The 285125-nt window shown below is 41.7% G+C and overlaps 3 protein-coding genes across 10 annotated transcripts; all 3 read left to right on the top strand.

The window, feature by feature from the left end:
- The first annotated feature begins 18410 nt into the window (after positions 1–18410).
- On the top strand, positions 18411–19584 carry LOC115513392 (ferritin light chain-like). Its single transcript, XM_032593320.1, has one exon. It carries the CDS (start codon positions 18777–18779, stop codon positions 19329–19331), a length of 555 nt encoding a protein of 184 aa, XP_032449211.1. The 5' UTR covers positions 18411–18776; the 3' UTR covers positions 19332–19584.
- Positions 19585–47464: 27880 nt separating this feature from the next.
- SEC63 (SEC63 homolog, protein translocation regulator) lies at positions 47465–123751 on the top strand. The gene is made up of 21 exons (XM_030316076.2): positions 47465–47748; positions 64797–64896; positions 69834–69948; positions 71454–71566; positions 79174–79235; positions 79806–79864; positions 81347–81397; positions 82406–82514; positions 84784–84878; positions 84987–85119; positions 86685–86777; positions 88039–88193; positions 90701–90848; positions 94205–94287; positions 97252–97311; positions 97512–97685; positions 101879–102037; positions 106349–106450; positions 109768–109866; positions 121090–121194; positions 122207–123751. Exons 1-21 carry the CDS (start codon positions 47625–47627, stop codon positions 122348–122350), a joined length of 2283 nt encoding a protein of 760 aa, XP_030171936.1. The 5' UTR covers positions 47465–47624; the 3' UTR covers positions 122351–123751.
- A 32111-nt stretch (positions 123752–155862) lies between these two features.
- On the top strand, positions 155863–281696 carry SCML4 (Scm polycomb group protein like 4). 8 transcript variants are annotated; one of them, XR_004343648.1, is made up of 10 exons: positions 187214–191733; positions 214567–214781; positions 232343–232472; positions 234635–234835; positions 238958–239152; positions 257297–257587; positions 267318–267463; positions 270235–274086; positions 277904–278170; positions 280200–281696. XR_004343648.1 is itself a non-coding variant. In XM_030316068.2 (8 exons), the coding sequence occupies exons 2-8, from the start codon at positions 214626–214628 to the stop codon at positions 270358–270360; spliced, it is 1245 nt and encodes a 414-aa protein (XP_030171928.1). In that variant the 5' UTR covers positions 155863–156081; positions 214567–214625; the 3' UTR covers positions 270361–273924. The 8 variants fall into 8 exon arrangements, 5 of the variants coding, with proteins under 5 accessions (XP_030171928.1, XP_030171933.1, XP_032449122.1 ...); XR_004343649.1 differs by lacking the exon at positions 280200–281696 and having other exon boundaries at positions 270235–271179; positions 277904–278432; XM_030316068.2 differs by lacking the exons at positions 187214–191733; positions 277904–278170; positions 280200–281696 and adding an exon at positions 155863–156081 and having other exon boundaries at positions 270235–273924.
- Positions 281697–285125: the final 3429 nt, after the last annotated feature.

Here is a 285125-nt window from a genome sequence, read left to right as displayed (position 1 = left end):
GAATGAATCTTGAAGGCAAGCAGGGGAATTATAATCACAGCACAGTCCATCTCTGAGCCACAACAGCTCTGTAATCCAGCCATCATTCAGACTTTTATAAAAAATGGACTCTTTGGGCAATTCCTCTAGGGACAAAGCCCACAGGATCAAGGGCAACTCTCAGAACTCAGGACGCTTCATTTTTTGACTGTGTTTTGCAAGAATAACCCTGCAGCAGAGAATCTGCTGGACAGTGCGGGCAGTTTCATCTTGCAGGTCTGCCTTGTTCTCTCTTCCTCCCTGTGGCCTCTCCAGCTAGCTTTTAGGACAGTCTCAGCCTTTACTACTGAACTCCTTCCTGCCATAGGTAGGAGAAGCACGTGTCAGAATATAGAAGCAGATGATGGTCAAATAAGAAGCTGTTTTGATGATTAACACATATCTGTTACTCGGGCCTAGTGTAGTCATTTGTTTTTTTGAAAATCCATGGATATTTTCTCAATAGGCACCAAAAGTTTGTTGCAAACCGCAGGAGACAGACACTTCTTAAATGACAAATGATGATAAGGCCCATTCCATTATCAGTTATGTTTATGTCTTATTATTCACAAATTTTCTGTTAAAAGGAAGTAAGAAAGGGGCAGGACACTTGTGAGAAAATATTTGGGGTGAAATGAAGAATAAAGAATTTATTCTTTGTATATATGCTTTATATATATATATATATATATGCTTTATATATATGCTATGAAAAAGCATATTTTATACTTACTAGCTAAGAAAAAAGTTGGTTTGCAAAGAGAAGGGAAAAGTAAGTTCTGATCATATAAGCCTCTGGGAAGCCTGATGCTGCCAAACTTGGATGCAATCTTCTTTTCATGAGAAAACGTCTGAAAAGAAATCAGCAGCCTACACAGTCCAAATCAAGGCTTTTATAGGCAGATATTGCCAACTTGGGGCCACTAGAAAATAAAATGAAATCCTGAGGCAAATTATAAAATGGTACTCTTAGGAATTATGAAAATAATGAGTAATTCTACTTTTCTAATATATGATGAAATCACATGTATCTCAGTTTTTTGCAGCTAAATTTTATTTTATTTTTTTAAGTTTATTTATTTTGAGGCAGGGAGGGGCAGAGAGAGGGAGAGGGAGAGAGAGAATCCCGAGCAACCTCTGCACTGTCAGCACAGAGCCCGATGCCACACTCGATCTCACAGACTGGTAAGATCATGACCTGAGCCGAGATCAAGAGTCAGACGCTTAACTGAGTGAGCCACCCAGGGACCCTGGTTAAGTTTCATTTTAAAAGTATTTCCTTAAGTTATATATTTGGGGGCGCTTGGGTGGCTCAGTTGGTTAAGCATCCAACTCTTGATCTAGGCTCAGGTCATGATCTCACTGTTGGCGAAATCAAGCCCCGTATGGGGCTTGCACTGGGTGTGGATCCTGCTTGGGATTCTGTCTCTCTCCCTCTGCCCCTCCCTGGTTCGAGCACATGCACATGGGCATGCTATCTCTCTCTGAAAAAATAAACTAAAGTTATATTTTTATAAATTGCTTTTCTAACTTTGTGTTCTTGCACAAAGTAGTTTTGTCATATTTTTCTGTTTGTGTTGGTCACTAAAGGGCTGGTTTGTATATGAAAAAGGAAAAATACCAGTTCTGGCTTCAACAGGCAGAATACCAAAACTTAAAAGAAAACATATTTCTTTCTTACTGAAAATTATATATTTCAGGTCTTTAAGCTTTCATTTGGGCTTTTACCATGCCACACAAAAAGAAAATGAAGACCTCTGGAGCGAAAAGCATTGACATTGATGGGGAATTTGTTTTAGCACAAGAGTGCTTAAGAGGAAGGTGGGATTACTCAATAAATCAGTATTTTCCAAAAAAAAGTGCTGTGCAAAATTCTAGTCTTAAGAGATGCTACACACACACACACACAGACACACACACACACACACAGACACACACACACACACACACACACATTCTTTTGGAGAGTCATATGCACATTAACATATTCAAGGCTCTGAGAATTGCTACGAGAAAGAAATCTGCTTAACATTTGTTTTACTCACCCCTTTTTTTCCCTTCCACAAAACCCTATTAATCCCCCATGTAAGTCATTAAGAAAAATTTAAAACTATGTTTTGGGGAATGTGACCTTGAGCTGAGGTTCCTCCAACTACAGTGTAATTCACTGTAAAGATTTTTGTTATCAAATTATTTTGAAATTTTAAAGCAATCCCAGGAAGGGTTTGGTTTCAAGGAAGTTTCTCTGGGGATCAAGTCTAATCTTTAAACTGGAGGACCTGCCTGTATGTCACATGACCGACTAGCACCAGCAAGAATGACATCTGGGACCCTTGCTTTGTTTTTTGCCCTGTTCACACCTGAGTTTCTGAGAAGTTCCTGATCATCTGAACTTCCCTTTTACCTCTTATTTTTGGCCTCATAAAAATCCCTTAGGGGAAAAACCAAAACAAAGTACATTTGATACTCCTCTGGTGTTTGGCTCCCATCCCTCGGCTTTGATTCACATTTACCCCTTAAATTCTACATCCTTCCAGCTACTTCAGAAATAATCCAACCAGATTCAGTTTATCCTAAAGTCCTGGTGCTGGATTGTGTCCACTCATTGATTCACTGGAGAGATATATTTCTGTTTCCCTAAGATGAGGCAGGCAGTATGCCAGGCACTGGGGCTCCAGCAGTGACCCAGACAGATATGGGCCGGATCTTACAGAGTTTTTGATCTAATGACAATGCCAGTGAGGTGGTCTAGGGCCCTGGCCAGGAACTAGGCAGGTCCCAGGTAAGACAACCAGGGATTACTAACTGTTAGAGATAATGGACACTGGAACTGAATTGTACATAGGTAATTCCATTTTCTTTAAAATTTACAATTGTATATCCTTTTAAATAGAGTGGTTATTGTCTCTTTGGCTGCTTAAATTGTATATGAAAAGCAAAGCTGACTATAAAAGCATGATGATTTCCCTTTAGATTAACTGATCTTGTAGATAATAAACCAGAACCAAGTTTACTTAGTGGCTGCATATTCTAACTTCAGTAAAATAAGTAGAGACCGACAAAAAGCTTCTTCAGGGCTGGTGTTGTAACTTAGAAGTTTATTTTATTTTTATTTTTTTGAGTCACTTTATTTGTTTGTTTAAGTAATCTCTATGTCCAACGTGGAGCTTGAACTCACCACCCCAAGATCAGGCATCACATGTTCCACTTCCTGGGCCAGCCAGGTGCCCCCACTCAAAACTTCTAAATGCTAAGTGAATGGTAGGTATTCATATGTGCAGGGGAAAAAAAAGTTAAGAACTTTTTTATGTACAAATTCTTTTGAAGTGAGGGTTGTAATTTTTTGCAAGTATTTAGGAGCCACTGGGCTTGGATAACTTTGGAGGAGAGCGGAGGTTCTGAGAATCAGATCAGAAAACCTGGCTTCAGACAGTTTAGTCTCTTTCTCTTCCTTGTCCTCCTTGGTGAATATGAAATTCTACCAATTCCAGCTTCTCCTTCTCCCTGATTTTAAGATGAATTGAGCTCCTTTTCCAGGGACAGAGAGACTGGCAGCTCTTTGGAAGCTTAAGCTGTTCCCTCCCTCAAGGTGGATGGGTTTGGGGGCTAGAGGTGAGGTGGTGCTTTGGGAAGGGAGTGGTGGTCACTTCCTCACAAGCCACTGTGGGTGACCCAGGCTTTTGGGTCAAGATATACTCAGGAGCAACTCAGGGAAAATTCTCTACCAAACTTCACGTTCCTAGCACCAGAACAACAACAACAACAATTTTTTTTTTTTAATTTTTTTTTTCAACGTTTATTTATTTTTGGGACAGAGAGAGACAGAGCATGAATGGGGGAGGGGCAGAGAGAGAGGGAGACACAGAATCGGAAACAGGCTCCAGGCTCTGAGCCATCAGCCCAGAGCCCGACGCGGGGCTCGAACTCACGGACCGCGAGATCGTGACCTGGTTGAAGTCGGACGCTTAACCGACTGCGCCACCCAGGCGCCCCACAACAACAATTTTTAAAGAACTCTTTCTCCTAGATCCTGTGCTCATCTCCATAAAATGTGGTCATTATGCCCCAACTAGTCTTATCCATAGGCAGACTAGATAGTCCTTGATTCCAAAATGACAACCCTTAAATAATTCCTGGGGATGTACGGTGCAGCATGGTGGTTATAGTTAATAATATGGCACTGTCGATTTGGAAGGTGCTAGGAGTAGGTCTTAAAGTTGTCATCACAAGATATAAAATTCTTGGGGCGCCTGGGTGGCGCAGTCTGTTAAGCGTCCGACTTCAGCCAGGTCACGATCTTGCGGTCCGTGAGTTCGAGCCCCGCGTCGGGCTCTGGGCTGATGGCTCAGAGCCTGGAGCCTGTTATTACTTATCAAATACCACGTCCTAAACAGAATTCCTGATTTTCCATCTCAGTAAACGGGTACTAATGTTCACACGCTTACTCAGACTAGAAACACACCCTTCCCCCTATGTTTCTTACACAGTGCATTGCCCTTTCTTGTCGCTTTTCCCCCCAACATATATCTAAAGTCTCCTTCTCTCCCTTTCCACTGCCACCACCTAGTTCAAGCCACCTTCACACGTCACCTGCAAGGTCCTCCAATGCATTTCACCCTCCCTCACCGAGTGCTATAATCACTGTTTACTCACCTGTCTCCTCCCATATGAGTTAAGGGCCTGGTTTGTTGAGAGAGAATGAATCTAAGTGACACTATCTTCTAAGCCACTGGAGATAAGGCTGGAGGTGAGGTTGTGAATTCTATTTAGTGTGCTCAACGAGAGCATTCTTTCCCTAGGTCTTCTCTCTGGATACTTAAACAAAAGAAAACAAAATAAAACAAAAACCCAGAGATATATTTTGAACGATAACTTGGCCTGAAATGAATCCTAATCAGTTTAGACAGTAAAATATAAGACTCGATTTAGAACCAAGAAATTTTTCAAAGCTTTACCTATCAGAGTATCTTCGGTGTTTTTTCATCATGTTGAAATCCTTGATGAAGCACATGGCAAAGTGTGCTTAAGAGACAATTCTGGGTAAATTAAACAATTGGTATGCCTTTGAATTAATATTATTGGCATGCGGGAGCGCCTGGACAGCGTAAAGATCCCTTTTAACCTTTTGGACTTCGGGGTCCAGTTGCCATGTGAGGAGGGAAAGCTAACATCACATCGGGATGGCTTGCAGGCTAATTATACTAATTACCATCCCTGTTCCTGCAGCTCCTGCCTTTCTCCAATGTACCTTGGTGCCGATTTGCACTTCTACCAGCAGATACAGAGGAGAAAAGAGAAAATGCCCAGAAAAGTTAATTTAGCATTTCTGAAGTTTAACTGGGAGCAGGTTGACTACAATACATATCCAAACTCTTGTTCTTTAAAAACCTTACTTTAGGGGCACTTGGGTGGCTCAGTCGGTTAAGCATCCGACCTCAGCACAGGTCATGATCTCACGGTTTATGAGTTCAAGCCCCGCATCAGGTTCTGTGCTGACAGCTCTGAACTTGGAGCCTGCTTCGGATTCTGTGTTTCCCTCTCTCTCTGCCCCTCCCACTCATGCTCTGTCCGTCTCTGTCTCTCAAAAATGAATAAATGCTAAGAAAAAAACAATTTTTTTAAATAAAAATAAAAACCTTACTTTATTTTTCTTATTGTCTGTCTCTTCTTGTCATATTTCCTTCATCCTCTCTCTGAAACATCTCCTCGCTTTCTAAAATCACAGACTCCTAGAGTATCTGGTGTAACATCCCCCGCAGGGAAAACCGAGGCTCAGAGAATTGGAATGGTTTGCCCACAGCAGTTGGAAACTAAGTCTTTGACTTATGGCCTTAACCTCGGTGCTGCCTTGTCTCTCTCAGAGAGTAACAAGGAGAAAGAAGACTTCCAGTGCTTGCAGGAAAAAAATTGCTCTTTCTTTTATTTGGGAAAAAAAAAAGTAACTATGACACATGCATTTGTGCTTTCAAAATATTAATTTTCCGAGTTAAAGAGCTAAACCCAAGTAAAAGAATCAAAGAGAGGGGCACCTGGGTGGCTCAGGTCATGACCTCGTGGTTACTGGGTTCAAGCCCGGCGTCAGGTTCTGTGCTGACAGCTCAGAGCCTGGAGCCTGCTTCCCGTTCTGTGTCTCCCTCTCTCCCTCTCTGCCCCTTCTCTGCTCACATTCTGTTTCTCTCTCAAAAATAGATAAACATTAAAAAAAATTTTTTTAAGAATAAAAGAAGAAATCCCAATTAAACTAGAAAATAAAAATACTTTGAATATAAATTTATCATTAGATTTCTGACTTGTTTCTCCAGTTAAATGATTAGCTGCCCAGTATTTCTAAAGTACAAAGCTCTGATAATGTCCTTCTAATCACACTCTATTGAACAATGGGGACTCTCAGCCCTGGATGAATTCAAGAGGCTTAGAACTCCCTCCCATGCCTCACTAGTTTTTTCACTTTCTTTTCTTGGATTTGGTTCACTATTTGTCTTCTTCTACATTCTCAGATGCTCGAAAGGCACCCATTCAAGTGTCTCTTTATTTAGGTACACTGTAAAAATTAAAGTTGAAATAAAAATGAGACATCAAATAGATTACACTCCACAGAAATATTCCTAGGGAGGGCTGCTTTCAATTCAGTCTCTAAGCATAGCTGGAGAATATAGGACCTGCGGCTCAAAGGGGTTGACAGAGACTGACTTAAGGGTAATTGCTCATAGCATAATGGGGTTTGTAGCGATCCAGATTGTCCCCTTAGTATCTTGCAGAAGTGCCAGAGTGTACACAAATGGAAAGTATCCACCAAACATTCTGGGAGAGAATCGTAAGAACCACGTGGTCAGCCTACACCCCTCACTTTCTTTAGCCCGCATGGTCCTCATGGACCGACCTCATCTGCTTCTCCCAGGCTCCTTGCTGAGCACTCTCCTCTCATTCACCTGCTCCAGCCCAGCTATCTTCCATTCTACTCCTTGAATTCCACCTGCAGTTCTCTGCTTGGAGGCCCTGCCCCCGCCCTCACCTGTTCCCTTGACCTGGAATGCTCTCCCTTCTTAGGACTGGTTCCTCATCCCAAGGGAAGCCTTTCTGAACACTTAACCTATAGGAGGCACTGCCTCTATCTGGTCCGTCTCCAGCCCATCATCCTATGTGTTTCCCTCATCGCACCTACCATGATCTGACATTATTGACTTAATTTTTTACTGTTTGTTGTCTGTGCCTATTCCCCTCCCCTAAGGAGGTCAGCTCCAGAGGAATCTGCTTGTCTTGCTCACCCTAAGTATCCCCAGCAGCTCAGATAGCACCTGGCATGTTGTAGATGTTTAATGAATATTTGTTGAATATATGAATTAATGAATAAAACAAGCTGGAGGATTGTGGATTATTGTTCCAATAGCAATGGGCTATCCAAGAACATCAGTGTCAGAAGTAAGACACATAGACTCATCAGCCTAAGGCAATTGCTGCTAACTGGAACTTTTCCTAAACCAGGGCTGTACTCTGACAGTCCCTTGTAATGTTTCCTGTCACATATCAGTTTAAATTCCTCACTGAGAAAATGCCCAAGCAGTACTGGGAGGTATGATGCACCTATTAATGGTAGGTTCTGGGGACACAGAGATGAGGAACCTCCAGCCCTTTCCTGAAAGATCTTGTAGTCTAACAGGGGGAAGACAGAAGGGGCTTTATTGTTTGTAAATTGCCTAGACCACAGGGTTTTCTTAGCACACGAAGCTGTCTCAGCAGTGTTGTTCTATGATATAAGATACTGAAATGGTTCCTGAATCCTTCACCCTTTGAAGCCTAGGACAGTTTGGATTCCACCAAAGTGTCCAGCATTTCAAAACTAATAATAATTTTTTAAAACCTACCCATTACTAAGCTCCTATTATATGCTAGACCTTGCTCTGGGCATTTTTTACAGTTTTTCTCCCCAGGTAGTTCCAATTATGTTACACTCATTTTTACCTATGATGACACTGAGACCCAGGAAAATTCAGTAACTTGTTCAGGGTCACATAACTAGTAAGTGAAAGCCGTAAATCAAATCCAGGTTTTTTTTTTTTAAATGTTTATTTATTTATTTTGAGAGAGAGAGTGAATGCATGAGCAGGGTAAGGGCAGTGAGAGAGAGGGAGAGAGAGAATGCCAAGCAGGCTCCACACTGTCCAAATCCAGGTTTTTCTAATGTCAGAACCCATGTTCCTTGCACTACACTACAAGCTGTTGTTTCAAATATTGCAGGATTCAGTTCTTCCATTTTTCACCTATAATGGATCTCTTCCCAATTTCCCTTCTCTGCTCATGTCAAAGAACATCTTATGCATGCCAGGTAAAAACCATATAGACCCAGGCAGTCTTTTTACAAAAAGGGTGCAGACCAACAGCATTGTACTGATAGAATCATTAAAGAATGTGGTAGGAGCTCTAAGGATACCTAGAAGACATGGGGTAAAAGTAACACAAAACAATAAATTGCAGATGTAACTGGCATGAGACCCTTAATGGGACTCAGCTTCTGCTTCCCTTTTGATAACTGCAGAGGCTTTCTGGGTGATACCATTTATCCCCTAGGTCTGTCCAGATTCCTCTCATCTCTTGCCTTTGCATAGGTGTTTTCAGCCCTTAACAGTCACCCAAAAAGTATTCATTGATGAAAAGCAGCTATATCTTCCAAGGGGTGTGACTTCCCCAGTGAATGGGCAGCAGTGAATGCTGGCTTCCCAGGGAAGCCAAACTCTTCCTCCATCTCAGAGAAGCAGTTCCATTCCTCCCAGCCCCTGTGTATGTGATTTTCATAATTTTTTTCTTTCAGATATTCCTACTTGGAAAATTGTGATTTTATTCCTGCTCATTAAGTCTTGTAAATATTACGATTTGACACGTCACATCCCCCAGTGAGTTTCCCTTTGCAAACTCTGGGCTGTTTGGACGGGTGCGGAAACAGGCAGGAAGGCTGGAGTTGGTGGGAATAAAGACCCCCTTTCTTCCCCCACATAACGTGTAGCCAATGGCAGGGCACTACTGGAAAAGTGCAAGCATAAGGGAGGAAAACTTTTAAGAATAATTATTATCCTTTTTTTTTTAAGTTTATTTATTTTGAGAGAGAGAGAGTGTGTGTGGGGGAGGGTCAGAGAGAGAGGGAGGAGAGAATCCCAAGCAGGTTCTGCACTGTCAGTGCAGAGCCCAATGTGGGGCTCAAACTCGTGAACCGTGTGATCATGACCTGAGCTGAAATCAAGAGGTGGATGCTTCACCAAATGAGCTATGCAGACGCCCCCAGAGTAATTATTATTCTGCTGAGGGAGTAAAATTGACTTTCCTTTAAAACCACTCTGGAGTGTCAGGCAAGTATCAAATTATCTTTCACCCTCTTGAGTTTGAAATAGTTTTGTAGATACGTGTGACAACGAACTTCAAAACAAAGGCTTTTAGAGGAGACAGGTCTCTAGTTGCTCTCCTCTCTAAACACGTCTTCTAAGAAGGCATACGCCAATGGGAGAAAGGATGGGATGAAGAACAAGGGAAATAGTGGAAGAGAAAATGAGGGGCAATGGGCCGAGGATAGGAGAGAGGGAGAGTCAGGAACAAGGGCCACACTGGGGTTTAAGTGTTCTGCTTCCTTTTCTATTTCATTAGCACAAATAATGGGGCTACCCATGGGTTTCAAATCCACTTAAGCTCTTCTCGGGAGCCGGTTGTGGCCTGAGGCACAGGCTGACTCTCAGAGGAGAGCCAGGCAGTGACAGAGGCAGAAGTCGAATGGAAAGCCTCTGACACGTGAGCAGTCGGGTGGCGTCAACAACAGCTGACCTGTCATAACACCTTGGGAAGAAAACCAATGAGAATCTTGTTTCAGAGCAACTAGTGCCCAGCCAGCTCCCTGCTAGGTGCTTGGAAACAGATTGACTAGCATAATGGAGTGGTTTTGTAATCTGTCATAATACCATAAGCCACAGACCCACAGACTTTGACCCCTCACAGGTATAATCAGCTCCTTTATTCAGCTGTACATGTTCTCCCATGGGGAGGGGAGAAGGGGGCCCTTCTTCTAATTACATATCCACCACGGATGTTTTGCTGGAGAACAAAGCATTATATTCATTAACAACAATCGTATAAACCAGCTTCTTTTTGCTAGCCAGTTAACTAATTGACAGTTAAGAATTTGTATTAATAATATACTGCAGCGAGGCCTGGCTTAATCTGACAGTTTTATTAAACACATAGGCAAGCTCTACAAGCCAGCATGACTGTCAGCCCTTACGTAGGAATCCTGCTTACAAAGGATCTTAACTTGCCTGTAAAACAGTATCACGCTGGCAGAAAATTGTTCTCTCAGGTCCGAGTCCAGGAGTCAGCAGAGTTATTCGCTTGGGTGATTCGTTGTTGTTCTTCCCTTTGTGATGCCTCTGAACAGGGAAGTGATTTTGTCCATATTTTCTTAAGATCTTAATGGCGTGGTTCACTTGTTCTGGACTAAATTATCCGGGTAGTGAATTATTCTGACTCTTCTTTTCTGCTTTTCTGTGTCCCTTAGCCTCTTGTTTAAAATTTTATCTTAGGGGGTAGAGAAAGTACTATTTCTCAAATCGTTAGCAAATCCATCAAAAGGTAAGGGGTGGTTAGAAATGGAGAAATTCAAATTCTATCATTTCACTGCCCTTTCCAGTCTTTGCCTTTGAAATTCTAACCATTTTTCCAGACCCAGCTTAAATAGTCCCTCCTCCATGACATCTTTAATTTCTTTCACTGATGGAAACCAAATATGTTCCTCTTCTGCTCTCCCAGCACGTGCACCACCTTCTCTTGTGCCCTTGACTCACTGACTATCACCCTCTTGGCACACAGTCTGTCTCATCTCTGCCCTCATCCTCCCTCCCGTGATCCTTTGCCTATAGTGAATTCTTACTATTTGCTGGGTCAGATGGAATTTATTCTTTATTGTTTGTTCTTAGTCTGTAAGCACTCTTTTGATCGCTATTCTTTTTATCACTGTCTCTAGAATCCAGTCCTCTGTGGCAAGATGTTAAATACCTCTGGCCCGTCTCCCTGCTTCAGTCCCAGCCTCCTTGAAATGGATCTTTCTAAGACATAAATACAGTCACTCCTCTGCTTAAAATCCTTCCACTGTTCTTCGTTCCATCATTCCTTCCCCAAATATTTACAGAGACTGCACTGGGTGCCATCCACTGTGTTGGGAGCTGGGGATTCGGCAGGGAACAAAACTCCCTAAAATCCTGTACACGTGGAGCCGACACTCCAGTGGGGAGATAAGCAATAATAAATGAGAATATAATATGTCAGATGGTGATAAGGGCTACAGGAAAAAGAAAACAAGAGATGGGGTCAGGAATGAGGGAAGGGAAGGTGCTATCCTGGGTCAGTCAGGAAAGGCTTCTGCACAAAGGTGACTGAGCAGGTGGTGGCCAAGTGAGGGAACAAGCCAAGTGGAAAACCTGAAGGAAGAGGTTCCCCAGGCAGAGGGGACAACAGTGAAGGAGGTCTTGGGGTATGAAGGGGCAAGCTGGTGTGGTTGAACAGAACGAGGGTGAAGTAGGAGGTAGGGGGTAGATAATGTTGGACTTTGTGGACGTCAGGAAAACTTTGGATTTTACTCTGAGCGAGAAGGAGAGCTTTGAAGGATTTTCAGCCAAGGAGAGTTTTGATTTAACTTCAGGGTTTTTGTTTTTAATGTTTATTTCTGAGACAGAGAGAGACAGAGCATGAGTGGGGGAGGGGCAGAGAGAGAGGGAGACACAGAATCCGAAGCAGGCTCCAGACTCTGAGCTCTCAGCACAGGGCCAAAGCTGGGCTCGAACCCACAAACTGTGAGATCCTGACGTGAGCCAAAGTCGGACACTGAACCGATTGAGCCACCCAGGTGCCCCTAAACTTCAGTTTTTAAAAGATCCCCCTGACTGCTGTGTTGAGTAGAGGACTGGGGAGGGCTGGATAAAGATGGAAGTAGGGAGACCTGTTCAGAGGCTTATCGCAGCAATCCAACAGAGAGATGGCAGGTACTCGGACCAGGGTGGATCATGCATGTGGTGAGAAGTGGCCACACTGGATGTTTTTGAAGGTAGAGCCAACAGGAGGACTTGCAGGTGGTATGGATGGAAGGAGAGGGGGAGGGGAGAGGAATGAAAGGTGACTGCCAATTTTAAAATATTATTATTTATTTAGAGAAACTGGAAGCATGGCTTAGGACAAAGACTTTGGGTTTTTCATCCTAGGACTCCATTTGGCCCACCTCTCAGGGTCATCACGTGCCTCTCTCTTTCTATATTCTGTGTTCCACTCACACCCAGCTCCTCCATGTTTCACCCTCACATTCTTTCCCATGCCTGAGTCTTTGTTCACGCTAATCTCTTCTACTGGATGGCCAAAGTGTGGTCATCTGTCCACCGTGCAAACTCCTATTCGTCCTTCAACAACTCTAAAATGACACATCTTCTGTGTGGTCTGCTTTCTTTTTCATTCTCTCTCTCTCTCTCTCTCTCTCTCTCTCCCCCCTGAGCAGCTCTCTTTCCCTCTTTTGTACTAGGTTAGATCCCCTGCATCTGGGGGCTTCTGGAGAAAGCGTGCTCCCAGAGAGTGGGACACTGTCATATTTATCACTCTAACCCTACCACAGTAAGGTGATAGGCTTTCATTGGTGGGCTTTCACTAAGTGTTTATTAACTCAGTGAATGAATGGGAATCATGGAGAGATGTGCCTCTTTCTCTAAATCTGTCTTCCCCCTTACCTGCCCTTGTACAAAAAGTTTTGGTTCATCCACCCTCTCTCTGTAACCTCATAAGCACTCATGCTACCTGGCAGGGCATGTGATGAAGTGACTGGATGGATAAACACTGATTTGGTTTGGAAACTCAGGAATAAAATTTTATTTGCACCTTAAATATGTTTTAAAATATCAAATGGACTTAGGACTGCTTTCACTGTCACCTGAATAAGGTTGTTTGCAAGGAATGGCAGCCTTCAATTTCACTCCCAGGAAAGATTTCTCACAGAAATCTTGGCTCATGGAACAAGTTAAGCTACTCAGATCAAAAGATTTATTGAATCTCTTTAAAACACAGGATAGGGGGACACCTGTGTAGCTCAGCTGGTTAAGCATCTGACTCTTGATTTCAGCTCGGGTCATGATCTCACAGTTCGTGAGTTGTAGCCCTGAATCGGGCTCTGTGCTGACAGTGTGGAGCCTGCTTGGGATTCTCTCTCTCTCTCTCTCTCTCTCTCTCTCTCTCTCTCTCTCTCTCTTCCCCCCTCCCCCACTCGTGCTCTTCCCACCCCTCACCCCCCCCCCATAGGGTGCCTGAGTGGTTGATGTTGGTTAAGCATCTGACTCTTGATTTCACCTCGGGTCATGATCTTATAGTTCGTGAGTTCGAGCCCTGCTTCAGGCTCTGTGTTGGCAGTATGAAACTTACTTGGGATTCTCTCTCTCTTTCTCTCTCCCTCTCTCTCTGACTTCCCTACTTGTGCACACCCTCTCTCTTTTTCAAAATAAATAAATAAACATCAAAAAAATAAATAAAACTTAAAAACATACACAGGATGAGAAGCAGGGGGACATGGATGGGTGAGTTAAAACCCTTTTGTTAGGGGGTGAGCAGCATGGAAGGAAAACTACCTTTCTCTGCTTATGTTGTAGTTAGGTGGATCATGTTGAGGTTGGACAAGTTAGGGTAGGTCAGCAGAAAGAACATGCCTGGAACTACCACATACCCCTTCGACTAGTTTGCTGTGGGTTTTATTTGCATTTCTGGGACAGAGTGGCAGAGCGTACATGGGGTCATAAAGAATAAAACTGAGATCACCGGAAGATGGATGATTTTGTAATTATCAGCCTAGATGTAGCATGATCCATACTCTATGACAGGTCTTGTCATCCCTTTTTGTCTATAAGTAGCACTCTTGTTGTTCTGTCCTTTTAAACATACAGCATATCTTACAGGCTATCAGTTCACTTACTACCTAATACCTAGCACGTCATATGAATTCTAGCTGTTTCATAGTCTATTTGCTCACTCATCTGCACTTGATAGATCCTAGGAGTTTTATCTCTCATAAGCTACTCATTTACTTTCCACCTATGCTGAACCATTTTTGTGCATTTTATCTATCTTAGCTGTTTTTCTTTCTTTTATAGCAGAACCGGATATTCTTAAATAACATGGCAAACACATGTACTTCTAGGCTGGAAAAGAGAGAGTCTAAAATGCCAGCTTAAGTGTATCTGTGCCCTAATATGATGTCTAGGGAGGTAATTACACCCAATAATTTATGCCACTCGCCACCCACAGTGCATTCCCATGATTGGCTTACTGAAGAACATGTTTAAGGGCAAAAGAAAAATGAAAGTCATAAAAACCTCTGGGATCATTAATTATGTAAATCCACACTTCTGGTTAATAATCAGAATAGTTAATTGGAAAATTTTGTTTCCAGTCACTTTAGTAACTCAGAATCTTTTTCTTTTCTTGCCTGCTCCCTAAAAGTCCTACACTATTTCCAAAATGGTATTGCTTAGCTGGAAGGAAGGAAGCCCAGGGGCAGGGATGTATGTATTATACGTATGTATTCATTAATTTATAGATTCACTCTGGTATTTTTTATTGTGTAAATTGTTTTTTAAAAATAAAATTTTTTGCGGCATACTTTGCACACAATAAAACACACCCACTTAAGCGTGAGATTCAATGTTTTTTTTCCAAAATTTTATTTAAATTCTAGTTAGTTAACATATAGTGTAATCAATGGGTTTTGACAAATGTTTGCCCCCATGTAAACACCACAGTCAAGACATAGAGCATTTCCATAATTCGCCCCCGCCCCAATTTTTTCATCCCAGCAGCCATCTGACACAAAAAGTAATAGGCTCTAAAATGTCCATTTTTAAAGGATTTCACTTTCCTTAAAGCCCAGTTCTTGCCTCCATGGGCAAATTGAGATACCTATAAAAGCATCACTTAGTGGTTTCTTTCCAATAGGTGCTGGACAACACTTACCCAATACGTTGTTTTTACTTATTGGTGTCAGGCGTATAGGTGCTTTTAGTAACTGTTGTCAGCCTTGCCTTCTGCTGTCATCTTGAGAAATTGCCCAACCACATCTCCTGTATTGCTTCTTCCCACTTCTGAACCCTCAGCCGTGGTCAGACAGGATGCATGACTGCCTTTTACATGCACCACATTTAACACATAACATAATGCAAACTCTATGCATTTGTTCACATGAAGTCCCAGTCTGTAAAGCCCTTTCCAGGACCAGCTCAAGCCCTGCCTCTCTGAGAAGCCTTTCCTAACCCACCCACACTTTTGGAGATCCCCTTCTATCCAGAGCAACCGTATTGTGCACATGGTTAGTGCACATGGTTAGTGTCAACATTTTAGTGTCTAGCCCGTGTCTGTCCCCTCCATAACTGGGTAGTGGACTTCTCAAGGGCAGAGACTTCCCTTCTGAATGGCAATGTCTAATGCCCAATGAAGAATCACTAAATGACTGAGCTCTTGAGACTTTCCTTGGCAGAATACATTATATTTGAGCAGGTCTCAAAACACTTTTTGACTCACAACAGATAATTGGATTTTTATCCCATGCCCTAGGCAATGACCTCAAAGGGACACAATGGGAGTGCTGCGTTCTGCACTTTGATATAGAAGGCATTCTGCCTTAAGGAAACCTGATGTGTGACAATCCAAACTTACAGAGTGTATAAATAATGCATTTTTTTTTTGGAGAGTAGGCAAGGAGTTGTAGGAAGGGGAGGGACAAGAGAATATCCATGATTACTTTCCTTACGAAATGTTGTTCCACCGTAGGGAAAGCAGTCGTCACAGGCTCCTTGAGGGCTTGATTTCTTCCTCTTTTGGTCTCCTCTGGGACTTCCTTCATCATGAATCTTCTCTCTCTCCAATTCCTTCTCCCTTATGCCATGAACAACTCCAATTTTCTTTAATTAAAAAGAAAGATGAAAAAAATACATTTATCCTGAGATCCTTGATCTCTCGCAGCTGTGATTATATCTTTCTCCTTCCCTTCTCTTCCAATTTTCAGAGTCTACATTCATTATCTTCACTTTCTCTATCTTTTCACTCCTTCTTTAAAAAAAAAGTTTATTTACTTATTTTGAGAGGGAGAGAGAGAGAGCGAGCAGGGGTGGGGCAGAGAGAGAGGGAGACAGAGAATCCCAAGTAGGCTCCACATTGTCAGTGAGGAACGCAACACAGGGCTTGATCTCAGGAACTGTGAGATCATGACCTGAGCCAAAATCAAGAGTCAGATGCTTAACTGACTCAGCCACCCAGGTGGCTATGTTTTCACTCCTAAACCCACTCCAGCCTGGCATCATCTACTGACACTTCTCTTGCAAAGATCACTGAACTCATAACTGCCAAAGCAAATGGTCAATTTTCAGTACTATCTTTGTTTCATTCACAGAGTTGATCGTTCTTTTTCTCTCTTCCAGATTTTCTTCCAATTCTCCTAAAACTCTTTGTCAGTCTCTTTCTTGTAAGCCTTTCTTTTTATCTTATCTTTCCAGATGTTGCCATTACTCAGGATTCTGCCCTTGGCCTGCTTATCTTTTCCTTTGTATAATCTCTTTTCCCAATTGCATTTATCCCCAAGCTTGAACTGTTACCTATACAATAACAGTGAAATGTGGTTTTCCAGCCCAGCCCGTATTTCTCTCCCAAGATTGAGGTATTGTCTATTAACTTCTTCAAAGTCAACATGCCCAAATTCTACTCATGTTGTTTTTTAAATTTTTTTTTTCAACGTTTATTTATTTTTGGGACAGAGAGAGACAGAGCATGAACGGGCGAGGGGCAGAGAGAGAGGGAGACACAGAATCGGAAACAGGCTCCAGGCTCTGAGCCATCAGCCCAGAGCCTGACGCGGGGCTCGAACTCCCGGACCGCGAGATCGTGACCTGGCTGAAGTCGGACGCTTAACCGACTGCGCCACCCAGGCGCCCCAACTCATGTTGTTTTAATGGCACCACCATCTCTTCAACACCCAAGTCAGAAACCTGGGTAACATGCTGACTTCTCTCTCTGCTTTCCTCCCACCCCTCATTCATTCAGGTCCTACTCCAGGAAGAGTAAACATCTTTTCTTTCAAATTTCTCACATAATATAGACTGGAGTTGCATTTTACTTGGCAAGGATTGGATCCCAAAGGTGATGAGCACAGTGACAATTGGGAGAGTTAAAATTAACCTGAAAAAATTTTGCTACAGTCTATGAAGGATTAAATGTTATAGGAATTTCCCTTCTATCATAAACTGCTAGAAAACCAGATAACCTATTTGAAACAACAGTGTCTAGACATTGGACAACAGGTTGTGCAAGATTGTAATCCCTGAGAGAAGGTAAAGAAAGAAGAAAAGATTTATCAGCACTATAGCTCATTGTCTGGAGGCAATTTCTAGGCTGTAGGGCAAGAAGAAGGAAACTAAACAGAGCCTGATGATCTTGCTGAGGTGAAAGACAGAGATCAGAGTTTGGGGGAATCTGAGGTGTAGAGTACCAGAGTAAAGGGAGGTGAACTCCAGAGAGCTACCCAGGAGTCCCTTTGAGTCTTTGGCCGAGTACTAATCTGAGCATATACAAGAGGAAACTCCCTAAGGCCTGGGAATAAACCACTCTAAAAACAGTAAGATAATCAAATGTTCAAAGTTCATGCAGGGCTAGGGGTGGTTTGTGTTTCCACCAGCCAGAACAGAGGCCTCCTGTTAGATAAAGTGCCTGCTTTTGTAGTGGGACTAACTTAGCTCTAGAATAATGGGCCTCTGTAGTGCAGTTCTTCCAGTGATGAATTCTTTCAGCTTTTCTGTCTGAAAACATTTTATTTTGTTTTGTTTTGTGAAAGATATTTTTGCTAAGTATAGAAATCTAGGCTGACAGGTTTTTGTCTTTGTTTTCCAGCACTTTAAAGTGATGTTCCACTGTATTACTGCCAATGAAAAATCTGTTCTCATTTTAATTCTTCCTCTCTATATAATGTGTATTTTTTTCCTTTCCTGCTTCTAAGATATTCTCTTTATCACTGAGTTTCAGCAATTTGATTATGATGTGCCTTGAAGTAGTTTTCTTCATGTTTCTAGTGCTTGGGGTTTTTTAAGTTCCTTGGACCTCAGTTTACAGTTTTTGTCAAATTTTGAAAAAGGTTCAGCTCTTACTTTTCTAAATATTTCTAAAAATGTTTTCCCCTTCTCATTCTGTGGAGGCTCAAATTATTATATATTAATCATTATATAATTAATATATAATGCAAATATATAATATATTCATATTATATAAATATGTGTATATTAATTATTACATGTTAATATAATCTGTATATAAAGCTGCTTTAAGTTGTCCCACAGATCAGTGATGCACTGTTCAACTTTATATTTCCTTTTTCTCTGTGTATTTCATTTTGAATCTTTTCTTCAATCTCACTAATTTGCAATGTCTAATCTGCTATTAACCTCATCCGGTATATATTTTACCTCAGACACTGTAGCTTTAATCTCTACATTTGGACTTTTAAAAATATCTTCTGTCAGTACACCTGGCAGTCCCAAGGATCTGCCTCTTGCTTCAACAGTATTTGGATGGAACAGATCCAGGGACACCTCTTCTACCAGCCTCTGACCACCTTCCAACATGTTTTCTAGTCCCAACTTTCAGAGCCATCTTCTCAGCCACCCTCTGCCTCTGAGATCAGCCAACACCCTATTTTGAGCTTAGCTCCTTATTACAGATCAACAATGAGCTGCCAGATTAATCAGAATTATTCCACTAAGTTGGAGACCGCCACCAATTGCCTGGTCAACATGCATCTGTGGGCCTCCTACACCTTCCTCTCTCTGGGCTTCTATTTCAACCGTGAGGATGTGGCTCTGGAGGGTGTGAGCCACTTCTTCTACAAGTTGGCTGAGGAGAAGTGCAAGGGTGCTGAGCATCTCTTGAAGATGCAAAACCAGTATGGTGGCCACGCTCTCTTCCAAGATATGCAGAAGCCATCCCAAGATGAGTGGGGTAAAACTCAGGATGCCCTGGAAGCTGCCCTATTTCTGGAGAAGAACCTGAACCAGGCCCTTTTGAATCTGCATGCCTTGGGTTCTGCCCATGCAGACATGCATCTCTGTGACTTCCTGGAGAACCACTTCCTAGATGAGGAGGTGCAACTCATCGAGAAGATGTGCAACCTTCTGACTAACCTCCACAGGCTGGCTGGCTCCCAGGCTGGGCTGGGTGAGTATCTCTTCGAAAGGCTCACCCTCAACCACAACGAGGAGTCTCTGGAGCCCAGCAGCCTTTGAGGGGCCCCTTTGGCATCCCTCTGGCTCCAGGCTTATGCCTGAGCCTCTCTCCCTACAACATCGGGCAGCTTTTTAACCATCCTGGAGCCCTCTCCTAAGCTGTGGCTGTGGACCAAATGGAAACAACAAAGCTTTTTGCAGCAGCTGGTGAAAAAAAATTTAAAAAATATCTTCCATGTCTCTACTTGACTTTTTGAACATACACTGTCGGAGTCCAGCTCCAGCAGGTCCAGGGGTTCCCGAAGGATGAACAGCATAGGCAAAAGAGTGAAAATAAAACAAAACTAAAATAAAAAACAAAAATAAAAATGGACACAGACAACAGCAGTGTGTTGAACTGGCCGCTTTATTGTGGTAAACGTGCCATTATATTTGCTAGCAATTTCCTGGTAGCATACGTCATCTATGTTTGCTAGCATTACCTAATTTTAAAAATGTTCCTATGTGTAATCACCCTTTAAGGAATAACATGGTTATTTTCTCATAATGTTCCCTCCTGCCCTTTGCTTATTGATTAATTTCTTACATTATTTTCATTATTTATCTACATTTACCTATAATCTATAGAGCGTTTGCTTTGCTGTTTTCATGAAAAGGTCATCTATCTCTCAACACCTCAAATGGAACAGTTACAGGGACATGACCTCTTAGTTGTTTCCCCGAACCATTTGTGGTTTGAGAAACAAAAGTGTTCGCCTTGGTCCGAGGTGCCAGGAGGGGGCCAAGAGGGCCTTAGGAACCCATGTCTTGTACATTCTCAAAGAGACGATGCACCTAGGAACCAATGAACCATTCTGTACTTTAACTGACTAGGTTCAATCATCATCTGGAATGCCTCCTGGGGGCCAAGTGGGCCTAGGGGTTGGAGTAACTTGTGCCCATAGATACACTCCTTAGTTGCCAGAGTGGGGCTTTCAAATGCATGTGTCCCTCCTGGGCTTGCAAATGTATGAGGCTATCCTTCCTTCAAATAGAGGAGTCTCCATAGGGGATGGCAAGGGTCAAATGTAGGGCCGCACAATTTCCTTGCGGGAACCTATTTTCTTTTCTAATGGTTTGTTTCCCAGGGGGCCTGTCGAGGACAGTTCCCCAACAGACAATTCCCCAGGTACTTTTATTAAAGCCAAATTACATAAAAGCAGGAGGACAAGAAGCTTCACTGTCAGTGGGCCGCCTTGCAGTCCCAGTCCGTTCACAGCATCCGTCCTTGACATCAGGCTGGGATAGCTCGGCTTCCAGCAATACACAAAATATTTTAATACTGTCTGCTAATTCCAAAGTGTATACCAGGTCTGGATTGGCTTCAATTAATTGTTGTCACTGCAAAATGGTGCATATTTTCTTGCTTTCTTTGTTTACCTAGTAATCTTGATTGGATGGCAGACATTGTCAACTTTACCTTGTTGAGTGATGGATATTTTTGAATTTTTGTAAATATTCTTCAACATTGTTCTGAAATGCACTTAAGTTACTTGGAAATCCTTTGATCCTTTTGGGCCTTGCATTTAACAGGTTATAGAATAAACTAGAATAGCATTTAGTTCAAGGGTAATAATCATTCCCCATTGTTGAGGCTATACTCTTCTGAGGATTCTACAAATGCTGTGTGAATGATGAGGTTTTCTAGACTGGCTGGTGGGAACACCGCTGTTAGCCCTGTGCAAGCATCAGGTATTATTCTCTGTGATCTTTCACATAGTTCTTTCTCGAGCCTCGGGTCATAATTTCACATGCTTGTGCTGATAAATACTCTTGAATATTTGAAGGTGATTTTCTGCAAATCTCTGGAGTTCTCTCTGCACAGCTCTCTCTTTTCTGGCACTTTGCACTATGAACTTTAATCGCTTGGTCTCCCCGGGCTCTTAGCTCCATGTCCTCAATTCAAGGAATCCAAAAAGATCCACCTGAGTTCTACTCTTCTTTTCTGTGCCCTGGAAACTTTCAAGGCAGAAAGCTGGGGAAATCATGGGAATTGTTTCATTTGTTTCCTATCTTTTAGGGATTACTGTCCTTCATTGCCTGATGACCATTGTTTCATACATTTAATCTGATTCATTGTTCTTGCATCCGGTAGGATGGTAAATGCAATCATTGTTACTCCGTGATGGTTGAAAGCAGAAGTCCTAAAGGCTCCTCTAGATCTGCCCTAAAAAACTTAAAAGAAAGCACTGAAAGAATCAAACTCAAATAACTTAGTTGCATGTCAGGATGAAGTTCAAACTCTTTAAGAATATAACAAAGCCCAGGGGCGCCTGGGTGGCGCAGTCGGTTAAGCGTCCGACTTCAGCCAGGTCACGATCTCGCGGTCCGTGAGTTCGAGCCCCGCGTCAGGCTCTGGGCTGATGGCTCAGAGCCTGGAGCTTGTTTCCGATTCTGTGTCTCCCTCTCTCTCTGCCCCTCCCCCATTCATGCTCTGTCTCTCTCTGTCCCAAAAATAAATAAACGTTGAAAAAAAAAAATTAAAAAAAAAAGAATATAACAAAGCCCAGTGTCTAACAATGTACAATGTAAAATTCACAATGTCTGGCATCTAATAAAAATTACTATGTATACAAAGAACCAGGTAAATATGACCCACACCCAGGAGAAAAATCAACCAATAGAGACAGATCCAGAAATGACAGAGGTAATAGAGTTAGTGGACAAAGAATTAAAATTGTATAAGTATATTTGAGGATGTAGAGGAAAACATGAGCATGATGAGGAGAGACATGAAAGATACATATTTTAGAGAGAATCAGAGACTTGGATTCTAGGATTGATGCTTCCACAGGCTGGCTGTATGACCCCCAGAGAATACCTCTACCCTCTCTGGGCTAATGACATCTCTAAGACTCTCTTCCTCTCCATCTCTTTCTCATCCCATAAACTCTACATCCTAAATGTCTACCTGTCTCCATCTCCACTTCCTAATCATCTCTCCCCCAGACTATGGCAAACCTCTCATCCCAACTACCACCACACCCAATCCTTTTCTCCCACAACATAGCCAGAGAGATTTTTCTAAAATGAAAAATAAACCATGCCTGTTTTCTGGCCTTTCAGTGCCCTTAGGATAAAGTTCACAGTTCATATTGCAGACTCAAGGCCCCTCTTGGTCTGGTCCCTCCCTGCTTGCTCTCTTGAGCCTTTGGGGAAACCATCCTTGCCTTTCCCTCCTGGCTTCACTCCTACTCTTTCATCCTGGGGCTTCCTGTCTGGAATATTTCTCCCAATGATGTTTCATTCAGTTCATGCCTGATTCTTCACTAAATTCTCAGCTTAAATGCCACTTCCTCAAGGCCCTCCCATAACTCAGGTGCTGCTCCTGCTATGTGCTCTCATATTTCTTTGCTTCCATAATCACGGCACTTATCTCACTTATCTCACCATATTATAATAATATTATTATATTATATTATATTATATTATATTATATTATATTATATTATTATAATTGCTTAATTTTCTCTCCCCATCCCAACCTCTGTGCCTAGTCTCCATGGTATCCTAGCACCTAACCCAGGGTTTGGTTCTAAAATAAGTGAATATTTATCCTCTATAACGTACTGTAGTTCTGCTCCTTGTGTCCCCGTTCTAGGCCATGCCCCTGTAACTCTGGATTCCTGACCTAGCCTCAGATCAGCCCCCCTGCCCAAGGGTCTCCTTCATTTAATCCACCCTGCTCACAGCAGCAAGAACCATCGTCCTCAAGCATCATTTTGATCATATCACTCCCCTTCTTAGAAGCCTACAATAGCTCCAATTGCCTCTTGAATTAAATTAAAACTCCTAATCATGGGTCTCAAGGGTCTCTACCAATTAGCTGCCTCCCTTCCCCCACACCTAGCTGCTGTCATCTTTTCACAGGCCCTCCACATGGCTTCCCCTGCTGCCCTGCAAATCTGCTATGGGCCCACCTCCTCCCTAAGCTAGCCCTATGGCACTCTCTCCTCCTTTCTGAGCTTTCTCTCTTTCATTCTGCATCTCATATCCTTTCCTGCACTTAAAAAATATGGCTCAATAATCATTTCCTTCATGACTGTTTCCTAAATCAACTCCATGTGGCTTTGCCCTTTCTAGCATAACCTGTTCTCAGGTATGTAGAATATTCGTGCTTATATGTATGCCTTATGGCTTCTGCTAACTTACTTTTGGTACTGTCTTCCCTATTAGGGTTCAGCAACTCGAAGGACAGGGACAATGTCTTTTTGTCCCTTGTAACTCCCTGTGATCCTCGGGCAGGTTCTGTGTGTGAAGTCCTCGATTACCTTTGCAATAGATATGATGGGGAGGGGGGAGACTGGAAAGTGGGAATTCCTAAAGGAAACCAGTTTCTCCTCAGGTTTGCCAGACCAGACTCTAGTCAGTCTGACGGGTGCAGCCCCAGCTAAGCAGCAGATAGTTTGTGCCCAACACCCCCACCATGGGGGGATCTTAGTGTGGTAGTGAGAAAGAGAGACAAAAACAAACTTTTCTGAGTGCCTGCCCAGTGCCAAACACTGTGCTGGGAGCTTTATATATATTATTTCATGCCTCCCTCCGAACACCCTGACAAATTAGGGATGATTATTCCTGACTTACAAGTACATTAGGAGTCAGAGAGGTGGGTTTAATCTGCCTGGTCACAGATTCAGGTCTTCCTGATCCAAAACACGTGCTCCTGTTTTCATACCAAGGAAGACATATTTCTGAATGAGTGGACTTTCTGGCAAGGTGCCCCAAATCTAAACCACAATTAGAACACACACTGACGGGGCATCTGGGTGGCTCAGTTGGTTAAGCTTCCAACTTCAGCTCAGGTCATGATCTCCCAGTTCATGGGTTTAAGCCCCGCATCTGGGTCTGTGCTGACAGCTCAGAGCCTGGAGCCTGCTTCAGATTCTGTGTCTCCCTCTCTCTGCCCTTCCCCCATTCGTGCTCTGTCTCTGTCTCTTTCAAAAACGAATAAACACTAAATTTTTTTTTAAATATATAACTTATATACAATATCAGAGTGTTCACAGACATGCCTTACTTCTAGCCATAGGTTTATGTAGACCTCAGGCCTGCAGAGAGAACTACATGTTCTCCTCATGCCTTTCCTATTTTCCAGACTCCGGAACCTATTAAAGGTAAATATGTGAGGACCCTGTGTCAATATTATTTATGTACATGTTTCAAATGATGTTCTCCATAAGTTTTGAGTTAAAGATCCAAAGCCTAGCTTCAACATGGAGACCTCTGAGAAAACCTAGGGATTGAATAAGAAGTTGCAGAAGGGGCTTTTGTGAAAATAAATTTCATGTCCCTTCGCAAGGTGGGTTGTGCCTGTATTAATCTGTGGTCCCTACTGTTAGGTTTTAATCACACCTTTATTTCCAGACGGGCTTTCGTCATGATTGTAGACAACACTATCATTCCATTTCAGCTTAATTTTTTGGAGCTCATGCCAGAGTCTGCTCTATTTACAAGGGGAAGCTCCTTTCAAACAGTAAACTCATTTTCCTGGGAAACTCTTTCCTTTGTAGTTGAGGAGAAAGGAAAAAGGGAAAAACTGGAGGAGGCTCTGGGGAGGATGTTTGAGGCTGAAGAGTGACATCTCTCGGTGGAGAGATGGAAGGGACTTCTAATTAGGCTGCTTTTTACTGGGACGTGTAGGAAATTGAGTGTCCATCGCTTCAGAGTGTCCACGAGCCCCTTAAAGTCGTATGCGAAATTTGGGGTGTAAAGTGTGTATTTTTCTGAAAAAGTGGTCCAGAGCTTTCATCAGGACCTCAAAGCGTTCTTTGCTTATGGAAGTGAAGGTCTCCTGGATTGGGCCTGTAGTTCCTGTGTTTGAGGTCAAAAGATTACCTGCAGCAGAACCACAGCGGGGTGGTTGTTGGAAAGTCAGATTCTGGGGCCCGCACCCCCAGTCTTCTGAATTACAATCTCTAGGGGTATGACCTGATCACTGAATCTTTAACCACTTTCCCGGGTGATTTGGTTAAATTTCTGAATTTGCTAGGAGGTTTCAAATGTTTGATATCATTTTTTAGAATAAGGCTAGCAATTACAGTGTAGGAAGTGCTTACATTTCCCCACATAGGCCTGGGTTCGAATCCAAGCTCAGCTACTTACTGAATGTGTAACCTGGCAAGTTATGAATCTCTCTGAAACTTAGTTCCCCTACCTATAAATATGGGGCTAATTTATCTGTTTTGAGATAATATTGCTTAATACGTAGTAAGAATCCAAAAAGTATTCTTTATTGTTTATAGCTTCTCTTAAACATTGAGTATTCCCTCAAACTCTCTAGGTCTAATGTGTATTTTTTATATGCTTTACGAGACTTTTTTCATAAAGATATTGTCAATAAACAAAACAAAACAGGTTAATCATTTTCTACTGTGTATAGCCATGTATAAAAGGGTTTTGTTATACCTGCAAATATTCCTGAACTGTAAACTATAGGCTGAAATTTTCTTTGCCTCAACTTAACAAATTAGCAATATTTATATTTTGCAAGCTCTACCACACTGCAACTCTTTCTGTAGACTTAGTGATTTTAGCAAATGCAAAGCATAAATATCAGAATTTACCAACAAGGGCAAAGTCTTCCAAGCTTAGTAGTTACATTATTGAGAATGTTTGGTTTAATTGAGAATCTACTCACTAGTACATCTCCAGAAGCAAACAGCAAAAAGGAGAAAAGAAGAAATTCCTGTTGTACAGCCAGTTCTAAAATCTTGTTTGGTAAGATCACCTCCCCAGCCCTCCACCCGCCCCCCTACCCCCACTCCCAGCCACACCCCACCCCCTACACCCCCAGCAAACATTGGATTGTTTCACGCAATTTCTTTCCCTCCGGTGATTTTGTAGTTCTGTTGTACTACAGCTGTCTCTCTTTTATCATTTGAAAATAATTGACACAAATACCCATTTTTACATACCAACGAACATTTATCCTTGCTCACGATGTAAGCAGAAAATTTAAAGGAAATATACTGTCTAAACAAAACCAAAAACTCTTTTAATTCATTTCCACAAAGAGTAACCAAAGTTCTCCTTTGATGAACTAAAGAATCTAAGAATTTGTCTCTGGTAGCTTTTTTTGAGGCTAGACATTTATTTCAGTCACTGGTAGAAGGTGACTCGTTTATCTGGAGCATAAGAAATTGTGCCTCTGCAGAGAATTGCTTACCCAAGAGGGGGACTACAGTGGTCTGCTTACCTTAAATTTACCATTTTAGTAATCTTAAATCAGAATCTTCTTGTGGAGGACAGGCTTAGGTTTTGTATTCTTTGATTGCCATCTGCTGGTGGTCCTCCATACTAGAAAATAAAAATTCTCAGAAAGATCGCCACAACCTGGTTGTTGCTTCCTTTGAGCAGTTCTTGCCACCTCAGAGAGAACATTTTTAACGTCCCATGATGACCCTGATGACACCAGAGAGTCATGCCAAAGTTCTGGAAAACATGTCTCTCAGAAACAGACCTTGTGTAGTTGTTTCCTGGGAAGATGGTTGCACAGCTTACTAGGCATGCTGCAGGGCCAGTTGCTCATTATTATTATTATTATTTTTTGAAACATGCTTGGGGGGCCTGGGGAGCTCAGTCAGTTGCGTATATAGGACTCTTGACTTCTGCTCAGGTCATGATATCATGGTTTGTGAGTTCGAACCCCGCATCATTGACAGTGCAGAGCCTGCTTGGGATTCTCTTTCTCCCTCTCTCTGCCCCCTCCCCCTCCTCGCTCTCCCTCTAAATAAATAAATAAATAAATAAACATTAAAAAAAACCCCATACACTTTAGTTTTGGGGTTCACAGTAAATTGAATGGAGAGGACAGAGATTTCCCATATATCCCCTGCATCCACACGTGCACAGCCTCTCCCACTATAAACATCTGGCACCACAGTGGTACATTTGTTACAACTGATGAACCTACACTGACATGTCATTATCACCTAGAGTCCACAGTTTGCACGAAGTTTCACTCTTGGTGAACTTTGGTGTTGAATATCCTGTGGATTTTTGACAAGTGGATAATGATATGTCTCCACTATTATAGTATCCCACAGAATAGTTTCACGGCTCTAAAAATCCTCTGTGCTCTGCCTGTTCATCCCTCCCTAACCCCTGGCAACCACTGATCTTTTATCGGTCTTCATAGTTTTGCCTTTTCCAGAATGTCATGTATTTGGAAGAATATAGTACATATGTAGCCTTTTCAGATTGACTTCTTGCACTTAGTAATATGCATCTAAGTTTCTTCCTTATCTTTTCATGGCTTCATAGCTCATTTCCTTTCAGCATTAAATAATATCCCGTTGTGTGGATGTAGCACAATTTATCTATTCACCTACTGAAAGACATCTTGGTTGCTTCCAAGCTTTGACACTTGTGAATAAAGCTGCTTTAGGCATTCTTGTACAGATTTTTGTGTGTACATATGTTTTCAACTTATTTGCGTAAATACCAAGGAGTGCAATTGCTGGATGGTATGGTAAAAGTTGCTCATTTTTAAAAGGACCAAGGGGGCAGAACTGGCTATGAACATCTGTGACAAGAATGCTCTGGGCCCATGGTGGGCTTCATGTGTTCAGGAATCCTGCCAAAATCATATGCAAGCCGTTGGGTAATGTGTATTTTCTGGGGAGATGGTTCACTGCTTTCATCAGGTGCTCAAAAATGGCTGTGGCTCAAGAAATGCAGCTCCCTGGAAACTGAAAGGAGTCTAGGTGAGGGGTGCCTGGGTGGCTCAGTCACTTGAGCGTCCAACTTTTGATTTTGGCTCACGATCCCAGGACCATGGGATTGAGCCTCGCATTGGACTCTGTGCTGAGTGTGGAGCCTGCTTAAGATTCTCTCTCTGTCCCTCTCGTCCCCTCTCCCTAGCTAGCACACTCTCACTCTCTCTCTAAAATAAAAAATAAAAATAAAAATAAAAAATAAAGAGTTGAGTTTAGTTGAGTTGAGATTAGAAAATAAGTTGAAATTAGAAATTAGAAAATAATAAGGAACTGGCATTCCTTGAGAACATGTGCCTGATACTCTTAGACAGCTCTCATTAAAAAACAAAGCAAACACAACACAACAAAACAAAACAAAACAAAAACAAACCATAATGCTAAAAACAAGAGCTGGGGTGTATTGAGAATCCACCAAGTTAAATAGTTTATCTTTGTTACTCTATTTCTAAACTTACAATGACCCCATGCTTACAATTTATTTCCATTTTATAAAACTGACCAGGAGGGCACCTAGGTGGCTCAGCTGATTGAGTGTCCAACTTCAGCTCAGGTCACGATCTTGAAGTTTGTGAGTTTGAGCCCCACATGGGGCTCTCTGCTGTCAGTAAGTCTGCTTCAGATCCTCTGTCCCCCTTTCTCCCTGCCCCTTCCTTGCTCTCTCTTTCTCTTGCTCTCAAAAATAAATAAACTTAAAAACACTGACCAGGGATCAGAAATACTGTATTGCCTATGTTTGTACAGCTAAACATGGGGCTGAAACTCAAACACATACCAGTTTAGACTCCATTCTCCAATAACAAGGACAATTAAAAAGAAATTTCTGCCTCCAGTGTTTTCCACAAGGGAAGACAGAGCCGCACACCATCTGTGGTGAGGAATGGAGACCCCCAAAGAGGAAGAAGAGAAATGTCTGAGCTAAGTCTCAAAGGGCAATAAAGACCTGGCTAGGCAGAGAAGCAGGGGGCAGAGGCAGAATTCCAAGAAGGAAACAGCCCGTTCCATGACATAGAACATGAGAAAGAGGCTGAGTGAAAGTTCCAGAGCAGTGTTATGATGCTCAGAAAGAACAAATCCTTGCCAGCTCTTGGGGCAATAGGACAAAGACTAATAATCTCTGGTACTAAAAAGAAGAAACTTCAAAAGTGAATTTAAATTAGATACACTGGACTTCATCAGAGTTATAAACGTTTGTGCTTCAAAGGACACCATCAAAAAGTGAAGTGACAGCCCACAGAATGGAAGAAAATACTTTTAACTCCCATATCTGATATGGGACTTTCACCAGAGTATATAAAGAAATTTCACAACTCAACAATAAAAAGACAACCCAATTTTTAAAAGGGCAAAGGTTTTTTTTTTTTTGAATGATTTATTTATTTATTTTGAATGTTTATTTATTATTATTATTTTTTTTTTTAATATATGAAATTTATTGTCAAATTGGTTTCCATACAACACCCAGTGCTCATCCCAAAAGAAAAGGGCAAAGGTTTTGGATAGACACATCTCTAAAGAGGACATACAAATGGCCAATAAACATGACAAGATGGTCGACACCATTAGTCATTAGGGACCTGCAAGTCAAAATTACAATTCAATACCACCTGAAGCTCACTAGAATGGCTAAAATTAAAATACGAAAGACAGACAACAACAAATGTTGATGAGGATGTGAAGACATTGTGACCCTCATACATTGCTGCTGGGAATGTAAATGGTGCAGCCACTTTAGAAAACAGTTTGGCCATTCCTCAAAATGTTAAACCTAGTTATTAGATGACCTAACAGTTCAACTCCTAGGTACATACTTGAGAGAACTGAAAGCATACATCCACACAAAAAACCCGTCCACGAGTGCTCGGAGCAGCATTATTGTTTTTTTTAATTTTTTTTTCAACGTTTATTTATTTTTGAGACAGAGAGAGACAGAGCATGAACAGGGGAGGGGCAGAGAGAGAGGGAGACACAGAATCTGAAACAGGCTGCAGGCTCTGAGCGGTCAGCACAGAGCCCGACGCAGGGCTCGAACTCACAGGCTGTGAGATCATGACCTGAGCCGAAGACGGACGCCCAACCGACCAAGCCACCCAGGCGCCCCATCGGAGCAGCATTATTTAGTTCAACAGTAGAAACAACCCAAATGTCTGTCAACCAATGATTGGATAAACAGAATGTGAAATGGCCATATTCTGGAACATTATTCAGCCATAAAAGGGAATGAAGTACCTATGCGTGCTACAACATGGATGAACCTTGTAAACATTGTACACACTGAAAGAAGCCAGTCACAAAGGGTTGCATTACATAATCATATTTATATGAAATATCCAGAATAGGCAAATTCACTGAGACAGAAAGCAGGTTAGTGGTTGGACAGGCGAGGGGGAGATGAGGGAGAATACCAGTGGCTGCTGGTGGGTACAGGATTTCTTTTGGGGGTGATGAAATGTTCTGAAATTAGGTCATGATAATGGTTGCACAACACTATATTTTCATATAGTGAAAATCACTGAATTGTACACTTTAATAGGATGAATTTTATGATATGTGAATTACATCTCAACAAAGTTGTTGTTCAAAAAGGGAGAGGGAGGAACCATTCCTGAAACAGAGTTGTCCTATACACAGAGCTGTATCAGAACGGGCAGAGTGAGGGAGGGACCTTAGGTAATGACAACAATAACAATTATAACCCCTAACTTCATTCACTTAATAAATAGTTGTTGAGCACCTACTACAGTCTAGATGCTGGGGATACAGAGAAACAGACAAAATCTCTCTCTTTAGGGAGATCCTATTCTAATGGGGAGACAGCCAGTAAGCAAACAAGTCGCTGTGATATCAGATAGTGCTAAGTCTTAGAAAAAGAAAGAAGGGCAAGGGTGAGAAAAGGATGGTAGAGGGAGGAACTGTTTTAGATGAGAGGACTGGGAAGGCCTTTAGGGGGTGACATATGCACAGAGACCTGAACAAAGTGAATTTTGTCAGTATTTCCCCTGCAGGCACTGAGTTTAAGATGTGCATCCTACTTTTTTAAAAATTTTTTTAAACATTTATTCATTTTTGAGAGTGAGAAAGACAGAGCATGAGCGGGGGAGGGGCAGAGAGAGAGGGAGACACAGAATCCGAAGCAGGCTCCAGGCTCTGAGCTGTTAGCACAGGGCCCGACGCAGGGCTTGAACTCACAGACTGCGAGATCGTGACCTGAGCTGAAGTCAGGCACTTAATCAACTGAGCCACCCAGGAGCTCCAAGATGTGCATCCTACGTAATCCTCTCAACGACCTCTGAGGTATACCATTATCTTAATTTTACTGATGAGAAAGTTGAAGTAGAGAGAAATGGGGCTGGTGTTCAAACTCAGGTTTGTCCTTTTAGGGCACTTTATAACTTTTCAAAGCTCTTTCACGCAAATGGAGTAATATATGCAGAAATGCTTCATGGATGAGAAAATACTATGCAAATGTAAGTAATTATAACTCTTTTAATGTAATCTGGTTTGACCTCCACGGCATCACTGTGAGGGAGATAAGGTGTGCAATATTATACCATTCTTAGACAAAAACAAACACACACACCTGTGAAGTGCAAAGTAAAGTAAGTTGCCCAAGGTCACAGAGTTAGTTAATGGTGTAGTCAGAACCAGTTAATGGTATCAAAGTTAATGGTATATTCAGAACCAGTACCATGTTTTTAAAGTTTTGTATTTGCATCTCTTGGGATGATAAATTCTAAGTATTTTTCTTGCCAAGCATATTTATAACTGCATTAATTATTAGAGTTAAAAACAGTTTAGCATTCCTGAATAAATCTTTGGATGATCCCTTCTCCCTTTTTCTGTATCTTGGATTCCACTCACTCCACAGACTCCTTCCTTCTCCTCCATGTCTTTTCTCATTCACTAACTTTTCCAGACACAGACACCTTCACATACATACTCCAGGAATTAGGGAGAAGCCATCCAGGCTTCCCATGCCTCTTAATTAGCACACGGAAGAGGCACTTATCCTCTTAACTGAATGAGACCAAATCATTCGCTCTCAAGACATAGAGTGCAGTTACTAACAGAAATATGGATTTCTTAAGGTGACTACCTGGGGTTTGAAAATCACCCTTCAAAATGATTAAATGTGCTTGATTTTAGGTGCTCTAAGGGGCATCTGGATGGCTCAGTTGGAAGAACATGTGACTTTGGATCTCAGGGTTGTGTGTTCGAGCCCCATGTTGGGTGTAGAGATTGCTTAAATAAATAAAACTTAAAAAGAAAATAGGTGCTCTAGATCACAGGGAATTGGCAACATTCTGAAATGTAAGATCTATTAAGAACAGATAGTAGCATTCATCTTTCCCTTCATCCATTGGACCAGAAATCGGCCCTTTGCTGACCATTGAGCCAAAACCAGAGGCTTTGAGACTAAGATTTCAGAAAACCCACATGGGGGAGTTGGTTTGTAAATAGTGCCTTGGAGCAAAGTGGTTGGCTACAGGCCTCAGGATACTTATCCTAACCAACCGCCTCCCCAACTCCTATTCTCTGTAAAGCTTGGTTCTTGATCACTTTCCTAAACGTTTAAATACATTACTGTTTAAACCTTCTGTAGGGATTGGAGATATGGCTGTATCTAAAACTGAGAAGGACTCAGGCCCCTTCATAGGGAGCATAGGACCCTCATGGCTGATCAGGAGGAACCCAGCCCCAGTGGAGGGCAACAGGAGTAATTTCTATTACGTTTCACCTGGAAAAGCAGCTAATAGCATCCTATGAGGAAAAGAAAAGAGAGGGGCTGAGAGCATGTTATATAAACATGGTAAAGTCATCTATATTTAAAAAGAAAAAAAAACCCCACAACCATTGATTCTTGATATTGCACACACCTCCATCTTCTGCCTCTTCTTCCAGCTCTCATTTCCTATTCCTTTTCTTCCTGATAGAGTGGTCCAGATGCTGAGCACCTTCACTTGTCTCTGTCTTTCTTTTCCCTTCTAATCCCTACACACCGGCTTCCCCCACCCAGATTATTCCACTGAAGCTGCTCTTCGTAAACTCATCCATCAGTGAGTGGCAGCCATCTTGGTATAAATTCTAGGCCATCATTTCCCAAAGTGTGTTTCTGCAGACCCTGGTCATGCTCATTTTTTAAAGGGGGGAAATGGTCAAATACTTTGGGAAACCTCACATCTTCTACTTTGTCTTAGAGATTTACATTCCTATTAACATATCAAGGATTTGGGGGTGTGTTTCAATTCCTTCTCTTCTCCTTCTTCTCTCTTCCTTCCTGATTCCAGTTTAGGACACCTTCACCTGACACCTGCAAGTGAGGGGTGGTGGGTCACAGCAACTATAACACTATATGTGTGACTGTTGAGAAGACAGCCCAACAGCTCTTCACTTGTTCTTCTAGTCATTTATTGGACATAGAACGCTCTATCTGAAGCTCTGGGGCTTCCCTTATCACTAGTTTTGGAACCCAAATCTGAGTCAGTGACAGCCTGAACAAATGAAACTGAGATTAATTTTTTTCTTCCTTCTGCACTTTTTAAAAGTCCTCCTTACCCACTGACATTATGTTAATGATTTAGTCTTAGAACTTCACTATAGATTAAAGCCTAGATTCCTTATTCTGATCTTCAAAGCCCTTTACAAACTGACTCCCCCCATTGTCATCTTAATCCCATAACTGGATGACTTTGCTGGAACAGACCTAAGATTCAGATCCTGGTGACCCTCTTTACTTTGTAGCTGTTTGCATTTACTCACATGCATCAGAACTGAGGAACCCACTGGGTAAAACACTTGAGCCCTGTCCACAATTAGGGTGAAGACATATACTGACAAATCTGCTTGACTGGGGTCCCAGGTAGAAGCTGGGAGAGCACATTGGTAAGAAGAGTAACCTGGTGCAGGGAGCAGGGTAGGGAGCAGATGCAAAGAGGAACATCTCTGTCCTAACTCAGACTGCCTGGATTCCAAACTCATCTCCACTGCTTACCACCTGTATGTCCCTGAAAATATTTCTTTATCTCTCTAAGCCTCCTCTTCCTCATGTTGAAAATGGGTGCAGTTCTGGTACCTAATTCATAGTGTTGTTGGGAATGAAATGAACTAAGGTATGTACTCAGCAAATTTTCCTGTTATCAGCAATAAGACTTTAGCATCGTGGAGCTTGTAGTGAGCAGTTCTGGATAAAGAGCAGTTGACCCTGGAACTGCACTTCATTTGTGTGCTCTGGGGAGAAAATGCTTTTGGGTATGAACTGTAGGTTCTGTGATTCTTTGGCATTCAAAAATCCTTTCTGTGGACTTCTCGATTGGCTCGTCTATCCCTCCCCCACCTCCAACTTCAGAGAACACACTACTGCCATCACCAAGCAACATTGTAATATAATATTAGGGTGTAGTCTTTTTGCAAGAGCAATGGTGTAGACTTCCAACAATCAATGCAAAGGCTCCTGCATGTAAGCAGTGGCAATAGTGGTGATGAAGGCTGGGCAATGGCCTCTTTGGGTTCCATTGTAGTCTGAGCCTACAGGCTGTAACCTCATTAGCCATGACAGAGAGCAATTTGCAAGTCCAAAATGGGCAAGAGAGCTCCCGTGGTCATTTGTGCAACTTCTGCATGAGGTTGGATTTCCTGCAGCCTGCCAAGCAGAGATGGAGAGCCATCAAAATTGGGTGAATGAACCTAGATCTGGGGAAGCTCTAGACACTTAGGTTACATTTATACACTAGTAGCAATTATTTATTGAGGATCTTCTGTTGCCAGGCCCTGGGTGGGGTGCCTTTCATTACTAAGCATACACGAAAAAGTCATTCCCATTTTACAGATGAAGTTAAGACATTTGTCAAAGGTCACACAGGCAGTAAGTAGTAGAGCCGGGTTTTGAATTGTAAGCTGATTTGGAAGTCCAAACTCTTCTCTTCTATGCTAGTCTGCTTTTCTTTATCTACACTTCCAGCCATATCTTCCAATATTGCACACTTTGGATTAACTTTGTCTCAAATCTATCTCATCAGTTCCATCTACAGTTCTTCTTACTTTCATTTCCTAAAGTACTGCCCTTTATGATGTTCAGCAGGCGTATAGTGTCCTGCCTTCAGGAGAGTTACAGTCCCCAGGCCCTTCTATCTCAGCCATTGCTGTATACTTTTGTAGCTTTTATCTACAGATAGTAGATTTGGGGGAGGATCTACAGCTTTGCTACTCAAAGTGTAGTTCCTGGTCCAGCCTCACCTGTAGTTTATTAGAAATGTTTATCATAAGCATCACCTGTAGTTTATTATAAATGAGGAACCACAGATCCCACCCCAGACTTACTGAGTTAGAACCTTCATTTTAATAAGGCCCCCAGGGGATTCATATGGACACTAGATTCTGAGAGACAGTAGTCTATAGCTTTGAGCAGAATCTCTGAAGCCACCAAATGCTGAGGTAGTTCCCAACCCAGTACAGAGCTTTCTAAAGCTAAGAGACTGCTGGCCTCAGCAGATCAAGAGCCCTCAAGATTACTTGATGGGGTATCAGCTACCTCAACACTTCAGCTCCCAACACTTTAAGTTTTCATGGTGATTTCAGGCAGCTACAATTGTAAAAGACTGTGAAAGGTGCTTCAGCATGAAGAGGGGTTTAACCTTTATAAATGATTGTGGTCGTCCTAAAATTTGGTGGCCAATTGGAATCATGATGGAAGGTGGGGAGAAAAATTCTGATATAACTAGTATAGAGAATGGCCTAGGCATTGGCCTAGGCATATTTTTTTTTTTAAGTTTATTTATTTTGAGAGAGACAGAGAGACAGCTCGAGTGGGAGAGGGGCAGAGAAAGAGGGAGAGAGAAAGAATCCCAAGCAGGCTCCATGCTGCCAGTTGCGGAGCTGATGTGGGACTCAAACTCCTGAACTGTGAGGTTGTGACCTGAGTCGAAACCAAGAGCTGGATGCTTAATCGACTGAGCCACCCAGACATCCCTACATTGGAAATTTCTTCAGTTCCCCAAGTGGTTCTCTTTTTTTTTTTAAAGTTTGTTTGTTTGTTTGTTTATTTAGAGAAGGGGAGGAGTGGCAGAGGGGAAGAGAGAGAGAATCCTAAGCAGTCTCCACACTGTAAGTGCTGAGCCTGATGTGGGGCTTGATGTGCTCCTTTTCAGAGTTATTTGAGTAACTGTGAGATCATGACCCAAGCTAAAGTCAGATACTTAACTGATACCCAGGTGTGCCCCACCCCCAAGTGGTTCTTATATGCAGTAAAATTTGAAGACACTGAACTACTGTGAATACCTCCTTTCAGTTAATATAATTCTGGGGCCTATGTTGAATTCAAAGATAGCTTACTACAGGGTTTCCCATACAGTAAAAACTTGGTTTGCAAGCATAATTCGTTTTGGAAACGTGCTTGTAATCCAAAGCACTTGTATATCAAAGTGAATTTCAAGAACCATGGGCTCAGTTGTGATCATGTGACATTTAGCATCACATACTACTCGTATTGCAAGACATTGCCTGTTTATCAAGTTAGAATTTATTAGAAATATTTGCTCATCTTGTAGAACATTCATGGAACAAGTTACTTGCAATCCAAGGTTTTACTGTACTTGATTTTAGGACTTACCTGGAGGAATTGCTAAAAATACAGCAATCAGGCCTTATCCCCAACTCACTGAGTCAGAATCACCAAGGGCCTGGGAGCTATAATTTTAACTAGCACCTAAGTACTGTACTCCCTCTCGTAGAGGAGTTTTGGAAGATACTTCTTCCAAAGACTAGTGGATTAGAAGCTCTAAAACCTGCATCAGTCATCTACTTTTATTATCTTGTTTCTGGAAAGACACCTGAACTTCACTCATCAGGAACTAATTGGGTTTAAAAGTACAGAAAAATGGTCTTGGCATCATTCTACAGCTTTCTAAAGGGAAATGTTTTCTTATAAAATGCTCAGGCTGGCTGTAATCTAGAGCTTAGCACAGCTCTTGGCAAAGGGTCTCAAATACTTGTTAAATAAATTAATGAGTGGTTAAATAACTCTGAAAAGGAGCACCACAGTGGCTGGAAGAAGGAACCAGCAAGCAGACTATCTCCCTTAATTCCTGACTTTTGATCTCCTGCTTGTATGCAAATTACACATACATCCAACCAGTACAACATACTCTATATAATTTGCTTCGGTAAACTTGACATACGACAAATAGATAAAGTAGGAAGCGGTTATTCATTGCATGAAAAGTTGATTTGATTTACAGATACGATTCATTAGAGCAGTGTGGTTCCCAGACTAGCAGCATCAGCATCACCTGGGAACTTACGAGAAATGCAAATTTCCAGGCCACCCTATACAGCCTGAATGAGAGACTTTGGGGATGAGGCCCAGCAGCCTGTGTTTTAACAAGCTTTCCAAGTGATTCTCTTTCAGCTAAAGTTTGAGAACTCCTGCACCAGAAGAGTTCTTTAAATGAAACACTCCACACCACAAATAAGAAAAATTATGTCCAAGAATACACTTACTGTCAAAGGGGACATTATCTGTATTCTATGATCAAATATCACTATGCATCTTCAGAAAGCTTCCAGATTGTAGCTGAGTATTTCTTTAAGAAAGGCTTTAATGTATAAATAAGTATGCTTTGCTTATATTTGACATAAATTAGTATATAGTGTAAGGAAAATATCACAGCACATTGCACACAGTGAGAGTTAAGTTCTCTTTTTGACATTTTTCAGTAATCTGCTGAGCCTTAATGTAAAATATATTTCTTGCTATGAATAATGGTCAAAAAGAGTTTGAAAAGCAGAGCTGTATATGATATAAGATTTGGTAGCTTCTCATCCTGTGAACAGAGAATGTCATATAAATACATCTGCAGAAGGGCTCATTATATGGATCAAGTCAGTAATCCCTGCTAAGCAAGAACATCCCTTATGTTCTAAATAGGCTTTTTATTTCTGTGGTCCTGCCTCAGATTTCAAGCAGTGGTCTGGGTTCTCAGGTTGGCTGGTTGTTTTTCCCAGAGTGTCTGAGTTTTGGTGAGAGGAGAGACAGGCACTATGCAGATAATTAAGACATGTACAAATGGACTACTAGTATGTGTGAATACTATACCTAACAACTGTTAAAAGTAATTCATTTAACATTTACCTAATGTGGAAATGGATGAAGATCATCCAAATGAGAATAAACAGAGGCTATTTCTTCAGAGCTTGGTATGGCAAGGGATTCTGCCACCATCACCTGTGTTTGGCACAGACCCAAAGCCAGGCAGAGGAATGGGAAAGCTTTGTAGTGCAAAAAGGGAAGGCTTCAGGTATGCTCTGATTATAGGTTGTTGGCATGGAGAAGCTGGAGACAGGCTAACTCAGAGCAGGCCATCCTGTGTGATTGGTTTAGCAGCATATTTGTCTGGTTGAACCTGGTTTGAAAATGGGGGCAAAAAGCTGAGAAGCTGGCAGTTGACCTAGTCCAGACGTTCTGGGCTGATTGCCGAAGGGATTGTGTTTTGGCTTCCTGGATTGATTGCTGTAAGGGTTACGTGTTAGAGTTCTACGGTCATATAGGTCTAGCCTGTGTCATTACCTACTACAGCAAGGCAAAAACCTCATCTTTAGGGCAAGTTTATTAATTTATTTAACACTTAGGATCTCTTGCCAACTTGTCCAGTGAATCAGAGATTGAAATGAGGGTTGAATCTGGTTAGCCTATAGGTCAAAGCTTCCCTCCCTCTATCTGAGCCGTTCGTGTTGGCAGGGATGACCCATACAAATGTGCTTTTGGTGGACTGGAAATGCCCACTGATGCTGAAACATCTTGGCTCATTATCAGTCAGCTCAAGAGTAGCTACTCTGTCTGTGCTAATCTGAGTGAACCATGTGTGAGAGCTGGGGACCCGATAGTGACCATAAGCACTCATCCCTCTTCAGCCCCGAGACAAAGCAGGCTCCCAACCCAGCTACTTGCCCTAGTCTAGGCTGCCATGGACGCTCCCACTTGCTTCTGAAGTGACTCAGCACAAGTCTCCACAGTGGGTGGGATTGCTGCAACCTTAGCAACCCATAGAGGTCAAACTTCTACTACCTTCTTTCAATTCAAGGTCTTAGCCAGATGCTAACTGTAGCCCAGGAAGTAATGGCTAGAGGATCTCACCATTTAACTGCCCAGTTTCCGTGGACCACCGATATTCTTAGTGGCATCTGCACCCCTTCCAAAGTTTGGGAATGTCCCATCTTGTGAGGCAGAACCTTCATCTCACCATAGAAGATACTCACTTTCTCATCTCACCAAATACTCACTTTCCCAGTCTCCCCTGCAGCTACGGCATGGCTGTGACCCAGACCCACGGATTGGGCATAACTATATGACTTAAACTTCCCCACTATATAAATGCAAAAATCCCACAACATACACTATCTCCCATTATCTACCTGTTCAGCTACTCTATAGTGTGAACCAGGTAAAGTGGGAGAAACAGGAAAGGAAGAAAAGGGAAAAAAGAGGCAGTGAAACTTATTTTAAGTGGAAGATTTTGACCAGGCTTTTGCTTAAGTTTAAGCAGAAGGTAGTTTCTGAGATTGTAATAATTAGCATGAATTTACATAGCAGGTAAGAGGATAGAATATACAGAATGTGACAAGTTTAAAAACAATTATGGGGTGTCTGGCTGGCTCAGTCAGTAGAGCATGTGACTCTTGATCTCGGGGTTGTGGGCTCATGCCCCACATTGGGTGGAGATATTACTTAAAAATAAAATCTAAAATAAAAATGAAAACAAAAAGTTATAAAATGATACATCAAACATTTTTTAATAGGATAGCATAAACTGAATATTCATTCAACAAATAACTTAATGTGCATATTCCACATGCGAGACACTATTCTAGGCACTGGCAATACAGCAAACAAAACAAGATTCTAACTTTGTGGAGTAGTGGGGAAAGAAATTCAATAAATAAATCAAAATAGAATATATCACTTGGTGACGAACGCTCTGGAGAAAAAGAAAAGCAAATAAGAAGACAGAAAATTAAGGAGGGTGCTACTTTATAAGGAGATCAGGAAAGGTTTCCCTGAAGGACTCATATTTGAGCAGAGAACTGAATGATGAGGGCTTTGAAGGGGACCACCGGGATAACTGAGGGAAGAATATTCTAGGCAGAAAAAAACTCACTGTGGGTGAAGGCCCCAAGAACAACAAGGAGACCAGTGTGGCTGAAGTTAGTTAACGAGGGGGCAGTGGTAGCAATGGACTCAGAGAGGTGGGGGTAGGGCACATGACTTAGGACCTTGTAGACCCAAACCCTTGGCTTTCATGCTGAGTGAGACAGGAAGACCACAGAGGGTTTTGAGGAAAGTTAAATGATCTTAGAGGCTTTGAAGGATCTTACACACATATGCACACACCCAATTGTGTGTGTATGTACAACTGGTCAATATGCATAAGATCTATAGATTGTACTAATGTCAATTTTCTTATTTTGTTTTATCTTAGAAAGTGAGAGAGAGTGAGAGAGAGCGAGCATGAGCTGGGGAGAGGACCAGAGGGAGAGAACGAGAGAGAGAATCTTAAGTAGGCTCCACGCTCAGCAAGGAACTAGAAGGAGGGCTCAATCTCAGGACTGTGACCTGAGCAGAAATCAAGAGTTGGACACTTAACCGACCGAGTCACCCAGGACCCTTCCAATGTTAGTTTCCTTCCTTCCTTCCTTCCTTCCTTCCTTCCTTCCTTCCTTCCTTCCTTTGGGGGGGGGGGCAGGTGCAAGTGACCGAGCGGCAGAGAAAGAGAAAATCCTATGAGGGGGAGAGAGAGAGAGAGAGGAAAGTGGTGCTCACCCTAACCCTTAGCGGATCTCGAGCTCACCCCAAGCAGGGCATAAGCTCACTGGAAGTGGGACTGGAATGCCTGAACCCTGAGATCATGACCTGAGTTGAAGTCAGATGCTTAACCGACTGAGCCACCCAGACACCCCCCAATGTCAATTCTCTGCTTTTGATATTGTATTTTAGTTATATAAGACGTTACCATTGGAGGACGTTGAGTGAAGGGTATATGGGCCTCTCTCTACTTTTTGCAACTTCTTGTGTATCTATAATTATTTCAAAATCGAAAGTTAAAAGAAGATAAAAAAAAAAAAAAAGGATCACTGGCCGCTGTGTAGAGAACAGATGTGAGGCAGGACAGAGGTGGGTAGCAAGATAGGAAGTAGAGAGCGGAACAGGATGTGAAATATAGGCACCAGCAAAGTGATGCAAGGTATGTCAAACAAGTCTTTTTGGGGACATAACTTTTGTATTACATCTTAGGAAGATTTGATTGATATCAAAGAGTTGAAACTATATCCTGGGTAAAGAAGAAAGAGGAAAATAATAGAAATGGTGACCTAGTTCACCCTCTTGTTTCCTGCAGGACCATACTTAAACCATACTAGTTCAAACCATTTCTTTTTCTTTCTTTAAGGCCTCCCAAGGGGATTGCAATGTCTCCCACTCATACACACCTCTAACAAAGTTCATTTTAAAAGCAATATTGCTGACATGTAGCCTGTAACCTGGAAGCTGGACTTAAAAGTCTTTTTTCAACTCTGTTAGTCCTATTCACAAACAGACCGGACTTTATGCTATTCTCCAAATGTATTTTGAGCTGATTCCACCTGGATTTTTAAATTCAATTTCTATTTAAGTTTCCAGGCCTAGCTCAATGGCCACCTCTTCCTTGAAGCCCTCCAATTGTCTCTAACAAAACAAATGCCTCTTTCCTATGAACTTGCAAATATTTTTATCAGTACACTTCTTATAGCATTTATCAATTCCTTCCTTAGGTTTTTGCTACTTATTGAGATAGTATGTCCTCTTTGTTAGATTGTAGGTGAGTTTCCAGAGGTCAGAGACTCTGTCTTTAACATTTTTGTACTCCCTACACTGGCTAATAGTGTGTGAACTCTATGGATGTTAATGTGGAATGACCAAATTTCTTTTTTAATCTGTGTGTTTGGAGGTTAGGGGGTACATTCATTTTGGAGTTAGGGAGGTATTTTTATATAGTGTAGAGTTACTTCTGTGTGTAGTTGTTACCATCTCCAGGAATATTCTTATTACCTCACCCTCTGGGCAGAGTCACCCAGTATTGTAAAATGAAAGAGTGATACATCCTAATTCAGGATATGGCACCTGAAGTATAGAGGTAGTGGAGGAGAAACATAGTTTGAAATGTACAAAGTCAGAAACTACTTTGTGGAAAATTCTTCCACTCAGTAGGTATTAAAATTGTAAGCAGAGGATTGGGTTCTCATTGAGGCTTGTCAAAAAGGAAAATGTCTCTTGCTAGGAAGATACTCAATATGCAATGCATACAATTTTAAATGTACCACAGTTTAAAAAACTCCCAATGGAAATCATGCAAAATAGAATCTATCAGATTTCTTCCATCTGTAACACAAACCTATAGCAATTATAATTTTTATAAATGTTAACTGTTTTTAGTAGACTTTATTATTTTTTTAGAGCAGATTTAGGTTCACAGTACAATGGAATGGAAGGTACAGAGATTTCTTATATAATTTCTGCCCCCACTCATGTACAGCCTCCTCCATTATCAACATCCCCGCAAAGAGTGGTACCTTCCTTACAGCTGATGAGCCTACACTGACACATCATTATCACCCAAAGTCCATAGCAAATGTTAACTTTTGTTTTATAATTTTATATTCTTTTTCCTAAAGTCCCCCAATTTTATATGCTTAAGTACCCACAAATATTTGTTTTTCAACAAGTTTATATTTTTTATGGTTTTCCTGAAGTTCTAATCTCTATTGAGATTTTTTTTCTTCTTACTTAAAAATATAGCTTTGAAATTACCCATAGTGCACTCTTCTGTTTATTTATGGCCATTCTTCCAAGTTGTATTTCAATCTGGGTGGGAAATTTCAGTAAGTGCTCTTTTATGGCTTATTGGGCAATGTCAATCAATATTTTTTTAGTTAAGCAATTTGTTGATGTTACTCTTGTCATCACTATGGGGGTAACTCTTCATCTCTTAAGGACAAATAAAAAGAAATTGGTTAATTTGTATTAGAAGAGATTTAGTTCTTTTATTTTTTGTTATTATTTTTTAATGTTTTACTTATTTTTGAGACAGAGAGAGACAGAGCGTGAGCAGGGTAGGGGCAGAGAGAGGGAGACACAGAATCCTAAGCAGACTCCAGGCTCTGAGCTGTCAGCACAGAGTCCAATGCGGGGTTTCGAACTCACAAACCCCAAGATCATGACCTGACCCGAAGTTTGACGGTTAACCAACTAAGACACCCAGGCGCCCAACAATTAGCTCTTAATGAAAGAAAATCTTAACTCTGAAACAAAGTAATAAGGGGTTTAATATTAAAGATGAATTGCTAGGCTTTGGCAGTGAAGATTATTGTAGGGTGGGGGGAGGAATAAAAGACTGGAAATAATTGCATGAACCTACCTAATAACTTGGTTCTTTCCAGTCTCGTTAAGGTTAATTCCATTAAACAGAAAAGTAAATAATATTGATTATGGTCACACAAATGTATGTTAGTATGTAGAAATGTAAGTCAACACCATCTGTACAAGAAGGATTTGGAATGGAACAAAGATTTGCTCTAAGGAAAAAGTAAATTATTAAGAAGAACCTAAAAATAGTCAGGCTTTCTACACTTGAGAGGAATTATCTTCCTAGCAATTGAAATGAAATTGATTAAAATATTAATTTATAGATACATAGTGAGAATACAAAAAGGCCTTTTAGAAAGTGCTATTAGATTAAGAGCAAAATGTATTTGTAGGTCTGGTTCTGCCATATTCACGTAGTATTACTAAGTATTTTATTAAAATGATCTCTTGAAAGAAACTGTTGGGTTAGTTTAAAAACATCAACGAGGGGCGCCTGGATGGTCAGGTGGCCGACTTCGGCTCAGGTCATGATCTGGCGGTTTGTGAGTTCCAGCCCTGCACCCGGCTCTGTACTGACAGCTCAGAGCCTGGACCCCTCTTCAGATTCTGTCTCCCTCTCTCTCTGCCCCTCCTCCACTCACACTCTGTCTCTGTCACTCCCCCCAAAATGAATACATGTTAAAAATAAATAAATAAAAACATCAATGAATCAGAAATCGTGATTAATTAAGGCTATAATTAAGATTTGCTCTGGGGAATATTTGGGTGATCCAAGTTTATCCATGTTCAGTAACATTAAGTTCTAGGACACCTTTAGAAAGAGAAGATACCATGAAAAGAGAGGAACCAAAACACAGACCTGCTCCCAATGCTAAAGCACAAACCACGGCCATCAATTCCTCTTTGAAAATTGTTTTCATGATTTTGAAGTTGAGCATAATCAAGCCCTAATGTCTTTTCAATACCTCCCTTCACATTCTTTAATCTGCTTTGATAAGAAAAAAAATTCATGTTTTAGATTGGTCTGGAGGTTAGCAAATAAATGTGATTTGTTCAAAATATTATTTCGTGGTTCAGTTCTGTTCAAGCTATTCTTATGCATGACCCCAAAGCTGCAGTGAAAAGATTACTCCTGCAGGAAAAAAGTCAGAAGGGGAATATTTATCATCGATAATTTATATTGTTACAAGGTTATAAAACTGACGTATTATCTTTACACAAATGCTGAGTAAAGTATATAATCAGAGTAATAAAAAATAACCAGCTCAGCATTATTAGAACCTGGAAAGACTTAATAAGAAATTCAACATAAACAAAAGAAACTTCAGGAACCTACCCACTTCAGTTGAGCCAATATTATGGCTAATTTGTTTCTGAGGCAAGGCAAATTGTTCTGGGCATATCTGCTTTGGGGTAATCAAAATGCTGTGCTCACTTCATAGTTCAATCCCCTTCCCCTCACTTCTTTTTTATTTTTTTCCCCTCCTGTGTAGTCTTTGAAAATCTTTATATAGAAAAATGTGAGGAGGGAAATGTAGAGAAGATTATTTTTTTTAATGTTTTACTTATTTTTTTGAGAGAGAGAGCAAGCATAAGCCAGGGAGGGGCAGAGAGAGAAAGGGAACAGAGGATCTGAAGGAGATTCAACAAGCTGACACCAACAAGCCCATGTGGGGGTTGAACTCATGAACTCCAAGTTCATTACCTGAGCCAAAGTCAGCAGCTCAACTGACTGAGCCATCCAGGTGCCCTAAGAAGACTATTTTAAAAAATTTCCTTTCAAAATGGTAGGTCATTTGAAAGGGAAGAGACAATACATGTGAACATAATCCATTATGAAGAAAAGCATTACTGATTATGATAAATGCTAGTTTTAAGGACATAAAATAAAAGACATGTGACCAGATTCCTCTTCTAACAATGGAAGACATATTGAAAAGAAGTCAGTAAATAGACTGTACTAAAATTTTTTGCTTTAAATGTTTATTTATTTTGAGTCAGAGGGGGGTGGGACAGACAGAAGGAGAGACAGAATCCCAAGCAGGCTCCTCACCATCAGCGAAGAGCCTGATGTGGGGTTCGAACTCACCAACCAGGAGATCATGACCTGAGCAGACCTAGATCGAGAGTGGGAGGCTTTACCAACTGAGACACCCAGGCACCCTTTAAAATTAGTTTTAAAAAATAGTGTAAGAACAGACCTACCCTATGACCCAGCAGTAGCACTGCTAGGAATTTACCCAAGGGATAGAGGAGTACTGATGCATAGGGGCACTTGTACCCCAATGTTTATAGCAGCACTCTCAACGATAGCCAAATTGTGGAAGAAGCCTAAATGTCCATCAACTGATGAATGGATAAAGAAATTGTGGTTTATATACACAATGGAGTACTACGTGGCAATGAGAAAGAATGAAATATGGCCCTTTGTAGCAACGTGGATAGAACTGGAGAGTGTTATGCTAAGTGAAATAAGTCATACAGAGAAAGACAGATACCATATGTTTTCACTCTTATGTGGATCCTGAGAAACTTAACAGAAACCCATGGGGGAGGGGAAGGAATAAAAAGAAAAAAAAGAGGTTAGAGTGGGAGAGAGCCAAAGCGTAAGAGACTCTTAAAAACTGAGAACAAACTGAGGGTTGATGGGGGGTGGGAGGGCGGGGAGGGTAGGTGATGGGCATTGAAGAGGGCATCTTTTGGGATGAGCACTGGGTGTTGTATGGAAACTAATTTGACAATAAATTTCATATAATAAAAAAATAGTGTAAGAAAATGTAATGTGGTATTTGCTTATTTCATAGTTTTTCCTTTGTATAGCATGTTCACTATAATTCCCTTTACTCTTCACAACCACTCTGTGAGGTAGGTTAGGTGGGTCTTTCCTTTTGATCCACAGACGGGAGATGGAGACACTGGAATAGGTCTCAGCCAGGGCTGCAGTGGGACCGCGCAGATCATTCCCAGATCAGGAAACCAGTCCTCTCCACTCCCAGCTCAGCTGACTCCAGCCTCTGGGACCTCACAGCCAGCCAAGAGAGAGTCTCCTGAGAGCGACTGCTTCCCTAGGCATCCCTCATCGAAACACAGATTCCTGCCCACACCTTGCAAGGGGTGCCAGCTGCTCTCAGGGAAATGTTAAGGTCCACGACAAGGTGGTGGCCAAGGGCACTGGCTTTGTGGTGTCCAGTGATTTGAGTTTGAATTCCTGGACCTTTTCTTACTATCCATGACTTTAGGCAATCTCTCTGAGCCTCAATTTCCTCATCTGGAGAGGGCATGCTTTGATTTTTCCCAAGGGGTTTACCGACGATTAAATGGTATAAAGCAATAAAAGTCTCAGCCTGGGACGAAGAAAATACTGGTGACCTGGTGTCTATAAATATTGCCTCTGGGATGTACAGGCCACAATCTCTATTGGCTTGGGGAATCTCCATCTGCAAAATGGGCGCAGCTTAGATCGCAATCTTTTAATAGCAAACGTTACTTTGCAAACAAACCACAACAAAACCCCCACCATCCCCCCTGCGCCGCCCAATTCTGAATGACCCGTGTTTTCAAAATGTGAGGGCTGGAGGGACGGATCTGGAACTTAAAGAAGCGTTATTATTAACCAGGGAAATTAAATAAGAGAGAGGGCAGACAAGGTGAGGTAAGGATGGGAGAAGGGAGAGGCAAGGAAACCTCAGATCTGCTCCGAATAGCTGCGACTCCAGGAGCAGCCAGGTGATGAACCGCACGCACTCACAGCTCCGCGGGTCTTTGCTGGGACCCCCCTAAAATGACCTCAAGACAGCTAGTGGGACGCTGGGAAACAAGGCGCAGGAGAAAAGGCACCACCGGGGACTCTTAAGGCTGGAGGAGGACCTACAGGAGCTCGAGGGGCGGGCCTCTGGCTTGGGGGCGGGATCAAGGGAGGGACCTCGCCGAGTTCCACGGCTGCGCGCGCCACGTCTCCCTTAGCGAGTGTATTGGGGAGAGGCAGAGGGAGGGAAAAACCGAGTGGGGCGGGAACTATTTCTTCTCGCGAGATCTGGCGACGGCAGCGGCAGTGGCGGCGGCGTGTCCGTGAGAGTAGCGTGGGGGCGGGGAGGAGAGGCGGCGGCGGCGGCGTCCGAGCTACGCCACACAGGGCCGGGGTGTTGGGTGCTGGAGATCAGAGCGGGGTCGTGGCGGCGGCGGTGAGGACAGAGCGGCGGAGGGGGGGGTGCCATGGCGGGACAGCAGTTCCAGTACGATGACAGCGGGAACACCTTCTTCTATTTCCTCACCTCATTCGTGGGGCTCATCGTGATCCCGGCCACATACTACCTCTGGCCCCGCGACCAGAACGCCGGTGAGTCCTGCCGGCAGCTGCCCGCGGACCCGCGCAGGCCCCGCCGGCCCCTGTGGGCCGCGCCGCCCCCGTCCGCTCCAGCCTAGCCCAGCCCCCAGCGTCCGGGTGATACAGCCCGCCCAGCCGAGCCTCGAGTCCAGGCGTCCGCCTCTGGCGGGGCCCGGGCTCGGCGGTGTTTCCCTGGTTCCTCTCCGGGCTCCTCTCCACCCTTGTTTCATTGTCCTTTTCAGGAGTTTCGCTTCGCACCCTCTCCCCCATTGTTCTGGACGCTCCTTGCAGCCTCCTCCTGCTTCTTTGTCTTCTCTGCCTCTGATTTTATTGGTTATTTTTCTATATGGAGGGAGCAGGATGGGTTGGGGAGGATGGGAATTGGGAGGTGAGAGAAGAGTTGGCAAAGGAGGAAGCCGAACGTGCAGGCACAACTCCGAGCCCCCAAGCCACGGCCCTCTACCCTCACACCCCCGTTTCTCTGCTGCAGCTGCCGTTACAGATGTTTTGGGCACTGTCTGAGCTGGATGGCATGTTTAGGACTCCTAACTGAGCTCACCGACCGCCCCTCCCCCCGTGCCTTTCCCCTGTTGCTTTTTCATTTGTTCACTCATGCTGTGGGGTTGGAAGCAATGCTGTTATTCCCCTTAGCAAAAATAGGCTGTTCTCTATTTCCTTCTCTTTGGAGTTTCCTGTTTATTGAGGAAAAGTGCAAGAATGAAGGATTGAGTGTGTAGGTAGTGCATCTCGTTGGTGGTTGTGAGGTACCTGGTCCATTTGCTTTTAGTTCTAAATCTTTTCTCATTAAACACATGGGATTAGAACATAGAATAATAGAGATTCTTTTCGAGGCATTTTATGTTGCGCTGTACTAGGATATATGGCAAGTGATATTCTTGAAGCTGATGGAACTGCCAGGCCCTAATAGGTTATTTAACTAGTAGTTTTTGAGTAATAACATTTAGGGAAAGCTTTCAATTTCATAGGAGCTATGCTAACTTGATTAAACGTTTTCCTTCAAGTTCAGTGTGATGGAAGTCTAGGTTGTCCACGTTGTATACTGTATTTGGGGGCAGTTGTTAACAGTGAAGCATTTAATCAGCTCAGAACTTTTTATGCTTTAAGACTCCATGTTCTGTAAAATTCTTGAATTACATCATGGAATTAAATTGAATTTAGGATAAATAGCAAAGGATTCCATCTTTTTGTACATTTGATGGTAAGTTTAAATATCCATTGGGTGCAAAATCTGCCCAAAGTTATCAGTTTTCTTACTTTGTGGATAGTTTATGAAAGTTGGATTTTGGACTGTTGTGCCTTAGTTTCCTGTGTATTTAAATTATCTGGGTTCTTTGGACAGTGGTTGTATATGAATGATGAAGTCTTAATACTGTAATGGTTTCCCTTATCTGCCAAACCTAGGCCAATCTAATTTTATTTTGAGTGAAAAGTGAACTTCTGAGTACAGTGGTTTATTTTCACTTACTATCCCTATGTGTGCAACTGGTTGTGTGGAAGACAGAAGGGTATTGGGAGAGAGGTAGGTTTGGATAGAATGTGTTTCGAGAAGCTGCTGATTTCAGAAATTAGTCATTTTAATCTACACTGGACTTTTGAAATTTGAAAGTCCTATTTTCATGGTCGGTTTTGTATTATAAAATTTGCCTGATAACTTACAGGCAAGTTATACTTGAGCTGCTTCAGCATATAGTTAGTTGGTCTTTGGAAAGGTGGTAGGGAATTAATAGTGACTATTTAAGTTATGGATTTCAAATGTCACTTTATTTAATCCTGTTGAAAACACAATGAAGTAGGTACTGTTATTATCATCTCTATCCTTATGTGAAGAAACTGCAGTTTAGAAAGCTTAAGTAACTTTCTCCTTTGTGGCAGAACCTGGTCTGCTTAGCTTCAAAGTCCTCTGTTGTCTCCAAATTGCTAGAGAGAAAGGTGTTGATTTGTCCTTTCTTTACATCTGGCTCTCTGCCTCAAGCTTGCCTTAGTCAGTAAATGTGTACATGTTAATAACGTATTTTTTTGGTCTTGCTCAAAATTGCACTGTGAAAATTAAGGTGGATGCTTAAAATGCTATTCTCATCATCATGAAAATTGGTGGACATCACTTGGGCTATTTTTTATTTTTGTGTTTCTACCGTAATTTGAGTTGTTTCTTTAGAACTACAGTGGTATTAAAGGGATGTTTTTATTATAGGGACTTTTTTCCTGAAGTTCAGTTTGCAGTGTCTTGGGTATCAAAGAGAAATCTTGGAATTATTGCTTCACCTAAAGCTCTGAAAGTTTTTCTTCAGATGTTTGCAGCAAAATAATTTGGTGACTTGTATCAACAGGTGGCTACTTACAATCTTTATTCTTCTCACTTAGAAAATAGTATTAATATAGCATATTAATTTAGAATACTAATTTGTTTGATGATTGGTGTTGTAGATCCTCAAGGGCTTGTAAAGATAGAGACACTGTACTGTGTTTCTAAAAGCTGAAAAATTCTGAAATATGTATTTCCTCAAGGGTTTTGAATAAAGGATATGGACCTGTAGTAGTATTTTTGATTAACACAACAGGATATTTTTATATTTGATTTTGAAGCTTACTGTATTTCATTTTCCTGTGAAACTGCAAGTAGCCAGATGTAAAAATGTAGGCATATGAGTTTGAATTTCAGAGTTCTTATGGCATTCTTGACTTTTCAGGGATACTCTCTGCAGGAAAGTATGAAAATGTTTTCTTTGCCAGCATTTCTACATTAAAGTTCAGGTTAATTTTCGTTTTGTTTTTCAAGATGATGATACACGTGGGTCTTTTAGTTTCAAGGTTTATGCTTGTTTCAGTGTTGCTTTTCTTGAATTATTGGGCTCTTGGGTCCATTAGAAATTATGGCACCATTTCACAGATGGTAAAATCTATGGTTTGAGAGATAGAAGTAGCTTGGTCATTGGCATATTTGATATGTTAATTGAAGTTCCTCTGTTATCCAGAACACTAATGGAATCCTTTAGCCTTGATTGTTGTCTAATCTATTGGGCTAAGTGCACTCACAGTTAATACCCCTTTTAGTAGTTGCGGAGTCCTATTTATTTTACTCTCCTGGTTGTTTGCAAATGTGTTGAGTAAGTTGACTGAATACTTTTTCAGACCATTATGGACAAAAGCTCTGCATGAAGTAATAACAGAGGGTTTAGATTTCCTTAGAACAGTGGTTCTCAGCCCTGGCTACACATTAGAATCACTTGGGGAGCTTTAAAAAAAAAAAACAAAAACTTATACCCATCCCCAGATATCTGATGTAATTGGTCTGGAGTAGGTGCTGTGTATTGGTTATTTTTAAAGGTCCCTATGTGATGTAAATGGTAGCTAGCAAAGAGAACTTCCTTAGTACTCGTCTTTTGCTGGAGTTGTCATTTTGGGAGATGGTGTATTTCTTTTGATATGTGCTCTTTGCTAAAAAACAACCACTAATGTTTTAGCCTTTTTGTTTTACATAGCTAAGAAGCACTTCCTGAAGAACAGTGCTGTAAAGTTCTTGTAGTTGAAAGCCGAATATATTTGTTAAAACAGTGTTGGGGCACCTGGGTGGCTCAGTTGGTTCAGTGTCCGACTTCAGCTCAGGTCATGATCTCACAGCTTTTGAGTTGGAACCCCGCGTCAGGCTCTGTGTTGACAGCTCGGAGCCTGGAGCCTGGAGCCTGTGTCTCCCTCTCTCTCTGCCCCTCTCCTGCTCACGCTGTCTCTCTATCAAAAATAAACAAACATTAAAATAAATAAAACAATGTTAATAATACAGGTTTACAGTGGTATTTAACAAGAAAAAAATAACTGCTTGTAAATATTAGAATTTCAAATAATCAAGAACATGCTTTTATCTGTTCCATAGATGAAGGCTTATTGATCCTTTGAATTGAGATAAAATATATCATTATCTTTTCCAGGTTATTGTTTCTTTAATTTCTTGACCTTATTTTTTTAAAACTTATTTGACCTTACTCCTTGATCTTACTGTTTCAAAACTGTCTGGTTTTGAAACCTGGATCTGCTGCTTTACTAACAGTGTGATCTTGGGCAAGTTATTTAACTTCTATATATTTTAGTTCACTCATCTGTAAAATAGAGACAGTAGTTATTTATTTTACAGAATTAATTCAGGAGTAAACAAATAGATATACTGCACTCAGGTTTTTTTCCCCATGGTTTTGAAAGGATGAGTAAAACTTAAAAAAAAAGTTATGTTTCTTTATTTTTCTTTGCTTTCTCCCTCTCAGACAGTGTGCAAGTGATTCAACTCTCTGACTTGGGAATGTGAATAGGAGTCCATTTTTAGTGCTCCGTAGTATAGTAAGAAAACTCTGAATTTGGAAAGTTAGAAGTTCTGGCTTTAAGTTCCAGCTTTGTTCCTATTTTGTTATTTCTGAACTCAACCCCATTTTCTAGGCATAATAATAATATGCCCTATAAGAAGTGATTCTCAGAAGCAAAGAAATAAAATGCACATAAACATGCCCACAAAACTAAACACAGTGTAGACATTCCTTCATTTGATAGGTATTTATAGAGGATTAACTATGTGCTAGATACTGCTTCTAGGTGATGGATCAGATTTTTAAGTGCATAGAACTTTTTTCTTACTAGGTTGTATATACCCAGTACAGAAAAGCACACACACAAAGAAAGCAGAACAAAAATTGCTTGTAATCGCATCACCCAGAGGTAATTAAACATTTCGGTGTGTGCACCTCCCCCTTTTCTTCCTCTTCTGGGGATGACTGTAGACATGGTCCTTCCTCTTGTTGCGGAAGGCCCTACACCCCCTTCCAGCCTGAGACAGATAATTGTGATTCTCATCTCAGCTCTGCTGCTGTTCATTTGAATGTTTGCTAGCACAAGGCAAGTAGTGCTGAATGCACTCATAATAGCACTTTGAGCCAGACTCAGGTATTATCCCAATTTTACTAATAGGAAAACTAAGTCCTAGAGGAGGAAAGTTTATCTAAAGCCGTATAGCTTCTAGCTGGAAGATTGGGTGTTGGATCCAAAACCGTCTTAATGCTAGAGCTTCTCTTGTTAGCCATTACTCTTGTACTGCCTCCTGTAATATAACACACGATAGTAAGTATTGAAATGGTAAGTGGAAAGTGCTGTGAGAGCACAAAGGAAGAAATGAATAATTCTGTTTCTGGATTTGGGTATTTCATGCAGAGGAGGTTGTTTGAGATGGGTCATAAAGGGTCAGTGGGGGAAATGTATCCCTTAGGTAGGAGAAAGTATATGCAAAAGCATGGAGATGTTTAATAAGTGGTAGAGATTTGCTGTGTTCTTAAAAGTAAATCAGCCATCTTAGGACTCTTATACTTTATTTTGTAATTTTTTGGGTAAACAGTGGAAGTTTTTAAATAGTTCATGACATGGTCAGTTTGCCATTTTAGGAAGCTTATACTTTATCCTGTAAGTTATTGGATAAACAGTGGAGTTTTTAGAGTAGGGTAATGCCTTGGTCAGTTTTGCTCTTGTGGAGCATTGTGTGGAGAATGATTTGGCAGAAGAGGATGGGAGGTTGATGGGTGGGGAAGAACTAGGTAGAGAAGGAGACCATTTCAGAGGCTGATTAGTCCACTGAAATGTCAGGATGTAGGGGAATGGGTAGATTAGAAAGAGAACTCTAAGATAGCTTGGACTACTTATAGAATGTAAAAGTACGTTGGAGGGAATTAAAGTGGAGTGCAGATTTTGAATTTTCACTTATTTCTCCCTCCCTCTCTCTCTCTTTTTAAAAAAATTTTATTTATTTATTTTGAGAGAGACAGAGACAGCAACGAGGGGGAGGGGCAGAGAGAGGGAGAGAGAGAATTCCAAGCAGGCTCTGCACTGTCAACACAGAGCCTGATGCAGGGCTCAAACCCAGGAACTGTGAGATCTTGCATGACCTGAGCCGAAACCAAGAATCAGATGCTTAACTGACTAAACCACCCAGACACCCCTGTTTCTCCCTCTCTTAAAAGCTGTTTGGTGGGGCACCTGGGTGGTTCAGTTGGTTAAGCCTCCAACTTTGGCTCAGGTCATGATCTTCTGGCTGGTCAGTTCAAGCCCCGTGTCGAGCTCTGTTCTGACAGCTCAGAGTCTGGAGCTTGCTTCGGATTCTCTGTCTCCCTGTCTCTCTGCCCCTCCCTGTCTCATGCTCTTTCTCTTCTTCAAAAATAAACATTAAAAAAAAAACAAAAAACAAACCCTGGTGATTGGCCCAATAATAACCTACTTTTATCAGTTCAGTTTTGGGATTGAGTGCAGGGAAAAGGGTGGGGATGATCATTTTTATTTCAAATGAAATATTTCAATTGAAAATTATCTATTGATTTATCTAGGTTTCTAATTATAGTGGAGTTGATTATTTCAGTCTGTTGAATGGAATTTAGCAGAAAAAACTGGCTCATATAGCTTTGTGTTCACAGGAGTATATTTTATGAGCATTCATATTTAATTTAGAACATATAGTCTTTTTAAGACTTTAGATCTTGAAGGGATATTAGACATCTGAGAAGTTTGAGTCATTTTAAAATAAAGTCATTTCCCTCTGATCTATCCTGACAGAAAGGGGAATCAGACATGTACGCTTAAGTCCTACACAGCAGAGGAAACCAGCTGGGACCTTGGCATAATGAATTATAGTGCAGCATTTAGGCTTTGTAGATGTGGTGACAAACATTGGATTAGTAAATGCATTGTTGCAGTTGTTTTTATTTAAAGGTCATACTGCATACTTGCTTCATCTTGGAAGAACCTGAAAAACAAAGATAGTCCTATTTTCATTTTCTCGGATATTTGTTCCCTTAGTCATACTTTTTATTCAGACATAAGGGAAGTCACAACAAATGTATCCGTACTGTACTTGGACTTTCTTTTAAAAAAGGTTTTCTGTTACCAGACTTTATCAATAAGAAATGTTACACATTCTTACCATCACATTCTTTCTTTGAAAGATGTTGGCTCATTCTCTTAAAAAGGCGTTCCTTTTACATTTTGAGATTGTGTTTGTGTCCGTATGGATGAAGGGATTTTCATCTGGAAAGTAGGTTTTTTGCTTGTTTGGTTATATCTAGTAGTTATTGTTTGAGCCTTAGCTGTTTGCCTGTACCAGGAGGGTAGAAGATAGGAGTATGAATGCCATTGTTTTGATAAGAGTTTGTAATCTGGGTGGGGTGGAAGGATTAGGTTTAGACAAGTCTGTGAATTATATCCATAGCACAACAAAGTAAATGTAAGAGCAGTGAAAACAAGTGCTTTGGAAGTTAGGTGGATAAACTATTTGCATTTGGTTGGTAACGATAGTGGGGATCTAGAGTTCAGGAAAGGCTCTTGAGAGTAGGTCAATTTTGACTAAACTATTAAAGGATGAGAAAGATTTAATGGGTTGAATGGTGGGGGTGGGGGTCCAAAGAAGAAATCATACGAGGGGGGGCTCCTGGCTGGCTCAGTCGGTGGGCCCTGTGACTCTTGATCTTGAGGTCATGAGTTTGAGCCCCACACTAGGTGTAGAGATTACTTAAAAATAAAATCTTTAATAATAATTAAAAAACGAAATCATGAGCAAAAAGTACAGAGGCTGGAAAGCATGGAACATGTTAAAAATACAGATCAGTTGAAGCAGAAATCATTCATTGATTAAGTGTGAGAAAAGATCTGAAAAGTTGATTTAAGTCAAAAGGAGAATCTTGTATGCCTAGCTGAAGAGTTCATATGTTTTTTGGTTGACAGTATGTCATTTTTGGACATTTTAGAACATATTTTTACAGTTGTATGCAAATTAATGTGATAACGTTTCATAGAATGAGAAAGAACAGAGATTAAGAAGCAGAGGGATAGGGGTGCCTGGGTGGTGCAGTCGGTTAAGCGTCTGACTTCGGCCAGGTCACGATCTCGCGGTCCGGGAGTTCGAGCCCCGCGTCGGGCTCTGGGCTGATGGCTCAGAGCCTGGAGCCTGTTTCCGATTCTGTGTCTCCCTCTCTCTCTGCCCCTCCCCCATTCATGCCCTGTCTCTCTCTGTCCCAAAAATAAATAAACGTTGAAAAAAAAATTAAAAAAAAAAAAAAAAAAAAAAGAAGCAGAGGGATAATGTGGGCCTGAACAATGGTGGTGGCAATAGGAAGAAACAGGACATTCTTCAGATACTGCAGAGGTGGAATCTTTTCTTTTTAAATTTTATACTGTGTAAGTTTATATCATATTATATAATTATATATACTTTGGTAAAGTATATATAATGTAAAATTTCTAGTTTTAGCCATTTTAAATGAACAATTCAGTAGCATTAATTACATTTACAATGTTGTGCAGCCATCACCACTGTTTACAATATTTTTCATCACCCCAGACAAATTATATACCTATTGACAATAACTCCCCATTCTTTTTCCTCCAGCCCCTGAAAAACTCTAATTTACTTTTTGTCTCTATAAATCTGCCTATTCGAGTTATTACATGTAAGTGGAATCCTACAATATTTGTCCTTTTGTGTCTAGCTTATTTCGTTTAGCATAACGTTTTCAGATTCATTCATGTTGTAGCATGTATCTGAACTTCATTCTTTTCATGGTTGAATAATATTCCATTGTATGGATATAGCACATTTTTATTCATCTGTTGAACGCTTTTTGTTTTATTTTTAATTAGAGCGCAGGCATGAACAGGGGAGAGGGGCAGAGAGAGAGAGAGAGAAGAAAAAAATTAAGCAGGTTCTGCACTCAGCATGGAGCCTGGTGTGGGGATTGATCCCATGACCCTGGGATTATGCATGACCTGAGCCAGGATTCAGAGTGGGACACTTCAACTAGCTGAGCCACCCAGGTGCCCCTATTGAATTGTGAATAATGCTGTAGTGAGCATTGTCATATAAGTATCTCTTTAAGTCCTTATTTTCAGTTTTTTGGGGTATATATTACTAGGAGTGGAATTGCTGGGTCATAGGGTAATACTATGTTTAGCTTCTTGAGGAACTGCCAGACTGCCACAGAGCTGCACCATTTTGCATTTCTACCAGCAATGTAGATGGGTTCTAATTTCTGCATATTCTCTTCGCTTATTTTTCATTCTTTAAAAATTATAGCCATTGTAATAGATGTGAAGTGGTATTTCATTATGGTTTTGATATGCATTTCCCTAGTGGCTAATGATTTTGAGCATCATTTCATTTGTTTGTTGGCCATATGTATATCTTCTTTGGAAAAATGTCCATTCAAATCTTTTGTGCAGAGCTCGATGTGTTGTTTATCTTTTTTTTTTGTTAACTTGTAGGAGTTCTTTATACATTCTGGATATGAATCCCTGCTAGATACATGGTTTGAAAAGATTTTCTTCCATTCTATAGATTGTCTTTTCACTTTCTTGTGTCTTTTTTTTTTTTTTAATTTTTTTTTTCAACGTTTTTTATTTATTTTTGGGACAGAGAGAGACAGAGCATGAACGGGGGAGGGGCAGAGAGAGAGGGAGACACAGAATCGGAAACAGGCTCCAGGCTCCGAGCCATCAGCCCAGAGCCTGACGCGGGGCTCGAACTCACGGACCGTGAGATCGTGACCTGGCTGAAGTCGGACGCTTAACCGACTGCGCCACCCAGGCGCCGCGCTTGTGTCTTTTGATGCATGAAAGTTTTTAAGTTTGATGAAGTCCAATTTATTTTATCTTTCATTGCTTGTGTTTTTATTGTCTAAGAATCCATTGGCAAATCCACAGTCATGAAATTTTATCCCTGCATTTTTCTTATAAGAGAATTATGGTTTTGGTGTTGTGTACATTTTTTTTTTTTTTTTTTAAGTTTTGAGAGAGAGAGAGAGACAGAGCATGAGCAGGGGAAGGGCAGAGATTGGGAGACATAGAATACGAAGCAGGCTCCAGACTCTGAACTGTCAGCACAGAGCCTGACATGGGACTTGAACTCATGAACTGGGAGATCATCACCTGAGCTGAAGTCAGATGCTTAACCAACTGAGCCACCCAGGCACCCCAAGTTGTGTAAATTATTTATATTTGGATATTAACCCCTTGTTGGGTATATCATTTACAGATATCTTCTCCCATTCAGTAGGTTGCCTTTCCTTTTTGTTGATTACCTTTGCTGTGCAAAAAGCTTTTTATTTTGGTGTAGCCCTAATAGTTTATTTTTGCTTTCATTTTCTTTGTTCTATATCTATACTTTAGTGATTAATATGCTATTCCTTTGTATCATTATATAATTATATATACTTTGTGCCTTTAGACAAGTTAACCTTTCTGGGCGTCAATTTTATTTATTTATTTTGACAGAGAGAAGGAGGGAAAAAGAGAGGGAGGGGCAGCGAGAGAGGGAAAGAGACTCTCAAGCAGGTTTGCATCAGTGCAGAGTTCAGTGTGGGGCTCAGTCTCACAAACCGTGAGATCATGACCTGAGCTGAAATCAAGAGTTGGGACATTTAACCTACTGAGCCACCCAGGCAGCCCTCAACATTTTTAAAGTATAATACATACATGCATGCCCTCAGGGTTATTGGGAAGTCTAAAAGAGAAAATTCATGCATTCAACAATTATGTATTAAGCACCTACTATTTGCCAGGCATTGTGTTAGGCAGTGGAATGTGGGATAAACAATGTAGGCGGGATCCTTATTCTCTTGAAGCTTACATCCTAGTGTGGGGGAGATGAGTGACATACTACATATAAACAATAAAATATCAGATAGTGATATGTACTGTGTAGAGAAGTAGAGTATTCAGAGAGTCTTCCTGAGAACATTCCTTCATGCTGTGACAAAAGGCAGCCAGTTATTCAGAGGTTTGAATTGGGTAGGAAAAGCCTGTTATAGGCTGAATGAACAGTTGTGTGTGTACAAGAGCCTTTAAGGCAAAAAAAAGTTGGGCATATTCCACCAACAGAGAAGACCAGAGTGGCAAGGGTATGTCAGGTGAGGAGAATAATCTGGGATAAATTCAGAGAGGGAGCTGGGGTGCAGAGCATGTCTGTAAGCCAGGGAAAGAAGTTTGGATTTTAAGTTTGGATGGGAAGGTTATTGAAGGTTTTTAAGCAGAGAAGTGACAAGATCTTGACTATTTTATTTCTTAATGAGAGGAGAATAGTTTTTGGCCACTTTATATACCCTTTTATGGGTAATGTCTTTTCTACTTAAAATGTTTATTTAAAAAATTTCAGTTACAGGGGCGCCTGGGTGGCTCGGTCGGTTAAGCATCCGACTTCGGCTCAGGTCATGATCTCACGGTCCGTGAGTTCAAGCCCCACATCAGGCTCTGTGCTGACAGCTCAGAGCCTGGATCTTGTTTCAGATTCTGTGTCTCCCTCTCTCTCTGCCCCTCCCCTGTTCATGCTCTGTCTCTCTCTGTCTCAAAAATAAATAAACGTTAAAAAAAATTAAAAAAAAAATTTTAGTTACATATTTAAGAAATCACATACTGGGGGCAGCTGGGTGACTCAGTCGGTTAAGTGTCTGACTCTTGATATTGGCTAAGGTCACAATCTCATGGTTCATGAAATAGAGCCCCTAAGCAAGCCCTGCAGCACAGAGCCTGCTTGGAATTTCCTCTCTCTTCCTCTCTCTCTCTCTCTGCCCCTCCCCTGATTGTGCTCTCTCCCTCTTCTCTCCCCCCTCAAAATAAATAGACATTTGAAAAATTAAAAAATCACATCCTATAAAATATCCTGCAGGTGGTCCCTGGTTATAATGGTTTGACTTAGGATTTTCCAATATAAAGTATGAAGTTGATACGCATTCGGTGGAAACTGTGCTTCACATTTTGAATTTTGATCTTTTTCTGGGCTAGTGGCATGGGGTACAGTGCTGTTAATGGTACTGGGCAGCAGCCATGAACCACAGCTCCCAGTCAGCCATGTGATCATGAGGGTAAACAACTGATGCACTTAAAACCGTTCTGTAGCATACATCCATTCTGTTTTTAACTTTCAGTACAGTATTTAATAAATTAAACGGGTTTCCTTCTTTGTTACCAGAGTATGCAGGGGGTATAGGTGGCAGATGAACCCAAGTTTCTGAAATCTTCCAATTTAGATAATCTGATGATAGTGAGTAGTGTTTAGTCAATCCTCTTTTGTCTAAAGCTCTTTTGTCTAAAATTGTGTCATATTGGCAACAGTGTGCCTTTATTTTAAAAATAAGTTTTAGTATTTAGAGTTTTAACTTTTTTTGAACATATGGGATATTTACAAACTTACAAGTGAAAGAAAGCACAGCAGATACTTTACTCAAATTTTAGTGATTTATCAATTTATAGTATTTATGTTGTCTTCATACCAAAAAACGTAGCATCGAATTTTAACATATAAAAGCTTATAGATGTTAAACCTGAGTATGGTAAACATACTGATTTTTTAGGCAGTATGTGCTAAAGGATTTATAGGTGAAGCATCTTGATATCTGTAGTTTACTGGAAGATAGGTCAGATAAAAAAGAATGGGGAGGGGGATGCGTGGCTCAGTCCGTTAAGCATCTTACTCTTGATTTCAGCTGAGGTCATGAACTCACTGTACCTGAAATCAAGCCCCCAAACTTGGCTCTGTGCTGACAGCGGGAGTCTGCTTGGGATTCCCTCTCTCCCTCTTTCTCTGCTCCTCCCCCAACTCATACATCCACATGTTTTCTCTCCCCCCCACCCCCAATAAATAATAAACTTAGAAAAAAAAGTGGGAGGGGAAAGAGGGAACTAGAGGTAAAGCCAAGAGTTGCAAAATGTTAACATTTGGTGAATTTAGATGAAGGATGTTTTCATTGTGATATCTTTCAACTTTTTTGAAGGTTTGAAATTTTTCAAAAAGTTGGGAAAAACATTAGTCACAGGGAATAAAAAAATTAATTTTTAGAGGTATGTGTCAGTATTATAAGAAATGACTTAGGATGAAAATATATTACATTAGGATACAATTATGTGGGGGAAATAAAATGAAGGGCTGGCTTGTTCATGAAGTTTTGTAAAGGGAAATTTTGTAAATGGTAAATGTATGAAATTGCTGTGGTTTTTAGGTTTAATTGGTGTGTTTAAAAGTGATGGAACTAGGGGCGCCTGGGTGGCGCAGTCGGTTAAGCGTCTGACTTCAGCCAGGTCACGATCTCGCGGTCCGGGAGTTTGAGCCCCGCGTCGGGCTCTGGGCTGATGGCTCGGAGCCTGGAGCCTGTTTCCGATTCTGTGTCTCCCTCTCTCTCTGCCCCTCCCCCGTTCATGCTCTGTCTCTCTCTGTCCCAAAAATAAATAAACGTTGAAAAAAAAAATTAAAAAAAAAAAAAGTGATGGAACTATTTTATTTTAAAATGTCAACTCATATCAGAAATGACATCTTTTGTACCTCTTCAGACTTCTGGTGAAAAATTTGAGATGCCAAATGAGAAACCTACAAGTAGGTACATGAGTTTTACAAATTCTTTTGCGGTAATGAAGCAAACAGGTTTGAAGATTTAAGATCTGGCTAATGTTCTTTCAGCTCTTTGGGTTCCAGGAATATGGTGCTAAGAGTTCACTCAGTTATACTACACCTTGGCAGATCATACTGGCATGGGCAGATGGATGTGACTATTTTAGCAAAAGGCATTATATAGCTTATGAAGCGCAGCCATATTAACCTTCTCCCAAACCTGTACTATTCCCACGGACATAAAAACTTTATGTTCACCTGCTGAGAGCAGTCATAATATGTTGTTATATAGTTTAAGTCACAGAATTGTTTTATGACTTTGTAATTTCCCTTTTCTGTAAATGTGTATTGATTTCTTTAAAAACTATATCATAAGTAAATGGTATTACTAACATAATTTTTACTAGCTATAACACTAGTAATTTATAAATGAACTTAAAAACAAATTCTAAGTGTCTTTTAAAAAACTACCTGGAAAGACCTCACTTGTGGTAGTTACTTTCACTTGAGATCATTCATACAGAGATTTGGAATGTGTGCTATGAATGTTTAATTGTGCTGGAAATCTAAATGCCAGTGTCTTCCTGTGTAAACCATAGCTTGTAGTACTTATTGATTGACTTCTGTATTCTCCTAAAAGGTTAAGATTTAATTTTTGGATTGGAAGAGTGAGGCGTACAAGGTACATATACATTGTGCAAAACTACGTAACTGAAAATCGTGTGTACTTTTTTTGGCTAGAGACATTGGGAGAATGTCATTCCTCTTAATAGATCAAGCTGGCTAATAAAGAGACTTCTGCATTGTTCTTATAACCTTATCAAACATTTCCTTGGTTTTATAGAAAATGGGAGACTGTGGAGGCTTAATTTAATGAAATACAGATTAAAAAATCACCAGTGGTATTTTCAAGTGTCTTGAAAATAACCATGAAAATCAGAAAATTAATATTACTACCATTTCATTCTCAGACCCCATTTAAGTTTTGTCACTTGTGTCAGTGAAGTTGTTTATAGCAAAAGATCCAGCTCAGAATCACACATGACATTTAGTTGACATGTTTCTTTAATCTCCTTTAGTCTGGTACAGTTCTTCAGCTTTTTCACTTCCAAAATTACAGGTCAGTTATTTTGTAGGATGGCTCTGGATTTGGCTGGTGTTTAATCATGATTAGATTCAGATTTATATCTTAGGCAGGAATTTCACAAAAGTGATTCTGTGTTCCTCTTATTATGTTCTATCAGATGGCATATGATTGCATTTTGTCCCATTGCTGGTAATGTTTACTGAGCACCTGATTAAGATAATGTCTGCCAGGCTTTCTGTATTAGTTTCTTATTGGTGCTGTAACAAATTCCCACAGTCTTAATGGATTATTACATTATTGCAATGTAAATTTATTCTCTTACAGTTTAGGAGGCTGGAAGTCCAAAATCAATTTCACTAGGCTAGTCATGGTGTTCGCAGAGCTGGTTCTTCCTGGAGGCTCTTGGTTAGAGTCTATTTCCTTGCCTTTTCCAGCTTCTAGAGATAGCCTGGGCTCCTTGGCTTATGATTCCTCCTTCCATGTTCAGAGGATATCACTCCACCATCTGCTCCTGTTGTCATATCACCTTCTTTGTCTTTGACCCTCCTGCTTCCTCCTTATAAGGACCCTTGTGACTATATTGTATCCATCCAGATAACATAGAATACTCTTCTCTCTCAAGATCTTTAATTTAATTGTATCTGTAGAGTCTTTTTTGCCATGTAAGATAATGTAGTCACTGGTCCTGGCTATTAGGATCTGAACTTCTTGGGTGGCAATTATTCAGCCTACCATACTTTGCCACTGTGAAATTATTTTTTCCCTTTTGTAATTTGTGGGAAGGCATTTGAATCCCTTGTTCTTATTAGTGGAGAATGGTATTTAGAAACTAGATCTGGGTACTAGTGTGCTTACTGCTATTGGTCTCACGCACTGTTCCTAGGCTCACTTAATAGACAGTGCCTATATGTGTATGTATATAAGTCTACGTCTGTAATCCTTTATTAAAATATATTAGTTTATAGCAATATCTTCAATTCCAATTCAGTACCACAGGATTCATTCTTATTATTTTCTCATATATATAACTCCCTTCTGAGTCCAGTTATCCTTTGTGTATTAACTTATTTTATCAATCCCCCTGTATGTTACCAGTCTCCTTTTCTGTCACCACCCCTTTCCCTCTATGGATCCCTCTTCACCACACCTGGTTGGTTCTGCTACCTCCTGTCACCTAGCTCTCCATGTGGATGCTTTCCTCAAAGCATGGTGGTAACAGGGTAGTTGGACTTCTTACATGGTGGCTTTGGAGCATTCTGTTATAGGCAAAGTTCTTTTACTTATCTAACATCTCATTTAAGGACTGTGATTTTGTAGTTTTTTTAGTATTGTGAAAAAATTTATATTAGTATTAGCCAGCTAGACTCCATTTAGATGATCTCATTTTTGTTGGCAACATCCAAAGCATTATAGTCAGGAGCCAGTGTACCATATGCCTTCTTAATCACGCCTGATCAGGGAGTTGACCATGGCCCTTGTCAATATCATAGAGCTTCTTCATAATCTGTCTGATCTGGTGCTTGTTGGCCTTGACATCCATAATGAACACAAGTATTGTTGTCTTCTATCTTCTTCGTGGCTGACTCATTGCTCAGGGTGAACTTGATGATGGCATAGTGGTCAAGCTTGTTGCTCTTCCAGAGAAAATATTTGGGCTGCCTTTGGAGTGTCTTGGGCCACCAGAAGGTGGGTAACATGCAGATCTTTTTTTTTTTTTTTTTTTTTTTTGTGGCTGTGGTTGCCTTTCAGCACTGCCTTCTTGGCCTTCCAAGCCTTTGTTTTGGCTTTGGCTTTGGGAGGGGCAGGGTTTTTTTTCCTTTGCTTTCTGCATGCCATCTTTGCTAAGAGGTACATTTTTTTTAAATTAAATTAAATTAAATTTTATTTTATTTTATTTTTTTGGGTACATTTTTATTTTATAACTTATTATTTTTTTTTTTTAACTTGGGAGACTTATTCAAGTGATTGGTAGTGAGTTTATTAGTAAAACAATACATGATATTTTGGCTTGGTTTAATTCCTTTTTAGTTGAATTGCAGATTTTTTTCTGAGGACTAAAATAATGCCTTTCATAACTTATATGAACCTATTTTAACTTCTTATGGGTTTGGGTGACTTTTCTAATTTAACATTTTCATGATTGAATAATACCATTTCCGCTTAGCTTCCTTAATAAGCTGCATGTTTCAACTATTTTATACTTTCTGTACCTCCTATAGCAGAAGGGAAAGGAAGAAAGCATTTCTCAGAAATTACTGATTATGTGACTAAGTATTTTGGATTCAAGTCATTTTTTTGCGTTTTTTGATTAGAAGTTATTTAAGTCTCATATGCAAATGGTTGCCTGGTAGTTGAACAAAATTTTCCAGATAGATCATTTGTTTGGAGTGGCAGAAAAATTAACCTATATTGTGAATTTTTCTTAAAGGTTATTTGAGAAGGTAGTACTTTGATGTTCCAACAAAATTTAGCATGGTAATGAAGGTTAGTATGTTATTAACTGGTTTTGTCTTCACAGTGAAAAATGCTTCAACTTATCATCTTATTTATTTATTGTTTTGACAGAGCAAATTCGATTAAAGAATATCAGAAAAGTATATGGAAGATGTATGTGGTATCGTTTACGGTTATTAAAACCCCAGCCAAATATTATTCCTACTGTAAAGTAAGTAATTGGTTTCAATTAAAAAAATACTTCTTATTCTTTGCTAGGTATCATATAAAATATGGGTGTAATGATGAATAAGACATATGTTTAAAGAAATTGTAGCCTTAGTAGGGGTAAGATGTGAGTTTGAGAGCTGTCTGAACAGAATGATTTAGGAGAGAGAATGTACTTTTTTTTTTAATGTTTATTTACTTTCGAGAGACAGAGCATGAGCAGGGGAGGGGCAGAGAGAGAGGCAGACACAGAATCAGAAGCAGGCTCCAGGCCCGAGCCGTCAGCACAAAGCCTGACGGGCTCAAACCCATGAACCATGAGATCATGACCTGAGCCGAAGTCGGACGCTTAACCAACTGAGCCACCCAAGGCACCCTGAGACAATGTACTTCTGACTTGAGGGAGGGTGGGAGAAAGGGAAGTCAAATCTTGAAGGAAGACCTTGTGCATCTTGCCAGGATTTGAATTTTGCCTTAAAGATTATGGGGGAATCTTTAAAAGATTATCAAAAACAGGGAGGTGACATGATCAAGTTTGCATTTCATAGTGATAATTAAGGTTTATTGAGCACACACTGTATGCCAGATGTGCTAAGGCTTTATGTGTTATCTCCTAATTTTATCATTAACTTCAAAGTAGATGTTTTTGCTGTTTTCTGAGATGAAGAACCTGAGACTAAGAGGTTCTCTTCGCTCCTGGAGAGCTAGAAGCGTTCCTGGAGCTAGAAGCGGTGGAACGGGGACCTAGTCACCCTTTATTTTTGCACGCCAATCTGATTAAACAAGCCATTAGAATTTTTAATTAGAGCAAGAGTGTTTGATTTTGTGAAGCAAGGGGGCCTGGGGTCTGCTGGTTTAGAGACTAGGCTTTGGACCTTCACCCTGAGTTGTCAGTTTTGAGGTAGTAGATGAATCTGATAGGTGATGAAAGAGTTGCCATTATAGGAGGACTGTATCTTGTGAATTACTTACATCTGTCTATCCAGTAGATAGGAGGGGAAGAACTAGCAGAGGAAATTAGTAAAAGTAGAACCATGTATTTTTTGATCTTGGTTTAAATGATGATGATAATTTTCAACATCTCTAACTTCAAGGGTTTTAAATAGTTTTTCTTTGTAAGGTTTGACTTTGCCTAGTTTAGTTCCTTTACAGAGGAAGGGAAATCTTAGCTTTGGTGTTAAGAGTTCTTCAACGATGCAAAACTAAAACTCAAAGTTAGTGTTTACAAGAGTAGTTTTATGTTCACTGTTGACTCTGCTTTTGCTTCTCATAGTTTTATGAGGCAGCAAGGCAAATATTTTTGCCCTCCCAATCTCTTCTTTTCTGGGCTTTGGTCAACACTTTGTTAGTATCTGAACTTCAGTTTTCAAGGAAAAAGCCCAATTGTGTAAAGTTCTCTTCAGTGATTAGCAAACTGATTTACTTAAATGAAAGTACAGATTAAGGGATGTTTATAAGTAAGGAAGAATTAAATAGATAACTGGTAACAATTTTAGATAAGGTCAGAAACCATCAAAACCTTTTTGCTCCATAACCTTAAAGCATTCTTTCAGAATTAAGCAGTCATTGTGTAATGCTCTAATTTGTGGAAGTTGGTTCCAAAATGACCTTTAAAATATGCTTAAAGAAAAACACGAGACTTCACAAGTTGATCACTGACCCTATATGTAGGGAAAAATGCTTATCTTTTCACAGGACCTAAATAATGTTTTTTAAAAATTGGGTGGGGATCATGATGAAATCCATTATGTTTCCACCTTTGCTTGGTTTTTAGGAAATGAAAACCTGGCTTTATTGGTGGTTATAGTTTTCATCAGCCTCTGAGGGATTCTGTTATAAGGTTGTCTTCTCTTCCCTTTATATTTTGTCTCAGAGAGCCAAGTGCTACATGTAAAGCTATCATGGGGTGTAGCATATCCTAGGTGTTTTCATTTTCCTTCTACCTTTGTTTGCTTTTAAATCTTGTTTATTTGTTTGTTTTTGGTGGTTTTCAATTTTACTTTTATCTTTGTTTTCTGAGCTTTCTTAGCCTTTTGGGGGAGTTGGCAGAACGAAATGTGGAATTATTAACTTGTGTGGGAATAAAGTAGGTTTTCAAGTGTTTTTTAGCAAATTGAAGGTATAGCGAACTTTGGGTTTGAATTAAAAATTACTGTTTAGGGACACTTGGTTGCCTCAGTTGGTAGTGTCCAACTTCAGCTCAGGTCATGATCTCATGGTTCATGAGTTTGAGCTCGCATTGAGCTTGCTGCTGTCAGCACAGAGCCCACTTAAGATCCTCTGTCCCCCTCTCTGCCCCTCCCTCGCTCACACTCTATCTCAAAAATGAATAAACATTTATTTTTAGAAAATTACTGTTTAAATTATTTTCATTATTTATTCAGTAAGTAGTTATTATTGTATGCCTATTATGTATGTATCAGGTGTTGTACCAAGAGCTGATATATTGTGATTAACAAATAGATGTGGTTCAACAACTTAACAGTTGTGAGAAATACAAGTAAACAGGTAATGATAATAATAAGGGCTGTGAGGTGGGTGCCATGAAAGAGCAGAGGAAGGGCTCTCAACTCTGGCTTGAGACAGAGAAGGCTTCTCTGAGTGAGGTCAGAGCTGAGATTTGGGTCAGAGATACTAAGAACAGCTAACAGGAATCGATTGTTTGCTATCAGTGAGGCACCTTCTAGGTGCTTTACATACCTAATCTCATTTAATTATTAAATCTACCCTAAAAATTGGAAACCAAGTTGTAAAGGAGAAAGCGACTTTCCAAGATCTCTAAGTTAATAAGTAGTGAAGCTGGGATTTGACCTCAGGTAGTTTTATTTCAGAGCCTATGTTCTTAATTACCTCTCCCTACATAGCTAGGTAAGAGTGTTCCAGTTACGGCATCCTCTTTGTCTTTGGGTGTTTAGGTAGTATGGAAAGCCGTTTGCAGTACTGTATTTTGCCCTTAATAAGAATTAGAACGTTATTTTGGCCAGATAGAAAGAAATTTGCATCTGAATGCCAACTGTGTTTAAGCTACTCTGGGGTTAGTCAAAACTGAGTGAGATACTGTCCACAGCTCAAGGAGCTTGCAGTGAGTTCGAGGGGGAGAGACATGGTTTTACTTCTTTTGCTTCTTTTTGGCTGTTTCTCCATTGATGACCTTGGCAAAGGTAAGGCTTGCTTTGAGGTATGAGTCTGGAAGGATGAATAGTGTTTGGATAGGCAGAAATGGGGAATGGGAATTCTAAGTAGAAAGATTCAAGAGCAAAAGCATGATGGTGGGAAAAGCTTAGGGAGCTTGGGGAGATGGGTTTTTTGTGTTTGTTTTAAATAAGGGTGATAAAGGTCATTAGGTAGGTTGGAACTTGATCATAGAGTCTCATTCCAAATAAACATATTTAAGCTAGATTTCTACCAAGTGAGCTTAAACACATGGAATGTTTTCTGTCTTTGAAAACGGGTCACTCCAATTTTGTTTGGTTAGGTTTCCTATGATTCATTTTATGTGTTTAACAGTTCCTACTCAGCATAACAAATTGATGTAAAGGGCATAAAAAAATAAAAATTGTTCAGTTTCATCACTTAAAGATAGCCACTATTAAGATGATTTACCATCTATATTTTTATTTATAATAAACTTTTATCTGTAAAAATAGCATTATATAATACATATATTTTTGAAAGCTGTTTTTCTTTTTTTTAATTAAAATTTTCTTTGAGTTTATTTATTTTGAGAGAGACAGAGACAGTGCAAGTGGGGGAGGGGCAGAGAAAGAGGGAAAGAGAGAATCCCAAGCAAACTCCACACTGTCAGCACAAAGCCCAACATGGGGATTGAACCCACAAAACTGCGAGACTGTCCTGAGCCAAAACCAAGAGCCTGCGCTTAACTGACTGAGCCACCCAGGAGTCCCTCTTTTAAAAAGTTAACAATAGATAATCTTCCACAGCAAATACTGTCTTTATTGCCTAGATGATATTTCACTTTATGAATATACTGTTAATTTATTTGTCTACTACTCTATATTGATGGACATCTCTGTGTTTGTTTTCTGCTGTTATTTATATCTGTGACCAGTTTTTTATCCTTTGTATACTTAATTCTAGTTTATTTCCTTCTAAATTTCTTGAGGTAGATTGTTAAAAGGGTGTGTACTTTAGGGTTTTTGACCGTATTGCCAGATATTTTTTCAGAGTTTAGAGTGTATGAGTCTTCCTTTTTTCTTTAGCCTCTCCAACACTGCTAATATCAGTCTTTTAAATATTTTTACTAAATAAAACATATTGGAGAGGAGAAATTAGGTTTTTTCCAAACCATATGTTCCTTTATATCCTTTTTTAACCTATATGTGCATCTTTCTATATCTGTGTTGGCTAATTGTTTGGTTGTGTCTTGGTTTATTTAATTAATCTCCTATAAATGGTTTATTTAATTAGTTCTATATAAATGGACATTGAGTTTGTTTCTGAAGTTTTACTGTTATAAACAAGGCTATTCCTTCATCATTGCATAATTGACCCATTTTTTATAGTTTATCTTAGTGAAAGTGTAATTGCAAGGGTAAGAGCAGCTCTTTTTTTACATTACATGGTTTACTGAATACTTAGTATTGATATATTTTGATCTAATATAATGAGACCAATAAGTTAGTAAGTTGAATTAAGTTCTACACATAAAATTCTGCAAATAGTAATTGAGGGAATATCACATGCAAGACTCTAGATGCAAGACTATATTAGATTCTAGAGAAGTCATAGGTAAAAAAGACACTGTTCTGGCTGTAACAGGAGTTTACAACCTAGAGATTGTAGAATTGACTCAATAGCATAGCGATGTATACACTTTAGATTGTTTTATTGCCTTGATCTGCCATAATGTCTTTATAGACTCTTAAAGGAAAACCATATAGATGTATTTATTTATACTTTACTTATCTTTTTCCTAAACAGGAAAATAGTTCTGCTTGCAGGATGGGCATTGTTCTTATTCCTTGTATACAAAGTTTCCAAAACAGACCGAGAATATCAGGAATACAATCCTTATGAAGTATTAAATTTGGATCCTGTAAGTAGTATTTTTATGTAATGCACATTAGTTTATTGATCCCATGAAAATACTGTAAGTCTAAATTCTAAAAGAAATTGGGTTGTGCCTAAAGAAATGAGACTTTGGATATTTAATCTATTATTCTAATGTATATATGTTTTTTAAGCTACAAATGTTGATTACCATTCTAGTAAGTCTTGGTTTGTAATCGCTAAAATGTAAGAATATTTGAAGTAGATTAGAAATTAGTATATTTTTTAAAGACTTGTGTAGGATTGGTTTAATGCAAAGTTAAAACCAGGAGTTCATTTATGTTGGTTGAATGATAAAAATCTTATGACCCTTTGTTAGATGACACTAAGGCAGTGTGTTTAAGTCTTTGTGTCTTACAAAGAACTGGTTTCATTGTAACCTTGGATATACTCTTTAGGTGATTTCCTGATTGAACTTGATTGATGGATCCCAATAGAAAATTAGTCTTTTAGATATATCAGAGGAAAGTTAGAACTGAAATGAATGCTAGAGATCCTCTAGCCTTTTTTTCCAATGGAGAAAACAAGGCCTGAAAAATTGTGTCTTGCCTGGAGTGCCATAACTTCTTAGTAGCCAAGCTGAATCTAGTGCTCTTTCTATTTTTCCCCCCAAACCACTTTTTTTACTTCTAGTATTTGCTCAGTAGATGGCTTGATCCAGAGGTTCATATAATATAATATAAATATGAAACGTACCTAGTTTTCTGTTCTGGAGAAGCAAAATTTGCTTTAAGACTAATAAAAGATTTGTGGGCAACTTAATGCCATAAAAATTAATATGAGAAGTTTATTAATAGAAATTGAGTCTAATTAGGAAACAGCTAAGGTAACCTTCTTAAGTATTTATTTAATATTAAAATATTGATAAGCAGATGAAACCAGATTTTCTTCAGATTATTTCTTAGAAGGGAAGTTAATCTTTGATTTGAGGGTTTCTTCAGAGAGACTTAATTTACTGTGATCATTCTTTGGTATTTAAATGTTACTGTCCTTTTATTTCAATGTGGCATTATGTAGTTTTACTCTTAAATCATTGGTGCCTAGTGTACTGCACAACATGTAGGTGCTCAATAAAATAAATATATTGGACAAAATAAGTGTATTTTTATTAAAAATACATGGGATGAAATTTAAGGGACAAGTATATAGGATGAAAACACTTTCTCTTTCTGAAAATATTTAAAAAATTTTTTTTAGTATTTATTTTTGAGAGAGAGAGAGAGAACAAGTTGGGGAGGGGCAGAGAGAGAGGGAGACACAGAATTCGAAGCAGCCCCCAGGCTCTGAGCTGTCAGCACAGAGCCTGATGTGGCGCTTGAACCCACAAACTATGAGATCATGACCTGAGCCGAAGTTGGACACTTAACCAACCGAGTCACCCAGGAGCCCCTCTGAAAATATTGAATAGTTTATATTTTAAGTTCAAAATAGGATGAATTATGTTTTTATAGCATTGTGCTTAGTTTTACTAAAACAAAGCTTTCCTTTCAGGGGGCAACGGTAGCAGAAATTAAGAAACAGTATCGTTTGCTGTCACTTAAATATCATCCAGATAAAGGAGGTGATGAAGTTATGTTCATGAGGATAGCAAAAGCTTATGCAGCGTAAGTATCATAGGACCCATTACACGTTTTTAGAAGTGGTAAAGAAAGTTCTTTATTTGAATGAAATAGTCAATTGTAGTCGGGCACTTTGAAATGCTAAAAACCTCATATGTTGAATCTATTCTTTATGGAACTGCATGACAACCCAAAAGTGCTAATTTAACTAAGCTTGAATTTTAAGTAAATTAGTTAAAGTAGTGCTTTTGCCCTGTGATGTTAGTTAAATTAAGTAGTAAGTTAATTGAGCTATTTTCGAAGTATCCTGATTAGAAGAAGATATGCTTACACCTTGTTTTCATTTCTAGGCTTTTATTAAGCTAGATCTATTTCTCTTGTTTTGGAAATGTAGCTGTCTCATTAAACTATGTAAAGACTAGTTTAATTTTTGGGAAACAGTATAGAGTGTATAAAATTAGAGGTAGCTCTTCCTTGAGTGTTAATATTACAAGAGGTAAAAGTTAGCTGGATTCTTCAGGACTCATAGGCATATCCCCATATAGCTCTTGCATTGAATTAAAGAGTAAAATACGGACAAGATATTTTCTGTTTTTAGTGGACTCAGTGATGTATCATTTTGTAAGCTGATTTTAAAAATAGAAGTAAGTCATAGGATACTCAGATATAATAGCAAACTGTGAAAGTGGCATGTGAATTACAGAAGTTTGGGAAATAATCATTTTATGCTTAATAAAAGTCTATTGACTGTGTTTCCTGTCCCCTCTTTTTTGTGAGTTGCTTGTTACATATGTGAATATGATTCTGCAATAAAGCAGTGCCATTAGGAGCTTCTGAAGGGTATACTACATTTTCTGCATAGCAGATGTCCTCCAGATTACAGTCTTTCAGTTGGTGTCTCCCCCTTTTTTCATTGTGTCTCCTCCGGCCATTTACTCTCATTGCACAAGTGTTTCAGTGCCTTAGTTGCTGTCTTCAGGTAATTTCAGAAGAATTCAAGATACCCAGAGGAAGTCAGATAGCTAAGATTATTTAGTAATTTTAATTTTAGTTTAAATTTAGTTTTCAGGTATTGTAACTTTACTTTAAGTTTATTTATTTTGAGAGCGAGAGAGAGCAAGTGAGCTGGGGTGGGGCACACACAGAGAGAGAGAGAGAGGGAGAGAGAGAGAGAAAATCCCAAGCAGGCTCTGAACTGTCAGCGCAGAGCCCAATGTGGGGCTCGAACTCACAACCATGAGATCATGACCTGCGCCAAAATTGAGTCAGATGATTAACTGACTCAGCCACCCCAGGCGCCCCAGGTATTGTAACATTTTTAAGTTCATGAATTTGTCCTCAAGTTAATGGAAATCTGACTATGATGTATGGTCACTTTTCTAAAAAGTACAGAAGAATAATATATGGCTTTTGGTTTTAACTCAATTACCTGATCAAGATACAGAATGTTTTGTGTTTAAAATGTCTTAAATAGTTGATGGTCCATCAGACAAATGAAGGAGTAAAATGATTATGGGACCCAGAACTTTGAGATCTTGTAGCTTGTATAAGTATAAATGAATTAGATAAAGGTACATTTTACTAATTACAAGTTCTGAGTGATTGAAGTTCCTGTTTTTTATGCATTACTCTAGCAGCCCAAGTATAATTCAAGCAGCATTTAAAGGCTTTGATCTGCAAAGCTTTTTAGAATTTGCTTTGGTTATTCAGGAGATTTTCTTTTCCCTTATGTGCCCATTACAATAATAGGCTTGGGTGATTCCTATTTCTTCACACCAGTTTCTAACTTAAAGAAAAGGAGTTCTGGTTATTTTTGAGGAGTTAGACCAACTATTGAATTTTCTGGTTCATAGTTTCTGTTTTTTCTATAACCATATAGTTGAGATTTGGTTTTTGGGTGTAAAACCTGTTTTTAACCTACTGTATAGAGGTTACTTTATTTTAAAGGAACATTTTTTTTAAGTTTATTTTTTAGAGAGAGAGAGACAGAGCGTGAGCAGGGGAGGGGCAGAGAGAGAGGGAGACACAGAATCAGAAGTAGGCTCCAGGCTGTGACCTACCAGCACAGAGCCTGACTGGGGCTCGAACCCATGAATCGTGAGATCATGAGCTGAGCTGAAGTTGGATGCTCAGCTGACTGAGCCACCCACGCACCCCTAGATGTTATTTTAAAGCTTTTTTAATTTTTAAAAACATGTGTTTTCATGTGTTACTGTATATGAATATGTAATTTTGGTTTACGTAGTCAACTCAGGGTCATTCACCTATAATTTAATGAAAGCATTCTCTAGATTAGGTTGTATGATCTGGGGCCCCCAAAACTGTATACAGAGTATATGTGTATTTGTAACTGTGCATTTTTCTAGAGCAGAAGGGTTATAGATCTTATCAGATTTGTAATAGAATCTATGACACAGCCTCCTACCTCCAAAATTAAGATATGTAATCATGTTTAGGAAACCTTATACTCATTGAATTTTTGAAAGTTATGTTAATATCATTGGTCTTGTTTAAGCTCATTATATATGAATTATACTAAAATTACATAACTTTTAAGTACTTTAAGTCTTAGAAGTGGTATTTTACCAAAGCACTAATAACTGTCCAAAAATTAGTTGCTTTCTAACAACTTTTTTAAAAGTTGATGATTCCTTTAATTTGAATATTGAACATGGTGCGTGTCTCACACCAGTTGTACAAGTCAGCTTAATGAATGGGTTAATGGAATTGTAATCAGCAGTGTGTGCAGTTTGAAAAAATCAAGTGCTTCTATGATGTGAACTATGCTTTATTTTGTGAAATTTGAGGGCATTGTTTGGAAAATAGAGCAGTTTATTATGTTGCTGTCATCAGAAAAGTAGAGGGGATAGAGTTATGTTTGGGAAAAAATTCTGGTTAGAAGGGCGAATAGCTGAAGTCCTAAGTGAGTGGGCAGTTGTACAGGGAAACCAGGGCAAAATTTTTTGAGAAACATCCCTCCCTTAGCAAAACAGAGCTACCATACGCACCCCTCCTTCTGAAGTTGCAGTCTCTCTGATAGTGCTTTTTGTTGGCTTCTTTATTTTACTCTGGCCTTGGTCAAATAGTGTAAGTGGAGTTATGGTTAAAAAGGGACTGAGGATGTCAACGTACTTGTTTCCTTAAATGACCAGAGAAGTTTAAAAATATTTGCAATCCCTGTTGAACATAGATATAAAAATTCTCAACAAGGTATTACCAAATCACCTTCAACAGTACATTAACAAGATCATTCATCACAATCAAGTAGAATTTATTCTGGTGCAAGAATGGCTCAGTATCTGCAAAATCAGTCAGTATGATACACCACATTAACAGAATGAAGAATAAAAATCAGATGTTTATTTCAATAGATGTAGAAAAAGTATTTCACAAAATTCTTATGTTTATGATAACATTCTCAAAAAAGTAGATTTAGAGGGAATGCATCTCAACATAATAAAAGCTATATATGAAAAACACAGAGCTAACATCAAAGTCAAAGGTGAAGAACTGAGCAGGAATAAGACTAGGATGTCCAATGTCACCATGTTTATTCAACATAGTACTAGAAGTGCTAGACACAGCAATCAGAAAAGAAAAAGAAGTAAAAGACATCCATGTTGGTAAGGAAGAAGTTAAATTGTCATCATCTGTACATGGCATGATACTGTACATAGAAAACCCTAGGGTGGCTCAGTTGGTTAAGTGACTTTGGCTCAGGTCATGATCTTGCTGTTCCCAAGTTCAAGCCCCATGTTGGGCTCTGTGCTGACAACTCAGAGCCTGGAGCCTGCGTGGGATTCTGTGTCTCCCTCTCTATTTCTCTGTCCTTCCCCTGCTTGCACTCTGTCTCTCTCCTTCTCAAAAATAAACATTAAAAAGGGGCGCCTGGGTGGCTTAGTGGGTTGAGCGTCTGACTTTGGCTGAGGTCATGATCTCACAGCTCGTGGGTTCATGCTCCGTGTCAGACACTGTGCTGACAGCTCAGAGCCTGGGGCCTGCTTCGGATTCTGTGTCTGTCTGTCTCTCTCTGCCCCTCCCCCACTGGCAGTCTCTCTCTCTCTCTCTCTCTCTCTCTCTCTCTCTCTCTGTCTCTCTCTGTCTCTGTCTCTCTCAAAAATAAATGTTAAAAAAATTTTTAAAAAATTAAAAGAAAAAAAGAAAACCCTAAAGATCTCTAAAAAGCTATTAAAAGTAATAAATGACTTCAGTAAAGTTGCAGGATACAAAATTAGTACCTAGAAATCAGTTGCATTTTTACACACTAATAATGAAGTAGCAGAAAGAGAATTTAAGAAAACGGTTCCATTTACAATTATATCAAAAAGAATAAAATACTTGGAAATAAATTTAAGGAGGTGAAAAATCTATACTCTGGAAACTATAAAATACTGATGAAAGAAATTAAAGATGACGCAACCAAATGGAAGGATATTTTATGCTCATGGATTGGAAGAATTACTATTGTTAAAATGTCTGTATTACCCAAAGCAATCTACAGATTCCATGCAATCCCTATCAAAATACCAACAGAACTAGAACAAATAATTCTGAAATTTGTATGGAACCACAAAAGACCCTGAATAGCCAAAGCAATCTTGAGAAAGAAGAACAAAGCTGGAGGTATAACAATTCCAGATTTCAAGCTATACTACAGAGCTATAGTAATTAAACTGTATAGGAGTGGCCCAAAAATAGAAACATAGATTAATGGAACAAAATAGCCCAGAAATAAACCTGCGTTTATATGGTCATTTAATCTATGACAAAGGAGGCAAGAATATACTCTGGGGAGAGACAGTCATTTCAGTAAATGGTGCTGGAAAAACTAGACAGTTACATGCAAGAGAATGGAACTGGACCACTTTCTTACTTCATACACAGAAATAGACTCAGAATAGATCAAAGACGTAATTATGAGATCTGAAACCGTAAACCTAGAAGAACATAGGCACTAATTTCTTGGACATCCACCATAGCAGTCTTTCTAGATGAAGATCATAAGGCAGGGGCACCTGGCTGGCTCAGAGCATTCAACTCTTGCTTTCATGGTCATGAGCTGAAGCCCCACATTGGACATGGAACTTACTTAGAAAAAAATAATATTAAAATCATAAGGCAAGGGAGACAAACAAAAATGAACTATTGGGACTACACCAAAATAAAAAGCTTTTGCACAGCAGAGGAAACCAATAAAAAGGCACCCTATTGAATGAGAGAAGATATTTGCAAATGATATCTTCAATAAGGGGTTAATATCCAAAATATATAAAGAACTTAGCAACTCAACACCAAAAAACCCAACAATATGATTTTTAAAAAACGGGCAAAGGACCTTAATGGATACTTTCCCAAGGAATATATATAGATGGTCAACTGATGCATGAAAATATGCTCAGCAGTACTAGTCATCAGGCAGATGCAAATCAGAACCACAATGAGGTGACGCCTTAGACCTGTCAAAATGGCTAAAATAAAAAAGACAAGAAATAAGTATTGGCGAGGATGTGAAGAAAAAGAAATCCTTGTGCACTGTTGGTAGGAATGTTAATTGGTACAGCCACTACAGAAACTGGTATGGAGCATCCTCAAAAAAGTAAAAGTAGAAATACCATATGATCCAGTAATTCCATTACTGGGTTTTTACCCATAGAAAGCAAAGACATTCATTCAGAAAGATACATGCACTCCTATGTTTATTGCAGTATTATTTATAAGAGCCGAGGTATAGAAGCAACTCAGTATCCATTGATAGATGAATGGATGAAGATGTGGTATTCATTTATAAAATGGAATATTATTCAGCTATAAAAAAGAATGTGATCTTGCCATTTGTGACAACATGGATGGACCTGGATCTAGAGGGTATTATGCTAAAGAGAAAGGCAGATATCATATGATTTCACTTATATGTGGGACTTAAAAAACAAAGCAAAGGAATAACCAAAAGGCAGAAACAGACCCATTAATATAGAGAACAGACAGGTTGCCAGAGGGGAATGGGATGGAAGAATGGGCAAAATGGGTGAAGGGGAGTGGGAGATACAGACTTACAGTTATAGAAAAAGTTTATAGATAATAGTCTAAGAAGAAGTCTATAGAAGGAATAAAAGGTACAACATAGAGAATATAGTCAATGGTATTATAATAGCATTGTGTAGTGACAGATGGTAGCTATGTTAGTGGTGAGCATAGCATAACGTATAAACTTGTCAGATCACTATCTTGTATACCTGAAACTAATGTAACATTGTGTGTCAACTATACTTCAATTAAAAAAAAACAAAAATAGGGGGGCACCTGGCTGGCTCGTTTGGTAGAACATACAACTCTTGATCTCAGGGTTATGGGTTCAAGCCCATACATTGGGTGTAGAGCTTACCTTAAAAAAAATAATAATAAAAGATAGAAATTATGGTTTAGGTGAAAAAAATTGAACTCTTTGAAAATTGTTGCTGTTTTTTTAAAGGTACTTCTGCATTCTGTCTCTTACTGTGGAGCTTTGTTGAATAGAAAACTACATTGTATCCTATGTGCATATGTTCTGGGAAATAGAAATACTGTTAAAATTAGATTTGGACATAAACATAATCTTTTGCCACATGGATTTCAAAAATGCCTTTCTTACGATCTTACTGGTCATTTTTGTGTGTGTCTGCCTTGTCTCCTTAACGTAAAGTTTTTGAAGGAATTGAAAATTTCTTTCAGTGTTTTTTTTTTTAATATCTATTTTGGGATCTGAAATAAAACCACTCTCATTTTGTGCCTTGGACCACTGCCCAGGTCAAAGGTTATATTTCTTTTTAGGTGTTAAAAAAATCACTCTGGGGGCGCCTGGGTGACTCAGTTGGTTAAATGTCTGACTTTGGCTCAGGTCATGATCTCATGGTTTGGGAGTTTGAGCCCTGTGTTGGGCTCTGTGCCGCCATCTCAGAGCCTGGAGCCTGCTTTGGATTTTGTGTCTCCCTCTCTCTTTGCCCCTTTGCAGTTTGTGCTCTCTCTCTCTCTCTCTCTCTCAAAAAGTAAACATTAAAAAAAATTTTTTTTAAATCACTCTGTCACTTTTATATTTCTAGATTAGAAAAGCATTGTTTCAGCAGGTTTTTCCCTAGTCCTTCTGGCAGTTGTTTTAGGAGAAAATTGTGACCTCAGCACAATGCAAAATGACCTTTTCTGTAGCATTGGAATTTTCCAGGTGTTCATTTTTTTCTTTTGAGAATGTGGTACCAGTTTTGGAGGGATTATTACTATTAATCTGTAGTGGGTTTATAAGTAGGTATATATTATTAAAGTATAAGCAAAGCTCATTGAAGAAATTTTGGAAAATGTATAAGGATATAAGAAAAAAGTCCCTGTAATCCTCCCTGCTTGCTTAGAAAATTTCTAAAGTTTTATCTTCCAACTTGAACTGGCAAAACTTCAGAACCCACAGGCCAACCAGGAATTTCTCTAAAGTCTCAATAGTTAGCATTTTCTTTAATGTAGAATTCCTTGCTTTCTTCTCTTTCTTTTTATCTGATTTCAGAGAGGCTTTTCTTGATTTCCTGAAATTAATATCTATAAGAAATGAGTTGGTTCATTAATAGAGTTTGTATATGTGAGTACTTTGCAGATGTGGTTTTCTAATTTTGCAATTTTGTTCTTAATGCTAGTTTAACAGATGAAGAGTCCCGGAAAAACTGGGAAGAGTTTGGAAATCCAGATGGCCCTCAAGGTGTGGTAAATAATAATCAAAAATTACTAGTGGTATAGTGTGTGTGTGTGTTTGTGTATTTAAGTGAAAATATTAATAGATTGAAAGGAATATTTTGATTCTTAGTTTGTGAATAGGAAAATTATAACCTCAAGGAGTTAAATGGATATGTAAATTGAGTTTCCTTTAGCTAATTTTTATTTTTCTTTCTAGCAGCCAGTTTGAAAGATAGAACTCAGATTGAGAAGAGTGATCATTGTCATTCATTTCCAATTAGCAGTTGATAAAAGTTGGATGAAAACAATCTGTTTTTCTTTATTGACTTTAAACATTTTATCGTATATTCATAGTGTTTACATAATGACATATAAAAAAATTTAGATTTACTAAGAAGGAATTCATATACTTTGGTCGAGTCCCCCCTGCCCCCACTTCTGGAAAAATCCATCGACTTTTCTGTAATGGGAACACACATAATCTTTCTGAAAGATTTTTTTTTTTTGGGGGGGAAGGGTTGGGGTGCAGAATTTTGAAATATAAATAAATAAAATTGGAAGTGCAGATTCTTCAGAAATACTCTTCCTATTTTAGCCACAAGCTTTGGAATTGCCCTGCCAGCTTGGATAGTTGACCAGAAAAACTCAATTTTGGTGAGTACATGTAAACAGGACACATTATAATGTGCTAGATATATCTTAGTACTATAGAGAGCTATATCAAAATACTGTTATGCTGTCTTTAATTTAACTGTGTATTATGAAAACTTTTTATATAATAAAGAAAAGAATTGGTTCCCATTATTAGGTTGTTGTTTGGGGCGGTATGGATTTTTTTGCTTCTTTTTCTTCAGAGGAAGGGCAGTGTGTTCTAAATGTTGTTTTAAAACCTTAAAGCTGTGGTGATTTCTTTTGGAGGTAGTTTCAGGTTGGGTCATTTCCTTGGTTTGGGGAACTATGGTTTTATATGGTATCTATCCTAAGTAGTGCTCAACATTTAAATTATCCTTCATTTCACATTTACCCAGGTGAAATTAATGTTAATATATGTTAAATTAATGATATATATTCCATATGTACTTAGGGAGGCAGTAGGGTATCAGACTTTTATTTGGTGATAGATTTTACAACTCTGAAACATCAGGAATTAACTTACTGTTCAGGAATAGATGTTTCCCTATTTCACATATCTTAAAAATGATTAGGAGCTATCTTTGAAGCAATAAAAGAATTCATATAGTCTGTAATTTGTTTTGAAAATGGCTATTTAATGTTATTTTATGGCTGACAAACATTTGTTATCTTAGGGATGTATGCTTTCTGTGTGTAAGTGTGTCTATCATGCTTAGGATTACTGTGGGAATACTGGAGAAGAGGATAGTTAGCTACCAGATTTGGAATCAAGCAGTAGGAGAAAAATCTAAGACCAATAGACAGAAATTACTTGTAAATAGAACATTATGAAGTTGCTCCTTGATAAGGAACCAGGATTCTATCATTTATTTCCAAGGCACTAACTACTTACTAACGTGTAGAGCTATAAGTATCTGACTGGAAGGAAAATATAATTTATAAAAGCTGTTTTGCTGGTATTATTTACAGAGCAAATTAAAAGGTGACTTGTTATATTGGATAAGAGCGTAAGTTTTAGAATTGAAATGCCTGGATTCCAATCCACTTACTAGCTGTGTGACCTAGGACAAGTCCTGTAACCTATGTGTGCTGCAGGTTTTCTATTTGCAGAAGAAAAATAATAATGGTAGCTTTCTCATAAAATTTGAAAATGAAGTAAGAATTAAATGAAATAATATAAGAGGAGTGCTTTTTTTTTGTTTTTAGGAGTTCATTTTTCTTTTAAGAGCTAGCAAATGGGGGAGGGGTAGAGAGGGAGGGAGACAGAATCCCAAACAGGCTACGTGCTGTCAGCACAGAGCCTGATGTGGGGCTCGAACTCAGTAACTGAAGTCATGACCTCAGCCGAAATCAAGAGTCAAATGCTTAACTGACTGAGCCACCCACGCTCCCTGAAGAGTGCTTTTGTTAGTGCCTCCCCCATGCAAGCCTCAAGGTAAGTGTTCATGGATGTTTTTATAATTTACCTGTGAAAGCCATAATTTTTTTTCTCTTCAATTCTAGGTTTTACTTGTATATGGATTGGCATTCATGGTTATCCTTCCAGTTGTTGTGGTAAGTGCTAGCTCTTTTTATTAACTTTTTTTTGGAAAGGGAATTGGTGGCGTGCTTTGGAGCCTCCTATAATTTGTATTAGAATATAATCCATTGATCCTTGAATTTTAAGAATCTTCTATTCATCTATACTTTAAAGGTTTTCTAAAGGTGGTATCATTTAAGTATGTGAAAGTATATCTCCTCCCATACAAAAGTTACATATAAGTGAAATAATACAGGTATATGTAGAGTTTGGAATGTTTTCCTTTACCTTTTCCTTTTCCTTTCCCTCAACTTCATTTCTTTGTTAGAGATAATCACTGCTAAGTTTGGTGTTCTCCCTTTCAGATATTTTTCTATGGATTATGTTTACATACACACTTAAAAAAAAATGTGGTCTTTCTATCATTCTGTGACTTCTTTTGCTTCCTATGTTGGAGATTCACCTCATTTTTAAAAACAGCTGCATAATATGTCAATATGGAAATACCATAAAGTTTATGATTTTACCGTTACTTTTGTGACTGGTGGTTTTCTTTCTGATCTTACAGTTCCTGAGTCCCATAGTGAGACTAATAATTAACCTGTCTTGCCTTCTTCATAGGTTTATTATGTGAGGATCCAGCTGTATGGAGTCATGTGAATGAACGTAGTATATCAACTGTAAAATTGTCCTGCACTTACTTATCAAATATTTATTGAATCCATACTGCGTGTCAGGAACCAGCTTGTTGCTTTTATAGTGATGGGTTGTTTCGTTTCTGTTTTGTGTTCAGTTTCTAGCTGAAACTTAAATGGTTTAATCATATATATGTAGTGAGGTGGGTTGGTGTTTAGGTATTGGGCAGTATAAATACTTGCTAAATAATTTGAAATAAGTAGCAAAGGCATTTGTTCTAAAGCTCAGGTATTGTTGTTGGTTTTATGAACGCTTAGGAAATTTGACCGTAACATATTCTGCATTAGACTTAATATTTATTGTGGTTTTGATGCTTTATTTATTGTTTAATTTTACTTGTGTTTTAGGGCTCTTGGTGGTATCGCTCAATACGCTATAGTGGAGACCAGATTCTAATACGCACAACACAGATTTATACATACTTTGTTTATAAAACCCGAAATATGGATATGAAACGTGAGTAAATTTAAGTATCTGTGATAGTAGATTATTTTCTGAGTCATTTATTTGGAGTTGATACATACTCCACTGGAAACCTTTTATTTCACAGTTTTATACTCAGTTCATATAACTAAAGCTGGAGGAAAGTGGCTGGTACCCTTTATCACATGTATTTCTATTATTTCCATTTACTCAGCTATATATGTTTTTTACCCTACAAATTTTATGGTAAAGCTTCATGTGGGTTAACTTTGTAATAATACTAGCTAATATTTCTTGAGTATTTGTTGTATGCCTGGCATTACTATGGATTATGTAGATATTAACTCATTTAATCTTTACTGTTTTTAAGCACATTTGATAGATGGGGAAACTGAGCTTAAGGAAATATTAAGTGGTAGAGTCAGGATCGAACTCAAGCAGTCTGGTTCCCAAGCCTTAAATCGGTACATTACACTGTATTAATCTCAGTAAAATAAGTCAGGTCTTGGGCGTGCTGAAAGAAAACTGTCAGGATATTTCATTCCCAGAGTCTTATTTCAGAATTTCTTTTTGGCAAAAAAAAAAAGTTCCATTTAAGATACTTTCTTTGATTCCATAAAGCTAACACTGTAAATTTTATCCTTGGAGTATGTAGTGTTTGTTGCCTTTCAGAATCTCTGCTCTGCAGAAATCATAGACCTGTCATAGACAAGCCCTGCTTCTCTTCCTCTGGGAAAAAAAAAAAGAGATGATACACGTTTTAAAGTTTTAAATTGTGTCTCACTGGAGAATACATTTTTGTTCCAAAACCTAAATGGACTTGTCTGTACTTTGGATTTGCCAATTTAACTAATTTTTTTGGTAATGAGAAAGAGACTCCTCAGGGTCATGTGACTGTGTGAACAGATTTTTCATTTCTGAGAAATGAGCAGATCTTTTATTTCTGAGGAATGAGTGAGTTACTCTCCCTTATGCACACATGTCATTCTTCCTTATGTTGGATTGAAATATTAATATGGAAACTTAGCCCCTTATGAAGATGTTTCATGTTTATAATGTCTTTTAACGTGTTTTTTGCATCAGTGAACTTGATTTCTGTTTTATTCCTGAGTGTGGTACTTAGCCTTATACAGTACTATCAGAAAAGCATTTTTTAGCTGGTGGGCTTGATTATATATCCTTGGTTACTTTAGTGTTGGTATCGTTTACATAGTTGTCTCAGGAATAGTTGTTTTCATGAAAACATTTGATAGCGGTAGCTTACACATATTACTGTGCTTACTGTGTGTCAGGCACATTGGGAGAAACTGAGACCCATAGAAAGGTGAAGAATATTGTCCTACATCATTTAGTTAGGGAGTGAAAACTCCAGGGTCTGTGCCCTTAAGCTCTACATTGTCCTGCTTTTAGTGAGCACATTGTATGTATTTTCTGCTGGAAGGTGAGATTGATGACTATACGTGACTGTAGTGCTGGTCATTAAAAAGCTTGAATAGGGACGCCTGGGTGATTCACAGTTGGTTAAGCCTCTGACTCTTGATTTCAGCTGAGGTCGTGATCTCATGGTTCCTGAGTTCGAGCCCTGCACTGGGCTCTGTGCTGACAGTGTGGAGCTTGTTTGGGATTCTCTCTCTCTCCCTCTCTCTCTGCTCCTCTCTTGCTTGTTCTCAAAATAAGTAAATTTTAAAAAAATTATTAAAAAAAATAAGGAGCTTGTATAGACTAACAAGTAATGCTCATAGTGTATGTAGCTGCAAATCATGTGTATTTCAAAGAACATGTCCCGCAAACCCTTCAGGGTTCCATGATAAAAATTTCTGAAAATTATAGAGTATTTCAGTTTACTTAAGGTTCTGAGAAGTCATCAAGTGAAGAAACCTAAAACTCTTTTAACTCATTGTTTCTCAGTCTTGTTTAACCATAGAGCCCCCTTTGTTCACATAATAGTTATTAACATCGTATGGGATACTTAATAATTACTCTGTAGAAAGTTTCTGTGGAACACATGCTTAAATCTAGAAACGGATGCTATTTGAAGTGATTTTAATGCATCCAGTTGCTTTGGGGCCCTTAATGTATGTTTCTATTCACTTGTGATAAGTAATACTGTACACTTTTAAAAAAGTGAAATGTTTCTTTTTTGTTGGAGAAATGAATACTTAGTATTGGAGTTCAGATGATTTTTAGCTTTTTGCACAATTGGAAAACTGCCTCACTCTACATTAATAAAGTACCCTAGGAGAGGAAATTAATAGATGAGCAAGTTTACTTGTTTACCTTTATATTTCTTTTGTTTTCTTAGGTCTTATCATGGTTTTGGCTGGAGCCTCTGAATTTGATCCTCAGTATAACAAAGATGCCACAAGCAGACCAACAGATAATATTCTAATACCTCAGGTTAGACCGACTGGTCTCCTAAATTCCTTGATATAATAAGCATTTAGGTATTAAAGTTAATGCTTTTCAGTATATAGATATTTTTAATAATTATTTTATTTACTCTAGCTAATCAGAGAAATTGGCAGCATTAATTTAAAGAAGAATGAGCCTCCACTTACCTGCCCATATAGCCTGAAAGCCAGAGTTCTTTTACTGTCTCATCTTGCTAGAATGAAAATTCCTGAGACCCTTGAAGAAGGTATTTATGATTCTAATATCTGCACGGTTTTAATGGTACAAAAGCAACGGATTTAATTAGACTTCATGGTGCAGTGTTTTTGTTGCTGTTCTTTTTTGCTCAAATAATTGCTCAAGGATCTTTTAAAAAGAAATCTTTATGCTACATAATTACTTCACAGATATTTTGAAGGTCTAAGTCCGATATTTTGGCAAATGTTAAAATTTAGTATTTCAAGGTGAGAGAATACTCTGAAAAATGTTGAGTCAGTTGCAGATTATACAAAAATTCCTAGTGACTTTTTAAAAAAGATTTTATAAGCTTTTGGGGGGAAGAAAAAATGGATTTCATAATCAATACCTCAGTCAGCTCCACAACTACCACCACCACTTCCAGCTGTGGTTGCTGATAAAGTGTTTAATCTTTATTTAAAGCTTCCTAAGTATTTGCAGCCACCTATCTATTTAAAAGAGAAGCAGTGGGGCACTTGGGTGACTCAGTCGGTTAAGCATCCAACTTTGGCTCAGGTCATGATCTTGTGGTTCATGAGTTCAAGCCCCGTGTCGGGCTCTGTGCTGACAGCTCAGAGTCTAGAGCCTACTTTGGATTCTGTGTCTCCCTCTCTCTCTGACCCTTCCCCGCTCTTGCTCTCTCTCTCTCTCTCTCTCTCTCAGGGAGTGAATAAACATAAACAAAATAAAAATAAATAAATAAAAGTAGTGGATTGGGACAGTGGTGTTTCCAGGAATACCATGAATTTGTCATTTTTTTTTTTACTTGCATGATTTCATTTGAAGTTTTCAAAGAAAGTTATTATCCTTCGGGAATAAATGTTCTTTCTGAATGAAGCTCCTCCTCTACCATTTTTAAGCCAATAATATAATCAAATGCCTTTGAAAACAAGGCCAATTGATGATTGGTGGTTGATGATAAGATAGGATACTTAAGATGGAATGAAGGATCTCTATTTAGGCATTGTTATTGGAATTGCAAGTTAACTGGTAATTCTAATGTTCTGTACAGATACAAAACCATCTCCCTTTTTACCAGTTATCTAAGAAACAGGGAACAAATATTTTTTTAGGTTGAGTACCAACCCCATGGATGATCTTAACAGTTAACTATTAGGTGCAGTAAAAATGACTCTGTCTCGTTCCTTTTCCTTCCCCTCTTTATCATCCCCTCTCTTCTTTCTGCATGGAATTGACATTCACTATCAATTTTAGTCTTTGGACTTACTCATAGTTACAGAAACTTAGGTATACAAGAAGAAAATTTTTAAGGTTCTTAAATATAGTAAGATTAGAATTAAGTTTAAGACTATTCCCTCCAAACAAGGGAGTTAACTTACAAAGCACAACACTTGTAATATTAAAAATTTGAAACATCATATCTGAGCTAGAATTTTCTGACTGATTTTTGACAGTGCTGCTTAGGAGAAACTTCAGCCTGCAAAATTCTTATTAGGTTGTGTGAAATATTTGTGGGACAACTTAAATTTAGTATTAGTCTTGGACTGTAGATGATAAAGATGTTATAATTGTAAAAGTAGAATGATTCGTTTCAGGTTTTCTCTTGTTTTGCAGATCAGCAGTTTATGTTGAAAAAATGCCCTGCCCTACTTCAAGAAATGGTTAATGTAATCTGCCAACTAATAATAATGGCCCGAAGCCGTGAAGGTGAGGTGGAAATGTAATTAATTATGTTGTACTTTTTCTTGCAAGCATATGCAGATTACACTTCATAGTTCTAAGATTTATGAGTACCTACAGTAATTCTGCCCGTAGGTTGAGTCAGCTTTCCCACTTTTGTTCATGGTTTTTCTCACTTCTTTCCTATATTTTCCATTATGTAAAGTCTTTATCACAACTCATGTTTTTGAATTTATTGTTTTATTGTTTGTTGTCACTTATTGTTTGCAAATATTTAATATACCTCTTCTTTCCTTTGAATATTTTTAGAGTTAGGTTATTCTGTATTTTAACAGTGAGTTTGAAATAATTCTTTTAAGTGACGTAATGATGATTTATCTGATATGTAGTGTTTTTAAAATTTTTTTTTTTTCTCAACGTTTTTATTTATTTTTGGGACAGAGAGAGACAGAGCATGAACGGGCGAGGGGCAGAGAGAGAGGGAAACACAGAATCGGAAACAGGCTCCAGGCTCTGAGCCATCAGCCCAGAGCCCGATGCGGGGCTCGAACTCACGGACCGCGAGATCGTGACCTGACTGAAGTCGGTCGCTTAACCGACTGCGCCACCCAGGCGCCCCTGATATGTAGTGTTTTTCACATGAAGGGAAAAAAAGAGTGAGGGGGAAGAAAAAGAATGAGGGAGTTTGTGGTCAGTAATGGAAAGGGAGACTCTTAGGAAAGGAGATGATGGTTGTGGTTTGTTGTTATGGCTGATGTCAGTTCTTGGCATGGTGTCAGTATTTGATACTGATAATTTGCTATTTGTGGAAGTGATGCAAAGAATTTTTCTGTTAAATCAGTGCTTCTTGCTGGATAATGATTATTGCATTTGAACAAATTTGTGTATTTTTGGTATCTTATAACTTTTAAAGGAAAGTCAGCACTATGATCTTAAAATATGAGGTGTTGGGGCGCCTGGGTGGCGCAGTCGGTTAAGCGTCCGACTTCAGCCAGGTCACGATCTCGCGGTCCGGGAGTTCGAGCCCCGCGTCGGGCTCTGGGCTGATGGCTCAGAGCCTGGAGCTTGTTTCCGATTCTGTGTCTCCCTCTCTCTCTGCCCTTCCCCCGTTCATGCTCTGTCTCTCTCTGTCCCAAAAATAAATAAACGTTGAAAAAAAAAAATTAAAAAAAAAAAATATGAGGTGTTAAGGATAGTCGCATGAATCATGTTATTGTGATGAATTATATACTCCTGAACGTATAAAAAGTCCAGCCTTGTTTTTTCTTTTCCTCCTGTTCTTTCTAAGAAAGGGAGTTTCGTGCTCCAACTTTGGCATCCCTAGAAAACTGCATGAAGCTTTCCCAGATGGCGGTGCAAGGCCTTCAGCAGTTTAAGTCTCCCCTTCTGCAGCTGCCTCACATTGAAGAGGACAATCTTAGAAGGGTTTCTAATCATAAAAAGGTAATTCTTTGCCACTTTAAAATCTGTTTTACGCAGTTTGTTATGTTACTTAAATAACGAGAAAAGTGTTCTAAAAGTTTTTATTACGAATTTCTTAGATTTAGAATATCTTAAACACTCTAAAACTATCCCTCAAGTGGTTCTGTTAACAATTTCTTGATTAGGTAGGTGTTTTATAATCTTTTACCTACTGTAAGTTATTTTACTACTTTGGGGTCCAATATATTTTAGCAATTAGCACTTTATTCCTTATATTATGTTACCAGAAATAAATATACAAAGTAGAAGTGCAGTGTATGCTTTCCAGTCATTAATACCTGGCTTAAAGGTTGGGCAGTGGTTTATCGGTTGAATAGGAACAAAAAAAATTAAGTTTTCAAAAAATAAGTAGATCAAATAAAGATGCTTCTTGTTTAGAAAATGCAGTCTGTAGTAAAGATCCAACAATGAATCTTAAGATATAGCAAAAATATGTATAAATGAAAAAACTTGGAAATACAAGAAAAAAACTAAAATTATAATTCTGATAGGAGATTTTATTTTATTTTATTATTTTTTTTTTTTAATTTTTTTTTTCCAACGTTTATTTATTTTTGGGACAGAGAGAGACAGAGCATGAACGGGGGAGGGGCAGAGAGAGAGGAAGACACAGAATCGGAAATAGGCTCCAGGCTCTGAGCCATCAGCCCAGAGCCTGACGCGGGGCTCGAACTCACGGACCGCGAGATCGTGACCTGGCTGAAGTCGGACGCTTAACCGACTGCGCCACCCAGGCGCCCCCTGATAGGAGATTTTAAATATTGCTTTGTATACACTAGACAAAATGGGCAGAAGACAGACATTGGATTTGATGGTATTTTTTTTTTCTAATTTTTTTTAATGTTTATTAGTTTTGAGAGAGAGAAAGACAGAGACCAAGCAAGAAAGGGGCAGAGAGAGAGGGAGGCACAGAATTGGAAGCAGGCTCCAGGCTCTGAGCTGTCAGCACAGAGCCCGATGCGGGGCTCGAACTCACAGACCGTGAGATCATGACCTGAGCCGTAGTCGGCTGCCCAACAGACTGAGCCACCCAGGTGCCCCTGGATTTGATAATATAAGGTAGAACTAATGTATATTAGAAATTTGCATTTGAGTTTTCTGTCCTTTCAGGTAATTGTATTGCAATTATAAATTTGTTCACTTAAAACAAAAATTTTTTTTTAATCTTTATTTTTGAGAGAGAGAGAGAGACAGAGCATGAGCAGGGGAGGGACAGAGAGTGAGGGAGACACAGAATCTGAAGCAGGCTTCAGGCTCTGAGCTGTCAGCACAGAGCCCGACAAAGGGCTCGAGCTCACGGACCACAAGATCATGACCTGAGCCAAAGTTGGACACTTAACCGACTGAGCCATGCAGGCGCCCTGATTTGTTCACATTTCTAATCGAAAACTTTGTAATAGAAAAGTGGACATTCCACACACCTCATGATCTAATCCCTGTCTGCAAAAGTAAAAATTAACTAGCACCAAATGGCTGGAAATTAACACTCTCCTAAGTATCCCTTTAGCCCAGATGGATATTAGTGCAGTAACAGCTATATTTAGAGAACAACAAAAATGAGAAAATTGCATAGTAAAACCATAAGGATGCAGCTGCACTTGGAGATAAATTCATACTCTTAAAGGTTTTTATCATTAAAATTGAAAATATGGGTCAGCAAACTGAGCATAGAAGATGACAATCATTCTTGCTTGGGTCAAGAGTCTATGAATGTTACTGTCTTTTCCTCCTAACTTTATTTTTTCTAAAATTAAAAAATTACTCTGTTTTAACTTTGTAATAAAAATTCTTAATTTGAATTTCCTTGGATAAAAGGCCATGAAATGCTATAAAGTTGTATTGTTTGCTTTGAAATGTGTATGTAGATCTTCCTCAGCTTATAGTGGGGTTACATCCTCATAAAGCCATCGATTGTAAGTTGAAAATATCCTAAGTCAAAAATGCATTGAATACATCTAACCTACCAAATACAGTAGCTTAGCCTAGCCTACCTTAAATGTGCTCAGAACACTTACATTAACCTACACTTGGGCAAAATCATCTAACACAAAGCCTGTTTTATAGTAAAGTGTTGAATATCTGTCTCATGTAATTTATTGAATACTGAACATGAAAAACAGAGTGGTTCTAAGTGTATGGATTGTTTACTCTTGTGAGCACGTGCTGACTGGGAGCTACTGCTCACTGCTGCTGCCCAGCATCATGATGATACTGTATTAAATATCACTAGTCCTAGACAAGATCAAAACTCAAGAGTATGGTTTCTACTGAATGCATATTGCTTTGGCAGCATTGTAAAGTTTAAAAGCTTTAAGTAGAACCATTGTAAGTTGGGGACCCTGTGTAATCTTAACATTTTTTTAAAAGTTGTTGGATTTTGTTTTAGTAAATATGCTAATTTTCCTTTTGTGAAAAATTCTATGACTTTAGGATTTATTTTCTTTCTTCTTCTCTCTTTTAAAATTCAGTACAAAATTAAGACTATCCAGGATTTGGTGAGTTTAAAAGAATCAGATCGTCACAATCTACTGCACTTCCTTGAAGATGAAAAATATGAGGAGGTTATGGCTGTCCTTGGGAGTTTCCCATATGTGACTATGGACATAAAATCACAGGGTAAGTGGGAGGTTTCCGTGTTGAACGTTGTTTCCCTTTTGATAGATTGGCTCCTGTTTATTTGGTTTAAGGTTCTCAAAACATTTGATATCATAATGTGTAACTAGACTTTCCAGAACTGTGGTTTACATGTCACATTTGCTGTGATAGAATATGATGTATGCTTAATAGTTTTGAGAACACTGATATAATCCTATAGAATCTTACTTTTATGATCCTCAGAATGGGATTAAGCTTGAGGACTCTGTTCTGTAGTTCAAGTTTTAGGAATATCTTACTTTTTAAAGAATGAAGGATTTTCAGATGCAGTGAAAGATCTTTGAAATACATATATTGTTAGTATGAAAGAAATAGCTGCTTAGTTCTAAAATTCATTTTAAGCCCAATTTACTTATGTTAAATAAACCTTGAAAATTACCGTGTTCTGTGCCACATTTCATGTGTTTTTCTCATCCTGTCTCTATGTTTATGTCTGTTGGGATGAAAATATAGAGATTATTTTTCTACCTACACAGTTGGCCAGTGAGTGTCCATTATAATAGTTGAATAATAGTATTTTACAATGGTGACAGAATTAAGAGATTATCTGCTCCATTCCTTCATTGTAACATTATTCTGAGTTTTGACATTTACTAAGTTACTGTTGTGAGAACATTTTTGTGGGACCAAAAATACAAGGATGTGTTAGGGGTGGTTTCTGTCTGTAAGGGGCTTATAGTCTAGTTGAGGAAAGAGGATATAAACATAGGATTAAAACCAAGGAATCATAAAGCAAGTGTGAAATGAATGACACGGACGTTGTGTCATTCATGCATTCAACAACTATTGAGTGCCACTCATTTATCTGGGTGTTGGGGAAGCAGTGGTGAGTTAGACAAAGCCTCTACCTTACTAAGTTTGCATTCTAATGGAATTGAAAAGAGATAAATGACTCTCAAAGATTGGGGTGTTTGAGAAAGTAAGGTAAAACTGCAGTCTGGTTTCAAATCGGCTGGAGTGTAGGATACATGTAGGGACTGCTTTGGTGAAGAGTTCGGATTTCCTTGTGGGTTTGTGAGTCTTCAAACACTTAAAAACAGTAAAAGTTTCATTTAGGACCAATTTAAATCAGAAACTATTCAAGTAAAAAAAAAATAGAAACTATTCAAGTAAAATCCAATTTGGGATTTAAGAGATAACTCTGATAATAATCAAGAGCTATAAAAAGTACATGCTGCTTAGAAAAATGAATGTCAGATTTTCTCGTTAGAAGTAGGGTAAGAGTATTCAACCTCATTGGGAAACTTCATGATGTATTTCATTCCATAGCCTCTTGTATAGACAATTTACTGTATTTTCACAGTGCTATCCCAATGTGTAATATGAGTAATATAGTTAATGGAGGGAGAGGAGAAGCAGTTTAGAAGCAGGAAAGGGGCATCTGCATTATCTAGTGCTGGAGATGGTGGAACTCTCTCCCACATTGCCTAGAGGCTGTATAGAATCACCTGTAGGCTTTTTCTCCACCGTAAAGCATCAAATGGCCGGTAGATACAGTTATAGCTATTAACTCGTGTGCAGTGCTCATGCACATACAACTGTGCCGTGTTGATGAATGTGTAGCCCAGATTTGATAATGGAAAGATAATGGAGACTTCCAGATTGAGGAAAGGATATTGTATCCTTCTTGATGCCTAGCTGTTGCACCTCACAGCCAGTAATTGAAGAGAGATAGTGATAGTTTGTTGGAGGCCATTCTTTTCCAACTAGTAGTGTGTTAATGTAGGCCACAACAGAGTATGCTAATCTACATCTATGTAAAATAAACATAACAAGCTCAGAAAAATCTATAGGCAGAAATACATAGTGAAGAAAACTCTTACAGATAAAACTTGTAGGTGAAATGAATTATTTACATATTTGAATAAGATCTGTTTGATGTTGTAGTAATTTATTTTAACATTTATTTTAATGTTACTAATTTTAATGTTAAGCTTATCTTACTAGCTTTTGGCAATATGTGTGGCAAGTGTAGAGTTGTTTTTTTTTTTGGCAAATGTGGTTTTAAAAAATTAAACAATCGCAAAAACATTGTGAAAACTTTTAAAGGTGTTTTTTAATATAAACAAATCTTGGAAGTTTTTGCCTTAAAAAAATAAATTTAATGTGACTTGGAATACTAGTCCTAATTATCTTATTTCTGACCGGCAGGCTGGCATTGATCATATAGTTAAAGTCTTGTGAATACGAGGTTTGCATAGTTTAAGAGAGTAACAGAACCCTTTTTTATATCGGTATGAAAGAAAGGTGTGGTATAGCAGTCCTCATATTATACTTTGTTTTAAAACACCTGGGTTTGAAACTTGGCAGTGCAAATATAGCCATTATGTGACCTCAGGCATTTAATTTTACGTTAGTTTTGAAAGTCAGTTTTTTCTTTATTTTTTTTTTAATTATCTTTTTTTTATTTTAGAGTGAGTGTGAGTTGGGGCGAGGGCAGAGAGAGAGAGGCAGGGTCCATGCTCCAGCACAGAGCCCATCGCAGGGCTCAATCCCATGACCCTGGGATCATGACCTGAGCCAAAATCAAGAGTGGGATACTCAGTTGACTGAGCCACCCAGGCGCCCCCTCAGTTTCTTCTTTAAAATGGAAATAATAGGGGCGCCTGGGTGGCGCAGTCGGTTAAGCGTCCGACTTCAGCCAGGTCACGATCTCGCGGTCCGTGAGTTCGAGCCCCGCGTCAGGCTCTGGGCTGATGGCTCAGAGCCTGGAGCCTGTTTCCGATTCTGTGTCTCCCTCTCTCTCTGCCCTCCCCCGTTCATGCTCTGTCTCTCTCTGTCCCAAAAATAAATAAACGTTGAAAAAAAAAATTTTTTAAAAAAATAAAATGGAAATAATAATAATGCTTCATAGGGCTATTTTATTTTTAAAATTTTAACTTTATTTTATTTTATTTTATTTTATTTTATTTTATTTTATTTTATTTTATTTTATTTTAGAGAAAGCGAGGTTGGGGGGGGAGGCAGAGGGAGAGGAGAGAGAGAGAGAGAGAGAGAGAGAGAGAGAGAGAGAGAGAGAAACAGTCAGTCTTAAAGCAGGCTCCACAGTCTAGCCTGACATGGCATGGGGCTTGATCCCACAACCCCCGGGATCATGACCTGAGCTGAAATCAAGAGTCAGACGCTCATCTGATTGACCCATGCAGCTGCCCCTTCATAGGGCCATTTTAAAGATTAAATGAGTACATTGTTGAAAGCATCTAGTGGAGCATTTTATACAGAATAGACAAATTATTTTTCATTGAGTAAGTTTAAAATGTGTACATGAAATACTGAAGTACCAAATTGAATTTTATTTTTTTACTTTCATCTTCTAGTATTGGATGATGAAGATAGCAACAACATCACAGTAGGATCCCTAGTTACAGTGTTGGTTAAATTGACAAGGCAAACAATGGCAGTAAGTAATTTCTTATTTTTATTCTTTAAGAGTTACATGTTAAAAAAAGAGTTATGTGTTAAGTAGTGAAGGGGAATAGGAGGTATAGGCTTCCCCAGTTATGGAATAAATCGTGGGATTCAAGGTACAGCATAGGGAATATAGTTAAAGGCATTGTAATGGTCTTGTGTGGTGACAGCATAATGCATAGAGTTGTTGAATCACTATGTAGTATGCCTGAAACTAATGTAACATTGTGTATCAACTATACTGCAGTGAAAAAAGGGGGGAGAGAGTTATATGTTAAAGTTCTTTTATTTATTTTCTCATTTTAAGTCATGTATTCTTAAAGTCAAAACTATTGTAGTTTTAAAATCTAATTTTGCAAGTCCTTTTAGCTGTTTTGACATTTTAAATAAATTTTCAGTTTTTCACATTAGTTTTTACATACAAAAAAACCCTTGGAAAATAGATTAATTCTTCATGTGATTTGTTAATTCCCTGTAAAACATAATAACAAGGCAATGTGCATATAGTATTTAAACTGTAAAGTTTTATACAAAGATTAATTATTGATTATTGTTGAGAATTTCTTTACGTATTCTTTAGTCAATTCCTTTTTTTTTTAATGTTTATTTATTTTTGAGACAGAGAGAGACAGAGCATGAACGGGGGAGGGTCAGAGAGAGGGAGACACAGAATCTGAAACAGGCTCCAGGCTCTGAGTTGTCAGCACAGAGCCCGATGCGGGGCTCGACCTCACGGACCGTGAGATCATGACCTGAGCTGAAGTCGGCTGCTCAACCGACTGAGCCACCCAGGTGCCCCTGTTTAGTCAGTTCTTTAGAGAATTTACTCTCAATTTTTTTATTTTAAAAAGTGTTAAATTACAGTGAAAATATTTTTTTTTCTAATTATGTGAAAAATTCATGCTGTCTGGGGAAAAAAGTTTAGGCGATGTAGAAAAGTAGAAGAAATTAAAATGACCTAAAGTCCTACCACCCTGAAATTATTGATTTTGAAGTGCATCACTGTAGATACCCTAATGCATGAATAACTGTGGGGCTAAATGATGTTTTTACTATCATGGATTCCTTCTCTAACCCACCTTCCTCAGGAAAGCCCTTGTCAGCCCCAGACCAGAATTTAGTCTTCTGTATATCTTTTATGTCTTTCTTCATGCTCATATTTACTCTCTGGACCTTTACGTTGTATGTGTATATACATACTGGTACTTTTCTCATTCCTTTTCATTAAATCCAGTCACATTGTATATGTTTCCTGTATCTTGTTTTTCTCAGTTTCTATTAAAAATTTGCATTACCTCCCAAGTTAGAACTTGTTTTTGATTGTACTATTTCAACTCTACTTATTCACCTAATGGCAGATCTTAGCCTGTTCTACTCTGGGGTCTGTGAACATCTGTAGGAAACCTAGTATGCATTTAAACACGGTGTGTAAAATTTCTGGTGGGGTGTCTGGGTGGCTCAGTTGGTGAAGCGTCTGACTTCAGCTCAGGTCATGATTTCGTGGTTTGTGGGTTGAAGCCCCCCCATTGGGCTCTGTGCTGACAGCTCATAGCCTGGAGCCTGCTTCGGATTCTGTGTCTCCCTCTCTCTCTGTCCCTGCCACGCTCACACTCTGTCTCTCTGTCTGTCTCTGTCTCTCTCTCAAAAAAACAAACAAAAACCTCTGTTAGGAAAAGCATATTTTGTAGTAGGATATATCAAATTAAAGATGTTGGTTTTATGGTAGCAGGTGGTAAGGAAACATTTGTGTCATGGACTCTGGATGAGACGTGCCCTCTGGGAGAAGAGGAAATTCTAAGCCAGTGGCTAGGATTGGGTTAGAATCCAAATTTATACTACCCACATGCTTTGGAATTCCCAGCCTGAAAAACGAGCAAAAGTTGGCCTTCAACTGTTGAACTTCTGGGATAATTGGTAGAAGAAAAAGCAAAATTGCCCTGGAAGAAGGGAAAGAATCAACCATTTATCTTCCAGTTCTTGTATGAACAGTACCTGAGAGTAATCTAAGTATTAGAATCTAGCTAAAAAAATGAAGAAATAAAAAAAAAAAATGATGAAGCAGAGATGATAGAATTAGACAAGGGGCTGGCACACTTTTTCTATAAAGGTCCAATTAATAAATGTTTTAGGTTTTATAGGCCACAGTTTCTGTAGCAACTACTGAATTCACAAATGGGCATGGTTGAGTTCTAATAAAACTTTATTTAAAAACGAGGCAATGGGCCATAGTTTGCGGACCCCTGAATTAGGCTAATAGTTTAGAGCCCAAGTTATCATTGTTTTTATTTGTTAGCTTTAGTAATTCCAAGGAGTTTATAAATACAACGAACATCACTTACTGTCTTCTAGTGTAGATTCTCACTGAAATCTTACTGGAATTTAAATCCCAAATTTATGGCTTTTGTACTGATCCTAAGTGGATTATACAGTGGATATGTCTTTAGGTTATATGGATTTTTTTGGTGTTCCACTTCTTAGTCATTTAATTAAATTATTTAAACTTTTTTCTAACTTTTTGTTTGTTTGTTTGTTTAAGGAGACTCTATCCCCACTGTGGCACTTGAGCTTATGACCCTGAGATCAAGAGTCGCACTCTCTACCAATGCAGCCAGCCAGGCGCCCCTCCTTAGTTACTCTAAACTGTGGAATGTTTTTTACTTTATAATGAGTTTACATATCTTAAGGCATTGCATTTATAAATTTAAGTAGACTGTACTTTTCAAATGTATTCAAGACAGATGTGAGATATTTTAGAAGGTAACTTCCAAAGTGTAAATTAGTAATTGCTAAATTTGTACACATCATTTAGTAATTGCTAAAAATCTCCTGTTCTTCCTTCGCCCGCCAATTGTCACCAGTTAAAAAGCGTATTGGTCATCTATTTTGAAAGATTGCTTTGTTTATCTGAAAGATAAATGTAAGTTGATAGAGCTATTTTTCTTCTCTCTACCTCCAGGAAGTATTTGAAAAGGAACAGTCCATCTGTGCTGCAGAGGAACAGCCAGCAGAAGATGGGGTAAAAACTTGATTTTTCTTACCTATCTTTCCTGGTGAAGGAAATGTTTTGTTTAGTTCTGATTGATTTATATTGCTGTGGGAGAGTAATTCAGTTTATGAAAACATTTAGTTTAGCCATTTTTATCTAAAAATTACTATGACTCCCAAATGAAACTATTGTTATAACTTCTGAGTGTGTATGTATGTTGTGATTTACAGCAGGGTGATACTAACAAGAATAGGACAAAAGGAGGATGGCAACAGAAGAGTAAAGGACCTAAGAAAGCTGCTAAATCGAAAAAAAAGAAACCTTTAAAAAAAAAACCTACACCTGTGCCCTTACCACAATCAAAGCAACAGAAACAAAAGCAGGCAAATGGAGTTGTTGGGAGTGTAAGTTAATACTGTTGTTATCATTATCTTTATTTTCATGTAACTTATACTAAAATGTTCAAATCCTATGTGTATAGCTCCTGAAATTTTACATGTATGTGTATGCATGATACCCAGATTAAGATGGAAAACTTTAACACCCTAGAAAACTTGCTTATGCCCCTTCTCAAAGATCCCTCCCTTTACCTCCATACCTTCCTGTTCTGGCTCTTATTACCATAGATTAGTTTTGTCTATTTTTTTTTTTTTTTTAATGTTTGTTTATTTTTGAGAGAGAGAGAGAGCATATGTGCCCAAGCACAAGTGGGGTAGGGGCAGAGAGAGGGGGACAGAGGATCCGAAGCAGGCTCTGCATTGACAGCAGAGAGCCCGACGTGGGGCTTGAACTCACAAACTGTGAGATTATGACTTGAGCTGAAGTCAGGCACTTAACCAGCTGAGCCACCCAGGTGTCCCAGTTTTGCCTATTCTTAAGCTTGATATAATTGGAAATGTTTGCTTTCATTCAGCATTATGTCCATGACATTCATCTGTGTTGTGGATAGCACCTGTTCATTCTTTGTGTGTATGTGATATTCCATTTTTTGAATATACTACAATTTATCTATCTTTGGTTGGTGAACATTTGGGTTGTTTCTAGTTTTTGCCTGTTGTGAGTAAAAGTGCTGTGTTTATTCATGCACATGTCATTTTGTGGACATTCATTTTTTTTGGGTATGTGGAATCTAGCATTGGAATTGCTGGGTCACAAATAGGTGTATGTTGAGTTTGTTGAAAAGAGCCTATTTTCCAAAGTTGTACTATTCTATGCTCATACTAGCAAAACCTGAGTCCAGTTGTTCCACATCCTCACTAATATGTAGTTCTACCATTCTTTTTCATTTTAACCACAATGGTGGATTTGTAGCAGTATCTCTGTGTGGTTTTTATTTGTTATTTACTTGATAACTAATGATAATGAGCATCTTTTGATATATTTACTAGCCATTTGGATATCCTCTTTTTCTGTTGGGTTGTCTTATGGATTTGTAGGGTTCCCTTTATATATTCTGGATATGAGTCCTTTTTACTCTCTTAGTGGTAGCTTTTGATGGTACTTAATTTTAAGGAAGTCTGTTTTATCAATTTTATGGTTAGTGTTTTTGTTTCTTGTTGAAGACATTTCTGCCTGTCACAAGAACCTGGAGATATTTTTCTGTTTTCTCCTAGAAATATTATTTTACTTACTATATTTAGCTTAGCTACATCTTGAATTAATTATTGTGAATAGTGTGAGATAGGGATTATGGACCACTTATTCTAGCACCACTTATTGACAAGATCATCCTTTTCTCAGAATTGCAGTGATGGTTTGTCATAAAACAAGCGACCATAACGATGTTTGTGCAGATCTGTTTATGGACTCACTAGACCATTCCATTGATTATTTGTCTATTCTTGTTCCAAACCACATGGTCTTAATTATGATGAGTTTATATTAAGTTTTGAAATATGTTAGTGTTAAGTTCTCAAACTCTTCTTTAAAATTGTCTTGCTTATTTTCGGTTCTTTGCATTTCCCTCAACATTTTTAAAATAAGCTTGGCAGGTTCCACCAAAAAAAGCTCCTAGAGTTTAGATGAGGATTACATTGAATCTGTGCTTCAGTGTAGGGAGAATTCACATGAACAATATTGAGTCTTTTTATTCATAATTATGGTTTATCTTTATTAATTTGGATCTTCCTTAATTTTTTCTCAGCAGTGTTTTGTAATTTCCAGTGGCAGAGGTATGGCACATCTTTCATTAGATTTACTTACCCTTCTGCATTTGATACTTTCTGGTGCTGTTGCATATAACATTTTTAAAAAATCCATTCTTCAGTGTTTATTGCTGGTGTGTAGAGATACAGTTGCGTTCTAAATATTGACCTTGTATCAAGGGGCATACGTTGACAATATGCGCATACCTTGTTTTATTGCACTTCTGTTTATTGCACTTAGCACATACTGCATTTTTTTACAGATTGAAGGTTTGTGGCAACCCTGTGTTGAGCAAATCTATCAGCGCCATTTTTCCAGCAGCATTTGCTCACTTTGTGTTTCTGTCATATTTTGGTAATGCCCTCAATATTTTAAACTTTGTATTATTATTATATTCACTATGGTGATCTGTGATCAGTGATTACAGCTCTCTGGCAGCTCATGTGATAGCATTCTTTAGCAGTATTTTTAATTAAGGCATGCACATGATTTAAGACATAATGCTGTTTGTACATTTAACATTCTGCAGTATAGTATTTATATGTAATGGGGAACAAAAAAAGTTATTTGACTTGATTGCATTAATCGCTCTACTGTCTGGAACTGAACTTGCAATATCTCCAAGGTATGCTTGTAATTCTAACCATTTGTAGGTACTTTTAAAAAGATTTTCTATGTACACAATCATGCCATCTGGGAATAAAGATAGTTTTACTTTTTTGTTTTTAATCTTTATGCCTCCTTCTCTTCCTTTTCCTTTTTGCCTTACTCTACTAGCTAGAACTTTCAGTGTAATGCTCGTTAGGAATGGGGACAGTGGTCACCCTTATCAAATCTTGCTTATCTCCAGGAGAAAGGAAACAAACTGTTAAGTATGATGTTAGCTATAGGGTTTTTGTAGATATTCTTTATCAGGTTAAGGAAGTATTCCCTTCTGTTCCCAGTTTGCTGAGAATTTTTATCATGAGCAATACTGAATTTTATTAAATGCCATTTCTCCATTTGTTGAGGTGACTGATTTTTCTCCTTTTTGTAATGTGGTGAGTTATGCTGATGCATTTAAAAATTTTAAGCTATCCTTGCATTCCTGGAACAAATTCATTTGGTCATAACATAGTATCCTTTTTCATATTTATTTGGACTTGATAATATTTTATTTAGGATTCCTACATTTATTTTTATGAGAGAATATTGGTTTGCCTTTCTCCCTTCTTGTAATACCCTTGCCAGATTTTGTATCAGGTTTATGTTGGCCTCATTAAACAAGAAGTATTCTTTCTTTCTTTTTCCTGGAAGAGTTTGTGTAAGATTGGATTTGTTATTTGGAAGAATTATCTAGAAAAGCCATCTGGGTTTGGAGTTTTAAAAAGGGTTTAGTTATAGAATCCATTTCTTTAGCAAATTCTACTTTTTTCCGTATATCAATTTTAGTATATTATGTCTTTCAAGAAGCTTGTCCATTTCCTGTAAGTTATCAAATTTATTGACAGTTATTGATAATATCCTTTATTTGTAATGTCCTTTGGATCTGTAGTTATGTTTCTTTTATTCCTAATATTAGTAATTTGTATTCTCTTTTTCCTTTCATCAGTCTTGCCTAATGGAAGTCTTGCTGCAGTTGTATTAATCTTTTCAAAGAACCAACTTTTTTTTTTAACGTTTATTTTATTCTTGAGGGAGAGAGAGCGCACACGTGCGCATGCACACGTTGGGGAGGGGCAGAGAGAGGGAGACAGAGGATTCGAAGCAGGCTCTGTGCTGATAGCAGAGAGCTTGGCACTGGGCTCTAACTCACGAACTCTGAGATCATGACCTGAGCCGAAGTCAGACGCCCAACTGACTGAGCCACCCAGGCGCCCCTCAAAGAACCAACTTTTGGTTTTATTTAGGTTTCTCTTTTGTGTATCTGCCTTCTCTTTAATTGATTTCTGGTCTGTATTATTTACTTTGACTTTTTTTGCATTTAATTTGCTGTTCTCTTTCTTGCTTCTTGAAATGGATTAGTAAGTATCTTGTCTGGGATATTGGCTTTCCTTACTACATTATATTCTGTCAGCCATAGAAGATAATACTAAACTGTCAAAGCAGTACTTTTCTATAAACTTCCCATTTCCCCATCCCGAATAAAATATATTGTATGATTGGTGTTTTGAAAGATGAGCCATCTTTGCCATTGTGGTAGTATACTTTGTAAATAAAAATAAAAGTATTTTTTATTTTACAAACAAAAATAAAATAACAGTAGACAAATAAGCCAAATGTTAAAGTCTTTAGTCTGACTACCACATATTTATAAGTAAATGTGTTTATAATTCTCTAAAATTCTGTATGAATAGTGAAATTATAATCTTGAGCCAATTTAATTTTAATGACAAAAAGTTAGCTTCAGGGGCCTCCGAATGATATATTCACTGAGGTATTCAAAACTTTTGTGGTTGCTCTTTCCTTTTAGGAAGCTGCAGTAAAGGAAGATGAAGAAGAAGTTTCTGACAAAGGCAGTGATTCTGAAGAAGAAGAAACGAATAGAGAATCCCAGAGTGAAAAAGATGATGGTAGTGACAGAGACTCTGATAGAGAGCAAGATGAAAAACAAAACAAAGATGACGAAGCAGTAAGACTTATAAGTTTAAATAATTGGAGTTATATACCTCTGATTGTTTTGGGTTTTGTTGTTTTTTAATTTGTTTTGTTTACTTGTCTTAAATAATATCAGTATATTTTAGAATCATATTATTTTGTAAGAATATTTTTGTGGGATGGTCAGAATTATAAAGAAAAATCATTTCTAACAAGGATTGGACCCCTTAATTTTTTTTAAATTAATTAATTAGTCTATTTATTTTGAGAGAGCACATGCAAACAGGGGAGGAACAGAGAGAGAGAATCCCAGGGAGGTTCTGTGCTGTCAGCGTAAAGCTCTACGCGGAGCTGCACCCCATGAGCCATGAGATTATGACCTGAGTTGAGATCAAGAGTCAGACACTTAACCGACTAAGCTACGCAGGCACCCGGACTTCTTAATTTTCTGAAATCTTTAAGTTGCTAGATAGTATAGGATGTGGGTCTAAATCGAAGCCAGTTTGGTGTCTTACAATGGTTTTCATTGTTGGAGTTGAGTCTGCAAATGAGTTAGGAAAGGCGGGTTATGGTCTAAGCAGTTACTTAGAACTGAGTCTTTCCAGAGTTGCAGGTAATGTTTAGAGTTAAGAAACATTACTGTGGACTCTAATGTCTAGAGGTTGGTTAAGGGAAAAACTAATATTTACAAAATTCCACCTTGTTTCAAGAAGTGTATAAGACCTTAAGGAAAAGAGGTGTCTCTAAAGGAACTTACTAAGATTGTGAGGGTAGAAAATAGAAAAAAATCTCATGGTATGGCGTTAGTTTGCACCTGATTTATGGATGGGCTATAGAAAAGAGGGTTTGTTGGACAAATAATGGGTCCTTAGAGGCTTACTGCAAATGAACTGTAAACTGATCAGCCATTCCTTTATGTTTGTGTTGTTCTCTTCTTTCTGACTAGGCCATTGACCTAAAAGGTACCCTTGTAGTTTAGGAGAGAAAAAGAGTTTCCCCGAATAGCCTGAGAGAGTCAAGTAGAGAGGAATAAAAGGAAAAGGCAAAGGATAAAAATATGAGGAATTGCAGGCATAGTTTGGAGATACTACAGGCTTATATCCAGACCACCAGAATGAAACTAACATCACAATATAGCGAATCAAATGAATTTTTCAGTTTCCTAGTGGATATGAAAGTTATGTTTAACACTATATTGTAGTGTAGTGTATAGAGTGTGCAGTAGCATTGTCTCAAACAATATATATGCCTTAATGAAAACATTCTCTATTACTAAAAAATCCTAACCATCGTCTGAGCCTTCAGCAAATTGTGATCTTTTTGCTGGTGGAGGCTCTTGCCTAGGTGTTGGTGGCTACTGACTATTCAGGGTGGTGGTTGCTGAAGATTGCAGTGGCTGGGGCAGTTTTTTAAATAAGACAACAGTAAAATTTGCTGCATTGACTATTCTTTCACAAATGATTTCTCTGTAGCGTGCAATGCTGTTTATAGCATTTTACCCACAATAGAACTTCTTTCAAATTGGAGTCAGACCTGTCAAATCCTATCACTGCTTTGTCAACTGAGTTTATGTCATCTTTTAAGTCCTTTGTTGTTATTTCAACAATCTTCACAGTACCTTCACCAGGAGTAGATTCCGTCTCTGGAAACCACATTCTTTGCTTCTCCATAAGAAGCAACTCCTCATCTGCTCAAGTTCTCTCATGAGATTGCAGCAATTCAGTTCCATCGTTGGGCTCCACTGCTAATTCTCTTGCTATTTCCACCCCATCTGCAGTACTCCTTCCTCCACTGAAGTCTTGAACCCCTCAAAGTCATCCATCAGGGTTGGAAATCAGTTCTCCAAACTCCTGTGAATGTTGACATTTTGACTCTTCTTATGAATCATAAATATACTTAATGGCTTGTAAAAGGGTGAATGAGAAGATTTTCGGTATACTTTGCCCAGATCCACCAGAGGAATCACTATCTGTGGCAGCTGTTGCTTAAAAAATGTATTTCTAAAATAGTAAGACTTGAAAGTGAAAATTACTCCTTGATCCATGGACTACAGAATGGATGTTGTGTTAGCAGTCATGAAAACAACATTAATCTTACTGTATGTCTCTATCAGAGCTCTTGGGTGACCAGGTGCGTTGTCAATGAGCAGTAGTACTATTTTGAAAGGATTTTTTTTTTTTTTTTTTTTGAGTAGTCGATCTCAACAGTGGACTTAAAATATTCAATAAACCATGTGCTATCATTCAGGTTTTGTTGTTCCATTTAGAGAGCACACGCAGGGTAGATTTAGCATAGTTCTTAAGGGCCCTAGGATTTTCAGAACGCTAAGCAAGTATTGGCTTCAGCTTAATGTCACCAGTTGCATTAGCTCCTAATGGAAGAGTCAACCTGTCTTTTGAAGCCGAGCATGGACTTCTCTCTAGCTATGAAAGTCTGAGATGGCATCTTCTTCCAGTGTAAGGCTGTTTTGTTAGTGTGGAAAATCTGTTACTTAGCGTAGCCATCTTCATTAATTATCCCAGCTAGACCTTGTGGATAGCTTGCTGCAGTTTCTCCACAAGCACTTGCTGCTTCCCCTTTGCACTTTGATGTTAGTGAGATGCCTTCTTTCCTGAAACCTCACGAACCAACCTCTCCTAGCTTCAAATTTTTCTTCTGCACCTTCTTCACTTCTCTCAGCCTTTATAGAATTGAAGAGGCAAGTCCTTGCTCTGGATTAAGGTTTGGCTTAAAGAACTATTACGGCTGGTTTGATCTTCTGTTCAGACTGCTAAAACTTTCTCTGTGTCAGCAGTAAGGCTGTTTCACTTTGTTATCACTTGTGTTTTCACTGGAGTAGCACTTTTAATTTCCTTCATGAATTTTTCCTGTGCATTCACAACTTGTCTATTTGGTACAAGAGCCCTAGCTTTCAGCCTGTCTCAACTTCCAGCTTGCCTTCTTCACTAAGCTTAATCATTTCTAGCTTTTGATTTAGAGTGAGAGACATGTGGCTCTTCCTTTCACTTGAACACTGAGAGATCACTGTAGGGTTATTAATTGGCCTAATTTCAGTATTGTTGTGTCTCAGGGAATAGAGAGGCCAAGAGGAGGGGAAGAAATGGAGGAACAGCCCATTGGTGGAGCAGTCAGAATACACACAATATTTATTAAGTTTGCCATCTTAGGTGAGCATGGTTCGTGGTGCCCCAAAACAATTACTGTAGTAACATCAAAGATCAGTGATCAGAGATCACCGTAACAAATATAATAAGAAAGAAGTTTTAAATCTTGCAAGAATTACCAAAATGTGACACACACAGACACGAAGTGAGCAAACGCTGTTGGGAGAAATGGCAACAGTAGAACAAGAGACTTGCTCAACACAGGGTTGCCACAAACCTTCAGTTTGTAAAAATCACAGTATTTGTAAAGCACACATGTGCAAAGTGCAATTAAATGAGGTATGCCTGTAATGTACCTGCCCTTGGGAATGGTGGGGAAAAACAAGGGTGACTTTTTAGCAGTTGCTGGCCCTTGACCGTTTTTGTACTTCGGGAATTAAATTGATTGCCAGGAAATTAAAGCCTATCAAAGAAATTATTTCCCCACCCACGTTTTGAGAAAGAGTTGACATATTCTTTTCTGAGTACAGTATTAGGGTTAGTAGAAGTGACAGACTAGTTTCTTTAGATACCAAAATACATTCATTCAATTGTCAAATAATTATACAATTATTCATTATCTGCCACATTGCAAGCCCTGTGTTAGATGACAGAAATGCAAACCAAATGTAAAACAGTTTCTGCCCTTGAATGACAGGCTAGTGGGTAAGGCAGACTTGTAAGTAAACATTAAAGTACAAAAGTACAAAAGAGATTATGCACATTTTTGCCAGGTACAGTGATAACACAGAGGAGGGAGTGATCAACTCAAGTTGAGGAAAATTTCTGGTATTTGGGAACTCATGGTTTAGGCTTTAGCAGTTCCTAAGGGAATAATAGGAGGAATTTGCCAGGTTAAAGACAGAGGGAGAAAACAAATCCAAACAGGGTTTAGGAGGAGTGAAATAGCTTGGTGAGTTCAGAGAAGTCAAGATAGTTCAAAATGACTAGAATAGAAAGTGCAAAGAGGAAGGCAGTGTTAGGAGACTGAAGAGATTGGCCCAGATCAGATCACGACCCATGTAGTTGATGCTGAAGGGCTTAGATTTGATTTATGAAATAATGTGTTGTAAGTTTAGAGCAGGGAAATGATCAGGTCTGTGGGACTGAACTCAGTAGTAGTTAGCATTGTCAGGAATAATAGCTGGAAGAAGATGGAAACTTCAAAATGATTTCAAATGTTTGATTTTTACTTTACCTAGGAGTGGCAAGAATTACAACAAAGTATACAGCGAAAGGAGAGAGCTCTACTGGAAACCAAATCAAAGATAACACATCCTGTTTATAGTCTTTACTTTCCCGAGGTGAGTTATTCATGACTCAGCGTTTTCCTTATTCCATCTACTTTCTCTTCAGGTATTTTTCAGTTGCCTTTTATCCCTCCATGGTGTGTACTGGCTCAAATGTGCTGATGTGGTCCGTTCTTGATAGGTGACAGTTTGAAGAATACATTTCAGTATGAATTAGATTTAGTGAATGTGGTCTATAATGGGAGGATTGTTAACTTTTTAAGTATTTATATGGTTTCCTGTGCTTCTGTCTTTTCTGTGCCTATATTACTGAAGGTTGTGCTGACTGCTGATTTCTCTTTAGTAGTTCAGGCAGTCTGTCAGACAAATGCATATTTTGCCTATGATTACACAGCTTTTTTGAGTCTCTCACTTCTGTCAAGTTTTAAATAAAATGAAAAAAGTTCTTAAATTTTTCCCATGAGTTTTCTCTGATGGCTCTCTACTGGCCACCTGGAGCCACTGCACTTGCTCTGGCCCTAGTACCCGGGAATAGGCAAGCCCATGGGCTGTGGGACCAGCTGAGTTCAGTAAGAGTTCAGAATGACTGAGCCCCAAGCTCAGGACAGATTGCTGCAGTGCTATTTGTTCTCCTGTCCTTGTTTACTTTGTGGTTGTGGCCTGCTCAACTTTTGGTCTCCTTGAGTTGTTTGTCTTTCAAATGAATTTGGAATTTACACAATGCTTTGCTTTTGCAATGATTCTGTCTCTGGCCAGAGGTCGAGAACTGGTTGCCTCTTAGTTCAAGGAAGCTGTTCCACCGACTGCCTCACAGCTTGGCCACAGAATCTTATGCTCGGCACTCATGTTTGGCAGGTGATTTCATGTATAAATCTGCTTTCTGCTTTAGAATGTCAATCCAGAGTTGCTGGGGGCTGCTGAAGGCAAATTCCCAAGTAATTTGGCTTCCCTAATAATAAATGAGTGGCTCTGCAGACTGTTGTTTTGACTTGGAGGAAAGTCAGCCCAGGATTCCATGTTAATGTGCTTGCTGATCTTCTGGCGTGTCGTGAGCGTTAGCCCATCTGTTAGGGGCATTTTGCCCATTGCAGTGGTAGTCTGCCAACCCCAAGACTCCCGAAATCAAGCGAGTAAATTTCACTCATTGATTGGTTTTAAAAGTGCCATGGGATGTTGTAAGCTGCATAATTTGTACCCTTGCAACAGACAGTTCATTTTAGACCATGCTTAGTTAATAAGCAAAATATCCATTCACTCCCTTAGAACATTTTAGCCTTGAGAATGCCTTTTTCTAATTTAATCTACAACTACACGGTAAACATCTCGAAAAGTACCACTTATCAGACAAAATTTATTTAGGATTTTACTAATGTCTACCTGTCTACCTTTCCGTGTCCCTGTAGAGCTACCCTAACTATCACACTACCCATTTAAATTGCTTAAAGTTACGTGTTTATAATTGACTTACATGTAACTGAAACTCACTCATTATGCTTAATATGTTAAGAATGGTGGGGAATCTCACACAGTAGAGAAGCTATTGTGTTGAAAGTGTGAAGAAGTCATGGTAGAACATCTTTTCCACTTTCACCGTGTGCATCAAAGAGTCTAGGCACAGGTACAGTGCCGTGGATTCATATTCACCAGCTTCTTAATAAATATTCTTGAATGAATCACATTTTAATCAAATAGCCTGGGAGAGGGAAGGAAAGGCATTCTCTTAGTGGAGAGGTAAAGAAGATACGCACATTCTTAAACATCTCCCGTGCTTCTTATATTACATGTGTGTTCTAGTAATGAGATCATTTCGTTAATAATTGTGATTATCACTCTCAATGTGCTAGACATTCTGATATATAATTTACTTGTATTATCTCAGTCCATCTTCACAACACAGCCTGAGGTAGATGCTCCTCATTTAATAGAGAAGAAAAGCAGGGTTTTAGAGAAGTGAAATAATCTGGTCTATGTGGCTTTAAATCAGGCATTGACAAACTACTGCCTGTAGACAAGTCTGCCTCCCTGCCTGTTTTATGAATGAAGTTTTATTGGAACCCAGTCACACTTACTCTTTTCATGTTACAGTGGCAGAATCAAGTAATTGTGACTGAGACTCTGGCCCATAAGGTGCAGAAATTAATACTGCATTTTGAGTCCATTATAATGTTTTTATCCACTTTGTGCAACACACACGTAGACAAATATACATATATATGTACACACACACACACACACACACACCTATTATGGTAGTCCACTTTGGGTTAAGCAGAAGTTGAATTAATCATATACTTGTGATTTATTTATTCTGCTTATTAATGCTGTGCTTTGTAGTTTACAAGAATTTTTAGTTAACCTCAGTGTAGCATTATCAAATAATCAAATTTCAGTGTCTTGTGGTTAAAATAAAATAGCAAGTACAAGTGATTTTGAATTCAAAAGACATTTTCCCTATGATAATGTTTTCAGTAAAAAGTTATTTTTCTAACTTTCTTTTGGGTAATTGAGAATTTAGAATAGTCTAGTGTTGTTTTGGTTAAATGAGTAGTTAGACTATCCTAGAGTCTGTTTTAGCTCCAAAACATTTTTCTTTAATTTGTTTAAAGAAGATCTCTTCCCTAACCAGTTCTTAAGCAGAGGGTACTAAGACATGACTAAACAGTTATTGATGAGTTCTGTACAACAGTGCTGAGCACACTGAAGTTTGGTGCCTCCAGACTGCTGTGTCTTCTCATTGTTTTTTTTAAATACTTTTCTGTCTCCTGTCAGTTCTTCCTGCTGTCATTGTACATTCTGGTGGCAGTTTCTTTACTGAGCTCTTTTTTTATTCCTAATCTTTTCTGAGGTACAGCTAAAAATGTTGTGCTTATTAAAATCATGTGCAGTGAAAGGTATTAGGCTCTTAGATGATCTCTTATGAGTAGTGTATTTTCATGATTTCCGATTTGGTTGCCCAAGTCCCTTCTGCTCTTACTTTCTGGCTTTTGCTTATTACTAGGTAAGATGATTAAGATTATTTGCTGGATGATCCTGTAATAGTTTATGATGTTTTATTTTATTTTATTATATCTCTTGTCATTTAAGGTTAATCAGGGGTTTTTAACACAGAGGCCCATCACTACCGTTTTTTAAGGGACTGTTTGAAACCCCCATATTACATACAGAATTCTTTTGGACAGCAGATCTATAAATGGTTAAGAATAGTTTATTCATTCAGTAAACATTTATTGAATATCTATTTTGTACCAGGCACTGTGTCTGTGCCGGAGATACTGCAGTGAACAAAACCAGAACAATACCTCTAGAATGAGACAAGGCAGACAGTTACTTCTCTAGTTCTTTCTGATAACATCTTTTTTTTTTCTTTGCAGGAGAAACAAGAATGGTGGTGGCTTTATATTGCAGATAGGAAGGAACAGACGTTAATATCTATGCCATATCACGTGTGTACGCTAAAAGATACAGAAGAGGTAAGTATCCAACAACATTATTTCAGTTTTTACAAATGTAAGGCATCTCACCTTCATGCTGCTTCATAAAATCTTTTTTAGATTTCAGTTTATCATATTTGGCTTATTGTATTGTATTTGTTAAGGCACCTTTTATAACTGTTCTCTGGTGCCTGGGGGGAACTAATTCGAAGTTTATATAGTATTGTTAAAAGTAGGCAACTTTCTTAGTCTTAAAAGCTTGTTTTCAACTTACTTTGGGGAGTTTTCACTGTCAGTGTCTAAGGACATATGCCTTTTGTTCTGTCCAGAATTTAATTATATTTTACAAAAATCTGCAATTTTTATCTTCACTGGATTAGTGCTAAGACCTTTTGTCTTAAAAATGAATGTAAGAATTGCTAATTAGATTTCTGGAGTGGAATTTTTGATTATGTAGCATTATTCATTGTTCATGACATCACTCATGTACCATCGTGATGAACATGTTTTATCCCTTGGCAATTCCTTTCTATTTTTCTTGTTTTTCTTGATTTTTTCATGTTACTTTTCTAGAAGGAAGGTTCTTTCTACCTGGACTTGGTGGACAAGAGCAAGGGTTTTTTTTTTTTAATTTCAAGATAGTTCTGTGATGTTGATTTTTTAAAAATATTTTAAAAATAGTTTTTTAAATGTTTATTTACTGAGAGAGACAGAGTGCAGGCGGGGGAGAGGCAGATAGAGAGAAGATGACACAGAATCCGTAGCAGGCTCCAGGCTCTGAGCTCTGAGCTGATAGCATGAAACCGATGCAGGACTTGAACCCATGAACCGTGAGATCATGACCTGAGCCAAAGTCAGCCGCTTAACTGACTGAGCCACCCAGGTGCCCCTCATTTTAAATACAAAAAGTACATTTCCCCCTGTATTACCAAGTAGTAAATGTATGAAGTAGTTCGTTGTTGTTTATTTGACAGTTAGAGCTAACTTAAGGTTATTTCTTTGATAGAGCAGTTTTATTATTTTTTAAATTTAAGTTTTACCAGAGTACTGTGAGAACAAGAGTGATCTCCTACATAAGCACAATAAGATTACTATGTTCAGGAAATTTAACATTGATATGGTATTCATCCAATATACAGTCCATATTCAAATTTCCCTAAATACTCACTAGTGCCTGTTACAGTTTTTGTTTTGTTTTCAAATTATTTTTTTATTCTTTAGAGAGAGCATGTTCACACGTGTGGGAGGGATCAGGGGAGAGGGGAAGAGAGAACCTTAAGCAGGCTCTGCTCTGATGCAGTGCTCAATCCCACGACCCTGGGATCGTGGCCTGAGCCAAAATTGAGTGGGATGCTCAACTGACTGAGCCACCCAGACATCCCTTTTTTTTTTTCAATTAGTTTTTATTTTGTTTTAAAATTCAGGATCCAGTCAAGGATCATGCATTGAATTTGGTTGTCATTCATCTTTATTCTAGAACTCTTCATTGGCCTTTTTGTTTTAAAATTTTTCATGCCATCAACATTTTTAAAGAGTCCAGACAAAGTATTTTGTAGAATATCCCTCAGTTTTGTCTCATTGGTTACTCATAATTGTATTCATCTTAAATATTTTTGGTAAAAATACTACATAAGTGATGTAACCTTCTTAGTGCATCAAATTGGGGCACATTGTATCAGTTTGCCCCACATTGGTGATACCATGGTTGAACATTTAGTTAAGGCTTCTCTACTGTAAAAGGTATTTTTTCTTCTAATCTTTGGGGTGCTACTTGGGCACTATGTTAATATTAATATCCTGTTCTCTTTTACCCACTCATTTTATTTTTTTTTTAAATTTTTTTTTTTTTCAACGTTTATTTTATTTTTGGGACAGAGAGAGACAGAGCATGAACGGGGGAGGGGCAGAGAGAGAGGGAGACACAGAATCAGAAACAGGCTCCAGGCTCTGAGCCATCAGCCCAGAGCCCGACGCGGGGCTCGAACTCACGGACCGCAAGATCGTGACCTGGCTGAAGTCGGACGCTTAACCGACTGCGCCACCCAGGCGCCCCTACCCACTCATTTTAATATAATTGATGATTCTTGACTGCATCAGTTTTTCCTAATTATACTCAGTGTAGTTTCAGTATTTCTCTGCAGAGTAATGCATCTTTCAGTGTATTTGAATTGTACTTCTCTTTGTGACCATTGTTATTTTTATTGGTCTTTTAATTTGGTTTGGGCAATTGTTTTAAATATTATGAAATCAACCTGTGGTGATATTTGTTGCAGATATTTCTCCCCATTTTGTTTTACTATTATGGTTGTTTTTACTAGGCAAGAATATAAACATTTATTTACTTGGAGTTTTTTTTGCAGTGTGATTTAGTAATTTTTTCTTTTCTGTTTTCTTGGTTTTGTGGTGACTTAGAAAGGTCAAACTATGAGATTAATTTTAAAAAAAGGATTCTCCCATGATTTTTCTAGTTTGTTTTAATATATAATCTTGCTTACAAAATCTGGATTTTGGAGATTGGAGGCAGATTGCCAAAACATCCAAATAATTTATTCTTCCTTTGTCTAAGTGGAAATGGAACTTTTTTTTTTAAGTTGTTATTATAATCACCTAGTGCTCATCACAACAAATGCCCCTTAATACCCATCATCTGTTTCACTTATTCCCCACCCACCTCCACTCTGGTAACCATCTGTTTGTTCTCTGTAGTTAAAAAGTCAGTTTCTTGGTTTGTCTCTCTTTTTTCCCCCTTTTCTTATTTATTTTGTTCCTTATATGAGTGAAATCATATGGTATTTGTCTTTCTCTGACTGACTTCACTTAGCATTATACGTTCTAGCTCCATCCATGTTATTGCAAGTGGCAAGATTTCATTCTTTTTTATGGCTAATATTCCATTGTATGTATATATCACATCTTCTTTATCCATTCATCAATTGATGGGCATTTGGGCTGCTTCCATAATTTGGCTGTTGTAAATAATGCTGCTGTAAATATAGGGATGCATATATCCCTTTGAGTTAGTGTTTTTGTATTTTGGGAGTAAATATCCAGTAGTGTGATTGCTGGATTGTAGGATACTTCTGTTTTTAACTTTTTGAAGAACCTCCATACTGTTTTCCACAGTGGCTGTACCAGTTTGCATTTCTACCAACAGTGGAAGAGGGTTATGTTTTCTCCACATCCTCACCAACACTAGTTGTTTCTTACATTTTTGATTTTAGCCAGAATTCTGACAGGTGTGAGGTGATACCCCATTGTAGTTTTGATTTGTATTTCTCTGATGGTAAGTGATGATGCACATCTTTTTATGTGTTGGCCATCTGTAGGTCTTCTTGGCCAAATGTCTGTTCATGTCTTGCCCATTTTTTAATTGGATTGTTTTTTGGGTGTTGAGTTTTATAAGTTCTTTATATATTTGGATAGTAACCCTTTATTAGATTACTTGCAAATATCTTCTTTCATTCCATAGGTTGCCTTTTAGTTTTGTCGATTGTTTTCTTCACTCTGCAGAAGCTTTTTATTTTGATCGAGTCCCAATAGTTTATTTTTGCTTTTGTTTCCCTTGCTTCAGAAGACATACCTAGAAAAAAGTTGCTATAGCCAGTGTCAAAAAAGATACTACCTATGTTCTTTTCTAGGATTTTTATGGTTTCAGGCCTCACATTTAGGCCCATAACCTGTTTTGAATTTATTTTTGTGCGTGGTGTAAGAAAGTGGTCCAGTTTCTTTCTTTCTTTTTTAATTTTTATTTTTCATTAAAAAATTTTTTTTAAGTTCATTTTGAGAGAGAGAGAGAGAGAGAGAGAGCATGCACACAAATGGGGGAGGGGCAGAGAGAGAGGGAGAGAGAGAATCCCCAGCAGGCTCTGTCTGCTCTGTCAGTGCAGAGCCTGACACAGGGCTCACTCTCACGAGTGTGAGATCATGACCTGAGCCGAAATCAAGAGTCAGGTGCTTAACCTACTGAGCCACCCAGGTGCCCCCAGTTTCTTTGTTTTGCAGTTGCTGTCTAGTTTTCCAAACACCATTTGTTGAAGAGACCATCTTTTTCCCACTGGATATTCTTTCCTGCTTTGTTGAAGATCAGTTGATCACATAATTGTGTGTTTATTTCTGGAGTTTCTGTTCTGTTCCATTAATCTACACGTCTGTTTTTGTGCCATTACCATACTGCTTGATCACTGTAGCTTTGTAATATAACTTGCAATCTAAAATTGTGATGCCTCCAGTTTTGCTTTTCTTTTTCAAGGTTGCTTTGGCTACTCAGGGTCTTTCTGGTTTCATATAAATTTTAGGATTATTTGTTCTAGTTCTGGAAAAATGGTGTAGGTATTTTGGTAGGGATTGCATTGAACGTGTAGACTGCTTTGGGTAGTATAGACATTTTTAGAATATTTGCTCTTCCAGTCCATGAGTATGGAACGTCTTTCCATTTTTTTGTGTCATTTTCAGTTTCTTTCATTGGTGTTTTATACTTTTCAGAGTATAGGTGTATCACTTCTTTGGTTAGGTTTATTTCTAGATATCTTACCATTTTTGGTGTACTTGTAGATGGGATTGATTTCTTAATTTCTCTTTCTGCTGCTTCATTATTGGTGTATATAAATGCAACAGATTTCTGTACATTGATTTTGTGTCCTGTGACTTTACTGAGTTCGTTTATCAGTTCTAGCAGTTTTTTGGTGGAATCTTCCAGGTTTTCCATATATAGTATTATGTCATCTGCAAATATTGAAAGATTTCTTTTTTCCTTACCAATTTAGATGCCTTTTATTTTTTTTCTGTTGTCTGATTGCTGTGGCTAAGACTTCCAGTACTATGTTGAATAAAATAAGAGTCAATATCCTTGTCTTGTTCCTGACCTTAAGGGAAAGGTTCTCAGTTTTATTCCATTGAGGAGATTGTTGTGGGGTTTTTCATATATGACCTTTATTATGTTGAGGTATGTTCCTTCTACACCTACATTATTGAGGGTTTTTATCATGAATGGATGTTATACTTTGTCAAATGCTTTTTCTGCATCTGTTGGAATGATCGTATTGTTCTTATCCTTTCTCTTCTTGATGTGATATATCACGTTGATTGATTTGTGAATATTGAGCCACCCTTGCAACGCAGGAATAAATCCCACTTGATCATGATGAATGATTTTTGTAATGTATTGCTGGATTTGGTTTGTTAGAATTTTTGCTCTATTTTCATCAGATGTATTGGTCTGTAGTTCTCTTGTTTTGTGACGTCGTTACCTGGTTTCGGTATCAGGGTAATCCTGGCTTCATAGAATGAATTTGGAAGTTTCCCTTCCTTTTCTGTATTTTGGAATAGTTTGAGAAGAATAGGTATTAAATCTTCTTTAAACACTTGGTAGGGGTGCCTGGGCAGCTTAGTCAGTTGAGTGTCTGACTCTCGATTTCGGCTCAGGTCATGGTCCCAGGGTCATGGGATCAAGCCCTGCCTTGAGCTCTGCACTGAACGTGGAGCCTGCTTGAGATTCATTCTCTCTCTCTCTCTCTCTCTCTCTCTCTCTCTCTCTCTGTCTCTCTCCCTAAACATTCATTGTTTAGTAGAATGTTATTTATGGTAGTTACAGATTTTTTTTCTTGTGGTTAACTTCTTTTTTAAGTTTATTTATTTTGAGAGAGACAGAGACAGTGTGAGTTGGGGGAGGGCAGAGAGAGGGAGAGAGAGAAGATCTAGTGCAGAGCCCATTGCAGGGCTCGAACCCATGAAACCGCAAGATCATGACCTGAGCTGAAACCAAGAGTCAGACGCTTAACCGACTGAGCCACCTGGGATCCCCCTTGTGGTTGACTTGTAGTTTTGTAGGTTGACTAGTGTTGTGGTCAGAAAAGATGCATGGTATGACTTTGATCTTTTTGAATTTGTTGAGGCTTGTTTTGTGACCTAATATGTGACCTGTCCTGGAGAATTTTCCATGTGTACTTGAAAAGAATGTATATTCTGCTGTTGGGGTGGAATGTTATGAATATACCTGTTAAATCTATATGGTCCAGTCTGTCATTCAAAAGCCTTTGTTTCTGGGGCACCTGGGTGGCTCAGTTGGTTGGGTGTCTGACTTTGGCTTAGGTTATGATCTCACAGTTTGTGGGTTTGAGTCCCGCAACAGGCTCTGTGCTATGCAGCAGAGCCTGGAGCCTGCTTCAGATTCTCTGTCTCCCTCTGTCTCTGCTCCTCCCCTATTCATGCTCTGTCCCTCATAAATAAATAAACATTAAAAATAAAAATAAAAAAAGACTTTGTTTCCTTGTTGATTTTCTGTTTCTCCATTGATGTAAGTGGGATGTTAAAGTCCTCTACTTTTATTGTATTATTATTGATCAGTTCCTTATGTTTGTTATTAACTAGTTTATGAATTTGGGTGCTTTCATGTTGGGTGCATACATATTTAACAATTATTATATCTTCTTGTTGGATTGTCCCCTTAATTTATAATATTATATAGTGTCCTTTTTGTCTCCTGTTCCAGTCTTTGTTTTAAAGTCTATTTTGTCTGATATCAGTATTTTGACTCTAGCTTTCTCTTGAGATTCATTTGCATGATAGATGTTTTTCCATCCCCTCACTTTCAATCTGCCGGTGTCTTTTGGTCTGAAATGAATCTCTTGTAGGCAGCATATAGATAGGTATTGTCTTTTTATCCATTCTGTCACCCTGTGTCTTTTGATTGGAGTGTTTAGTCCATTCAGAGTGATGATGATGATGGTGATGATGATGATGATGATGATGATTACTATTTTTTAGAGAGAGAGAGAGAAAGTGGGGGAGAGTGGCAGAGAGAATCTTAAGCAGGCTCCATGCTTAGCATGGAGCCAGATGCGGGGCTCATTCCCACAACTTTGGGATCATGACCTGAGCCTAAATCAAGGGTCAGACGGTCAACTGACTGAGCCACCCAGAAGCCTTGCACAGAGTAATTATTAATAGGTGTGTATTTATTGCTCTTTTATTACATGTTTTGTGGTTTCTAAAGATTTTCTCTGATCCTTTCTTTCATGGTTTGCTGGTTTTCTTTAGTGATATATTTGGATTTCTCTTTATTCTTTGCATATTTATTAATGATTTTTGATTTGTGGTTACCATTAGGTTTGTATATAACATCTTTTGCATATAGCAGCCTGTATTAAGTTGATGGTTGTTTAAGTTTGAACCCATTCTTTGTTCCTCTTCTCCCCACATTTTCGGTATATGTTATTATATTTTATATCCTTTTATTTTGTGAGTTCCTTGACTGATTTCTTTACAGAAGTATTCAGTTTTACAGCTTTGTGTATCCTACCTTCATAGTGTCATTTTTGATCTTTCCACTCAGAGTCCCCTTTAATATTTTTTGCAGGGCTGGTTTAGTGGTCATGAACTCTTTTACTTTTTGTTTGTCTAGGAGACTCTTTATCTCTCCTGTTCTGAATGATAGCCTTACTGGATAGTGTTTCTTGGTTGCAGGTTTTCCTCGTTCAGCACTTTGAATATATCATGCCACTCCTTTCTGGCTTGGAAAGTTTCTGCTGAAAAATCTGCTGATAGCCTTATGGGGTTTCCTTTGTATGTAATTGTCTTTTTTTTCTTTTTCATGCTGCTTTTAACATTGTTTTTCTTTATTACTATATTTTGCCATTTTAATTACAATATGTCTTGGTGTGGGTCTGCTTTTGTTAATTTTGTTGAGGGTTCTCTGTGCCTCCTGGATCTGACTATCTGTTTCCTTCTCAGATTAGGAAAGTTTTCAGCTATTATTTCTTCAAATAAATTCTGTCTCCTTTTTTCTGTCTTCTTCTGAGACTCCTGTAATGTGAATGTTACTGCCGTTTGATGTAGTCACTGAGTTCGCTAGGTCTGTTCTCATTTTGTATAATCCTCCTTTCTTTTGTTTGTTCAGCTTGATCACTTTCCCTTGTTCTGTCTTCTAGGCCATTAATTCGTTCCTCTGCATCTGCCAGCCTGCTGTTCATTCCATTAGGCGTGTTTCTTATTTTATTTATTGATCCCTTTATCTCTGCTGTTAGTCCTTATCTCTGTGTTAATGGTCTCACTGAGGTCCTCTACTCTTTTCTCAAATCCAGTGAGTATCCTTATGATCACTGCTTTAAGTTCTCTATCAGGCATTACTTCATCTGTTTTGCTTACATCTCCTGCTGTGGCCTTGTCCTGTTCTTTCATCTGGGAGAGATTCCTCTGTCTTCTCATTTTGTCTAAGTCCCTGTGCCTGTCTCTCTGTGTTAGGAAAGTCAGCTGTGTCTCCTGTTCTTGAGGGTAATGGCTTTATTTAGAAGAGGTCCTGTAGTGCCTTGCAGTGTAGTGTCCCTTGTTCCTCCAGGGTCTGGTGCTTCAGGGGGTGTCTCCAGTGTGTGCTGTGTGTGCTTTGCTTTTTTGCAAGCCAGTTGTCTGCAGAGGGTCTCTTTGTTGGTAGGCAGTGTTTGGTCCCTAGCCTGAACGTGACTGAGTTTTAACTAGGTGTGTTCTGGTCTGCTTGTGAAATGAGTCCTTTTGCCACCGCCAAGGGAGCCAAGGCCCTGCGAAACTTGGGGCTCCTCTGTGCTGGGGCTGAAGCAAGTGTGACTGGGAGGGGCAGTTGTACTGGAGTGCAGAGGGTGGGGGCTTAGTGTAAGCAAGTTAGGTAGTATTGGTGCTGCTCCCGCAGGTGTCCCTGTGCTTATGCTGAAGAGGCGGGGAGGGAAATGGCACTGGCCAGGGATTTCTCCATGAATGCCGTTTCTCAGCAATGCCCTGTGAGATGAGCAAATACACTCCCCACTGTGTACCCCATGCACTCTTCCGGTCACTGTTTCCACACTGTATGTCTGTGGACTGTTTGCCCTGCCTTTTCTCTAAGAGCAGCCCCGATGTCCTCCCAGTGCTCCCAGAGCCAAGTATGCTGACCTTTAAAACTCCAGGCTAAAAACCCTGCTGGTTGCAAGAACTCAAGAAATTCAGGCCCTTGTGCTCTCCAAGCCAGTTACTACGGGGATTCCTTTTCCCCATGCACTCCTCTGTGGCTAGTTTGTCTCTGTCTCTTGCCCGTCTTCACGACCCTGGCTCCCTCCCCATCACAGTGGTCATAATCCATTTCTTGCCCAAACCACATCTCCGCACTTCCTTTCTTCTTTGATGTGGCCTCTTTTCTACCCTTAGTTGTGGAGTTTGTTCTGCTAGTCTTCAAGTCAATTTCTAGGGTATTTAGAATGATTTGATAGTTATCTAGTTATATTTGTGGGATGATGAGAGCATAGGGTCCTCCTACTCCCTCGGCATCTTCCTTCCCCTGGAATTGAAACTCTTAAGAGTTTGTAACTCTTTGTATATGAAGTTTATGATTTGATAGGAAATAAATATCTTCTTGACTTTTTAAAGCATTGGGCATGTTTAAAATTTGTTTTTAATTTGGGTATAGTTGACATACAATGTTATATTAGTTTCAGGTGTTTAACATAGTGATTCAACTTCTCTGTATGTTATACTATGCTCACAATGTGTGTAGCTACTGTCTATAGACCATACAGTGCTATTACAGTATTATTTATTATATTTTCTAGGCTGTACCTTCTGTTCATGTAACTTATTCATTCCATAACTGGAAACCTGTATCTCCTACTCCCCTTCACCCATCTTGCCCATCCCCTCTTCCCTTGCCCGTCAGTTCCCTCTGGCAACCATCAGTTTCTTCTCTGTATTTATAGGTTAGATTCTGGTTTTTGTTTATTAATTTGTTTTTTAGATTCCACATATGAGTGAAAGCATATGGTATTTTCAGCATTGGGCATTTGTAAAGGAAAAACTCACTTCCCCTGTGTGTTTCTTAGTAACTCACACTATTATCACACTCACGGCACTTTTGACACCAGGTATAGGGGTTTTTCCCCACACCAAGTAATTTTCTGTGACACCAGCTGAGTGTCCTGCAATTTAATTCAACACTGACTCTCTTTATCTGGAGTTGGGATCAGATATTGCATGGTAAGGGCTCAGTTCTATAAGACTGCCCCTCTCCCTCTATGTGCCAATTGCAAGTCTCAAGTTGTCACCTGTACTTCTGACCAACTGGCTATAAATTGGGGTTCTCATGAACCTCTCCTTGGGTTTGACAGTTTGCTAGAATGGCTCATAGAACTCGGGAACATACTTGCTAGTTTATTATAAAATAATGTAATGAAGGATACAGAGGACTATTCAAATGGAAGAGATAACATAGGACATGGTATGTGGTAAGGAGCATGGAGTTTCCATGCTCTTTTGAGCACACCATTCTCCCAGCACTTCCATGTACTCACCAACTTGGCAGCTCCCTGAACACCCCCTTACTTTGAGGATTTTTATGGAGGCTTCATCAACATAGGGATGATGGATCATTAACTCAGTTTCTAGCCCCTCTCTGGAGAATGGGTGGCCGTGGCTGAGGGCTCCAGACTTCTTTTTTTTTTTTTTTTAATTTTTTTTAACGTTTATCCATTCCTGAGACAGAGAGAGACAGAGCATGAACAGGGGAGGAGCAGAGAGAGAGGGAGACACAGAATCCGAAACAGCCTCCAGGCTCTGAGCTGTCAGCACAGGAGGGCTCCAGACTTCTAATCATGGCTTGGTCTTTCTGGTGACCAGACCTCATCTAGGTGCTCATCAAGGGTCACCTCATTTGAACAAAACACATTACTATTATCCAGGTAATTCTTCAGGTGTTACAAGCTCAGTGTCAGAAACCAGGGTCACAGACCAAATACTAGAACAAAAGATGTTCCTAGTGCTCTTATCACTTAGGAAATTATAGGGATTTCGCTCTGTGCCAGGAACTGGGGGTAGAGACAAATACATGTATTTTCTATTATCTCATAGCATTTATCTTAGAAATAAGAAAATCACACAAGAATTGCCTATTTGGTGAAGCCTATGTTATTTTTACATTTAATTTATTTTCCTTTATTCCCTACTTCATTTCTTCAAGTTGTCAAGGTGTGATGGTTAATACAGAACTTGGTTGCTTTAAATGTTTTCTTGAATTGCAGAGATACAAGTTAACCTCATCAGTCCTGCCTAATTTGGTTTCTTTTTTACATAGTATATATAATAAATGACATAAATATATATATGTATTTGTTGGGGTTCCAACTTTTGTAATGTTTGTTAGGGCTCCCTATGTCATCTGAGTAAATAAACCTGCCCGTTAAACGCTCTTACCTAGGAACTTTAAGAATGAGTTGTTGTTTCTTTCGTTTCTCAAATACGGATTTTAAGTGCTGTTTGTTTTTTTTTTTCTAGGTAGAACTGAAGTTTCCTGCACCAGGCAAGCCTGGAAATTATCAGTATACAGTGTTTCTGAGATCAGACTCCTATATGGGTTTGGATCAGATTAAACCCCTGAAGGTAATAATAGTGACTCTTCAATAAATACGGTTTCCTGTTTGAATAAGTGCTTAATATACTAGGGAAGCATTTCTAGTTTTGAAATGCAGAGTAACAGAGGGAAAAAGATGTCATCTTATACTTTATATATGATATTCTTGATGGCCTGCTCTTTCCATAATTAACTTAAGTTGTTGAGTTAAAGGAGTATAATATTTTAGAACCTTGAAAATGAATTATTAGAAGGATTTAGAATGTTAACTATAAATTACTTAAGAGATACTCTTAATATGCTTTTATATGCTATAACTTTATAGGGCCTCACCAGCTGGGTTCTTTTTTTCTTTTCTTTTTTTTTTTTTTTTTTTTTAAGAAAAGCACATGTATTTTCCCACAGGTTCTTTTGGAGTGTTTATTAATTTCTAAAACTAATTTGTTTTTTATCAGAGTATATACTTTGTGTAAGTATCATTTGAAGTACATTCCTGTCAGTGTTTACCAGTTTCCCTTGAGGTTTTTATAAAAGGCATTCTTTTGTGTAAAAGCTGTATTGAAGTATTACTGCTCTGTGTGCTGGGAGTCCCAAAGTATAGAGAGCTGGTAAAGGCATGCCTGTTTTTCTCCCACGAGGATATCCTATTTCTTTCCATTGTCTACAGAATTTTATTTCAGGAAGCTGGAGGCTGCAAAAGTCACACTTGAGGTTTTCTTCCCTCAGCAGACTTCTTGAGACATACCTTGTTGTTGCTCAAGAGTCACAATTATTAATCTTCCATGCTACAGAGTAAATAGTATAGTTTCTGTAAAATTAAAATGTCAAATTGTATTAGAAATTTAATGACATTTGCATGTTAGTAGATTGCCTTTTTATTTCTGGGATGAATGTCTGTTATAAGCAAATATGTTAAATTTAGAGTTAGAACCATAAAATCTATTTCTTTATAATTGTGGCAGTCAAAGAAAATCTTTTATCATATATTTCTTCACTATTCCTCCCAAATTTCTCATGTCTGCATTTAATTCTTCTTTATAGTTGGAAGTTCACGAGGCTAAGCCTGTACCGGAAAATCACCCACAGTGGGATACAGCAATAGAGGGGGATGAAGACCAGGAAGACAGCGAGGGCTTTGAAGATAGCTTTGAGGAAGAGGAAGAAGAGGAGGAAGATGATGACTAAGCAGTACTATGACTGGACCACAATATTTGCACATACTTGCAAATTTTTGCTGTTTCGGAAGTGTATAATAAACCAGAAACAGTGCAGAACTGCTGTTGAGGGAGGTATTAGTTCTTTACTCGAAATGGGTGCATAATACAACTGGGCAGTGGTGGTGCCTTGGTGCAGTCCGAAACGCTTAAGGCTTGTTAGAGCCTTTCACATATGAATGAGATGGTGCATTTATTTCATCTGCAAACGATAATAAACCCTTTGTTATAACTGTCCAGAAGTGTGGGCTATGTATTATCTGATCATTTTATGGTCCCAGTAAAAGTAAAGGTACATGAAAACCAATCTATAAGTGAGCAACTTTTCTTTGTTTAGCTTTAGTTTGTAGCAAACATTAGAGGATGATAAACACCACACATACGTTTTAAGTAACATCTGCTCAAGTTTTAATCTTTTGATAAGCTCTATCATTCATTTTATTGACATTTTGCAGTGATACAAGACTATTTATAACAGCTCTATTCATAGCTTTAAACTTTTTATTTTTATCTATCTTGGTCATAAGTTGGCATTCTGTCACATTCCACATAATACAGAGGGCTACATTTGGGGATTTTCCTTTTCTTAATTGCCCAGAGTTATTAGGTTATAAAATGGCTTTTAATGGCTTAAAACATTTTTAAGCCTCTATTTTAGCAGATCAGTGCAGGATCTAATTCTTTTTATAAACTATAGGTCTAAAAATGAGTGTGGGACCATATGTTCTCTGATGTTGGTGACTCATGTTATTAAGCCTTTTTTAAAAGGTTCACTATAAAAGCTAAAATACATTCTTAGCTTTTAATCTACCTGACTCAGAAGGCTTTTAAGGAAAAAAATAGATAACATGCAGTGGAGGCATTTTTTTGTATTCATTTTGGACTCCTGTCAATAAAATAGAAGTTTGACTCATTTTACATTTGTAACGGTGTGTCTTTTTACTCCCAGAGAAAGCATATAATAGGATAATTCATTCTTTTATTTTTCAACTAAAATTTAATAATGTCCATTACTGCTCAAGTGGCCACTGTGTCTGTATGGCATAGAAAACCGTATGAGTGGGAGGAGTTTCCCCCTCACACGTTGCAACCCCGAAGGATACTGCTTATAGAGAGTAGAATGTATACATGATGAATCACTGAGGTAAGATGAGTATTTTTATTACTAGTTACTGAGGAAGCATATGTCTGTAATATTACAGGACTGATTGTAATAATCCCTCTCCTATCAAAATCTCCATAGGCCAAAGTACTGTTGGAATACTGATTTTGTGACCTTACTGATTTAAAAGGTTGCCACTTTCCATTCAGAATTACCACTGGTGTTTTGTTACTGCAGTAGTTGGAAATAAAATGTGAAAATTACCAAAAACATGAATGGTTTTCCTGGTTCTAAATTTAGGATGTAATATTTTCTACAGTATGTTCAAAGCGATTTCTCCATTGGAAACTCCATCACCTGTTTTTCTCTTTAAAGGTGTTAGACCCTTCCTTGGCAGGCAGAAGTGCCACTGAGGAGTTGTTTCTCTTCGCAAGTAGAGGGTTTAATTTTTGAGTTAGGTTTTGCCGGGAAGGTGAGACTGTCAGACAGCTGCTGGTCACCTAAGTGTGGTAGAAGGCAGTGAGCCCTGCCCGTAGCATCAAGCAAAAGGAGTTGTTCAAGAAAACGTGTGAACGAACCAGTGTGTAATGTACACATGTCCTGGTTTTCTTAAAAGATAATTTTCAAGAAAGTATTTCTATTCTAGTAGCCATTTTGTCTTACAGAGGCTTTCTGTGTTTAGAGAGGATGATTTCACAACCTAGTAACTCACCATAGTACTTAAAAAAACAGCATCACCTTGACCTTAGAAAATGCCACTAGTCTGTTTTCCTCTGCCCTCTGGGTGATCTATATGTACTTCCCAACCAAGTAAGTACATTATCCTCTAATAAGTACTTTAGGTAAAAAAAAAAAACCCTCCGTATTGCAATAGTGAAAGAACTGAGCCTTCAGTTTATGGTTCCCCCGTCTCTTCAGCAAATCTCTAAACTCCATATCCTGTCTTCTCCTGATCAAGATTTGATAACTGACCCTGGTTTGCATTAATCTAATGGAAACTCTTAGTGTAGTTTCAGTTTTGTTTTCATCAAGAAACTATTTTGTCAACAGAATAATCGAGCATACAGATGAAAACTGTGTACACAAAGTGAAACGTTATTTATGAAATTTATTTAAATTGTGTAGTATTTTTATTTCTCTAAATTGGCGAAGTACCTATTAGAAGATAACTCTTCCATGAGGAGACCACACTTGAAAGTCTAGCAGTTGTAAGGTTTAGTGTTATAAAACTTGATTGAGGCCCCATGGTGTTTGTCATGTGTATATCCCAATCTCAAAAGTCAGATGTTCATGTCCTTTCTACAAAGTTTTTAAGTTTTCATGAATAACTTTTTAAAATTAAGGAGCACTTTGTGTGGGGTAATACCCTTACATTTCTCCCAGCTTGCACTAAGGGGTGGAGAAGGACAAGCCTGGCTTGCTGTTTTACTCTGCTGCATGGCGGGAAGCTCAGACGTTGGGTGGAAGCAATGTGGGTTGCGGGATGCCAAAGGACTGACTGATGGGGAAAAGATGTGGGAGGATGTTGAGGAATGTAATGAAACTCTCTGAGTGTATTGCTGACCATGATGTCTATCTAGTTCTTTGCTTCAACAAATCAAAACCAGATGCTGAAGTGTTCTTTCGCAACAGTTATTTCAAATGTAACTCCGCAGTCTATGTATTTGAGGGGTTGTTCATCATATGTCATATATTCACTGCGTTTCTATGTTTCCAGGGCAATGATTGGATACTGGGGCTATAGAAATCAAAGAATTCATGTTCTTAAGGACTCACTGATATTAGGACAGGCAGATGTGTGGCAATCCATTCTAAACCGTTTGCATTAGCTAATGGTCATTGTTTGGGATGCCCTCCCCCCCCTCCCCCACCGCTTTTAAAGTCTTTTCCACTGTAGGCAGAGGAATTACTTTTTTAGGTACTAGCTGTTTTTTGTTTTTTGCTTTTCTTAAACAGGCAAATCATCATCCTTTAAGTATTTCTTGAAAGCATTTTTGTCCCCAAATATTCTTACTTAACTCTATGAAACCCCCATTTAAGTTTGCCTTAAGATGAAACAGCTAACATTGAACCATAAAGTACCATTTCATTGGCTGTGTGGTGATTGGTCCTAATGTGTCTTAAGTTAGTGTCAAACATCTTCACACATTTAAAGTAGATATTAGGGCTATTTTGCAAAACTGTAAAAGCTATGATCTTGCACATTTTTCTGTAACTTGAGCTAAAAATCCAAATACAGCAATCCTTGGCATGCTTTAGGGCTGTGGTTTCAGGTGGGTGTGTTATATATCCCTGGGGTATGCAGATAATCAGTCCGTGGGGAAAAGGTAAAATGGTTATTTGTATTTACTCTCATCCTTTTAAATTTCTATTTTTGTGTGTTTTATAATGTACATAATATATTGTACAATTGTACACTTATATAATTTGTAAATAAATAATACATTTATTGGTGCATTATATATTTTTTTCTGATTTCAGTGCATGATCAAAACATTTAGGCAGGCTGCTTTTAGGTACAGTTAGGGTGACATTTATTTTATTTATTTTTTTAATGTTTATTTATTTTTGAGAGAGACAGAGACAGAATGTGAGTGGGTTAGGGGCAGAGCAAGAGGGAGACAGAATCCGAAGCAGGCTCCAGGCTCCAAGCTGTCAGCACAGACCCTGACACGGGGCTCGAACTCATGAGCTGTGAGATCATGAGCTGAAGTCAGCTGCTCAACCAACTGAGCCACCCAGGCGCCCCTAGATAGGGTAACATTTAAACTAAAATGAAGGTTTGGACTTCTGGCACTCACCGTTTGAGTTCACAGTGTGATGTTACTCTGCTGGAAGAGTTGGCATTCCATCTAGTCCTGTAGGGCCCAGGAGCAAAGTGATACTTTCTGAGATGGAACTGAATAGGTTTGGTGATGGGGTTAATAGATGAGGGAAGGGTTCTAAGCAGATGTCCATGGAATAGAAGTGGGGTAGGTGGAGGCAGAAGTGCTAGGGACGACCTGTTGGGATGTCCAGCAAAGGCTACTGTTAGTGGTTCTGTTAGTGGTCCTGTAATCTGGCTGCTACAAATTAAAGGTGAGTATTGGGAAGGACTGCCCACTCTCTTTTCAGCATGAGGTGGTTCAGCATTAACCTGTCAGGCTGCAGATGCAAAGGGAGCTGTGTTCCTTTATCTTTCTGAACACCTGAGGTTTATACTTTAAAGTCTGGAAAGTGGTAGCAATGCATAACAGAGATGTGAGCAGATTCCATGAAGAGCAACTTCAAACAATTTCCCTGTAGTTTCCAGTCTGGTTCCGGTAGAGGGCGATAGGGCCACAATTTTCAATTAAGCAAAGAAGGGTTTCGCTTGTGGGACTAAACCAAAATTAAATATGTGCTTTGCGATTTTATTTCCACCTTCTAGGATTACCTTCTTCCCCTTTAACCTCTTTTAGTCCTATCTAACCATTGTCTCTCTTATATATGTCTTTTAATACATTATATTAACTCTCATTTTTCTGGCTGGAAATAGTAAGTGCATTTGCAACAAACTCCAGAAGACAATTCATACGTATTCATTGCACTGGAATTGTATTAGATCGTTTGCCTGAGAGAGGTGGAAAATCAGGTAGGACAAAGAAATCCTTTTATTCTATGAGATTTAAGTTTCGGGGGTGACTGGTGTCAACAACTATGAAGGGTCAGACGCTGTGTGCAAGCTAACAAGTTAACCTGCCACAGTGTCATGGACGTTGGCCAAAGACAGGAGAGTCCCAGGTCAGAAGGCTCTCTGGCTGCGTGAGCTTCTTGTTCCTCATCTGCTCCTCTGGTCTTCCAAGTTCCATGGGGGCGATGCCGAGTAGCCCAGGTAGAGGATGTCACAGCTGAGGAATTTCCAGCTCAGGAAGCCTAGTCTTTTAAAGGGCATGCAAGCAAGGCTGTCCAAGAGGGGAAAACTCTCTCCCAAGGTTGTTTCCTACATAAAAAGATAGTCTGGAACAAGAAAGCTCTGTGCCTCCTCTCACAAGGTGTGCAGAAACATGAGATTCCCGTGGAAAATTGTCAAAAGTCAGAATTCAAAATACATAGTACCTCTGTTTACAGGGAATCTTTGGACTTTGGTTGAAATTGAGGAAGCTCTGAAATACTCTCAAGAGTCGTGCTGGCACCTGGGATCGTCCTTTGAAGGAAGATTTATTTTTGGTTTTGACTGTGAAAAGTCAAAGTTAGAGATTATGCAGATGAATGGGGAGGGGACTCAAATTTGCTGATAGACATTTTGATCAAGAATGAGGCATGTGACTAAAATTTAATGCGAGACTTTAAAAATCATGATCATTGAGCTGCATTTGAGACATCCAATAATATTACCAGGATAACTATAGTCTCCCTCATTTCTATGCATTAGTTTGCATCTATATCTTTGTAAAATTAGTCTACTTACTTTATAATCGCATCCAAAGTTTCTCCAGCCTTTAAAAAAGAAATGCCAGTATAATTAACATCCAGTGTTCTCTTAGTGTCTCTCCAGCTTTTTTATTTCTTGATTTTCTGCCATGTCCTTGGGACTTCAGTCACTGGCTGTGCTGAACTTCTCTTTCCAAGTTTCTCCAGAAGCCTACAGTTGGTCTCCTTGACGCGATAGCACACACACACTGAAACAGAGCGGAGAGGTAGCACTAGGAGGGGTGCCCCCGCCAAAGGGAAGCAAGGCACCCCTCCCAAGTGTCCTGAAGTTGTAGCTCTGCCCACAACCAACTCCTGGGTCAGAACTCTGCACTTAGTCTTTCCCACGATCCCCAGGAGCTCTGGCCCCACTTACCCCGCCCCTTCCTCACAAAACCCTGATCCAGGCCTATTATCATGGAAATTACAAGGATTAATGTGATTTTCAGCGAAGTGCTTTTGAGAATTGGAGATGAAACTATAGTGTTATGATTCACAGCATTCTTTATACACTGAAAACCCCCACGTCTTTCAAGTCTGCTGACTTCATGACAGGGTAGCTCACTAAATGTCAGAAGTGACGCTTCAGGAAGAGCACATTTCAGATGGGAGTTTGGGTTTGGTAATACTAAAACTGAGTTTTGAGTAGATTTTTGAATGTGTGTTAAAGAGAAAAAAATTTAGAGTGAGAAAAAAAAATTTTTTTAAAAGGAAGCCTTCCTCCATCTCAGTATGATTTGCAAAGTTTACTTTGCATTTGGTACTAAGGTATTTATAATCCTCCCTAACTGTCCACATAAACTGTCTGTAATGTGGACTAGAAACAAAATCCCTGGATTTTGTTTTTGGGTTTTTAAAAATTTTTTTATTTTTATATGTTTATTTTTGAGACCGAGAACGCGAATGGGGAAGGGGCAGAGGGCAAGGGAACAGAGGATCTGAAGCGGGCTCTGGGTTGACAGCGGGGCTTGAATTCACAAACCCTGAGATCATGACCTGAGTTGAAGTCAGATGCTCAACTGACTGAGCCACCCAGGCGCCCCCAAAATCCCTGGCTTTTGGTCTTGGGAGCTACCTCCGTGGGGTGGCACTGTTGTGGGAAGTTAATGACTTCTCTTCAGCTCTAGTTTGAAGTAAATTGCCCTCCCGGTTTTACCCACAGAGGGCCAGGTGTTGATGTGAGGGAGAGACCTAGAAAGGAAGACCCAGAGAAGAGAAGTGACTCGTCACAGCTGGTGACAAAACTGGAGCAGGGAGGCAGGCACCTTTCCATACAGGCTGCTGCACACAGTCCACAACCCATGTGTCTACCTGTGCCACACAGCCTCCCACAGCAGAGCCACCATAGGAAGCACCCTCCTCCCCAAAGGAGGTTCCTCTCGGGCTCCAGGGCCTGGGGCCTGAGGGTGTAGGGAGGGGCAGAGGACAAAGCTAATAGTAAACTATTGTTTGCTGTTCCAGGTGCTTGGGACACAAAGAGAACAGAAGAGAAAAAGCAGGAAAAGATCCCTGCCATGCATTCTACCAGGGGGTAAAGAATGAACAATAAACGTAACAGGTAAGTAATGTAAATAGTATATCTGAACTTGCTAAGTGTAATGGAAAAAGAAGTAGAGAAAGGTAAAGAAGGCAGGGAGGACAGTTTCAGTTTTCATGGTCAAGACGGGCCTCATCTCAAGGCTGACATCTGGGTCAAGGCTTGAAGGAATGAAGAAGTTAGCCATACACATCTGGGGGCAGAGTGTTCTGGACAGAGGGCAAAGCAAACACACAGGCTCCAAGACACTAGCGGCCTGGCCTGTATGCAGAGCACTCAAGAGGCCAGGGAGTGGATCAGAGTGAATCAGGGGAGAGAGAGCAAAGTCACAGCAGGCTGGGCCCTGTAGGCCCTTGTAAGGACATCAGCTTCTACTCTGGGTGAAGTGGGAGCCACTGCAAGTTTTTGAGCAAGGGAGGGACGGGATCTGCTTGTGTCTGAAAAGGATTCCTCTGGCTGTTGTGTTTAAAACAAACAAACAAACAGAAACAGACTAAAGAGAGGGGGCTTGAAGCAGGAAGACCCAGTGAGGTTACTGCAGAAACCTCCCTGAAGTTTTTATATACATTACAAGGCAATAGGTGAGGTAGTGTAGCTGTGCCTCAGCCCATACGGAGGCTCCGATGGTGTGGCAGCCGTGGACGGTGTGGCAGCCGTGGAGGTAGGGGGCAGTGTTTGGATTTGGGCTGTGCATATTTGAAGGTAAAGCCAGCAGGCTCGCCCAATGAGTCGGATGTGCTGCTATGAGAGAAAGAAGGGAGTAAGGATGCTGCTAAGGATGTGTCTGAACAAGTGGAAGGAGGGAGTTGCCATCAGCTGAGAAGGTAAAGGCAAGAGGTGGAACAGATCTGGGAGGAAAAATTAGAAGTCCTGTTTTGATATGTTAGATTGAGATTCTTCATATGAAAATCTTAGGGAGGTGGCTAGATGTAGGAGTCGGGTTTGAGAACAAAGTCCAGTTAGAAATACAAATTTGGGGGGCGCCTGGGTGGCGCAGTCGGTTAAGCGTCCGACTTCAGCCAGGTCACGAACTCGCGGTCCGGGAGTTCGAGCCCCGCATCAGGCTCTGGGCTGATGGCTCAGAGTCTGGAGCCTGTTTCCGATTCTGTGTCTCCCTCTCTCTCTGCCCCTCCCCCGTTCATGCTCTGTCTCTCTCTGTCCCAAAAATAAATAAACGTTGGAAAAAAAAAATTAAAAAAAAAAAAAAAAGAAATACAAATTTGGGGTTAAATGGCATTTACATGCTGGATGGGATCCCTAAAGAAATAGGAGTAGAGGTCTGGGCCTTGAGGGGGGTTGACATTACAGGGTTGGAGGCGGGGAGGGGGGAAGGCAGAGAAGGAGAGCAGGAAAACCAAGAGTGCAGTGACCAGGAGGACACTGTGTCAGGAGAAGGGGTGCCATTGGTGTCACCTACTGCTCAGAAAGAAAGTAAAATGACAGCTGAGAATTGACCTGAGATTTTCCTAAGAGCAATTGCAGTGGAACAGCTGGAGGCAAAACCCTGTTCCAAGGGGGCTTGAACAGGAATGGGAACGAGGACAGGGTGGTATTGGGACAAAAGCAAAAAAGCCAGTGATACAGAAGGGAAATCCAGAAACAGCCCTGCACATGTGGACAGACTCACACACCTGGTATACGTGACAAGTTGGCATTGCAGAACAGTGAAGGAAAGGAAAGTGTTTTCAAAATGTGGAGCTGGGACAATAGGATACCCATTCGGGGGTGGCGGGGGAGTGGGGGGGAACTGACACATGGCCTCTGTCTCATCCCTTATGAAACAATTAATTCCAGGTGGCTTGTAAATCTAAATTTGAAAGGCAAAACAATGAAAGCTTTTAGAATATAAGAGATTTTTATGACCTCAGGGTAGGACACAAAGGGCATGTCTAAAAAGGAAAAAAATTTGAGAAATCGAATTACATCCAAATGAAGGACTTTTGTTCTTCAAAGACACAATAAAGAAGTGAAAAACGAAAGCCCTAGAGTGGGAAAAGATATTTGCCACACACGTCATTGACAAAGGACTTGAATCCATACTAAACAAAAGACTCCTACAAATTAGTAAGAAGAAAAAAAGACAACTCAATAGGAAAATCAGCAATAGGCTTGAAAAGACAGTTTGTGCCACAGATCGAGTCCTTCAGAAACAGACACTGAGAAGGAGTTTGTGGTACCAGATGTTTATTAAGAAGCAAGATGTCAGGGCACTTGGGTGGCTCAGTCAGTGTAGAGTCCGACTCTTGATTTTGGCTCAGGGTCGTGAGATCGAGCCCTGTGTCAGGCTCTGCACTGGGCTTGGAGCCTGCTTGATATTCTCTCTCCCTCTCCCTCTGCCCTTCTCCTAATTGCATGGGTGCGTGTGTGCACGCAAGCACACATGCGCTGTCTCTCTCTCTCAAAAAAAAAAAAAAAAATCAAGATGTTTATTGTGAATAAAACAGGGATGAAGCAGGATGGGGTGAGAAAGGAGCTGAACTTTGATGTGGGTCTAGCAAAGCCTGGGCCAACCGGGAGGTGCTCAGGAGTAAATGTCACTCATTAGTATGTCCCGTTTCAGGCTGAAATGGCTGTGCCTTTATAGCTCTGCCTTGCTCAGTCAGAGCATGAGCTCCCCAGGAAGAGCAGGACCTTGACAAGGTTCAAGGCCAACCTTGAAGAAACTGTTGGCTGGAGGCTGTCTCCTGACCATACTCCCTGCCAGTAGGCAGCATGTCATTCCTTGAAGGAGGATCTGAGTGCCATGTCTCCATGTGTGCTACACTTCACAAAACACTATGTCCTAAGAGCAATACAAATATGTGAACAGCTGTGCAAGTTCTTTATCCATCAGGGAGATGAACATTGAGATATCATCACTACATGTTCACCAGAATGGCAGAAGTGAAAGAGATTGGCAATACCAAGTGGTGGACACATAGTATGTTGAAATCTCATCTGCTCCTGGTAAAAATATAAATTTGTAGATCACTTTGTGAAACACTTGTCCATTAGTTACTAAAGTTGAGCTTATGCATAGGCAGGGACATAGTAATTAAACTTTCAGGTATTTAGCCAATAGAAATGCATGCACATATGTGTTGATAGACATGTATTAAGAATGTTCGTAGAGGCTCTATTCATAAGAGTCCCAAACTAGAAACAACCCAAATGTCGACTGATAATGGAATGGATAAATACATTTTTCTATGTTTATACAAAGGTTATGATAGGTAGCCTGCAAGATGGTCTCCAGTGATCCCTGCCTCCTGGTGCTCACATCCCTGGCTGGTCCCCTCCCACAATGGACCAGCTTGGTCTGTGTGATCAATAGCATACAACAGCAACGATGCTGTGTCACTTCTGAGATTAGGTTGTAAAAAACATTGTAGCTTCTATGGTGGGAGCTCTCATTCCCATATTTTCTCTTGGACTATTTCCTCTGGGGAATCTATGTCATGAGCAGTCCTATGGAGAGGCCCACATGGCAAGGACCTAATCTCTTGTTTACAGCCATGTGAGTGAATTTGGAAGTGGATCCTCCAGTCCTAGTTAAGTCATCAGGGCTGAAGGCCTGAAGGCCTGATAGCTTGACTACAACTACCTGAGAGACTATAAACCAGAACACCCAGCTAAACCACAAATGATTCTGGACTCTCAGAACATGGGTGATATGATAAATGTTGGTTTTCAGCTGCTAAATTCTGGGGTAATTTGTTACACAGCAATAGATAACTAATGCAAAGGAATAATATAAGTTAATGAAAACAAATGAAATGCAGTTACATATGTCAACATGGGTAAATTTTACCAACACAATATTGAGTGAAAGAAGGCAATTACAGAAGACATTAAAAAAATTTTTTGTTGGTATTTATTTTTCAGAGAGAGACAAAGCACAAGCAGGGGAAGGGCAGAAAGAGAGGGAGACACAGAATCCAAAGCGGGCTCCAGGTTCTGAGTTGTCAGCACAGAGCCCGATGGGGGGCTTGAACCCATGGGCAGTAAGATCATGACCTGAACCAAAGTCAGAGGCTTAACCCACTGGGCCACCCAGCCCTACAGAAGACATTTTTAATTATCCCATTACTTAAAATTCAAGAAATAGGTAAAACTAAAGTACAAAGTTTACGGATGCATGCTTAGATGGCAAAGCAATCAAATCAGTGAAGGAAGTCATTTTCATAAAAGTCAGGATGATGTTTACCTTTGGGGGTGGAAATGGGTAGGAAGTGGGAGGGGTTATGAGGAAGGCTTCTGTTCTTGCTAATGTGCTATTTCTTGACCTGGATGGTGGTAGCAAGGGTATTTGTTTTGGATAAATCATTAAGCTTTGTGCTTTTGTTTTTACCCCCCCACTCCACCTTTTTTATGTTTGTCAATTTCACAATAAAAAGGCAAACAAAGAGAACCGGGAGGAGAGAAACTGGGGACAAAGAACACAGACAACTCTTTAGAGGAATGTTGTTGCAAGAGGACCAAAGAAATGGAATAGCAGCTGGAAGAGAACTTCCAAGAAAGATTTCCAGGGTTCTCCAGACACACAACCAAGAGAATGCACCTATAGCTATACACTCTATTCGCAAGCCTACAGCTATCGCCTGATTAATAAACCTTTATCTGTATCTGTCTAGATTTACTTTAAGCAGTTGGCTCACATGATTGTGGAGACTGGAGAGTCCCAAATCTCCAGGGTGGGCTGGCAGGCTTGGCAAGTCTTATATTTGACAAGACGGGATATCCAGATCACACATAGTCAAGGGGATCTAACCGGTGGGGTCGGCAAAGCATTAAGCTACCTAATAACTGCAGAAGAGGCGAGCAAAGGCGCCCTCAGGAGGAATAAGGATCCTCCCTGGGGGACATGCAAATGCGGGCTCAGTTCTGCCACCAGAACTGGGTGACCAGGTGGGTAGATGCTTTGGGGGACGCTCAGCTGTCATTTCCTAGTCGTGAAGACACTGAAAGAGGTCCCTTCGGTGGAAACGGCCACTTTCTTCTTCCCTGCCCCTAGGAGGCACTAGAGTCCCCGAGACTTTGCCCCCACCATCTCCCCCAAGTGCAGGTGCTCAGTGCCCGCGTTGGGACGGCCGCGGGAGCAGGCGAGCCAGCTGTGGCCGCCAGGGGGCGTGAGGTGGCCGTGGGGGGGGGGTCAGGCCGGCGGGCAGGGCCGGGGACATCCGGTGCCCCTTCCTGGAGCCCGCGGCCCCAGCTGGGTGGCTGGAGCGCTGCTGCAGGCACCCCCATCGCCCAGCTCCGCCGGCACTCCTCGGCCGCGGGCCGGGCCCCAGGCCCTCCAGAACCCAGGGCGGAGTCGGGCGTCCGCGGTTTCACCGACCACGTCCCCTGTGCCCGCTCCCGGCACCGAGCTGCTTCTCCTCGGACCCCTGGAGCCAAAGGAAGCTCCGCCGCTTCCACTTTTGGCCTCTCAGCGGCTGCGAGCTGGCGCCCCGCCTCCTGCGGGGCCTACCCCTCCTCCCCCCGCCTGTGCCGGGCCACCGTGGGGGCGGGGGACGGCTACCCATGTTCACGCCTCAGAGGTGGCCGAGTGAGCTCTCAGGGCCTCTCCTTAGAGTAGGGGGGGATACAACTACCTTCACTATTCCAGCCAGTGAAAACAATATATCCGACGTCTCTCCGTTGTGTTTTAAACGCAAGTACAACCTTGTCTGTAAATCTACCCCACCCCCCCGCCCCGCCCCGCCCCGCCCCGCCCCAAGCCATCCCCTTTCTTAATAGATTTTAAAAAGAAACAATTTATCCTTTTAATCATGGCATTCCTTCAGCTAGAACTGCTGCCTTTTAGGCCTATGGAACCTTTCTTTTCGAGGAGCTTAATGTTTATGTTAATTTATTTTTATGGACAAAGCTGTATTGTTATTTTGGCCGACAGGTTTGTTTTCTGACCGGAATCCAAGATGAATGGGAGCGGTTCGGTGGGGGCAGAACATGAAAGTCATATATATATATATATATATATATATATATATATATATATATATATATATGAAAGTCATGATACCACCTGTACAGCACCCTGGGAAGGCCCTGGGGGAGCCTCCTTGGGGACCTTACTTCTGGATAACCATTTCATACCCACTATCTTATGGGACACACACACACACACACACACACACACACACACACACACACACACGGTCTATGTGTCCGTTACATTTAGATTTTGGGTCAAGGGACTCAATGTCTTCTAAGGGAGCAAAGCCCTTATAATATTCTTAATAACACTCCTTGGCCCTGTGGCACTCAGTTCCCTCGTTCCACTGTGGAATGCCATTCAAAATTAAACTGGCTCAGATATAGACAAGCTCTCCCTTGGTCCTGACCGGCTTGGTGCCGAGGACAGGAAGCCAAGAATGTCAGTTTCCTGGGACTGCTGCAACAATGTACCACAAATTGATTGGCTTAAGCAGCAGAAATGCATTGTCTCCCAGCTCTGGAGGCTAGGTTTCCAGAATCAAGGTGTCAGCAGGTTATTTCTTTCTGAGGACTGTGAGGGAAGGGTCTGTTCCAGGATCTCTCCTTGGTTTGTAGATGGCATCTCTTCCTGTGTCTCTCACATTTTGTTTTCCCTCTACGTATGTCTGTCTCTGTGTCCAAATTTCTCTTTTTATTTAAAAAAAAATAATGTTTATTTTTGAGAGAGAAAGAGAGAGACAGAGTGTGAGTGGGGGAGGGCAGAGAGAAAGGGAGCCATAGAATCCGAAGCAGGCTCCAGGCTCAGAGCTGTCCACACAGACAGCTCAAACTCACAAACTGTGAGATCATGACCTGAGCCAATGTCAGACGCTTAACCAACTGAGCCACACAGGAGCCCCAAATTTCTTTTTTTAGTAAGGACCCCAGCTATATTAGAGCCCACCCTAATGACCTCTGTAAAGACCCTATCTCAAGTACGGTAAGGTTCTGAGGAACTAGGGGTTAGGATTTCAGCCTATCTTTTTTGGTGGGAGGGACATAATTTAACCCATACACCATGGAAACCCTGATGAGGGAAGGTACAGTTCATTGGTACCTGAGAGATGACTCTTTGAGGGATCCCATCAACACCTCAATAGACAAAAGCTTGGCTGTCAGGCTGGAGTTTTGGTCAGGAAGCTCCTAGAACCTAGGAAGTGCTGACTTCATGGGAGAGCTTGCCGTTCTGTTGGATACCAAAGCTTGGTCTGAGAGGCCAGCTGAGTTCCTGGCAGAAGAGGTGCTTTCCTCTCCACGGTGAGCCTCAGGGAGGGGTCCTTCTCTTCAGCAGGTGGGAACAGAACTGCATGCAGAGCATGCAGTCGATTTATGCAACCCACGTGACACCCGAGTTCAATGGGGAGCTGGGAATTGGTCCAGGAAAGAAAAACAAGGGCAGACATTTGGAGGATTTGAGGTAAAAATTTAATAACACGTGTGGTAAATGTTCGTAGTAATTTGGGTCTCATAAAACCCTGCCTTCCCACACTGTATCCCCTTACTCGGACAATAAAACTCTAATGTTCTGTCACACACAATTGAAATCTGAGGATTCAAAATAATACCCGTGCCTATTTCTTTCTTATGGGAGCACAGTCACGGGAGTTTCAGACTCAGATTGTGGTCACCTTATCATTGTTATAAGATTTTAATATTCCATTTGGTAATAGGAAATCATGCAAGCAAGTAAGAAAAATCCCATTCCCTCCACTGATCCATGGAGAAGAAAGACTCCAGTCAATCATTCTGTCATTTCCAGAGAACCATCATCTTTCCAGTAGCGGTTAAGTCCAGTGTGAAAAGAGGCTAATAGCACATGTGATCCCCCACATGTGATCTCCCCCATGGGAGAGTGTTCAGGCTCCAACAACACTAACTTGGTAGGTGGGGGCATCATGACCTGCTGTGTTAGGACAGATTTTTGGACCCACCCCCACCCCTACCCCAACGAGCCTAATTTCAGATGGTCCTTTTTGCCAAAGTGAGATCCTTTGAATCACTATGTTAGGGATATGATTTCTTAGTCTCTCCAAAATATATAGTGTTGAAGGTGCGAAATTTGGCATGTGAGCATATGGTATGGAGAATTGACTGCAGGGAGGGAGTCCCCCTGCTGTGACTGCCAGTGCAATTTGGGGCTTTGGAGGTAGTTGTTTGGAAAACGAATTAGATTCTGTCCTTAAAAATAAAGTTAGCAGAGTGAGGAAGGCTTGATCCAGCTGAGAGCTACAGGAGCAACTGGGGGCTTAACACCCTTCCGCTCACCTCTAAGGACGTTTGAGTCTTGGGGTTGCTAATCAGCACCCTGCAAATCATTTTAATCATCAGCTGCTTGATGCGTTGTGAGCCCGTTAACAATTTTTTTCTCAGTGCATTTAGGGGAAAAAGACTGCCAGTACAAGCCTACTTCATTTGCTCACCTGTGGCCTTGGGCACCAACACCCTTTCTTCTGCCTTCCTTCCTTGGCACTCTCTGTCTAGGACACATGTCCCATCCCGCATTCATGAGTCAACCCCGTGCCGCGAGAGCCGCTCGCCCTCTCATAGCCAACTTGGGTTTTCTTTCTGTCTCTTCATTTCCTCTTCTCCTCACACACACGCACATCTGTTTCCCATCATTTAATTATTCTGTGTCATGGTTTATATTTTAGTTTTCAATTTTCCTCTGTCTGCCATCCTACCTCTAGCTTTTCTGGAGTAAATACATACTCATTTCATTCTGGTGCTGTGTCCTTGATAGTTTCCCCTATTTGGTTTGCTCTTGTTGTGATTTTCTCTGTCTTTTTTGATTTTTGTTGTTGTCGTTGCTTTGGGTTTCTTTCTCTCTCCCTCGGGGGCAGGAAACCAGGGTACAGGTGCCAAAACTGGCCGAGAGGACATCACCAGCAGCCCGGTATTATCCCTGCCAATCTCCGTATCAGTGGTCTCCCTAATGTCTGTGAAAGCAGAATGTGGTTAAGTCCCCGTCTCACCCCTTCTCACTCCCAGGCTGTTTCAGGAAGTTTAGCTGGGTCATCCACACCTGGTAATATGTTCAGTCTCCTTCTTTCCCAATGTCGAGTGTGCCTACGAGTGTACTCTCTTCTGCAGTCACCCTCTTCAGGGCCTGTGGGGACAACAGCACAGACGTCACTAGCAGGGTGTGCAGGCAGAGCAGGCAGGTTGATGAAGGAGTCAGTGAGTACTGGTGTGGAGGGAGTTGTTTTCCTGGTTTGCTTTGAATAAGGCACTTCTTTGTACTTTGGAATATCTGGTGGTCAAAGGGCATGCTATTGAAAGTTTTAAGGTTGCTGCAAAATAGGTTGCCATAACTTTGGAGAAGTGAACTCCAGATTTCTTTCTTTCTTTTTCTTTCTTTCTTTCTTTCTTTCTTTCTTTCTTTCTTTCTTTCTTTCTTTCTCTCTCTCTCTCTTTCTTTCTTTCTTTCTTTCTGATTTTGCATTGATGATCTTCTTAAAGGCACTACCATGGTGTTTCTGACTACCCTTGAGTCTCCTGCCTTAGGGAATATAATCTGCCTTTTTCCCCTGATTGCCTTCAAGACTTCCTTTTTATATTTTATTTTCAGCAGGTTAAAAATTATATGCCTAGGCGTGATGTTTTTGTTTGTTTTTGTGTTTTCTGCTTGATGTTTCTGAGCTTCCTGGATTTGTGGTTTGTTGTCTGTCATGAATTTTGAGAAACTCTCAGCCATTAGTTCTTCCCATATTTCTTCTGCCTCATTCTCTCTCTCTTCTCCCTCCGGTATTCCAAATGCATATATGTTAGACCACTTGATATTGTCTTACCTTAAGCATGAAAACATAGCCTCATTATGGGTAAAAGGATGAAAAAATAGACACCATCCAATCACTAAAGAAAGCTGGAGTAGCTGTATTGTATTAATATTTGAAAAGGTAAACTTCAAAATAAGGAATATTTTCAAGGATAAATAGTGGTATTATATAGTGATAAAGAAATTAATCCTCCAAAAAGACTTAATAATCCTAAATGTGTACATAGCTAACAACAGTGCTTAAAAAAAACACACAGCAAAAACTGCTAGAACTCAAAGGAAAAAAGGCAAATCTACTTAGAGATGGAGACTTCAGTGATTCATAGAGAAAGGAGGCAAAGAAGACATAGAGGATCTGAATAGTATCATTAACCAACGTGACCTCAGTGGCACTTACAGAATACTGTACTCAACAACGGCAGAGTACACATTCTTTTCAGTTGCACACAGGACAGGCACAAGATAGACCATATGCTGACCCATAAAGAAAACCTTAACAAACTTTTAAAAATGGAAATCTCTTCTTGGCTCCTGGCGGTGCAGCCTGTGGGCAAGAGTCATGGGGCCGGCCAGAGAGCATGTGGAGTGCTCCTGCTGGGCCCAGGAGCAAAGGGCAGGCAGGAAGACGGAAGGAAGGAAGGAAGGAAGGAAGGAAGGAAGGAAGGAAGGAAGGAAAAAAAGGAAGGAAGAAAGGAAGGAAGAGGGGAGGGAGGAAAGAAGGCAGAAAGAAACTCTCAAAAAGATGTTCTTGGAGCACAATGGAATTAAACTAGAAATCAGTAAGTGTAAGGTATCTGGAAAATCCCCAAATAATCAGAAATTAAACAATATGCTTTTATGTCATTCATGGACAAAGAAAATAAGCCTCAAGACAAATTTAAAAATACTTTGGGAGTGCCTAGGTGGCTCAGTTGGTTAAGTGTCTGACTCTTAATTCGGCTCAGGTCATGATCTCACAGTTCATGAGTTCAAGCCTCACATCCAGCTGAGATAGAGCCTGCTTGGGATTCTTTCTCTCTCTCTCTCTCCCTCTGCCCCTCCCCCCTGCTCACGAGTGTGTGCACTTCCTCTCTTTAAAAAAAATACTTTCAACAAAATAAAAATGACAATTCATTATATCTCATCTCTGGGTTTCAACTCAAGTAATGCTGAGAGGAAACTGCATAGCACTAAAATGTTTACATTGGGAAAGAAGCAATGTCTCCAATCAATAATCTAAGCTTCTACTCTAAGAAACTAGGAAACGAAGAGCAATGAAACCCAAAACAAGCAGAAGGAGGAAATCATTAAGAGCCTAAATTAATGAAACTGAAAAGAAGGGAAAACCTTCCTACCACCCCTCACCCCCTAGAAGAGTCCTATGTCACTGTGTACATTAGTGGATGCAAACAGAGATGTGTGAAGGAAGAAGAATTTATAGAATTACTCAGAGCAGGCTCTGGGTCTTAGCTCTGTCCCACCCAGGACCTCTGAAAGCTAGATGCTATAAAATGTTTTTTTTAATATATTGTAAGCTATCTATGTCATTTTATTTATTTTTTAAATGTTTTATTTTTGAGAGAGAGAGCACCAGCAAGGGAAGGGTGGGGGGGGGTGGCGCAGGGACAGAGGATCTGAAGCAGGCTCCATGCTGATAGCAGAGCGCCCAATATGGCGCTCAAACTCATGAACCATGAGATCATGACCTGAGCAGAAGCTGGAGGCTCATCCAACTGAGCCACCCAGATGCCCCTATTTCATTTTAAAAGCTAACATCTGGGAGGTTCTTGGGTGGCTCTGTTGGTTAAGCTGCTGACTCTTAATTTCTGCCCAGTTCATGATCTCACAGTTTGTGAGATGGAGCTCCCACGTCAGGCTAGTCTACCATCATGCAGTGGGTGAGGGTCCCCCAGAGCTGATACCCCTGCTCACTGTCTTTCCACTATGCATTGTGTAGAGGAGTTGAATCTCACTGGGCTCTGCCTCCCTCACTGCTTTCAGGTCTTAACACATCTTCACCTCCAGCAGACTCTTCTTGCTCCTTTCCTTTTAGCCACAATTCCCTTCCTTCTCACCATAACCCTGTCACTCTCTATCCCCCTTCCTTGCTCAAATGTTTCTCCTTAGTGCTCATCGCCATTTACATGGACCTATTTTACTTATTTATCTTGCTTATTGTCTGTCTCTCTACCATAGAGAGTAAGCTCCTTGAGGGTAGACATTTTGGTCTTTTTTTAAATTTAATTTAATTATTTTTTTAAAAATTTACATACAGGGGCGCCTGGGTGGTTCAGTCGGTTGAGCGTCCAACTTCGGCTCAGGTCATAATCTTGCGGTCTGTGGGTTTGAGCCCCGCGTCGGGCTCTGTGCTGACAGCTCAGAGCCTGGAGCCTGTTTCAGATTCTGTGTCTCCCTCTTCCTCTGACCCTCCCCTGTTCATGCTCTCTCTCTCTCTGTCTCAAGAATAAATAAATGTTAAAAAAACAAAATTTACATACAAGTTAGCATATAGTGCAACAATGACTTCAGGAGTAGATTCCTTACTGCCCCTTTCCCATTTAGCCCATCCACCCTCCCACAATCCCTCCAGTAACCCTCTGTTTGTTCTCCATATTTAAGAGTCTCTTCGTTTTGTCCCCCTCCCTGTTTTCATATTATTTTTGCTTCCCTTCCCTTATATTCATCTGTTTTGTATCTTAAAGTCCTCATATGAGTGAAGTCATATGATATTTGTCTTTCTCTGACTAATTTTGTTTAGCATAATACCTTCTAGTTCCATCCACATAGTTGCAAATGGCAAGATTTCATTCTTTTTGATTGACGAGTAATACTCTATTTTGTATGTGTGTGTGTGTGTGTGTGTGTGTGTGTGTGTGTGTGTACCTCTTCTTTATCCATTCATCCATTGATGAACACATTTGGGCTCTTTCCATACTTAGGTTTTTGTTGATAGTGCTGCTATAAACATTGGGGTGCATGTGCCCCTTCAAAATAACACATCCGTATCCCTTGGAAAAGCTTCAAGAGAATAGGTGTTAACTCTTCTTTAAATGTTTGGTAGAATTCCCCTGGAAAGTTATCTGGCCCTGGACTTTTGTTTTTTGGGAGATTTTTGATTACTAATTCGACTTTTTTACTGGGTGTGGGTCCGTTCAAATTTTCTATTTCTTCCTGTTTCAATGTGGGTAGTTAAAAAAAAATTTTTTTTTAACGTTTATTTATTTTTGAGACAGAGAGAGACAGAGCATGAACGGGGGAGGGTCAGAGAGAGAGGGAGACACAGAATCCGAAACAGGCTCCAGGCTCTGAGCAGTCAGCACAGAGCCCGACGCGGGGCTCGAACTCACATACCGTGAGATCGTGACCTGAGCCGAAGTCAGACGCTTAACCGACTGAGCCACCCAGGCACCCCTCAATGTGGGTAGTTTATATGTTTCTAGGAATTTGTCCATTTCTTCCAGATTACCCATTTTATTGGTATATAATTGCTCTTAATATTCTCTTATTAAGAGCAATTAAGAGCTTATTAAGAGCAGAAAGAAAGCATGGTGTTCTTTCTGCTGTGTTGGTTGTGATGTCTCCTTTTTTATTCTTGATTTTTTTTAATTTGCATCCTTTCTTTCTGCTGTGTTGGTTGTGATGTCTCCTTTTTTATTCTTGATTTTTTTTTAATTTGCATCCTTTCCTTTTTCTTTTTTGATCAAACTGGCTAGTGGTTTATCAATTTTGTTAATTCGTTCAAAGAACCAGCTTCTGGTTTCATTGATATGTTCTACTGTTTGTTTGTTTGTTTGTTTGCGGGGGGGGGGGGGGTTGATAGCATTGATTTCTGCCCTAATCTTTATTATTTCCTGTCTTCTGCTGGTTTGGGATTTTATTTGCTGTTCTTTTTCCAGTTCTTTAAGGTGTAAGGTTAGGTTCTGTATCTGAGACCTTTCTTCCTTCTTTAGGAAGGCCTGGATTGCTATATACTTCCCTCTTATGACCGCCTTTGCTGCATCCCAGAAGTTTTGGGTTGTGGTGTTATTATTTTCATTGGCTTCCATGAACTTTTTAATTTCCTCTTTAACATCTTGGTTAGCCCATTCATTCTTTAGTAGGATGTTCTTCAGTCTCCAAGTGTTTGTTATCTTTCCAAATTTTTTCTTGAGGTTGATTTAGAGTTTCATAGCATTGTGGTCTGAAAATATGCACGGCATGGTCTCGATCCTTTTGTACTTGTTGAGGGCTGATTTGTGTCCCAGTGTGTGATCTATTCTGGAGAATGTTTCATGTGCACTGGAGAAGAATGTATAGTCTGCTGCTTTAGGATGAAATGTTCTGAATATATCTGTTAAGTCCATCTGGTCCAGTGTGTCATTCAAAGCCATTGTGTCCTTTCTGATTTTCGGTTTAGATGATCTGTCGTCCCTTGATGTAAGTGGGGTGTTGAAGTCCCCTACTATTATGGTTTTATTTTCAATGAGTTTCTTTATGTTTGTGATTAATTGATCTATATATTTGGCTGCTGCCACATTTGGTGCACAAATGTTTACAATTATTAGGTCTTCTTGGTGTATAGACCCCTTAATTATGATATAAGGCCCTTCTTCATCTCTTGTTACAGGCTTCATTTTAAAATTTAGATTGTCTGATATAAGTATGGCTACTTTCTTTTGTTGACCATTAGCATGATATATGGTTCTCCATCCCATTACTTTCAATCTGAAGGTGTCTTTAGGTCTAAAGTGGGTCTCTTGTAAATAGCATATAGACAGATCTTGTTTTCTATCCATTCTGTTACCCTATGTCTTTTGATTGGAGCATTTAGTCCATTGACATTTAGAGTGAGTACTGAAAGATATGAATTTATTGCCATTATGTTTCTTGTAGAGTTGGAGTTTCTGGTGGTGTTCTCTGGTCCTTTCTAGTCTTTGTTGCTTTTTTTTTTTTTCCTTGTCTTTTCTCCCCTTAGAGATTTCCCCCTTAAAATTTCTTGCAGGGCTGGTTAGTGGTCACAAACTCCTTTAATTTTTGTTTGTCTGGGAAACTTTTAATCTCTCCCTCTATTTTGAATGACAGCCTTGCTGGATAAAGAATTCTTGGCTGCATATTTTTCTGATTCAGCACATTGAATATACCCTGCCACTCCTTTCTGGCCTGCCAAGTTTCTGTGGCTTGGTCGATGGTCGGTTTTTGTTGAATCTAACGGGAGTCCTCTGTGCTTCCTGGATTTTGATGTCTGTGTCTTTCCCAGGTTAAGAAGTTTTTCACTATGATTTGCTCATATAACCCTTCTACCCCTTTTTCTCTCTCTTCATCTTCTGGGACCCCTATGATTCTGGTGTTGTTCCTTTTTAATGAGTGACTGATTTCTCTAATTATTAAATCGTGCTCTTTTGTCTTAGTCTACCCCTTTTTTTCTGCTTCATTATACTCCATAAGTTTGTCCTCTATATCACTGATTTGCTGCTCTGCCTCATTCATCCTTGCCACTGTGGCATTCATTTGAGATTTCAGCTCAGTTATAACATTTTTTATCTCATCCTGACTAGCTTTTACTTCTTTTATTTCCACAGAAAGGGATTCTAATTCATTTTCAACCCCAGCTAGTATTCTTATTACTGTGATTCTAAATTCTGGTTCAGACATCTTGTTTGTATCTGTGTTGATTAAGTCCCTGGCTGTCGGTTCTTCCTGCTCTTTCTTTTGGGGTGAATTCCTTCATTTTGGTATTTTGAAGGAAGAAAAGGAATTATTAATAAGGTTAAAAAAATTAAAAAATTAAAAACAACACACACACACACACAAAATCAAATGATGCTAGATCTTAGGTGTGTTTTGGTTTAGTTGTTGAAAGGAGCTTGATAGATTAGAGAAAAAAGGGGGGAAAAAGGGGAAACATTTGAAAATTTGAAAAAATGAATACAATGAAATAGAATAAAATGAAATTATGGAAGTAAAGAAGAATTTGAAAAACTTACAAAAAAGTAAAAAATATAGTAGAAAAAATTAAAGAAAATTATTTTTAATAAAAATTGATAATACATGTTTTCTCTCTTTCTATATTCAAGAAAAAGACAGGAAATGAAAAGAAAAGAAAATTGAATAGATGGATCAGTGAATGACTGAAATATGATTGAAATTACATTGTTTTCCCCCAGAAGGCAAACTATGAAGCACTTTAAAGTCCATAAACTAAGCAGGTGGAGATGCCCCAGGGTGTTCCTGAAGAGTGAGGTTGGCCCTGCTGGGCGGGGCTTCGTGTAACAGCTCCATTCTCCATTAGATGGCTTTGCTTAGCTTGCTGGGGTGGATTGTTGTGGTGCCTGTAGGTGTGTATGCACATGCGCAGCAGGGGTGAAAATGGCATCACCCAGCTACCCAGTCTCTAGTATTGGAACTCTATTCTCCCCAAGCAGCAATAGCACACTGTCCTTTGTCTCTGGCTTCCATCCACTTCCTGCTTTTACACTGTCTGTGACCAAGCTGTCAGGTTGCCAGAGTTTTATCTCAGATGCGGCTGTGTTTCCCAACCCCTCACTTCTGAGGGACTGCGGCTTTGACCCGCTCAGACCTTCTGGGGGAGGGTCTCACTGAGCAATGGCCGGGTGCTGGCCGCACCCAGGAATATTCAGGAGACTGCGCTGCTGCCAATGCCCAGGGACTGCAGCTGGGTGCCAGCCCACCCCAGAAAACTTTCACGCAATCGTGTAGCAAGGAATTGTGTTCAGGGATTATGGAAAACCACAACACACATCTGGTGCCAGGCTTCCCCTGTAACATCCTTGTACCAGCACCAGCGAATGTGGTTGTTCTCTGGGGTCTGCTGGGACCTTTGCCTGCCTCTGGGGTGGCTGCACACTCTCTACCAAATGTCCTCCCAGCAGGGGAACAGCCTCTCCTTTTGTGGCCTGAGGATCCCCCAGACCTCAATCTGCTCCTGGGGATTTGCCCTTTCCACCAGAGCACCGCCAGGTATCAAGCTGTGGAGTTTCAGACTCTGTGCTTCCCCTGTTTATAGAGTCTTAATGGAATTTAAACCTTCTCCTTTCTCCTTTCTCCCTTTTTAGTTCAGTCCCTGTGGCTGTTTCTACTTTTCTACTTTCTCTCCAACTGCTCTTTGGGGGGGGTGCTTTTCCCATGGTCTCCTCACGTCTCCATCCTCTCGCCACAAGCCAGAACAGCTCCCTGCCCTCAGTGGCTTCTCTCCCCCAGTTCACCTATCTGTGCCACATAACTGCTGAGTTCTGTGGTTCAGGTTGTGCAGATTGTCATGTTAATCCTCAAATCAGTTTTCTAGGTATGCAGGATGGTTTAGTGTTGATATGGCTGTATTTCATGAACGCGAGATGCAAAAAAACTTCCATGCTGTTTCGCCATCTTGGCTCCTTGGTCTTTTTCTTAAGCTGAGCCTAGAATAGTGCCTGACATGTGGAAGGCATTCATTACATATTTATTAAATGAATGAATGAGTAAAGGTTCTCTGTCATTTCACCTATAAGTTAGGAGAAAGACATTCAGAAGTCAAGACTTCGTGAGCATCTGATATGTTAGATAGCTCAAAAAGTGCCATGTTTGTTATAAAATCCCTGCTTATGATAAAGTGTGTGCTCGGCACTTGGTGGCTCATGTTATTTGTCTCAGATCAGAACCCAGTGGTAAATCTGACACAGCCTCTGCTCTCAAGACACTATCTCCCACTCATTCAGAGTTCGAGCTAGGATACTAGATGTTCACAGGTGTGTAACAAATTAGTATTTCTTATGCATTCATTTATCACTTAACAAACATTATGGAGTGCCTGCCATCTGGCAGGTGCTGTTCTAGGCGCTACACTGTTCAGTGGATGTCTCCAAGAGAAAAAGTTTGACTAGAGAGCAATGGTCAAGTATCTTCAAAAAGAATGTACTGACATGGCATTTTTATTGTAAGTTAAAAAGCCATAAAATTAGGTTTAAATGTTTAGAAACTTTGTTTGCAATTTTTATTTTAACTTGTGATTGTTATTAAATGTTTAAAAAATGACAACTCTAGGGGCGCCTGGGTGGCTCAGTCGGTTAAGTGGCCGACTTCAGCTCAGGTCATGATCTCTCGGTCCGTGAGTTTGAGCCCCGCGTCGGGCTCTGTGCTGACAGCTCAGAGCCTGGAGCCTGTTTCAGATTCTGTGTCTCCCTCTCTCTGACCCTCCCCCGTTCATGCTCTGTCTCTCTCTGTCTCAAAAATAAATAAACGTTAAAAAAAAATTAAAAAAAAATGACAACTCGCTTTAGGTGAGAAAATATCATGCTCCTAGTTTTTGTGAACTCTTCCACTCTCTGAGGTAGAGGATCGATGGTTGTTTTTTTTTTTTTTATTTTAATAAGCATGCTTAAATTTTTTTATTTAATGCTTCTTACAATCAAAATCATGTATGTATATATGTTTGTATCTATTGAGGAAGATTAAAAAGGGAAATAATTCTATAAGATTTATATAAAAAATAATTATTTGTTGTCCCCCATCTCCACTCTGTAATGACAACCTTGATTTTAGCTGTTGTTTCTGATGTTTGCCTCTGAATTTGTAATTACCCTGCATAGATTGCCATTTCTTGATTATTTTTTGTTTTAGATATAATCTATTGATTTCTTACTTTGGAAGATGTGGATTTTGTTGAAAACCTCATCTCACCTTTTCCTCCCCTCATCCTCCCAATAAAGTTATAGCATAATTTTTAATGAAATCAATACTTAGTGATAATATTATTTTGAAAATGTGTATATTATTTAGAATTGAGCTATGGTGTACTATGGTTTTCTCTCTCTTAGAGTTAATAATTCTCACTCTCTTTTTATTTGTTCACTTGATTTTCCAAGCAACTTCCATAAATTTATCCCCAAATTGTCCATCAACACTGTAATGCTTTCATTATGTTCTAACATTACCTTACCTCCTAGTTTTATTTTTTCCTTTGGAGACATTCCTCTAGGATGGCCAATTCACTAGGTCTATTGGCATCCATCATTCTGGAATTTCTCTTCACAGTTATTCTGGAATGAATCACTCCTACCAACTACCCTGTGATGATTTGTCCATCTTCAAACACTCCTGAACCAAGCCTTAGAGGACACTGGGGAAGAATTAAAGCTGAGCCAGACCTGACATCATGTTTCTTTTACCACCCCTGGTATTTGAGTTTCTTGACCACGGTCACAGACATGGTCAAGCCAGAATCTCTGCTCTGAGCCACTGAGCTTCAAATAAAACTTGTATATTTCTTGTTAATTTTTCTTTTCATTTTTACTTTTTGCTATTTCTATCTCCTTTAGTGTTCATATATGGGCTGTACCGCTTCCTATAGTCTGGGAAAATGGGACATCTCTCTACAGAGAGATTTGTTCTTAGTCCAAAGAGGTCATTTGTGGTCTTGGTCACTGGAAGGTCAGTAAAGGGCCCATTTTTAGGTGGTGCTGTCATGTCCTGTTGCTACCAAAAGCAGGCAATCCCTGAGTCTCCACAGTGCCCCTTGTGCCCCAAGATGTGTGGTGCCTGCTCACCAGCTCCTTCAGTTCCCCCTTGGCCATTTTCCCAAGGCTTGCCTGCAGCCCTTCATGGTTCAAAAATTCAGAACTGACCCTCCCACAATTCCCTGAAGGTAGGTCCTGGCTGTTAACTCCCACAAAACACCACACACATACACTCTCCCCCACCCCCCCAACACACACACAAATGTACATGCACACACAGCTGGGGGACAAACTGCGCAGCCAGATTAAAGTGATCCCAATATTCTCTTAAATAACTCACCTGGAGAGTACCAATTCCAGTCAAGTCTTCCTCTCCAGAAGATCTCTCCCCTTTATTAAAGGACACAATACAGCTAAGTACACACTCAACTTACGTGACTCTAGCCCTTTTGTCAGCTGGCTGCCTTTCTGCCCTTTAAATTCCTGATTTTCACACCCTAGGAAAGTTCAGAGTCCTCCTGGTGTGGCTACTTACTCCCCTAGGCTTGACAGTTCCTAAACCCTTTGGTCTTGTCCCCTGGCTTCTCATGAGCTGTCTTGGTTTCACCTGCATCAACCCACGATGCAAAACTCAGTGTCTTCACCAGTTTCTACAAGAAATTCAACCACATCAAGCACTTCATGATTTCTGCGGTCTTTCCTAAAGATCAGTGTCTGCGAGCACTATGGGATGTGGGTCTCAGTCATAATGCACAACATCCTACCATCTCCCTACCCCCTCACACTTTTTTTCTTCTAGATCTCCCCTCCCCACCTTTTACAAGTCAGTAGCTTCTTGCTGATTTTGGTCTTTTAGCATCCACTTCTCTTCCTTTTTGCTAAGAGTATGGCAATTATTCAGGCATCCACCCCTCCCCTGGCAGCTCCTCTTCCTGGAAGAAAGCAGAACTCCTTTCCTTCCAAAGGTGGACTTAAGCCAATCAGCATATCCTGGTGGCACTGGTTGGTTCCAGGATGGGGCATAGTCCACTTCCAGGCAATGAGATGAGAGAGATGTTGGCAGCAGACTCTAGGAAAGAAACTTCTTAGCTCTTCTGTGGATGGTACCTGAAGAGGCTCTCCCTTGTGTTGGATGTCAATAGGAAAGTATAGCAGCCTGAAAGCAACCGGCAGCCATATTGTGACCATGAGGGAGGCCAGACATAGGATGATTCAGACCATTTCTTTGGTGATATCACTGAATTGTTGGATAAGCCTCACCTAAAGCTCACTGGACACTCTACCAATGACTGATCTTTATTTTTAAGCCAGTTTGAGTTGCTCTTACTGTTACTTGCAGTCTTACTTCCCTCTTCCTTCCTCTGGGTCCAGACCCAGTTTTCTGATTTCAGCTTCTGCCCCAAGTGGGCTTATTAAAGACGTGGTCCACACTAAAGTTGGTTATCCTTAAGAGGAATTCATCAGCAGTTGCTTTTTATTCACCAGCCAGATGCATTTTTATTAAAGAGAGTGAGAAACTTCAGACTGTATCATCTGCATTCAGGTTCAAATTTTAGTAACTAAGAGGCTCATCTTGGAGATATTCCCTCAAATAAAGGCAGACAGAGCTGTGGGTGATCAATGACTTTATTTTAGAACCTGAAAGTGCAGGCAACCCCAAGAGGCTATTATCTAAATGAAATTTTAAAAAAAGTAGTCTCTCTTGGCTGGACCCCTGCTATGTCCTTTCTACTTTATATGTGTGTACACACACACACACACACACACACACATCTTTCTATAAAAATTGGGCCCAGAAGCAGTAACTGTTATCAGCAGTATCGGTTATCAGCCTATACTCTTTACTTTGTTTGAAGTCTTTTTTTTTTCTACTCTTTTTAATGTTTATTTATTTTTTGAGAGAGACAGAGACAGAGCATGAGTGGGGGAGGGGCAGAGAGAGAGGGAGACACAGAATGGGAAGCAGGCTCCAGGCTCTGAGCTGCCAGCACAGAACCCAATGCAGGGATCAAACCCACGAATGTGAGATCATGAACTGAGCCAAAGTTGGATGCTTAAGCGACTGAGCCACCCAGGTGCCCTTTTTCTGTCTCTTTAGAGTGCACATATAGATCTGTCTGGGCTCACTTTCTCCAAACCTAGGAGTTTCTCAGCACTACAAGTTGGTTTCTCATATTTAACTAGGGGAAAATATTTTAGGAGGAAAGGGAAACCTAGCAAATAGCCAAAAGTGCTTGGAGATCACGTGTATGAATGTTGAATAAAAGTTGACTCGTTTCAAACAAAATGCCTCAAAGCAGAAGTGATCTGCAGGAGATAAAATTTTAAAAGTATAAAGGAGGAAGAAGATTGGAAATATAAATCATCCTTTCAATTTTAACAGGTTAGGAATTTTTGTTTTTTATTTTTTATTTTTGATGACAGACATCCAAAGTCAATCACTTTTACTGGGGAAAAGGAATAGTGTCTAAAAGCTTATACTAATATTGCTTAAGATTAGGTCACCATCTTTAACCCCTAGTTTCTTTTATTCATCAGCAATAATTATTTGTTGACTTCCTACTGTAGACCAGACATGTGTTACGTGCTGTGGATACAGTGGAGTGCAAGACTGGTTCCCTGCCATCTTGAAATTTACGGCCTAGTGACCAAAGAAAAAGCCTCTGCTGTTGTCCCCCTCAGCTCTCCCGGCTGTCAACACATGCCCTCACCATACCACCCCTGTTAGCAGACACTGGCCCTGGGATGAGGGTCTCTGCGCTTGCTACTACCCAAACTGCCAGACCTTGAGACAAATATTTCCACTAAGTCAGTCCCTGAATATCAGCCAGGGCCACAGGCCCAGAGCCACAAAGAGAGGAGGCACCACCTGAAAGGAACCATGTTTTAGGCCCAGGAGAACTTGAATGAGTCACTCTTTCCTTGGACAGGAGTGATTTTCACTTTATTCCATCACGTCCCCCACCCCCTCCCAACCTCTGGTGTCTTTAGCACGTGGCTTTAGTTGAACAAGACTATTACCAGCTTGGCGAGGACCCCACAGATTGAGGGACCCCTTGGGTGGGGAAGGGTAGGGAGTCTGTCTCTGATTTTATTGTGGGTGTGCTGAGTACCCAGTGTGACTTGAAGGTGTTAGGACGTGGTGAAGCCCAGAGGGGAGGACAGCAAAGACAGCTTGAGTGAGTTGAGGGCAGACTCTGCGCTTGAAGCACGGGCTAAGGCCATGGCTGAATGTGACCTACAATCACCAGGCAGATGTTTTATTTTTATTTCATTGGTTAAAAAGGAAATTTGAGATTTAAGATTTATGAGAATTATCAGCAAATATGTAGATGTGATAGGAAAAATTCTATTACCAGTTGATTCACATAACTTTTTATTGTCACCAAAAAGTAGGTCCTCCTTTGTAGAAAATATAAAAGAGAAAGATTACGAAGATACACAATACTCATAATCTTATCGCCAAGAGATCATTACTATTAACATATCTCCAGCATTCTGCAAATTAGTTTTTCAAAACAAGGTTCTACGTATTATTTTGTAACCTGCAATTTTTTTTAGCAACTTCATATTGAGAGCATTTCTTCACGTCATTACATGGTTTTCTATGACATCCTTTTTGGTAGTACTTTGTATAATATATGGTGTGGACACATGATACACTTACTTAAGTAAACTCTCTCTCTCTCTCTCTCTCTCTCTCTTTTAAAATTTTATTTTTAAGTAATCTCTACACCCCACACGGGGCTCAAACTCACAACCCTGAGGACAAGAATCACTTGCCTTACGGACTGAGCCAGTCAGGCGCCCCATTAAGTAATCTCTTTTTATTGAACATTGAGGTTGCTTCCTGTTTACCTTCACTAAAAAGAACAGTTTTGTTTTTAATTTCCAAAGGTCCCTGGTGCATTGTTTAAACGAAAATCTGGCCCCATGGAAGGCAGGGCTTTGGGTCGAAGAAGACTCAGGTTGGAGGAGCCAAGGGGTCTGGCATCCACTTTCTGTTCTGCCACTCTTGTCTGACTAGTCAGGTTAATCACTTGCTGCCTCAATTTCCACTTCGGCAAAATGGTGACATAACCCTCATACCTTCCATAACCCTGAAACTTCTCAAACTTTCCAACACTTAAGGACATGTCTGTGTTGAATGGTGGGAAGCAAAGTCTTGTGGCCGCTGGAGTGTGGGAGACGGGTCTCCCTTTGCCACTTCAGGAATGGAATCTCAGCCTTTAAAGCTTTCGTTCTCCATGCTGTCTCCCACCACCTCCATCCCAAACTGGCATTCCAAAGCACGGGTTCACCAGGTCTTATTCTGTTGAGAGAGAGGGTGCATTTTGTTCCTTAGCAGTCACGGCCGTAGCCACGACTACGACTGAGTTCTCCTCCAACCCAAAGCATTGGTCTGTTCCAGCCCTGCAGATAAAGCGGTTCATTGGACTGTAGAATGTCAGAACCATAAGGGACCACAAAGACAATCTTGTCCCCTACCTCCACCACCCGTGCTATTTAAGGACAGTGATTTGACCAATGTCTTTGGGTTACTGGCAGAGCTGGATGAAGGGGCAGTGCCAGGAGCCATGTGGCCAAATGATTAATTGTGTGTCTTTGGGCACACACTGGCTGGGTCAATCCTGTATCCAGCATTTCTGAGCTGTGGTACTTTGGGGGCAACTTATTAGCATCCTGTTTCAGTTTCCTTAACTGTAAAATGGGGATAGTCCTCATAGTACTTACTTCATAGGGTTGTTATAAGTGAGATAACGCTTGAAAAGGGCTCTGACTTAGTATTTCATTAGTAAATGTTAGCTATTACTGTGATAATATAGGTTGTTTTCACAGTAGCACTGACTCCCCTGCCCAGGACACAGCTCTCAACACCTGCTGCTTGTTGGAACCATAGCTCTTTACCAGCCACTGACAGGGATTACTCTTCAAATGGATACTACTCTGAGTAGGTTTGCATTTGGGATGCCCCCAAATTAACCTGCTCCCTCTGGCCGCCTCTTGCTAACCACCAACCCAGTAGCATTTGTGTGGAAAGAGTGGAGCGTGCTGCCTGTGGTCTGAGACAGAAATGTAACCACAGAGCCAAAGAAAATTAACAACGTGGCACAACCTAAGCATCCTGATCGCAGCCCAGGGGTGTACAAGACTGAGAGGGATGTTAGCTGGGAAGGGCCCCTTTTCTGTTTCACATATCCCTCAGCTCGTATGCAGCCAGCCCACCAAATTTCTTTTCTTTTATGTGTTTAACTTAATTTTTTCTTGGAACAAAAACGTTTAGAACTTTTAAAAACATGGATTTAATTTCTTAACCCCTAAAGTCCTGGTGCATAAAAAAAAGAAATTCCAGTGGATATCCATCTCATCTGTCGACTGATGGATCAATCGATCTATCTATTGATCATTTCTTAAGTAAGCCATCTTTAGTTAACTTCAATTTGAAGTTTCACTATGCAGTTGACCTGCGATGCCCATGTCTGCATCCCAGACACGCTTGGCTTAAGGACAGGTCACAATAGCACATCTGGGAGGAGGTGAGGAAGCATGGACTTCGAGGCTCAGAATCACGGACTCACACAGAGCTGAATAGGAAAACCGGAAACTCCTTTCTTTTGGGCAGATTCTGCAAAGCTCCTTCCTTCCTTCCTTCCTTCCTTCCTTCCTTCCTTCCTTCCCTCCCTCCCTCCTTCATTCCCTCCTTTCCTCCCTCCCGTCCTTCCTCTTTCTTTCTTTCTTTCACAGTATTTGAGAAATATTTGTGATCATTTAATAAAGATCGATTTTATTTATCTGAAGAAACATTTTAAAGTGAACACCGGTCTTGCATCCCAGACCGCTTGAGGTCCTTTGCTGAGCATACTGTGGGATTGTGTTTGAGGTCATGGGCATGATACACACAACCACTGTGACAGACATGCTGGCAGTTGAAATCATCCACTGGGTCCTGTTTTCTTTCCTCCTTCTCTTCCTCCTCCTCCTCCTTTAATGAAATAAATTTATATTAAATGACCAAAATGAAAACCTACCAAACTTGCCTTGTCCCACACAAAATGAAAAAACAAAATTAGATGATTAAAGAACTAAAGTGGCGACTTTATTTCTTGCTCAATAAGTACAATGTTTTGACTTCAAAAAAAATTTAATTTTTTCATGCGTTCGTAATTTGAGGAGAGTGGCTTCTTATTTCTTTCTAATGTCACTCTGCATATACATTCAGACAAACCTCAACTTGTAATTTCTTTTTTGTCTCTCTCGGTAACTGTCCAAGTTGCGGTCTAAGCTTTAATTGGCTCTGGTTCATGTTTAGTCCTAAACATTTGCTAAATTTGCTTATTGCGCATCCCCAGGAGTAAGCCTATGGGTGGCCACATATTTGTTGAATGGATGTTTCGCCTTGTAGGACATACTTTGGAATAATACTCCAGAATGGGCTGAAAGAACTGGGCAAAGGGGAGTCTTGCTCCCGTTTCCAAAAAAACAGGAGAAAAAGTCCCTTTACCAGTATAAATTGATTTGCCACATAGAACACAATGAGGCATGGAGGGTGAATAGTCGTAGCCTTTTTCTTGCATGAGGACCGTTCTATCCCATGCAGGCCTGACCACGAGTGTAGAAACACTCTGCACTTACCCACACAGATCTGGAGCCCAAGTCTGGGCTCCGTCCCCTGACTATGTGTGTTGTATGCAGTTGTAGAGTCAATATGTATGACCGTGGTGTGTTCACCTGAGTAGGCAACATTCTGGCAAACACACAGGCTCTCCTGAACAGTGATGTTATTAGAATGTTTTTGTTGTTATCGTTTTATTTGTCTAAAGTCAAACATCCACTCCTCTTGCTCTCCAGTATCTTACAAGCCCGGTGCTGGCCCACACTGCTGCAGGAACGGGACAAAGAGATGATGTTACAGTCTGGTTTCTATGGCAACAGAGGAGGGGTAATGAAAACCGAAATGTTGGAAACACCCATTCTGACAATTGTGACATAATTCAGGTTATTACAAGGACGTAACTACCAAAGAAGCAGAAGTGTCATTACCCTGCAGCTCATGTCGGCAAAAAGCTACACTGCACATTTCTCTTAGTTGGGCTGCTAAGAGGAAGGAAACACGAAACACACGCACGCACACACACACACACACACATACACACACACGCCTCGTTTTCTGCATGTAAAATGTGTGTGTTCTTTAAAAGCCAGTGGTTGGCTGGTTTTCCGGACATGATGTGGTTGAAGCTGTCATCGTAATGGAAATTCATTGCTGTAGCTATGGTAAATCGAGTTTTCTGCCTGTGCTGAATGCATTAGTCTAATGAGATGTTTGCAGCCGGAGAGCAGGGCTGCTGGAGACGAACTGTGAGCTACTAACACACGGGTGGAAGATTAGCTTTTGTAATACTCGGTTTGCATGTACCGAAAGTCATCTGTCTTCTGAGTCAACATTCCCGGCCTGGTAAAGAACCTGATCAGGGCTCTGGTGAACAAGCCGTAGGTAAGGGAGATGCACAATCGGAGGGTGTGCCGTTGACACAGGATTCCTTCTCTCTCTACTGTCATCACGACAGGTTATCTGGTTCAGTTTATCTGGGTTGCATGCCTACCTCTACGGCAATGCACGAGAGTGCCCTGTCCTAAAACCACTGAGGCCAGCAGGTAAACTTCAGTTCCTCCTACTCAAAACAAAAATGTTTGATTTCTTAACCAGATCTTAGAGAGGAAGATGCAGGATAGAATTATATAGTTTATAAATTTGGGGTACGTACACATTCACTACTCTTTAACTGCATTTAAATATATAGAAAGTTGTTTTTTCTCCCCCGAATGTGAACTCAAATACCTGTGGGGTTTTTTTGGGTTTTTTGTGTTTGTTTTTTTTTTTTGCATGATGATTTCGCTTTGCTTTTGTTTTGTTTTAATTTAAAAAGTGTTTTATGTCTTGGGATAAACGTATTTACTAAAATCTAATTATTAAAATTGATGTGTTGTGAACATGCAAGAGTACTTTTTAAAATTGAATTTTATTATTTATATCCCAGATGGAATATTTTACATGTCTTTGTACTGTTTTTTTTCTTAATTTATCAAGACAGATGAGAATACTATTTACTGCTAGTTGCTGGTACTGGTTAGTTTTGGGGAAAAAACCAGGTGGCTATGGAATGTCAGGATCAGTTTTCCCAAGTTCAAATACAGAGCTACCTTCTTCCCAGGTGGGGTGTTGTGTAACTGGAACGGGGCAGCATGAAGGTACCTCTGCAGCTTGCTTGCCGAGCAGAACAGGACAGTGGATGAGGGTGGTGTCGGCTGTAAGTCATTTGAGTGATAGTTGAGGTGCTAAGTCAAAGCCCTTTCTACTACCTATAATATAATGGAGAGGTGACTCATGGTGTTGTCTCTGGATTATATGACAGTACTCAAGAGGGTTAGACAATCACTAGCTTTCTGAGAAAGTGGCTTTGGGTTGGTCTCAGACCCTGTGGTACTTGAGAAAGTGATCCAGGCTTTTCAGAATCGAGACGTTGTACACTCTTGCGTTTTCCTTTCTTTTCAACCAGAGGAACCATTTTTGAAGAGTGAGAGGCATAGTTGCTTTTATTCTCGAGACTTAAAAAAACATAGACTATTTGAAGTGAAAGCATAAAAATAACTAAGAAGGAATTTATAGCGTGGTAAAGTAAACGATCTAGGGGTACAATAGTTGTGTGGAGCATTTTTGTGTTGCTTGGTAGAACGAGCCTGAAAAAATGAGGTGGGGGGGTGGTTATTTGAGCAACAGCACCTGGGTGAAGATTACCTAGAAGGACAGGAGTGATCATCTAAACTCAAATAAAACATTAACGTAGGAACTTCAATTTTAGGGGAGTTGTTTGGTGGCACCAAAATCTTTACCTTCTAAACATATGTGTGACAGATATTTTTGAAAAGGTAACTATGTTTTCCTTAGCTCTTTAAATTGTGTATGTGGACAGTCTCTAATATTTCGGGAAGTTTATCAGTCGGCTTGCTTTATAGAATCACAAGTGCAAATCCCACAAAAACCAGTTCTTCTGTGTGTAACGTGTTTCAATTTCTTCGTGCCTCCAAAATTACTTTTATTTGGCTGCAAAAAAAAAAAAAGTAAATGAACGATAATAGAAAGAATATAAACCAATAAGAGAAACGAGTAAATCGCTTTCGGTCCTTTATTTGCTTTTGGTGGTATGTTTTCAAGGCAAGTGAAACCAGCAGAAACAGTTTCACTTTCTGGTTCTTGGCTTCTGGGGGGCTGGGGTGCCAGGGCTCTCCAGCAGCAGGTAAGGCCAGCAGACCGGCTGCTAGAAATCAAGTCCGCGCTGGGACACCCCACAGGGCTGTGGTCCTGCTGCAAGAACCTTTACGCTGGAAATTCAAAAAAGTAATGACTTTCTCAACGTTAAGTAATATTTGCTTATTGTAAAAAATTCAGTCGGTGCCTCAAAGCACAAAGATCGAATTTAAAATTTCTTACAACTTTAAACGATGTGAAAATCACAAGCAGACTGCGTTAGACCTCTCTCATAACGTGGTGGATTTATTTATTTTTTAATCTCAATTCTGGATCGCAAACACTTCCAACAAATTTAAGGCAACATTACTGAAGTTCCCTGGAATGAAAAGAAGGAATGCTCAGAGAGGAATACCCCTTCGTACGTTGGGGGAGTTCCATTTCCGAGGGTGTTGCAGATCTGCTGACAGTTTGGGGCGCTCGGAGGACACACACCGCACCCACATACGCTCGCCGTTCTGACACCGTTGGGTCCAGGCAGAGGTGGGGCGGGCGGAAGCTCGGAACTCGCTCCGGGCCGGTGGGGGTAGGGGGCGGCTGAGCTCCGCGGGGCGTCGTTCCTCGCCGGCGTGTCCCCCTGGAAGCCTGGGCATCACACTGACGCCAGCCAGGTGGCCGGGGCGTGCCCCCCTCAGTCCACGCGTCCTGCAGGAAGCGGGAGGCGACGCTGCCCCGAGTCTGGTGGGGCTGGGGGCTTCAGATTCCAAGCACCTCCCGTTTCGGTCTGTGCTGTCCTCTGCCTCCGAGCCTTATGCTTTTTTTTACTGGGGGATGGTGAGGTGGAGTGAAGAGCGAGGAGGGGAGGAGTGACTCTCTTCCCATTTAACTACCGAAGGGCATAACATTCGGTCTAACATTTTGGAGATGAAGTTTGTAAAAGCGGTCCCTTTGGGTGGGAGCACACGTGCTTGTTCATTTTGGTGGGCACATTGGACCTATCGAGGAGGGAGCTTTGTTTAAGTGCCTCCTTGGGCATCTGAATCCAGCGATCTCCCAAAAGGCTGGTTTGAGATTTGCACGTTTTTAATGTTTTTGTTGTTGTGGTTGTTGTTGGTGCTTTGGAAGGCAGGTGAGGAGAGATGAGGGGGCTTCTTAACAGCCCCTGGGAGGAAAAAAAAAAAAAACCCAAATGGTTTGGTACCTATATAATGTAATAGAAGCCACCGCTGTGTCTAGTAAATTACTCTAAATTTTAATTAATGAGTCACAAAAGCCACACCATAAGCTTTAAAAATTACCCCTTTATCAATAAGGTGGTAATTAACTTTCTCTAGAATTAGCAATTCTCTCAGCCCCGGGCAGTATGCAGCCTAGTAAGTTCTCTGGAATGCTGCCAATTTTAAACAATTGGTCTTTTGGCAAATCTACTGGATTTTAATTCAAACATCGATTGTGACATTTTCCAGCGTGGTTCAAAGACCATCAGGATCACCGAAATCATGGTAAAATTTCTGATTGCAAGGTTGGCTCCAAATGTTTGGGTTGCATTGGAATCTGTCGCTTTTTCTTTTTTCATTGTCTGTTTCCACCTTTCTCCCCCAAACCTCGGCATTTGCAAGAACGCCACACTCTCCTATAAATCTCTGCTAGCATCTCTGCTATAAATCGCTGTGGCCAATCCAGCATTTGTTGGTTCGCACATACTGGGTTCGAGTGCTCTGCCTGCAAGCCCACGAGGTCCTAAGTGTTTTTTCATTGTTGTATTCATCTCGGTTTCAGTTCCGGCAAGGGTTCTTCCCTAGTATTTCTGCAGGCTCTCACCCCGCGGTTTGTCAGACGCCGAGATTTAGATTGGGACTTGGAGGAGAGGAGGTACAGACAGAGGGCCATTTGGGATATGCTCGTGGCCGTTTGAAATTTGGCTAATTCTGACCTACGTATGTTAATATCTGAAGAGGTACAGGAGCACTGGGCATTTCAGAGCATCCGGCTCCACAATGAACCCCCCGTCCCCCCAACCAACACACACACAGATACACTCCAGCTAGTCACCGGTGGGTGATGTTTAAGGACAGCCTGATGAGGGATGCTGCCATTCGGCCACAGTGGCTGGACGGCAAGTGGTAACGAGTGCACATCACTCCTCTGGAAGTCAGACCTCTCTCCCCTTCCTCTGGGTTCTTCGAATGTTAGCATTGGTGGACTCTTGCTTCATGGAGCCGAGAGCCTGGCTGAGATGAGGTACTGGTGATAAAGTTTGCTGCCGGTTCAGCTGGCAGTGCTGATACAGCCAGGAGCATCCTTGTCCTCAGGAAGGTGGGACGGAGGTGAGCGGCAAGCAGGGTTTGTGCATGTGGGAATCAGTCAGCATCAGAAGAGGCACTTTGCTACCACGGAGGAGATAAAACACCTCTTGCTTCTTGCAATGATCACCTGGTGGACTACTATTTTAGGACCCAGAGGAATTTCTTACCCAGTGGCAGTTCTCCTTTTGCATTAAGCTGAAAAATCATTCCACTGAGTCTGTGTGACACCCTGGAGTAATGGGAATATATTCTGAGATCCAATTGTAGGTGGGCTTCCCTGCGATTGCTCTTGTTACTATTTGGCCAGTTGTGTTTTATAGAATCTGGCGGCATAGACAGGTGAACCTCTGTTTACTCTCCCACCAACTCAGGCATGTTCTACCTAGATTTTTATTTGTGAGGGAGGCAAACGTGCATCTCTTTTCAGCAGCTGCATTTATGGGTCAGATAAATGGGACATGGTCCCAGCTTTGCTGATTTTCAAGAATGATTGCATAGTCCTGCAGACAGGCTATGCCAGCCCTTTGGGGAAGGGGCTTGGCTGAGGAGTGGTGGCCTTCCTTTCTCTGTAAGGCGTACAATTTAGAAACAGAGTGGAGTTGGCTGTTATGAGAAAATTGATGTGCCAGGGAAAAATAGTGTCAATGCTATGCTTTGCAAGGTGGTGACGTTGTCTGGTTAGCCCCGTGATAGTGACTCAACTTTTGGGAGCTGAATATTTGGTAACAAAAGCCTTTGCTCTTTTGCTCTCTCATTACAGAGCAAAAGCCATCATTCTTTCAAAACAGAAGTATATGGCTTGAAATTAATCCTAAAGAAACACGCAGCCTTTCATGAGGATGGGTACTCAACTTGGGAACAAACACTGGGCTAGCAGAGCAAAGAATTACCCTCAATGGGTCCTGGTCCAGCCATTGGAAAATGGCACTTAACAAAGAGGTCCTGGGATAAAACCCAAAGGAGAGACCCTATTCCATGCCCCATCCAATGAGTACTTAATCATCCCTCTCCCTCTTATTTCCCTCCCCTGCTGCAGTTCAGAAGGGACTCAATAATGGCCAACAGTTAGCATATGGTTGTCAGCTTATAGACCTGCTGGGTCATTTCCTTTTGGATTGAAAGAAAGGTTTCCTCTTTTCCCTTTCACATTTGTCCACAAGTCATCCTGGGACATCATCGTTCTGATGAGAAAACCAGGACCGAACACCAAGGAGTCTGTTTTGCCCTGGTGTCCAGAGCTGGGCCTGAGCCTTGTCACCAGACCGAGGTTAACATCGCAGTGGCCATATCTGAGGGTCTGCCCCGGATGCAGCCTTTGAGCTGGCCTGGGGCTGGCGTCACAATTCTAATCCTATTTGACAGGCAACTATGAACAAGGAAAGGAAGATCTGGAGAGAAAACCACAAGGTGAAAGCCAACTTTGGGGCATTCATGCTTTCCGTTTTAGAGACAGGATTTGGCAGTCGTGCAACAAACAATTCCTTTGGGCCACTTCTAAACTATTACATTTCTAAACTAACCATTTCTAAACTATTATAAGCCAATAGGAATTATTCTCATTCTTTATGGCCTTTTAAAAAAGAGGCTGACCACTTTTCTTCATAGTTCCTTAGGACTTAGTACCCTCATTATTGGGAAATTATGGTGATATCAAGGCTTAATCTAACAATTAGCTATAAAATATGCTGTTCATCCCAAAGAGAATAACTCAAAAATGTCATGTGAGGCACTGAGCTTATTGATTAGTAAAGAATGCCACTCTGGGAATAGATTCTGTCATTTTTCAGTCTTGAGAAATGTGTGCCATTTGTTCATGCTGTTGCCATTGTTTGCCTGTGCTGAGGGAGTTTGCCATGAGATTTGGAGGTCAGTACACTACATGGTCACCTGTGCATTTCCCCTGATATTGGGAATTCTCCCTTTCAGATGCCATGAGATGTTCAAGCATATTTGATCGTATCCCTTTAAGAGCTTGCTTGTAAAAATGCTTCAAGTGGAAAGCTGTAGATCACTTTATATTTTGGTGCACACATTAGGAAGTATAGAAACGGTGCAGTGGGGGGACCCTCAATTGGTTCTAATGTCTGAAATCACCACCCACAGTATGAAAATACGGCACTTGTTTTGAGTGTTTGTAACATAATTAAGTACTTGACATAAATAATGAGGGCAAACTGGATGGTGTGGTTATGTTGGTGCCTGATATGGAAATGGTTAATTGGTCCCACAGTGGGAATTGTGCATTCCTGTGCAATTGTGCATTGCCTTAATGAGACCAGGTGAGTATAAACTCTCTCCAGGGAACTGAAGTTATAAAGTCAAGTTGGGTGTGATGTGTGTGACAATGTGTGGAAGCCGATGACCTATGATGGTATAGAGGACTGGTCTTTTATTTCTGTTGCCTTCCCTTTGAGTTAGAAGTCGTTTGTCATGAACCCCAGTCACAAATAAAGGGACTAAAATTCTCCATTAGCAGGGTAAGGAAAAAGGGCATTCAGAAAAGTTTGTCTCACACGTGTTTCAGCCCAAATCTCTGCGAAGGTCAAGTACTGAGTTTCTACTAATTGGCTTGAGACCAGAGTAATGTGGAATAAACTGGAAATAAAATCATTTAAAAAATATATTTCTGGGCACAGGTTAGGTCACTGTTCTTACGACTATATTTAACATTTTCATGCCTGAAGAAAAAAAATTCCATGGGACCAAGGACCTGGCTTGTCCTTGTAGATTTCTAACAGCGGATAGTGTGGGTTACACAGCTTCCTGGACAAAGTTAAGCAAAGCCAAGGCCTCCTCTGGCCAAGATTTCCTGTATTCTGCTTGTGTACTTGGTAGACTATCAGTTTCCAGGGGGGTTTCTCTTCCCTGGGAATACAGATTTAGGACAGGATAAGGAGAATTTACATTGGGACCATGGAATCACTTAAGTTCCAGAGCATTTTCTTTTTTTCTTTTTGCTTCTTCTTTTTAAATTAATTATTTGTTTATTTTATATACTGTATTGTCGAGTTGGATAACATACAGTGTGTACAGGGTGCTCTTGGTCTTGGGGGTAGATTCCTGTGATTCATCGCTTCCATACAACACCCAGTGCTCATCCCAACAAGTGCCGTCCTCAATGCCCATCACCCATTTTCCCCTCCCCTACTCCCACTGCCCCCATCAACCCTCAGTTTGTTCTTTGTATTTAAGAGTCTCTTATGGTTTGCCTCCCTCTCTGTTTGAAACTAGCTTTCCCCCCTTCCTTTCCCCCATGGTTCCAGACCATTTTCATACCAGTTCACCCCACTGTGTAAACTGGAAGGTTAAAATATGACTGAAATAACGAACTCGAGGGAAAAACATCTGACATTTGAAGGGACAAGTTAAAGGCAAAAACCTATACTCTGAGAAGTGGTCTTGAACTGATTCCTAGCTTCTTAGATTGAATGGATTGTAAAAGCCTTCCTCCCAGGGTCAAGCCTCAGACTCTTCCCTAGTGTCTGCTAAAGATACAGACAGCACAGCCTCTCTTCTCAAGAGGCTGCCCCCTCCTCCATTGTTGGAAACTTTAACTGTTAGCAAGGGCATTTTCCCCTCCAGAACTTCCCCTAGCTTCCTCTTGCAGTAACTTCCTCCTCTAAGGGGGTACTTTTGTCTTCAGAGCTGTATAGAATAAATATAAACGGAGCAGCACGGATTCTGAGTGGGCAAAGCCAGTTTAATGGCTACTGATGTGACCCAGGGCAGGTATGGTGGCAACCCTGGGCCCCCCTTACTTCCGAGGGGGTGATATTTCTTGTCCCTACTGCTGAGGCCCGGTGCTTTGAATGTGGCAAGTGCCCAATAAATATTTGTGGAATGAGTGATTCAAGGAATGGTAATGTCAGCATGGGTGGAGACAGCACAGTGTTGTGGAAAGAGCATACACACACTTTGGTGTCACCCCAACTTTATGAGATCATAGGATATAATATTTCAGAAGTTGTTGGGAAGATTGTATGGGATAATGTATATCAAGTTCAAAGGAAACAGTATATGGAAAAGTATGTGTAAAGTGCTATCCGAGTGGTAATAAATACATGTTCTCATTTATTGAGCATCATATGTTCAGGGATGCTGAGAGAAGCACTAAACATGCTTTATCTTATTTATGGGACTTAAACCACATGGGTGCTTAATACGAAGTCTCTTTTTAAGTGTACTTATTATTTTGAGAGAGAGAAAGAGAGAGAGAGAGAAAGCAAGGGAGGAGCAGAGAGAGAGAGAGGGAGAGAGAGAGAATCCCAAACAGGCTCCGTGAGGTCAGCACAGAGCCCACTGCGGGGCTCAATCTCACGAACTGTGCAGCCTGAGCTGAGATCAAAAGTTGGATGCTTAACCGACTGAGCCACCCAGGCGCCCCAATACGAGAGCTATTCTTATCTCCATTACACAGGTAGGGAAATTGAGGCTTACGTTAAATAACTTGTGGAGGCTCACATGGCCATATGAAGTCTGCTGAGTCTTTTCTTCAGTGTTGAAAAGCCAATGGGGTGTCCTTGTCTTTTCACCTGCGAGGGCTGAGGAGAAAGAGCTCTTTCATGCGTCAGAGCCAGCTGCTTCTGCTCAACCCGGCTGGGCTGCTCCCAGGTCCAGCAGGTTCCAGAAAGGAAATGATTCCCTGGTGTTTCCACTTGGAAAGGCATTTTTGATCCACAGCAAACTTCTTTTAAAGCAGTAGGCTTTCAGTCCTGTCAGACTCAACCCTCATTTTTATTACGAATATTTTTAAGCCCCTGTTTGCAACCCCAAAGTGAAGTTCCCAGATAACACAGCCCACCCACACCCACAGTCTAAGAAAAACCAGTGTCATGTCATAACTGAAATATAAAGAGGAATAAAAACAAAGTAATTAATGATTACTTCCGGTGCGGGCGCCCTGTTCTGGACACCACATGAAGGGGTCAGGTGCTTGACATCTGCTACCTCCAGTGCAGTCTAAAATAATGCTCTTGGCGACTCAGGCAACACAAGCTGGTCCTGCTGCTGGTGACATGATTTTCCCAAACAGCAAACAACTCTTGGAATTCTGAACAAAGTAGAATTTTGTATTTATGCATTTGCTTTAGGTATTATTTACATTCCTGGAAAGTAAAGGATATATTATAGCTAAGTAGAAACATGTTTATACATAAAATGAAGTTCACTCCAGGTTCACAAAAACAAGATTTTCACTCATGTGACCATACGGCGAGACCGCGCTTCATCATGGGGGATAGCTCTGTGTGTCCAGTGTCCCTGGTCTCTGCCCCCCAGTAATGCTCACACTGCTCCCAGTATTGGGCCAGGTAAAACCACATCCAACACATTCCCAAAATGCCCCTCTACAGGCGGTGTTTTCACCACCACTGAGCACCTGTGGATCAGAGTATGCCAACCTGCCATGAATTCCACTTTCTCCTACCTCCCCAAATGCCTGCTTAATGATAGTTTTAAAAAGATGGTGCTGGGCGTGCCTGGGTGGCTCAGTTGGTTAAGTGCCAAACTTTGGCTCAGGTCATGATCTCATGGTTCGTGGGCTTGAGTCCCCCCACACTGGGCTCTGTGCTGACAGCTCAGAGCCTGGAGCCTGTTTCCAATTCGTGTCTCCCTCTCTCTCTGCCCCCCCCTTCTCTCTAAAATAAATAAACATTTGAAAAAAAAAAGATGGTTCTGTTTTGTCAGTTCCTTACATGATTGCTAAGTAGAGACATCTCAAATATTGTGGCAGGAATTTGGGGGTAACTTTAACATCCTGAGAAGATTTGTAGTGGATTTCCTCTAAAAAAAACTGTACCTTTAAGATTGAGAAGACGTTTTCTATCATGTTTCGTTCTCTTTCAGATTATGCATAGGTTTTATCGTAATAGAGTATTTTAAAAACACCTTTGGAAAGTCCTCACTATTCTCTGGGTTTGCTTGAAAACATTAACAGTAAATGAGGGACCATGATGATGCAGAATTTGTACTAGTTATCCACACAACCGTCCTGGAATGTATCATTATTCCACTTCACAGACCAAACCCTAAGATTCAGTGAACTTAAGCAGCGAGTTTAAGTGTCTCAAGGTCATCCAGGAGGTTCTGTAACCAATTCAAGCCAAACCCATGCCTTTGCTCTCATGTGCCTGGCTCCTGTATAAGCTCTGGATGTATGGTATACACTTTGATCTGTGATGTGGAAATCCCATGTCTGAGAAGTTTTTCCTTGTCGAATACATAAGAATGGGGTAGAGGAATAAACATGGCTACAGATTCTTTGACATTCCTTCCATGAAGCTGTGGGGTCTAATTCCCCTTTCCTTGACTCTGGGCTGTTCTAAGTGACTTGCTTGACTCATAGGATGTGGCCGAGATAATGTTCCAGGACTGACATCACAAGTCTTCCAGTTCCACCTGGGACTCAGAATGCTCACTCTTGGAGCCCTGAGCCAGCAAATAAGAGGAAGATTGTCCCAAGGCTGCCATGCTATTAGGAGCCAAAGCTCTGTGGAAGGTCCTGGACAAAAAAAGACATGAGGATGGGCGGGGGGGGGGGGGGGCTGCGCGGGGCAGAGGAAGAGGCAGGAAATGGAGCTACTGGATGTGTGGATGAAGAAACCACTTGGGAAGTGAATCCTTCCATCTCAGCCTCCCCAGCTGATGCTCCACAGGTCACAGGCAAACTGTCCAATCTAGCCTTTCCTGAATTCCTGATCCACAAAATGGGTGGGACATAATAAGCCACACATTCTGTGATAGTTTTAAATGTAGCAACTGATAACCAAAACACATTAATGGCATTCTTTCTGTTGTATTGGGTATTGTGATTATTTTTGATGCTTAAGAGTGAAGGGTTTTCTACTTCAAAAGGAAGCTAAGATTCACTATAAAATATAGTTGCTAGGCATTTGCTAGGAATTGAAATAAGAGACAGAAGTTTTGCTCCATATACAGTTACCATCAGAAGTAAGTGTTTTCAGGGGAACTGTTATTTTAATAAGTGCATATTTAATTTTATAGTTAGTATATATATTTATGTCTTTAATGACAAATACTTGATTTGAATTTGTGAATATGACATAAAGTTGCAGTTAAAAATGTATTTATTCCAATAGGCCATTAAAGATTCAGTAAGTATTAGGTAAATATGGTATCTCAGGTGTATTAGTCGGGGTTCTCCAAAGAAACAGGACCAATAGTAGTTACGTAGGTAGATAGATAAATATATGATAGATAGATAGGTAGATAGATAGATAGATAGATAGAAATTTATTGTGAGGAGTTGGTTCACATGGTTCTCAGTAGGCTGAGAAGTCCTAACATCTGTAGTGAGCAAGTTGGAGACCCAGGAGAATCAATGGTATCATTCCTGTCTAAAAGCCGGAACACTTGAGACCCAAGAGGAACTAATGTTTCAGTTTGACTCCAAAGGCAAGAAAAAAACTAATGTCCCAGGTCAAAGGCCATCAGGCAGTTCCCTCTTACTCAGCTTTTTTAAACTACTCAGGTTTTCAACTGATTGGACAAGGCCCACCTGCATTAGGAAGGGCAAATCTGCTTCACTTAGTCTACAGATTCAAATGTTAAGCTCATCCAAAAACACCTTCACAGATACACTGAGGATAATGTTTGACCAAACATCTGAATAAACCACAGTCTACTCAAATTGATGCATAAAATTAGCCATCATAGCAGGTATTCAGACATAACACATTTTGCAAATGTTGTACCTAAGGGATCTGAAGTTTGGTAAGCACTGCCTTGAGCCTTAGGCTGTCCATGTCTCTAGTCCAAGGGTTTGAAGCTAAAATACCAGGTGGTATTGCTCATTTATCCTTAGGGACATGATCCTCTGAGTCCTTTCCATAATGTCTCCTGAAGTTATCCTTTGGTTTTCAGAGCAGCTTTTAGAGAATGTCCCTATTGGTGACTCTAATTCTGGGGAAGTTTGACCTATCCTTTAGATTTTTAGCTGCCCTCTCAGGAGTGGCCGTTTCCCAGCATCCCACGGCTGGCCACCATATTTACTGTCAGTTCTTGGGCTGCCCACAGTTCTACAGCTATAGTTCAGGCACCCTTCTGGCTCCCATACAGGATCGTATGTCACAGCAAGCTCAGGCCTCTAGTGAGAGAATGTCTGCTGTGAAAGTGAGGCCCATTGATACCCTGCCTCACTATTTCATGTTAAGTCTGGCATAGTGGTGACAAGGAGCTCACATGTGATGTATACAGTATGGCATCATAGGAGCTATGATAGGTCTATGTGTCCTGGCCATGAAGGCAGCTGGACATTTTCATGTCCCTCTCTGGACCGTACTTGTTTAGATGATGCTATGTGTCACCATCAATTTCACTTACCCACTGCCCACTCTCTGTGGATTTGTGTCCAAACTGCCCCCGGAAGCTGGATAAAAATCTTGAGGTCAACAGTTTTACCTCTGGCTTCTTTGGCTTCAAGTGTCATTGCAGAACAGAACATCAGTGATGGGCATCTAGGTGGAAGATGGAAGAAGACACATGTTTTTCTTTAGGTGGATGCCTTTTGATTGTAACATTCTGGGCAGCCCTCAGCTTACACAAAGGGCTGCAAATCAATGCAACCAGTTATTGCCCTCGCCTATCTTTAGCTGTCTGAGAGAGGGATGGAGTCTTCCTCGCTATAATGACGAGTCATGGTAGGACTAGAGACAAGTAGGGGTGGGTTGATTCAGAAGTCATATGAGGAACAAGAAGCACAAAATGCAATGAAAGAAAACAAGCAAGTTCATGAAAACAAAGTGTATTTATTTTGATTATGTATGTATAGGATGAAAACAGAGGTGATCTGTTTCCCATGGTAAGGAAGAAAACATATTCATAGCGTCTGCATTAGTTTTCCAGGACTGTCATAATCAAATACCAGATGCTGGGTGGCTTAAACAGCAGAAATTTATTTTCTCATCATTCTAGAGTCTAGAAGTAGAAGTTCAAGGTGTTAGCTGTTTGGTCTTTCCTAAGGCCTCTCTCTTTGGCTGGTGAATGCTTACCTACTTGCCGTGTCTTCAACGGTCTTTCCTCTGTGTGCTTGCACCCCTGGTGTATCTCCTTTTTGTAAGAACCCCAGTCCCTGTTGGGGGTCCCTCATTTAAACTTCATGACCTCATTTAAACTTCATCTCCTCCTCACAGGCCCTCTCCAAATGTAGTCACATTGGGGATTAAGCCTTCAACATATGAATTTTGGGAACTCTGCAGCTGTAGAACTGTGGGAAACCCCAGGCACTGACAGTAAACATGGAGGCCAGCTGTGGGATGCTGATGAATTATGCAATTTAGTGCATAACAATGCTTATCTTAAGATTTCATCTGATAATTTTCATCTATTGCCCTGTAAATTATCGATGGTAAATGTGCCTCATAATGGTCTCTTATGATTTAGCAAATGCCTCCATTTTTTGAAGGTGAGGTCAGTCACATTTCTGCTATGCCCACTCCAGATCGCCAAGGGATGTACTTCACCACAGTTCTGCCACTGCCCTCAGGGCAGAGGAGGTGTTTTGGTGTCTCCAAATCATTTTTAAATGACAACTGGAATCTCTCCCTGTCTCCTCCTGCCTCAGTAGTGTAAGTTCCCGAAGTCCATAACATTGCTGAAACTCAACAAGGAGGGTTGTACTGATAGAGGTAGGCTAGCATCCCAGAGCTTGTGCCTGCTGATAGCCCCCACTGTGCATTCTACCTCTCCCAGTGGGACAGAAGACGCCCCTAGTGGGCAGCAGACATCCTAATATGCTTTGTGCACTAGTTGGGAGGCAGAGTCTTGAGGAGACAGATTCTATTTGAGTAACAGTTATTAATCTTACTTTCATCCCTTTAACTAGATCTTCATGAACTCTTCAATCTGGAATTTTCCTCTAATTCTTGAGAGATTAACTTGTTGAAAATGAATAATAATTATTGAATTTTAAAACTGATGTTCAGAGCATTGCATGTGCATGAAGTAGTTAACAAGCTTTGTTGCAAGGAGAGTGAGGTGCTGTAAGTTAAATGTCTTGCTTCAGGATCAACGACGGTAGCTGGGTTGGGACAAAAATCTTGCATTCTTGAATCCTTGGCCACAGTCATTGCCAACTGGCCCAAAATGTTGCCCTAAAATCCCTGATTTGAGGATGAGCAATATGTGATACTGGAGCATGGAGAAGCTTGAAAATATTTGCTTATAACATATAACTCAAGGGGGCACCTGGGTGGCTCAGTTGGTTGAATATCCGACCCGGTTTTTGCTCAGGTCATGATCTCATAGTTTGTGGGTTTGGGCCTGGAGTCGGGCTCCATCCCGGCAGTATGGAACCTATTTGGGATTCTCTCTGTCTCTCCCTCTGTCTCTCTGCCCCTCCTCTTCTCTCTCTTTCTCTCAAAATAAATAAATAAACTTAAAAAAAAAACCCATATAGCTCAAACACTGTCCTCACTCATATTTGATGGTGTGAATTGAGTTTGACTCTGACCTGTCACAGTTTTGGTTGGTGTCTTAGGCATCAAGAGAAAGTACCAGGAGAGCTGCCTTGCATAGGGACCAATGGTTTTCCCAGGGCTTTGTTGGCAGCTTTCTTTATCCATATACCAATGCCAGTGGAAGATTTCCAGTGGATTCTGGGTGCTGATGTGGCAGGCAGTGTGGGGAAGGCTGCAGTGAGAGGAGTGAGAATGACTTCCCTTGGCTTTGTGTTCCTCACCTGACAATAGTGATGGCATCACGATTATTGTGTAAGTCCAGGACGGAGGCCAATGACCAAGTAGTTAGTGCAAGGGCTCAGCCTTATCAACCAAGAAATAGGCTTTGCTGGGCTCCTTGGTGGCTCAGTCCATTGAGGGTCCAACTCTTGATTTTGGCTCAGGTCATGATCCCAGGGTTGTGGGATTGAACCCCTCATCGGGCTCCATGCACAACGTGCTTAATATTCTCTCTCTCTCTCCTCCTCTGCCCCTCTCCCCCACTTGCATGTGCTCTCTCTCTCTCAAATTTAAAAAAAAAAAGAAAGAAAATAAATGGCCTCAGCTTGTTAACTGCTCTTGCCTGCTGACGACATGAGCATGGGGTCTACCACAGAGAGGTGCTTCTTGTGTTTGCTAGATGGACTGAAGGATATATGGACAGAAAGGGAGATGAGTCATTATGTGAGGGGGTTATGTACCCAAAGGCTTGCTCGGCTAGCTCTCTGGTTTCCAGGTTGGAATTTCAACTGTTTTAATGGCCATCTCTACCCACATGTTCCACAGGCACCCTAAACTCAATGTTTCCAAAGCTGGATTTCTCATTTGCCCCACATCTTCTCCTTTATTCTACCTTCACAAAAGCTTCCCCTCCAAGATAACAGTTTCAGAATCCCAAACTTCGCTTACCCCAAGCCTTCCAACTGGAAGTCCTAATTGATATGACTTCCCGAAAAGAGTTTCCTGTGGTTCCCCCCTTTTTCCCTCCACCCTCTGTTGCCCTTGCTCAGGTCCTCACTAGCACCCTCCACCTGGACCATAGCCGTGACCTTCAGCTCCACCTCTCTGCCTGCAGCCCCCCACCCTTCCCCCACCTCATGTAATGCACAAAGTTATCTTTGTAAGACACCTATCTGCTCAAGTTCCTTAATTGTTTAGATATCTCAAATAGAGTCCCTTGTTTGTATCATTGGTTGCCAAATGTTTGCACCATGTTCCCCATTATAAATAATTCCTCGAGCGCACATCTCCATACATGAATGCATTATACCTTTTGTAAAACACAAACAAAAATAGAAATGAAAAAGCCTATATGAGCCCTTTGTCCTTCCCCATATATACTTGAAGCCTCTGTGTTTTTTCACTTTCTGTTCCTGAGTCCTGGAATTCTCTTCCCTCACTTCTCCAGGTGATGAAATTCTATGTGTCCATCAAGACACTGCTTACACATCACTCCCCTGACCCGGATTCTCCACGCAGACTTCCTCTGTGCCTTTTTATATAATATTTAGATTCTTACGCTTTCTCCTGCGCCATGACTTGAGAATATTTTTCTAGTGGGCAAGGAGAAAGAAGGAAAGTATCAGGATGTATGTCTCTGTTGTTGCCAAGAACAAAATTGTAATAGTACATACCTTTGCTTCCTTGCCAAACCTTCCAAAGAGGTGTTTTGTTTTCTTCCTATTTTGACCTTGCTATTCCTCGGGGTAAAATGTATCTCCCACGGACGAGTGCAGAAGCAGGCAGCCCGATAGACACAAAGTGGGAGGGGAAGGAATCAATGGAGGGAGATGTGCAAAAGTAAACTTAATTCCGCATATCAAGCGATTAGGCTAACGTGATTTAGAGCACCGTGATGGGTGCAGTTTGTGTGTAGTTTTTCCCTCGGTCTGTAATTAATTTGTGGTAATGCTCTAGGTTGTTCAATTTTGGTAAACGAATGGAGCACTGTTCTTTGCAATAAAAGCGGTGGCCACAACCTAGTCATTTTACGGTAGCAGGAGTGGAAGATAATTACAGGTCTAGAGAACGTCCCCATCCAGAATGAGAACACAGCTGGCTGGTCTTCCGAGGAGAGTGGCTGTGAGCCGGGATCGCAAAGTTGACGCGGGCCGCAGCGAAATGCCAAAGCATTTTCCCCATCCAGCCACGGAGAGTGCTTAACTCACTTTTTAGATATTCCACCCCGTGTCCTACAGGGATTTGTGCTAATAAATATGACAATAACATTGTAATGGGACAAGAAAGGCTGACACGGCATTTTGTTAATTTGTGTTCAGCATTAGCAGGGAGCTTTGCAACCCCTGGGCAATGAAACAGGAACGAATTGGTGGACTGTAGGCATTTTAATTAGAGGCCTTGGGAATATCTGTGTGCTATGGCAGCTGAGTGAGACCTGGCCCCACAAAGTTTACCCAAGGCGTGCTTTCCCTGCTTGCCCTCAGCAGCCATTAAAAGGTCTTACTGGTGGCAGGGGCTGGGGAAGGGAGGAAAAAGTTTCTAAGAAGAGGAGGATTCCTGGTGGGCTGGCGGCCAACACCAATTAGCTTCCTCGGCTGTCAGCACCCACAGCCCTTGTTTTAACAAAGTGGTGGCAAAGATCGACAGAAATAGCTTGACCCCATGATGGACCCCAAAGCATTTTTAAAAGGCTCTTTTTACCGTTGCTACCTTTTCATAATTTGGCTTAAATACAATTCGAGAATAAGAACATCATAAATCAAAAGCTGTTAGTGTACATGACCCCTGAAATTTATGGGTATTAAGCAGAAAAAGCTTAGGAACGTTTCACCAAATAATTTTCCAATCCCCTAAGACTCATTTAAATTTCCCTCCTCTCCATCTCCCGTTGCTGAGGCATATTCACTGCACAGAAGCATCTGAGCCCCACCCAGAGTGGAAGGAGTCCCCTCTTTGCCATCAGACAAGTTGGTTGGTTTTTTTTTTTTTTTTCACGTTTATTTATTTTTGAGACAGAGACAGAGCATGAACAGGGGAGGGTCAGAGAGAGAGGGAGACACAGAATCTGAAACAGGCTCCAGGCTCTGAGCGGTCAGCACAGAGCCCGACGCGGGGCTCGAACTCACAGACCGCGAGATCATGAGGTGAGCCAAAGTTGGACGCCCAACTGACTGAGCCACCCAGGCGCCCCAAGCTGGTTGGTTTTTATAAGGAGGAGCTCAAAGCTCTGCCCAGCTACTGGCACCACATGGGCAAAGAGCCAAGAAACACAAGGAAGACATGGCAGCTGTCTTCCGGTCGGTTATGTGGTCTTGGAAATGGCAGGGTCTATCGGTACTGCACCCCCTTCCACATTTCTTTCACCTTCATCCTTGGGGCTGGCGGAGTGGAGAGCTTCAGTGGGAGATGGTCGGACTAATTGGAGGGAAAGGGCCCACTGCCAAGCTAGGATGGGGACTTAATACCAAAAGCCAACCACTCTTGTTACAGTTCAGGGAAGTGAGTGCCAGCTTTGGAGACCCCAGTGCTCAGGCCAGAAAGGCAAGGTGCAGAGCAATGGGCCCACCAGAGGCCACCATTAAGGAGCAGAACCACCCAGTCATGCTGTGGTTAATGAGTCTTGCCGTGTTAGTGAAGTAGAAACCAATTCGTGGCACTACTTACATTTGTTAGTCAACTTGAATAATTATTGAGCTCCTCTGAGGGACAAGACACATGGAATAACTTACTCTGGCCATGTAGACAAAGTCAGGCCCACAAGGGCCAGAAGTGGGTCTCCCGTCCTCCAAGGATCACCTCCTCCAGAAAGCCTCCTTGCCCTCCTCCAGCCCTTGTATTTACTCTTAGAGAGCCATTCAGGTCTGTACTTCAATTCCCTGCATCCTTAGGTTGGGGTTTCACTGGTGTGTGTGTGTGTGTGTGTGTGTGTGTGTGCATGCGCGTGTGTGATTGTATTTTCTTCTCACTTAGGGGAGACTCTGAGGAAAGCTGCCACCTCACACACAAGGCTTGGTGGTCTAGCAGTGGTGTCCAGGCGGCCTAGGCTGGGACTCCCAGCCCTGCCACTGCCTCAGAGGTTAAATTGCCTCGTTTCAGCTCTCCGAGTCTCGGCTTTCTCACTGTGAAAATGCAGACATTAGCACCTGTATCACAGGTTGCTATGAGGGGCACCTGAGCTGTGTCCAATACTTTATATATTGCCTGACCCACAGGGAGTATGCAATAAATTGAAGCTAATATGATTATGTCATTTCGCACGTGGTTGTGAACTGAGTCTGTTCATTGTCTATTAGGAACAAAATCTCATTTGACTGTCCTTCCTTCTCGGGTTGAGAAGGGGCCCTCTAAGTTAAGACCTGCCTTGGAAAAGTAGAGAAAGTGTTATCACTTGGCCCTGTGATAAATCTTATTTTATTCAATGAGGAAAGGAAAAAAGGGAGCACATCCTTAGACATTTCTGAGGCTGATGGGAATATGGATGGTCATCTCTCAAATAGCTGTGGCCTTCCGCATATGAATCCTTGTGCTTTCTGATTCCCCCCACCAGTCCTGGTGCTCCCTGGAGATAATGTCTGCCCATTCCAATGCTGTTGTTCCTATTATAATTAGGAATATTATATTTCAGAACCAGGCTGATTTCTCATCAGGTCTCATTGCCAACAGTATAGCTGCCATGTGCTCTTAGATCTGAGGGCCTATAAAACAGCTCACCACATATGTGAAACTTTGTGTCACTCTTCACGGAGCTAAGTTGGAAAATTTATAGTTTTAGAAGAACGTAGTCAAGTTGGAAATGTGGCTTTGGCTGGGTCTGGGCATAATTGGGGTTTTCAGGTGGACGTTGGCAGCTTATGTCTAACGGAAACATCAGGGCCCATAAAATCGGTCCAGTGTCAGAGTTTCAGGTGCTGTATTACATATGCCTGCAGTGCCTCCATCCATCATCTTTTTTGAAAAATGAGGGTGTAAAAATGGCAGGATATACTGCTTTAAAAAGGCCACCAGCCCGGCCTTCCTGTAATTAGAATAGCGCGCTGTTGAAAAAGGTGGTATCTGATGTTTTATTGTTAATTCATATTTTCTTAATATCTATGGACATCTGTGCATTTTAGGAACTTTCCTGCAGTGGAAAAAGGAGTAAGACAAGGTCCTAGTCTTCACGGAGCTGATGGGGTACTAGAGGGGTCAGCACACATTTTCTGTAAAGGGCCACACAGCAACTGTTTTATGGCAATACCTACAACAGGATTCCACGCCTTTCCTACAACCCTCAGCCCTCCTTTCCTCCCTCCCTCCTCCCACCTGCTGACTGCTCTCTTCCGTGCAAGACACCCATTGCCTCCTCACCCGTAACCTAGGCACTAACACAGCACCAGCTGATTGTGAGGACACCCTGGGCTGACGTGCAAACCCTCACTCTAGCTGTCACTTAAAAATGTTAGTCTGCCTTCTTCCTGTCCTTCCAATTGAATCAGAGAAAGCAAAATCCCTCTCCCTTTTCCAGGCTAAGCCATCTACCCATGCCCCAACTCCGACCCAGACATCTTCTCCAAGACTGTGTTAACTCAGTTCTTTCTCTCAAACACTCAGCTGACCCCTCTGTCTTGTTCTGCTTTGCCTGCAACATATTTAGGTCTGTTCTGTTAAAAAGATAGATTGAAAGAAGGAGGAGGAAGAGGAAGGGGAGGAGGGAAGAGAAGAAGGGGAAGAAGAAGGAGAGGAAGGAGAAACCTCTATTTGACTTACATCCTCCTTCATTCTTTTTCTGTCTCTCTTTTTAAATATTTATTTTTGAGGGAGAGAGAGAGACAGAGAGAGAGAGAGAGAGAGCGTGCACACAAGTGGGGGAGAGACAGCGAGAGGGAGACAGAGGATCTGAAGTGGGCTCTGTGCTGAGAGCAGCGAGCGAGCCCGATGTGGGGTCAAACTCATGAACTGCGAGATCATGACCTGAGCCGAAGTCAGACGCTGGACTGACCGAGCCAACCAGGTGCCCCTCTTTTTCTCTTTTATACACATGGTCTCCGAATACCTCACTTCTCCATTATTTCTCTTAATCATTTCTGTTCCTTCCTTCGGTTTTTCCCTCCAGAGACATGCTGGGCTGTGGAAAGGAGCGCTTTAGGGTCAAGCACACATCTCCGTGTTGTCTGTGTGAACTGGGAACAGTGAGGCCGCCCTCATGAGGGGATTCTGAGAACTTAACAAAGTGATCAGTGAAAGGCACCTTGTCAGGGCTTGGCATGTGACAGGTGCCACTCAATGAATTCTGTTCTCTTTCTCCTCTACAAGCTGTTTAAGGAAGGACAGGGGCCTCTGTCCTTGGGGAATTGAGGAGGGGGTGGGTAGGGATGTTTTTTTGTTCCAAAAAATTCCTAATATAGTCCTCTGAGTTGAGAAAACATTCCTAGACTTTTTTTCTTTTCTTTCTTCTTCATCTTTAAGACTCGCAAAAAGGTAATGTGGGATTCTAGATTAGTTAATTAATTAATTACTCTACTCAATATATATTGATTCAACATCAGCTATATGTGTACCCCTGTGAACGTTCTGGTGGTTCCTGCCTGAGAGAAGCTCTCCATCTGACTGGGCTATAGAGTAGAGAGCCAGGCAGGTCACACAGAATTCTGTGCATTGGAGGGTGAGTCATAGGTGTGCCTACAGAGTGCCATGGGAATGCAGGCAGGGAGGGGCCCTCTCTGCTGGGCGAGGTGGGGAGTGTCCTGAGGAAATGCCCTCTGAGCTGTGTGGAAGGGTGTGCCAGGGCAGAGACGCCCTGGGAAGGGATTCTAGGAGGCTGGCAGTGCTGTCTTGTAGATCAGTGAGAGCCTGTCCTGGGTCTGGATCAGAGAGAGGTGAGATGAGAAAGGCAGGCCAAAAGTATGAGCTTTGTCGTGATCCTTTTCTAGAAACATAAACACTTATTCCTCCATATGAAGGGAAGAATGGACTTCCCCATCCAGAAGGTAGAGGAGGGGCCTGGGAAGAGAGGTTTCTGGGAGGCAGAGTTCAACTCAAGGTTAGGAAGAATTTGTGATCAGTCCTACCCAGTAATGGGCAGGCATGTGCAAGCAGGAAGCAAGGCATGTGGGGGCAGTGAGTAGGGAGAATTTATAAATGGGATGGAGCAGGAGAGATGAGCTTGATTCCCAGCCTATGCCCAGGCCATGCCCGCCTTACCCAAACTAGCTCAGAAGGCTGGTGCTGGCTCTCACACCTCAGGTCTCCTCCCAGAAAAGCCCTGTATGTTCAGCTCAGCTCTTGGCTGCCTCAGGACCTCCAGTTTTGCCACAGTTTGCCTTTGAAGGGATAAGGGGGGACAAAAGGGACAATTGGATAATATCGTCTGCTAGCAGTTTAGAGAGCTAGCCAATTTTTAAAGAATTAAATGAATGTGTATGTGCATATGTGTGTGTGTAGGCATTGTGTAAAGTATTGTGATTTGATTCCAAATATTATTCTAAGAATAGCAATCATTATTATAATAATTATAGCAATATAATTATTATTTGCTTTTATATATTTATATTTATTATATTATGCCAAATATTAAGTCTATTTGGAACGTTCGACAAAAGCAATTTACCTCTGGTCCACATTGTCGCCTCTCTCTCTTCTGGACTCCCCTGTGGGATCCTGATTCTGAAAGGTTGAAATTAACATTGAGAAGTGGAGCCTGGGACGCCATCTTGCCTTCCCATGGGGCCTGGCCTCAGGCAACTATGGACGTTCTGCCAGGACTTAATTTTGTAGCAGGCTGTGGGGTTATTTATTTATTTTAAAACTATTTTCTCAAGTTATGCAAGTTGTACGCACACATATTCATGTTTAAAAAATTTTTTTTAATGTTTATTTATTTTTGAGAGAGAGAGAGTGTGTGAACAGGGGAGGAGCAGAGAGAGGGGGAGACACAGAATCCCAAGCAGGCTCCAGGCTCCAAGCTGTCAGCACAGAGCCCAATGCGGAGCTCGAGCTCAGAGCTGTGAGATCATGACCTGAGCTGAAGTTGGATGCCCAACTGACTGAGCCACCCAGTTGCCACACACACATATTCATGTTTTAAAATGAAAATTAGTAAATTAGTACAGAACCTAGGAAGCCGCCGTCATAAGTGACCACAAGTGGCCTATAAGGTACTTCATGCTCTGGACCTCTATTCTCTGCCTTAGCTCATCTCCCTCCTCCCCTCAGTCATGCTGTGACCCATATCCTTACTGTCTTCTAACACACCCACCACAGGGCCCTTGTACTTGCTTTCTTCTCTGCCAGGAACGTCCTTCACCTACATATCCCCACTGCTTACTCTCCAAGCTCCTAAAGGTCACTCTTCAAATATTATTTAAAGAGAGAGGTCTTCCCAGACCATCAGTATAAAATAGCACTGTCACTGCCATTATGCTTTAGCTCCCTTAACCTAATTTGGTCTTACAACATTTATCATCACCTGGCTTATTACATATTTATTTGTTGCCTGCCTCTCCCTACTAGAGCGTAAGTTCTATGAGAGAATGCAAGTTCCGTGACTTTTTGTTGTTGTTTCTACTATATGCTTAGTGCCTGAAATAGTGGCACATAGTAAGTGCTCAGTAAATAGTTATAGACTAAATAAATGAATTAATGAAGACCACAGTAAAAAGTAAGAATCATTCTCTCTTATGTGCTCACTCCCTTCCCACATTTCTCAATTCTTAGCACTGTAACCGTGTGTCCTTCTAGAAATGTTCTTTGCATGTAAAAGAATACCTAGAGGTTTCTGCTTCTAGTTAGGAGATAGAAGGATTTGAAAAACTTTTGGTAATGGGAAGCAACAATACTTTTCAATGGGACTAGCAAAAAGTGATAGATGCAAAGAAGTCTTGATGAAATATATTCCAGAGAGAAATGAGCCCTTCCCAAGGATAGCAAAAAACTATTTTGCCAGGACTTAATTTTGTAGCAGGCTAGCTTCCTGGGGAATGGGCGGATGTAGGTAGATGTAGGAGTGGGGTTTTTTTCTCCGTTGAAGATGCCCATCTGGAAGGACGAGTGTGAGTAAGGGAAGTAGGGAAGGGATTGCAGGAGTTGGGAATACTGTGTGCAGAGATAGCGCTGTCTGGGGACCAGTGCAAGTGTGACTTTGGTCTGGAATGGAGGAGTAGACCTGCGAAAGACAGAGAACTGACAAGGAGAAGCCAGCAGGGCTTTATATACAGCGTGTGCTGGTAGGAGGGATTGGAATCTGAAGGACCCTCGGGTTCAGTCAGAAGACATTAACCACACGAGGAAGTTGAAAAAGGAAGATTTCATGTAAAGAATTGCTAACTACATAAAACATGCTTAACTACTGAAAGAGGTAAAGGAGAACTCTAAAGTAGTAACTGCAGAAAGCAGTACTAAAGCTGACAGAAACTGATGAAGGAACTTAGACTCAGAGGAAGGGGCCCCTGCAAGGCTGAGATTCAGACCTCTGTGGAAACGGTGTGTTGACACACATTGGAGATTGCCTGCTGCTGAAGCAAGGACCATCCTCCCTCTCTAGGAGACACTGCCAGGGCCCCTGCACGCTGATCCATTTGCCCCCAAGGAGAAAAACAAAACACGGCAGGAAGAAAACGTCCCTTCTTTCTCTCTCAGGTTTGCAATGTCTTTCCAATGCCCTCTGTTGACAGGGTCTAGCATCAAGCCAGCTGGCAAGGGAGAAATGTAGTCTGTAGAATCACCCCAGGGTCACAGAATAGGGCAAAGAAAGATGGGTTTGTTGCTGAAGCCATACATTAAGTGGCACAAATTACATACGTAAAAAATACACAAAAAGACCACAAATTCATCTCTTCCTTTCTGAATTTTGCTAAGATAGCACCAGTGGGGGAGGGGCTCACAGGCAGAGAAAAATCTTGCAGTTTAGACATTCTCCTGGGTTTTGGACTCTGGGGGCCCTGTAAGAGTTGAATTCAAAAGTAAACAGAGAATAGAGGACACTGGTTAGGAGTTGGGCAAATCAGAGGTAAACGCGATCTGAACAAAGTAGCAGCCCAACATCAAGTCAATTCAACTCTGAGCAAGTGTGTTCCATTTGCCACTGTTTTTCTATACACAATTCCTGGAGTACAGTTTTTAAAAAGAGACACATGTAAAGAAACAGAGAAATGTTAGTCATGATCCAGAAAAACTCAGACAATAGGAACATGTCTACAGGTGGCCCAGGCATTGGAATTATCAGGTAAGTACTTCCAATTAATTATTACAAATATACTAAATAATTTAAGGAAAAGAGATGGATATTGCAGAAGAGCCAAGGGAACTCTAAAAATAAAAACAAGTGGAAGTTGAAATCCTAGAACTGAAAAATAAAATACAAGACATAAAAAAAAATCACTGGATGGGCTTCATAGCAGAATAGCCACCGAAGAACAATGGATAAATGAACTTGAACCAACTAGGAAGGAAAGCAATGATATATAGCCAAGAAGCCAAAAGCAGGGATGGAGTGGAACTCTAAAAAATGACTCAATTAATATAAAAGAAGGCAAGAAAAGAGAAATAAAAGACAAGTAGTACACAAATAGCCAAATGGTAGGCTCAAAGTGAACTCTTTCAATAATTATATGAAATACAAATGGACCAACCACTTCAATTTAAAGACAGTAACTGACAGACTGCATAACAACAACCAAAAACTTAACTGTGCTGGCTTCAAGAGACACGTTTTCAATGTAAAAATCGAAAATAGGTTACAAGTAAAAGATCAATGAAAGAGAAACCATGTAAACATTAACCGTGAGAAAGACGGAGTGACTATATTAATATCGTACAAAGACTTAAAGACAGGCAATTCTATCAGAAATAAAGAGGGGCACTCATAATGATAAAAGAGTCAAATCATCAAGAAGGTATTAAAATAGTAAGTGAGGGGCCCCTGGGAGGCTCAGTCGGTTGAGTGTCCAACTCTTGATTTCGGCTCAGGTCATGATCTTACAGTTTGTGAGGTCGAGCCCCACATAGGGCTCTGCACTAACAGCATGGAGCCTGCTTGGGATTCTCGCTCCCTCTCTCTCTGTCACTCCCCCTGCTTGCTCACGTGCACGCATGTTGTCTCTCTTTCTCTCTCTCTCTCTCAAAATAAACAAACAAAAAAACCTCTCTTAAAAAAAACTTAAATGTATTTGCACCATAATAACAAAGCTTCAAAATACATGTAGCAAAAGCCATCAGAACTAAAGGGACCAGGGCCCTCAGGTGGCTCAATCAGTTAAGCATCTGACTCTTGATCTCAGCTCAGGTCCTGAGTTCAAGCCCCATGTTTTGCTGGGTATGAAGCCTACTTAAAATTTAAAAAAAAAAAAAAAAAAAAAAAAGGAACTAAAGGGGCAAATAGACAAATTCACAATTTTATAGTTAGGCAGATTTACAATTAGATACAATTAGATTTACAATTAGATTTACAATTTTAATATCACCCTTTCAGTAATTGCTAGAACAACTAAGACAAAAATTTATAAGAATATACAGAATTTAAACAGCGCTATCAACCAGCTTAACCTAATATTTATAGAACACTATCTTGTACAACTGCAGGATACTCATTCTTTTCAAATACACGTGGAACATTCACCAAGATAGACCAAAAGCTCATATAGGAAACAAGTCCCAGTACATTTCACAGAGATGAGAACATACAGAATGTTTTAAAAGTCAATAACAGAAACATATCGGGAAAATTTCAAATATGTGAAAATTAAAAACAAGCTACCAAATAACCCTTGAATTAAAGAAAAGATTATAAGGGAAATTAGAAAATATTTAAACTGATGTTAAATGAAAAGAAAAGGGGCGCCTGGGTGGCTCAGTCAGTTAAGTGTCCGACTTAGGCTCAGGTCATGATCTCACGGTTCGTGGGTTTGAGCCCTGCGTCGGGCTCTGTGCTGACAGCTCGGAGCCTGGAGCCTGCTTCAGATTCTGTGTCTCCCTCTCTCTCTGCCCCTCCCCTGCTCACACTCTGTCTCTCTGTCTCTCAAAAATAAATAAATGTAAAAAAAAAATTTTTTTTAAAAAAAGAAAAAACCTAACATACTCAAACTTGTTGGATGGTTAATGGAGGGCTTGGAGAGGAATTTATGGGTTTTTTTTTCATTGTTTTTTTCATGTTTATTTAGTTTTGAGAGAGAGGGAGGGCATGAGCGGGGAGGGGCAGAGAGAGAGGGAGACAGAGGATATGAAGCCGGATATGTCTCTGTGCTGACAGCAGAGAGCCTGATGTGGGGCTTGAACTCACAAACTGTGAGATCATGACCTGAGCTGGAGTTAGAAGCTTAACCTACTGAGCCACCCAGATGCCCTAGGAATTATGGTTTTAAACAATCATATCAGAAAAAGAATAAAGGTCTAAAATCAATGACTTAAACTTCCACCTTAAGAAGCTAGAAAAAGAAGAGCAAATTAAACCCACAGTAAGTAGAATGAAGGAAGCAGTCAAGTCAAAAGCAAAAATCAGTGGACCAAAAAACAGATAGTAGATAAATATTAGCAAAACCAAAAGTTGATCCTTTTTTTTAAAATTTTTTTTTTCAACGTTTATTTATTTTTGGGACAGAGAGAGACAGAGCATGAACAGGGGAGGGGCAGAGAGAGAGGGAGACACAGAATCAGAAACAGGCTCCAGGCTCTGAGCCATCAGCCCAGAGCCTGACGCGGGGCTCAAACTCATGGACCGCGAGATCGTGACCTGGCTGAAGTCGGACGCTTAACCGACTGCGCCACCCAGGCGCCCCAAAAGTTGATCCTTTAAAAAGATTAATAAAAATAGCAAAACCAAAAGTTGATCCTTTGAAAGATTAATAAAATTGATACCATCTGGCAAGATTAAGAAAAAGAAAGAAAAATGCAAATTATCAGTAGAGGAATAGAGAGAGGACATCTCTACAGATATTAAAATATTAAAATGATAATAAGGAAGTTTTATGAACAATTTATGCTAATAGATTCAACAAATTCTTTGAAAAATACAACTGTATCAAATCTGTTGCAAGATGAAATAGAAAACCAAAATAGTTCTCTATGTTTTAAATAAATTGAATTTATAACTAAAAACCTTCCCACTAATAGAACTTCATACTTAGATGACTTTCTTGGTGAATTCTATCAAATATTTAATTCAGAAATAATACCAGTCTCACACAAGTTCTTTGAGAAAATAGAAGAGAACACTTCCATTTTGTTTTTTGAAGTCATCCATCATAATCCTGTCTCCAACCTTGACAAAGGTATATAAGAAAAGAACATTAGAAACCAATATTCCTCAAAACAGAATAAAAGATAGAAATTATTTGATCATCTCAATAGATGGAGACAAAGAATTTTACAAAATTCAATGTCCATTCATGACAACAAAATAAAACAAAACAACAACTGTTAGGAAACTAAAAATAGAAGAGATTTTCTCAACCTGATAAAGGGCATCTTGTATACGCCTAAAGATAAATACCATACTTATTGGAAAATTTTCCCCTAAGAGCAGGACCTAAGCCAGGATGTTCTCTTTCATCATTTATGTTCATCATTGTCCCAGAGGTTCAAGCCACTATAGCAATGCAAGAAACAGAAATTAAGAAAAATTGAAAGGTAAAAAGATTGGAAAGAAAAAAATGCAATTTTTAATTCACAGATCAGTTTGTGTATATAGAAAATCTGAAGATGTGTACAAAATGTCTCACTAGATCCGGTCATTTAGAAGTAGTTTAGTAGCAGGAGACAAAGTCAATGTATTTCTATATAAAAGCAACAATTGGAAAATAAAGAAAAAATGCCATTCCAATAGCATCAAAAACCAAAATACACTTAGTAATAAATTTAACAAAATGTGTGCATGATATCTACACCAAAAACTACAAAACATTTCTGAAAGAAACCAAAGTCATAAGTAGACAGAGAAATATACTATGCGTATGGACTGTAAGACTCAAATTTCAATTCTCCCCAAATTGGCTGTCAGCGGGTTTTTGGCACTTACATGGAAACTCAAATGAAAATTATGAAGTAATCATGAAAAAGGGAAAGCAAGAGGACTCACATTACCTAATTTTACTATAAAGTTATAGTAACCATAAGAGTTGGTATTGACATAAAGATAGACACATATGTCAATGAAATAGAATAAATAGTCCAGAAGTAAACTAAAATTCACATGTTTGATTTTGAAAAAGGCACGAAAGCAATTCAATGGAGAGAGAAAAGTCTTTTCAACAAATTGTGTTGGGGGACTGAATATCTGTATGTGGGAAGAAGGAATCCTGACCCGTATCTCACACCAAACACAGTAATTAATTTGAAATAAATCATAGACTTTAAACTATAAGCAGGGGTGAGAAAAAAAATCTTGGAGAGGACACAAAAACCGAAAATCATAAAACAAAAATTTGCTGTATTGGACTTCATAAAAAACAAAAAAACAGGAACACCCTTCTGCTTGTTAGAAGACACTATTTAGACAATGAATAGGCAAGCCACACAGTGTTTTGCAGTATATATATTTGACAAAGGAATTGTATCCAAAACACATTAAGAACTTCTACAGTTCAATACTAAAAAAAAGGCAAACATAATAAATATTAATAATATTCAGGGAAAGGACTTGAACAGGCACTTTAAACAGAAGATACATGAATGGCCAATATACACATAAAGAGGCGTTCAATGTCTTTACTCATCTAGGAAATGCAAATTAAATTCTACCAGGTTGGAATGGCGAAAATGAACGACCGCGCCAGCATCCCTGGGAAATTGCTCAGCATTTCCATATAAAGTTATCCATATAAAGTTAAACCGAAACCTAGCGTGTGACCCAACAATCCCACTTCCAGGGGTTTACTCCAGAAAATGAAAACATATGTCTGCAAAAGACTTGTACATGAATGTTCTTAGCAGATTGATTCAAAATTGCTGAAAATTGGAAACACTCCAAAAGGCTATCAACAGGTAAATGGATTAACAGACTGTGGTACAGTCATCTGGTGGGATACTACTTAGCTGTAAAAATAAACCTACGGTACATGTAAAAATAGGTTTATGAACTAATAAAGCCAGCTGCAAAAGAGCACAAATTGTATGATTCCAGTTTGCTAAGTTCAAGAACAGAGAAAACTAATGTATGGTGATAGCAATCAGAACAGTGGTTGCCTTTGAAGGAGGGGTGTTGACTGGAAGGAGGCGTAAAGGAACTTTCTAGGGTGATGAAAATAATCTCTATTGTGATTAGGGTGTGGGTTACATTAGCATATATACATTTGTCAAAACTCATTTAGCTGTACCCGTAAGACCTGTGCATTTCACTGTGTATAAATTATACTTCAATTAAAACAAATGTTTTTAATTTGGAAAATATAAATTTAAATGGAAAGCTTCATTTGCACAAATTAGCCTGGGAATAAAAAGAATATAGTAATATTACAAGAAGGGCTATCAGATTTTCATCTTCCCAGAGGATGTAGGACAAAAAATGCCTTTCAATGATAGCAAAGACTTCTACAGAAAATCATATCTGAGTTAACACACCACCAGAGCTGATAAGATAAAAGGCAGTATTTCCCCTAATTGAAATGTTGCTGTATACCTCTTGTACTGGATGAATAGTGTCCATCTGGAACCCCAGAATGTGTCTTTATTTGGAAATACGATCTTTGTAGATGTAACTAGTTAACATGAGGTCATGATGGATTAGTGTGGGCCCTAAGTCCAATGACTACTGTCATTATAAGGAGGCCATGTGGAGATACAAAGACACTAAAGAGGGATAAAGGCCACGTGACAATGGAGGAGGAGTTTGGGGTGATGTTGGACTACTAGCCAGGAATGGCAAGGATTTCTGTCAACCACCAGAACCTAGAAAGATGCATGAAACAGATTCTCAGATTCTCCTTCATGGCCCCAAGAAGGAATCAACCTTGCTTGAAACTTTGATCTCAGACTTCTAGACTCTTTGCTTGTGAGAGAATAAATTTTTGTTGTTTTTTTTTTTTAATTTTTTTTTTCAACGTTTATTTATTTTTGGGACAGAGAGACAGAGCATGAACGGGGGAGGGGCAGAGAGAGAGGGAGACACAGAATCGGAAACAGGCTCCAGGCTCTGAGCCATCAGCCCAGAGCCTGACGCGGGGCTCGAACTCACGGACCGCGAGATCGTGACCTGGCTGAAGTCGGACGCCTAACCGACTGCGCCACCCAGGCGCCCCAAATTTTTGTTGTTTTAATCCACCACATTTGTGGCGATTTGTTACAGTAGCACGAGGAAGCTAATACACTACTCAGTAAGTTATCAAAGAATAAAGTGTTAAGTATTCAACAATCTGATGTACTCAAGTAGATTTTAATCAATAAACCAAACAAAGTACGCTCTGAAAAATGTGTGCCTTTTTTTTTTCTTTTTTTGGTATATATTCAGATAATAAACAACTGAGATAAGTGTACATGCTCTTTGGCTACTTGTAGAGTTGTTTTCTTTTTTTTTTTTAATTTTTAAAAAATATTTATCTGAGAGAGAGAGAGAGAGAGAGAGAGAGACAGAGCACGCACACAGCAGGGGAGGGGCAGAGAGAGAGAGGGAGACAGAATCGGAAACAGGCTCCAGGCTCTGAGCTGTCAGCACATGGCCCAATGTGGGGCTCAAACTCATGAACCGTGAGATCATGACCTGAGCCAAAGTCAGACACCTAACAGACTGAGCCACCCAGGGGCCCCTGTATTGTTGTTTTCTAATGGAACAATAAATCCTGAAGACATTTCCCTATGAGCACACAGAGAGAAGCCTGAATGTGCCCCTTTGGCCTGCTCTGGGACCAGGGAATTAGTCTTTCTGAAGACTGCACTGTATTGTAGGATGTGGATTTACCATGATTTACTTTGCCATCCAGCTCAATTAGATGAAGGCTTATTAAATGCCTCATCCTGAGCGCTTCAATTTAAATCTGTTCAATTCAATCCAATCCCACGCAAACCTACTCAATAAGCATCTACTGAGCACCCTCTTTGTGCAACCACTCACATTTTGGTTTGATCTTGATTGACTACCTCTACTCTTCAGGTCCCGTAGCAAAAATATTTCTTGAAAATCTACTATGAAATATAGCACAACAAGAGACTGATAAGAAGACCATAGTAAAAAGGGATTGATGTTTGAGATGGATAAAATATTCCTCTTTTCCTACGCCGACCTTCTTATTTTAATAGGCTCTAATGTCGTTACTTCATTGGGCTTCTTAGGATTTGGAATTTGTCCCAGATAGAGAGGTGCAATGCAACCTATAAATAAGTGCCAGAGGAGCCGAAAGCAGAAAGAACGGGATTCTGTCTGATTCCCAAGGAGAAAAGCACAATCCTAGGAGCAGCCAGGAGCAATCCAAGTGTTTTCTCTTGTAGTTATTCAGCTTGGGTTGTGCTTGTTTGCCCAGTAGGCTTCCCACTTACTTGTTCTGTTTCATGTGCATGCAGGCGCTTCCTGGTCTGCAGAATAATAGTCACTGGCTGTAACATAGTGTCTCATTCAGTTCTTGCAGCTGATGATCGGAAGCCCGGTGAACTGTTGCTTTCCTGCTTTTGAGTTAGACTGGGTCTTACATAATGAGAGTTCTGAGTTATCATCCTTTTGATAAACAATTTAACTTCTTGGCTCAGGGTGAGAATGCAGTACCCAGGAGATGGGGATCTCCGGCACCCGTGGTTGAGGCTGCATACTGTATCCTGCTTCTGCCTTGCAATGCCACACGGGATAATCTGTCTCTCCTCCAGGCTAAACGTCCTTAGTTACTTCTGCTCCACAAAGGGAAGTCTCCATATGCCCCAATCTGTCCCCTTTTGGATGCAATATTTCTTTTAATTCTCGTCCCAGAAACAGGTGTAAAACTCCGGGTGTTCTGCAGACAACAGGGGTATTGTTTCCCTTGATCTGGACACTATGCAATTTATATTGCTATGAGGTTTTTGATTAAATGGGCCACCCCATAGCCTAAATAAGACTTGTTATTAACTAAAATTCCTAGATCTTTTCCCCACAGGAAACCTTTCCTGTCAAGTCTCTCCTGGTATATCTGTGAGCAATATAGTAGCTATTTTATCCTTTTAAGCTTTCATTTGCTTGAGTTGGTCCATCTGAGTAAAACATTTTGAACCTTAATTCTGTAACCTGTGGCATCAGTGTCCCTCCTAGACGTGTGTCATCTGCTTATTTGATAGGTCTGTCTTCTAAATCTTCATCCATGTCACCAGGGAGAATATAACTGGAGGCTGTGGTGTACCATTAGAGACAACCAGCAGGTTGGTGCTATCATTAATCATGCAACTTGGGGCCTGGGTGGTATATCTTTAGTTATGATTGTACCCAAAAGCATTATCCTGTTAACTAACTGATTCATGAGATATTCTTGGGAAATTTTGTCAAATACCTGTGGCAACCGACACAGGCCACGGTTATAGCATTCCTCTGATTTCCAACCTAATTTCTACCCCCTTTCACAAGTACATCTAGCTAGGTGAAGCCTTAAACTTCAAGGGGATTTGCTCTTAGAAAGCCAACGGTCCAATATTAGTGATTACCGCTTTCTTTTATAAGAGCTTACTAATTTCCACATCCAGAATCCAACCTGTTTTGAAATGTGGGATGCACTACGCCCCTCCGCTCTTTCAGTCCTGCTCTCCCATCTATGGTTCTTGAAAATTTCCAACCACAGACCCTCTTTGTAAACTCCTGCAGCAGCCAAGGGGATGTTTTGTCTGAGCCGGAAGAGATTTGAGCTCATTGGAGTGATCAGCAGTTTATCAATATCCTTGCCTCCCCTCTCTGTGCTGTGTTCCACTGCTTCCAGTTTGAGATCCTTTGCTTTTCTGTCCTAAACCGATAGAAACAAAGTTTCTGGCATGTCACTGCCACTTGAGTACTCCCCAGTCTATTTTGAGCAGTAGGCTAATTCTGTCCTTGTTCTGCCTGCTCTGAAAAATAAAAATTAACCCAACAAACGACACATCCCTGTATTCTTTAGTGCTTTTTGTGACTGTCAGCCCCTTCTGTGTTTTGACTTCTGCTGAGACTTTTCTTCCTGCCTTCTTTCTGCCAGTATGAAAGGCTTGTCCTAGATTAGGCATGCTGCCGGCTGCAAGCGTTTTTCTGTTTGCATCGTGTCCTGATGCCCCTTTGTATCTCCAGGGCCTGACACAAATGCGTTGCATCTTGTAAGCGTTCAATAAATATTCATATAGATGCGGATTTTTCAAAAGGTAAACTTTGAACGCTAATTAAGAATTGATTTAACTGTTGTTATATGGCCTCAGGAGACCTTTGAGAAGGGGAGAGGATTTGGAAAGTTATCCAGGAAGCCCCTGTTTGCTGACTGCTAAGCCACTGGAGAGGAGCAAGACAAAAGAGTGGTTCTCTTCTTCCTTTTTTGACCTTTCCTTTAGCAACCAAGAAGTGGAAGACCACAATTGCATTGTTATAATGCACTCTTCCCTCCCTTTCCTTTTATGAGTCAATCAAATCATATTTGCTGAGGATTCACTGTGTGCAAGGCCACAAGAGGTCCCAGAAGCTTTCGCCCAGCCCAGATATGGTGGTAATAACCTCACTGACTTGTCTCGGGCTGTGTGCAAGGCTTCGAGTCTGCGGGAGTCAGCTTTTAAAAGGCAGTATCTCCGGGCCAGAAAGAAAAGCCTTGGGAGAGGACACTCCTTGGGGTTCAGCATCCTGTTAATAACCAGGTGCCTGCGGAGACAGGCTGGACTGCGCATTAGCTGTGTGACCTCTGACAAGACACGGAGCTTTTCTGAGTCATCACCAGCGTAGATTTGACAGACTCTTCGTCTGTATAATGGGGGTACCTAGCGACACTCGCCTTAAAAACTTGCAGTGCGAATTCAACAAAGTAACATATGCATGCATATCTGCTTTATTAGTTCATTTATTCATTCATCTGCTATCGGTTGCTTTGTTGGTCCTTCAGCAGGGCCCTGTGCCCAACCGTGACTACCAGAGACTGCACTGGAGGGAGCCAAGGGGATGCAAGTGTGAGGGAAAACAGCTGACGAGGGGCTGTGTCCCAAGGCTGGGGTGCTCTGTGGGGAGAAGGGCTTGCTCAGGGAAGACCTGAGAGATAAACTTGGCTGTTTTGCCACGGGCTGGCAGGCCTGGCCCACAGCGATCTGTCTTTGTGGTCACTGCCTACCACCTTGTCTGGACGGTGTGGGGTGACCGCTTCACCTGCTTGAGTGACCTGCGAGTGTCACCGGGCTCAGAGCCATCCTGGGAGACTGAGACTGAGAAGCTGTGTGCTAACAGCACAGGCGTGGAGGATTCAGCCGTACCACATGCCAGTGGGACCCCCCCCCCCCAGAAGGGTTCACAGGTGTGTGCACAGGCCTGCATCTGTGGGGGGGGGGACAGTTTGTAAATGAGGAAGGGCTGGAAGTCAAGGACACCTGGCGACCTGTATGCTCTGCTTTCCTTCCCTCCTCCTGAGAGTGTCTGGGAACGGGATCTTCCTGGGCTCATCTCCATGTCCCCTGTGGTCTCTGCACAGAGCCTGGCACACAGTAGGTGCCCAGAAAATATTTGTCAGATGATGCAAGGGATGAGACAGGTGGGAAGAGTCCATTTCTGGCCAGTGTTTCCCTTCTGAGGACCCAAGAAGTTGCTTTTTGACCCTGGTCTTGTAGTTCCAGGAAGCCCATGGGGCCACCTGTCTGTATAAGTGTAGCCTTTGGGGGACGCTGGTCAGAGAAGCAGTGACCTGCTTACCATGCCCGGGATGGGATGATGCTGTGACCACACTTAACAGGACAATTGAGAAGCCTTTGTGATCCTGGGTGGTCAGAAACAAATTAGGAGACTGCATTTTGTTTTCCTCCCTTTAAGTTAGAGAAAAACCGTCTGGGGAAAGTTCCCTTGTTCCAGCCCTCCCTTCTCTTCACAGACGTGCTGATAGTTCGCACTCCTAATGTTTGAAGACCCTGAGGTTTTTCTTTGTGAAATAAGCGGGGAGAGTGAATCAGCCTGTGACGACTACATGTGCAGGTGGTGTGGTGATCCACCCCACCTCTCCACCTCATGGCTTTCTAGAGAGCTGTAGAACCTCCCGATGCCTGAGTGTCAGCAGCGGCCTCGCACCAGGAAGCGGGTATAATCTAGATGGGAGACAGCGCTCTACGATGCCCTGCGGGAAGAGGTGAGGAGTGTGGTGTTCTCCAGACACATTTGGGTGTCCTTTTTCAGCGCGCTAGATAAAAACGAACGCTTTCGTTGTGTGCCGTCTTCGGGGACCCCGCAAACAGGTTGGTCAGGAAATAGAGTTCTTATTGGCAACCAACCTCTTCTTTGCAGAGGGAACCGAAGAAAAGAATTACTTGTCTGGCAACAGCAGTAATTTATGTCGCACAGGGCTTTGCAGATTATGAGGGGTTCTCATGGTCGTTTTCTCGTCGGATCTTCCTGGCAGCCTGGCGGTGTGACCAGGACACTGATGCCCAAGAGTCACGCTGCCACTCTGCTTCCTTCCTTCTGTGATTCGAAGCTGGCTCTCCTGATCCCTACTTGCCCCGGATCACCTGCTCGCCTCCCTGACCCCTCAACCACAGAAACGTGCTCCTGTCCATCGAGGAAGCCAAGCTCTAATTTACCAAACACTGAGGAATAAAATCAGTTTCAGGTTATCTGCATTTGCTGTCTTTCATCTCTAAAAGGCATCTCTCTCTCTTTGACTTGCACAAGAGGTGGGGGTGTTGGTTCCTGGGTTGTTTCCATATTTGTTTTCTGCTGAGGACGTATCTTACATACATGGGTCCAAAGTGTGCAACTTTCTTAGACAGTGAGTTCTTTGAAGGCAAACGTCAAGTTGCTACATTCATTACATAGCACTAACAATGTGTCTTAGACACTTAATGTTTTGTGGAGAGCATCATAAGGAAGATATTATAGTTACCCATTGCTACCCTTCAGTGTGAACAACTTTGTGTCGGGAAATATGCGGGGAAAATGTTTGCCACTGAAAGGTTACTGCCTCAAGAAGCCTTGGGGAATTCACAAATCCCCAAGACTGGTGAATGGATTCCCACCACGAGGCATTGACTTGGAGAGTTGTGATTTGTGCTATTTGAATCTTATTGTTTTATTGTTAAAGCTTTAAGAATGTTTCTTAGCAAACGATTTGAAAGGAACCTAGGCCTACAGTTGGTTTATATTACAGAAAATAATTTTGAAAAGACAGTTTGCCTTGTAGATAAAGACCGAACTAGAAACAACCAGAACGCCAAACCACGAGTGCTTTCTCAAAACTCAATGTGAAGTGCAAAGAGAGAACAAAACAGGAAGTAGTGGTTTGCGAAATAAGAAAGAAAGACTTGTAGCTGCCCTAAAAAGTGCCTTTCCTTACACTGTTGGGTGTGAGTTCTGCCACTGACAGGAAGCCGCTGGCTCCAGCTCCTAGCAGAGACAAGTGTCTTCCAGCCAGTGCTGTCCTATTGCTGCCCACAGCTACTCTTTAACAAGCCTTGACAAACATGCGGGTTGGTCTAGGGGCGCCTGGGTGACTCAGTCGGTTGAGCCTCCGACTCTCGATTTGGGCTCAGGTCATGATCTCACGGTTTGTGAGATCGAGCCCCACATCAGGTTCTGCGCTCTCTGCACAGAGCCCGCTTGGGAGTCCCTCTCTCCCTCTCTCCGTCTGCCTCTTGCCACCCTCTGAAAACAAATAAATAAACATTTAAAAAGCTGGGGTCGGTCTGTACGTCGTAGGTGCTGATTAAACACATGTGCTCTTCTCTCCCTCCAGTCATCGCGGGCTCAGCAGGTGGCTGGGTTGTCTTAGCCACCTAGCCGTTCGTGTAGTATCGGTGCCATTTCTTTATGTCCTGGAGGACATGGCGATGTGGCTTGGAGGGTCGGGTTTCCCTCCTGTCTCCCTAACCAGCCCCATTGCCGGCTCCTTACCCGCTCTCCGGGGCTGACCCTGGCAGGCAGTGGTAGGGATTTGTGCAAGGAGCCCTGGGGTGGAATCTGAGTTCTGCTCACGGATGGGCGATCTCACGCGAGCTCCTTGGGCTTCAGAGCCTCATCCGTAAACCAAGGGCAATAGTGCTTATGTCACAGAGTTTTGGGGGAAGACAATAGAGGTGAAATAGATGAAGGCCCATCTTGGCAGCATGTGGCGCACTATGTCTTGCTGGCGTGGCCTCATTAGAAAGCGGTTATCACCCACGGGCCGAGCCTGGTGGAGCCAAGCGCCTTGGGCTGGATCCTGCTGCCTCAGTGCTGGGGAGTGAGAGGAGTCAGGGAAGAGGGCTGGGGTTGCCACTCATTCATTCATTCATTCGATAAACATTTGTCAAATCCCTAAGATGTGCCGGACACGGAAATAGCCAGAATACATTGATCAAGACATAGCATTTTCTTCAAGTAGCTCAAGTATATTGGGAGAGATGGACAAGGACACAAATAAGTGGAATGTCATGTTGGGGGTGCTGCGGTCGAAATTGTTCAGTCACAGCCACAGAGGGGGAGACAGAATAGAAACTTTCTGTCCAGGCAGAGGGGTAGGGGTGGACCCTTTGGGGAGCCACCTCCTTGAGAGGCACACTAGTCTTTGAAGGTGATTCCTTTTCATTTAGCCAAGGGGAACGGCTTCTCATTCCAGGCAGAAGCTGATGCTTTTTGAAGAGAGGCTAGAGATAGAGCTCTCTTGAAAAGCTGAGCAAAGGTCAGCCAACACCCCTTCCCTGACGCCAGCCTTAGAGAAAAACCGTGACTGGAGACCCCAAAGTAGAGGTGGCTGAGGAGAACCTTTGTGATTGACTTACCATGAGTTCTCTTCTACCTTTCACTCAGATTGGAAGCAGGCCACTTTTATTATTCCGCTCAAGCCCCTGAAAGCCTCCTGGAATGAGCCAGGTGATGGGGATAAACTGCAGGGACCGCACACAGGGGAGCCCTTCGGCTTGCATGTCCCCTAAGGTCAGTAGCAAAGGGGGAGGGTGCACAGATCCCTCAGGGAGTGCCCGCTGCAAAGACCTGGCGAGGGGGGTGGAGAGGAGCTGGCAGGCCCCAAGCTCTGGCTTTCCCTTCATCATCCTGTGACCCCCAAGAACCTCAGCCCCACAGGACCTCTTCTCTCTGAACGTTCTGGGCTCTTCGTCCTCATCCTGCGGATATGCGTTGCTTCAGAGCTGTGCTCCTGCCCGATATTGTACACATATCTCTTCTCCCCTAGTAAGTGGTGGACCTCTCAAAGCGGGAGGGGAATGTAGGGGACTGGCTCCATCATGGCACCTTGGAGACTTCGCACATCTCCACATAGGCCACTCAGGCAAGGCGTGACCGCACACGATCTAAGTCCTGGCAGAATCCTCGTGAATCCAGGCAGAATCCCTCTTGGAGCATGGAGCCGCTTCCTGCTCCCTAACTGCCCAGGAGGCTGTTGTAGGACAGTTTCTCATTGCCTCCTGGATGCCGATGAGCTGTGGGGCTTTTGCTTGGCTCTCCTTCAGAGTACAGCTACAGACTCTGAGCCCGCTCCTTGGCTATACCTTTCATACTGCAGTCATCTGGCCCCTTTTGTTTCTGTGTCATCCTGTGAGACAAGGGACACGGGGAAGCTGGCACTCCTCTTGCTTTTCTGTCTATGTAAGTAAGAAACTGAACTGGACAAGGGCTTGTTGCCTCTTTACTGATTGACTCTGCCAGTTTTACTCAACAGGGAGTTTAGAGATCTAAACTTACTGTGCAGACAAGGGGCAGAGGCCCAGAGGTTGAGTGACCTGTCCCCATCGCTCAGCCGATTAGGAGCTGAGCCAGGACTGGAGGCCGACCTTGTAAGTCCATAGTCGTTTCCACTAGCACCTAATTCTATGCCGTATGTACTATGAACTCCCACTGAAGTGGTTGTTGATCTGATCAATCACGTCTTTGCAGTTATTTGGTGTCCTGGTGTGCAGTGCAAGTAAATGCTCACAACCCTGGCACGTGATGAGTGTAGCACCCACGTGTCACATGTTGCTTGTGCTGGATAGCCCTTCCAGGGTTCAGAGCACCTGGCCCATCTAACCTCCTACGTGCTGGTGTGGCTGGCCCTGGCTGGTCGGTGCCCACAGATGGCAGAGCCACTCTCTGGAAGAGGTCGTAGATTTTCATTCATTTGTTTGTTTTTATATAAAATTTTTTTTTTTAAATCTTTATTTATTTTTGAGAGAGAGACAGAGTGTGAGCAGGGGAGGAGCAGAGAGAGAGGGAGACACAGAGTCGGAAGCAGGCTCCAGGCTCTGAGCTGTCAGCACAGAGCCTGACGCAGGGCTTGAACTCACGAACTGTGAGTTCTTGACCTGAGCTGAAGTTGGACGCTCACCCGACTGAGCCACCCAGGCGCCCCTGTTTTTATATTTTTGAATACACACAAAATACAGCAGGTGGAAAACAGCGTGCAGAGAAAAGTCCCTTTCCCTCTCCAGTCCCTAGATCCCAGCCCTCCCACACCTCCCACCTCCAAGAGACAACTGCTACCACCTTTAAGCATTTCCAGAGATATTTCAAGCATGTAGAAGTGTATATGCATGCATACGTGTGTATATATTTATGTGTCTTCCTCACCCACCATGTAATAACATGCCATACATGCTACTGTGTAAATGTAAACATTTATCCTGAAGGTCATTTGCTCTCATTTTACGTAGCCATGATTCTGCTGACCACAGTAATGGCAGAGAACATCCTATCGCTCCCCTCCCCCCCAGTTTCTTCTCACAACCCATGGGTTTGTATGTAGGCATGGCCCCACGTGTGGCCATAGGTAGACAGACTCCGTCCTTTGGGATAGCGGAAGAGATATGGAATTCCCAAAGGAGGCTTTCTTACAAAGCGCCCATTCTGTCTGGTCATTAATTGACCTGACTTACAGAGCAGGCAGATGCCATCCTTTTCCATGTATGACTGTTGGGGTCTAACTAGGAAATCTCTTTAGCACTTAAGACACTGGGTATTTAATCCAGGGAAATGGTCACACGGTGATGAAGAGCCAAAACAGGAGACTGGAAAATCAGCCCCAGTCCTGGTGGTTGCAACCATCCCTAGGCTGGATGGGGAGAGGGAGGAAGTGGTGTTGCGGAAGGCAGACCAGGTAACCTAGCCAGAGCTAAAGCCACTGGGGAGAAGTTCCTGGCAGAGACTTAGTGAAGCAAAGCCAGATTCCTTGGCTTCATCCATGCCAACCGCCAGCCTTCGAACTCAGACCGGCGCCTCGCATTGGGCAAATCCAGCCAGCAGCCAGCTGAGGATGACGGGCCAAGGGCCAACTCATGGAATCTCCAGAGCGCCGTCTTCTCTAGGGATGTCACCTGAAGTGGAGGAAGGCCTGTCTGTGTGGGGGACTTGATTAGAGAAAAGAGATGGGCACCTGCAACAAGGAGGTGGCATCTAGTCCCTCCCAGGCTTGGCACCTGCTTTCCCTTGCTCTCTGAGGCTCACCTGAGGAGCTGCTCCAGGCCCGCGGGCCCCAATTGTGGTGCTGGTGTTAAAAGCAGCTTCTCTCTTCTTCTTGTGCTGGCTGAGGGGACTGGCGGGTCCCAGAAAAGAGGTAGATTTAGGCTACAGCTGAGCAGCAATCCTGCCAATGAATTATTCATTGCTCTGGTCTGCCTGTCTCTCATGTTTCAAATGTTCTAAAGTTTCTCCAAATCTTACAGATTGGAATGGCGTTCTTCCCACTTCACTGTGCATATTCTCCACTCTCGCTTTAGGTACCTTTCCTCCCTCCCCTTATATATATGAACCTTGGCTCTCTATCACCCTGGCTGCTGCACCCTTACTGGGTGCAGTACAGGTTCCAGTGTGTGGGAGGGAGGGGCTTTTCTAAGTTCAGCCAAGGGTGGAGTAGATTTGACAGACTTTTCAAGTCTGCCCTCACAGCAGATGGCTGCTTGCAGGAGGCAGGAACCACCCCGCCCCTGCACCTGACCCAACAGCAGAGTTGGGAGCCCTACCTGTGGAGGAGACATCGCTGTCCTGAAGTCTCCCTCTATGTGCTAGGCACCTCTAGGAGCCTCTTTTCAGGGGGTTGAGGGAACAAGTCTGCACCTGACAACTACCCTCAAGACTTTTAACAGATTCATCACCTTTGAACATTCTGTTGAACCTGCTTTCTACCTGGTTGTTATGTGGGGCAACTGGACCTAACTGGTCCTTTTTGTTCCTGGATCAGTTCCTATTTTTCCAGGACAAGTTGTCTTATTTACAGTTTCTTTGTACCTTTCCTATTAAGACAGGTAGAGACAACGGCATATTGGTACATAATTAATGGAATAAAGTACCTAGACATACACTCTCCCATATTTAAAAAAATCAACAAAAATTAATTATATTTTATTCTATTCACTCTTCTATTGATTGCAGCCAAAGTTTGGTACACTTTATCTTAGGTTTCTAAGTATCGGAAAGAAATCCTAGCTTTTCACGAACGATTATTTCAATTTATTATATTACCATTGCTGTTGTAGTTGCTGTTATTGCTTCATACATTGTTACAACTTTCTTCTTTGTCCTCTAGCAACACCCCTGATATTCTTTTTTTTTTTAATTTTTTTTTTCAACGTTTATTTATTTTTGGGACAGAGAGAGACAGAGCATGAACGGGGGAGGGGCAGAGAGAGAGGGAGACACAGAATCAGAAACAGGCTCCAGGCTCCGAGCCATCAGCCCAGAGCCTGACGCGGGGCTCGAACTCACGGACCGCGAGATCGTGACCTGGCTGAAGTCGGACGCTTAACCGACTGCGCCACCCAGGCGCCCCCACCCCTGATATTCTTAAAATCATCCTTGTGCTGGTGGTAACAATAAGATGTCTCAAGCTATTCCTAACCTTTCTCTGTCCCCACGATATGGCACACGCTATCTTTAAGGAGTCTTGGTTTTATTTAAAGTGGAGAATAGTCGGGGCGCCTGGGTGGTGCAATCGGTTAAGCGTCCGACTTCTGCCAGGTCACGATCTCACGGTCCGTGAGTTCGAGCCCCGCGTCGGGCTCTGGGCTGATGGCTCAGAGCCTGGAGCCTGTTTCAGATTCTGTGTCTCCCTCTCTCTCTGCCCCTCCCCCGTTCATGCTCTGTCTCTCTCTGTCCCAAAAATAAATAAACGTTGAAAAAAAAAATTTAAAGTGGAGAATAGTATCAGGAAGCAAAATGTGAGTGCCGGGGGTGAGTACCCATGCATGTTGGCTCTGGCTTTTGTTGGCCCAATTTTTGCGTCAGAATTGGGGAAAATGTGTATTAAGTTCTCTTTAACGGTTTAACAGATTGTTTTACTGCCCCTCTTCTTATGGTATGAAGGTTTCATCGACCATCAACGTGTTCTATTATGTTGATATATTTCTATTCAAAATTTACAGAGATGAAAGCACACCTCTGACCCCAGCTGTGGGCTGTTAGCTTAGGTGAGATGGTAGACTCCACGGGGAATGGTACTGCCTCCAGTGCCAGGTGCACTCTGTGGGTGCAGGATTGCACCGGCTGCTGTGAAGAGCAGAGTGACATATGAAACATGGCCCCTGGCCTCGAGGAATGCACAGAAATCATTTATGTGCATGAAACAATGAGAAAACGACATGAGCCATCATTCCATTGGTGCCTACTGCAACCGGAGGTGCAGGCAATGGGGGGGCGAAGGCGTTGAGAGAAGGGAGGGTCAGTGAGTGGAGAGGGAAAGTCTGAAGCAGGAGAGTATGGGCCACCTTGGAGAATGGTTGCATTTTAGACAGATGCCAAGGCACATCCTTATCACTGGAAACCACCTCACATACAGGACCTAGGCAGCCTGGGAAGCCATGGATCTGAGGGTGTGTACGAGGCTGCTGGTCCAAGAATGACACTAGAGGTACCAGCTTATTGGTGAATTCAATATGGTGCCTCAGAATGAAAGAAAACAAGATTGTAGTTGTACTTTTGAAATGACAGAGAGAGCATCACACCAAGGATAGGAACGCATGCCATATGGTTAACAGAAAGAAATAATTTAGAGTCCGCTAGGAGTTTAGACATCTTTCTTTTCTTTTTTTCATTTTTCTGTTTCTTTCTTTTTTTAATTTTAATTTTAATTGTTTTTAATTTACATCCAAATTAGTTAGCATATAGTGCAACAATGATTTCAGGAGTAGATTCCTTAGTGCCCCTTACTCATTTAGCCCATCCCCCCTCCCACAACCCCTCCAGTAACCCTTAGTTTGTTCTCCATATTTATGAGTCTCTTCTGTTTTGTCCCCTTCCTTGGTTTTATATTATTTTTGTTTCCCTTCCCTTATGTTCATCTGTTTTGTCTCTTAAAGTCCTCATATGAGTGAAGTTATATGATTTTTGTCTTTCTCTGACTAATTTCACTTAGCATAAGACCCTCCAGTTCCACCCACATAGTTGCAAATGGCAAGATTTCATTCTTTTTGATTGCCACATAATACTTCGTCATATATATATATATATATATATATATATATATATATATATATACCACATCTTCTGTATCCATTCATCCATCGGTGGACATTTGGGCTCTTTCCATACTTTGGCTATTGTTGATAGTGTTGCTATAAACACAGGGTTGCATGTGTCCCTTCGGAACAGCACACGTGTATCCCTTGGATAAATGCCTAGTAGTGCAATTACTGGGTCATAGGCTATTTCTATTTTTAGTTTTTTGAGGAACCTTCATACTGTTTTCCGGAGTGGCTGCACCAGCTTGCATTCCCACCAACAATGCAAAAGAGATCCTCTTTCTCCACATCCTCGCCAACATCTGTTGTTGCCTGAGTTGTTAATGTTAGCCATTCTGACTGGTGTAAGGTGGTATCTCATTGTGGTTTTGCTTTGTATTTCCCTGATGATGAGTGATGCTGAGCATTTTTTCATGTATTGGTTGGCCATCTGGATGTCTTCTTTGGAGAAGTGTCTATTCATGTCTTTTGCCCGTTTCTTCACTGGATTATCTGTTTTTTGGGTGTTGAGTTTGATAAGTTCTTTATGGATTTTGGATACTAACCCTTTATCTGATATGTCATTTGCAAATATCTTCTCCCATTCTGTCAGTTGCCTTTTAGTTTTGCTGATTGTTTCCTTCACTGTGCAGAAGCTTTTTATTTTGATGATGTCCCAGTAGTTCATTTTTGCTTCTGTTTCCCTTGCCTCTGGAGACATGTTGAGTACGAAGTTGCTGCGGCCAAGATTGAAGAGGTTTTGCCTGCTTTCTCCTCGAGGATTTTGATGGCTTCCTGTCTTACATTGAGGTCTTTCATCCATTTTGAGTTTATTTTTGTATATGGTGTAAGAAAGCAGTCCAGGTTCATTCTTCTGCATGTTGCTGTCCAGTTTTCCCAGAACCACTTGCTGAAGAGACTGTCTTTATTCCATTGGATATTCTTTCCTGCTCTGTCAAAGATTAGTTGACCATATGTTTGTGGGTCCATTTCTGGGTTCTCTATTCTGTTCCATTGATCTGAGTGTCTGTTGTTTGTGCCAGTACCATACTGTCTTGATGATTACAACTTTGTAGGATAGCTTGAAGTCTGGGATTGTGATGCCTCCTGCTTTGGTTTTCTTTTTCAAGATCGCTTTGGCTATTCGGTGTCTTTTCTGGTTCCATACAAATTTTAGGATTATTTGTTCTAGCTCTGTGAAGAATACTGGTGTTATTTTGATAGGGATTGCATTGAATATGTAGATTGCTTTGGGTAGTATTGACATTTTAAGAATATTTGTTCTTCCTATCCAGGAGCATGGAATCTTTTTCCATTTTTTTGTGTCTTCTTCAATTTCTTTCATAAGCTTTCTATAGTTTTCAGCATATAGATTTTTCACCTCTTTGGTTAGATTTATTCCTAGGTATTCTATGGTTTTTGGTGCAACTGTAAATGGGATTGATTCCTTGATTTCTCTTTCTGTTGCTTCAGTGTTGGTGTATAGGAATGCAACTATTTCTGTGCATTGATTTTATATCCTGAAACTTTGCTGAATTCATGAATCAGTTCTAGCAGTTTTTTGGTGTAATCGTTTGGGTTTTCCATATAGAGTATCATGTCATCTGTGAAGAGTGAAAGTTTTACCTCCTCCTGGCCGATTTGGATGCCTTTTATTTCTTTGTGTTGTCTGACTGCAGAGGCTAAGACTTCCAATACTATGTTGAATAACAGTGGTGAGAGTGGACATCCCTGTCTTGTTCCTGACCTTAGGGGGGAAGCTCTCAGTTTTTCCCCATTGAGGATGATATTAATGTTGGGTTGTTCATATATAGCTTTTATGATCTCAAGGTATGCTCCTTCTATCCCTACTTTCTTGAGGGTTTTTATCAAGAAAGGATGCTGTATTTTGTAAAATGTTTTCTCTGCATCTATTGAAAGGATCATATGGTTCTTGTCCTTTCTTTTATTGATGTGGTGAATCACGTTGTTTTGCAGATATTGATCCAGCCCTGCATCCTAGGTATAAATCCCAGTTGGTCATGGTGAATAATTTTTTTAATGTATTGTTGGAGCCAGTTGGCTAATATCTTGTTGAGGATTTTTGCATCCATGTTCATCAGGGAAATTGGTCTATAGTTCTCCTTTTTAGTGGGGTCTAGTCAGGTTTTGGAATCAAGGTAATGCTGGCTTCATAGAAAGAGTTTGGAAGTTTTCCTTCCATTTGTATTTTTTGGAACACCTTCAAGAGAATAGGTGTTAACTCTTCCTTAAATGTTTGGCAGAATTCCCCTGGAAAGCCATCTGGACCTGGACTCTTGTTTTTTGGCAGATTTTTGCTTACTAATTCGATTTCCTTACTGGTTATGGGTCTGTTCAAATTTTCTATTTCTTCCTGTTTCAGTTTTGTAGGGTATATGTTTCTAGGAATTTGTCCATTTCTTCCAGATTGCCCATTTTATTGGCATATAATTGCTTACAATATTCTCTTATTATTGTTTTTATTTCTGCTGTGTTGGTTGTGATCTCTCCTCTTTCGTTCTTGATTTTATTTATTTGGGTCCTTTCCTTTTTCTTTTTGATCAAATTGGCTAGGGGTTTATCAATTTTGTTAATTCTTTCAAAGGATCAGCTTCTGGTTTCATTGATCTGTTCTATGGTTTTTTTGGTTTCAATAGCATTAATTTCTGCTCTAATCTTTATTATTCCCTGTATTCTGCTGTTTTTGGGTTTTATTTGCTGTTCTTTTTCCAGCTCCTTAAGGCGTAATGTTAGGTTGTGTATCTGAGATTTTTCTTCCTTCTTTAGGAAGGCCTGGATTGCTATATACTTTCCTCTTATGACTGCCTTTGCTGCATCCCAGAGGTTTTGGGTTGTGGTGTTATCATTATCATTGACTTCCATATACTTTTAATTTACTCTTTAACTGCTTGGTTAGCCCATTCATTCTTTAGTAAGATGTTCTTCAGTCTCCAAGTATTTGTTACCTTTCCAAATTTTTTCTTGTGCTTGATTTCGAGTTTCATAGCATTGTGGTCTGAAAACATGCACGGTATGGTCTCGATCTTTTTGTACTTACTTAGGGCTGATTTGTGTCCCAGTATATGGTCTATTCTGGAGAATGTTCCATGTGCACTGGAGAAAAATGTATATTCTGCTGCTTTAGGATGAAATGTTCTGAATATATCTGTTAAGTCCATCTGGTCCAGTGTGTCATTCAAAGCCATTGTTTCCTTATTGATTTTTTGATTAGATGATCTGTCCATTGCTTTGAGTGGGGTGTTGAAGTCCCCTACTATTATGGTATTACTATCAATGAGTTTCTTTATGTGTGTGATCAATTGATTTATCTATTTGGGTGCTCTCACATTTGGCACATAAATGTTTACAATTGTTAGGTCGGTCTTCTTGGTGGATAGATCCCTTGATTATGATATAACGCCCTCTCCATCTCTTGATACAGTCTTTATTTTAAAGTCTAGATTGTCTGATATAAGTATGGCTACTCCAGCTTTCTTTTGTTGTCCATTAGCATGATAGATGGTTCTCCATCCCTTTATTTTCAATCTGAAGGTATCTTTAGGTCTAAAGTGGGTCTCTTGTAAACAGCATACAGATGGATCTTGTTTTCTTATCCATTCTGTTATCCTATGTCTTTTGATTGGAACATTGAGTCTGTTGACATTTAGAGTGAGTACTGAAAGATACAAATTTATTGCCATTATGATGCTTGTAGAGTTGGAGTTTCTGGTGGTGTTCTCTGGTCCTTTGTAATCTTTGTTGCTTTTGGTATTTATTTATTTATATATATATTTTTTCATATTTTCTCCCCTCAGAGAGTCCCCCTTAAAATTTCTTGCAGGGCTGGTTAGTGGTCATAAACTCCTTTAATTTTTCTTTGTCTGGGAAACTTTATCTCTCCTTCTATTTTTTTTTTTTTAATTTTTTTTTCAACGTTTTTTATTTATTTTTGGGACAGAGAGAGACAGAGCATGAACGGGGGAGGGGCAGAGAGAGAGGGAGACACAGAATCGGAAACAGGCTCCAGGCTCTGAGCCATCAGCCCAGAGCCCGACGCGGGGCTCGAACTCACGGACCGTGAGATCGTGACCTGGCTGAAGTCGGACGCGTAACCGACTGCGCCACCCAGGCGCCCCTCTCCTTCTATTTTGAATGACAGCCTTGCTGGATAAAGAATTCTTGGCTGCACATTTTTCTGATTCAGCACACTGAATATATCCTGCCACTCCTTTCTGGCCTGCCAGATTTCTGTGGATAGGTCTGCTGCAAATCTGATCTGTCTTCCCTTGTAGGTTAGGGACTTTTTTCCCTTGCGTTTTCACGATTCTCTCCTTGCCTGAGTATTTTATGAATTTGACTACGATATGCCTTGTTGATGGTCAGTTTTTGTTGAATCTAATGGGGGTCCTCTGTGCTTCCTGGATTTTGGTGTCTGTGTCTTTCCCCAGGTTAGGAAAGTTTTCTGCTATGATTTGCTCACATACCCTCTACCCCTCTTTGTCTCTGTTCCTCTTCTGGGATCCCTATGATTCTGATGTTTCTTTTTAATGAGTCACTGATTTCTCTAATTCTTAAATCGTGCTCTCTTGCCTTAACCTCCCTCTTTTTTTCTGCTTCATTATTCTCTATAAGTTTGTCCTGTATATCGCTGATTCTCTGTTCTGCCTCATCCATCCTTGCTGCCACTGCATCCATCCATGATTGCATCTCAGTTATAGCATTTTTAATTTCATTCTGGCTGTTTTTTACTCCTTTTGTCTCCGCAGAAGGGGATTCTAATCTATTTTCGACTCCAGCTAGTATTCTTATTATTGTAATTCTAAATTCTGGTTCAGACATCTTGCTTGTATCTGTGTTGGTTAAATCCCTGGCTGTCGTTTCTTCGTGCTCTTTTTTTTAGGGTGAATTCCTTTGTTTTGTCATTTTGAAGGGAGAAAAGGAATTAATGAGGTAGAAAATTAAAATTAAAAAAAATTAAAACTAAAAAATTAAAAACACACACACTCACAAAAATCGAATAAATGATGCTAGATCCTAGGTGTGTTTTGGTCCGGGTGTTGAAAATCGTTTGACAGATTAGAGAAAAAAAGGGGGGAGCAAGAAAAAAAAGGAAATCGTTTGAGAATTTGAAAAAATGAATACACTGAAGTAGACTAAAATGAGATGATGGGGGTAAAATAGAATTTGAAAAAATATACATAAAAGTAAAGAATATAGTAGGAAAAAATTAAAGAAAAATATTTTTAATAAAAATTAAAAATAAATATGAATTTTTTCTTTTTCTGTATTCAAGAAAAAGAAACAAAAATGAGAAAAAAGAGAAAAAAGAGAAAAAAAGGAAATCGTTTGAAAATTTGAAAAGGTGAATACACTGAAGTAGCCTAAAATAAAATGACGGAAGTAAAATAGAATTTGAAAAAATTTACACAAAAGTAAAAAATGTAGTAATAAAAATTAAAGGAAACTATTTTTAATAAAAATTGAAAATAAAAATGAATGTTTTCTCTTTCTGTATTCAAGAAAAAGGAAAGAAGTGTAAAAGAGGAAAAAAAAAGAATAGATGGACCTGCTAACAGATTGAAGTAGGGCTGAAATTACTTCATTTTCCCCTGGAAGTCAGTCTATGTAGCACTTTCTAGTCCATAAACTAAGCTGGCGGTAAGACTTGGGTTCTTGAAGAGTGAAGTTGGCCCATGTGGGCGGGGCTCAGTGTAATGGCTCTTCTCTCCACTAGATGGCGCTGTCAGCCTGCTGGGGTGAATTGTTGCGGTGCTCCTAGGTGGGTATGCGCATGCGCAGGAGCGGTAAAAATGGCGTCACCCAGCTGCCCAGTCTGTTCTCCCGGATCAGCAATCACGCACCTGTCTTCTGTCTTCAGCTTTTGTCCACTCCCTGCTTTTTCACTCTCTGTGACCAGGCCCCAGGCAGTACCTCTCACCCGAGTTTTGTCTCAGCTGCAGCTGTTTTCCCCGACCCTTTACTTCCAAAGGACTGCGACTTTGACCTGTTCTGCCCCTCTGCAGGAGGGTCTCACTGGGCAATGGCCAAATGAGCAATGGCCGAATGCCGGCTGCACACAGGAATGCTTGCTGGACCCTGCTGCTGCTGATGCCCAGAGACTGCGGTCAAGTGCCAGCCTGCCCCAGAAAAAGTTCGTGAGATAGTGTAGCAGCAGTATTTCAGGGGTTATGGAAAATCACAACACAAATCTGGCACCAGACTTCACCCTTAATGACCTTGTTCCTGCACCAGCATATGTGGCCATTTTCTGGGGTCTGCTGGGACCAGGTGGCTTCAAAAGTCTCTACCAAATGTCTTTCCAGCAGTGGAACTGCTTTCCCCTGTGTGGCCCAAGAACCTCCTGTCCCCCACTCTGTTCCTGGGGATTCACTCTTCCCACCAGAGAACCGCCAGGTATCGAGCTGCGGAGTTGCAGCCTTTGCGCTCCCCTTGTTTACAGTCTTAATGGAATTTAAACCCTCTCCTTTCTCCCTTTTTAATTTAGTCCCTGCGGCTGTTTCCAATTTTCCACTTTCTCTCCAGCTGCTTTTGGGGATGGGTGCTTTTCCTGTATTCCGACCCCCCCACCCCAGTCTCTGTCCTCTCTCTGCTCGCAAAAGCACCTCCCTTCCTGTGCCTTCTCGCTCCCCAAGTTCACCACTCCGTGCCGTGTACCTGCTGAATTCTGTGGCTCAGGTTGTGCAGATTGTTCTGTTAATCCTCCAATCAGTTTTCTAGGTGTGTAGGATGGTTTAGTGTTGGTCTGGCTGTATTTCATGGACGCGAGACACACAAAAAACTCCCATGCTGTTCCGCCATCTTGGCTCCTCCCTAGACATCTTTCTAACTGCCTCTTCTCAAAGCTTTTAGAAGCAACAGAAAGCCGTTGATTCGGCTTCCAGTATGGCTGGCCCACCCTTGTCCATGTGCTACCCAGCAACCCTGCACACACCTGCTCTATTGCATTTAGCTTATGCTGCCTGGGAAAACCCTAGCTCTGATGTTACCTTTTTGTGTTTCTCCTGCCACCATTCCTTCCAACTCTGTTAAAAGAACTGATTTATTTCTTCCTGCTGTTCCTATAGCGTTTTACATGAAACCTCTGTAATACCGTCCATCTCACATATTATTTATTTATTTATATATATATTTATATACATCTTTATTTACCTGCTGTCCATAGTGAGTATCTTAGGAGATGTGTTTTATTTATTGTCATCCATAATCCAAGTGCCTAACAGTATTTTACACTCACTACATATTTAACAGGTATTTGTTGGAGGAATTAATAAATAAATGAGTGAATGAATGAGTGAATACATGAATACATGCCTCAGGATTGAGTTAGGTGACTCAGTGGTCCCATGCTATTGGTGTCTGCTTTCGACTTGGTAACTCTTGGTTCTTTACCTTGATGAAGCACCATTAGCCAGGACTTTGGTTTGTATGTATTAGATTTGCAAGGCTAACAGGTCAAATGTCACCCCCAAATTCACAGACCAGATCTTAGTTCCTCTTGGTTCAGTTGTAATAATTCCAGCTAAGCCTTGTTTTGATAAGAAGAGGGAGATCTAGGAAAGCAGCAGTAAATCACTTCATTTAATATGTCAAGCCAGGAGTTGACAACCGCTTATAGGGTATAACTAGAAGATTTATAGACCTGATGATTAGGCTGCTCTAGGGACAGAATCTTTTATGTTTATTAAAACTCTTTGCTCCAAGATGGCTTCCAAATCCGACCTGAACCAAGGCAGCCTGTATTTGCTGAAGTCTGCGATTGAAAGCAGAGAAATTCAGAGGTAACATATAACACCTGCAAGGTTTTGAGATTCTCAAGTGATGTACATATTTGGTTGTATCAGACTATGTGTCGGTGGAGAGGTTGTCTTCGGCAGCATTTGAGGTCTTTTAAGGTCTTTGGAGATGAGGGAAGTTGTTGGGGGAGGGCAGTAACCCAACTGCCACCTGGTGCCTCAGTGGCAGGGCTTACAGGGTATCAAGGAGGGACCAGGGAGTGCACTGCTGCTCTTGAGAGCTGGTTCTCTCTTCCTGTCTGCCGTCTGTTTAGACACTCTTATTAGCTCCGAAATAACCTTCTCCATTATTTTTGGTGATGAGGTCCTTTTTTTTTTTTTTTTTTATATTTTGTCACAGTTCGTTTAGGATGTTAGAGCAGTGGTCAGTGAAGTTCTGTAGCTCAGGTGCCAAAACCATTAGAAAACAAGAGAACAAAAGGCCATTTGAAGATGCACAAATTTCCAAAAAAACCCCCAAAAACAACAATAACAAAAAACCCAACTTTCCTGACAAGGAGAATTATTCACTCATTGTTTATTTTTCTATTAATGGTGTTTTTCTGCCTAGGGTTTAAAATATTCCAACAATGCAGAATGGTACAAAGACAGCAAAAACATCTTTCAATATCTGTCTGCCCAGAGACAACTACCAGTCTTTTGATGATAATCTTTCCAAGACCTCTTTCCATGCTTAACACATGCAGACTTATCTCTATTATATATATATAAAAAGATATGAATAGAATCATAGCACATATACTATTTTGTAGTCTTCAATGCAATTTTATATGTATACACACATTTACATTTATAATTTATGAATGTGAAATATTATATTCACAAAATATCCACTTTATAAATGTGAAATAATTTACTTAACTAAACTGGTTTTGAGAGACATTTTGATTGCTTTCAGTTTTTCACTATTATAAACAATGTGCAAAGAATATCCTTGGCCATATATCTGTTCTTCTCAGATGCTCTTCTTAGGACAAATCCTAGGAGTAATATGGGTGTATTAGGAAGCGTGCATCTGAAAGTTAAGAGATTTTCAAATTGTCCTACAGAAAGGTTAGCCAATTTCCACCCCTACCAACAGTAAATGGGAATCCTCATTCCTCTACTCCTCACCAGCATGAACTATTGATTGATTTATTCATATTTATCAATCTGATCAGCAATATGTGATATCTCAATGTACTTTTGGGGGAGGTTGCCAGTAAAGTTTAGAAGCTTTTCTTTTGATAATTGACCATTTCTTTTCTTCATTTCCTCCTTCCTTCCTTCTTCTCTCTGAATCATCTGAGTCCTTTGCCAATTTTTCTATCGCAGTATTTATTTTTATTTTTATAATTTGAAGTTTTTTAACTCCTTAATTAAGCTTTTGTTGGTCCCATATGTAGCAAACAGTTTTTTCAGATTTTCATTTTTCCTTCTGCATAATTTGCTTTTGCTGTATAAAGCATTTGAGTTTTATGTAGTCATGTCTATTAGTCTTTACATTTCCTAACTGCTTCCTGGATTTTTCACATAGTTAGAAAGTCTGCCTCCATTCCAAGAGTATTAAAATGTTGACCTTCATTGTCTTCAGTAATTCTTGTTTCTTTTTTTGAGGTCTATTTTAGTCTTAGGTATCTCTAGAATTAATTTAGCTCAAATAATAGTTAAATTTTTATTTCTTTTAATTTTTTTTAATGTTCATTTATTTTTGAGAGAGAGAGAGACAGACAGAGCATGAGCAGGGAAGGGGCAGAGAGAGAGAAAGAGAGAGAGAGAGACAGAATTCGAAGCAGGCTCCAGGTTCCGAGCTGTCAGCACAAAGCCCGACATGGGACCCGAACTCATGAACCATGAGATCATGACCTGAGCCAAAGTCGGACGCTTAACCGACTGAGCCACTCAGGTGCCCCAAATTTTCTTTATTTCTAAGTGTCTGTTTTCCACAGCTCATTTGTTGAGATTTCCTGCACTGATATGACAAATGATCTTAAGTTTCAAACAAATGGAAACTTAACGTATGTTTAATTGCTGGCCTAGCTTTTCCATCAGTCTGATTGCTTAGCCCTGTACCTTACTGCTGCCATTGTTACAGTTTTATAATATACTTTAGAAACCAGGAGGGCAAGTCTCCAGTGGCCTTTGTTTTGTCCTTCTTTTCTTAAAGTCTGTTTGGATTTTTAATGTGATTGCACTTATAGAATGATTTAGGTGAAAATTATACTTCAGAAATACCCATCTGTCCAATACCAGAATAATCATTTTTAAATCTTATTTTAAGGCATAAGTAGGATTTTTTAAAAAAAAAATATTACTTTCTTCATGTAAGTCCTACTTATTGAATTTCATGAAGAACTATGAAGGGTCTGAGATTTTTATCCTCTGCAAGCAAACAGGTCAGCCTACCACAATGTCATGGATATGGTAGAAGAAAAATGGCTCCCAGTCCAGAGGCACAGCAGGTGGTTTGTCTTCATGTTCCCACCTGTTTCCCTTGTCCAAGTTCCATGGCGATGATGTACACGCTGTGGGTTTGTGTCACAGCTGAGGAACTCTAAGCTCAGGAAATCAAATGAGAGGTCAGAATAACCTTCTGTGACCTAACTGATGAAAAAATGAGAGGAGTAAACTGAGGAAGAAGAAAGAGCATTCCAGGCAAAGGGAACTACATATGCAAAGGCCCTGTGGTGGGAGGAATTTTGGCAACTATAAACACCCGGGGAAAAAAAAGTCACTATGGTAATTCCATTGTTTTTCTGGCTCAGGGTGCCATAGAAAGCTAAGAGTGTATTATTTTCATTAGGATTTGTTGCTGTTCTTTATTCTTAAAGAACTTTTCTTCAGACACAGAGAGCCTCCTCATTATGGAAGACAGCCTCTTAATATATGTTTGAGTATTTTCCTTTTCTGTTAGTTTTTTGCTAATGTTTATGTATTTATTTTGAGAGAGGCAGAGAATGTGAGCAGTGGAGGTGCAGAGAAAGAGAGAGAGAATCCCAAGCAGGCTCTGTGCTGTCAGGGCAGAGCCCATCGTGGGGCTCAATCTCACCAGCTGTGAGATCATGATCTGAGCTGAAATCAGGAGTTGGAGGTTCAACCAACTGAGGCACCCAGGTGCCCCCTTTTCTATTAGTTTCGATATTTTCATTAAACATCTGATAAATTGTCATTGTCTATCTTCCATAGTTATGTTCTCCCTAAAAAAAAAAAAAAAAAAATCCCATCTTCCTTGTTTCCCCTGCATTCCAAGATTGGGACCCTTCCTTGTTTTCAGTATTAAGTATTCAGTATTTGTTATTTTTCCTTTTTTTTTTTTTTTTTTGGTTCATGTCTTAGTTTTGGAAAAGGACATTTTTGGAGACCCTGAACTATTGTCACCATCATTTCCAAAGTGTCTGAGTCTGTTATTAAAATACCACTTTGTGTTTTCCCCTAACTCTTTAAAATTATTCCAAGGAGACTTTCAGAGAACCCCACATAATTAAAATAACCTCTTCAGTTTTTAAAAATCCTGTTACTTAAAATTGCATTTACTCGCATATTAAAATATTGATTTGTGAGAAGGAATTGAAAAATAGTATCTTCTTGATCAGTGGATGAACCATCTCCAAGTATTTCCCCAATTACTGTAGTGCCTCGTGTGCCACCAATAATAGTTCACTGTTGGGGCACTTGGGTGGCTCAGTCGGTTAAGTGTCTGACTTCAGCTCAGGCTCAGGTTGTGATCTTGCAGCTCGTGAGTTCGAGCCCATTGTCTGGCTCTGTGCTGAAAGCTCAGAGCCTGGAGCCTGCTTCGGATTCTGTGTCTCCCTCTCTCTCTGCCTCTGCCCCATTCACGCTCTTTCTCTCGAAAAATAAAATAAAGTAAAAACATTGAAAAAACAAAAAAAATAATAGTTCACTGTTGCTCCACTAGCATGAAATTCATTAATCGGATTTAGTTTTCAGGAAAGCTCCTTCATACCCTAAGATAGATGCACTTCAAGTAAGGAAGTGGAAAGTCGCACAAGTCCTGTTTTTTCCTCACAGTAGAGAAAGAGAATTAGAACAACAGAAAAGCTCAGTTTAAAAGATGGCTTTTTTTGAGGTGCCTGGGTGGCTCAGTCGGTTAAGTGTCTGACTTTGGCTTCAGGTCATGATCTCACAGTCCATGAGTTCAAGCCCCGCATTGGGCTCTGTGCTGACAGCTCAGAACCTGGAGCCTGCTTTGGATTCTGTGTCTCCCTCCCTCTCTCTCTGCCCCTCCCCCACTCACACTCTGTCTCTGTCTCTCTCTCTCTCAAAAATAAACAAACATTAAAAAATTTGTTTAAAAATATGGCTTTTTTTGTAGGAAATATTTTTTTCTAACATACTGAGAAATTTGGGGATAGTTCAGCATAATTTTGAGTGATACAAATTCTTAGGATAATATGCCAATTAGTCACCCGTCCTTCACTCTTCAAAACCTATTCAACAAGAAGACTTTTGTGAGGGAGTATCTAAGTTAGCAGAGGATCACAATTCACCAGGGAAGGAACACAGCCAACTGAGCCTTCAAAAACAGGAGGAAAGAGATTCAATGCCTTCTCTGAACCTGGGTTTTCTCTTATTGACTTTTGATCTTAATGTTAGATACATCGCTGACCTTGTCCCTAGAGGCAAAGTAGAAAGGTAGAAAAACCTGTCCTAGACTAGAAAAAGAAATCCCATTTCCAAAATCTGTAAACTAAAAGTGGAGAAGCAGACACTTGATCATGATAGCTCAAAATGGGACTCAGATTAAGTTCCACACAGCAAAGATCTTACTGAATAAATTTTGGTGGGTTTTCAATGTTTTGGGAAGCCGCTTTTTTGAAAACGAGTGTTTGGGGTATTTGTTGGCACTGGGGGATGTTGACAGTAAGTCTAGAACTGGAATGATTCCCTTTGTTCACATATTGATGGGTTTATCTTCATTGATTATGATTCATTGACTGTAAGATGCCCTTGATAATATCACACCTCATTATTTCATGTACCAAGAAAGAAAAATTGCTCCTTACAGAATTTGATGTGCTTGCAATGCTTTAGGGTGCATTGTGATTTCAGAGATGTTATTTTGTAAAAAAGTGTGCATTTTAGAATCAATGAGACATGGTGTTTTTCTTACACAAAAACAAGGAAAATCGACATCCTCAACAGCTTGTCTATCTACCTGAAATACCTAACAATAAACAAATTTATGCTTTAAAATTCATAAAATATCATATTAGGTATGATATTTCCAAGAGCAATCAATATTATTGAGTGGATACCGTTAATATTCAGAGAATTAACAAACTGAACTGACATTTGTAAAAGATGCCCCAAATTTCCCGTCATGTTTTAGGATATCAAATATCCACTATTTGATATTTTCCTTCCCGAGCAAAGCAATCTGGTTCCTACAGTGGCTGCCCAGACCTGGGGGGTAGGGACTGCTTCCATCATCTTTCCCAATTTTTCCTGTGGCCTCTTGAGCAAAAGCTTCTCATTTCCAACTGTTGGCTACCATTAAGCCTCAGAAATGAGTTTCGTCACCTAACATCATCCCTGAGTTAGAGTGTAGAGTTCTTTCTGTCCGACTTGTTACATTTCTTAACATTCAAGGAAATCTGACCCTTGAGCTCATGATACCGCTGAGCTCCCTGGGTTGGAGTTGATCAACTACCTCTTGCTGCAAGATTTAGTCAACTCTACCTGAGAGAGCTTATCATTAGTATATATTTTTTTAAGTTTTATTTATTTTGAGAGGTAGAAGAGGGACAGAGAGAAGGAGAGAGAGAATCCGAAGCAGGCTCCGAGTCGTCAGCCTGATGTGGGGGCTTGAACTCATGAACTGTGAGGTCATAGCCTGAGCTGAAGTCAGACGCTTGACTGACTAAGCTACCCAGGGACCCGTATCATTAGTATTTTTAATGCTATGAATTTTATAGCATGTGGGGTATCTGTTTGGGGGAAAGGATGTGTCCATAGCGAACAATTACCAACAGTTCTACCGTCTCTGCCACTTACGTCATTTCCTTTCACTCTTTTACCACATACATTTTTGCATAGTGGAGATCATTTTTAAGCACAATTTATGAGATGCTTTTTCATTCAATCTCATGTTGTTGAAATAATATGGTTAAAGACTTTTAACCAGGTGATTGTTTTGTTCTGTAGATAATGTTAACTATTCCCCTATTGCTTGTTATTTGGGCTCCATCCATTCTATTTTCGCAACTCTAAAACATGCTAAGATGAACATCTCTGTAGTTAAATCTCTATCCGCATTTTGACCGAGGGACATAACTTTAATACAATTGATTTGTACCATTACATCCCTTCCATGGGAAAAATAAAGGTCATAACAATTTATAACCCAACCAAAGGGGCAGGAGCGAATGTGAGGGAATAGTTGTATTTATCTAATGCTATCACTTCAAGGTTGAACAAAGTGGGGAAACGGAGACACGCATTGATAAAGTCGTCTCGTTGCTGGCGGCACTATCGGTTGCGTTTGGAGCTGGGAATCTATTGTCCTCTCCACCTAGACAGCATCTCCCCTGCTTCGTTATAGCCCTGTGGAAATTTGCTCTCCTTGAAATGATCCCAGAACTCCAACAGCACTGTAAAAACTCCTAGTGGTGCCTGGCTGTCTTGTATTTGGTCTTCCCCTCCAATAAAGGATAGGCATGGCCAAAAACACCAAATGGGATACATGTTTGCCTTGCAAACCAAACAAACCCTTCTGTTTTTGTTTTGCTTTGTGTCTGGACTAATTCTTAGCACCTCTTCTGCCTGTGAGCGATTTGTCACTTCCTTCTGTAAGACTGGCACCAGCAGACATGCAGTCTCAGAGGATCCCGGGGAGAAAGCGAGGCCGACCCCCACTGCACTCAACACCTATGAAGATGGCAGTCCATAACCTTTATTCTGCTTCAGCTGGTTCTTTGCCAGCAGCGAAGATCCCAAAGAAAAGAGGGCGGAAGCCTGGGTACAAGGTATGGCTCCATCATCTCCTTTCTCCACGGTGACATTGGGCTGGGGCATGGGTGCTTGGGCAGAGCCCCACCGCAGAATGTGAGGAAAGGCTGGGAGCTGGGTAATGACAAGATGAGAAGTAAATTTCTCTCAATGAAGTCTGTGACAGACAAGGCCTCATTGTTACAGCGGGGCCCACATTGCATGCTGTCCCTGTCGTGTGCATTTGTACAAGTGGAGAAAGAAAATTGCACCAGATGGGGAAAGTTGTAAGGCGAGCAGATTTTAGGGTCATAGCTAAACACACATTTTAAGACTTGCATTTAAATTAGTGTTTCAGACACTGAATTTTCCCCTCACTGTGCCTACTAGGGCGGCGCTCAAAGCCACTTTCCAGAACTCATTCGTCATTTATTTTAGTAAAAGCAGATGATGTTCCTGAAACACTTAAATTAATAATGCGTGCAGCCTAGTGTCAGAGGACATAGAAGAATTTTCCCAAACAGAGCCTAAACAAGGGGGACTCATCATGAAAATTCAGGGTGTTAATTCATAGTTTCCTGCTTATAAAAAGTGCTGACGTCAAGTTTGGCTTCAAGGAGGCGTATCAGGCAGAATTAAAATCCCGTGACCCTTGGAAGAATTAACAATTCAGAGTGGCAGGGGGTGGAAAAGAAATTCTCTGATGTAATTGCAATCACATAAAGCAATCTGAACCAGAGGAGGGAGAGCTTCTCCTCCAAGATGTTTTTGAAGAGGCTACTAGAGAAGAAAGACTATTGAGTTCATTCTTCACAAGACTTTTGGGCATTAGAAAATGAGCTTCAGAAGTTTTCCTTCCTTTATTTTTTCTTGAAATAAAGAGCTTATGTTTCCATCTTGAGATCTGAATACTCAAACCAAAATGCAAATTGGCAATTAACTCCCATATATTTAGGAAAATGTATGGAAATTATTTCAGGTCAGCAGAAAGACAAAGCTTCCGGAAGAATCGGTGATGAATTCAACCTTTATCCCTTTGGTTCTCCGCAGTTCTTCCAACTGCTGGAAAATAAAAACAGGAGGTAGGGGGAAGGTGACTCAAAGTTGTTTGGGGGTCATGGGTTTTAGTAAAAGAAGCTTTTACTCAGCCACCTCATGAAGTAAAATCTTCTGTCACTGGTTACTTTTCTAACAAAGAGAGCCTCCTCTTTCTCATGGGCACTTCAGCTTCAGCATTGTTTCTCTGAAGCCGGCTTAGGGCAGGCCCTCCCAGCTCAGCTACCTGCGCCATTGCTGAGGTCTGGGTATTGAATCTGGAAGGACGGAGCAGGGCAGCCCTTCTGTGAATAGAGCCAGGGAGCAAGTCCAGGATCTGAAGAAACACACTGAAAACTTCTCTCTCCTATTTGGCCTTTCTCCTACTCCCCTGGGAGCTGTGACCCAAGAATGAAAATTACCAACAGACACAGCATTTCTAGGGCCAGGAAAAATGGGAATTCAGTCCATGGAATGAGCCCGACTTGGCAATTTTCCTGTCTCCTAAAAGGGGCAGTTTTCAGGGCTCCTAACACTCAGAGACACATCAAAGCAGGAAGAAACCTTTTGGAATGGTTAGCTCACAATGTAGGCCCTGCACATGGCAGGCAGATCTCATGTCCATGCCTCACAGGGCTACTTGGCTAGAGGCAACGGGCCACAGCTCTTCCTTGAGTCCATCTTCCATGTATTTGGGGAACTGTGTGGGAATTATTTCAGGCCAGCAGCTCCCAGACAGCTCCCCAAGTGTTCAAGAACACCTCCAAACCAGGTGCTAGTCTGCCGGAGTGCTGACTCCCTCGTGGTGACATGAGAAAAATAAGAACCGTGTGTAAATCTTCGTAGAGCTAAAATGATTCCACCCAAAGGATCATCCTTTATTCTGAAATATCTGCTTCTTACTCTTTTGGCGTTAGAGTTTGTTTTCTTTTATTTAATTGTTGTATGTTGTCAGGATTTGGTAATTTAAAAAATGTCCTTACTTCGCAAAATAAATTTGGCAACCAATTAAGTCTCTCCAGTTTTTTTTTTTTTTTGACAATTTCTTAGACCCAGAAGCCCCCTTTTACCATTAATGAAAAGGTTTTAATTGTGGAGAAGCCACCGAGGAAACTGTACAGTGTTGTTCCATTTACCAAATGGCCACTAATTTGGCAATTTTAACTATCTGAGACACAGTTGGGGAGCCAGAAGTTGTTAAAAAAAGAAGCCCTGAGCAAGCGAAGTAAGATATTACTTGGTGTATCCTTAAAGATCCTGCATTTAATTGTTAAGAAAATGCTTCCAAGCCCTCCTTCAGAGTCTATTTACCTTTATTGTAGATGCATTTCTTACAAGCTCTATTATAGCGATTTAATAGTCTTAGATTTGAAGGAGAAGATATTTTGGGGAAGAAGAGTGCCCACACAGCTGGGTACTGAAAGTATAATAATAATTATTGTTATAATTAAATGATGTTTTATTAATAATACAGAACAATAACAAATACAATAACATTATCAATATTATAAAGTAGTGAAGAACAATTTTGTCATTTCAATAAAAACATCATCATGGTATATTCATCCTAACAATACTGTCATAACGAAGTAATCCGTGTTTGAGCCTTTGGAAGGTTCCTGAGTCTTGAGGATGCCTGTTGTGCTGACTGCATCACAGATCTATGCTGGTTGACATTTGTCACCTCTTGCCTGGCGCTCTCCCAAACTGCACTCTCGATCACCTCTGTGCCCAGCACAGGTGGAAACTCTGTCTGGTCCAAGAATGGGCACAAGCCTTTCCCTTTAAGATCCAAGCACAGCTGACACAGGCTGTGATGTTTAACCCTTTCTCTGAGTCTTGAGAATAATATGAGTGAATTGCAGGCAGAAAAGGAAGAATTCAACGGGTAGTCAGATGTCAGTGCTCCAGAGTTCATAGGTCATGCCTCCTCCCAGGGCCCATCTGCCCATGCCTCTTGGCCCAGGCCTGCAGCCACATTTCTGGGGCATGCTCACTGCCGGGAAAGCATCATTTTATGGCCTTACTGCCTCCTTCTCACCCCAGTCGAAGAAAGCAAAAACCTCTTAACATCACATTTTCTCTGAAGAGCCCTACGCCGACTGCCATGAAAACAGCCTTCTTCATTATCAAACAGAATTTACATCTCAGTTTGAAGCATCTGCTGTTGGTTTAGTTCAGAGACAACCCAAGGTCAACAGATAGATTTTCCTCATATTTCGTGACTAAAAAGACTATTAAGGTCTTTTTTTTTTTTTTAATTTTTTTTTCAACGTTTATTTATTTTTGGGACAGAGACAGAGCATGAACGGGGGAGGGGCAGAGAGAGAGGGAGACACAGAATTGGAAACAGGCTCCAGGCTCCGAGCCATCAGCCCAGAGCCTGACGCGGGGCTCGAACTCCCAGACCGCGAGATCATGACTCGAACTCCCAGACCGCGAGATCGTGACCTGGCTGAAGTCGGACGCTTAACCGACTGCGCCACCCAGGCGCCCCGACTATTAAGGTCTTTTTAAAGAGATAAAGAGAGTCTGCATCAAGGAGGAGCCCTAGCTTCTATTCTGTACTGGCAGCTGATTGTAATGTCACCTAACAGTGGGATTTCCAGCTTCTGTGTCTTTATGATAGGGATTATGATTTAAGCAGGAAGAAGAAAGTGCTGGGTTTTAAAAATAGCTGTTTGTCCCCTACACATCATCATCATCGTCATCACCATCATCATAATTAATACTAATAGCAAGAATAGTCGTATATAACATTTATTCAGCACTTCTGTGTTTGAGGCTCTGGACCAAAGCACTTTGTGTATATTTTCTTATTTGAACCCTGATAGTGAGGGAGCTAGAAAAACTGCAGGAATTAGGTATGAGTGAACCAAGTCCCACAGCCTGAGGCTGCCTACTGTTGGGCCAGAAGTCCTCTAGACCTTGGCAATCTCTTTGCATTATTGTTCAGAATAGTAATTATGCTTTCCCATTTACTCTTTCCAAATTATGTCCTGTCTGCTCTGTTTAATGAGCTTAGAAACGTGTAACATGTTTAGAAAGAAGATACTCTGTAAAATATTAAAGACAAATGGTTAACATGTTCTGAAATGTTGGTAATTGTATCGTTGAGAATATAAATCCAGCTGCTGTGACAAAGGGGAAGCAACAGTGGCCTAAAGAAGAGGAAGCTAACTTCTTTCTTATGTTAAAAATCAGGGAAGCCCATCTGAAGGTGACATGATGCCTCCATGGTGTTGGGGACCCAGGCTCCTGCTCTGTTGTCACTCTGCTCCTCTTAACACAAAGTCCCTACCTCACGCTATAAAATGGCTCCTCCAGTTCCCTCTTTCCTGCTAGTCTAGCCAGCCAGATGGAGGCAGAGCTAGTGGAGGCATGTCTTTCCCCTTTAAGGACTCAATGTTCAAGGCTGCACACACGCCTTACACTTGCATGCTGCTGGCCAGAACCTAGTCACTTGGCCTCACTTAACTCCAAGGGAGGTGGGGCAAAGCAGTATGGGGTGATCAGGTGGCTGGCTAAAATTCAGAGATTGCATTAATAAAGAAAGAAGGGAGCGTGGATATTTGGGAATAACCAGCAGCCTCTGCTAAGTACTTACAGAACAGTCTTCTGTTACCTAGAAAATTTACTCTATAAAGAGAGTGATTTTCTAATAAACATAAGGAAATGCAACATTATGGTTTTTTTTTTTTTTTGAGAGAGAGAAAGAGAGAGAGCACACATGCACGAGTGGGGGAGGCGCAGAGATAGAGGTAGAGAGAGAGAATCCCAGGCAGCCTCCGCACACGAGGCTCAAACACAAGACCCTGGGATCAGGACCTGAACTGAAATCAAGAGTCAGACGCTTAATCGACTGAGGCACCCACGTTCCTCACAACATTATGTTTCATTCCCTCTTTTTTATTGTCATCCTTTTCTTCCCACCTCCCGACCCCCAAAAGAGTATGTGTTCTTGGCATTGCGTAACAAGGAAGTCAAATTCACAAAACTCTCAAGTAGGAAAATGTTCAAACTTAAGCAGAAAGCGTTTTGTTTGTTTCAACACTTGTTTAAAGTCTCTTTCTAAAATGTGTTTTCACAAAAACTGTCAAAATGGCTTTGATGATTCTTTGATTGTCCAGATCTTATATTGTCTTAGAGTCATATTTTGGAACACCAAATGTAGCATGGTAGTATGCAAGGGAAGAATAGATACCAAATAACCCTTCCTGTCCCTGTCTTCAAGGCCTTCCCCTTGCTGATGGTGGGCTTGGTGCCCCACCTGTGCCCCATGGAGGAAAATGATTACACAAGCACAAAAAACAGCACCTAGGGTAGGGACTCTCTCTCCCGTGGCTTTCTATTACCCTCCAGCCCCAACACCAGGGCTGGAGCAAGGGCCAAGGTTGAGGTGCAATGGTGGGCGTGAGGTGCAATGGTGGGCGTGAGGCCCTTGTGTGCTGGTTTATGATTCCCCGCAGCGTTCTGAGTGTAACTCGGGCATGAATGCTAGTCGATGTTTCCAATTATGTTAAGAAGTAAGGGAAGTGTAAACAGTGAAGTTGTATATTGGAATTCTACTCTTCTGTTGAGAATGGGATAAAGTTCTTCACGAATTTATCGTGGACGGATGATAGTTTGTCAAAAAAAATAGTTCAGTTTTTTGTGCTATTCACGGTGTCACAGCTACAAAGAAGGCACACTTTTAAGTTTAGTTTGTGTTTTTACCGTTTTCTCCATCACTCTCTCAAGTCTGTAAGTCAACAAAGTAGTAAAGTCAGCCCTAATTCGTAGCATTCGCCAATTTCCAAGGTGGAGATGTTCCCAACATGGCCAGGTTCAAGGCGCCAAGATGACATCTAAGGACATGGTGTCAGTATTGATAATAAAATAGTTAGACAATGATGAGTTTTGAGTATCTATTACCTTGTTTTGAATGTATTTTAAATTAATTCTCTGGAAGTATATATACTTTAATGTTTAATAATCACCGTGTTTAACAAACAACTTGCAATATTCCTGAAAATATAAGTCATCCTTTGTGTACAAGCCGACTCCAGCCTCCCACTGCTCTGAGCTCCTCTATACACATGATGCCTGTCACTGGACGTGCCATGTTTCCTCTCTCATCTGCAGGGCCGACCCCACTCCTGCTGATGCAGAGAACTTGGCCTCCTCACCAGTTTCTGTAAGAAACCCAACCACACCAAGCATTCCTTGAAATGTGTGGTCTCTATCAAAGATTGTTGGGGTCGGAGGGCGTAGAGACAGCATCCCATTAAATAATTCTCACAGATAGATGCATTCTTCTGAATTTCCCTTTATCAAGTGTTTGTTTGTTTGTTTTCCCTTTTCTTTGTTCTCTCTCCTGGTACCCATGGAGTACCAGGTTCATCATCTCCTCTCTCAGCTTCCCTCGGTCGGGAGGAAATTAAACCATTCTTCCCTGCCCTCGGCAAAGCAGCAGCCACCCATGCCCCTCACCTCTGCTCTTCACCAGTTTCAGTGGCTGCCTGGGTCCAGAGAAGAATCTGAACCCAGCACAGAGATGGTGGGAGAAAGCTCCAGCATCCTCACCCTGTCTCCACCATGTTTGTACTTCTGAAAGGCCCAAGAGAGCCAGCCCATTTCCCTCCCACCTCCAAGCATCCCTTTCTTTCTTCATTGTGATGTAGGCAGTTTATTGTATTGGGGTACTTTTATTTTCTTAGAGAAGCTCAAAGATAGCTTAGCTAGGATCTCAGATTTAACTGAAGGGCATGTTGCCAAAGCAGGCCTCCAGGCCAAGGGGTACTGGCTGCTCCATCCCTTAGGTGTTCAATCTCTCCTTCAAGTGCAGGGAGAAGAATGTATGGGTAGACCCAGAAACAGGCTGACTCCTAGGAATGGGATTAGGTCATTGGCTACAACCTTCTTGTTGTTGGAACTGATTTGCATTTCTTTTTTTTTTTTTTTTTTTAAATTTTTTTTTTTCAACATTTATTTATTTTTGGGACAGAGAGAGACAGAGCATGAACGGGGGAGGGGCAGAGAGAGAGGGAGACACAGAATCAGAAACAGGCTCCAGGCTCTGAGCCATCAGCCCAGAGCCCGACGCGGGGCTCGAACTCGTGGACCGCGAGATCGTGACCTGGCTGAAGTCGGACGCTCAACCGACTGCGCCACCCAGGCGCCCCTGATTTGCATTTCTAACAAGCAAGTTTTTAGACTAAAGTCTGAGGTTAAGCACAGTGAGGTATTGAGTTTTCCCTAACTCTACTCCCACAGCATCTCATCAGAACCCTGGGGGAGTTTTATGTGGAGAAAGAGGGTGAGTCTAAAGGAGGAATGTGCCCCCAAGAAAAGCTACGGCAGGGACATGAACAAAGTTATTCTCAAGTAGGGCTGTAGAGGGGAAGAAGGGAGGGGGAACATGATTTTTTTTTTTTTTTAATATGGTATATTGGTTTCCTAGGGCCGCTGTAACAAAGTACAACAAACTGTGTGGCTTAAACAATAGAAATTTAGTGTCTCACAGTTCTGGAGGGTAGAAATCCAAGACCAGTCTACACCTTGGCTCATAGAAGGCCTTCTTCCTGCATCTTCACATTGTCTTCCCTCTGTACTTGACTGTTTCTGTCCAAATTTCCCCTTTTATAAGGATACAATCATATTGGATTAGGGCCTACCTTAATGACTTCATTTTAACTGATCATCAGCAAAGACCCCATTTCCAAATAAGGTCACATTCACGGGTCCTGGGAGTTAGGGCTTCAACATCATTTTGGGGGACACATTTCAACCCCTAACATCCAGTATAATAATCTTCGCCTTTTAACTAGGCATTTAGTCCATTTATGTTTAAAGAAATTACTGATAAGTTTGGGTTTAAATGTATATTTTATTTTGTGTGTTCTATTTATCTCATTCATTCTGTGCTCCTTTTACTCATCTTTCCTGCCTTCTTTTGGATTTTTTTTTAGGTATTTAAATTTTTTTCTACTCACTGAAAGTTAACACTCTGTTTTCTATTGAATTACTATTCGGCTTGTGGCAGTATCTTTTCAGAGATTCTGCACACTCCCCTCATTGTCAGGTGGGGGTGGGGGTAAGGTGGGGCAAATTTACATCTGGCTCATCTTTATCCTGAGGTTGTAGCCCTTTGGGTGAGCCCTGAGCTCCACAGCAATTCCTGAGGCCTAGATTTCACTTATATATTGGCCTGATAATTCTTTATATATTATCAGCCCCTCTGTACTTTCATTAACCTTACATTTTATCCATTACTTGTGGTTGTTTTCCGTTGATCCAAATAACCTAGTTTTATTTTTTTTTAAACATATTTTTTAAATGTTTATTTATTTTTGAGAGAGAGAGAGTACGAACAGGGGAGGAGCAGAGAAAGAGGGAGACACAGAATCTGAAGCAGGCTCCAGGCTCTGAGCTGTCAGCACAGAGCCAGACGTGGGGCTCAAACCCACCAACCGTGAGGTCATGATCCGAGCCAGTGTCGGATGCCCATCCGACTGAGCCACCCAGGCGCTCCAAATAACCTAGTTTTCTATATTTTCAGAAATAGAATTACAAAGAAATTTAGGATGCCGCATTTCTTCTATTCAACATTCAAAATATGGCACTGACACTGGTTTTTGTCTCAAATTCTATGATGTTTTCAGAAGTAGTCTAATGCAGGGTATATACGCATTATGGATTAGAAGAGAACTTAGAAACCAACAATCTACCCAATCTAATGGCTTTGGAAGATGAAGCCGGGAAGCACTGAATGAGTTGCTCAGAGTCCCATGTGAACTGGTGGCAGACCCAAGATTCAAATCCCAGACCTAACTCTGAGCCCTGTGCTCTGGCTGTTCTCCTGCAGGGCATCAGCAATGTGTAGTTGATGACTGAAATCATGCCAGTTCTCAGTGTCCACTCTGTGGGTGAGGAAATGTGGGTGCTCTCCTTCTCGTCATGCCCTCTCTGCATACCACCAGCAATAATAATAACAAACCTTTATGAAGTTCTACTTTGCATTAGCCCTATGCTAAATGTTTACGTCTAAATCTTGTCACGTCCCTGTGAGGAGGTATTGATATCCTCACACAAGTGAGGAAGGACAGGCTCCAAAATCCTAACTGACAAGACTTAAGACAGGGTTGGTGTGTGGCTGAGCTGGACTTCGAGCACAGATTCCAATGTAGGTGCCCACGGCCACCCTGAACTTGTTTTTAAATTTTGCTTTGTTGGTTCATCTCTGCTGATGTGCAGGCAGTCCCCTAACCACACTCTCTGTCCTCGGATTACCAACTTCTTGCTGTCAATCTATGAAATGTTGTTTATTTGGTACTTTTGTTTCTGCCACGTTTGCAAAGTTCTAGAAAAATACTGCAATTTTTACATCAAACGATCCTTCCTCTGTTAGCGTCCCCTGGCCACACATCTCAGTTTGCAAACAAACCCTCCCCTCCCCCAACTCTTTCCAGTGATTCTCTAGTAAATGTCTTAGAGAAGGTCTTCCCTGAAAGACAGCTGGAGCAAGAAGCTCTCCAGGCCCTGATTTTGGATCTGTAAATGGAAAAGAAAGATGAGCTGCCCCCATATTCCATATTCCCCAGCCCTCTTTGGTGGAATCGCCAGCTGGCAGGGACCAACTCCTTCCTCTTCTGCTTCACCCACCACGATACTCTCCCCAGCAAAGCACAGCCCCTCTGGCAGCCACTGGAAACCATGCCCTGGATGAGGAGTCACCACACCCGTTTGACTGAGGTTTTGAATTTCAGGTAAAGGTGCCAACTTTGCCAGCCTCCGTACAGGGTTGTTGGCTTTGAAGGTCAAGGATTAGCTCCAATATGTCACAGCACAGCATCCTGGGCACCTAATCTTCCTCCAGTCTTATGCGTCCAAGAAAGAGGCTTCTCCTCCCTTCTTCCTCTCCATTTTACCCAGTTTATTCTGCCAGATCCTGCTTTTAATACTTTACAAATAAACCATATTTTTGGAATACCTTTAGATTTACAGGAGAGTTGCAATGATAAAACAGAGATTCTCATGTACCCCACACCTAGTTTCTTGTGTTGTTAACATTTTATATTACTGTGATACATTTGTCACAAGTAGTAAACCAATAATAATACACCATTATTAAATAATGTCCATATTTTATTCAGATTCATTAGTTTTCCTCTCTTCTGTCCCAGGACCTATCCAGGATATCACATTAACATCTTGTTGTCATGTCTCCTTAGGTTGCTCTGGGCTGTAAAAGTTTCTCAGACTTTCCTTGTTTTTGATGACATTGGCAGTTTTTAGGAGTATTGGTCAAGTGTTTTGTAAAGTGTTCTGTAACTTGGGTTTGTCTGATGTTTTCCTAATGATTAGACTGGGGTCATGGGTCTCTGGGAAGAAGATTCCAGAGGTAAGGTGCTATTCCCATCGTGCCATGTGGAGGGTGCATACTATCAACATGGCTTATCACTGTGGATGGTGACTTGATCACCTGCCTGAGGTGGTGTTTGACAGGTTTCTCCACTGTGAAATTACTTTTCCTCATTTCCATACTGTCCTCTTTGGAAGGAAGTCACTATGTGCAGCCCACACTTAAGGAGTGAGAAGTTACACTCCACAAACCGTTTGGAATATTAATGCATAGGAGGTTTGTCTCCTCCATGTGTCTCTCTAGTCAATTATTCATTTATGTCAGTATGGAGTCATGGATATTTACTGTATACTTTGAATTATAATCCATTACCCGTTCTTTATTTATTGCTCATATTGTTCTAGATTTGGACATTACAAGCTCTTTTGATTGACTCACATGTTCCTATGACCTGCCCTCATCATTGTGTGTGTGTGTGTGTGTGTGTTACTTTATTTTCTGGGACAAGATGCCACGGGCTCATCTTGTGTATTTCCTGCCCTTGTCCTAGAATCAGCCATTTCTCCAAGGAGCCTTTGTTCCTTTTATTGAAGAATGGTATTAGAAACCAAAATAGGAGCATGGTGTTTTGTTTTGTCCACCTAAAACACAAAACACAGCAGTGGTGCCTGGGTGGCTCAGTCAGTTAAGCCTCTGACTCTTGATTTCAGTTCAGGTGATGATCTCACCGTTGGTGAGATTGAGCCCCAGGTCGGGCTCTGCGCTGACAGTGTAGAGCTTCTTTGGGATTCTCTCCCTCCCTCTCTCTCTGCCCCTCCCCTGCTCATGCTTTCTCACTGTCTCTGTCTCTAAATAAATAAATAAACATTAAAAAAAAACCCAAACATAGCAAAACACAACAAAACAACAACAGCAACAACTAGCAACGGCAAAGACAAATGCCCTTCCAGAGGAAAGCTTGGATACATTGGGCAACAGGTAGCTCCCCATTCCACATGGGAGAGGCACTGACAGAATGGGCCCCACATCACACCAAAGGACATTCCTAGTCACTGAGCTCATTTCTGTCTTAGGAGCCCTCTAAAATCATATGTGACTCCCATTTAGGAATGTTTTTTTTTCCTTTATGTTAGACAATGAGAGAGAAATTTCAGAATGCTAACTCAAAGGTATTCCTACTGATGATTTATTCTTTTATCAAGAAGAATTTTTTTAACGTTGTATACCACCCACAGTTGCATGAGTTTTTCTTCTTTATTCAAAAGTCCCACCATTGTTTTAGAGGTTGGATGAATTCAGAAAGTTGGCCCTGCAACCAGCTGACTTTTTCTAATGTCTTGAATTGTTTTATCTGGGCAGAAATGACAGAAGTAACAACCAGCTATAATTGTATTACTTCATAGGAGGTGGGTTCAATAAACAGATCCTTTTATAATAAATATTAACATAGCAAGCAAACATTAGGTCATGGTGCTTAAATGAACAGTAAACAGTGTCTGGCAACCCAAGTCTTAGCTGCCATCACTTTCTTCACCACCATCACCATCCTCTCCATCCTCCCTGTCCTCACCATCCTCACCATCGTCACCATCGACACTATCATCATCTGTCTAGGGAAGGATCATGAGGATCTTTGGGTGATTTACTTAAAGACCACAGGCGAAAAAATGACAACCTGCCAAATCTTGCCTTTTCCCCACCAACATCATTATCTGTATGTTGGTTGGAGGGCTTTCAGCATGTAAAGGAGGATTTAACCAGGCCCTTCCAGAGTCTGCTATCCACAGTCCTTGGGCACTGCCACCACCAGCCTCTCCATCACAAGGCATGCAGGGCAGTATATCATTTCTTGAAAGACTGTCAAAGGGACACTTAGTGCATAATCTGGGAGAACAGGCAGCGTAACTGTAACCCTGTCCCACTTAGTAGGTGAGGGAACCATGCTGAAGTCAGTCACAGCAGGTTTCTGGTCTGCTCCCTCCCACCACTAAGGTTTCTTTCAGATTGTTTTTATAGTATTTAGCAGTGTATTGCTACGTGATGGGCCCTTTAATTTTTCAAATGCTAAATGCAGAATAAGGTGAAGTCTCTGTTGTTAATTGTAGCTTCTGATGAACACAGTGTCTCTCGCAAGAGCCCCAGATGCTGCACCCATACAGCCCGGTGCAGCCAGTGTGCTCACTTTTGACTGGTCTCCTTTTAAGTTCATTTTAATGAACTTAAATTCATGTCCACACATCCCACTGTGCCTTCCACGTTGCTCAGCAGCCACACCCTGTGCCCCCACTTCTCCTACCCTCCTAGTTCATTAACACGCTCTCCTCTGTCCTCACACTCAAGCTTCCAGCCTCACTGAGAAACTAGTAGCCATCAGAAGAGACCTTTTGTAAGCTCCCACCTCCACATCCACCCACCCCAGATCGAGGCCGTTATATTCTGCCTTGCAATAAAATAGATGAAAGGTCCGTGTTTCTCTCTCAGGCCTTGCCATCCCCCTCCCACGCACCCGCCTCCATTCACTAAATCTCATCCCCTCTCACCTACTCAGAGTCCTGAAGCTAGTAGCTCTGCACGCACGCCCTCGTATCATCCTTTCTTCCCTCTCGACCGGATTATTTCCATCAGTATTAATACATGTTTCTCCCATCTCAAATACCAAAAACCTTAAAAGATTTTTAAAAACGTTTTAATTGTAGTAAAAGACACATAGCATAAAATTTACCCTCATAACCATTTCTTTTTTTAAAATTTTTAATGTTTATTTATTTTTGAGAGAGAGAGAGAGACAGAGACAGAGTGCAAGCGGGGGAGGGGCAGAGAGAGGGGGAGACAGAATCCCCAACAGGCTCCAGACTCTGATAGCTCAGAGCCCGATGTGGGGCTCAAACCCACGAATCGTGAGATCATGACCTGAGCCGAAGTCGGACACTCAACCGACTGAGCCACCCAGGCGCCCCTCATCACAACCATTTCTAAATGTACAGTTCTAGTGTTCAGTGTATTCACATTGTTGTGCATTCAATTTCCAGAACTTCACCTTGCAAAGCCAAAACACTGTACCTGTTAAACAACAACTCCCCATTCCCTCCTCCCTCCAGCCCCTCGAAAGCACTATTCTACTTTCTATTTCAATGCATTTGACTATTCTAGGCATCTTATATAAGTGGAAACATGCAATATTTGTCTTTGGTGACCGGCTTATTTCACTTAGCAAATTTCCTCAAGTCTCATGCATATTGTAGCATGTGCCAAAATTTTCTTCCCTTTCAAGGGTGAATAATATCCCCTTGTGTGGATGTACGACCTGTTGTTTACCCATTCATCTGTCAATGGACATTTATAGTTGCTTCCTCGTGGACTGTTGTGAATAGCGCTGCTATGAGCATGAGTATCAAATACCTCCTGGCTTTCAATTCTTTTGGATATAGACCCAGAAATTGAATTGCTGGGTAATTCTATTTTAAATTTCTTGAGGAACTACTACACTGCTCCATTTTACATTACCACCAAGTGTTCAGATTTCTACACATCCTTGCCACTACTTTTTATCTTTTATTTTTATTTGTTTTTGATAGTAGCTATCCTAATGGATGTGAACCATTTGATCTGACTTTTCTTTCTTGCTACTGCTAATTTTCGGCTCCCCTTTCAGACAGGCCTCCTTGAAAGAGTTGACTTTACCTCCTGATCCCAATGCTTCTCTTCCCATTATTTCTTGAGCTAATTCTAATCAGGTTCTCATCCCACCCACTGTACAACCACCTCTCTTGCTGAGAAGTTGCACATCGAAGGGCCACTTCTAGTCTTCCTTGTCGGATCAGAGCTTTTGACATGACTGATCACCCTCTCCTTTGTGAAACACTTTTTACATTTGGCTCCCACAAGGCCATACTCCCCCAGTTGTCTTTCCACCCCACTGGATGTCTTTCCTGTTTGTTTGTTTGTTTGTTTTAATTTTTGGGGGGGTGCCTGGGTAGCTCAGCTGGTTAAGCGTCTGACTTCAGCTCAGGTCATGATCTCGTGGTTCGTGAGTTCAAACCCCGTGTCGGGCTCTGTGCTGACAGCTCAGAGCCTGGAGGCTTCTTTAGATTCTGTGTCTCCCTCTCTCTCTGCCCCTCACCCACTCATTCTCTCTTTCTCTCTCTCAAAATAAATAAAACATTTAAAAAATTAAAAAATTTTTAACGTTTATGTTCATTTTTTGAGAGACAGAGAGAAAGAGAACATGAGCAGAGGAGGGGCAGAGAGAGAGGGAGACACAGAATCTGAAGCAGGCTCCAGGCTCGGAGCTATCAGCACAGAGCCTGATGCAGGGCTTGAACTCACAGACCATGAGATTATCGTGACCTGAGCTGAAGTTGGCTGCTTAACCAACTGAACCACCCAGGCACCCCTTTCCTGGTTTGTCTTGCTGGTTCCTCCTCATCTTTCCAAGACTTTTCATATTGCAGTTTTGCAAGGCTCAGTGGTTAGATTTTTCTCTTCTCCATCTATACACTCCTTCCATATTATTCTCTGATGATCTCACTCATTATCATGGCCTTAAATGTCAACTCTGTATTGATGATTCTCAAATTAAATCTCCCTTTAGACTTTCCCCCAGAATTCCATACTCTAGTACATGCACCTGCCTACTTAACATCTCTACTGGCATGTATGCATCATAAACTTGACCTGTCCAAAACCAGCCTCTGGTCTTCCCTAGTTTGTCCCCCCATCCCCCAAACCTGTTATTCTATCTACAGCCTTCCTAGCTCAAACCTTGGAGTCATCTTTGACTTCTTTCTCTCTCACACACACCACAGTCAGTGTGTCAGTAAGTCCTGCTGGTTCTACCTTGAAAATCTATGCAGAGTCTGTCTACTTCTCATCTCCTCCACTGCTATTAACCTAATCCAATCTACCGTCATCTCTCATCTACTCTGGATTAGTGGCCTCCCGCTTTTGTCCCTTTTATCTCTCCTCAAAACAATAGTCAAATTGTTAAAATGTTAGTTTAGATCCTGTAGTTTCTCTGCTTTAAAGAGCTCAGGGTAGCGGCACCTGATTGGCTCAGCCTATTAAGTGTCCGACTCTCGATTTTGGCTCAGGTCATTACCTTGCAGTTGTGAGACTGAGCCCATGTTGGGCTATGCACTGAGCATAGAGCCTGCTTGGGATTCCCTCTTTGCCTCTGTCCCTCCCCAGCTCACGTGCATACATGCTTTCTCTCTGTGTCTCAAAAAATACAATAAAATACAATAAAATGAAATACAATAAAATACAATAAAGCACAATAATAAAATAAAATAAAATAAAATAAAATAATAAAATAAAAAGGAGCTCAGAGTAAGTCAAAGAACTTACAGTGTCTTGCAAAGCCCTGTGGTTTCACCTTTCCAGTCTCACTATTGCTTCCCTATGTTGCACAAACCCTCCAGGCATGCTTTTGTTTCAGGACCCTTGCACTTGATATTCTCACTCACTGGAATATTCTTCCCATAGACACTGGTATGACTTGCTCCCTCATCTCCCTGGAATCTTTGTGCAATGTCACCCAAGAAGTGCCTTAACCACCCTATTTTAAAACTTCAGTCTAGGGGTGTCTGATTTCCTCAGTTGGTTGGGCATCCAACTCTCGATTTCAGCCCAGGTCACGATCCCATGGTTGTGGGATAAGATCCCACGCTGTCAGCACAGCACAAAGCCTGCCTGGGTTTCTTTCTGTCCCTCTCTCTGCCCCTCCCCTACCTGTGCGCGTTCTCTCTCTCTCAAAAATAAACATTTAAAAAAATAAATAAGATTTTAATCTAAAGTATAACTCTACACTCTATTCCCTTTTTCTCTTTATTTTTACCTCCAGCTATTATCACCTTCTAATATACTATATCATGTACTTTATTCCATTTGTTGTCTATTTACCCCCAACAGAATGTCAGTTCCATGAGGGCAAAGACGTTTGTCTGATTTGTTCCCTGTTGTATCCCTAGTAACTAGAAGAGTGTCTGGCTTGCAATAGACACTCAATACATATTTGTTGAGTGAATACATGAATAAATGTAGAATGAGTGCATAACTATCAGTAGGAATACTGTTTTTTCAAGACTGTCATTATTATTCTATCCTAAAAATCCAGGAAGCAAGTTAGGATATGGGTGGGGTCGGCATATATATTTACAACAAAATACACACCCTTGCTACTCAAAGTGTGGTCCACAGACCAGCAGCATCAGCACTGCCTGGGAAATGCAGAACCTTAGGCCCCACCACAGACTTCCTGAATCAGAATCCATCCACATTTTAATAGGACCCTCCAGGGGACTGAACCTTAAAGTTGAAAGGCAGTGGAGCAGTGGCCCCCAACCTTAACTATGTATTAGAATCATCTGAGTACATGTTACAACTCCTGATGCCTTGGTCTCACCCCAGAGATTGATTTAATTGGTCTGTAGTAGAGAACAGACACAGGTCAGTGGTGAAGAGGTGAAGTGACTGCATTATTCATTATTTTTTTGGTGGAGAATGAGGATTAGAAGATTTTCTGTCAAATCTTGGTACAGAGAGTGACTTGTTGGCATTGACATAATCAACCAACCAGTCATCTCCATCTTATTTCATAACAGTAAATTTCAATTCCTCATTTGTGATTTCAAATGAGACCTTCAAGGCGGCGGCTTCTCACTACCCGACAATACAGTCATATCCACACTCGGGCAGCCCTTGACAGTCTCCACTGCAGGAAATAAACACTGAGCAGTATGTAAGCCCCTTGGAGGAATGTCTTCTGCTCTCTTTTCCAGCAGGATCCAGTGATCTTTGAGAGCAGAAAGCTCATCAGAGACTGAGGAGGGATTCAGGGTCAGTTTCGGGGTGGCTGTTGGGAAAGCCCTGACCACAGAATTCTAGGTATTTGCAGGCTGGGAATTCTCTACCCTGCGCCCTGCACTCAGAGAGCTTATACGCTTCAATGGTTCCTGCCTCTTGTGTCCCCACACTCACTGCCTGACACAATCATTTCCTGGGTGACTCCAGTATAAGGGTGGGATGCAGAGCTGACCTCTGAGTGTGACCCCAAACATGAATCTTGAACATGAACTTGAATCTGAACTTCCTTAGCTGCACAATAAAAAGGCATGGAAACATGATAGAGTAGCAGTGGCTAATTGACATCCATGAAAAATTTGGGGCAAGTGTAGGGAGCATTTCCAGATTTTCCTTGACTAAGTGGGCTCTGTCTTGCAGCTCAAGTCTCGGGTTCTTATGACTCCTTTAGCCCTCTCGCCTCCGCGGAGCACACCGGAGCCCGACCTCAGCTCCATCCCTCAGGATGCAGCCACCATACCCAGCTTGGCCGCCCCACAGGCTCTCACAGGTATGTCAGCCGAATGACGTCTAAGGCTGTGATGGTCAGCCAGCCATCTAGCAGTTACTTTGTGAACTGGAGAGCTGCCACTGGGATAGCTCTAATGAAGGATTTAGTGTGTTAGCTGGCAGGCAGGACAACCAGATTTCTCTGAGAATATTAGTTTAAGTGTCTCACAGGTAGGATTACTTGAAACTTGGTTTTCAATGCATCTCAGGTTCAGCTGGTTGCCTTGGGGTGGGACTAGAAAGAGTGGTGTGGTGGCCTGGTGTTTTATTTTCAGAGCCAGGTTTACTTTCCACCGAGAGTGACCCTGCCCACCTTGAAGAGTTTCCATCTCTGTGTTTGTGCTTCCAGATCCCCTAAGGACCCTAACCTCTCTTAACCCCACCTGGTGGCTCCAATCCAGTCAGAGTAGAGCTCAGTCCAGTCTTTCTCATGGGGTGTCCATCAACAAAGAGTTCCATCATGAAAGTACCAGCAGCAGGATGGCGTCTCTCTCTCTCACACACACATAAACTGTCCTCATCACAAGCCATCCCTACTCCTGTCCCACTTAAATCCATTCAATTCCCTCCCATTGCTTTTAGGTGAAAATCAAACTTAATTTGGCCGATGGAACCCTGTGGTACATTGCTCTCCTTTCAGTCCCTAGAAGTGCCCCCTCCCCCACCCCTGCCCCATAGGATTTCAGCATATTGCCTTCCTTCTATCTGGAATGACCTTCCCACTGGTCACCGTACTCCTCCCTTGTATCTCAGTTCAGGCATATCTTGCTCCAGAAAACCTTCGCTGACTCCTGCCAGGGTCCCCAGGATGGGCCCTCCTAGCACTTCCCTAGTGTCTCTCTCAAAGCCGTGGTCCCACATGGCTTCCTGTGGAGCTCTGAGTAGCTCTGCCTCCCCAGCTGGGCCCAAAGCTCTGGGAAGCCAGGGACTGTGTGAATCTAGTTCACCATTTTCTCCATAGGGCCCATTTAGCACAGTGCCTGGCATGAAGTTCCTAGATATCCTTAATCATCTGGGATGAGTTCAAGGGAAGGCAGCCTGGCAGAGCAGAAAGAGCACAGGCCTTGACATCAGAAAGTCTGGAGTCCCTGTTGTACCACTAATTACACTTTAGACTTTAGAACAGCGATCCAACCCTTTAAGCTTTGGTTCCTTCATTAGTAAAGAAGTAATCATACCCCACTCTCAGGCCCATCTTGAGAATCAAACAAGATAAAGTGCCCAAAGTGCCTGGAATAGAGTAGATGCTCAACAAAAACTTTCTTCACCTTTGTTGTTACTGTTTCATCCTTTCCAAATCCTATTGTTGTCCCCTTAATGTCCCTTTTCAACACTGCTTTGCACTAATAGCCCCCAAAGTAAGTTCCTCATATCCTGGGATGAGGGCGGAGACAGCCAAGGAGTTGTTAACATGGGGAAGAAACTATGACACCTACTATTAATATTTACTTAAAAATTTTCTATTTCTTGGTTATGTTTTAAAATGCATGCAATATATTAAAATAGTTAAGAATGTATATAACCTATAAAAAAATAAACACCTTTTGGGGCATGTGCTCCAAATTTGTTTACTGATGGGGTATATTACTTTAAAAGTGTGGGGACCATTGGTTGGGCTTCCCTAAACGGGCAGCTGAGTATTTAAAATCTCTGAGATTATAAATAGCACTCTCCTTAAAACTTCACTGCATATATAGTCTTTGGATAAGCAGCCGTGTCTTAATTTTCTGATTCACTGAAGGTTAACAACAACAACAACAAAATTGGCAAACATTACATGTAAGCTTAACAGCTCCTTTGGAGGAGAAGGGAAGGTTTTGGTGTGTGCATTTTCAGTATGGAAACACATTTATACACGTGGTCCACATGGGTCTCCATTATTGTCTGCGATTCAGATTCGAGTACATCACAGGGGACCAACCTGTCTATCTGTTCCCAACCAAGAGGTTCTCTTGAGAGCAAGCTTCTGGCAGTTGGGAGTGATTGGCTCTTTTCCCCCTTTTCCTTCTTACATTGGGAAGAATCAGTCCCACTTTTGTTCTTCTCAGCCTTTCCCAAGGTGAGGGCCAAGGTGGCACGGCTGAGGCATCCTCCATGCACACAGGAGCAGCTGCCTGGCCTGATCCCCCTGATGCTGAGGGCTTCATGGCTCTGTTTCCACAGTCTGCCTCTACATCAACAAGCAAGCCAACGCAGGGCCATACCTGGAGAGGAGGAAGGTGCAGCAGCTCCCTGAGCACTTCGGGCCCGAGAGGCCGTCGGCAGTCTTGCAGCAGGCCGTGCAAGCGTGCATTGACTGTGCCCACCAGCAGAAGCTTGTCTTCTCCCTGGTCAAACAAGGCTATGGTGGTGAGATGGTATCAGGTAAGGCCCGGGGGCACGTTGTATGAGAAGGGACGTGGGTGTCTCTCTGAAGATGGAAGAGGTCATATTCAGGCTTGGGGGACAGTGGCTGTGGCCAGGGTCTGTCTTCCATCCACTGGGCTCCAGGGGCCTTAGGTTAGCTTGTGTGCTGACGGCCTCTCTCTGGGCTTGAGGAGAAGATGCTTCCAGACTTCAGTAAGAATGCTCACCTTTAACTCTTCTCTCACCCACCCCCCACTTCCAGCTCATCGGTAAATCCTATTGCTCTAACTTCAAAATATATCCAGAAGCCAGCCATGGTTCACCACTTACAGCAGCTACTCTTTGTTCTTTAAAAATCGAAGCCATAGCGTGCCCCTCCTCTGCTCTGCACCCTCAATGGCTCTCATGTCACTCCAAGAAAAAGCCCATGTCCTTATGACGACCCAGAGGCCCTATGTGAACTGCTCCTGCCTACCTCTTTGATCTCCCGGTCACTTCTCTTGCGTCCTCACTCTGCTGCAGCCTTGCTGGCCTCCTTGCTGTTCCCCCTGTTATCCTCCAACCATGCTCCTGCCTCAGGGTCTTTGCACCTGCTGTTCTTTCTGGAATGTTCTTCCCCCAGCTGTCCATGCTTGACTTGCTCCTGGACTTCCTTCAGGGTTCTACTCAAATACTGCCTTATCCAGGAGACCTTTTCTGAACACTTGGTCTAAAATATCAGCCCATGTCACTATTCTTCCTTGCTCTGCCTCATTCCTTCTTCATGGTACATATCACCATGCAGGGCAGTGGGGAAGCTCATGGTCTCAAGCCCCTCTTATGGGGTGAGTTGTGTTTTGTAAAAGCCCTTCAGGGTCAATCCCTTCTCCCATTGTTACCACCATCCTCCAGGTTCATCCCTGCTCCAACAGCTTCCAGAGGGAGTGGCAGTTGTCACCTAAGGTGAGAGGCAGAGTTGGGAGTGCTGCCCTCTTCATATGTTTGGCTGTAGAGGCTCTTTCTGCCTTACCCAAGTCTCTAAACAATCGTTATTACCACCTGCCCTTAAGCCTCAGAGCACCACCCCTTTGCAAATGTCTTGACTCCAAGGGCACAGCATGGTGTCTTCTTTGGCCCAGCATCAAGGCCATGACCTCTGTATCACCAGGGAATAGGTAAAGACTCTCCAGCAACGGGGTGGTGCAGATGACCCTGCTGGCCAAGAGTAGGTCAGGGGAGAGGGGCATCTAATATCGCTGTGTCAGGAAGAACCCAAGCAGGGACATTTTATTTAACTTGAGATCCCCAGGGCTTGGAGGTGAGGAGGTTGTCTAACCAGTTTCCCCAGCTGTGATTGGTTCTGCCCACCTTCTGGAGCTCCCTCTGGGCAGGAAGGGGGGTCTGACTTGCTGGTAACTGACTAAAATAGAACTTGGCAAAGTCCAGTGCATGTGGCTGACCCAGAGTGACTTTTAAGAAACTTTGGCAGAGGCAAGCAGAGACAAGAGGAAGAGGTACTGCATCAAGAGAGGGTAGGAGAGTCTTATTGTCAGCCTTCTGAGATCCCACTGGCCATTGTGGTATTTTTCTGAGAGCCAGGTTCTCCAACTTGGGCTCCCTCTGAGGTTTAGAGCCTTGTCCTTTTCCTTGCTGAATACCAGGACTCAAGACACAGACACAGTGCTAAGAGAAAATTCTTCCTGTACTGTGTGCCCACCCTCTTCAGCGAATTCCATCCCACTGAGTTTTTCACGGCCCCTCCCCCTAAGCTGGGAGAACTGAGCCCATTTTCCCTGCTCTCCCGCTCAGCCCTTCTGTGGCCTCAGGGGCCTTGGCACTGGGGAGCAGGTTCTGCAGTGCCTGGCACAACACAAGCCCGGGAAGAGCCCTGCCAACTCTCCCTCAGTCTTGGTGTCTTGGAGAATGCAGTAGCACCAGGGGACTCTTCATGCTGCCTCCTTGAGGTGCCAGAGCAGCAAGGGGTCCTTCATGTTACTGGGGGCAAATATGGAAGCTCAGCAAGCTGCGAGAGGGGCCCAAGGATAAGTGGACTCTCCCACTTTCCACCTCACCCTCAGGGCACTGCTTTCTAAACACTCCCATGGCACAACACAGAAAATGGTGACGTTGGTGCTGGCACATTGGGCTGAAGGAACCAGACTGCTATGGGCGGGCCTTGGGCCAGCTCAAGGGCTAAGGGAGCAGTATTGCATGCCCTGCCCGAGCCATGCTATCCCAGAGGATAGGCCTCATGGTCTCGCAAATGCCATGGCTGCTTCGAGGAGGTGGTCCTTCCAGGCACCTCTGGGAATGTATGCACCTTGATTTTTGGATTAGGCCTGATGACCCAGACTCCCCTGCTATGGGTTCAGTTTCCATCACACTTATTCTTCTGAAATATTGGAGGCAAACAGTGACACTCACACTAAAAGAGGGAATTTCCAGAGTGTCTGAGTTGCTGGGGTGAACCCCTTCATGGGCCTGTTGGTAGTGCTTTGCCAGCTCTCCCAAGCAGAGTCACTTGGAGTATTAACATGACAGGCAAGGGCCACCTAGAGGCCACATGAGTTGGAAAAACTGCTCTTCACCCTCTTCTCAGTCTCCTTATCTGTAACTTGGGATAGTAACCTCTTGTCTACTGTCCTCATAGGATAGAATGATGGATACGAATGTTCTTGTCAAACTATAAAGAGCTTATACACACAAAAAATGGATTCTTTTGACTTTTAATTAAAATGTTTTGTTTCATGCTAGTTCTGAAATCAAAACTACCTTTGGTTTTGTCCCTGCCCAGCCCCTGTTATGTGCCAGTCTTTGGGAGATAAAATGTAAAAAGCCTCTTGGTGTTAGCAATGAATGGCGGAGACATGGGTGGGGGCAGTATGTCCTCCTAGGGTCTCCTTCTGTGTTCCTCACACTGGAGCTGGTATGCAAGCTTCATGGGGCAAGAGAGGGCTGTGAGGACAGTTACAGACAGGGGTATGCTGGAAGAAACATGTTTCTTCTAAATTCTGGTAACCCTGTAGAAATTGAATGTGATCTAGAATCATTATGGAGAGATTCTTCTTCTTTTTAAAGAGTCCTCCCTGAGAAAGGTAGAAAGAACCCTAAACTCTGTGATGCTGGATTAGAGCTAGAGACCTCAGCATGAACTCAGGTTTATTTGGACCTATCTATCTATTTAGATCTAGACCTATCTATCAATGAGCATATCCAGTGCCCAAATCTTAGTTTCTAAATATCACTCTTCAATAACAAGGAACCAAGGATGTTGGAGAAATGGCTGAAATTAGGGCAGGGGCAGGGAAAATGCAAGATGAAACTAAGGCATATTAAAGTATCAGTAACCAAAGAGTTGCTAAAAAAAAAAAAAAAAAATGAGGGCATGTCATAGGGACACAGGACACTAAAAGTCCCAAAGACAAAATTTGAGCAACAAAATAAATAACATATATTGGATAACCCACAGTACAAAATAAATATATTAAGTCTATACTGATATTATTGAATAAATGAAGGAATGAAGGAATAAATGGAGGACAATGGACGGTTCTTTCTTTCAGAAGAATTCCAAATAATACAGAGACGCTCCCCTCTTTGAGAGGTAGACCTTAATCCCTCTACCACCCTTGAGTGTGGGCAGGAACTTGTGACTTGTTTCCAAAGAATGAAATACGGAAAATACAGTAGAGAAATGCAGCAAATGCTATCTGGCCAAGTGATAAAGGCTGACATCCCAGTGATGTCATGGGGACATCATGTACCCCTGATCTGATAACAGGAGAGGGACACTTCACTTCTTCTCCAAAAACATTAACCCCAGTCACATCATGAAAAAAAAAATCAGACAAACCCAAATTGAGGGACATTTTACAAAATATCTGACTGGTACTCTTCAAGACTATCAAGGTTATGCAAAACAAGGTAAGTCTGAGAACAAGTCACAAACCAGAGGACACTAAGGAGACGTGACAACTAAACCCAGCATGGTCTCCTGGATGAGGTCCTGGAACAGACGCAGGACATGAAGTGAAAACACAGGCGAAATCTGAATAAAGCTTAGTTAAAAACAGAACACAACTGAAAAAACAAAAACCTCCTTCCAGGGACTTGTGGCTTTCTCATGCCCCGCTCTGAGTTGCTGTCTCTGTGGCATTTCAGTGTCGGCATCCTTCGATGGGAAACAGCACCTGCGGAGCCTGCCTGTGGTGAACAGCATCGGGTACGTCCTCCGTTTCCTCGCCAAGCTGTGCCGAAGCCTTCTGTGTGATGACCTCTTCAGCCACCAGCCCTTCCCCAGGGGCTCCAGTGGCTCTGAGGAAACCCAGGAGAAGAAGGAAGGCAGGATGGAGTCAGGTAGGCTTTGTCCTTCTGTCTTTCCTGTGCCTGCGGGTGGTCCCAGGTGTCCCTGCCCTCCCACGAGCTCCTGGGAGCTCTCTTGCTGGAGGCCCACAGGCGGCCTCTCTGCCAACCGTCCATCCCAGGGAGCAGTCAGGAATGGCCAAGACCGAAGGTACCTCGACAGTCTTCACCCAGGTTGCAGTGGGAAGAGATCACTCTAGCTACTGAGAGCTGATGCTATAGCGTTTAGGCTTATGTTATTAGAATCTGGATGAGACCACATCACATATAATGAGTGATTTTCTTCACTCTCCTCTAATTAAGACTCTTGGGCACTTATGCATCATTGTTGAGTAGTTGAAAGACTATCAGAGTAAGGAACTAATAAATCCCGAAGAAACTAGGGATAAGGAAACAGATTACGTTGGTCTTGCTTGGGGGCCTTAGATACCCACCCATGTCAATAAACAGAGTGTCTATTACTGCAGGGATTTGACCAGGCCACGAATCAAATATGTTTTTCACTAAGAGTCAGAGTCTCTCTCGTCACAGGATGGAAAGTGAGCCAGGGGCTTGAGTGCCTTTTGTTGCAGAGTAGCTCAGCATAGGAAAGCTAGTGTGAAGGTCACCAAGGGCACACAGGGGCCACACTGCCAAAGCTGTCACAACATTGTCTGCTCAAGATACCCACAGAAGGTTTTCCTTCTCTGCTTAGCAGCCCTGAGTTATGGATTTGCAGAAAGTTAAACATGACTCTAGGTTCTGGATTCTAGGTTCCCAAGGATTAGCAGAAATGTTGCCTTTTTTCTTTGTCAGGAAGCAGTATTGTTGATATATAAAGAACACATAGTCAGTGAAACTGGAATCTAGTCATTATGTCATTCTATAAACATTTGCTGAAACTTCTTATGCTCCAACAACCATGGGAGAACTTGTCTTGTGATAAGGCAAATACACAAGGTTCAGGAAGTTTTTGAAGTATTGAGGTATTGAGTGACCAGTATTCGTAATGAAAAGTGAATACATTTGCAGGTATGTGTTCACAGGTAGGCTTAGATGCTTAAAAAAAAAAGATGCTTATAATAAGAGTGGCTCTATGGTAAGCCTAAGAGGACAGCAGGGAAGGATAAACTTAGATTCTTAGCATATATTTTTTTTTCAGATACTGTCAAGAACCTTGTTTACAATTTTACATTAATGTCTCTAAGATCTGGGATCAGTAAGAAATTTGGCCTTTACAAATAAAGGTATCTAATTAAATATAGTCTATGTTAGCAGGTACTATATACGTTTGTTGTTTTTTGGTTTTGCTTTGTTTGTTTGTGATGTCTCTATGTGGGCAAGCTTGGGAAAATGTTTTCTTCTTTCTGGGCCTCCATTTCCTAAATGAAGTATTGCTCGTGCACAATCCTCCTTCTGGTTCTTACAGTGTGAATCTGGCCTCTCCTGTCAGCCTTAGCTGACTCAGGAACATATCCTAAAGCTAATGCATCTTCTAGTGAACCTTGCAAAGAGAATAGCAGAATGGTCTGATTTCACTTTGCAAACCCCTTGAATCACTGTTACATTGAACAATCAATGACCCATAGGATATAATTATAAAGCCACATAATTCGTGTCTCCCATTCTCCTTTAAATGTATCCTGTGGGACCACTTCTTTCCCATCCATGGATGAAATTTTGGACAAATCTTATGACTTTTCCTGCTCCTTTCAGGTAGCAAAGCATTCTCTAGTCAACAATTAGTATATCTAGGTCAGAGTAAGAACAAAATTTAAATTTCACTCAAAGATATAACTATTCTCCATTCCCAGTTCAGATCTGCTTCAGGCCAGTTGGCTTATCTCCACCTCACACTTAACCTTGTGTTTTTTCCCCCTCCTATATTTAGCTAATAATGATTTTGAATCCTTCATGACCGGAGTAGGGGACAGAAGTGAGGTAAGGGGTAGGAGAGTTTTTACTTGACTAATCCTGTAGTGAGTTGGCATCATACACCCTAATTTGCAGGTGTTTGAAGCTGATTATTCATCCTGTGGGCTCTTACATGGGCACATTGGTGATCCTACCATCTCTCACTTGCACTTTCCATGACACGAACAAATAAATATAACTCTTCTCTGGCTGGTCACTTATAATTCCTTCCACACCCCCAAATCTGTAGGAAACACATCTCTAGCTTCTTTCTGCAGAGGCCCTGTTGTGCCACCACACAGTCCTGCAGTCCTAAGATGATCTTACTTTAGATCTCTCTTCTGATGGCCCACATATGGTCCTGACAAATACTACACATGATCCTTTCCCCAGACAAACTCTGGGCAGGCTGAACCCTGCAGGCACCTCTGTTTTGTTCTCTGATCAACGTAGCCAGACTTTTGGATTTCCCATGGGAATCAAACAATAATCCATTGTGTCTCTCAACTCCAGGGACAGATATCAAGCTATTCACATGGCCACATTGAAGCCCTTGGGAGCACACTGGACAGTTCTCTCCATAATTCATCTTCTAGTCAACCTGTTTCTCAACCTCTATATTTCTTTTGCAGACATGATGTAGGTGGTCATCTGTAGGTACAAAGCTGGCTTTCCACCTTTTTTTTTTTTTTTCAAGATCTGTACACTTCACACTAATTTGGGGTATCTGTTGTCTTACAGCCTCAGCCCAAACTGAAACTAAAATGGTTTCATTTTAACATCCTGTCCGAGGAGCCCCCCTCCAGCCTTCCTTAAGTAATTATTGAGGAAACTCTTGCCTTGGTTTCTACCATATCCTTTCCCCTTCCAAGCTCACCATACTGGAGGACGGTTTAGTCTTTTCCCTGGAGCAGTGTAGGTACAGTTATTTCTCCCTGAAAGCTCCTTTTCTTCCTAGCTGGCCTGGCTTTGGAAGTAATAACTTGAATTGTCTTCATGAGCCTTTCCCTAGAGCATGCTGATTTGAAAAATGAATGGCTCCCCCCGAATCAACCAACCTTGTGGAAGTTGTTTCTCATGCCCTAGGTGTTGCAAAACCAAGTGCAGTGTGCTTCATGTGTCTGGGAGTCTCAAGGAAAGTGGAAGAAGCAGCCACGTCATAGTACGCTCTAAGCAGCCCCCTTGCCACATGTCTTTTCCACCAGTCTGCCGTGGAGCCTAAAATGACACCATTAGAGAGTTTGCCTTTAGATTAAGACATTGCCTCTTTAGGATTGTCCTTTCAAATTTCCCTAAAAGGGTAACATATCAAGTTATTATTGTTTCAGATGAGGAACTGGCTTATACTCACTTTCCCACTTTTGTGGCAAGAGGGGCACGTGTGAGAGGGAAAGGATGGAAGTCTTTGTTGATTTTAGGTTCCATATCCATCTGGAGGACCAACATCATTCCAAAACAATATTGCAATCTTGAGCTCATTTGAACCAGGTTGTTCTCCGCCCCGATGTTGTTCAATTAAAGCGATGGTCTATCAGGCTTGGTGACACACACTTGTTCACACTCATTAGAGCATTTCCAGAAGACACTTGATTAGACAATAAGAAAATGCAAAGCTGTGACACGTAAGACACTATCAAAGAAACAAAATTTGTGCCCCCCCCCCAAAAAAAAGGATGATTTGGAGGAAGACATGATTTTCTATTCCAGTATACAGCAGCAGGTCATGTGGGTTTGTTCTCTGTGGTTCTGGTGATAGATTTAATTAAACCTAAGGTCTTGCCTCTCAAACTCTGGTCAGAAGCATCCTCATTACCTGAGAAAGGCAAGAGCTCAGAGGCCCTCCCACACTCTTTAACAACAGATCCCGGGTGATTTGAAGACACATTAAAGTCTGGGAAGTGCGGATTTAAGGAATACTCTCCCAGGTAGACAACTTGGCAGCTGAAGAGCCAAGTAGAACTCTCACAAGATAGCGCCTTTAGGAGTCAGGTGGGGTTGATATTTGTAGGGAACTTGGAAAAGTCATAGAAGTAGAAGGGACTGCTTGAGCGGTAGTGATCTCCCCGTTACTGGTGACAAGTGCAGATGCCCGCTTATTAGGCCATTAGGGGTAACTATGGCAACCCAGAGAAGTAGGAGCAAGATGTCACAGCTGGAGGTGGCAGAGGCTAGCTCTGGGCAGCATGAGGTCAAGGTGCCCCAAGAGTCCCAGTGAGGGTCCCCCGCCCCCGCCGAGGTGGATCCCAAGGCAGAGGGGCTCACATTAGAACAGAGAGAGGGCATCTTTCAAATCTCTTCCTCAGGCCTTTGGAATATAAACTTTCTTCTGTGATCTTTCTTCTGTGTCCGGGGCAAACCAGACTTCAGACCTCCTCGGCTGCCCGAATCCAGGCCGGAAGGTAGAGTTCTTGGCTGGAAATCAGGAACATCAGTCATTTCCCTTCAATTCTATTAATCGACAACCAAATGTGGTGTGCATTTTAGGAAGACCAGCTCACTGGTGCTTTGCAAGAATGGAGGCAGAAACATGGATTTGATAACATTTGCGGTTCTGTCAGAAGTCATGTGATGATCACAGGGAAATTTACTGTACCTTCGAATGTTGAAAAGAAAAGGTCTCAATTATAAATAAACTCAAGCCAGTGTTTTCCAAACTTGAATGTGCTCCCGAACCACCTGGCATCTTGTTAAAATGCAGATTCTGGCCTCAGCAGGACTGGCGTGGGGCCTGAGAGTCCGCATATCTAACAGGTGCCGGGTATTGGGGCTGCTGCTGGCTGGGGACCACACTCTGAGTGTTAAAGTGTGGGCTGGCAGAGTTCTGCTCACCTAGGGAAATTTAGTTCAGGTTTGCAATAAAATGAGTCTATGTGTGCTAGGACACTATATAAGTGTTGTCACTGAGGATGATCCCATGTCCTGTGGAGGTGTCCACGGGCTGGAGAGGAGATGGGGGGAGGGCAGAGTGGTTAGGTGAGGTGGTAGGTGTGCAGTCTGGGTGAGAAAGAGGAGGTTTGCTGCACTGGTGAGAAGGTTGAAAGAAAGCAAAGAATGAGGACAGCAAATTCCTCAGTGTGGCCTGGCCATCTTCTGCAGCAGGGTCCCTGTTGCCCTTTAAGCTTCTCCGAATCCCAGAAGATGTCCGTCTGTTCTCCCAGACTCTTGTTTATACATCCTCAATGACACGTAATGCTGCCCCATACTGCAAGAATCTGGGTCCAGATCTCATCTCCCTGCCGGGTAGACTTGGGGGCGGGGCCGCGTAGTACCCGGCCGAGCCCGACGTGTAACGGGTCTGCAGCAAATATTTACTGACTTAAATTCTATGCAACGCAACAGAACAAATTGCTCACCAAGGGTTGGGGAGATCTCTGGAAACCGCAAATGTGATAACTGAACTCTCCTGCAAGATCTAATTTAGTGATTGGTTTCCTGCCTTTTGAAGTTTTAACATGATGGGAACAAACTGTTTACTTTTGGTTGAGTAGCTTTTTTGATACACAGATGGTAGAGGGTAGGAGAGGAGGAAGGACATTTGTTCTTGAAGCGTAATGTTTTCTTCCTTGGCTGGTGGTCTTTGAGCCAGGCACCAGAAAACTACTGGAATGACAGACCTTCACAATGTGCTCCGTTATGGTTGAACCTATGTACCCAGCCTTTAGAAATCAAATCTGCTTCCTTGTTGAAGTACAAATTCATCTAATATGATAGCTCTACAGAGAATGAGTATACAGGGAATAACTATCTTTCCAAAAGGTTGTTTATTTCTAGAAGGAAATAGAGTTTATCAAGTGGCATGAATTCCATTACATGGAAACATCCATTTAGGCAGTCAGCAAACATTTAGTGAGCTTCCCCAATGGTGATGCACCGAGGCCCACAGAGTCAGGCCAATTGTTCAGAGCCACACAGAAAGGCAGCAGTGGGGAGGGAATGGAGCCCAGGTCTTCTCTTCCCTGACCCTTTGCTTTTCTCTCAAGCCAGTTGTCAGTAGGGCCCTATTACCCAACACTTACCGGTAGGGTGTACGTCCTGTTTCTTGACTCAGACGGCTGATGGCACAAAATGGATGTTCACAAGTGCCTTGTGGTACACCTGTGTCATTTTGTCTACCAAAGATATAAAAGAACAAAACAAACCCCAACCCCCATTTAACAAAATCTAGGCAGAAGCTGTACTCCAAGATCAATTCTCTTTTCTCCTTCTGGATTTCCTATCTTGGCCCCAAGGAGTGTTTCATCCTTGTCCTTGTGCTCTGGGTACACCCTTGCTAGGTGACATCCCCAGGATAGGCAGAGCCCATCATTCCAGACTCTAGGAGAGCTCTTTCATTTCACAAAACCCACACACAGTGGTCTGCTCCACCACACATTTGGCATCGTTTGACCTGGTATTTTAAATAATATGTGGAATGGTGGAGAAGAAAAAAAAAAAAAGAAGGAAGGTGTGTTACTCCAGATCCCCCTGCAGCCGCTTGTCTCCCAGTGTAGGCCAGTGACTGGAATATCTCAGAGCTATGCTCATCCTGCTACAGCCAGGGATCGTGTCAACAAAATGAGCTGTCCTGTTCTCAAGCCAAGTGTTGGAAAGAGGGTCATTTGGGAGGAGAACAAAGGATCAGTATCAAGCTCATGTGTTAAGAATCCTCTGAGAAAGTTTTGATGGAAAGGGTAAAAGAGGAATGTCCCTACGGTCTACGGCAAATACAAAGGCCTTTCCTGTATTTTCAGATGGACAGGTCTGGGAGAAGCCCAGCCACAGCTCCTACAGCATGAAAGGGGGAGCATTTGCCAGCGTGGGATTCCTAACTTTATTTCTGCCCCTGGGTATAATATGAGTTCATGTAGGAAAAGTTATTTATTGTGTTTCTAGTTATATCATTCATTAATTTATAATATCTGTACATATTTTAAAGCATTTACCTAGGGGCGCTGGGTTGGCTCAGTTGGTAGAGTGTGTGACTCTTGATCTCAAGGTTGTAAGTTCAAGCCCCACATTGGGTGTAGAGATTACTTAAAAAAATAAAATCTCAAAAACAAACAAACAAACAGACAACAACAAACATTGAACTAAAAGGGAAAAATATAACCTCTCGAGAAAGGCCTGGGTTTTGTAGAATTTAAAATAGATTATTTCAATGTTCAGTGATTTAGTGACTCTCTTTGCATTGCAAGGCTTAGGTTCTCTTCTGAGACCTGTAGATACTGAGGAAGCACAAGATAAGTATTCAATACTTATTGTTAAATGAATGAGTGTTCCAATTAAGTTGTTATATAAAGATAAACTTTATGAACTCTCTCCTATTAGTGGGTAGTTTCTGGGTCTCATACACAAGCAATATAAACCCTTTGCTAAAAAAATCCCATAAACTTCCTTGCAGAGAATTGAATAGGTATTCTATAGCAGATACATCCTAGCTGCTACTGAATTAATAATTATAATTTCCAACCTGGATATGCAGAGTCAAGGGAAATGAAACAAATGGCCTTTTCTCATCTGTATTAGTTATCTATTGCTATGTGACAAATTACCCCCAAAAGTTAGTGGCTTCAAATAACATTTATTATGTCAGTTTCTGTGAGTCAGCAGTTCAGGGGCAGCTTAACTGGGTCCCCTGGCTCTGGGTCTCATACCGGCCTGCATCCCGAACTAGGAAAGGATCCACTTCCTAGCTTATTCATGTGGCTGTTGGCAGGATTCAGTTTCCTGTGAGCTGTTGGTTTCTTGCCATATAGGCCTCTCCACAGAGCATCTCACAACATGGCAGCTTGCTTTATACCAGCGTGAGGAATGCTGCAAAGTATCATGAGCTTTCCTAAAAGTCAAGATATACATTTAGAACCAAAGCTTCGGAGATGTCCTCTATTCTGGTGATTCCAACGTTTTCCTGATTGAGGATCCCTTTTAATTTCCTTGAAGTTCTAGAAAGACCAGAAAGTGTGTGGCTGTTGAGGAAACAGAACATGACTGTGGAAGGTGTCCCCCTCTCTTCACCCTCCCTCACCTCTTAGGAGTTCCCACAAGAACTTCGGGTAGAGGCAGGGCAAATGTGCAAGACCATATAGAGAGTGATTATAGGACCTGCTTTCCTCTTAAGACTGGAAGAGCATTCATTATCCCAAATGGCTGGCGTTGGGCAAAATTGCCTTTGGGCAAAATTTCCACAGGAGGAAATCAACCCAGAGGCTTAGCACAAAGTCTTAGGCAAACCAGAAACATTTGAGAGGACTACAGAAGTTCAGGTGTCAGGCATTAAAATTATGGTTGGTTTCTGTGCATCTCATTAGGGGAGAAAAAATATAAATGTGCTTAAATGGACCAGAGGGGAGTCATAAGGTTGATTCTGAGGGCTGAGTGATCTGAACTTAGAGGCAAGCTTAAAGGGAAAAATCTATACTGGCCAGAGACCAAGTTAATGGAAAATTTAATTGAAGCGAATGAAATGCTAAGCCTCGTAGGTGGTGTGGCCTGGTGCCCTTTGAACCGGGAAGGCTGGGACAGGAGGCCACAGAGGGCCCTGAGGGAAAACGTGATGAGCTTATCTGAGCAAGAACAAGGGCGGGACTGAGCCTGAGAAAAGAAAGTCTGCAAACCTCCACTCGAGCCTCAGAGAAAGGCAGCCCGAGGGCAGAGAGGAAATCTGCTGGTTTCTGCCACCACCTAGAAGTCCTTAGAGGTCCCCTCTGCCTCCCGGAGCAGTGCTGGGTGCCCGTGGTGCTGGAGAGGAGTGAGGCTGAGGCTGCCTGGTGGCAGACACCGTCAGCGCCACCTGAGGTAGGAAACAATGGCCCCCTGTTGGGGCTCTCAGCAGGGTGCAGCTCTGCTGGGGACCTGCTACTGTTTCCCGGGGTCTTCTCCCTCTTGCCCCCTTCCTCTTTCAGCTTCTCTCCTTGCATGTCTTTCTCTGCATTCCAGAGCTTACTGGCTGTGCTCTCTCGGTGGTGGCACCTGGTTAAGCGCCGGGTAATAATGATCCCCCAGCTTTTCCAATGGCAGCGTATGGGGGCCACAGTGCAGCTTCCTTTTCTGATCTGGGTTTCAGAGCTGGGATCTGAGGAGCTCCCTTCTCTTCAAGCAGCCGAGCCAAGTTGTTCACACATGGAGCGCTCTGGACACTGACCCAGTGGTTTGACTTTCTTGCCAGCCTGGGCAGGGTTGTGCGGCCTGCTGGACGGGGCAGGCCGGCTGGCAATCGATCCCGATCCCGGAGAAGGGCGGTGGCTGCCGGTCGGGGCGGGGGTAGGTGGCGGTGATGATTATAGAAAAGGATCACTGTGTGCAGCTGTCCCTTTAACTGGGGAGTTATGCCTGATGTGGGGAAATAGGGTGGGGAGTGGAGGGTGAGTGTGTGTGTGTGTGTGTGTGTGTGCGCGCGCACACACACACACACATGTGAGAGAGCGGGTGGGGACAACTGTTTGTAATGAAAGTGAATAGTTTCTAAGACTCTGGAATTTGGGGGTTATTATGGCATGATTAGGTATTATTTGAGAAAAATTCTGCAGATGGTGGTATTGATGCTTTTCAGGGCTTCATTTGGTTGGAAACTCCAAGTAAAGTGCCAGTTTAATTGTTTTAATAAAATAAACAGTCCAAGTTCACTTAACTGGGAGCAGTTAGGTCTTGTGTCCCAAATGACAAAGGGTCAACACCAGCCTGAACTAAAACTCCATCAGAAGGGTCTGTACTTTTAGACACGTGGGCCCCCTTTTCCTCTCTGTGCAACTCTCACTGCTTTGGGACTTTCTCTTTCTCTCGCTCTCTATCGGCTTTCTTCTTCCTGTCCCTCTGTCTCTTCCTGCTTCTCTTTGGATGTTCTCTACATCCTAGGTGCTCTTGCCTGACCCTCCAGGACTGCAACAGGAGTGGGTTGCACTGGGTGGGTGACCTGGAAGCCTCTGCAGAGGTGAGGGGGGTGGGAGGTGTCCACGCACTCCTGACCCTAAAGTTTGTTTCCCAAAAGGGGAGGTTTAGACACAGCTCAGATTCAGAAGCAAATGGGTATCCCTGGAGGCTTGAGTGGGTTGGAACTCTTCTAGAGTGTTCTTTGGCCTCCCTAGTGGGCAGGCTGCATATACAGAGGCTGGGGGAAAACGTAGTTCTCCAACAGTTTGGCAATGGTGAAAAAGGAACACCAGGCTCTCCTGAAAATTCCTAAGACTTTAAACCCTGAAAATGTGGTAGCCTCTTTGTGCCATCGGTGCATTTGCTTTCTATTTAAGCTTGCTCATGTGATAGTACAAGAGCAGATTGTTCCTTTCTCTGGAGGAAAGTTTTAGTGATTTTACAGGCGGCATCCTTTGTCTCCTGGATAGAGGCAGGGAGGTTATAAAGACAAGTACAAGAGACGCCTCTCATTTGCCTCACTCTGCTGAGCTCAGATTCTCCACAGAGATTAAATGGCCTTAAACAGAGGCCGGGTTGGATCCTCCTGTTTAATGAGAGGTGCCAGGGTGACAAGCTCATTTCAGATGAGAAGTGATTTTCTAAAAATCAGGGAGAGAAAGACGTCTTAACCCCGTCAGCCCTGTGGTTTGCCGCGAGTTTGTGCAGGAGTTGGACCCGCGCAGGGCACTCGTGCCTGACAATCTCAGGACTGCTGGCCCCATCTGGTGTTCACTCACCAGTCAGCCACCAAACCGCTTGAGAAGTGCACTTCTCTCCTCAAGTATGGGTTTGGTCCTTCTTCTTAGGAACTTTAAATAGTGGTTTTAGGTAACAAACAGTCCATGTGTCACACTATGAAATTCTTAAGCTACTAAAAGTTCTGCATACCTATAATTCATCTACCTGTATGTTGATGACTTTATAGTTTTGAATAGTATAAAGGCTAGTATCTTTTTTTTTAAATATATGAAATTTATTGTCAAATTGGTTTCCATACAACACCCGGTGCTCATCCCAAAAGGTGCCCTCCTCGATACCCATCACCCACCCCCCCCCACCCCCCATCAGCCCTCAGTTTGTTCTCATTTTTTATGAGTCTCTTATGCTTTGGCTCTCTCCCACTCTAACCTCTCTTTTTTTTTTTCTTCCCCTCCCCGATGGGTTCCTGTTAAGTTTCTCAGGATCCACATAAGAGCGAAAACATATGGTATCTGTCTTTCTCTGTATGGCTTATTTCACTTAGCATCACACTCTCCAGTTCCATCCACGTTGCTACAAAGGGCCATATTTCATTCTTTCTCATTGCCACGTAGTATTCCATTGTGTATATAAACCACAATTTCTTTATCCATTCATCAGTTGATGGACATTTAGGCTCTTTCCATAATTTGGCTATTGTTGAGAGTTTTAAAGGCTGGGATCTGGCAGCCATCTTTTTTCCCCCATTTTTAAAAATTTTATTTAAATCCAAGTTAGTTAATGTATAGTGTAATAATGATTTCAGGAATAGAATTTAGTGATTCATCGCTTCCATATAACACCCAGTGCTCATCCCAACGACTGACCTCCTTAATGCCCAACGCCCATTTAGCCCATGCCCCCCACCCAACATGCCTTCAGCAACCCTCATTTGTTCTCTGCATTTAAGAGTCCCTCATGGTTTCCTCCCTTTCTGTTTTTATCTTATTTTTCCTTCCCTTCTTCCATGTTCATCTGTTTTGTTTCTTAAATTCCACATATGAATGAAATCATATGATATTTATCTTTCTCTGACTGACTTATTTTGCTTAGCATAATACATTCTAGTTCCAGCCATAGTGTTGCAAACTAAAGCAAGAGAAATTGGGGTTAGATGTAAGGAAGAAATTTTAGCCAATGAGATTTGTCGTACAATGACCTCACTCTGAGGGAGATTGTAAAATCTCTTGCCGGAAGCTTTTAAATAAGAGGCTCATTTATTTTCCTTATTTACCACCCAGCTTGAAAAGAGAGGTTGGACTAACTAACTCAGTGCATTCCAGTGTTAATACACCACCTTCACAATTTTTGTACGACCATATGACACCTGTAGAAGTGTTCACTCAAGATATTCCTTTAACAGGTTCATTTCTTTTAACTTTAGCTGTTAGTCACCCTAAGCAATGATATTGTGCCAGTGAAATCATAGTTCAATGGGCTAATTAAATTTTTTTATTGCTGTACACTAAAATACATGACTATAAAAAATAATGTTCATCTGTTGTGTCTTCCAAAAAGATACATGTTCAAGTCCTAACTTCCAGTGCCTGTGAATGGGACTTTCTTTTAAAAAAATTTTTTTTAATGTTCATTTAATTTTGAGAGAGAGATTGTGCCAGTCAGGGAGGGGCAGAGAGAGAGGGGGCGGGGGGAGACACAGAATCCGAAACAGGCTCCAGGCTCTGGGCTGTCAGCACAGAGCCCAATGTGGGGCTCAAACTCATGAACCATGAGATCATGACCTGAGCCGAAGTCAGACACCTAACAGACTAAGCCACCCAGGCGCTCTGGGACTTTCTTTAGAAATAAGGTTTTTTCCCTCTCTCTCTGCCCCTCCCCTGTTCATGCTCTGTCTCTCTCTGTCCCAAAAATAAATAAACATTGAAAAAAAAATTTAAAAGAAATAAGGTTTTTGCAGATGTAATCCAGACCAGGTCATACTGAATGATGAACCCTAATCCAGTGACTGATGTCTTTCTAAGACATTTGGACGCAGACACAGATGCACAGGGAAGATGCCATGTGACAATGGAGGCGGATTAGAGCCATGTGTCTACCATGAAGGATTGTTGGCTACACAAGCAACGAGGTAGAGGCAAGGAAGGATCCTACCTTTGAGCCTTAAGAAAGAACATGGCTCTGCCGACACTGTGATTTCATGCTTCTAGCATTCAGAACTACAAGAGAATACCTTTCTGCTGTTTTAGGCCACCCAGTTTATGGTAATTTCTGCAGCTTTAGGAAACGAACACACCAAAGTCACACCTGATATCGTCCCCTGTCCCACCAGTGAGACACATCTAACACTTGGGGAGATGCTGGCCGGGTTGCTCTCTGCAGGCCCTTTTCAGTCCTGTAGGTAAATAATGATGGCCTTCATTATATCAGTCATCTTTACGCTTTGGCGTGATGTAAGTGTCAGCACCCCTATTTATAAAGGTGAGGAAAAGGCTGTTTGAACCAGGTTTGAGCAGCTGTGTCTCATCAATTCTGAACGGCACCCTGGTGTGTGCACCTGTACGTGTTGTTCGCTCCCAGGCTTCCTGGGAGCTCCAGGCTATGCAGAGCCCCCATGGGGGGCTTGCGGACCTGTCTCCATGGCTGTTCACCTGCTGCCTCTGGAATCACTGGTGTATCCTTTGTTGGGTAGAAGGCTATGGCTTGATGGTCTCTCAAGTCGGTTTTACTTTTTGATGAATTCATTTGGATCCCAGCCCAGAAACTGACTTTTTATTACCTTTGATCTCACCCATGGTCGTCAGCAGTTTTTAAACCAATAAAGTCCATGTTCCCTTGTTCCCCATTTCTGCACGTTGTCATAGGAGAACAATCTTTCATCTGCATCTCTATTTTCCAGCTATAGTGCAGATTGGAGAATTATCTGCATTCTCTGCCTTACACTATCAGAACTATGTAGACATATTTAATTTGGATTTAAAATATTTAATAAACAAAATAAACATTTTAGTTACATCTTTTTTTTATCGTTGGTTGTCATTTATTTACATGAATTGTAATGCATGTTCTATGCAATGGCTGCCTCACTGCTAACAGCGCCCAAATGTCTACTCAGTAAATATTTATGGAGTGCCTTCTGTATGCCAGACACTATGAGTAGCTTCCTCACATATATCAAAGCACCTGCCACTAGGGATCAAAGAATACCAAAAGGATTGGTATCTCAGATACCAAATCAAAGATACCAAAAGGATTGGTATCTCAGATAATGAGAACATTCCAAAAAGGGGACTATAATGGCAGCCTTACTCCTTACTGGCTTAGAATGGTGCTGGCCCATAGTAGGTGCACAATAAGTGTTAGTTTTCCTCTTCCCACAAACAGTGGATGAGGATTCCAATTTCTCTACAGCATCAACATTTGTCTTTATCTGACTTTTTTATTGTAACCATTCTAGTGAGTGTGAAGTTATAGTTCTTTGTGGGTTTGATTTGCATTTCCCAATGGCTAATGATGGGGAACATGTTTCGTGTGTTTATTAGCCATTTGTATATCTTCTTTGGAGAAAAGTCTATTCAAGTCCTTTGACCACTTTTAAATTAGGTTGTCTTTTCATTATTGAGTTACTCTGGAAACAAGTCCCTGATGAGATATATGATTGGCAAGTATTTTCTCCCATTCCGTGGGTTGTCTTTTCACTTTTTTTTAATGGTATCTTTCAAAGCACAGAAGTTTGAAATTTTAATAAAGTCCAATTTGTGTATTGTTTTCTTTTGTTGCTCATGCTTTTGGTGTCAAATGTAATGATGCCTTGCCAAACTCAAGGTCATGAAGATTTATTCTTATGTTTCCTTCTAAGAGTTTTATAAATTCTTTCTCTTACATTTAAGTCTTGGGCCAATATTGAGTTGATTTTTTTGTATATGGTATGAAGTAAGGGTCCAATTTCATTGTTTCGCATGTGGATATCCAGTTGTTCCAACACCAGTTTGTTGAAAAGATTTTTCTCTCCCCACTAAATGATTTTGGCACCCTTGTGGGGAATCAGTTGAACATACATTGGTTTATTTTTGAACTCTCAATTCAATTCCATTGATCTACATGCCTACTCATATTCCAGCATCACACTGTCTTTACTATCATTGCTCTGTAGTCAATTTTGAAATTGGAAAGTGTGAATGCTCCATTTTGTCCTTTTCTCATGATTGTTTTGGTTAATCTTGGTCCCTTGAAAATTGTATGAATTTTAAATTTTTTTTTTTCAACGTTTATTTATTTTTGGGACAGAGAGAGACAGAGCATGAACAGGGGAGGGGCAGAGAGAGAAGGAGACACAGAATCGGAAACAGGCTCCAGGCTCCGAGCCATCAGCCCAGAGCCTGACGCGGGGCTCGAACTCCCAGACCGCGAGATCGTGACCTGGCTGAAGTCGGACGTTTAACCGACTGCGCCACCCAGGCGCCCCGAAAATTGTATGAATTTTAGAAACAGCTTCTCAATTTCTACGAAGAAGTCAGCTGAGATATTGACAAGAATTACATTGACTCTATAGGTCAATTTAAGGATTATTGCCATCTTAACAATATTCAGTCTTCTGATTCATGAACATGGGATTTTCCCCCATTTGTTTAGATCTTCTTTACTTTCTGTCAACAGTATTTTATAGTTTTCAGTTTTACGCTTCTTTTATTAAACTTATTTCCCCATATTTTATTCATTTAATGTTATTATAAATGAATTGTTTTCTTAACTTCATTTTCAGATTGTTTAATCTGAAACACAATTGGTATTTGCATATTGATCTTGTATCCTGCAACCTTGCTAAACTCGGTTAGTAGTTCCAATAATGTTTTAATGGATTCTTTAGGATTTTCTACATACGAGAGATAGTTTTATTTCTTCCTTCCCATCTAGGTGCTTTTTCTTTCTTTTTCTTACCAAATTGGGTTGGCTGGAACTTCCAGTAAAATGTTGAATAGAAGTGGTGAGAATAAGCATCCTTGTCTTTTTCTTGATCTTAGGAAGAAAAACATCTAGTCTTCCACCATTAACTATGATGTTAGCTATAGGGTTTTTGTAGATGCGATTTCTCCAGTTGAGGAAGTTCCCTTCTATTCCTAGTATGTTGAGTGTTTTTATCAGGAAAGGACAATGGATTTTGTCAAATCTATTGAGATCATTGTACTATCTTTGTTTTTTTATTCTATTTATATGGTATATTACATTAACTGATTTTTAACTGTTAAAACAGTCTTGCTTTCCTGGGATAAATCCTACTTGGTCACAGTGTATAAGTTATATTATATGTTATAGGATTTGATTTGCTAGCATTTTGTTGAGGATTTTTGTATCCATATTCATAAGAGATATTATTCTATAATTTTCTATTCTTGGAATGTCTTTGTCTGGATTTGGTACCAGGTTAATAGTGGCCTTATAGAATGAGTTGGGAAGTATTCCTTCCTTGTATTAGTTTGCTTGGTCGCCACAACAGAATACCACAGTCTAGTTGATTTAACAATAGAATTTATTTTCTCAGAGTTCTAGAGGCAAGACGAGTGAGATCAACGTGCTGTCAGGGGTGGTTTCTGTTGAGAGCGCTCTTGCTGATTTGTGAACAGCCACTGTCTTGCTGTGTCCTCGCATGGCCTCTTCTCTGTGCATGTATGTTGCTGGGGGGGGGGGGGGGGGGGGGGAGGGAGAGGGAGAGAGAAAGAGAGAGAGAGCTAGTGAGCATGTGTTGTCAAATTAAGGTCCTACCCTTAAGACCTCACTTAACCTTTACTACCTTCTTGTATGTAGTCACTTTGGGAGTTAGGACTTCAACATATGAATTTTAGAGGACACACTTCAGTCCATAACATTCCTCTTCTATCTTTTGGAAGAGTTTGTAAAGAATTGGTTTTAATTTTTCTTTAAATGCTTGGTAGGATACACTCATGAAACCATCTGGGCCTGGGATTTCTTTGTGAGTAATTTTGATTACTGATTCATTCTGTCTACTTGTTACAGGTTTACTCAGATTGTCTTTTTTTTTTTTTTTTTTTTGAGTCAGTTTTGGTAATTTGTCCATTTCTTCTGTCTACATTCTTCTTCTATCCAATGTATTGGCATATGATTGTCCATAGTATTCCTTAATGATCCATTTATTTCTGTAAGGTTGGTAGTTATGTCACCTCTTTCATTTCTGTTTCTGATCATTTGAATCTTCTTTTTTCCTTGCCCAGTCTAGCTAAAGTTTTTCAATTTTGTTATTGTTTCGAAGAGCCAGCTTTGGATGCATTGATTTTCTCTGTTGTTTTTTTAGTCTTTACTTATTTCTGCTTTAATCTTTATTTCTTTCCTTCTGCTTAGTTAGGTATAGTTTGCTCTTTTTTTCCCTAGCATCTTATCATGAAAGATTAGGTTATTAATTTGAGATCTTTCTTCTTTTTAATGTAATTATTTACAGCTATAAATTTTGCTTTAAGCACTGCTTTAGCAACATCCCATATGCAATGACTTTTATTTCCAGACAAGATCCATATGTTTTCCAACATATAAGAATTGCTAGTTCCCCTAATAAAATCAAGTCTTAATCTTTCATTATCTGCATTATGGGAGGAATCCATAATGAAGAAAACATCTGGGTCTTGTGGCCTCAAATGTGTTACCCCATTGCCAACCTTGGAGGATCCACTGGTTTTTGTTACTCTAACAATTTTCTTTGTGCATGTCAAGATCTGTTTTGACCATATGTGGTATAAAGATGATTACTGATGGGACCAGGCACATGTGATCTTGTCTGGGACTGGAGGGACTAAAGACAAGGAATTCCTAGAATATTTTTCTTTTTCTTTCTATTCCCATAATCCTCCTGAACTTTCTGCTTAAAAATAAAACAAAACACCCCACACCATTTGGCCATAGGTATAGGTCACAGAGTTCAACAGGGAGTTCAAGCTTTAAAAGTATAGAAAATTGTGATTTACTTGAGCAAAGGGAAGCTGATGATGAGGTTGGCTGACTCTTCAGCAGCTTTACTCCCCCTGCACTTTTGATTGGCTCTTTATCTCTCAAATGCAGGTTATGGGGAGGAATGTGGGGCCAATCAGATCAGCATTTGTGTCCCCAGCTTGTTAGCTTTGGAGGAAGGACAGTACCCTTCTGTGTATTGAGACTAAAATTAGGGGGGTAGAGGGGGAAGCACCATTGCCCCTATGTCACCACCCAGGCCAAAGTGGTTCTCCTAACTCAAGGGCACTGTAACTCTTGCTTGATATCTCCAAGTGAGGCTAGCAGTGTTAGTGGGCAAGAGAAAAGAGCGCAGGGAGATTCAGACAAGCTAGTAGCGACTGCTGGAGAGGCAACACCATGGAAGGAGAAACACCTTTGAATTTTATTTCCAAATCACCAATAACCAAATTAATCCCTTTTTCTTCTGAACACAGAAGGGGCACATCTCCCATCCCTTCTTTGGGATATGCTTTGTTGGTGAGACAAGTGTCTCAATCTGCTTAGAGGTGAACTATTTGGGATTATGATATGGGGTGCATTCCTCCTCATCTCTCGTTCCCACAGGTAGTGGCACCCATGCCACTGAGGAAATGTTTGCCAAGATTGTCAGGTAGCCCCTGGACTTGCTTTCTGATCTCTGCTTCTCTGTCCTGCCTTCTTGCTTAGCAAAAACAGTCACCACTGAGGAGTGCCTGGCGAACCCTGTGGGCATGAACCGCTACAGCATGGACCCCTCCGCCTCCACCTTTAGCCACAGGGGCTCCTTGCCCACCTCTTCCTCGCTGTACTGCAAGAGACAGAACTCTGGAGATGGCCACCTTGGGGGAGTCTTGGCCACCACTGCCAGTGGTCCCCGCTCCAGCCCCATGTCCTCTGGAGGCCCCTTGACACCTGGGCTGAGGCCCCCAGGCTCCAGCCCCAAGAGAAACGGGACCCCTCTTGAAGGAAACAGATGTGGTAATGTAATGCATGCTCTGGCTTCCCCATGACTTAACCTCCTCTGCCCTTGCTCTGGGATAACTGCATGTAGGGGGAAGGGGGTGGCTTCCGGGGGAACAATGATTTCTGAATATGGAACACTGGGAAATTGGAAGCCCTTTCAAGAATTTTTGTTGTTCTTAAAGGCAGCTAACTTCAACTTTTGACCATAAGTAAAGAAAATAGTATATAAGAACAGGCTAGGCTGTACGAGTAAGTAGATTCCAAAATGTACAGTGGCTCAAATGCAATAGAAATTTATTTTACTTTTTTGTTCAAGAGTCCAAGGTGGGTGTTCTTAGGTCGTGGATGCATCCCAATTCAGGGACTCAGACTTTGTCCATTTTGTGGCCCTGCTATCCCCTATGGCCTCCATGCCCCAAACACCTACTGGGTAGAAAGGGAAAGAGTGAGTGAGGAAGGCACATACTCTTCCCTAGAGCTTGAGAATGATGCACGTCATTTCCGCTCACATTTCATTGGCAAGAGCTGGCCATTATGCCACACTTAACTCTAAGGGAATCTGAGAGATGTAGATCATCTCTGTGCCAGGAAAAAGAAGAACCAGATGTCAATAAAGCATCTTTTCTTGCATAGTGGGTGACATTTGTAGGACACAAATACATGGGCAGAACCAGAGTTAAACAACATTTCCTTAATGCTGGTTATACTACCTTGTGATACCTTGTTGGGATGCAATGCATGAAAGTGCTCTTCTTCTAGGGATAGCTTGGTGTCCATTGTTTTTTTTTTTTTTTAATTTTTTTTCAACGTTTTTTATTTATTTTTGGGACAGAGAGAGACAGAGCATGAACGGGGGAGGGGCAGAGAGAGAGGGAGACACAGCATCGGAAACAGGCTCCAGGCTCTGAGCCATCAGCCCAGAGCCCGACGCGGGGCTGGAACTCCCGGACCGCGAGATCGTGACCTGGCTGAAGTCGGACGCTTAACCGACTGCGCCACCCAGGCGCCCCGATTGTTTTTTTAAATCATTTTCAAGCTTCAGTATTTCATTAATGAACAAAGGCTGTAAAGCATAGTGGATAATCCATGGAATATGGAGCCAGATGCACTGGGCTAGAATCGTGGACCTACCACTTCCTGACTGTATGACCTTTTGCAAGTCTGGGTTTCTCTGTGCCTCAGTTTCCTCACCTGTAAAATTAGAATGATAACAATAGCATCCATCTCATAGGTTTGTTGGGAGGATTAAATAAGTTCACACGTGTATTTAGTGTCAGACCGCAGACATGGTAAAAGCTCGATAAAGATTAGCTGTCACAGATCACGTGAACACATCTCTCACCCAATCACAGCCCAGCAGCTCTGCACCTGAAAGCTGCTGAGGAGAGGAGGCCCCAGGCTGAGGAGTTGGGGAGTCTTCATCTTGCCCCTCTGCAGCCTCCCAATGGGTTGGCCGTCTTCTTTGACAAGTCACATTTTTGTTCGGAGCCTTGGATCTCTCTACCAGTAGCCCCGAGAAGCCACAGTGATGAGCTAGTTTGTATGATCCAACATCCTCCATGTGTTCCCCTCAAAGACCTCCCCCATCTTACACAAGGCTCTCCTGGCTGAGGATAGATAGAAAGGCAGGCAGGAACGCCTTGCGCAGAAGGCAGTTCTGAGGAGCAGAGTACAGAATCCCTCAGCCACGGGGGCTCTTGCCAAATGCAGACGCATCCTGCAGACTACTTCCCAACATTGTCACATAAGCCATCAGCCATGCAGAAGATTTGAGTGGGCAGAGCCCATTTTCCAAAGGGGAGAGACATTGTTCTACCTGATTTTTAAGAACAAGAGAAGAGAACAAGATTTGGCACAAATCAACATCTTAAAGTAAAGGAGGGGCAGCGTTTATTTCCTAGGCTTATCCCCAGAGTTTTTGTAGCACCCGGCATGTAGTAGTTCAATAAACATTCATTATCTCTGTGTCCCCTACCATGATGCCAGTGTCCTCATGTTGCCCGTGGTTGTCAAAACACTCCTCTTGGTGCCCCTCTGCCTTTTAGCTGTCTCTTCCTGTCAACCTCTTCTCCTCAACCCAGTTCCCATTTGCTCAGGGTGATCGCAGGTCATCGCCTGATTGAGTTGACTCATAATTCTAACAGTGTTGCCATTTTTTAAAAAGGAGAGATTTACCCTGTCTTCTGGTCAAGTTGGTGGAGTATCAGGCCCGATGTCGTAAGTGTAGGATTTAAGCAATAAAAGGATGAAAAGAACTTCTATCACTACCTGAAGAATTGTCTGCTCCATCCCAGTCTATCTGGTACCCTTGGATGAGGGGAATCTTAGATCTTTCAAAGGGATCTCAAGGTAGCTTCCCTCCCCCCCTGGGATGCCCTCCTATCTATCACTCCCTCAACAACTCTCTTGTCCTTCATTTTCGCCTCCTCCCCAGCCCTTTGTTCTCCAGTTAGCTGTCTGAGGGGGTCTGCCTGAGGGGTGGCCCAGACCCTCCCTGGGAACCAACTCTGAGAGAACCCTCTCTGTTAGAGCTCTGGTTAACCCCCCAGGAGATCCCCACTCACTCAGGGCTTTGCCTCTTAGGATCTTGGGTAAAATCAGAGAGATGGAGCCCACCAGTGCTTGTTACCTTCCGCTCCAAGCAAAACACTAACTGTACCCTGAATACGGATTGCCTCTTTCACCACTTAGAAATATTAGTGAGAACTTTGATGCCCTGCGAATCAGAGTTGTCCATAATTAGCTGGACGCTTTGGGGCTTTGTGATGTTCAAAAATCACACACTCACCCACCTAGCTTCCTCATTTTAGCTGCAAAATGTAATGGTAGAAGTTCATTATCGAGCCTCTGTAGTATACTGAAGAAAAAAGAAAATTATTCACCCTTTGTAGGCACATTAACTCGAATGCGCCAAAGATTCCTTTAACCAGTGTGCTAAATGGAAACACAGATACCAGAAAGCCAGCCAGCTATCTCCACTCTAGCGTCAAGATGTAGGAGGGCAGTGCCAGCATCTCTGAGAGAGGTTTCCACTGCTGCTTCCATCTCATTGGCCAGAACTTAGTCACATGGCTACCAGCTGCAAGAGAAACTGGGAAATATGATTTTGTTCTAAGAAACCACGATCCCAGCTGGAAATCAGGGTTTCCGTTATAAAGGAAGAAGTGCAAAAAAAGATATTGAGTAGGTGACCGAGAGTCTCAGCCATACCTCCCAATTAGAAATGTTTGTTCCTTCCGATTCCTTCTGTAGCACTTTGTTCTCTCATCTCTAGGACTTTCTCTTCCCTGTCCCACAGTAGGAACCAGACCCTCAGCTTTGTGAGGTCCCTTGCTCATATCCAAATCCTCCTTAGCCCCAGAATAGGAGCCTGCTTGCTTGAGGCACATACTAAATAACTATTTATTGAGCACCTACCAAGAGCCAGACACTTTCCATACATTTATGACTTCTTGCAAGTTGTATTTTATGATTTATTATAATATGTACATATTATTATAGTAGGTATTATTATATACAAGGTACAGATAAAGAAAGTGAAGATCAAGATAAGGTCATTCAAGTGTTGAGTCAGGATTTCACTTTAACTGGCTCCAAAGCCTGTGTCTTTCAAAATCACCCCAGGGATTTCCAGACTTTCAGTAGGCTTCAGGGGGTCCCTTCGAAGCTCTAGGGGATAGGGAAGAGGGGATGGAAGCAGACAGGACTCCCAACACCCTGCCCTCTTTAACCAGGGCCTCTTCACATTTGCAGAGCGGTGTTCTATGTATGCTTTGCTCAAACAAAGTCCGTGCAGCTAAACATATCTGGAACCCATGGAGATAAGCTGTGCGGAATCGAATGGCAGTATATTAAAGTAGGAGAGGAAACCATTGGCCTCCTTACCCATTTGTCACTTAACTGCCAGTCTGGGTGCTTGCTGTGGGCACTCTGGAGGGTTATTAAGTTTGCCCTCCACCCTGGGAATTGCTCAGGATTGCTCTGGAATTGCTTCCCAAGTGTAAGTACTTGGTTTGAAGAAACCATACCTCTTTAGGAGGGTTTGACCCAAGTCATAAACCCTGGAGGGGACCTAAAAAAGGATTTTCCCCTGTGGTGCTAATCAAAATGGTTTAAAATCACAGAATCCAGAGAACTGCATGAGGCTGCAGGCAGGAGGGTAGATATGGATGACATGACAAATTTCTCAGCCTTCTCTCGTGAGTACTCCCCCTGCCCCCTGCTGTCTTGATAGATCATACCTATAGCCCCTGCCAGTGGATTCTGAGGGGATGTATTCACAGGACACATTTCCTTGGTTTTTGCTGATACTCTGGTAAAAATTTGGGAGCTCTTCCCCATCCAACATATAAACATCTTCTCCCACCCAACATGTAAGCATCAAGAGCGATAAAGTTTTCAGATAACAAAAACTTCCTAACTTTTGCATTAAACAGGACATGCTGTAGAAGTCCCAACCACAATTAGGTCCAAGTTTCAGAATCAAGAAAGAACGAAAATAAAGAAGAAATTAAAGCTTCCATAGGGTAAGGTGTTGGGTGATGGACAGAGAGACCATCCAATCAGAAAATGAGAATAGGGACAGCGCTCTATGTGGAGGGGTTGACGTGAGCGAAAGTGTAGCAAGAGCTTATTCATTCCAGGGAAAGAAGAGAGTTTGAGCAGAGATGCTGAGGGAAATCACCCTGGGAGATTTGGGGTCCACTTCGAGCAGACTGAGCTTTCATCTGTGGGAACCAGACATTTCTGAACAGGGAGGTAAGCTGATGACCATGGACTTTAGCAAGACAAACCTACTGGCCATTATGGAATGACACATCATAACAATAGGAAGCATAGTAACTACCTTTTGATTAATTCTTACTGGTTAATGCTTCACATCATCCCATTTAATCCTCTCAACATGGTAGGTGTTTGACAGGCAAGGCAACTAAGTCTCAGACAGCTTTTGCTCCATCTCAGCCAGCAGATGCTTACTGAGCACACTATGCCAGGGGCTCGTCCCAGGTCTAAGGATGGAGCTGTGAGCAAGACACATGTGGGCCCTGCTCTCCGACAGTGTGCAATTCCACAGAGGCAGACGTTAACAATATTGCACAAACTTCATTACAACAGTGACTATACCTCCAAGGAAAAATATGATGCTATGGGAGGATCAGCTAGGGAGGAGTCACTGAGCCTGCTCCAGGGAGGTGGGAAAAGCTTCCCGGAGAAGTGACAGTGGAGCCAGCTGGACAGGGAAGCAGGAGCTGGCTAGGGAAGGACCGTGGGGAGGAGTGGCTGGAAGCTTCCTGGCAGCGGTCAGATTGCTTGCCCAGAGGTCGCGTGTCTGTGGTGGTAGAGAAAGATCCAGCCCAGTGTGGCCTCATTTTAGGCCTTTGGTCTCTCCTGTCTCTTGGGGCATCCTCTCTTCTCATGCAGCATGTCAACTGGTCTTGAAAGAATGAAAGAAAAATTTGATTAAAATTTGAGGATTGGTCAGGTGCTCTCTGTCTCCTATCTCTCTCACCTCATACAGTCTTGAAAATTCTTAAAATAGAAATAATAAAACACAACACTGTTTTAAACTACCTGATGCTACCCAGATTGTGGGCTAGGCTGGGCACCTCCCACACTCCTCATGGCCTTGTTTCTAGGAAGGGTGCCTTCTACAGGGACCAGGTCACTAGGAGGAGCTGAGAACAGATCTACCCTTCCCTGGCCTTCACCCCCATCCCCTCCAACCCAGATCCAGCGCTAGAGATGCCGAGAGGGCCAAGGGAACTCAGAGAAACCTGAGGAAGGACACTGAGGGGTCCCTTTTGGACACCGATGGGCTTCCCTTCGAGGTGTTCTTTGTCAGGCTCCAGTCCAGAGCCACATACTTGATTCTTACGATACTCTTGAGCAGCAAGATGAAGAAACTAAAGCCCATGGAGAATGATTTGGGCCAGGAAGGGCTACAAGCTTGGCCGTTGGTACTCTATTCAGTGTGCATTGCACGTGGACACACTGATAAGACTTTCTGATACACAAGAAGGTAACTCCCCGGGTGTTGTGCGGGACAAACCACAACCATATCAGAGGCAGAGGAACCTTAGAGATTCTTCCCAACTCCCTTATTTCACACCTGAGAAGTACAAAGACACTCACACGGCTGGTGGGTGGTAGGGATTTTGACTCCCGGCTCATTGCTCCTTCCGTTCCTCCATATGACTCTATTGTTAGCTCAAAAGTTTTCTTTGAATTATGAATGAGCAAAAGGAAATTATGCATGTGGTTGTGGGCAGGTATGAGACACAGAGATTCAAAGACAGCCGTGCAAGTCCCTATGCCGTGAAAATGCCCGGGCTTGCTTTAAACACTGATTCGTAGGCATTTATTCCTGGTGCACACGAGATCGGCTTTAGAAACAACCCCCACCTCCTTCACCTACACATCCATTCACAACTGGGTTTCACTCTTCACCAAATCCGGCAGCTCTAGTGAAGGGACACGACATACACAAAGTTCTCTGACATGGAGAATCCTGCCTTCCCATAAAGGCGTTTGGCGAGCACTTTGCATGCCCTGGTCCCTTAGAACAAGATTCTTTTCACATCCATCATGTCTTCCTGCTGTCCAATCACATCCGCCTGGCCTGGCTGTGTCAGGCCGGACCCATCTGTCTTCCTGACACCTTCACAGCCACTGGAGGGGGGTTAGCGTATTTATTATCTTTGTGAGCACAGACCACTGCAAAGGCTTTACAAACCTGCCACTGGAAAGTTCCATTTCTCTTCCTTCTAGAGAGAGTTTATGTGCTTTGGATCTTGAGCAATTCCCAAGGTGTGGCAGGCTTCCTGCTGCTCTCTGTCTTGTATGACTAAGAGACCCCCTCAGAGAGGCTCCTGAGCCAGGCCTGGCTGGTGCCATTTCATCCTGGAAAGGTGAAAAATGCCCACAGCAAGCACCGGGGCCACTCTCCAACTGGGCCGCCTCCCTCCACAGCCATCACCTGGAGAGCCTCCTCAGTCAAGATGATCCCGCCCCTCTTGCTCAACCCCTGGCTGTGACCACTAGGAAAGTTGTGCCCTGACCTTGCTCAAGGAGCTTGGGCTCCCAGGGATGATGCTGTGAATTGGTCTGGTATTCTTCTTTCCTGTCAGATACAGGAAACTTGATTTGACCTCTGCTCTGATCACTCTAAAATCATTCTTGGCACCAAAGGCTTGCAGCCTTTGTAATCAGAGCATCTTTTATCACCCTGATTACCACCGAAGCACCGATGGGGCAGGATCGAGGGCGAATATGATTTCTGTGATTCCTCGTCCCCAGGTTGAGTGCAGATGTCTTTAAATGCAGTGAAATCATCTCGAACAAGCATGCATCCGCATTCAGACGGCTCCGGGGTGCACTAACGGTTTCCCGGCAAAATGCCCTGTGCCAACCCACGTTCGGGGACCCTCCCAGATCCGGCAAGGAAAAGGCAGGGAAAATCTCAAAGCAAATCCAGTTCTCAACTGAACCATTATGGTTTTAGGGCACACTCGGAAATGTGATGTTGTACTTTGCTCTGCACTAATGGAGAGCTGTGCACTTTTCGAGCATGTTAAAAAGAGGAGCCGGAAAGAGAGAGCAGAGAACCACTGCGCACCAAGACTGAAAGGGGGAAGTGGAAGTGAAGGCTTCTGGACTTTTCACGTAGAATTATTCTGTAGGGAGGCTGCTTCATTGTTCAGGGCCTCCACTTTCTTTGAGCCTGAAAATAGGATTAAGGATTACCTGCTCAAGTCCTTTATGTGAGTTATCTATACTGTTCCTACAAAATATATTGATTCATTTTACACCTCCTGAGCCCATATTTACAAACACATTTACTTAGAATTGTGGAGGAGTCAATGATTATAAACCCTGTAATGAGAGGATCCTGTTTTTCACCAGACCCTTTGCCCAGGACCTGGTACAGAAGAGATGCTCAGTAGATGTTTGTGGAATGAATGGGATGGGATGGGGGGAGATGAAAATGATTGCCCTCGAGAAATTTAAATCTAACTGGAGGTTATAGACACGCGTAACTGCAGTATAAGATGGAATGTGGAAAGCGTCTTGAGAACAAAGATGTGGGGGTTAAAGGCAGAGGAATGTGACGTCCAGATGGCAGGACACAGAAATGCTGTCTATGAATGGGTCTGCCTGGGTTTTGACGGCTGGTGGAGCTTCTGTGGAAAGGAGGGAGGGTATGTGCTTCTAGAGAAAAGCCAAAAGCCCTGGCTAAAGATGGAGAAGGGAAGCTAGGGAGACATTCTGTCAGTGTGCCCGGATGGGAGTGCGCAGGAGGACAGTGGAGGCAGGCAGGGTGTCTCCCCTCTGTGGAGTGCCTGATGCATGGTAGCCCTAGGGCTTAGGCCTAATCCCATTTCAGTCTGACACTTGCCCTTCCTGAAGGACAGTGTTGCCATTTTACAGCTAATGAGCTGAGTCATGGTCAAATTGGTAGCAGTGGGTGGCTCCAGGGTTTGTTCCTAGGTCTCTCTGGCACAAAAGCGCTTCCCCTCTGTCTCAGAAGGAAAGATGTTATTATAAGAGAGTCCTTGACCTTGAGCTACAGTAGGGACTCTGGAGTCAGTACATAGGCAAGGGGCACAGACAGGGTTGGGTCTACAGAAAGCATCGAGGCAGTAGACAGTTTTGCCCAGAAGGAAGAGAGCCCAGGGCAAGGATACCCATGGAACCCATCGCAGGGGTTTGGGTAAGAGGATCTCCGATAGGGGCAGCAGGGTGGGAGGGAGGACCCAGTGTGAGAGGCATCTTCCTAAGAGCTTAAGAAAATTAAATGTGGGGAGCAAATAAGGGGCAGTAGAAGGAGAGGTAGAAGTAGAGACATCACTGTGGTTTCAGAAACCTGACGGATAGGAGGAGAACCTGGTGCTGGAGAAAGAGGAGTTAGTTTGGGACATATGAAAAAAGTCAACCTCTAGATATGGCCAGGCATTCGATTCATTACTTTTTTCCTCCTTTACTTGTCTTGTACCTTTTACTCTGCCATGTGGGGGATGCATTTAAGGAATGGTGCAGGTCATGCAATAATCACGTATCAAGGACCAGCTCGGGACCAGGCACAGGATTGGACCCTTTGCTGTCAAGGAACTCTCATGCTAGTAGGGGAGACTGGGGCAAGTCCTCTGAAGAGCAGGGGGCCATGGAGGCACTCTGTGCCTGGGGCAGTGAGAGGATGTCTCCTTTCTGCACATGCAGAGAAGAGGCGCCTCTCACAGCGGGATTCCCGGCACTGGCGGCAGAGACCCAGAACGAGGACCAAAATGCACCTCGGTTCTCCTATGTCTTTATGTCTCGGTGTAACCAGTGGAGGCAGAAAGGATCTGAATTCTTTCTGGCCTCCTAGCACTGTAGGGGCCAGTTTGGACATTCAGCTTAGCAAGACTTCTCTGGTCACCCGGCTAAGGAGGTCCAGGGCTCACTGAGAACTGAGCAGGAGGGTTTTTTTAAAACTAACATGGACCAGAAGCACAGCCTGTTGAAGGAGATCCAGTTTTCTAATGCTTTACTCCGTGGGAGAGCGGAGGTCGTTTGCAGGGATGGGAGGGTTTGCCTCCAGAAGTGGCCTCCTCGTGCTGCAGGCTGTCTCTCCCAGCCTTTCTCAGTCACAGGAGGTCACTCAGGCCACAGCCTTGGACTAAGAGCCAGGTGGGGGCAGGCAGCACCAGGTAGGCACTGAGGCCATCATCCCGGTGTCTAATGTTCTTGTGCGTGCTCACCCGTCCAGCCTCAAGCCCTTCCCCAGACGGACAGGATGCCAGGCGGCCCCGGAGCAGGAACCCCTCCACCTGGACTGTGGAGGATGTGGTCTGGTTCGTGAAAGACGCTGACCCGCAGGCTCTGGGGCCTCACGTGGAACTCTTCAGAAAGCACGTGAGTACTTGCACGCACATGGTAGGCCTGGCCTGGGAGGGGGCCGGAGGCGGGGGTGGAGGGAGCATGGAGGAAAGGCGAGGTTCAGGGAGCTGCAGGCTGCAGAGGGGGACTGGTCTCAACTAAGCCTCGGGCCACCACTCAAGGGAGGCCAGATGGAACCGCAGGCTTCTCACTTCGTTTTGTTTTTAAGAAGGGGTATTTGTCCCATCTGTTCCCTCATTTCGGCCGTTATTAGGAGTGCCTGTTTTCCTGCCCATCCATCCGTCTGTCTGCGCATTCAACAGACATTTATAGCACACCTACAATATGCCGGGCAAACTGTAACCGTGCCTAATAGTCTAAGCTGCTTTGAGGATTCAATGAGAAAATGCACGTAAGGTGTTCAGCACGGCACCTGGCTTATAGTTAGCCTTCAGGTAGCAGGTATTCTTAGAACGGAGATTCTAGAATATATATTTAAGAGATTCTGAAATATTATAAATATGGTAAATTAAAAAAAGGTAATAATTAATACTTCGTCTGCCAGGCTTACTATGTCGGTTTTTTATTGCTGCCAGAACCAATTACCACAAACATCTAGCTTAGAACAACACAGATTTATTATCTTACAGTTCAGTGGGTCAGGAGTCTGACGGGTCTTGGCGGGCTGAGATCAAGGCGTCTGCAGGGCTGACATTCCTTTCTGGAAGCTCTAGGGAGAATTGGTTTCCTTGCCTTTCCCAGCATCTGGATCCACCCTCATTTCTTGGCCTGTAGGCCTCTGCCCTCATCCTCAAGTCCAGCAACATCAGGCGAGTCCCGCCCAGGCTGCCGACTCTAGTTCTGTCTTCTGATTTCTTCTTCCGTTTGTAAGGATCCTTGCGATGATGCTGTCTCTCCCACCCGGTAATCCAGGATGCCCTTCCCCCCCCCCCCCATTTTAAATCCAGCTCATCAGTAGCCTTAATTCCCCCTTGCCAGGTAACCTCACATGCTCACAGGTTAGGGGAGTAGGACGTAGACATCTAGGGGGGAAGAGAGGGAACATTATTCTGGCTGGCCACATTTACCATGATATTCTCCTTCTTGTCTCTCACTTTTGTTTGGTGATTCTGTCATAGAAACCATACTCTCAGATCTGGGGAGACTTCTGCTCTAACCTGACACTCACATTTCATTAGGGATATATATATATATATATATATATATATATATGTTTATTTATTTATTTTGAGAAAGAGACGGCATGAGAGGGTGAGGGGCAGAGAGAGAGGGAGAGAGAGAATCCCAAGAAGGCTCCACTCTGTCAGCATGGAGCCTGATATGGGGCTCAAACTCCACATGGACCATGACCTGAGCCGAAACCAAGAGCCAGAGGCTTAACTGACTGAGCCACCCAGGCGCTCATTAGGGATATATTTAACATCACTGGACAATGGGGCCTTGAGAGCAGGGACCATAGACTGGGTTATGTGAAGACAGATCTGGGTAGGAGGAGTCTGGCTCTCCTTCAGAGTGGTAGGGGATGGTGGAAGTCTAGGAGATGGGGTAAAGAGAGAATATTAGGCCCATCGTTGAGATCTGTCCACTCTTCCATTTTGCCAACGACACAGAGAGTGAGTGACAGAGTAGGTGTTCCATCAATACTGGCTGCATAGGTGCAGAACAAGGGCTGGTGAGCCTTGCATGGTTATATGAGTCCTGTAACTGCCTCTTCTCCCAACCTGAGCACCCACACTTTCTACCCTTTGTCTCTTGTGACCTGAAAATAACAGGATAAGTGAATGAAGAAACCCAGCCTTAGTAGGTTCATGAATTGTACACGCATTCTGGAAGGTTACCATTTTCAGAGACAAATCGGAACAATACCACGACCACGAGGGGTTGGCATTCCCTTAGTAGTTCTTTGTGCTGAATCCTGGGATGAAGTAGGTGCATTATTTAGTTGTCTGCCACCTCAAATTATTGATAGGGTCAGACACCTGAAATCCCTCATCAAATGTAATGAGCAATTTGGTAATCAGCTCAAGGTCAGTGGGCTTACCAAGAAAAGATAGAAGAGATTAGGGGGATGGAAGGCAGTCAGGGCCTCGTACCGGCACCTGAAATGGGAAAGTAACTGCTAGTTTCAGGGTCTAACAGGTGACACTTTGTCTTAATCCAGTCAAGCTGCTATAACAAAGTACCATAGACTGGCTTGCTTATGAACAAGAGTGATGTTATTTCTCAGCTCTGGAGACTGGAAGTCTGGGATCAGGGTGAGAATCCTCTTCTGGGTTGCAGATTGCCATCTTGTTGTATAAGGACACTAACCCCATTCATGAGGCCTCCACCTTCATGACCTAATTACCTCCCAAAGTCCCCACCTCCAAATACTGTCATATGGGAGGGTAGGATTTCAACATTTGAATTTGGGTGGGGACACAAACATTAAGTCCATTGTAAATTTTTTGCTTCTTTGGTCCTAGAGCAGATAAGGAGATAAATATCATGTGGGGGATATCGGGAACATAACTGGAGTTATGTTTGGTTCCTTCAGTAGGGGGAGCAGGAATATGAAAGATCCAATGTATCATATGACCTCAGGGAGATTATGGGAAGAGGAACACATAGTATTTGTTTGCTTTAATTTATTTTTTAAAGAAGAGATTGCCTTGGGACTAAGAGATGTATATATGAGTAAATCCATATTCCCTCGCCTCATCCCCTGACCACATGTTAACCAGAGCCACTGTTCTATTATTCTGACCACCTTCTGGATTTTCTTTTTTCTGATCCTGTTCTGCCAGGAGATTGATGGCAATGCTCTCTTGTTGCTGAAGAGTGATATGATCATGAAATACTTGGGTCTGAAGCTGGGCCCCGCGCTGAAACTGTGCTACCATATTGATAAACTGAAGCAAGCCAAATTCTGAAGGTTTTTAAAAGATAGAAGCAATGTCCAGACAACAGATCTCAAGATCATCTTCTGCCTTACCAACATCCAACCACCATCATAAAATGGATTCTCTTCTTAAAATTAACAGCCACAAAGACTTGGCCTTTAAAAAAAAATGTGCATCTCTGCCTTTAAAAACAAAAAATTCAACATGACCCTTTTGAAAGGCTCCTCTGTGTTAATGATTTGCCAAAAATTATGGAAAAGCCTGTTATTTTAACGTTCCTGATAGGCTGGTTGCTCTTAGAGTGGGTCCTATTTTTATGATGAGAGAGCAGGGAACTGAATGCTATTGCCCAAGAAGAACCCTGAAGCGTTCTCACAAAGATGTGAGAAGAAAGACCTCTGTCTCCACCACAGCACCACCTGTCTTTAACTCTGCCCTGGGGACCTATCATTGTGAGCCTTGCTTAATTCAGCTCTGGAAGCTGTCTTATGAGGGAAAAATGCCTCACTTTGCACTATCTGGAAAACTTGAATTCTTTTGCCCTCTGACAGAGAAGAAAACAGTCTTTTCTATTCCTAGTTATTTGAAATACTGTGTTGTCCCACTAGAGGGCAGACTGTTAATGAAGTTTCAGGACCCTCACTGCAGTAGCCTGCTGAACCGGTACTCCGTGGATGGGTTAGGGTCTCTGTGAACAAGATCTAGCCTACACAGACACGGGGAATTTCTTCCACAGTCAGCACCACAGATTGCAACTTGGGAAGAAACCGTCTCTTAGAGCATTCTAGTTCATACCCAGTCATTATTGATGGACTGAGATGCACAAGCAGCAAAGGCAAAAATCTGGAAGTATGTTCTTCCCAGATGGGGCTTTGGAGTCCCTTCCTTTTCAGAGTCCTTACTGAGGTGTTGATGTGTTGGCACGCCGAAGAGTCTTAGTGACATTTAGCCATGGGTGTTTCTTTAAAAAAGAAGAAGAAAAATGTCTCAGATAAGCTTTGAAATGGAAGAGTGCTGATTTCTAGTTACATTGCTGGATTACGTAGTTGTATCGCTAGCTAATTTTTCTAGTTCTCAACAAATACACAGACATGCTATTATTGGGTTTAATTCAATTTACAAATAGGTTTTCTCCTTCCTCACCGTGAAGTAATAGAAAAAAAATTGATTTTTTACCCCTTTGCAGCTGTGTCCAAGGAAGGACGATGAAACCACAATTGAATAGGCAGGAAGGTGACCTCATCTCCATTCCTTTCATCCTTCTCCTTTCTTTCTGTCCCTCTTTCTTTTATTCTTCCTTCCTCACTGAACAGGAAGCGTATCTTCAAACTGAATTCACCTTCGCCATGGGCATATCCTCATAAAACATCTATAGCGTTGGAGGTGAGGAGATGAATGCTAGACTTTGCAATCTCTGAGAGGGAGAGGATCAAGGAAAACTCAGGGCCTCCCATGGCCAAAATGCAAGTTAGGGAAAGCATACCTTCCTCTGGGATGCAGCCGGCAGAGCAGAGCAGGGGTCTCACCTGATGGCTGGAGCAGGGTGGGATTTCAGCCCCTCATCCTTCAACCAGGTGCCCTGGTGCAGGACAGGGGCTGTACGACCTTGAGGGCAGCCAGGGTAGATCTGAATGCTGATCTTCTCTTCGATCAGGTAGAACTTAGATGAAGATCCTAAGGAAGATTCCATGCCATGCCGTTAGACCCATTTTGATGAGCGATAATCGAGAAAGCACATCTTAGCAAAATCCTTTCTTAGACACACACCTGGTGGCTGGACTGAAAGCATGGCAGAGAAGGGGAGGAGGGGACCGTCCTAAACCTGGCCCCTGAACTGAGCTGGAGTCATCGGGTTGTGGGAGAGCTTCATGTCTGCTGCTTTCAGCACCTGACAAAGCTACCCCGGTGTCATCAGGCCTTGGGACAGAGTCTTCCAACATCTTAGATAAAATGGCTCTGTCCCTCAGAGTTTAAGTTAAGTGCTCATGGCTGGTCTGGAGCTAGATAAGTTCCCTCAAAAGCCAATGTGAAAATGGTGAGGCCCAGAAAACCCCACCACAACTCACCCGCCCTTTCTGCATCCGCGGGTTTCCACTCACATTCCTCTCTCAGACCTGTCGCACCTCTTCTGCCAACACATACCTTGTTGAGAGTCTTTCAAAGCTTCCTACCCACCTTCACCAGTGCCTCCCTCACTACAGAAGGAGGAGCATTGGTGCCCCCAAATTAAAATCATCCGCAAACAATGTCAAAGAGATACTGTGAGTAGTTTTCGGGGGAGAGAGATTTTCTCCTCTCAAGTCTAGGAGAAAACTGGATCCATGTTCACGTGTAACTGCTCTCACGGAGGTGCGATCTCATTTTGCATTAAACTTTAAGCAGGACAGATTGCTGAAGCCATGATATTTAAGGTTTGACTTTTTAAAAATCTCATTACTCTTAAAATGAATGCTGCCATATCAGAAAATAACCCAAGGAGGATATTCCTCCTTGCCTGTTTTTGCACTGAAATGCAATTAGCCAAACAAATTATTGTAGCAATACTGCAATTATAATTAATTTTCACCCCTTTCAAAAATCTTGTCAGACCAGGCAGCTAAATAGCTCAGCAAATGTAAAACATGCCAGGCCATTTCCTCTAAATGGACCTTAAAGAGTCAGGCCATGTGTGTCATTCTCGTCCAAACGCGAGCTTATTTTGGGAAACTCACACTTGTTATTCCATGGCAGTAGCTTTGCTTCAGGTTGCGGTGAATAATGATATAGTTTTGCATAATTCCAAATTAGAGTGGGTGAGTGTGTGTGTGCATGTCCAGACATTTCCAATCACCTGTGTCAAACATTTTTTAAAAAAAATCTAAAGACAATTCTATTGCCTAGATCATTTTAAGTATTTTATAAGTGCATGATTCCCTTTGTGAAGACTTCAGGTAAAAAGATGTAGGGTGTGTGTGTGTGTGTGTGTGTGTGTGTGTTAGTTCTAACAGTAGTTGGAAGAGCCTAGAAGAGGCCGAGAGCGGATCAGTTCTACAGTTGCTTGGTCTAGAATGCCTCCCAGCTGCAACTTGGAGCAGAACCCACTCTAGGCTGTTATGACCAGCTATCCCCTCTGCTGCCAGCAGGGTGCGCCCTGGAGGCAGTTGGGGGACGGTTCTGGGGTTCTGGGCTTGCATCCCTCAGGCTGGCTGGATGGGTCAAGCCAGTCCAGAGCCCCTGTGACTGAGGCAGAGACCTAGCCAGGCAGCCCGTGGGGCAGGGAACAGACGTCTTGAGCGCCTTGTTTAGTGCCCACCAGAGCGTTCACCAGGCTCCCATCATTTCTCTTTAGCGGGGCTGCCGAGGTTTTTTCCTTTCATCAGGAAAAAGGAATGAAGAACTCCTCAGGAGAACCAAATGGAAGGAATCCTGAGCGAAGGTTGGTTTACTTCAGGAGGAAACCAGTGAGAGAGGGAAGATACAACTATAAATTTCATAGGAAAACAATAAAAGAGCACCTCTTCTAACAGCCTCAACCCTTGAAGAAGCAATAATCTATTTTTGTATTTATGTGCTGTATGGAATATTTTTTTTAATTAAAATCATTTTTTTAAATTATTTTTTGAGATTGCTTTAGGAGAATTTTGTCATAACTCTGAAGATAATTGGAAACTCCCAGCAGTGACCAAGGACTTGAATTTAGTCATTGGCAGAAAGTCGGGAAAGATGGAAACATTCTCCTTTATGTCTCCATAGTCAGGTTTTCATACATGTGAGCAGGTGAGTGCCAGTGTTTGCTCTCACAGGGCACTTTTTCAACTCTCTCCTGGTGGGGTTACAGGATGAAGAGATTGGATTCACCTTTCTTTTTTTAAACCTCAGATAAGACATTGGGTTGTGAGGGAGGAGGTGACCTTTTTAAAGCTGCAATATTTTGTTAAGGAGAGGGGTGAAAACCTGTTGGTGGATGTGGTTTATTTTGTACCATAAACACACTCCACGAACTGAGTAGTTGCCCAGCTGTGCTGTTGTCTCACCATGTCTTACATTCCTGGTGGCATGAGAGGGCCGCTTGGGGACCCCAGAAGTGAATCCAGAAGTCTAGAGATGCAGTCATTCCTCTTTCCATCCTTCTATGTCACCCCGGGGACGATGCCCCGCTCGCTCACACGGCCCTTGAGCTTCCAGCCCAACTGCTGGTCGTGCTGTTGTGCTGTCGAGGGAAGTTCCAGGGAGTCCTTCCCCCCCAGTGGTTACCCTAATCGAAGACGATTCCTTCCTGGACAATTGGAAGCTGGATTTTTGAAAATCTAACCTTGACTTGAAAGAGAATCTCTGTTATTTATGGCCACCAGTTAAATATTATGGAAACATGTCTGTTAACAATTTGCTTTGTGTAATTTGTTCTAATGCTAATAAGTCACAGCTGGGATACTTCCTGTGGTAAATTCCTCTGTGGTTACAGTGGTATTATCACACACGGACTTCACCAAAACACTGTGCTTAAGAAGAACCGTTCACCCTGGCTCTCGCAGGCTTCAGGAAATTCCCCTAACGGAGACGCAGCTCTGGGCAAAAGCACGGCGTTTAGAAAAGGATTTGCTCTTCCTCGCTCCCTCCCTTTCACAAGCAGGGCCCCAGACCCATACAGAAGCCCCTCACACTTAGCACTGAGTTTGAGTTCCTCCAGAGGAAGAGATGGAAAGCAGAACTTAGGAATGACAGCTCCCTCCAGGTTAGGAGGCTGTACCCGGAGTCCATATTAAGAGGAGGTGGGCAGGAGAGAGGAGTGGAGACACTTCCAAAGGGGAAGAGCTAGTTCAGCAGTCAATCACATAATGAGGTCAGATGCTTGTGGAGACAACAGCGTCTTTCCATCCAAATGGTCTAAGTAGACCACTCAGACTTGCTCCGGGCTGCTGGCCCATCATGCTCTGCTCTGTCGCTCTACCATGTGACCTGAGCCTCGGAGTTGGTTCTGTGCATTGGCGCTTCATACAAAAGGCCGACACAGGCGTCTTCCCTTAGATCCTACTTTGGAACATGCCCAGAGCCTTGTGTTTCCCAACAGCTCACTCTGAAATAGCGGGCCCTGATGGGGTGTCACTTCACAGTCAACCTGGGTGACTGGAGACGGCCTCCACCATAAATGTAGCACCCCCACATCTCAGGAAGGCTCTGCCTTCCCCACCCAGCACTGGACCGCCTTCCCCCACAGCCCTGAGAAATGGCTGTGCCTGACAACGTCCCATTACGGGGAGTTCACTCCCATAGGAAGTGGCTTATTTCTCTGTTGGACAGCTCTGGTTGTGAAAAAGTTCTTTCTCAGGGAGACACAGATGTCTGCGAATCAGACACAGACGTCTGAGATGAAGCCAACTCTGCAATCTTTCTCTTTTTAACAGAGCTTGTCCGTGCAGTAACCGCACCTATAATACAAATCGATGTTGGCGAGCAGATCCCCGCTCTGTTACATTAGAATAGAGGAGCAGACGCTTTATATAAATGTAGAACTTAGGTCGTGGCCATCAGATTCATCAGCCCTGTCGTGAAAACCTAGCAAAATTCCTGTGGCCACACACACACACACACACACACAAAGGGTGTCCTGGGAGAATCTTCAGTGTCGTAAATCTGGCTGTGGTCACACAAGCAATATGAGTTACGTAAGCTTGTGTGAATGAATCTATAAGGCTGTGTGCTTCGTTAACTGGGGAAAAAATACTGTGAGGCACCGAGGGCCTATCTCTTAATTGTACTCATTAGTGATATAATGAACTAAGGAAGCTTTAGTTTAGAGAAAAACAAGTTATAATTGATGACAGAAAAAAACATGGTCTGTCATGAAGGTCTGAAGAGTTATGCAGTTATAACCCCAAACCCAAGTTATATTTCATGCTTGTGTGTGCATGCATGAGTGACTGTGCATTTGTGAGTTAATGCAACAGGAAGTGGGAAGTGGGAATTGAGGGGATGTTTAAGGAGGCATTGAAGAGGGAGGTTTTGCTTTCTAGAGCATTCTATCTTAATCAAAAGAACTATCTAGCAATGATTTAGATATCAGACCCCAAACTAAACATAACACATGGTTTATGTAGCTTTACTTAGATAAAATTCTGGCTCATGGAGCAGATTCTCTATGAAAATATTTTTTTGTATGTTTAAGTTTTTAAATTTTTTTAATGTTTATATTTGAGAGAGAGAGAGAACCAGCAAGAGAGGGACAGAGAGAGACACAGACAGAATCCAAAGCAGGTTCCAGGCTCTGAGCTGTCAGCACAGAGCCTAATGTGGGGCTCGAACTCACAAACTGTGGGATCATGACCTGAGTCAAAGTCGGATGCTTAACTGAGCCACCCAGGTGCCCCTCTACGAAAATATTTAAATCTTGGTGCTTGGAAAAAGGAACTATCTAGCACCTTGCATAGCACTTGCCGTATAAAAGACACCTTGTTGATGAACCGTGTGAAACAATGCTTGACCGGTTTTCACATTTTTGTCGAAAAACCACTAACTTCTCTTTGAACCCCGTTATCTTTATTGAAAGGAGAATTGCCAAAGCGGAGCCTGACACCTTTTATTCCTGGCTCTCCCAACCTCCCCAGTCACCGACTTGCATCTTTTTGTCTTACGATCTCACATTCCCACTTGGCCTAGTGGTCTCCTGCAGGCATTAAAGAGTCGTACTTACAGCTTTACTTTTAAGCATCCTGTCCTTCTCCTTCGCAATCTGTGATGCCTCGCACAAATGTGTCGGGTTTCCATCTGCGGGTAAACTGTACAGGGAGGTAAGCATCTCTCGGGGAGGGCCACAGAGCTCTTTCCACGACCCCCACACTCCCTGTACCTTGCTCCCCTCAGAGTGGGCAGGTAGCTGAAATGGGCCTCCTGCATGAGGCACTCTGTCACAGGTATGGATGGTAGTAAGCCTCTTTGAGAAGACACAGCCTGCAGGACACGGATAGAAGAGAACCTTCCTTGTCCTCTTTCATTCTTTACCATCTCTGTCCTTGAGAACAGACTCAGAAATATCTGGGGCTTCTCTTTCTTCCCAAATGGTTCCATAGGAGCACTGAGAATAGAATCATGAGACCGATTTTTTTTTTCATAAGCACCTCAAAATTTAGTTTCACCTTCAAAGAAATCACCTTTAAGAGCCTGGGCACGTGTTCCTAGAATGTTGTCATTACTCAGGGTATTTTTAGTACATCTCTTCTGGAGTCATGTTTAGAAGCTAGAACACATTCTTTCAAAGTGTGGTTGGAAGTGCACTGTCGTCCCTTGGTGGGGGTGGATGTTTTTTTCTTTTTGGAGCAAGTTAAAGCCACTGGGGATGTTGCCTGGTGAATGACACAGGTAATCCATTTGAAATTTAAAACGGTGCATCTCCGTACTCATTAGTTTGTCTTTTCCTTGTATGTTTCCTTAGTTGGTCCAAAAGCTTAGAGCAATAAGAGCCACAATTCATTTCCTAACTATATCAGGCAGGTGTTGGTGTAAGGAGTTGCAACGCGTAAACCGCTTTGAAGGGTGACATTGCCTGATGTGTAACACCCACCGCGTTCATTTTAAAGTAATCTTATCGCTGTATCTTTAGGCATGGTGAGCTGATGCTGTGAGTGCACGCAAATGTGCAGACAATGCTCTTGTCTCTAGAGCCCTGATCCCAGAGGAATTGGGAGGAAGAAGCATGAGGGACACCTGAACAGCTCACCTCCAGTGTAGAACCTTCTCCACATCATCTCCCATGGGTCCCACAGCACTCTGTGGGGGCAGATCAAGGGGCAGTGCAAAAGAAACAAGCTCTCTGAGTTATCAACCCCATACCCCCACCTCCTCCGCCGGGAGAGGAGGGGGCATCCAGGTGAGCTTTGCAGGTGCTGACGGTAGTTACTCTCAGCGAAGCCCAGTGGGGCTGTAGGCTCCTCACTCTTGTATTTTATGACTTGTAGCTTCTGCTTCTCCCCCTGTCTGACTTCATCCAGATATTTTCTTATCCTCTTCTCTCACAGGCATGTAACTCTTCTTCGAAGCCACATAAACATCATTTTCTCATTAGTTTCTACCTTTTTTCTTCCTTTCTGTCTCTTCCTTTTTCTCTTTCTTTCTTTCTTTCTTCTCTTTTCTCTTTCCCTCCTTCCTTCCTTCCCTCCCTTCCTCCCTCTCTCTCCCTTCCTTCCTTCCTTCCTTCCTCCCTCCCTTCCTTCCTTCCTTCCTTCCTTCCTTCCTCCCTCCCTTCCTTCCTTCCTTCCTATCTCTGTGTTTCTTCATTTCCCCCTTTCTGTATTTCTCCATTCCACTACATCAAATGTTTTTTGGGCAGGAGAGGTGGGTGGAGAGAGAAATAAAGAATTAACAGGTGGCCTCCTCACTTGCTGGCCCAGTAGTCCTGATCCTTGCCTGCCTTCCACCATCCCCTCACCACCTGCCTACAGCATTCTTTGGCTCTATCCTGCTTCCAGCCTGATCTCCACTTGCTCTTTCCATTACTCAAGGTCTAGCCCTCTCAGTCTGTCCTTGAGTTTGGGAATAAGAATTCTGTCCCTTTTATTTTTAGTCCTATCCATTTTAAATGCTTCATTCTGTGACTCACCCTGACATCTCACTGATACAACTCATCAACCTTCCTCAAGCACAGGCCCAAATGCTCATCCCCGTAGGGATTTCTCTTCATTCAGTCCTGAAGGTCAAGAGCCCAGGTGACCTGGAGACAATCTGACATACCTCTTGAGAAGCATGAGTTGTTTCTCCCAGCCACGCTGCCTCCTGCAATCTGCCTCGAGTCACTCCGACATCCAGTAGCAATTCTGATCATTCCACAGCTCTTTATAGAACGTGTAGCTTTGTCCAGACCCAGTTAACCCTGACTGCACCCCCTGTGACCAAAGCCAGGCCAGTGTCTCAGTTTAAATGAGGAGGGCCAGCCCGGATCAAAGATGAGGCATGGTGAGCTATGTCAGAAGCATTTCTGGGGTGAAGTTTTGTTTTTAGACATTTACAAGTGTGATGAGAAGGTGTGCAGTATGAAGTCTGGGAAGGGAAAGATGATGATATGTTTCTCAAAGGAAAATGTAGTTTAGAGGAGAGAGAGAGGCAGCAAAATTCTGGAAAGGGGATGTTCTATGCCTGGCCTTTGTCCAGCATGGTCACATACCCTTCTTACTAGAAGTCAAACTTGTTTCCACTACAGAATCTGAAAATGTTGTTGCCTAAGTGTGAGAATTTGGAGAACTTTAATTTCTGTTATTCAAAACCATTGTATTCAAAACCACAATATTTAATTTGTTGTCATCTTCTAGCTATATCTTTGATCACTTGATGTAGTCAAAGAACATGAGCTCCTCTCCTCTCATCCTCCAGAAATGTTGAAAGATCAGTTGCTTTATACAGCAAATATTTCCATTTTATAGACATCGGTTGATTATTTTCTCTCCTGTATATACCTAGAAATAATTTTATTAATATAAAGACTTTTTCCTTTAAGTACATTTGCAGATAAATTTACTTTTGATTCTATATGCACGCAATAAAATGCAATAAAAATGGATGAAGCAACATCATTTCATTATAATTACCTTCTGTTGCCACTTTTTCCTCTACACTAACAGTGAAAACTTTTTGTTAATTAAGTGCCGTTGTAATATCACAAAGCATCACTGGGCCAGAAGGTTTGTGTTTTACTAGCCAGGCTAGGCTGTAACTATCTGACAAGGCTCTTGCTAAAATCCATGTTCTCTAAGCTTGCAAGATTGAATGATGATGATTGAAATGTTATGCCTTTTGTTTTGTAAGTTGAGGAGTTCATTGCCAGATTCTCTCTTTCAACCCAGCCTCAGTTAATCTCATGTTTCCACCTCTTTATTCTGCTTCTCTACTCCAATATGCCCACGCAGGAGGCGTTCTGATCTCTCTCTGTCTGGGAAGGTGACAGCCGAATCCTCTCCCTGGTAAAGTTCCTGTCCTTAACCGTGCCCTGCATGAAAAAGCCAGAAACCAAAGGCACAAATAGGTCATCTCCCTGTCTCGGTAAGAGAAAAATAGGGCTGACCGCATTGCCTTTTCCCTAACTGGATGGTCTTCCTCCCTTCTAAAGATTGAAAAGGGTGTGTGTATGCACATTCACGCGTGTATTTATGATTGGTTTGGGAATTTGAGATAAAGGTCATCCAGTGAAAGTTTATGCATCAACTGCTTGTGCCAAGGCCCGTGTGCAAGGAGGATCTGGTACATGTATTGCAGACACTCCAACTACTCGAAAATTCATTGTGCTTTCACTTTTTGTGGACATAATGGAATTCTGGAACATTACTTCAATTCCAGGCTTTATTTAGAAGTGCTTGGAGAGTGTGGAGCTTTGAGCCTAGGAAATGGTGTCATTTTAGGGGCTAGCTTTTTTTATATTATTATTATTCCAATGGATCTAATTTTGCAGACCAGAAATCAATGAATAGAACCCGTTGTAATGGGGAACAGCATTTCCATTGGAGAGGAAGAGCAGTAAACTCTGTCACCTGGGGAAAGAGCCTCTCCTTAATTTTTGTTCTTTGTAAGCATGATGCAATCAGTGTTTCCTAATATCGGGACAATCCTCTCGCTTCGAAGTGTTTCTATGTAATTGTGTCACATAATGATAAATTGTAATAGGCAATTTGGTTCTGTAATTCAGTTTGCCAAGCATGCAAACATACGATAACTAGGTTAAATGCAAATAAGCATTACACTAAGGTACAAAAAACAGGGGAGAAAAAAGATGCTGTGTCCGTAACTTAGAAAGAACATGAATTTTATTCCTCATGTGCCTCAAAATGTAGTTTGTTAAAGTTATTTATCCTCTCATTTAATTTCATCACATACTGTTTATACTATAATTATCTGTGTATGAACATACATGTATTCTTACTGCATACATTGACAGATCTCTCATGTGCAATAAGTAGGCTCCAAACAAGCATGTTGTCGGAGTGAGTTGATGTGCTCATTTTTTACGGTAATAGACAATTATATATAAGACACCATATCAAAATGTGCTTTTAATTTTTCAAAGCCTTTTTGTTATTGTACATAAGCTTTTTTCCTTTGGGCCAATGTTTTCATTATTTAGAGATCTATTTTTAATATATTCCTTTGAATAGTGACTGGTAGGTACACTAGAGTCAGATTTGTAGTTTCATTAAATAAACACTACTGGCCTTAATGATTTTAATATTTTGGGGTGCTTTTTTCATTTTTGATGCAGTATTCTTTTTTTCTAGTACAGTGTATTGTGGGCCTGGGAGTGATTCAATAAAATTTCTAAATCTTAAGATTCCAAGACAATGCAGTATTTTCTGTTCATGCTGTAAAAAGTATTTCTGTATTTTAATAAAGAATGGAATTTATGTAAGGCCGTATATATTTTCTCTGAGCAACTTCTTTATGTTCATTATTATTTCATTAGCCCTAATTCCCATAGGTGGATAGCAAGGAAAAGCCTTTCAAGAAGGGGGTCTTTTGGCAGCCAAGGCCAAAAAGTCCTGATTCGCGGCTGCCTGTAGTGCCTCCTTCGGCGGCACCATCCTGGCTGGGAGTGGCTTGCTACAGGAGCCCGGGGTTCTCTACTGACGATACTTCCTGTCTCCCTGACCTTCCTGTTCTGGGGGGTGAGTACAAGGGGGCAGGCCAAGGTGGGGAAGGAACGCGAGATCTGACCAGAGCCCCAGGTGCCAGGTGTCTGCCCAGGGTCATCTTGGACCAGTGTCTCCTCTAGGATTTCCTTCCTGGTCAATTGTCAGGGACACATGGAGGGCTGCCTCCGATGATGCTCAGGGGAATTGAAATAAATTACAGTGCTTGTAAAAGCCTCTCAGACACTGTCAGTTGAGTCTCAAAGCCTATCCCAGCTGTTTTACTCCAGTGGGTTGGTTGTGACTCTGGCTGTTTGGGGGTCACGACTGCCCCTGGATTTTGATCCCGTCCTTACCCTGACCTGCCAATTCCCTCTCAAAGGGTGCCACCCTGTCCCGGGTGGTTTGCAAGGATCCTTCACAAAGGCAGCATGGTTCTCAACAAAACGTTTCAGGGGCAGGGAGGGGTCTTCCCATGCCAGTGCTCTTTGTGGCTGTGTAAGGCCAGAGGAAGGACTAGGGATAGCTCTTGGGGAGAGCTGGGGGTACAGACCACCAAAGCCTTCTCTATTCATCATTGTTTTACTTAAAACTTAATAGATTCTGGGATGCCTGGGTGGCTCAGTTGGTTAAGCATCTGACTTCAACTCAGGTCATGATCTCATGGTTGGTGAGTTCGAGCCCCCCATCAGGCTCACTGCTGTCAATGCAGAGCCCACTTTGGATCTTCTGTGTCCCCCTCTCTCTCTGCTCCTCCCCTGCTCACACCTTCTCTCTCTCTCTCTCTCAAAAATAAATAAAAACAGGGGCGCCTGGGTGGCTCAATCGGGTAAGCATCCGACTTCGGTTTGGGTCATGACCTTGCAGTTCATGAGCTCGAGTTCCGTGTCAGGCTCTGTGCTGACAGCTTGGCGCCTGGAGCCTGCTTCAGATTCTGTGTCTCCTTCTCTCTCTGTTCCTTCCCCACTTGCACTCTGTCTCTCTCTCTCTCTCAAAAATAAAGATTAAATAATAAATAAATACACACATACATTTAAAAAAACTTAATAGATTCTGAGAATATTAACCTTGCTACTTGCCCTGCCTCAAGCAAAACCATTCCCAAGTTCATCTCTCTCCTCTCTCCTCCAGCACAGATCCAAACTAGGTAGTCTTTCTTGTATGTCTGTAAAGTCCCTGAGCCACCCCAGAAAACCCTCCCACAAGTGCACTCACACACTCTTTTCCTAAGGATACCTTCTTTGGCTTGCTCTCCTCTAATAGTTGGACACAAGCTCTGAAAACGCAGCTTCCATTACTAAGTTTTTCTCCTTGTTGTTGTACCAACCGTAGTATCCTAATTATAAAAAGTGCAATGGGGAGGGGGGATGGGGGGAAGGGAGGAAATGCCCAAGGGAATATGGTATGTTTTTCTGTCAAATCTGAACCTAGATTTGGCCATCTGAACACTTACAGAACTAGAAAGGTAGGAGGGAACACCGTGATGAGCAGAGGCACCTTGCCCTGGATTAGAGCAGACATCACTGTCTGGTGGGAAATAGACATCACTGGAGGGCAGGAACAGTGCAGCTAGTGAGCATGGTCAGGTTTGAAGCTGATGAACGGGCGTGTGCACAACTGAACATGTGCATGTACATGCACTGGCCCGGCCTTATTGCCTGCTTCTGAAGAGGCAGAGATAGAGTGGACCAGAAGCCACAAACCTGGTGTTTAGCCCTGGCTTTCCCACTCGCCACCTGAGGCCGTTAGGCAAGTTGCTTCTCCTTTCGAGACACCAGGGAGTTGGACTAGCTGAGGTCCATATTCCCCCACCCCTACTCTGGCCCTCTCCAGAGCCTGTGGGTCTGTGCCTTAGCAGTAGAATAAGGCATTTAAAAAAAATTTTTTTTTAACGTTTATTTATTTTTGAGACAGAGAGAGACAGAGCATGAACAGGGGAGGGTCAGAGAGAGAGGGAGACACAGAATCTGAAACAGGCTCCAGGCTCTGAGCTGTCAGCACAAAGCCCGATGCGGGGCTCGAACTCACGGACCTCGAAATCGTGACCTGAGCCGAAGTCAGCCGCTCAACCGACTGAGCCACCCAGGCGCCCCAGAATAAGGCATTTTTAATGAGAGTCTCTTTTTCATGGTCTTGAGAGTCCCGAGCTGGTAGGACCTACCGAGGTCCTGCAGAGAAGAGGGAGCTTATATGATGGAGGCTGAGATGACCACTTACCTCACAGGTCTCTCTCCTAAGAATCCATGAGGGACAGTACTTTTTAAGATCAAAATGGAGTTGATTTTCTCAGGCAAGTTACCAGAAAAGCGATTTTCCATTGTAGGAATTTAGAGCACCATCGCACACACTGAGCACAGAAAGCTCTTGCCTTCTGATCTCTGACTAAGAACTTCCATTCATTTTAGTGCTCAATGAACTTGCACGTTTTCCCATTACCCCTTTCATAAAAAAAAAAATCATTTTTAAAGCAGAATTGCTTTTCTCCTTGAACTCTTCACCAAGGTTGCTTCGATACCCATCTAGGAGTGGCTCCTAACTTATTGTTAACCTGTTAATGGGAGCGATAAAAAATATAGAAAGGCAAAGGCTATTTGAATAAGAAATATTTCTGTAAAATCCCTTGGGATTGGGAGGTGGAGCAGTGGCTCTAACAGTAGCTCCGTTGCCAGTTTCAGACTAACAGGTTTGGCAATGATGTTTTGTTAGCAGCAGTTAATCAGCGAATCCCATTACTTAATAAGGTTATCACTCTTAGCAAAAGCTGCAAATTAGTTTCTTTTTCTCCAGGCTGAAGATAACATCCTTAAAATTTTGCATCTACAAGTAGTATCTTGTTAGCAGAAACCAGGTAAACAGAAGCTCACGGAAAATGCCATTTGTGTGCAATTCCGGCTAATGTTTTTATCCGAATACTTCAGTCATGTTAGCCTGCAGCCTCCCTTCTCCCTCATCATTCGGTGCCTGTGCGGACTGTGAATCAGAGATGGGTAGGAAGCTGCTTCTTTGTTCATCACCAGCTGCGGGAAACACTGTCGTGTCCACCGAGAATAAATTCATGGGCTTGTAAAGCTTGGCTAAGTCACCACCAACCCCGGGTCTGTCTGCCCCTCAGCCTTGAAGGAGGTTTTCCAGTGATTTAGTGACCCAGGAGCTGCTTTCTCTCAACAAAACCACTTCCATCAACCCCCACGACTCTCACTTCCTATCTGGGCACAG

This window comes from Lynx canadensis, chromosome B2 (genome assembly GCF_007474595.2).
Source record: "Lynx canadensis isolate LIC74 chromosome B2, mLynCan4.pri.v2, whole genome shotgun sequence".
In the NCBI taxonomy this organism is placed as follows: domain Eukaryota; kingdom Metazoa; phylum Chordata; class Mammalia; order Carnivora; family Felidae; genus Lynx; species Lynx canadensis.
This window is presented reverse-complemented; position numbering and strand designations above follow the sequence as displayed.

Bases quoted from the DNA above. Each gene is read 5' to 3' on its own strand.
- LOC115513392 (XM_032593320.1), top strand. From the start codon at position 18,777: ATGAGCTGCCAGATTAATCAGAATTATTCCACTAAGTTGGAGACCGCC.
- SEC63 (XM_030316076.2), top strand. From the start codon at position 47,625: ATGGCGGGACAGCAGTTCCAGTACGATGACAGCGGGAACACCTTCTTC. The intron at 47,749-64,796 runs GTGAGTCCTGCC...TTGTTTTGACAG, and splicing joins GCCCCGCGACCAGAACGCCG to AGCAAATTCGATTAAAGAAT. The intron at 79,236-79,805 runs GTGTGGTAAATA...TTCCTATTTTAG, and splicing joins AAATCCAGATGGCCCTCAAG to CCACAAGCTTTGGAATTGCC.
- SCML4 (XM_032593231.1), top strand. From the start codon at position 191,697: ATGGGAGACAGCGCTCTACGATGCCCTGCGGGAAGAG. The intron at 191,734-214,566 runs GTGAGGAGTGTG...ACTAATTCTTAG, and splicing joins ACGATGCCCTGCGGGAAGAG to CACCTCTTCTGCCTGTGAGC. The intron at 257,588-267,317 runs GTAATGTAATGC...TCACCCGTCCAG, and splicing joins TCTTGAAGGAAACAGATGTG to CCTCAAGCCCTTCCCCAGAC.